The 235027-nt window shown below is 40.1% G+C and overlaps 6 protein-coding genes across 6 annotated transcripts in view; 3 read left to right on the top strand and 3 right to left on the bottom strand.

The window, feature by feature from the left end:
- Positions 1 to 2259: 2259 nt before the first annotated feature.
- LOC128746399 (zinc finger protein 883-like) lies at positions 2260 to 4315 on the top strand. Its single transcript, XM_053843449.1, has 2 exons — positions 2260 to 2644; positions 2743 to 4315. Exons 1-2 carry the CDS (start codon positions 2346 to 2348, stop codon positions 4313 to 4315), a joined length of 1872 nt encoding a protein of 623 aa, XP_053699424.1. The 5' UTR covers positions 2260 to 2345.
- A 13163-nt stretch (positions 4316 to 17478) lies between these two features.
- Positions 17479 to 29772, bottom strand: LOC128746398 (uncharacterized). The gene is made up of 7 exons (XM_053843448.1): positions 29642 to 29772; positions 21139 to 21416; positions 19783 to 20208; positions 19598 to 19724; positions 19128 to 19181; positions 17678 to 17823; positions 17479 to 17603 (listed from the first exon to the last, which is right to left on the bottom strand). Exons 1-7 carry the CDS (start codon positions 29770 to 29772, stop codon positions 17479 to 17481), a joined length of 1287 nt encoding a protein of 428 aa, XP_053699423.1.
- An 8860-nt stretch (positions 29773 to 38632) lies between these two features.
- Positions 38633 to 203209, bottom strand: LOC128746397 (uncharacterized). The gene is made up of 6 exons (XM_053843447.1): positions 202737 to 203209; positions 173187 to 173210; positions 47324 to 47394; positions 39112 to 39525; positions 38912 to 39051; positions 38633 to 38845 (listed from the first exon to the last, which is right to left on the bottom strand). The coding sequence occupies exons 1-6, from the start codon at positions 203027 to 203029 to the stop codon at positions 38633 to 38635; spliced, it is 1155 nt and encodes a 384-aa protein (XP_053699422.1). The 5' UTR covers positions 203030 to 203209.
- LOC128745716 (gastrula zinc finger protein XlCGF8.2DB-like) lies at positions 193624 to 194975 on the bottom strand. The gene has a single exon (XM_053842797.1). The coding sequence runs from the start codon at positions 194654 to 194656 to the stop codon at positions 193658 to 193660; it is 999 nt and encodes a 332-aa protein (XP_053698772.1). The 5' UTR covers positions 194657 to 194975; the 3' UTR covers positions 193624 to 193657.
- A 4936-nt stretch (positions 203210 to 208145) lies between the features above and the next one.
- On the top strand, positions 208146 to 221155 carry LOC128746396 (putative zinc finger protein 66). Its single transcript, XM_053843446.1, has 2 exons — positions 208146 to 208663; positions 220588 to 221155. Exons 1-2 carry the CDS (start codon positions 208332 to 208334, stop codon positions 221153 to 221155), a joined length of 900 nt encoding a protein of 299 aa, XP_053699421.1. The 5' UTR covers positions 208146 to 208331.
- Positions 221156 to 232340: 11185 nt separating this feature from the next.
- LOC128746393 (zinc finger protein 208-like) overlaps positions 232341 to 235027 on the top strand; it is a 22079-nt gene continuing 19392 nt past the window's right edge. The window contains exon 1 of the mRNA XM_053843445.1: positions 232341 to 232363. Within this exon, the coding sequence (XP_053699420.1) occupies positions 232341 to 232363 (23 nt within the window). The remainder of the gene's footprint in view (positions 232364 to 235027) is intronic.

Below are 235027 nucleotides of genomic sequence, written 5' to 3'. Positions count from 1 at the left end.
GAAATACCCCACAACGACCAAATCGGGTGATTTATCCTACGCGATTTACGGAAAAGCAGAAGGATTTTTTATTGGGTTGCCTTTTTAGTTTGACAATCAGATTCCCGTTTCGAATCGATCACTCACACATAAGCGCATACAGTGTAAATACGTAATTTTCAAATGTGTGATGTTTACCACGAGCACTGCAGCGACACTGGCATTCTATATATATTGATTCTACTGTTTCTACCAATAATTTTATCCAGCTTTTTACGAGCCATAATGGCGGACGTGTTCGTAATATTTGAACAGCATTTTTGACAGTTCCCTAATACATCGCACGTTCCGTACTTTCCGTACATTCCTTTAGTTTTACCGTATGAACACGCGGAAAGAAAACGTGCGATGTATTGGGGAAATGTCAAAAATGCTGTTCAAATATTACGAGCACGCCCGCCATTATGGCTCGTAAAAAGCTGGATAGCATCATCATGCTTAACTGACCCATAATACTGGGATGACTGTATCATTTATTTTGCTCTTTCCCGGATAACATAAAATCGTAATAGAAAGTTCACATTAAATCGTTTTCATGTCGATTTCACATTGGAATTGTATCCAGCTTTTTACGAGTCATAATGGCGGACGCGTTCGTAATATTTGAACAGCATTTTTGACCTTTCCCTAATACATCGCACGTTTTCTTTCCGCGCGTTCACGTTAAAACTAAAGGAATGTGCGGAAAGAAAACGTGCGATGTATTAGGGAAAGGTCAAAAATGCTGTGCAAATATTACGAATACGTCCACCATTATGGCTCGTAAAAAGCTGGATAATGATTAGAGTGTGTCAAATCGAAGTGAACAATAAGTTGTTTTGCAGTCGTGCGTGTCTTCATATACAATTCATGACTGTGAATTATAAAGCAGGATAGACAATTGCAATATTTGATTATATCTTAATCATATATTCAGGAGTATCCAGCTTTTTACGAGCCATAATGGCGGACGCGTTCGTAATATTTGAACAGCATTTTTGACATTTCCCCAATACATCGCACGTTTTCTTTCCGTACATTCCTTTAGTTTTACCGTGAACGTGCGGAAAGAAAACGTGCGATGTATTAGGGAAATGTCAAAAATGCTGTTCAAATATTACGAACACGTTCGCCATTATGGCTCGTAAAAAGCTGGATTTAGTTGCGTGTTATAAAAACTGCGCAAAATAGAATTACAAATAGTTATCAAAACTTTCGCACGTATATCGCCTCCACTTTGGTACATATATGTTCTTATATGGCGTGAAATATAATTTTTTCGTTCAGATATGACTTCGTATACCTCAGTTGTAATCGAGATATACAAACCAAATGGTTTACTGGGTTGTCGTGTTCATAGCAAAACACAGCACCAAAAAATGCTCACATCGTTTGTTTTCTTTCCCAAAATTTGGTTGCTACAGTTACTACAGCAATGCAGTTGATAGCACAGAGAACAGACATTTCTGTTCATATAAAATTTCATCTAAATGGTGTGTAAAATTTTAAATGAAACACTAGCGACATCTCTCTCACGGTGCACCTGTTGCACTACGGCCAGGTTGCCATATTTAATATACATACTGCTACGTTCTTCTCTTTGGAATAACTGGCAACTCCTTGGGCAACTCCCATGTTAGTTACTATAGCAACAATCCAGCTTTTTACGAGCCATAATGGCGAACGTGTTCGTAATATTTGAACAGCATTTTTGACAGTTCCCCAATACATCGCACATTTTCTTTCCGCGCGTTCACGGTAAAACTAATGGAATATGCGGAAAGAAAACGTGCGATGTATTAGGGAAATGTCAAAAATGCTGTTCAAATATTACGAATACGTCCGCCATTATGGCTCGTACAAAGCTGGATAGCTTAATTAATAACTTGCAGCACTCTTTGAATGTCACGAAGCACGTTTGGTTTGGACGAAAACTGAGAGCGTAGGGCTGGTGTGGACGAAAATGGACAATATTGGAGGTGATGGGACGGTTTTAAAGGCCGAAAAATACAGTACGTCCTTTGTGAACGACGCTGCGCAGAAGGGCAATTTGAATGAAATTCACTTAAATTTGGATAGTATTATTTTTCTGTGTAGAATCAAAAATACCAAACAAAAACAGCAAGAAAGTGACGTTTCGGCCAGGTCGGCAAGGCAGCCGCTGATTTGCTGAATGCGAAAGTAGAAAACGTAAAACAGCAAACTGATTAATCCGGTTATTGAAGAAATAAATTCGATTAAAAACCTCTAGACTTAATAATAGTAATAATTAGGCATAGTGTTTGTTTACGTACGCTTGTGTTTTGAAAGTTCCTTCATGTTTAAAGATGGAGATCAAAGTGGAAGAATCCTCCCCAACGAAGGCGACCAATTCGACTACAATAAAGACGGAAGAAATCACGATAACTGATATTTATACTCAGTGTGATGGAGTGAAGAACGAAGTTTTGGATTTCAATAGTGACTTTGGTCCGGCACCGGTAACAACCGTACCATTGTTAGAAGGTGCAAAGGTGAAACGAGAACCAGCAACAGCAGACAGCGCCGAAAAGGTCCATGAAATAGAAACGCCGGCACTGACGGTGACAAAAACAGCTGATGGCGAAAATGCAGCCTCCAGTAGCAGGTAACTGTTATCTCTTCATTTGCTTTAACAATTAAGAAGGTCCAACTAGTACCACTATTTCACCAATCTATTAAAATCAGCTTTCTTCTCCATTCCAGCGGTGCCGACGTTTCGCAACCGAAAACGAACCGCCCGCGGAAGTACTTTTGTGATCTTTGTGACCGAGGCTTCTTCACAAAAGCAAACATCAGAGTACACATGACGACGCACACCGGCGAGCGACGGTTCAAATGTGATATATGTAACCGAACTTTTAACGCAAACTATTTTCTCAAGGAACACATGGCAATAAGACATCCAACGGAAAAGCCCTGCTTAAAATGCGACCACTGCAGCAAAGAGTTTCACACGCAGGCACAAATGACCAGGCATCTGGTGTCGCACCGGACGGATCGTCCACACAAGTGCCACATGTGCGAAAAGGGTTTCAAAGATAAGAATGCGCTTAAGCGCCATATCGAACATCACGGCGACGGTCGACTGTTCGAGTGCGACATTTGCGGTTCGTCATACAAAACAACCGCTAAGCTGCTGGTGCACAAAGAAAGTCACAACCAATCCGGCGTTCCGCCGACTGAGTCGGCAGCTGCCGAAGAGGACAGCGCGGTAAGTTACGACTGTGACATTTGCGGCAAACAGTACCGGCTGAAAGCCGTTTTTAGCAGGCATTACCTGCAGCACAAGGAAACCACCGTGTACAAGTGTGATGTGTGCGAGAAAACCTTCACTACGCGGTACGGTTTAGAGCGGCACCGAGAAAGGCACGAAACAGGAGCGCGGCTGAGGCAGTGCGAAATTTGCGGCAAGACTTATGCCAGTAACTCGTCCATGGCGGCTCACATTGCCTTCCACAAAGGAGAATTTACCTGCGATATCTGCAACAATCGGTTTACCACGCGAAAAAATTTGGAAACGCATCTGAAAATTCATACCGGAGAGCAACCGTTCAAGTGTGATTTGTGCGGTAAAAAGTATAACACGGAAAAGCGACTCCAGGATCATATCACTGTGAATCATACTTCGGAAAAGAATTTCAAGTGTGACGTTTGTGGGAAAGCTTTTCACCTGAAGTCGCAAATAGCGCTTCACCTTACGACACATATGGTGGATTCTCCACACGAGTGTCTCACATGTGGAAAGACGTTTGGAATGAAATATATGCTTACACAGCATATGCAAATTCACCGCGAAGAGCACAAGGCTGAATGCGACATCTGCGGGCGGATGCTCAGCTCGAAAAGTTCCCTCAAAAGACACCGGATAAAGCATTCCGAGCAGAAGAACCTCAAATGTGAAGTGTGCGGCAAAGCTTTTCACATCATGGAACAACTGAACAAACACCTGAAGCTGCACAGTTCGGAGCGTCCGCACAAGTGCCCATGCTGCGGGAAAGGCTTTATCTATCGGGATACGCTCGCACTGCACATGGTCACGCACACCAACGAGCGAAAGTACAGCTGTGACATCTGTGGTGTGTCGTACAAATTTTCCAGCACCCTGCTGGCTCACAAACGGATTCACACATCCGATGGGCCGAAAGTGTACGGTTGCGGGATCTGTGGGACGTCCTACACGTGGTCCCGAAGTCTGATAGACCATCAGAAAAAAATGCATGCTAACGTTGTCGTACCGTCGTCGAATGGTTTGAAAATTAAACAATCGCAGGACTAACGCATGGTACGACTACCAACTTTCAGGTCGGACCTAGTTTTAAGCTGAGAAGATAGCAAAGCTACTTGTGCAATTGTTACAATAAAAAATTTATAGAAGCACAATTTGTAATCGACATTGCCGAATATCTGCTTGATTTTCCGTAAATATCACACAAGCTAGAAACAATGAAGTGAGGTACACACAAACAATTCAAAATGTCACGTTACGTATCGCAGTAGGCATTGAACGTATCATGCGTAATTGCAATGAGAAACTCTACATATCCGCTTGTGAGCTGCCTTTACAACTGAATTATCTCGCATTACGTCTACGTTGTTTGATGTACTGAAACAATCGTTAAATCTTTAGAAATCTGGAAGTGCCATCAGAAACGTAAAGGCAGCTGATCCTAAAACTGATTCGAAAGTGGTGGTGGTTCTTTACCAACAGAGCTTGTGACAGCAATTTTGCAATCACGCAGCAAAATCTGATCTGGAAGCACAAAAACGCTCAAGGAAATTCCACGAGAATTTGATGTCGAAGCAGCAGCAAGCAAATTGCAATGAATCGGCAAATGTGGTTTCCCTCAGAGCTCGTGGTGGAATCCGTGCTGCTGTTTAGGGTCGATGCGCCACTTCGCTTGCTCTTGCAGTCAGCCTATTAGCCAACAGCTCTTTCGAACAACGTGAATTTTAAGAAATCTGGAAGTAATTAACATTGTTCCAGCTATTCAGGATATTAGAAGAAATGTTCGTAATTACCGTAGAAAGCTCAGATTGACGTGGTTCATACCGACCTCAAAATAGCATTACGTTGTGGGGTGTGAAACTAGGAGCAACCTGGGGCGTTCGCTGTTAACGATATTTTTCAACGATATTGCATCTTTGCTCGATGGTGAGTGATTGCAAACTCACTTACGCTGACGGTCTGAAATTATATTCTGTGGGGAGATGTATCGATGAGAAAATTGCATTCCCAGTTATCATATTTGTAGACGATTATTCATCACCCACGCATCACCTGTTCATCGATTTCAAACCCGCATATGATTGTGTAAACCGACAAAAGGCTTTCCGGGTAAGCTTACTAGAACTAAAACGCTGAAGAACTAAAACGCCTGTATCCTCATCTCAAAGGCCTACCGATTCAATCGTATTATGATGCTCGCCCCCGCATCTTAATCGGAATGAAACACACTCAACTTGGACTGATATTGAAAAGCCGTGAGGGAGAGATGGGTTAGCCGATTGCGATGAAGACACGACTAGGGTGGACTGTCTGTGGAGGATTGCAAGCCGGAGACACACCCAATATGTTCCATTATACATTACACGTGCGAGCCTGCAATGAAGATACTGATGAAGATCTACATCAAGGGATGAAGGTGACGTCATGAAACCAACTAAGGTACTTCTAGCTCCTGAAGACGAGCGAGCCCAGTCGCTTTTATTGTCCCGTACGCGCTTTAACGGTGAACGCTATGAAACAGGTTTGCTCTGGCGCTATGACGATGTGCGTTTACCGAATAACAAAGTGTAATCAAGTAGGCAATCGTATGCTTGGTTACGCAGTTATAGCAACATAAGCTTGTTAATTTTTCATAACAGTTAGTTACACATTTGCTCTCGTTCAATACAGACTAGTTTCATTAGTTCTGTTTTATTCCTGAAACGTCCATTTACAATAGGTTATGGGCACGATCAAGGATTCGGCGCATGGAATTCCTCAGTTCAGCGGAGGTCCAGGTTTCCATAACTGGAGTTTCCGAGTCCGGATGTTCCTGGATGCAGCAGGAGTTATGAATACGCTTACTGAAGATCCCCCGTTGGTGGCCGAAGAAAGGCAGAAATTCGGTGAAGCGGACAGGAAAGCCAAATCGTTATTGATTAGTTTCCTTGGAGACGACTGTCTGGAGATTATTCGTGAAAAATCTACTGCGAAGCAAATGTGGCAAGCTCTGGAAAATTGCTTTGCGAAGAAGTCCCTTGTAACTCAAAACTTGGTCCGGAAGCAGCTTGGAAGGCTGAAGATGAACGAAGGTGAATCGATGCGGAACCATCTAGTAATCTTTGAAGGTTTGATTCGACAACTAGCAGTGGCATGTGCTCAACTAGCGGAAGCTGACCTGATTGTGATGTTGTTCGGAACCCTTCCGGAATGTTATGATCCATTAATTACGGCGCTGGAAAATCGCAGCGATGACGAGTTAACGGTGGACCTGGTCAAACAAAAGCTCTTGGCAGAGGAGGTAAAGCTGCTTGACAGACAGAAAGATTCGTCGGAAAAATCAACAGCATTCGTTGGTGAAAAAGGTAGAGGTAAACCTAAATTTTTCAACGGCAAGTGCCACAAATGCGGCCGAAAAGGGCACATGAAAAAGGATTGTCGGCAAAAAGGTATCATGGAAGCTAACGTCGCTACAGGCAGCAAAGCAGTTAGTTTCATGATCAAACGCAAAGAAGCAATAGGGCCGCGTAGTGAAAAATTGATTTTCAAGCTGGATTCTGGATCAAGTGACCATTTAGTCAATGATGCCAGTGTGTTCTCGTCGTCGTCAACCTTGTGCAAACCAATTGTTATCCAAGTTGCAAAGGATGGTGAAACTCTTATAGCGAAAACGAAGGGTGTAATTGATGGCTGTAGTAATGAGCAAGTTTCAGTAAATATCAACGAAGTGCTTTATATTCCCGAGTTACGAGATAACTTGATGTCGGTCAAACGGTTGACTAAGGCAGGGATTTCCGTGCTGTTTGCTGGGAAGCAGGCTTTTCTTCGTAAAAATGATCAGATTATTGCGACGGCAGAGCTGAGAAACAGTTTGTACGAGTTGGAAATTAGCATTGATTCGCGAACTGTATATTTATGCGAAGCGGAAACAAGTGAATTGTGGCATCGACGAATGGGACATCCCAGTGATCAAGCAATGTCACTATTAGTGCAACATGATATGGTTACTGGTATCAATGTAAAGCCGAAACCAATTGGTTTCTGTGATCCTTGTGTGCAAGGCAAACAATGCCGTGAACCCTTCAACGGAACTAGACAGCGTGCAACTAGACCGTTGGAAAGGATTCACTCGGATGTATGTGGTCCCATTGATCCCGCGGCGTGGGACGGTTCGAGATACGTTCTATCGTTCATAGATGATTACACCCATTTTTCGGTAATCTATCTCTTGCGTAAGAAGTCTCAAGTGTTCGAGAAACTTCGTGAATTCGAAGCTATGGCGAAGGCGGCTACATGTAGTACCATTTCAAAACTGACGGTGGACCAAGGTAGAGAATACGGTTCAAACGAACAGAAGCAGTGGTTCAAGTCAAAAGGAATCCAAGTCGAGTCAACGGTTGCATACACACCTCAACAAAACGGTGTTGCTGAGCGTTTTAATAGGACGCTTATAGAAAAAGTTCGGGCAATGTTGTTGGACTCTCAGGTTCCAAAGCATATGTGGTCAGAAGCTGCTCTTACTGGTGTTTATTTGCTGAACCGAAGCCCGACGACCAGTCTGTCGTGTAAGATGACTCCTGCGGAACTCTGGTTTGGTGTTAAACCGAATTTGAAAAAGCTACGTATTTTCGGTTGCAAAGCTTTTGCGTGGGTTCTAAACCAAATGAGGAAGAAATTAGATGCAAAGAGTGTAGAAGTTGTCATGATGGGTTACGCACCAAACGGTTACCGACTGTGGGACAGGACGCGCAAAAAGATCATCGTAGCTCGTGATGTGAAATTCAACGAAAGCTGTTTTCCGTATGCCACTGAATCAGATGTCCGGCAAACTCCCTTAGTTGTACCGTACCAGTTTGAACAAGAGGGGGAAAAAGAAGCTGATGTTCAACGTGCTACAGAAGCAGACGAAGACGATGAAAACTTCCATAATGCAAGCGAGAATCTTGATGTCAACGTTGATGAAGAACGCGATAGTCCAGGATCATCAGCGCTCCCTTCACAATCAGAACATCACGAGTCTCAAGGACAAACGTTGATGAGGCGCAGTGAACGGGAGCGCACTCTTCCTGGTAAGTTTTTGGATTACTTCGTTGGTTACGGAGCAACTTCTGGCAGTGACTTTCCCACAGATATCCCACAAAGCTTCAACGACGTTTCTGGACGTGATGATTGTGAAGACTGGCTACAGGCAGTGCAGAGCGAACTCGAATCTCTTAAGGCGAATGACGTGTGGCAGCTAATGACGTGTCCGGCTGGAGTGAAACCACTTAAATCGAAATGGGTATTTCGTTTAAAGGAGGACGAGAATGGTCGAGCAGTGCGCTACAAAGCACGGTTAGTAGCAAAGGGCTACCTACAGAAGGCAGGAACAGATTTCCAGGAGACCTACGCGCCGGTTGCTAGATTGGCCACTATCCGGGTTGTACTAGCGGTTGGAGTTCACCACCAATTTCATTTTCATCAAATGGATGTGCGCACAGCTTTCTTGCACGGTCAGCTCAAGGAAACAATCTACATGGAGATCCCGGACGGTGTGTCTAAGAAGCCTGGACAAACTTGGAAATTGAACAAGTCGCTATACGGATTAAAACAATCTCCACGTTGTTGGAATGAGCGATTCAACGAAGAACTTTTAAAGTTGGGTTTCTCAAGATCTAAGAATGATTATTGTCTGTACACAAAATTAGACGATAACGATGAACTCTTCCTGATAATTTATGTCGATGATCTGTTGATTGCGGGTCGTAACTTGATCTCCATCAAGAGTTTGAAGAGTAAGTTGACCGAGGTTTTCGAAATGTCTGACTGTGGCGAACTGCGTCATTTCTTAGGAATCAAAGTCGATTACAATTATGAGACCGGTATTATGAAGCTATCGCAAAAGGCAAGCATTGATCGACTGATGAGAAATTTCCAGATGAGTGACTGCAATTCTGTTAAAACCCCGATGGAGAAAGGTTTGTCACTGGATCAGTCAGGACCGAATACAGCGGAACCATACCGTGAACTGCTGGGATCTTTGATGTATCTCATGCTGTGCGTAAGACCTGATATTTGTTTTCCAGTTGGATATCTTGGACGATTCCAGCAGAACCCTACAGTACAACATTGGAAGGCGCTGAAACGTGTTGTTAGGTATCTTCAAGGTACTAGGGATCTAGTTTTGCAATATACAAGGAGAGACATTAGTAAGCCATTAGTCGGATATGCAGATGCAGATTGGGCATCCGATGTAAGCGATCGAAAATCGATTAGCGGATATCTGTTTAAGGTCTTCGAATGTACCGTGGATTGGAGCAGTAAGAAGCAATCAACTGTAGCCACATCATCAAGTGAGGCTGAGTATGTGGCACTTAGCATGGCATCATCAGAATCAATCTGGCTTCAAGGCATCCTGAAGGATTTGAATATTACAAGCTCACCGGTTACTATTTATGAGGATAACAGAGGCTCCATACATATGGCAAAGAACATGGAATCTAAGCGAACACGACATATCGATATAAAACATCATTTCATTCGTGATAACGTTGCTTCAGGACTATTGAAAATAGAGCCAATAAACACCGAGGACCAAATCGCAGACATCTTTACGAAGGCACTGGATTACAATCGTTTCAAGATTCTTCGTACCAGTCTAGGATTAACCGATTGAGAGGGGGTGTAATCAAGTAGGCAATCGTATGCTTGGTTACGCAGTTATAGCAACATAAGCTTGTTAATTTTTCATAACAGTTAGTTACACATTTGCTCTCGTTCAATACAGACTAGTTTCATTAGTTCTGTTTTATTCCTGAAACGTCCATTTACAATACAAAGAGATGGCGCTACGTCGCCAACAGATTTTGGAGAAGCGCATGGCAAAGGACAAACAACTGGCAGAAGTGCTGCAGCAGAAAATAACGGATTACCAGGCGAAAGGATATATTCGCAAGCTTGTCGACGGCGAAGTAAAGTGGCAACCCTCATGGTTCCTACCAATATTCCCAGTCACTAACCCGAACAAGCCCGGAAAATCTCTGAATTCTGCCCTTTTAAAAGGACCGGATTTGCTCTCTCCGCTATTCGCGGTTCTTCTACGATTTCGCTTACATTCTGTTGCAGTTACTGGAGATATTCCGGAGATGTATCATCAGGTGTTAATTCGCGAAGACGATCAACAATACCAATGCTTCTTTTGGACGGATGAAAACGGAAATCTTGCAGTGTACGTCATGACTTTTGGGGCCTGTTGTTCTCCCAGTAGCGCTCAATACGTGAAAAATATCAACGCGGAGCGGTTCAAGAATATATATCCCGAAGCATACGAAGCCATTACCAAGCTATACTACGTAGATGACACGCTGATTAGCGTGGTCTGCGAGGAAGATGTCAAATATGTACATGCGCAGGGTGGGTTCGAAATGCGGAACTGGATCAGCAATTCCAGACGAGTGACATTAGCGTTGCAAGAAGTGAATACGGAGGAAAAAAGTCTTGACATATCACCTGAGTTATCCACTGAGAAGGTATTGGGTATGTGGTGGAATACGACGTCCGACACATTCACCTATAAGGTCGGCTGGAATCGGTATGATGAAGCTTTGCTAAAAGGCAAGCGACGCCCAACTAAACGCGAAGTGTTGCGAGTTCTCATGACCATATTTGACCCCCTCGGATTCCTAGCCCACTTTCTAGCCCATCTAGAGATATTGCTACAGGATATTTGGCGGTCTGCTATCAGTTGGGATGAGGAAGTAGGAGATGCAGCATTCGCGGACTGGGTCACCTGGCTCAAGTATTGCCCAATGTCGAAAAAGTGCAAATCGCTCGATGCTACAATATCAGATGTTCATTCAGCGAAGCTGACGAGATGCAACTGCACACCTTTGTAGATTCCCGTAGAAGTGGAATGGCAGCTGTATGCTTTCTTCGTTTCGTCAAGAACGGTATACACCACTTCTCTTGTTACTTCTAAAACCAGAGTAGCGCCGCTAAAACTCATCTCGATTCCTCGGCTGGAGCTGCAAGCAGCTGTAATAGGAACAAGGCTAAGTCATACAATTATCGAGACGCTGCCAGTCAAAATTACGAACAAATTCTACTGGACAGATTCAAGAGCCGTTTTGTGTTGGCTCAACTCCGATCATCGGCGATACACTCAGTTCGTTGGGTTTAGAGTTACTGAGATTCTAGAAGCTACGGAAGCGCATGAATGGCGGTACGTACCAAGCAAACTAAACGTAGCTGATGATGGAACAAAAAGGGACTCACGTCCTGATCTGTCCCCGCTAAGTAGGTGGTTCAACGGTCCTGACTTTCTCTGGGCAACTGAAGATAAATGGCCAAAGTCGCTGATCCGTGGTGATACAACTGACGCTGAACTGGTAGCAAATGTCTCATTTCATTACGCTTTTCCAGATTCAATCATTTGCGCCAAGAACTACTCTAGCTGGAAACGTTTGAGAAATGTAGTTGCACGTGTACTACGATTCACCAGAAACTGCCAATTGAAACAATGCAAAAAGCAGATTTCAACCGGTTCTCTGGACAGAGATGAACTTTGCACAGCGGAAGCATACCTGATTCGACTCGCCCAGCAAGAGGGCTACCCTGAAGAAGTTTCCATCGTACGGAATCTATCGAAAACTGGAGTAAAACAGCAAGCAGTCCTTCCGAAGTCTAGCCCGTTGTACAAGCTCGCACAGCAGCTAGATGAAAGGGGTATACTTCGTATGAGAACCCGTATCGCAGCCTGCCAGTCAAACCCATCATCCTACCACGTAAACACTACATTACTAGCTTAATCGTAACACACTATCACAATAAATACAACCATCAAAGCCACGAAACGGTGATAAACGAATTGCGACAAAGATATCAAATTAGCCGCACACGCTCGTGCTTAAACCAAGTTCGCAAAGACTGTCAAAGATGCAAGAACGGAAATGCGGCACCGAATCCTCCATTAATGGCAGATTTACCACCTGGTCGACGGGCAGCCTTTTCACGTCCACTCACACACACAGGCATCGACTACGTTGGGCCAATTGAAGTTGCCGTTGACAAAAGGACCGAAAAACGTTGGGGAATGCTAGCCACATGCTTGACTGTTCGGGCAGTACATATTGAAGTGGTCTACTCATTGACGTCTAGTTATTGTATCATCGCAATTCGAAGTTTTAAAGCTCGTCGTGGACAACCTCGACAGTTTTATAGTGATAGGGGAACTAACTTTATCGGAGCGCAGCGGGAGTTGAAGAGACTTGAAAACGTGATCGATCATGACGAGATCATGAAGGAGTTTACCAGCGAGGAGACCGAATGGGTATTCAATCCTCCACAAGCACCACACATGGGAGGAAGCTGGGAACGGCTAATTCGCACAGTGCAGAGAAACCTGATGGCCGTCTGCACAACAAAGAAACCGTCCGATGAAGTGCTCCGCAATACTCTAATTGAGATAGAAAATGTGGTGAACTCTCGGTCACTCACGTTCGTGCCAACAGATGGCGACTCTGCCCCGGCTCTCACCCTAAATCATTTCCTTCTTGGGTAGTCTAACGGCGTAAAACCGCTTGTCATAAGCTGCGACAGCGGACTTGCTCTCAAGCAAAACTGGTGTACCTCTCAGATTCTCGCCAAAATATTCTGGAAACGATGGATTACAGATTATCTACCGGAAATCACTCGTCGGTCGAAATGGTTTCATCCTGTGAACCCAATCGTTGTTGGAGACGTCGTGGTCATTGTGGACCACAAGCTACCGCGCAACTGCTGGCCGAAGGGACGGGTCATTGGCGCTACCATTAGTCGGGATAATCTAGTCCGTGTTGCGACCGTACGAACGAATGTTGGAGTCTACCAGCGGCCAGTCACACAGCTAGCGATTATGGATGTTCAGCACGTTGAACCGTAAGTCAACTGGAGGTTGATGTACCCTGGGGGGAGTGTTGGCCGACGCGCTAACTTACCTTACCATAGCTATCCGATTGCTCGCAGCCCTGCGGCGACAGAAAAAACGTCAAGGAATGACAGATTGCTAAAATAATGTTTACTAATGATGAATAAATGTTTAGTTCGATTCCTGGTAACACGTGAAACTTAATACTAAGGGAAAATTACTGCTGCTATATTATAATTATCATTAAAGTACTTAAAATTTACTCGTTTATAAAAAAATCCTTATCTAGTGCTTAATATCTAAACTTAAATTGATACCTTATATCTGTACTATACTTACTATATCTATATTTACCTAGTGATCAACGCATCAAACCCGCAAAAGAATTTGATAACCTAAATTTATAATTTGTCGATACATGATTGGTAAGATACACGATAATGCCAAAATATTACTAAGCTATAAATAATTGTACGCATTCTATTAGAACAGCTCTTGAACATCATTAGATTAGATATCATTAGATATCATTAGATTTGTTCTGCGATGTGTACGCAAGCTAGTTATTGCCTGTGATTATTAGTTGTTTTTACCCTGTAAACTGTTTGTTTTAATCGCTACGAGCAATCATTTCTATAAGTGAATGTGTATACTCTGCAGTGGAGGAAAAATTTTCGCAATTCGTGCTTTAATTGTCGCTATAAACGATTTTCTGTACGGCCGTTTTATTATCAGTTGGTCTTCGCCAGTTCGATCCCGTGATATTTCTTTTGTGCGCTATCCGGCATAACACATAACACAAACGAGATTGTATACGCACCGGTGCTGCTGACAAGCTACATAGAGAGTCATGGAGAAAAAACTGTGTGGGGAATGCAAGCAGTCGATCAATGATCTCGAGCCAATACAATGTGGTTTTTGTGACACTTTTTATCATATCAGCCAGCAGTGCTGCGGCTTCAACAGCCGCGGGTACAAGGATGTATTTGCTCAAGGCAAAATTATATTTGTTTGCTCTGCCTGCAGAGATGAGCTGCACGGACGGAGTATTCGCGATTATATTGCTGATAAAGTGAACAGCACCCAAACTAAACCTGCGGCTGATGATGATGCTGATTTACCGTCACAGGTTAAACTGCTGTCTAATGCTGTCGACACATTGACCAAGAAAATCGACAAATTATCAACTGAATCGTTTCCGCCCGTTACCCCGTCGTTGAACCCCGCTACTCCAGCTGTTCCCGTGTACAGATCAGCACGGTCTTTGAAACGCCGCCGCATCGATGGTCAAACTCGTTCAACTATAGCAGCCCCGGCTGACTGTGGCACAAAAATCATCGATTTAAGCGATCTTTCGGTTGCTACTGTGACATCCACTGCAACAGAAAAATTTTGGCTCTATTTGTCGAAATTAAATCCACTGATCTCGAGCACTGATGTAAAGTCGATCGTATCCCGTTGCCTGAACGTCGCCGAACCAAGTGATGTTGTTCGTTTGGTTCCCAGAGGAAAAGATGCTTCAACTCTTTCATTTGTATCCTTTAAAATTGGACTCGATCCTGAAATGCGGGACATCGCTTTAGACCCCGCATCATGGCCTGCTGGTTTACTGTTCCGTGAGTTCATCGATCAGACAAAAAACTGGGATTCGCGCGTTGCTGCTGCCAATGCTCTGCCGTTGGAGGATGTCGCTGCGATGAATTAAATACAATGCGATCTTCTGTGGACGGTGGGAACCTTAGGGTTCCCGCCAAAGGCGAGTATCTGTTAAATACGATTAATCCTGCCGCCGTATACAGTGTTCCTATGTTACAGTACTGTGACACACATTCCAACGATATTTGCATCTATTACCAAAATGCCAAGGGATTGAGGACGAAAGTGGACGATATTTATTTGGCAAGCCGCGATTGCAGTTTTGATGTCATCATTTTGACGGAAACTGGACTCAACGATACTATAAACTCAGTGCAGCTGTTCGGCGAAAAGTTCAATGTTTTTCGCTGCGATCGTTCTTCTCGCAACAGTGAAAAGCGCAGCTTCGGAGGAGTACTAATTGCTGTCGCCCGGCAACATCCTTGCGTTGTCCTCACTTCAGTGCACGCAAGTAGCCTTGAGCAGGTTAGTGTTACTGCGAATATCCGTGGTCTGAAAATTTTACTAGGCGCTGTGTACATCCCTCCCGACAAAAGCCAAGATCCCGCTGTAATCGAGATGCACGTCTCTTCTATTCGTGAATTATGCGAAAAAAACCGTACAATCGAAGGTATTTTGATCTGTGGCGACTATAATCAACCACGCATTGGTTGGGACTACATTGACGACATGATCCGCCACACTAACACATTGCAACTCAGTGCGGCGAGTGCTGTTTTAATCGACGGTATGGATTTTCTCAACCTCCAACAAGCCAACTTGGAGCGTAACCAGCTTGGTAGAGTGCTAGATTTGGTTTTTCATCCGGTTGAGCATGCGGTATCGGTTGAAACGTGTGTTGCACCATTGCTCCCTGTTGACACTCATCACCCCCCGTTGTCGATCTCTTTACCTGCTTTTAATGACTGTTTGGAGAATGATATGCCCCCCGAAATTGAACGTCGACAATTGAACTATCGCAAAATAGATTTTGGCTTGCTTTCACAGTTTTTAATAACCTTCGACTGGGAAATTTTATTCGATGCGAGAGAGTTGGATGATATGGCTAGCATATTTTGTGACACTATTAACGTATGGCTCCGGTCTAATTTACCATTCGTCAAAAATCGATGCACACCGCCGTGGAGTACTGGTCGCTTACGCTCATTGAAACGTGCTCGCAATGCACATTTACGTAAACATCGTCGCCGTAGAACCGCCGAATCAAAACGTGAATACAAGCGTACTAGTGAGGAGTATCGTCAGCTTAATGCTTCTTTGTACAAGTCGTATGTTCTCCGTGTACAAACTGATCTGCGAAGGAACCCTAAAGGGTTTTGGAGTTTTGTCAACTCGAAACGGAAATGCACCAATATCCCGACCAACGTTTACCTTGACGAGTCAGAATCACGCTCCATCACTGATTCCTGCGAAATGTTTGCATCTTTCTTCTCTTCTGTGTTCGCGAATGTGTCTGCTTCTGACGGTGAAGCCGAACTAGCCGCGTTGAACGTTCCCGAAGGACTAGTCGACCTCGATATATTTGAAATAACTCCATTGATGGTTGTCGAAGCTGCACGTAAATTGAAGCGATCTTTCTCCGCTGGACCCGATGGAATTCCTGCTGCTATTTTGTCCCGTTGCGCATCAGAATTATCTGTGCCACTCTGTCGCATTTTTAACAAGTCCTTTACGCAAGGCAAATTTCCTGATATCTGGAAACAATCTTACATGTTCCCCGTCCATAAGCGTGGCGATCGCCGAAATGTTAAGAACTACAGAGGTATTACAAGCCTGTCTGCTGCCTCTAAGCTTTTTGAAATTATCGTCAGCACCGCTATCCTCAATCGTACTACGAATTACATATCCATCTACCAGCACGGATTCATGCCAGGTCGGTCGGTTTCAACTAATTTGCTCGACTTCACTTCCTCTTGCATCGCGCAACTCGAGGAAAAAGCACAAGTGGATGCAGTATACACGGATTTGAAGGCTGCATTCGACCGGATTGACCACCGCATCCTCTTGCGAAAACTGCAGCGTCTAGGAGCCTCGCAACGACTATTGTGTTGGCTTGGCTCATATTTACGTGATAGAGTCTTGCAAGTCAAGTTGGAATCTACCGTTTCATCTGCGTTTACTAACAAATCCGGTGTTCCCCAAGGAAGCAATATGGGGCCTTTACTCTTCATCCTATTCTTCAACGACGTCGCGTTACTACTTGAAGCCGGTTGCACTCTTGTTTACGCCGACGATCTCAAACTGTATCTTAATGTTCGCTCTATCGATGATTGTCATCGGTTGCAGCATTTACTAGATGCCTTTGCGAACTGGTGCAAGTTAAACTACTTGATTGTGAGTATAGCCAAATGTGAGGTAATCACGTTTCATCGCATTCACAGCCCGATTGTGTTTGACTACCATATTGACGGAAGTATCCTCCGAAGGGTTGATCAGGTTAACGACCTCGGCATCTTACTCGACTCTAAACTCACGTTTAATGATCACCGTTCTAATATCATTTCCAAAGCATCCCGGCAGCTTGGATTCATTGCTAAAATTGGAAGAGATTTCAAGGACCCTCATTGCCTAAAATCCTTGTATTGCGCACTAGTCCGTCCAGTACTTGAAAATTCAAGTGTAATTTGGCTACCTCATCAGCTCACGTGGACCTTAAGAATCGAACGCATCCAGAGAAGGTTCATTCGTATGGCTCTTAGGGATTTACCTTGGCGGGATCCTGACAATCTTCCACCGTATCCAGCACGTTGTCGTTTGCTGGGCCTGGATACTTTGGAACGGCGCCGTAAAGTTCAGCAGGCAACGTTGGTGGCAAAAATTCTAAACAACGACATCGATTCACCGACGTTACTTACTAAAGTCAATTTCCGTGCTACGCAAAGATCTTTACGCACTACATCGTTGTTGCATGCCGTTTTTCATCGTACCACATTTGGATTCCACGAACCGATGACTGCATGTGTCCGGACTTTCACTCGGGTTGAAGAACTCTTCGAGTTTGGAGAGCCAACTGGAAAATTCACGCAGCGACTGTGGAACACTGATTTGATATAATTTTTAATTGTGGACCTTACATGTGACTATAAATTCATTAAGACTTTGTCAGATGGATATATTAAATAAATAATAATAATAATAATAATAAATAACATTACAATCTTGGCGCACTCCAAAGAAAATTAAAAAGCGAAAAGTAAACGTGAGTTAGAACCGCTTATTTACATATACCCATAGTAGTGCATGTAATCTAATACTAATGTAATGATTGGCAGGTAAATTATATTCTCCTCTATTTTTATTTACTTTCGCGGAGAATCATAATTGCGGAAATCCCATTGAATTAAATTCAGCAGGTTGTTTGTGCCTTTGAGTTAGTTTTAATTGCTTTAATTAAGTTATCTATGTATATGGGGATGAATTGGCAAAATGGACTATTCTTGCATTTCGCACAGAGTGGAATGGATGGAATTTCTTCCGATGTTTTGACAAAATTTGGAAGCTATTTGAGTTCGTTTCAAGAGCGGCATATAAGTTGTTATACTGTTTAATTAGCTTTTATCGTGATATTTGGGGAAAATAGAGTAAAATGGACCACTTCCCGAAGTCTGCGTAGGATGAAACCATCGCCAATCGATTTCCTGCATTTTTTACATAAGAATAGGTATTTTGTAAGATTCCAAACCAGCAGCTTCTAATACTTGGGATTACGAGCTCGTTTTTACCCATTGTGCATGGGGTGGGTTTACTGTCAAATTGACACTGACGGATGCGTTGACGCAGCATTCTGTTCTGTTTGGCCCTTTGATAAGTTGATGAAAACGTCAAAAATGACGGGTGCTTTACAATCGAAGACAATTCCACAAACAACTCGATCAAAACCATAGCAACGACGCTTGCTGATCACAGTCAGCGTGCCATGCATGTAGCACAAAGTAACGTCCGACATTCAGAATTTTGCAATTAGCATCTCTTGTGGGCTTTGTCCATGTGTTGTAAATGTTAATCAATAATTTAGAACAAATTTGCAGTATTTTGGCACATCTACTGGCGTTGAAGTCTTTTGTTATTAAGTGACGAACCCACCATACCGTTTCGTTCGCAATAAAAAACTTCAACGGCAGGTTTTTGTCGAACAACAACAGCCAGTCAAATCAAATAACAAAATTTAATAAAGTCTTTATTTAGAACATACCTAATCAGAAGAAGGTGTAGGTTCTGTTATGTGACTCCCATTAGTATTTTCGAGCTTCGATTAGGAGAGACTGTTATAGTCTATAGGATCCTGCAATTGTCCCGTGCTCTAGCGGTGAGATCCTTTTTCTTTAAAATCCTCTCTAAACTTACTTTCTTATGGTACCACAATCAATACAAATCGGTTCAGCGTTTCCAAAGGTATAACTGTTTAAAGAAAGAAAGGTTGACACAAAAGAACGATTTGTGGGACCACCCGAACTTTTTTATTATCCAATAACTAAATTTGCTCATTTGTACAGGATTAAGGGAACTTTCTCTCAGGACCTTAGTTTTACCGTAAACAAATATGAGAAGGTCCGCCAGATATACAAAGGCGTTTTATTTTTGCATGGGTTTAAGCACGAGAAAAACGAGATTCAAATGAATAGTTGTGGGAATTCGTGACATTTGAAGAGAAAAAACCAGTTTCATGCATTTCTGCTTACTATTATTAAAGTTAGATTTGATTTTCTGTATAAAGTTTTTTTCCTCTTTGCCGAAATAATGAAACTGTGAATTAATAATACATTAACTAAATATAACCTTAAACCAGTAGGTTTTTACGCGTATAAATTTCTTACAAAAATAAATTCTGCTCCTCTCGTCTCTTTTTTTTCATGGCCACAGCTTCGTTGAAATTGGATAGCGCTTTTATGAACTCGGATACTGCGTCCGGCCGGTTTATGTTGAATTTACTGATTACCGTGTCTGAAAATACACAACTTAAAGTTCAGCGTTTGAAAGCGAATGCAACACGAAAACTTACCGAGGAGAATATCGGTTATGTGCAGCGCTTTGGCGGCCAGTGGCGCTTGGGCGTACCTCGAGTTGGGCGCCGCTCGTCCCGTGTACGTGTAGCGACTGGAATGGCCGAACAGATTTTCCACGGCTATCCGCAGCAAATCGTACGCTGTCTTGCTACTCAAACCGTGGAAAGTTTTGCCCAGCCGTAGCGAACCCTCTTCGCTTTGGGCAAATTCTTCCAACTTCTGCAGCTCTTCGTCACTTTTTACGGGTAATTTTGCGCCACCCATCGTAACATACCCCGGCAAGCAGTAACCGCACTGCACAGGAGAGCTGTTCACATTTTCCGCTGCTGCACTTGCACCGCTCGCCGCTATCGTGCGGGCCAAATTGTCCATTTTTTTATCGACCACGTCCAGTTTGCTGCTTAGGGTATCGATTTTAGCATCTGCAAGGGTAAAGAACATTACTCTTACTCATGCTCGTCCTCATTTTCATTCTCACGCTCGTCCTCCTCATTCTTCCATTCATACTCATTTTCAGTCATATTCTGTTTTAATACTTTCCTTAGTTAAATGTTTAGTTCCTAATATATTTACATTTACATAAATTTAAAATATAAAACTTCGTTGCGAAAAGCAGCTACTACATTTCAACGTTCTTGCCTCCTCTTCCTCTTAAGCGCATTTGAATTTAGTTTTGTTAAAGCCCTTATCAACTCGGATTCTGCTGCCGTTCGGTCTATCCCGAATTTAGAAACTACCGTATCTGGAAATACAAGATTTTCGTATTAAAATAGGAGTCTTCCCATGAAATTTTGTTTTCGCCCTACAACAGTGGCGACAAGCGACCTACCCAAAAGGATTGTCGTTATATGCAAGTCTTTCGCGGGCAGTGGCCCCTCAGTGGCCATTGAGTTGGACGCTGTTCTTCCCGTGTACGAGTAACGGTGACTGCACCGACCGAACAGGTTTTCAACGGCTACTTGCAGCAGATCGTAGGCTGATTTGCTGTACAAATCGCGTAAAGCTTGACCGAGGCTAAGCGAGCCTTCTTCGCTTTGTACAAACTTTTCCAGCTCCAGTAGCTCGTTGTTGTCTCGCACGGGAAACCTAACCGTTTCGATTGTCACATATTCGGGCAAACTTCTGCGTATCAGCGCTAAGGACTGATGCAGATCCTCTATCAACCGTTCATTGCAAACTAAATTGTCCACCTGTCTTTGTACGATCTCGAGGTGTTTGGTTATGGCATCGATTTTACCATCTATAAGAGGAGGTAATTACGAAAGTGAAATTTTCTACAGCGTTTCATTCTCACTCTTATTTTCACACTAATTCTCAATCTCAACCTCACAGCATCATCATCATGTACTCACCTATTTCGGTTAGTTTCTTCCAAATATCAGCCAAACCTATGGCATTGGTGGTGGTTTCGGTTGCTCCTTCCGATGTCGATGGGATGTTGTGTGCGGAAAATGGCTGCTCGGCTGAATCTATCATCGATAGACTGGGAACTGCTGATCGGAGATAAAAATCGTTAATAAAATTGGTGGTCATAATTAAATGCGGTTTTACTTGCCTTGAGAAGTGCTCGGATCCGCTGGAATCCTCGTTACTTTTATGTTTGGCGGCAAACGATATACTATCTGCTGACCTGTAAATACGGGAAAAGCCTGATTAGTCATAATTACTTAATTAGTTACAATTACTTAAAAAATAAAAATGCATAATACAGGTTGTCGACTTAGATTCGAGAAAAAAATTCCCCAGGTTTTTCAAAATCCGAGAAAATTGCTCACTCGCAAGAACTCAGTTTTCAGCACGGAATGCGGCCAAAAAGATTAGGACGTCGAAATCAAACGGTCATCGCGCAAAAAGAACGTTTGAATCTGCAAACCTGCAAGGTACCAGAAGCAGCCAAAATGAGCTCTAAAACAAGACGCTAAAAGGGCGAAAGCTGAACGATACGATGCTTGCTGGGAATTGAATGAATGGAATGAATGAAATGGAGAAGGCAAACGGGAAAGCGACCAACGTAGCTCCTGCTATCCCAAGCTCATACCTAGCGCCTCTACGCGACCGTACCCGGGTAATACTCTATTGAGTAGCTGAGCTACTCCTGATCTTAAAACTGCGATTTTGGGCAGCTGGCTGAGCTACACGAACTTGTTAGCAGGTAAGCCTAATATGTTATTTTAAATATTTGTTTTGTTTAAGGGGAAAGTCGAAAAAATCAAATTTTTTTGCATGTTTCAAGAGGCCTACACCTTTAGAAATATTCTACCAAGCGGATTGTTTGATATCTGATCTCGTTGAAAAGTTACGGCAAAAATTGTAGGGTTACCGGTCACCTCAAGGGAAGTGCATCATTGTACGAAACTTTAAATGCGTTTTTCTCGAAACCATGTTTTTTTTCAGCTGGCGGTACGAGTATTTCAAAATCTAGTGGTCCGATATTTTAGGTCAAAAACCGGGTGAAAAATATCAGCAAATATTTCCAAAAAAAATCCCGCTTTGTTAAAACAAATTAAAACCATGCGTTACTTATGATTTCTACACAAAATTTAATTGCTGTTGGTGACAAGATAATGGGATAAAAAGTTCGCATTTCTTTGTATGAAATTCAACAAAGCCGACTGGGTCTACTGGCGTTAATAGAAATAAAAGATTTGAAAACCTTCTCGAACTTGCCGTGAGGAACAGGTATAATGAACTTGTTGATGATAAAATCTCGTACATAAAATGGAAAAACTCTGGAACAAAATTGAACGACACGAGCTGTCAAATATATAAATGCAAATAATAAGATGCGGTTGATGCCAGGGTAAGTCGCTTAGAACATTGTGGCAGGCTCAATTTAGAGAACAGCTTATTTCAATGATTGCAATTGCGGTACATTCATTTCACAGTTTATGGCACACTATTGCCCACCTTTTTGACATTTAAATTTTGAAATGTTAGAAATTGGCAGCCCTGTCAATGTTTGTTATTGTCAAAACGATCAAATCAGTCTGGCTGAGCTTAGGCGAGTTTGACAGGTTCCACACGATCAGCACCTCGGCGGCACAGTAAGGCTAGTTTACAGTTCCGAAAACTGACTCCGGGATTTTGCCTCCTGTGTGTTTTAAATGGGCATCGGGAATTCAATTCCCGTGACGGGAAATGAAGTCTACATAACGATGACAGTTTTCCAGAAGTGTAAACCAAACAGCGGAATTTGCGCTTTCGAAAAAGTATCTCTACAAACTCTTTTTCCCGCGGAAAAAATACATTCTGAATTGTTTCCGAGCGGAAACCACAGTTTAATTCACATTTTAATTCGCAAAACACTCTTCCCGCGTAACGTAAATAAATAGTTTTTTTCGCTTGTGGAGGCTTGTATAGAAAAGAAACGTCACCGGAAAATTTTCCCGTGCCAAATCCCGCGTCAAAATCCCGCGTCAAATTCCGTGATTCGTTTTCCGAACCGTAAACTAGCCTTTAAGACACAGACTGTACAAAATTTGTATGAATGAGGTAAACGGAATGTTCTCAGTGACTTACCCTTGGTTTCGATCGAGATGTTAAATTTTGCTAGCAGAATTAGGAGTACCGTCCTCTTTCGGTAATTGATGTATGATCTTTCGGAGTACAGAACCCAAGTAAGAATTCGAATTTTATTGTACTTTTACTGCGGTTTTTATGACCCATTTTGGTTAGCAGCACCATCATAAGTGTCTAATAAAACTAGCATTGTTACTTGGGAATGAGGTTGAAAGTCTTCAAACACTGGCAAGTACAACTGTGTACAGTTAAAAACTTACTTTTAAAAGCACTTACTTTTGAACAAAAATAATTTTAAATATAAACTTACTTTTAAAGACCACATTGAAAGTATACAAGCAAAATGTAATAAATATATGAGATGTTTATATCCTCTCATTAACAGAAATTCTAGACTTTGTCTGAAAATTAAACTACTGATTTTTACAAATTTTTAGACCGGCAATTTTATATGCCGTTCCGATTTGGTCAAGTTGTTGTATTACGAGGAAGAAGAGTCTTCAGAGGATTCAAAATAGAATTTTGAAAATGATTTTGAAGCGTCCTCCTTGGTTTAGTACATTAGAATTACATAGACTTACTGGTGTTGAAACCCTAGAAGCTATGTCAAACAAAATTATTTCAAATTTTCGACAAAAATCGTTTTAATCCTCTAATGCGATGATTAAGTCTCTTTATAAATCATAAGTTAGCTAGGTTAGATACATATTAGGTTAAGATTTTATTTTTATTTTTTTCCTTACGTGTAGGTTTTAATCCCTACTGTTAAATAATCTTAATTGTCGTAACAAATCATAAGAAATCATAATAAGGCCATTGCAAATCATTTTAAAAGTTTTTGTCAACACCCCCCCCCCCCTCCCCTTGGAAATTGGCTTGAAAAATCGGGGGGGGGGGCAAAAAAATAATTTGTAGGATATGAGTTAAATTTTTTTATAAAATCAATTGTCTGTAGGCTCTACAGCCTGAAAAGCTTGAAAAATGAGTGTACGAGTTGAGTTAACGCTTCTAGCATGATATAGAAATGGAAATTCAAACAGCGGAATTTCCGAAAATCGGCCAAAAAAATTTTCTTTCGTTTTCGTTTTTAAAAGCAAGAATTGATTTGGCTTTCACGTTTAAACTTAAAATAAAAATGCCTAAAATCCATATTTTTTTTTGCTCGATTTAAAAATTCTCTTTGTTTTTTTTTTCGATGTTGGTGATCTGTTTGATTTTATCAGGTAAAGTGTTATAAATTGAAGGGCCAAAAAACGAAATGCACGTCAGGCCAAGATTCGTGCTCGTCGGGTATTTTGCAGTCTGTTGCCAACATTTAGAGACATATTATGATGGTAATTTGGTTGGTGTAGGACCTTGTGGATATGAATAACCGTCTGCATATCACGTAAGGCTAGGACAGGTAAGATGGTATGGTTATCATTCGAGTATAGTTGAATAGTTGAGTAAAGCATCGGCAGTTGGAATATGGTTTTCAAACATCTGTTTTGCAAGTAGAATCAATATATATAGAATGCCTGTGTCGCTGCAGTGCTCGTGGTAAACATCACACATTTGAAAATTACGTATTTACACTGTATGCGTGTGTGAGTGATCGACTGGAAACGGGAATCTGATTGTCAAACTAAAAAGGCAACCAAATAAAAAATCCTTCTGCTTTTCCGTAAATCACGTAGGATAAATCACCCGATTTGGTCGTTTTGGGGGAATATCGTCGGCAGGAAAATTTTCTATTGGGCAATTTGACAATGTAGTTCCCGTATCCAAGACACGAACCAGCAACATGTTTGCCACCAAAATATCCATGAAACACCATCGACACTGGCATTCTATATATATTGATTATACTGTTTTGCACTTAAAAGAATACAATTTTAAGTTGTGATTTGCTAGCTTGACCCCATGCTAATGCTAGGTATTGGATTTGGAAATGAATGCAACCGTAGTAAAACAATAACAGTGTTTTTCTTGGAACGAAGTAACTCACTTTCCTCATGGCTCCGGATAAAGTTGAGATTTTCTGCTGTAGATGTTTAATTTGCCGATCCCAAGATAACGTTGAGTCAAGGTAAATACCGAGATATTTAAAGTCATCAACTTTTTCTATCACAGTTTCATTGACACAGAGGCTTAAGTGATTAGTTATTTTTTTCCTAAGTGAGTGGAATACCATATATTTTGTTTTTGTCAGGTTAAGTGAAAGTAACTTCGCATCAAAGTAGTGTGACAGAACTTGCAGATCATCTTTCATTGACGATAATACACTGCCAATGTCAGCATCATCCGCGAATAACCTTGGTATCCCATTTAATTTTAAATTCCCAATGTCATTGATATAAATAAAAAATAACAATGGACCAATGCTGCTACCTTGAGGTACACCAACTTCTATTTTTTGCAATGAGCTACGTGCATCGCCGATCGTCACAAATTGCATTCTATTTGTTAAGTAACTGCGAATGATATTATTTGCAACCCCTCTGATTCCGTATAACTCTAGTTTTTGCATTAAAATACTATGATTTAGCGTATCAAACGCTTTTTTAAGATCGCGGAATAATCCCCTGACAAGTTTTTTTGATTCGATTTTTTTGATTATGCAGCCTACTAGCTCTGTGATAGCTATCATAGTCCCACACTTTTGTCTAAAACTGTACTGAAATTTGTAGAGCAGGTTGTGAGCTTTGAAAAAATCTAGAAGTCGTACGACGAGTAATTTTTCTAGAATCTTGTTAAAAACCGAAAGTGTAGATATTGGACGATAGTTACATGCGTCGAAGGGGTTCCTAGTTTTGAAGATTGGCACTACTCTAGCTGTTTTAGGCAGTTAGGGTATTCTCCAGTTTCAAGGATCTTATTAAAGGCTTGACTTAAAATGGATGCAAATGCTCGGGGATTGCTTTTAATTGTTCTTGCGGTTACGTTATCCGGTCCACAGCTCTTATTTATATCTAATTCTTTGATTAGAGAAACAACTTCGTTTAAGCTAGACGGACGAAGAAAAATTGTATTGGCTACACTTCTGATATTACTAGCAAGGCTAGCAATCGTTGGATTTACTATGTTGCGTGCAAGAATTGCACCAATACTCCAAAAATATTTGTTAAAAATGTCGCAAACTTGTTGCCTATCGGAAACTTTATTTCCATTTTCAGTTAGGTTTATTTCTTCCTTCCCTTTTGACCGCCCAAAAATTATGTTGATGTTTTTCCACACTTTCGAGTGACAAGTGGTACTCAGAAGAGTTTCATAATAAAATTTCCTATTCTGTTTTTTCGTTATTTCTACTTTCCTAGTCGCGTGATTAAGCATCGTTTGGAGGTTTGCATCATGAGGATTCCTTTGAACCTTTTTCAAGTATTGAGTTTTTATTTTCATTAATCTCCACAGATCAAAAGTCATCCACGGGCAATACTAATTTTTAGCACGAATCTCTATGTCGAATATTTTTGTGCATGAGGTAAGCAGCTGGTGGTATTTTCCGATGATTTCAGAAAACAAGTTTCAACATCATCCACAGACGCAATATTGTTTATATATTCGTTGAACATTGTAGAAAGTCTCAAATTGTCCACAACTTTTTTAGTAAGAACTTGCTTTTGTTTTTTGCCGGTAAGACACATTGTGGTCAAAATTTGCGAATGGTCACTTAAATTGGTAGCAATTGCATCGTTACGTAGGCGAAAAGCGTCACTTATTTGACACACAACATGATCCAGGATATTGTTGCTCGCTGGCCGAGTTGGGTTTGAGTTGGAGCATATAAAGTCATATGATTCAAGTAAATTCTTATGCACTCAAGTCGCTTTTTACGCGCAGGATACGTCCCGCGTAAAAAAACCACGTATATTCCGAAAACCGCGTAAAAATAGTCGCGTAAAAAGAAACCGCGTAAAAAGCGACTTCAGTGTATTTAACCACGACGTTATTGTTGGAAAGTTTTACTGGAACGTTGACGTCCCCCACAATGTAGCAAGGTGTATATTACGTAATAGAACTACGGGAAAAATCACCAAGTTTTCCAGAATCCGAGAACAATCGCTTACTCACAAGAACTCGTCGGAAATAGAGGCAAAAATTGTGCAGTATATGCACGAAGTTAATCTGAGCTGTCAGAACATCTGATACGAAGACAGCTTTAATTACGTCCCGACGTGCTTGGAGTCGAGCAGTATCCCAAGATCATTGACGCAATCTACACGCCGAAAAGGTATATTTGATTTTAATTTCGAGAACAGTTTCAAGTCGTCGGTGAAAACAAGTCGAGGACGTTTGAGCACTTGGCCAACGTCGTTATAATCCCACGGTCCAGATGGCTACCTTGTGGAATTGCGAAAAAGTGGTGAAAGCCGGTGAGATAAGCCCATCAGTTTACGAGACGATTCGACAGATAAACCACTGGAGCAGCGACCCTCCAATGCTCAATTTGTCCAGTTTTGCGACGGTGATTTGATGATTTAGGTTGTCGAAAGCGGCGGAGAGGTTCTTATATAAGACGTTACGTATTGTTAGTAACTGATTTTACGTTCTACGTTTAGCTGGCATTTCCTATGTTTAAGTTCGTGTGCTACGTTAAGGAACGCCCTACGGGGTAGTCAGACGGAGCCGTTGGCAAGTTTGCTAATCTGTTGCGTAATCTTCACGGCGGTCGTCAATTGCCGCTCGTATTTTCCCGACCCAATTATATACGTTACGACCTTTTGGTGAGTCGAAGTCCGAGAGTCGGTCCTCGTCTGCATGCGTCGCCAATTGCGCACCGAGGTACCGAGTCTGAAGTAGGGGTTCATTCCTTTCCTGGCTGTCGGCAGTAGAATCTTAGTACGCAAGGGCCATCGACGAGAACGTTCAGCGCATGCGAAAGACTGTCCCGGGAATCACGCGACAATTGCGTCGTCGTGAATACTCTCGTCGAGTAAATAAAATCGGAAGCTGTCCGTCCAGCCGTGCCACCCTCCGCAACTTCAATTCGACCGTTAGCACACGAACAAACCAACGTGCGTGGAGGGCCTAGCAGTCGTTCGCCTTAGCAAGCATCGCTTGCACCATATCTACCGGCAACCAGGTTCAACACCACTGAAGGTTCGGTGGTTGACCAGTCCATCGTCAGGCCGCGAGTAACGTCAAAAACCATGCGCGCAGGTAGGTGGGAACCTTTTTCATGGCCATCAGTTTAGATTCCGGTGGTTTCGACCGGTGGTTTCCCCAATCCTCGGGAGTGGTGCAAAGGCCACCGTGTTCACAAAATCCTTTCTTCCGATCTCGTCACGGTTACATTGATGTACTTGTACCCCAGGTGAGGGGCGGCTCACACAGCGTCTGCTTCCGAGCAAGCGGCTGATTATGAAATGCAGTATCCTGCAAACTATACCTAAGATGGCAGACCCGTCAGCGGGATGTAGGTATCGCGACTCTGGTAAGGTAGTATACCGAAACACTCACTTATCAGGAACAACGAAGAAGGAAATACAGAACGGATCAATCGGTATGGGACACGGCAAGCAACAAGGAAACGAGTAATGGATAAAGGTTGGATTGGAACTTGGTACCTGGAAAGTTCGAACTCCCCATGAATCGGCACGAGCTGGCTTGCTTGCTCGAGAGCTGCATCGACTCGGAGTGGAGATTGCTGTTGCTGCTATACAGGAAGTTTGATGGTCAAATTCCGGAGCAAGGGAGGTCCGTGCAGTAGGTCCTACTGCAGGCACTTCTTTCAAGTACCACATCTAAGACAGTAGCGGTAGAAAAGCAGAATATGGTGTCGGTTTTGTAGTGTTGGGAAAGCAAAAGAAACCAGTTATACGATGGAGGCCCGTAGATGACCGTATATGTGTGTTGAGAATTAAGGGCAAATTTTTCAACTACAGTCTAATCAACGTCTACGCACGGACAAACGATAAATCCGATGATGCTAAGGACGAGTTCTACGCCAGGCTCGAGAGGACCTATGGAGAGTGTCCAAAACACGACATGAAAATCAATATCGGAAACGCAAATGCGCCTATCAGCAGGAAGGAATTCTTCCGTGCAGTCATTGAAAGACATAGCCTTCATCTGTCGACTGAATAATAATGGTCCAAGGCTCATAAGTTTTGCCGCGGCCAGAGGAATGGCCATCTGTAGGCGGTGCTACATTCCACGTTTGAATATTCGGATACATACCTGGAGGCATCCAAATGGAGACTCTAGCTCTCAGATCAATCATGTCTTGATTGATGGTCGACACTTTTCGAATGTCATCGATGTACGGTTTTTTCGGGGGCCAAATAACGACTCTGACCACTATCTTGTAGAGAGTAAGATTCGTGCAAGGCTGTCCAACATGGCGAAAGCTCTCACTGACGCTGGAGGACGCTGCGTTCCAGCATCAAGCGGTTAACGGCAGATGGCGTAGCATTGGAGTTCACCGACGAATCGCAGAACAGCAGGTAGAACGAGAAGATATAAATTGGCTGTGGAAGAACATCCATGGTGCCATCGAAACAGCTGCGAGAGGTGGTAGGCACAACGCGTGGAAGACAGTGTAAAGCACCAAACACAATGCATACGGATTTTACTACGTTGCGGTAATTTGACAGTTTTTCCATGGGTTTTCTGTCAAATTTCCGCAACGTAGTAAAATCCGTATGCATTGTGTCTGGGCCTTAACAGCTGGTTTGATGCCGAATGCCAGAATAACAGATGCAAAGAACCAGTCCAGGAGTTGTATGCTCACAGCGGCAACGCGTCAAAACAGAGAGACTAGAGCTGCGGAAAAAAGGCTCCATCGTCTAAAGAAAGCGAGTACGAGGAGCTCGTGCTCACCGGCGCAGAGGAGCGATACGCCAGCAATGACACACGGAGTTTCTATAAAACGGTGAGATGCAGGAATTTTTCCATGCCTGTGATGTGCAATGATAGTGCTGGCAACCTACGGATCATTGTCAGTATCTGGAAGGAAGAACAAAGGTAGGAGGAGTGGTTGGATCGCCTCATTTGCCCTATTTTTAAAAAGTATAAGGGTCCATGCCTAGTGGCACGGGCGCAGGCTTGAAGTAGGACTACGAATGTAGAGCAATTCGTCTCCCAATCGTAACACCGGACAGAGCATTTCCCACCAATTTAAGCCGTTCTGCTTCCGCGACCAAAATTTGGGTTTTCTAGCTGATTTAATATTCTATTATAGCAGCTTATTGTCAATTGCAAGTAAAATTGTACCATCCAAAGTGCGATATCGCTCATAAAAGTGCTATTTTGCATTAAATCGTTTCGGTATCTTCGGCGCACTTTTTCGTTATCTTCCAAGCAATAAGTGCGCCGAAGAAACCGAAACGATTTAAGCTAAAATAGCACTTTTATGAGCGATTGCACACTTATTGATTGGACAATTTTCCTTGCAATTGACAATAATAGATCGATGTTTCGAATCCAACACGGTCGGCGTAATTTACACTCCACACCAAACAATAACCGGCTGCTGCCGAGTTTTACCACCTTTGCCGTGTCCAGAAAGGGAGATAAAATCGTAACTCTCATTATTATTTGTAACTCAAACAACGCGAAAATGATGCCGTTCGCAAAATCAATTCAACTGCTTCATATACTTATTCAGTAGTTCTTAAAAGAACTGATTGTTTTCTACCAGCTGTTAATAATACGAATCGAAGAAATTTACTGCTTGGCAGCAGCTTTCTTCGGACCAGATTCTCCGTTAGAACTTCTTTTGGCTTTAGAGTTTTCGATGCCTTTGCTATGGTCTTCATTGACTTAGTAATCTTGCTTCTCGCTAGCAAGTTTGGAAGGCGAACGAACCGGAAGCGCCAGTTCTTTGTTTGGACCAGCTTTCTCTTGTTGAAAACTAACTTCAAAGCCTTTTTCACGAATGTGTCCAACTTTGAAACGTCACAATTGTAGCTGGCGGCGATATACTTCTAGACGGCTTGCAACGAAGATCCGTTGACTCTTCGGTTTATTGGCGTCTCGCTTAGTGAATTTGGATGTCTTCGTTGCCTTATTCCGGGGAAGTAGCAACAGCTGAAGCTCAACGATTTTCGAGCGGATTCTATAGAGCGTAAATTAAATACAATCAAACTTTGATCCCTTTGATTCAAAGGGAATTTAATCCATAGCTCTTCTCCTATATATTTCTGTCATCCGTGTTAGGGAAGCATTGGCGTGGGAAGGCAAAAATTTTTAGCAAAAATAAAATTAAAGCAACGTCATGAGTTAGAAGACCGCGAGTCACCACATATTTAACGTTTTATAGATCAAATCAGAAGAAATTCTTCATGATTTAAAGAATCAGCGACATTTGGAAATTTAATTAAAGAAATTTAGTATACAGAAAATTTTCATCTCTTCATAAACAAATTTGTTCGTCCTAAAAAGGACGGGTTGTGGTTGAAAATCCGGCCAGCAGAATGGCTTGAATGTTTGAAACAACACCTCCCAGGGCAATGGTGACAATGGTTACCGGACAGAGCATTTTCCATTGATTCAAGCTCTTCCGCTCCCGCAACCAAATATTCTAATATAGCAGATAATAGATCGATGCTCCGGTACCAACGCGTTCGGCGCACTCTACACCAAACAATAATCGGCTGCTGTCGAGTTTTACCACCTTTGTCGCGTCCGGACAGGGAGATAAAATCGTAACTCTCACTCACTAAATCGTAACCCAAACAACGCGAAAATGATGCCGTTCGCAAAATCAATTCAACTGCTTCATATACTTATTCAGTAGTTCTTAAAAGAACTGATTGTTTTCTACCAGCTGTTAATAATACGAATCGAAGAAATTTACTGCTTGGCAGCAGCTTTCTTCGGACCAGATTCTCCGTTAGAACTTCTTTTGGCTTTAGAGTTTTCGATGCCTTTGCTATGGTCTTCATTGACTTAGTAATCTTGCTTCTCGCTAGCTAGTTTGGTAGGCGAACGAACCGGAAGCGCCAGTTCTTTGCTTGGACCAGAAAATTTTCATCTCTTCATAAACAAATTCGTTCGTCCTAAAAAGGACGGGTTGTGGTAAATTATGTGGTTGAAAATCCGGCCAGCAGAATGGCTTGAATGTTTGAAACAACACCTCCCAGGTGACAATGGTTACCGGACAGAGCATTTTCCATTGATTCAAGCTCTTCCGCTCCCCGCAACTATTTGGTTCTAATATAGCTGATAATAGATCGATGCTCCGGCAACCAACGCGTTCGGCGCACTCTACACCAAACAATGATCCGCTGCTGCTGCTGCTGCCGCTGCGCTGCGTTTTACTAGTTTGTCCTTGCCGAGTCCAGTGAGTAGTGATGTCCGTTAATCGTTCGATTAATTCAACTAATCGAATAATTATAAAAATATTCGAATAATTTTTAATCGAATACTGCCAGCACGAGTAGTTGAATTAATCGAATAGTTCAAAGGAAATAATATGAATGCGAATAATCCCCGAATAATGGCCGCTAATCGTTCATAATCGTTCGATTAATCGAATTAATGAAAAAAATATTCGAATATTTCTAATCGAATACCACTAGCACGAATAGTTGAATTAATCGATTAGTTCAGACAACGTTCGCCGATTAATCGCTAATCGAATAATTGAAAATTTCGGACATCACTACCAGTGAGGGAGATACAATCGCAACTCTCTGCTGTCTGTTCGGCACCGTACCGATGCCAATGCGAAAATGATGCCGTTCGCCGGCTTACTTCTGATTATATACCAGAGCAAACGGCAGCAAGTTGTAACAAAGGCGGATCAACGTAGGGTAGAGAATCATAGACACGAAAGAAAGGCGGTACAACGTACAACGAAACCGTACATTGTTTGAACAAAACCGGTGTCCGGTGGTTCCTTAATGAAGAGCTACCAGTTTCTGCAGAGCAACCTAATATGAAGCATCGTCTTCATGCCACCGAAAACCAGTGGAAAGGCCGCAAAGCGCGATAGGAAAAAGAAGAAGAAGCCACGCCACTAGGAGAGCAACGCTATTTTCTTTCATTTAATGCCGACAGGGATGGCACGGCAACGGGCATGGCAGACGTGCACTCACAGTTGTGTGTGGTTGTGCCGGGTGAGTTTGCCAAGCGCGCCGTCTCGGAAGATACCAAAGTATACCAGCCTATAGTAAATGTGTCTTGTCAGGCTTCTGTAACTATACAATTAGCCCTTTTTAGGGCCTAATATATAAATGAAGATGCAATTCGATTTTCTCACTAAACGCTTTGCCTCGAATTACGAAGTGGCGCAGTTTTCTTTTCAAAGAATTTTGCCAGGTAATGTGGCTTTTCCGTTTCATGCTTTCCAGAAAGAATCACGAAATGGCATAATTTTGCATATGTAGGTTGGTATATGATCAGTTGTATTCAGTAAGTATGTTATAGTACAGGACAATTATTCAATAACTTTTTCTGCTCATTAACGAGCGCTTTTATTGAAACTGTTGGAAATTGGTGTGGAAATTTTATATTTAATAATTTGGCTAAACTATAATGGTCTTTTCGACTCCATAATGGATCTGTTGTGGGAAAGTTGCTGGAAAGAAGGCAACTTATTAAAACAAAATGAAACTGTGAATGCTTGCATCTGTTTGTTCATTTGTTACAATAACCTGATGCTTTTAACATGAGTTCGCAATATTTGTCGTAATGCCGTTTAAACATCCAATTACTGTACGTGTTAAAGCTTGGATAAATAAACTGCCAACTTGTCATGTGCATTTTTAAATGAGGAATATCATTCATGAGAAAAATCAATTCAACTGCTTCATATACTTATTCAGTAGTTCTTAAAAGAACTGATTGTTTTCTACCAGATAATAATACAAATCGAAGAAATTTACTGCTTGGCAGCAGCTTTTTTCGGACCGCATTCTCCTCGGAACGACTTTTTTTGGCTTTGGATCGTTATTCTCGGTACCGATGCCCATGCGAAAATGATGTGGTTCCTCGGATTACCGTTGGTTATATATCAGAGCAAACGGCAGCAATTTGTAACAAAGGCTGATCCACGTAGAAAAGGGAATGGCAGAGAAGAAAATAAGGCGTGACTTTGTACGTTGTTTGAAGCTTCCAGTTTCTGTAGATCAAGCATCGTCTTCATGTCATGGCACCGACAACCAGTGGAAAGGCCGCAAAAAGCGATAGGAAGAAGAAGAAGCCACGCCGCTAGGAGAGCTACGCTATTTTCTTTCGTTTGTTGACTACGGCTCAGTCAAGCATAATACCAAGTTATAGTGAGTGTGGCTGGCTGCCGGGTGAGTTTGTCATGCGCGCGCCGTCTCGAAACGTACCGAAACAGTCACCAAAGTACAAATACTCATAGTAAATGTATCTGGTCAGGTTTCTGTAACTATTCAACAATTAGCCCTTTTTAGGGCCAAATATATACATGAAGATGCAATTCGATTTTCTCACTAAACGCTTCGTCTCGAATTACGAAGTGGCGCAGTTTGCTTTTCAGAGGATTTTGCCATGTAATATAGTTTAAACATTACTGGCGGGCTCGTACGTTCATACTTGATAAACTTCCAATTTGTCATGTTCATTTTAAATTGAGGAAAAATGTGAGAAAAATCAATTTAACTGCTTCGTACACTTATTCAGTAGTTTTTAAAAGAACTGATTGTTTTCTACCAGATACTAGTAATGCAAATCAAGGAAATTTACATCTGGGCAGCAGCTTTTTTCGTGCCACCTTCTCCGCTGGAACGACTTCTTTTGGCGGCTTTCGGTGCCTTTGCTGTGGATTCCATTGGCTTAGTAGATTTTTGTTCGGGGGCAGCCGCATATTTACTCCAGTAGTACAGCTTTAATCGGAGCCGCCTTTACAGCAGTTAGCAAATTTAATTTGTTATCGTCCGTTTTATCAACCTTGAACGAATCGGAAGCGCCTGCTCTCTTTGTTTGGACCAGCTTTTCGACCTTTTCGACAGCTACCTAATTTCAAAACCTAGACTACTACTAGACTAGACAAATTCCGAGAGTACAACTTGTAGACACATCATCTGTTTGTGGCCTTTAAGGTAGCGTACGATTTAATCAAGTGAAATGAGCTGTAGTTGATGCGTGCGGCGCTGGTTGGATTCGAATCATGCGTTAGAATAGCGGGTGAGACCTCAGCCGCTTTCGTGCCGTTGAATGGACTGAAGCATCGACGTGACGTCGATATCATCAGAATCAACCGTAGAGCAGCATAAGAGGCCTCCAGGCCTTTTAAAAGGGAAGCGGCTAGATTGAGGCTTGCCATTAACACCGCCAAAACGAAGTACATGATTGCTGGTAGGGAACGTGGGAGACCAAGTGTTGCTGGTGCCGAGGTGGAGTTAGATGGACGATATGAAGTAATGGAGGAATTTAAGTATTTTGATACACTCGTGACATGTGACAACGATGTAAGACGCAAAGTGAAACATTGAATTGCAGCCTCAAATCGGGCTTTCTACGGATTACGTAGTCAGCTGAAGTCGTGTAGTTTACAAATTCGCACAAAACTGGCGCTCTACAGAACACTAATCCTCCCGGTGGCCCTTTGCGGACATGAATCATGGACGCTAAAAGAAGCTGATCGACGAGTGCTTGGGGTGAACGTAGTACAAGTGGCAGGCTGCGGTGGGCTGTGCACGTGCCCAGAATGCCCGCAGAAAGAGTAGCCAAAACTATTTTCAGCAGAGCATAAGGAAGAGGCCGTAGACTTCGAGGCAGACCCCACACCCGCTGTGTGTGCATTGTCGAAGACGATGCACGTTCTGGGTAGGTTCTGGAAGCTCTGTTCCTTACATCCAAATGCAGAGCAGGGACGACTGTTGTACGCTGGCGGCAATCGGTCAAGTGCGGTGGAGGGGTTGAGAGCTTCCGAAGTACTGAGGTTGTTGCGTCCCTGCATCCAGTTCAGCGACAGAAGGTTGTCGGTCCTGCATTTGGACTCTAAGTAGCATCCTATTTGCGACGGTCCCGGATCTCTATTAGAGGACGAAGGATTGCTCGCTGGGGTTATCTTTATACGTAGAGTTGTTGGTGTTGCTTGAAATACTACTGGTGCTCAGTAGTTTTTTTTTCGCTGGTGCCTCCAAATCCCCTGAAGAATGGACTTTGGGCCATGTACCCGTGTGTAACGCAGTATGGCGTTCAGATCGGCATCGGTTTTTTAACCAATGGGATCACCCTTATCGGATCATTTCACTGCAGACAATCATAACTAGCTCGACGATGGCTTCGCGTTTCACGCTGGGGCGAATTCGGGAAAGGTAGAACCAGAACAATGTCTTAGGAGGAGATACGGGGCCTTATTCTCACAATCTTACTTATTTACTTATTCAGCCGAGAGCCGGGGTGGCTCTTGCCGTATCAAGAATTCCTTTCCATTGTACTCGGTCCTGGGCTACTCGTCGCCAATTCGTTGCGCGTCTCGACACGCCTTCGTTCAAACGCCTCCGCCACTCACCGCTTTCCGTTTGTACTCCGCCAAAAATAGTCCGCAACACTTTTCATTCAAAGACGGCAAGTGCACGTATGTCTTCCGTAAGCAAAGTTACTGTCTCAAATCCATAGAGGACTATCGGCGTTTTGTACATCGTCAGCTTCGTGCGGCGGCTTATGCTCCTGGATCGAAGCGTCTTGCGAAGGGAAAAGTAGGCTCGATTTCCAGCTTGAATGCGTCGTTGGATCTCCTTACTCGTATTATTGTCAGCGGTGACTAGAGATCCCAAATATACGAACTCATCAACCACTTCCAGTTCATCGCCGTCAATAGTCACTGTCCGTGGAAGGCTAACGTTACTTTCTCGCGAGCCTCTTCCTACCATCTATTTGGGTTTCGACGCATTAATTTGTAACCCTGTCCTCCTAGCCTCTTGCTTGCTGAAGCTAGTCTTGCTGAAGATCGTTCCACTCGTTTCGATGCCCGTCAGGAATATTGAGTAACATACAGGACAATCCATCTCCTTGCCGTAACCCTCTGCGCGATTCGAAAGGACTTGAGAGTGTCCCCGAAACGCGCACGTAGCACATCACTCGTTCCAGAGTAGCTTTGATCAGCCGCGTCAGTTTGTCCGGAAAACCGTAGTCGTGCATTATCTGCCATAGCTGTTCGCGTTCAACGGTATCGTAAGCTGCTCTGAAATCCACGAAAATATGATGCGTGAGCACGTTGTACTCTCGACATTTCTGGAGGAGTTGTCGGAGAGTAAAAATTTGATCCGTAGTAGCACGGGCCCCCATAAAGCCCGCCTGATACCCTACGATTTCTCTTGCTATTGGGGATAGACGACGCAACAAAATCTGGGAGAGCACCTTGTAGGCGGCGTTAACCAACGTGATGCCGCGGTAATTACAGCAATCTCCGGTAGTTTATCCTCCTCCCAAATCCTAGAAATTATCCAATGAAGTGTGGTTCTTGGCCATTTTTGTAGAGCTCTGCCGGGAATAGGTCCTTTCCGGCGACTCTATTGTTCTTCGACTGACGAATTTCTCGCCGGATATCTTCGAGAGCGGAAGCCAGCACGCTGTTGTCGTTTGCAGGCACTCCAAGGTTAACTTCCATTGCATCTTCTTCTGTTATATTGCCGTTGAGATCCTTATCGAAGAGCTGCCTCCATCTATCGACCACCTTGCGCTCGTTTGTGATTAGATCCCCTCCTTCGTTCCTACACATGACAGGCTTAGGTGTGTAGCCCTTACGAGTTTGGTTCATTTTCTCGTAAAACTTGCGCGTATCATTAGCCCGGAATAGTTGTTCCAGCTCCTCACGATCTCTGTCCTTCTTCTGACGCTTTTTCCTCCACAGGATTGTGATCAACTCATTCCGCGCTCGTCTATACATTGTCAGCTTCGTACAGCTTTTTGATCGCAGCGTGTTGCGAAAGTCACAGTAAGTCCGATTTTCGGCTTGAATGCACCAATGGATCTTTTTACTAGTGTTTTTGTCCGCAGTTAGCAGCGTTCTCAAATATCACGAACCCATCTGCCACTTCAAGCTCGTCGCCGGTAACGAATACCGTCCTTGGGAGGCGTACAGTCTGCCTCCTTTGAATCTTCTCCTTTCATGCCATGGTCTTCGACGCATTTATTTTCAAGCCAATCCGCCTAAACTTCGCTTTCCGTTTGCCGCAGATTGCCTCCAACGTCACAAAGTTCCTGGCTATTATATCAAAGTCATTTGTAAAGCCTACGGGTTGGCTACCTTTGGTGAAAATCGTGCCACTCGTTTCGATGCCCGCACATCGAATCACCCGACAATTTCGACATTTTACATACAAAGGAAAGAGTCTTTAGCCAACAAAAATTCTAGCGAAAGCTGAGAGAGCATATTATAAAATGTATATTTTTCATGTTTTAAATTTTTTCCTTAATAGAATAAAATCAATGCTGATTGTTCCAATTCAATGCTTGCAGCTTCAAAGTTGCGATCTCTCGTTTCAGCTTCAATAATTTCATCTCCTCGGCATGCTTTTCATTTTGCTGCTGAATACTCAATGCGTGTTGCTGCAGTAACAACTTGTGCTGAGCGCGTGCTAAGTTCAACTGCTCCTGAAGCAGAGTGCGCTCCAATTTAACCAATTCGCTTGGCTGCGTCTGCAATGAAAGGTTGAAAAGTTTTCGATTCAAACCAGCATCCTTTTGAATTTACTTCACACCTACCCTTGGCGATCGCGTGGCACGGCTAGTCGTAGTCGCAGAGCCGGCAGTTTTGTTTTGTGAACCATTATTGGTAGCATATACATTGGTAGCTTCTGAATTTCCATACAAATTAAATCCCATTTCTCCAACAGGCATTACAACTAAAAAGATGAAGAAAAATTCATTCCATATATCTATCTTCTAATCGTGTAACTTTTTACGCGTTTCCTCGGCGACTGATGCATTTTCATAGCCACTCAGCAGGTCATAGAATCTGCGCTCTGCCGGATTAAGAGGCATCCTCCGCTGGCCACCGGTCTGCTTGGTGTCGGTTTTGGATTTTACACGATTTTTTAGATTGTGCACCTTCTTCATGATTTGCTGCTCGCTGTAATCAATGCCATATTCAACGAAAAGTTTCCGGGACAGCTTCTGAAGAGCGGCCGATTTCTTCATTTTCATTGATGGACTTTGTGATTTTTCCAATAGCACCCCCGCATGCTCTCCGAGCAGATCCAGGAACGTCGCATACTGGTCGTTTGATTTGTTGGTGTGTCGTTTTTTTGCCGGCGGTTGATAGTGCACTCCGTCGCCGTCGACGGTTGGCATTGCGTCGCCGTCGTCTTCGTTCCAGTCTAGAAAATAGAAGGAAAGCTTTAGCAACCTTCTTCAAAACGTATTGTTTTAAAATATGCACTTTGTGCACAGTAAGGTTTTGACACCTCTCATTTTCAGTGGATCATTATCCACTGGAATGTGTGATTTTGTTTCCATTTCCTCCATTATACAAATATGGTTTCTTTTTGAATAGTTTGATTTTTTTTTCATCTTTTTGTGAAACAGCTCATGTCACAGTAGGCTGTCTACAAATAAAATCGATATTCTAAAGGGACAAACAGAATGCTACGTCAACGCATCCGTCAGCGCCAATTTGACAGTAAACTCATGGGAAAATGCAATTTAAATTGAAAAACAAGGTTTTAATAGAAATCACATGATTGCAACATCTTTTAAGAGTCTATCGGTATCGAAACCATGCAAATCCTTTCATAATTGCGTAACCAATTAACGTACAAAATCCTTCACATTTTAATGATGGTAACTAGAATCTAACTTATGGAATGACATTCTGTGGTAAGACGTAGTCCTACGTCAAAAGACAACCAACATATTGCTTTCATTACTGACGTTTCGTCGTTCTTTTGTCGTCTTCGTCCTTTTGTGCACATGTTGTCGTCTTTTTGACGCTCTTTCAATAATTTGTTTATCGTGTTTTGTTTGTTCCTGTTCTGGGGTCTTTTCGACGTCGCATATTCGTTATTTTTTGCATATTTAGTCATGTTTTCGACGTTTTTTTTGTTTATATTTGTCGCTGTTTTGACGCCTATTCGTCGTCTTCATCATATTCTCGTGTTCTTTCCGTACGCCGTTTTTTGACCTCCGTTTTTGGCGTTTGTCGTTGAATTTTTTCGGCGTCTTGTCGTTTTTTTTGTTGCTGTTTTGTCATCTGAGTTTTCTTCATTTTTTCTTATCATGTTTTCGTCGTTTTTTGTCATCATTTCGCCGTTTTTTTTGTTGTCTTTTTGTCTGCCATTTTATCATCATCCTGTTTGTTGTCAAGACAATAGAAAGCTGTCTTTTTACAGTATATTCGTCGTCGTTTGGTTGTCTTTTTGTCGTACATCCGCCATATTTTAGTCGTCTCTCACCTCTGAAGCCTTTTAATTGTTTTTTGTTCCTGTCTTTTCATCGTTTCTTTACAGACTAACACACGTAATACTGGAGTCTAGTTCCATTGCAAATTGCCCTTCAGTCAAGACGCAAACCACAGTCGCTGCGCAGAACGTCGTTCGCCTGCGCTGGTGCTACTATCAGATAAAATACGAGTAAATTTATAGCATAGCATAGCGAAGAGTAGTGTTTTTAACGACGTTTTGCTAGAAAATTTGTTCAAAGTGCTACGTGCTGTTAGACTGTGGTCCTCTTCGTTGCATTTTCTACATCTATTTATCGTTCCGTCGTTACTGTCCTTTTTTAGCATTTGTTGTTACTACTCTCGCGTTTTTGCAACATCTTTTATCGTATTTTTGCCGTCTCTTGCCGTTTTTTCATTGTCTTTTCACCGCCTCTTCATCGTCGCGATGAGATGACGAATAATTGTTGTCTTTTCGATATCGTTTTGCCGCCTCGTTATCATCTCTACGCATACCGTACTCTTCCATATTTCGGTTATCTTTTCATGGTCTTTTTGCCATCTTTTCAACGTATTTTCGTAGTGTGTTTTTTGGAGGTTGCTTTTTGCATTTTTTGTCGCTTCTTCGTCGGATTTTGCTGTTTTTATTGACTTTTTTGTTTGGACGTCTCTTTGACACTTTTAAATGTCTTTTTGTCGTGTTTTTTGTTTTCTTTATCGTAATTAGTCATATTTTTTTTTTGGTTTTGTCATATTTTATTGTTGCTTTTAGCATGTTTTGTCGTCTTTTCGACGCTTTTTAAACCTTTTTTGTCGTGTTTCGTTCTTTTTGCAGCTGTTTTGCGTTTTTACATCACATGTTCATGTTGTTTCCGTCGTATTTCTATGATATTTTATTTCATTTGGTTTTCACCGCATTATCGTCTTCTTTGCGACGTCTCTTCGTTGTTTTTTCTTTGGTATTTTAAACTTCTTTTTGTCGCCTTAGTGTTGTGCTTTCTAAAGGCTTAAATTTTTAGCAGTTTTGGATTATCTCATAAAAAGAGTAAAGCTAATTGATGAAAATAGAACAAGAATACCAGCTACTCGATTACAAAGAACAACTTTATTCGCTTGACAGTAGTAAAGGATCATAACGTTCTGTCGCACTATAGAAAATATATTGAGAACTATCCAAATGTAAGAGGAAATTAAAACGAAAATGATTAGATAAGGAAATCTTGAATGTGAGGAATATTATGTTTTCAACGCCCAAAATGGTGAAGAATTCTATCTGGCGACTACCGTTAAAGTGATAAATGGAAGTTCATATTGCCAGCATCGTAGTAAATTTGTCATTTTTAATGCACTACGCATTGACCAGCAAACCACTACAAAAGTTTGTATCCGTTCAATTATGTTCCTCTTCAGCTGATCTGCAAAATTAAATATTTTTACACTCGAACAACAAACAATCATGGATGTTTCCATAGTAACTCCGTCATGGCGCACTCGACACTCCTGCAATGAATGTCAAAAGATTGTACCCACTTGTGCTCAAGAACCGCCATTATCGCTCGTGGAAAATGAATAGACGGCTTAGTGGTGTAATTGGTTAAACAACACACTCGACTAGAGATTGCGAGCTATGAGTTCGACTCTCACCTTCGCTAAGTCTATACTTTTGGCCTATTATCAAGAATTTTTCAGTTTGCCTGAATCTATATTTTTCGCATTAAGCAATTATTCTTCCCCAAACCAAAACAAAGTTAAGCCGACTGCCATACGTCGTTAGAAAAAGAATGAAAAAGCGAAAATAAAATCATTTCGGTGCTTCTGCTGCTTTTGTCCGGTAGTTGAAATGCTTCCTTGGAAATCGTCTTTCTGTGAAAATGGGGAGCACTTCTCCATGCTTTGCTTTTTTTCTATGCCCCATGCTTTCTTATTTTCGTATGCTTTTTTCTCAGTGTAGAAATGATTTTAATTTTTTTAGTATTTTTTAATGAAAATTCAGACAACTTTGTAAAAGATCATTTTTTGTAGGTGCTATAATTTTCGAAAATACAGAAATACCTTTTTTTCCGGAAAAAGTTTTTGTTAGAAAAACTTTTTTCCCTTAAATATGCCCATTTTGCGATGTATGGAAGAATTGTAGGCCATATAATTATCTAGCTTCAAAAAAAATTTCATCAATTCCTGAAATGGCCTTTTTCGGAAAATCGATTTTTAGTTTTTAAAATGCTTTTTCCTGAGTGTAGAAATTATTTTTTATTTTTTTCAGTATTTTTTTATGAAAATTCAGAAGATTATCTAAAAGAGTGTATGAAATGGGGAAGGCAAACGAGAAAGCGACCAACATAGCTTTTGCCAGCCCAAGCTCCTACCTAGCGCCCCCACGTGGCCATACCCGGTAATACTCTAATGAGTAGCTAAGCTAGGAGGTGCGATGCCGCGTGGTTCCCAGATGCAGACGGCTGAGCCACACGGCCTTGGTAGCACGTAAGTATAATATATTATTTTAATTATTTGTTTTGTTTTAGCTCAAGCACCTCCTATTGTACAATTAAGACTCTAACCGTAACAAGCTTAAATAATGCACATGGATATCGTAAGGAAAAATTAAATTACTTATTGGATATTAGATGAAGGAAACTGACGCATTTTTTTTTTCATTCGAAGGATTGATGGTGAGATTGTTCTATTTTTTGTTTTACTTTTTTGTTTTATTTTTTGTTTTGTTTTAGATTGTTTTATTTTTAATATTTTATTCATATAGTATACTTTTTTTTGTTAGATTATAGTCACTTTAACACTTTTAGGTCATTCGTGACTTCGTGGGTTGGGATTTAAACTCGGGTCCTCGGCGTGAGAGGCGTGAATGCTAACCAATACACCGGGACTGACCCCATATCGTATATACTGGGTTCAAGAACACCTATGAAGATTGCGTGAGTTTTTGCGCATCCTCTTAAAGTAGGTGGTCAACTAACGTACCCATTTCTACAATCGTAAAGACATAACATCGTAACATCGTAAGCCAGGTGTATGGTGTACTTACGGGTACATCATATCAGCCACCCATGATGTGTACGGTTGTCTATGCTATGCTATGCTATGCTAATTCAGAAGATTATCTAAAAGTCACCCATAGATCATTTTTTTGTAGGTCTTATAGTTTTCGAGTTATATTTTTTATAATAAAAAAAAAGAAAAAAAATTAAGCCCATTCCAAAAGTTAGTCTAGACCAATTTTCGAAAAACTAAGTATGCAAAGATGTTTATTTACATGAACTCTTTACACACACAAAGTTTCATTAAATTCTGAGAAGGTCATGCCAACCTCTGGTCGAGTTGGCGTGAAATCCGTCATGTGTCCAAAAGAGCACGACAGTTTTGTGAAAAAGGGCATTCGCTTATCTATGTTTACTCTACTATCTATACTTTTCACACGTTGCCGAGCAACGTTACCAAAAGTTATGAATATACAGAAAATGTTATCAAACAATGTTTTATAGTTCATCTCTTCTACATGATTTTCTGTTCGCAGTGCGGTAAACATTTGTTTGACAAGAAAAACCGCATTAGAATCTACATTTCAAAAGCGAAAAGCGAACGAATCGAAACTAGCAAAACGTATTGGTAACCGTTGTTGTTGACAACACTGCTGGCTAGGAGACCTTTTCGTGTTGTTTCCTACGTGCGCCGCTGTCTGATTGAATAAACCGAACACATGTTTTGTTGTCTTGACGTTTGTGATGAGGTCATGCATTAATGAAATGTTTTACAACTGTAGTCTTTTACAGTAGATGGTGAGAACGGTAGAAGAAAGTAATGAAACAAAGGTGTTGATTGTGTCTCCAGGGCGCGACAAGACGTGAAGGGAAAGAGCGGAATATGTAGATGAACCAACGTCTATTATACAAACTTAATAAGCTTTGTATCAATGACACTCCATATGTACGCTAAAACACCCATAACAAATCCACTCTTGGATAAAAGTGTTTTGGTATTAAGCCCGCTCTGATTTCAGCCTTGGATTAATGTGTGTTGGTGATAACTGGCAACTTGCGAACGATAGGTTGCTTTTCGGTCACACACAATTGTAATTCATTTTAACTTTAGCTGCTAAATTCCGTCCGCTATATGTGAGTAACAATTTTGTCAATAATGTAGTATAAAACTCATGCATTAATCGGCAGTTAAAGTTAAAATAACCCATAATTGTGTGTGACCCGTGATTGTGGGATGACTGTGTCTTATGATCATCTAAGATAATTAGATGATGTAGTAGAATTAAACGGTAACATAATTTTTTTTTCAGGTATTCTACTAAGATGCTTAAATAACCAATGACTAATCTTATAGTAAGAGCAAAGCTAGAAAAATTCTATTTAAACGACCAACCAGAGGTTGCCACTAAGCCAAGGGGAAGTTTTATCTAGAGACTAACAGAACCCATTGAAAGAGGCACGGAACACAGCACAAACGTATCCGAAGTTTGATCCATGAATCTTAATTTACCAAACTGTCAACTTGTCGAACAAACGTACCATGAATGATGAGCTGCTCATTTGAATCGGTTCGCAGCGGAAAATAAACTAGGTATATCGTCTATGTTGTGGTCTTTCGTTGTCGATGATCTTTCAAACTTTCAAATCGACACAGGCTATAGTCATGGATTCTGATTTATCTAATATAGCTGATTTATCATGGTGAAATCTTAGTGAGCGTCTGCACTCCATGTTAGAAGCGGCTCACGACAGCGTCTGACCCTGAGCGGGCGGCTAATGTTTGGCGTGAATCCAGACAACGATATAAGGACATGGATAGGAAACTTAGTACCTGGAATGACAGATCGCTGAATTTCGCGGAGCTCAGAAAATTCGGCATCATGGCACTGCTGCAGGAGATCTTTCGCAAAAGCGAGAAAATGGGGAAGGTTCGTGGCGACAAGATCCAACTTTAATAACAACGTGAATCCGCTTGAAGAACGGGAATAACTAGGATGGCATTGTAGCGAAACTTATTAAAATGGGCCCGGACAAGTTGGCCGGCTGTCTGCATCAACTGATTGTCAAGATTTGGGACACGGCACGACTACCGGAGGAATGGAAAGACGGGGTTATCTGCCCTATCTACAAGAAAGGTGATAAGCTGGATTGTGAGAACTACCGAGCCATCACTATCCTGAATGCCGCCTACAAAATGCTGTCTCAAGTCCTCTTTCATCGACTATCGCCAATAGCCAATAGATTTGTGGGAAGTTACCAGGCCGGCTTCATGGAGGGTCGGTCTACAACAGACCAAATCTTCACCCGGCGGCAGATCCTCCAGAAGTGCCGCGAATTCCGAGTCCCCACGCACCACCTGTTCATCGATTTCAAAGCCGCATATGATAGCGTAAACCGACAAGAGCTATGAAAAATTTTGGACGAAAACGACTTTCCGGTAAGCTTACTAGACTTATCATGGCTACGATGGATGGGATCCAGTGCTGTGTGAGAATCTCGGGTGGATTAATTATCAGACCCATTCGAATCTCGCAGAGGACTTTGACAAGGAGATGGTCTTTCCTGCCTGCTATTCAACATTGCGCTTGAAGGTGTTATAAGACGAGCGGCGATCGAAATGCGGGGCACAATTTCAATATACCCAGTCAATTTATCTGCTTTGCTGACGACGTAGATCCTGTCGGCAGAACATTTGAGGCGGTGGAAGATCAGTACACCAGGCTAAAACGCGAAGCAGAGAAGATTGGATTGAAGATAAATACGTCTAAAACGAAGTATATGCTGGCGGGTGGGACCAAGCGCGACAGGGCTCGCTTGGGCAGTACCGTGGTAATCGACGGGGATGAGTTCGAGGTAGTCGACCAGTTCGTATACCTTGGCTCACTGGCAACAGAGGACAACAATGCCAGCCGTAAGATTAAAAGACGTATTATCAGCGGAAGTCGGGCCTACTACGGACTCCACAAACACTCGCGGTCGAACAATTTGAGCCCCCGTACAAAGTGCACACTGTACAAAACGCTAATTAGACCGGTTGTCCTCTACGGGCACGAAACGTGGACACTGCTAGAATAGGACCTACGAGCACTCGGAGTTTTCGAACGGCGGGTGCTAAGAACCATCTTTGGCGGAGTGCAAGAGAACGGTGTATGGAGGCGAAGAATGAATCACGAGCTCGCGCGTCTCTACGGCGAACCAAGTATTCAGAAAAGAGGTTAAAGCTGGATGGATATGTTGGGCAGGACATGTCGCTAGAATGCCGGACAAATATCCTGCAAAAATGGTTTTCGCATCAAATCCGGTAGGAACAAGACGAAAAGGGGCACAGCGAGCGAGGTGGCAAGACTAGGTGGAGCGAGATCTGGCGAGCACTGGGTGCCCGCGGAACTAGAGATCAGTTGCCATGGACCGAAACAGATGGAGAAATTATACTGCACAGGCCTTGTTGTAAGACAATTAAGGCCAATTAAGTAAGTAAGTAATGGGAATAACTTTGTAAACCAAACTATCAAAACGGATCAAAAGTTAGTTTCGGTCCTTGATTGTGTCCAACATAAAATGCGGGTTTTTAGAACTACTAAAATTAGCACAAAGTTTCAAACCAATTTTAAAATCTGTTAAACATTCTGTTGAAAATTTTCCGTAATGCAATCTTATCTTGTATATGCTTTATATTCCGAAAACCTGCTGGAATTTTTCTAAAATGTATATCAAAGTTCCGTTTTTGTGAACATCGTGCTTCTTACTTACCAGGTTGATCTCTGAGCATTCCTAAATCGTCAAATGATAGCTGGACCGGATTCATCTCTGGTGCGAAAACTCTGTAATGAATCAAATATACGCGTTCATGAAGTACATGAAAAACTGAGACTTGCATTTACATTTATTAATGTTTGATATTCTGTGAAAAATGTTCCCACAATAGAAAAGGACGAAATGAAAAACTTGCAACTGATTGATAATACTTTTAGGTTGTTCCAACCAATTTGTAGATAGAAATACATTAAATATGTAAGTGTGATTTAGCCGCCCACTGATGGAAAAAATCGGTTAAATAAAAGAAACAATAATGAAATGAACGAAAGAATCGTGTTTTATTAATATCAATCAATGATTGTTACCTCGTACAATTTAATTTTCATGTTCTGTACTGTTATTATAATTCATCTCGTGGTTTTTATTTGGCAGCGGCTTTGAGGCATAAATATACTGTGAAAAGCATAGTTTAAGAAATTTTATTTGACATAACTCTCAGTGCTAAAAGCAAGGAAACGTTTCATTGGTTTTAATAGTTCATTAACTAACACTTTACCTTTCAAACAAAAGCTGTAATTGCAAAAGTTAAAATGTAGTATAGATTTTATAGTATTTTGTTAATTCAATTGAATCATTTTTAGTATAAGATATTTTGCATAGACTATATTATAACGTTTAATCTACTCTTTATTCTCAGATATTTATAATTTTTATCCTAGCCAACAAGCGCCTTCTGAAAGATCATAGCAGGCGGTTAGTAAAATTAAATGTCATAAATTGTCAATCCCTTTATTTTTTCATAAACTTTTATTTGTTTCAGTCCAGCTTTCAGTTTATAATTATAAAATAACTGTTATTATACATTGTGAGAAATGGTGCGTATTTGCAAACATGGTAAAGAAACATGTCACAGTTGTTAGAGTTCTCGTGTTCGATAACAGAATAAGCTCGAACGTTCGAGCGATTGTTTTGCTAGGTATGAAAAAAATGTGCCAATTTCAATTTTGACTAAGTATAGTGTTGTGGTCATAGTAAAAACATACTGAAAGTCACTGCTGCAACTGCCGTCAATTGGTGAGTTAGTTTTTTTTAGACCTCCATTAGATAATTTCTATGCACCACCATGCTCCTCCATAAAAAAATAAGAAAATGTTTTAAGAATAATTGTCGATCCCACAATAAACCGGGGCACGATGCAAGGACAGAACATTTATTCCGCAACGCCGAGTCCATTTTGTTCGCCCTCTGCTGCTGCCGCCGGCGATGGTACGCCCTGCTCGTTGCTCGAGCCATGTCGAGCTCGATGGAGAGCAGCAGCATCCCGGCGTGCAAAGAGACGTCCGCACCGGTCACATTCGTACGGGCGCTCGTCGGTGTGCACATATGCCATATGATTGATCAAACCGTCCCGGAGCCGGAAACTCCGCTTGCACGTCTTGCAATGATGTTTGAATTCCTCATGCTTCGCTAGATGCACCCGAAGTTGTTCGTCGTGCTGGAATGCTCTTCCGCAGACCGTACACTTGAAGGGTTTTCTCCTAGATGGTTTTGGCTCGAGCGACATGTGACTTTTCTTGTGCACATTAAGATATTGACGTGATTTGTACGCTGATCCGCAAATGTCACACTCGAATGGTCGATTTTGGCTGTGACTAGCCATATGCTTGGCAAGATTTCTCGCTTTCGGAAAGCCTCTTCCGCATACGGTACAATAATGAGGGCCATCCGAGTGGTAAGTTTTTTGATGTTCCATCTGGTCTCGTTTAAAGTAGAATTCTTTGGCACAGGCAATACATTTGTACTTTCCATCGTCGGCATGATTCGCCATGTGCCACTTTAGGTGACCGGTTGTAGCGAATCCTGTGCCACATATCACACATCGGTGCGGCCGTTCGCCGGTGTGGGTTCTCATGTGCAACACGAGAGTATTCCTATAAAGAAACGATTTGCTACAAACAGTGCACACGTGCTTCCGGGCTTCCTTGTTGAGGGTGCCGATGTGTGCCGCTAGGTTGTGCGTCTTAAGATGTGCTCTAAGGGTTCTCTTCTGTTTGTATTGCTTGTCGCAAAAACTGCATTTGTGCATTGCTGAACTTCCATTCTGGCCATCATTAACAACAACAGCAGGGTTCGGTTCCAAATGGTCCGCAACGCTGCAACAGAAGAGAACAGGTACTTGTTGCAGTGATTACTTTTCAGTTTTAATTTTTAATAAGTTTAAAAGAAGTTCTAGTCACATTAAAATCAAAGCACTCAGAATACAACATTAAACACACGACAACACACATCAAAGGTTTATTCCTGGCAAACAAAGTACGGTATATTTCTATCTTGTAGTCAAATACGTAGTGATTTGTCTATTTCTGCAGAATGAGATGTCACTACATTTCTGCACATTCACCTCCTCTATTCCGTGTCGGATTGTAAGGCATAACGATAACGGTCAACTCTCGCAGCTATTGCTCGGCAGAACTTCAGGTCATCGGCAAACATGCACGCAGAGGATTCAATCGTAGAGCACAAATCGTTCACAAAAAGCGTAAATAGCACTGGGCCCATATGGCTTCCTTGTGGTAAAGCTGATCGCATCTCAAGTGATTCGATAACGTCTCAAATTCAGTTCGTAAACGTTATGGGTATTACCTGCTTTACGGACAGGTGTAATTGCAGCAGTCTTTCAAATACTGGAGAAAATTCCTTCCGTCATAAGATTAGTAAAAATATTCGTAGCAGAAATTGCAAGTGTTGCGGCGCAGTTTTTGAAAAGAAGCGGAGGCACGCTTTCAGACCCGGCGCCTTTCGATCCATCAACAATTGATTGCAGCTTCGACGCCACATCGGAGATCATACAGTTGAACAGTGACATGCTCATTCGTTGAAATTCCAATTGTTCCAATAGTCCAGTTGATCAAAAATGGATTCCACCAGGGCTGTTTCCTGTTCCAATAAGGCATTTATTGGAAGCATACAATTAAAATTCTCATCGCGTGACCAGCATAAGTGTGGATAATTATAGTTCCCAACCACCAAAACTAAATTGCGATCTAGTAAAAAAGAAAATCGAGACAGAAGGAGAAAAAAACGAAAAAGAGCACGAAGGACAACGTGACAAAAACTGGACAAACAGGTCAAAAAAGAGGAAAAAAAATAAAAGCTGTTATGAAAAAACGAACAAAACATGTGACATAATGGGACGAAAAACAACATAAAACGGAAAAATAAGTTCGAAAACAGACACTGATGAAGCCTGTAAGTCGTAGGCGAAATATGCATCTGTTGAGAATAAATAGAAATAGTAGAATTTAATTTGGAAAAAGTTTTCTTCTTTTCTTTAATTCCAGTTTTCGTATTCTACTAAGACGCTCGAAAAGCTTCAGATAAAAATAAGTGAAAAAGAAAACGGTAGAGAAAAAAAACGAGGCGAAAACCAAGGAGACTGGACGGAAAAGCATTAAAAACGACAGAAAAAAGAACAAAAATAAGAGAAAAAAACAAAACTAAGAGAAAAGAATAAAGAATAGTGAAGAACATGAAGAAACGAGAAAGAAGAGGAGAATAAACTAAACAAAAAGAGTAAAAAAATTGGATAAAAAGGAGAAGAAGGAATGGAACTGAATAGAAAAGAGAAAAAGAAAAGAAGAAAATACGGGAGCACAAGAATGGAGATACAAGAACAGGGAATGAGAAAAATCCAGATAAAGAAAAGGGATAAAACACGGGCCGGAAAAATAACGCAAAATGAAACAGAGGCAATTCAGAACTGAGGAAAAATACGAAAAACGGAACTAGAAAAGAAGAGAAATTGGCCAGAGGAAAAACTTCGCAGAAAAAAGACAAAACGAGAGAGAATAAAGAGATAAAACGAGACAAGAAAAGGAATACGGGACAGAAAACATGAGAAAGCAAAGGGAAAGAGAAGACTAACGCGAGAGAAAAAAACAAACACGTTGGAGAAACCAGAGGGAGAAAAAGAGAAAAACGGAAAAAGAGATCAAGCGGGATATAAAGGGAGGAATATAGGAAAAAACTCGAGAATGACACTGAAAAAACAGGAAAGCCAGAAAGGAAACACGAAAAACGGAAAACCGAAGTGGAAAAGAATAAAGGAAGCTAAAAAAGAATAAAAATACAGAAAAGATGGAAAAAGCAAGGGAAAACAAAAAGAGGAAAAAGGAAGAGATGACAACGATAAATGAAAAGGATAGAAAATTAAATAAGTGAGAAAAATACGAAAACTGAAAACGAAAAAAAGCGAAGAGAAAATACTGAAACCGGAAAAAAATAACAGAAAACGATTGAAAAGCATGAAGAAAAACAAGACTAAAAATAAGAAAAAAATAGAACAGTAAACGAAGAAAAACGGAATAATGAAACAGGAACATGGGATAAAAAAAACAAAGAAAAAAAATGGGGAAAACAGCTGGAAAGTGAAAGCAAAATAGATCAAAAATTGGAAAAAAGAAAAGGCTGAGCAGAAACGTGGTGAACCTTGTGAGAGACTAAGATTTTCAACTCTTTTTATTTCATTTTCTTCTAGTTTTCGTCGTCATCTCTACCGTTACGGCTCTCGTTTTAATTTCCGTCTTTTTATTTTGTTTTTGGCAGCCTGTCTTCTCTTTCCGGTTTTCCTTTTCTATGTCTCGTTTTTCGTTTTTTCTCTTCCATTTTCTCTGGTTTTACTCTTTTTTCCTGTCTCATTTTCCTATTTTTTGCTCCTTTTATTTCACGTTTGTCCTCTTTTTCCCGTTTTTCTCGTATACTTTATCGGTTTTCTTTTTGCTCTCTCATTACTCTTATTTTCATTTTTGGTTATTGTTTTTTGTTCCGTATTCCTTTTCTTGTTTGGATTTCCCTTTATTACGCTGTTTTTTTCTTTTTCTGTTCCTTTACTCCTCTTTTGCTGACGCTTTTTTCACTCTTTTCCTGAGTCCCAAATTTGCTCTGTTCCGTTTTTCGTCTTTCTTCTTTCGTTTTCCCCGTTTTAAGGACCGTTTCTCTTCTTTTTCTGTCTCGTGCTTTGTCACTTTCTACTTCGTCTCGGCTCTTATCTCTTTCGGTTCCTCCATATTATTTCGGTCCCGGTTATTCCTCTTAGTATGTCCTGTTTTTTCTCCTTTGCTATCCGGCTTTCCACCTTTTTGGCTCCTTTTTTTTCTTTTTCTCTCCTCATTTTCATTTTCGTTTCCTTTCGCTTTCGTTCTTCGTTTCTGTCCAGCATCCTCGCTTTTTCCTCGTATGGCTTTTGATTTTCTCCCATGTTTTTATTTTCACTATTTCTCTCTCCGTTTACGTTCCATTTGCCCTTCCACTCTGTTACGTGTTTATTTTGCTTATCTATTTTTGATGCCGGTTTTTTTTCTCGTTTTTTTCTCTTTTTCTAACTCGTTTGTCCAGCTTCACAAGGATAGCGTAGAAGAGGCAAACCCAGAGGCTCAGGGCGACTCAGCTTAGCCAACGACATCCAGCCTGTTAGCAAGGAACCAGTTCTAGCGACAGGTAAAAGCCATGGCTGGTAACCGACGGCAGTGGAGATCTCTGATTTTATCCCTTTATTCTGCCGGACCGGCGGACATGGATGCATCAGTTTGGAAGTTCCGTTGACGGTTAATGAGACTTTTTCGGCGTTCCGGTGACAGCTAATCTGAACCGACTTTTACATTGGCGTTCCGGTGACGGTAAATCGGGCAATGGCGATAGATGTAAACAAAAAGTTGGCCGCACATGTAGGCACACAGAGTAACTGGGATCATTCGCTAAATAGTTCTGCGATTGAAAATTGAATCTTTATTCTGTATAGGTAGAGCACAAAACGGTGTATAGGGGAGAGTAGTCAACAGTGAGACAGCAGGAATAGTGAGACAACGGGAACGGAAATCGCTGTAAACTACAGAAGATCCATGATATTTTCCTGGAAAGTAAACCTATATCGCTTAATGCAGTTGGAGAAAAATTTGTTATTTTTTCAACAAAAGTCTTTGGTCAAAGTACATGTTATTTCAATCACTTTCAGATGATTCAACGGCAAACCGCACATTTAAGGCCGAAGCAGCGCAAGCATCAAAGAGCGTTGGTGCGATCGAGAAAGATAGCATTTTGAAAATTTTAATTAAATAACGCTACAACATAGTTTTTCGAATACATCATTGTGTGTAAAACCCGTACCTGATATGATATGTTACTACAGTTGAGTATTCAAAACCATCTAATAAAAGCGCAGTCATTGAAAATTTTGCTTCGTCTTTTTTCGCTCTCTAGTGCGCTGGCTTGGCCTTAATCCAAAATAAATTTACGACATGGCATCACATAGTAATGAGAGATAAAAATAAAAATAATATGACAGACGAATTGTTTGCTATCGCCACTATTTCACTATTTTTTATTATAAAACATTCCTATTGGAAACAGTAAGACACACAGCCAATGCTTATGAATTGACTATGAATGAATTCTGAAGTGTAAGTTAAAAGTCAGATGACAAGGATTAGCCCTTTGATGAACTATGAATATATATGTGGATGAGAAAATAGTCTAAGGAAAATAGTATGTTTTAATATGGTTTAAATTTAATTCAAATATGTGTCCCAGTATTCAATACGAGAAAAAATATGAATTCGGTTACGACCGTCAACCCACATGGTTGGCGTGGCGGTACAATTGAAATTTTATCCGTTTTTATCTAGTTCTATAAGTTCGAAGTGGGGATTGTCTCGACTTCACCAGGCGCGTGTTACAAAAACAAATCGAAAAAATCGGTTAAATCTGTGCGGGAGCTTACACCGATGCGCACACGCATACCCATTCGCACCCCACATGGGCGGAGGGTGGGAGAGAATGGTCGGCAGGGTTAAGCAAGCAATGCATAGTGGTGCTAATTCGCGCAAACGCTATCATTTGGTATTGTGTAAAAATGCGTAAATTGTTCCGTAAAGGAAAATTCGAAAAATTTTACTAATAATACATAGCGCATCTTTTTATACTATTGGTATGATCGCGAAACATCTATTGGGGTGATACACTTGATACCCACTAGACACATTCCAGCGTTACGGGACACAATTAGCACCCATTTTTACCGTGTGAATCGCCTCCTGTTTCATCAATGTTTTTACAAATACCTTGTAAAATAGTTGTTTAGAGAGTACTTCATTTTCCACTAGAATGCCAGGGATTTGGTGAAGTAGGAACCGATCTGCATAGTAGGGATAGTGTCCCATGACGCTATAATGTGTCACTAGTGCTTTTTCAAATTGCATCCAAAAAATTCTCTTTAGAAAAAAAGCAGAACGCACTAAAATGAGCAATTTTATTGAATATAGTAACTATCTATTTTTTACTGGTTGCAAAATATAATGAATTGTTTTAAAAAAGCACTTAAGACCCAATTCTGATCAAGAACTTTGCACACGATTTTTAAATTGTTTCCAAATGTTTTAAAAAGTTATTCAGCAGGTTAAAACTGTTTATCGGTAGGATGCATATTTAACGAGTCTCTGTTTCTCAGGGTCTAAAAGTTGATATCTTAAGCCTAGTCTTATCTAGAATCGAGCGAATAGAGAAGGAATTGGGTTCACTAACTCAATTTCCAGAAAACGAGACGACCATTAACCATTTCACGGAACGTTTCACTAACCAACACACCAGGATTTTTGCTTCTAGAATCTTGTCGATTCCTTTACCGAGCTAAAGGAAACCCGGGGATTCGAACGGCTAGATTCTCATACAAAAATACTGCAGTGGTCATGGTCAATCCAAATACTAATCTAATGTCTAATCTAAAGTGTAATTTTCTGTTTGATTTCAAATTCAGTTTAAATTTCCCGGGTGGGTCCGAGCTGAAACACACGTCCCGTCTTCTCTATACAAGTTAATGTTAAAAAGGTTTTAATAGTCGAACTCCGAACTTTGGAGTTGGTAATCTGAATCAGTAATTTTCTGTCCAAAACTTGCTTTCGAAAGGTCGGTGTCCAACCTTCTGTTTGTGTCTGGGCATGCTAGGGACGATATGAAGTAGGACTTGAAATTGGAACCTGAAATTTAGAGCTAAAATCGGACGCAAAATTTAATTTGAATTTTGACGTAGGACTACGTCTTACGCCAAAGGATTGGTATAGGGTGTCATTCCAAAAAAAAATGCGAGCGTCACGACAAAATGAAACATTTCGAATGAACAATTAAGGATGAGTTTTGATGGTTTGAACAAAAATCGATTCAAAATAGACGTAGCAATTATGCGGTTTTTATTACTGTGACTTCCAAAAGGATAAATGAAAAAACGTGTTATCCTCTAGCCGGCCGGCCTTGACATAAGGGAATCAGCACTGGGGAGGTGACAAAAGGGGGGACCCTAATGGGGGGAGGCAGCCCCGTAGCCAGAGGTGGGGGCCAGGAGTCCTATCTTGGCTCCTAATACATTATATGCATATCTTATTGGTTATAACTTTAATATATTATAATAAATTTAATGTATTGTGGTTCTAAACGAAAAAATATGCACATAAAAAAACAGTTAAAATCAAAATTGGGCCCCTGGGCCCCCCCTTCTGGCTACGTGACTGGGGGGAGGGGTAAGGCCATAACTCCGAAACACCTGGACGGTTCTTTCAAACTTGGCACACATGTTCCTTGACATAAAGAAATCAGCATTGGGGAATTGACAAAAAGCGGAAGGCATAACTCCGAAACGCTTGGTACACATGTTCCTTAATATAAGGGAATCAGTACTGGGGGGTTGAAAAAAGGAGGGTCCCTAACAATAGGGGGAGATCCCAATAAGTAAAAGCGGTTGCGTTTGCATTTAGACCGATTGCAGTTGCCAAAGTGGCTGAGAGACAAGATGGTGAGGATGGGGGGTCCACTGAGGAGAGAAATATGGCAAAAAAGTTTTGTTTTTCTTTCGTTAGAGAGATTTCCAGAGAGCAAACAAATGCATAATTAGCTACAGTGGTAGGTTCAAATGAGTAAAGGGGTGCATTTCTATTGCATTTCGAACGATAGCAGTTGTACAAGTGGCTGGATTTCTGAAAAGGGGAATAGGGTGGCCATTAACAAGGGGGAGATTCAAAAACGTATAAAAGGCTTTGTGTCGATTTAGAGGGATTACCGAGAAGAAAACAGATTTACAAATGGCTACAGGAACAGAACTGGCAAAGGGAGTAAATACATTCAAATGAAGAAAAAGGAATAGCGGATGTACAAGTGACTGATAGACAAAGGGGCCCCGAGTAAGATCGGATAATCAGTTAGTTAGACATAAAATAGGACTTGAAATGGGATATTTAATCGAACTCCTAATAATACTTACATTGAACTAGTAATTTAAATTGAAACTGGACGTCAAATTGCAGTCAAAATTAAATATAAAATAGCACATGAATCTGTGACTTGAAACTAGACCTGAAATTGGATTTGAAATGGGACATGAAATAGGAATAACAATTAAATTTTTATTGTTGGAACAATTCAGACATCAACTTAAAATTTAATTCAAAGTTGGACTTCAATTTAGACTTCATGTGGCAGGCTACGGTGGCGGTGGGCTGGGCACGTGACCAGAATTCCCGACGAAAGAGTTGCCAAAACTATTTCTTAATGGTTGCGAAATATAATTATTTGTTTAAAAAACACTTGAAGCACTAACACTCAATGGGCCATTTCGGTTTAGGTCATTTTTGGCAGCATTCATTTGGTTTCTTCTTCGACCTGTGACTCTGTGAGCAAGCAAGGCTTTGTCTTGCTGGGACCCGAGCAGGAGCGAAGAGCAAAATGATATCAAAATGTGTTATGGAAATCGAATAACTCGTATCAAAATTTGATCTTGTTTTGGCTGACATAGTTGGTAAAATAACAAAAAATAATATCAAAATTTTGCTCCTTTAAGGCCAAAAGAATAACTACTTGTGTTATTTGAATAACAAAGCAATAACATGACTGTATTCAGAGTTTAGAATAACATATTATAGTATTATTAAGGTATTGAGTAACAAATGCAGTAGCATGAGATATTAAAAAATCATTTTATAAAATATTTATCTACATAAAGAGATCAATAAAAAAAATGTTATGAAATATATCGAATGTCATTTTAAGGTCAAAATAAGATATGATAACAAAATCAGTTATAAAACTCATCTTACAATCACTGTTTAAAATATCTACTCAATAACAAAATGTGTTATCAATGTATCTCCATATCTATTCAATAACAAAATATGGCATTATTACACAGTTTGATATTGTTTTTATATTATTTTGCTCTTCGCTCCGACCTTTGCTTCACACATTTGCACATATAGCGTCTTATTTAAGGAAAAAATCGGTTTAATAAAGGTACAACAAAGAACGCTTAGGCAAATGATTCGCCTTTTATTACTACTAACATTTAATTTTTTCGTACAATGTTGCAAAATATAACTCAAATTCCGAATTTTCGGTTTCTGTACCCTTTTGCCGGAGTCTACACTCTTCGGATGTACCGCCTAGCGGCTACTTTTTTTATTTTTCTTAATCAGAATGCATTCATTCTATTTTAGTGTTCAAATTATAATTAATTATCTATAGTCTGGATTGTGTGTTCGAAAACGAAGAATGATTTTTTAACACTTTTAGAGATATACAATTTAGGGATTTTTATCTTTACCGACAGATCGCAGTAAGCGAAGGGCAAAAGTGATCATAAAAAATTTTCAGTTTCACTCGCTTTATTTTTGCACAAAATAGTGTTTCAGTTTATAATAACACACTATTCCTGTTGTTCCTACCTGTTACAAATTTCAATTCTTTCGGTCGTGGTGCGTGGATGAAGACACGTGACAAAGAAAACGGGTTTCTTAAAAATTGTTGAGTTAAAGTTATTGCTTGTGATGGCGACGGTGATGAACTCGTTCGAGCGATGGTTTACAATTATCAAAAAGTGCCAAAATCAATATAAAAAGTGCTGAACTGAAGAGTACTTTTGAATAAGTACAACCTGCATAAATACCGTGTCGTGGATTGTGGATTGTGGTTATTGATGCAACTAGAAGTGGCTGCTCTACAACTGCTGTCAATTGGTGTTGTTTTTTTTTGCACCTCCATTAGATAATTTGCATGCACCACCATGCGCCTCCATAAAAAGTAAGCAAATCTTATGAGAAAATGTTATGTTAGAACAATAAACCAGGGAAATGTTTATAATATTAAATTTATTCCACAATTTAACTGGCATTTGAAAACGTTAAACATGGTCTTTGTTCAGTATAGTGAACAAATGTTCAGCAGAATCTTCAACGGTCGCCATTCGGCTCCGGAACGGAGCCTGTTTTGTCGGCCGATGCTACGCCCGACGACGACGACGACGGTACGCCCTGCTCCTCGCTGAAGTGATGTAGAGCTCGATGCATGGCAGCCGCATTCCGGCGTGAAAAGAGACGACCGCAAAGCGCGCAATCGTACGGACGCTCATTGGTGTGTACGATCATGTGCTTGGTCAAATTGGACCGCTCCCGGAAGCTGCGTTTGCATATCGAACAATGATGTTTGTATTCCTCGTGCTTCGCTAGATGTTCGCGAAGTTGTTCGTCGTGCTGGAATTTTCCCTCGCACACCGTACACTTAAACGGTTTGTTGGAGGGCTTTGGCTCGAGGGACATGTGGCTTTTCTTGTGATAATTGAGAGTTTGACGTGATTTGTACGTTGATCCGCAAACGTCACACTCGAACGGACGATTTTGGCTGTGACAAACCATATGACTGGCAAGATTTGCCGCAGCTGGGAACCCTTTCCTGCAGACGATGCAAGTATAAGAGCCATCTGTGCGGTGAGTTTTGCGATGTTCCATCTCATGCCGTTTGGAGTGAAATTCTTGACCACAGACATTACATTTGAATTTTTTACCGTTGGCCTGGTGCCGCAGCATGTGTTTGTTTAAGCTACCACTTCTTATAAATGCTATGCCACATAAGTCACATCGGTACGGCCGATCGCCGGTGTGGGTTCTCATGTGAAACACAAGAGCATTCGGATAAAGAAACGGTTTGTCACAAACAGTGCACGTGTGCTTCAGTTTTTGCTTGTTGTGGATGGCCATGTGTCCCGCTAGGTAAGCGTTTGAGCTATAGGACTTTCCGCAAATGGTGCACTGCTTTTTCGGTTCGTTCGTGTGTAATTTCATGTGTCGATTGAATGAGAATCTGGTACGGAGCTGTTTGTCACAAACACGGCACTTAAACGCCGGATTTTCCTGATGGTGGTAAGAATGGCTTCTGAGTGAAATTTCATCTGTGCATTGTTCGCCACAAATATCACACATGAAGTGTTGCTGTTCGTTGTGGCAAGCTACTTTGTGATCCGTGAGCCGTTGAAGAGTTTCAAACTTTTCCTGACAAATCTCGCACTTTATTGGCTGCCGGCTGTGCCATTCCAAGTGCGTCCCTAGTTGGCTTTTTAGGGCAAACGTTCGACTGCATAATTCACACTTAAATTCCTTCTCCAAGGAGAACTCTTTGTTGCCTTCGTCATGCTTTTTCACTGTCATACTTTCTGTGGTACCTTCATGCATCGTACGCATATGTCTCCGAAGAGATCTCCTTAGTTCGTACTTTTGTCCGCAAATACCACATGTGAACAATCCCCTGTCGGTATGACATTGCATGTGAGTCCTTAGGCGTTGTTTATTGACAAAGTTTTTCCCGCAAATGACACAATTATGTGGACCCTGAAGCCTATGCCATTTCTGGTGGCTCAGCAAATGTCTCTTGTTGAGAAAAGTTCGGTCACACAGCTCGCATTTCAAAGGGTCGTGGATTTTCATGTGTTGCTTCAGCCTATACCGGGAGGATAATTCTCTGCTGCAAAGCTCACACTTATACACGACGGGCTTTTCAGTGCTCTCATGCACTTCCTGTTTATGACTGCGGAGGTTTTCGCTGACCCGGTATTGTTTGCCACAGATGTCACATGCATACTGCCGCCTACCAGTGTGAAAAGTCATGTGAGTCCGCAGCCCTCGTTCGCGTACAAACTTTTTGTCGCAAATCGTGCAACTGTAGGGAAGCTTCTTGGTGTGCATGTCGTCATTGGAGGATTTAAGATTGTCCTCGTTCGACATCAGTTCAGTGCTCTGAGCTTCTCCGTTTTTATCCTCGGAGAATTCTGAATCGTTATCATCCAGCCTCCGCTTGTTAGCTTGTTGGACTTCTACGTTTTGACCCGAATGATTATTGGATGATTCCAAATTGACTTCAACTTCCAGCGTCAGTTCGCTATTCTGGGTCTCCACCGTTTGATCCACAGTCGCATTGGAGGACGATTTCTTGGCGTTGTTGTCTTCACTCTCATCCACACCAGTAGCAGTAGTACCATGTTGCTCTTTTTGATGTCTCACAAGAGTTCTCTTATGTTGGTACTGTTTGCTGCAGATGTCGCACGTATGCAGCCTGCTAGCAGTATGTAACTTCATGTGAATCGATAGCCGTTGATTGGTTCCAAACGTTTTGTAACAAATCATACAGTCGTACGAACGCTCCGAAGAGTCGTGGCTGCTTAGATGTCTTCTTAATGACCCTTTAAGTTTAAAATTTTTGTTACATATTTCGCATTTTAGGTTGTCATCTTCCAGATTCGACTCGCTGCTCTGGATTTCTGCGTTTTGCTCCACATAATCTAGGGAAGATTTTAAATCGTCATCTCCCAGCAACATCGGCTCGTCCTCGGAGAATTCGGAATTGTCATCCAACTTCAGCTCGTTATGTTGAAACTCTATTTTAGACTCCAAATTACCATCGGAGAGTTCTAAACTGTCACCTTCCAGCTTCAGTTCGTCGCTGTGGATTCCAACATTTTGCTTTACATCATCATTGAACGATTTGAGATTGTCGTCTTCCAACTCGGAGAATTCTGAGTCGTTATTGACCAACTCCGACTCATTAGCTTGGACCTCTTGGTTTTGACCCGAACAATCATCGGAGGAAACGTCTTCATCCTTCAGCGTTTGCTCCACACTCACATTAGAGGACGATTCGTCCTTGTCGTCGTTGTCACCACTCTTAACCGCCTCAGTAGCAGCAGTACCATGTTGTGCTCTTTGATGTCTCAGAAGAGAACTCCTGTTTTGGTACAGTTTGCCGCAAGTGTCGCACGTATGCGTCCTCCTAGCAGTGTGTACAGTCAGGTGATACGTTAGCCGTTGATTGGTTCTGAACGTTTTGTCGCAAATCGTGCAGGCGTACGAACGCTCCGCGGTGTTGTGCCTGGTCAGATGAGTCGATAATTGTTTTTTGTTTTTAAACTTTTTGCTACAAATTCCGCATGTTAAATTGTCGTCATCCGGTTTCGATTCACTGCTCTGGGTGTCGATGTTTTGCTCCACATTCACATTGGTGGATAATTCCTCGCCATTGTTGGCCCCACTGTCATCCGCAGTAGTAGCGCCAGCATGGCGCTTCCTTTGATGTCTCAGAAGAGATCTCCTATATTCGTACTGTCTACCGCAGCTACCACAGGCGAACCGTAGGTTCGTCTTGTGTGCCCTTGTCATGTGCGTTGCGAGCTTGTTCCGAGAGGTAAACAGTTTACCGCAGGTCTCACATCCGTGCGGATGCTTTGCCGAGTGGTGCCTTTCCATGTGCTTCAAATAATGGTTAGCAAAATAAAACCGTTTATCACACGCCTTGCAGCGCAGTGTTTCATCATCCGAGCTCGGTTGACGTTTGTGGACGTGAATCAGGTGGTGCTTTAGACAATCTTTGGAGGCCAGTGATTTGTCGCAAATGTCACACTTGACGCCATAGCTGCTGTCGTGCGACTCAAGATGCCGCACGAGCGAATGCTGGTGCTGGTATTTGTTGCCGCAAATGTCGCAGCTGAACCATTGCGCGGTGTTATGAAATTTCATGTGCCTTACGAGCCATTGATGGTTTTTGAACTTTTTTCCGCAAATCTTGCATTTGTGCGAACGTATGTGGCTGTTAAGATGTCTGGTAAGGGAATTCTTGTGCTTGTACGGCCTGTCGCAAATACTGCAATTATAGATTGTTGAACTTTCACTCTGGTCTTCATCAACATCAGCAGCAGCAGGGTTCGGCTTCAAATGGTCCGCAACGCTGCAACAGAAGAGAACAGGTACTTGTTGCAGTGAATTATTTTTACTTTGATTCGGTAGCTTGTGTGAACAAGATCTTGAATGATTCCTGTCATTATGAACAGGTCTAATTGATAGCTCAAAATTCGGATAGCAGGCGTGCAGAAGTTTTGAAAGATGGAAAGATTTTGTGCGAATTTCTGTACAAATTTACTCAAACTGACAGCTTGAACCAGGACAAATATTTAACAATCACGTTATGCTGCAAAGCATTGACGCTGTCGTTGACTCTGCAACCTTTTCTCTTACAGACGTAAAAAATTGTCACCTGATTTAGTACTTCGGGCCGTATTCGAAAAATTTAAAGGACTTGTAACGTATTTAAAGCATCATTTCTTCATAAGGAAGAAGGTCGACCACTAGCCGTTCCACACCGTCCTAGGACACAATATTGGCAACATTTATTTGTTTCCACCAACGACATTGCAATCCGAGCTGTTGACACCGGATGCTCACGAGGGCCCGCATGTAAAGTGTGAAGATTTCTTCAGCAAAATCTGTAGCCATACATCCTACTCACGCTCGCGGACCGGTTGTTAATAGCACACGAGCTGTTGGTTCCGTGAGCGGGCTACGCTGAACGATGCTACCAGGCTGTGCGCTCGCGAGTGTGTCGGTAGCAAAAGAAATGCACACAGCACCAGCGGTAGTTTGCCGTACACTTGCGCCAGTGGAATGAGCGTTACATGCTATGCTTCTCACACTCGCCCACGTACGGTCAGCATCGTTTGCTTTTCGGTCGATTTGCAGAAGTTATATATGAAAGTAAAAGTTATACGGAAATACTCAGTTTGTCGGTATTTTGTGACAAAAAATTTAACGGGTTTGTTATTTTTGATATAGATTATTGAATATTCAATAATTTGGTAACTGATGAAATTAGACTTGAAATTGGATTCAAATTGTACTAGAAACTAAACTTGCAAGTGTTCTAAAGATATATTCTAAAGAAATTAATCGAAGGTGTTTCCTCACCGATTAATATTTCTTATTTTATGGACAATTTAAGAGCAAAATTAATGCCAAAAATCGACTTTTTATATTTAACAAGCCGCCATTTCTTCAAAAATGATTATTTTGCTGATTCCTTCGATCAATCTGTAGATAATGTATTTTATCATCGATTTCTTTTTGGTTTTTCCGATGATTCAGTGCATAGATATCGTGCTCACCGCAAGACGCCTTATCTTAGAAGAGTTCCAGGAGATTAACTATAGCAACTGTTTCAATGACTTTTTCCAAAAACAAAATATGTTAAAATATAGCCAAAAGCTACCGTAAGATGTATACAATTTTTCACTTTAATCAGTTGAAGGGTTTTCTCTAGGAAAATTCTAGAAAAATCGTTTTTCTCATGTTTTTCTCTTTTCCAGCTCTGATTTTCCATTTTTTGTTTCCGTTTTCTTTTACTGTCGTTTTTCTTTTTTTTCTGTCCCTTGTTTTCTGTTTCATTGTTTCATTTTTCTTTGTCTTCTGTACCATTTTTCAAATTTTTTTCTTGTGTTTCTTCTTGTTTTTCACTCGTTTTTTTGTAATTTTCTCTCCCGTTATCCATGTTTTCTCTTTCCTTTTTCTTTTTACGTTTCCAGTGTTCGCTTTTCATCTCCTTTCCTTTTCGACTTCACCTTTTTTTTGTTTTTTTTCTTCCAGATGCTCTGTTTTTCTTTCTGTCACGTTTTTGGCTCTCTTTTTTCCCTTTTCCCTCCGGTTTCCCTTTTTTATCGTCTCTCCTCCCGTTTTACCTTTCCTTTTGTCATTCTTCTTCTTTCTTTTCGTTTTTTCTGTACCATTTTCCCATCCCATTTTATTCCATCTTTATCCTTTCATATCCTGTTTGACCTCGTTTTCCTCGGTTTTCTTTTTTTCTCTCGTTAGTCCTCTTTTCCCTTCTGATTTATCTTGTTTTCTGTTCCGTTTTCCCTCTTTTTCTTTTCCGTTTTCCTACCTTTTGCCACGTTTTTTTTTCTTTTTCTGTCCCGTCTTCCCTCTACTTGTCTCGTTATTCCTTTTTTGCTCACTCGATCTTCCTTTTTACCTTTGTTGTACTATAACAAAGGTTTAGAAATTGGTCGAAAAACACGAAAATGACCCAACGCTGTTTTTAGTCGCCTGTTTCTCGAAGATGGCTTGACCAATAAATACATTGTTACTCTCGTTTGAATGGTATCACTACTTAGTAGATCACTATTGAATTGTTTTTCGACCGTTTTCGTTTAAAAGTTATAAGCAAAAATGTGAAAACTATAAAACTCGATTATCTCTAGAACTGCTTGACCAATTTCATTAATTTTAGTATCAAATGAAAGGTCTTTTCACTGCCACATCTTGCGCAAAGTTTTGATAGAAAAGAATAAGTAGTTCAAAAGTTATGCTTAAAAATATGCTTTGACTAGGTTCTAATTAGTCGAACGTTTCTCAGAGATGACTAAACCGATTACTGCGCTATTAGTCTCATTTAGCAGGTGATATAGCCTCATAGATCACTATTGATTTGTCTTTTGATTGGATGTTTAATTTGATAGTTATGAGCAATCGTGTACAACATAATAAAATTTACAATTATTTGAAACGATTTCAACTAGATAATTCATCAGATTTCAATTATTTTATTGTCAAACGAGAGGCCCTATGACTCTGAATATATTTGCTAAATTTGATTTAACAAAACATTGATAAAATTATTCAAGAAAACTTTACTGCTATGAATCAAAAACGCGATCATTTACTCTAGTGTAACAATGTGTAATTTTCCAGGTGGTGTGTCTCTGGAAAAGTTTATTAAAAAAATATAGCGGAACTTTTTACGCTACTAAAGTGACCGAAAATCCATCTATTAGGGTAATGCAAATGTTTGTTTTTTAAATGCGTCCAGAAAAGTACAGTGTCTTCACAAAAGTTGTAGAGCACAGTAAAATAAGCAACTTTGCTGTAGATAGTAACTATCTATCTTTTACTGTTTGCGAAATGTATCGATTTGTTTAAAAATGCAACAAAAATTGAAAAATGAAATACTGTTGTTAATGTCACAATTTAGATAATTTATTTTTACATGTCGAAAAAAAAAACTCAGCCTAATCGGTCCTCTACATACAGAGATACACGTACCGCCGGTGAAAAAACATGGTTTCGAGGAAAGCGCGTTTAAATTATTGCACAGCTGTGCACTTCCCCTTCCGGTGATCCCACAGTGTTTATTGTAAATTTTAAACGATACCACGTATGGGAAAATTATTTGGGCTCAACATTTCTGAACGTAAAAGTCTCCTAAAAACAAACGAGTTTCTCGACTTTCTAGTGTACTGTCCCCCTTAGATATCAATTCTACCCAAGAACTTTGCACACGATTTTTTGATTACTTTCAAATATTCTACAAATTTATTCAGTATATTATACTGATGATAACCATAGTCTTATCAAAAAATCTGTTCAGAAAACGTGACGAATTCTATCTCAAATGACAAATAAAATGGTGAAGATTCCTTTCACAGGTGGTATTAAATCGGGGGTTTTTACCTGTTTTCACTGTCTTTACTGTTCCTGACCTGTTTTTCCCACTTTTCGGTCCTTATTTTCTTCTTATTTTTCTCTATTTTGCTCTTTTATTTTCCTTCTTTTTACCTTTGTTATACCATAAAAATGGTTTTCATCACGTTTTTTCGGTTTTTTTTTTGTTGTTTCGTATTTTCACTTTTTTTAATGCCAGTTTTTCTTCTTTTTTCCTCTCGCGTTTCCCCTCTTTTTCTATCCCATTGTGTCACGTTTTCCCCCGCGGTCTTCTCCCTTGCGCGTATGTGTGTGTGTGTGTGTGTGTGTGTGTGTGTGTGTGTGTGTGTGTGTGTGTGTGTGTGTGTGTGTGTGTGTGTGTGTGTGTGTGTGTGTGAGTGTGTGTGTGTAAGCATTAATTAATTAATTAATTAATTAATTGAAAATCGGACAATTTTAAAGTTATTCAAACTTAAACACTTAAGCTTTATATATAGAACCGTTCAAAATGTGTAAAACCAGAATATATCAATCGAGAATCAATTGTATTCAATGTGATATGATATGTGTAGAATGTATAATGTATGTGTTTATTTGCAATTTTTCAATTTGCATTGACATACAGGAAAAGTGACAAAACATTTCAATTGTCATTTTCTTCACTTACTGTTACTCGCAATCGGACAACTATACAAAGAAAAGTAGTTTGTGGGGGGACCCTACTCTGGAAAGTCGGAAAAATCGATACCTTTGATAAAGTTGAAATTATTCCGTTCCGTTCCTTATTGCGTTCTTTTTTGTTTTGTTGTGAACAAATTCTCAAATATCTACAGTACTATTATTCTTACAGAAAAATGAAGTTCAGTTAATCGATAGCAAATTTTCTCCTCTTTAATACGGAAAAAAGATATTTTTAATTGGTGCCCCGCAGCCGGAGAAATTTGTATTTATGTGCATGTACTTTCTTTCCTTAAGCATAATTTCAACTTTAACGCACATCTCAAAAACATTCCTACTTTAAATTTTTTGACCACATTTTCGGATTCAGCGGTCAATTTTACATGAAAAATCACCTTCAACTTACTGAGTTCATAAATGCTGTTAACTAATGAGATTGAAAACTAGAAAAAGATGAAAACTGGACACGAAAAAAAAAGAAAAAGTCAAAAAATAAAAGACAAAATAAAAACAAAAACGAGAAAAAAACAGGTTTGAAAATAAGAAAAAATTGTAGTGGAAACGAAGAAAACGGAGCAATGTAATAGGAAACACGGGACAGAAAAAAGAAAGAGAGAGCAAGATAGGATTGAAAATAAGAAAAAAATGCTAGAGGAAACGAAAACAAAAGCGGAACTATGAAACAAGAAAGACGAGACAGAAAAAAGAATAGTGAGAAAAAGAAAAAAAAACGGAAGGAAAGTAGAGTAAAGTAAGTGGAAAAACGGAGCTGGAAAAAAGAAAAATGGAACATGAGAAGGTAAAACGGGTGAGGTCCGGTTTGAAGTAAAACTTCCAGTTCAAATTCCAATCTAATTTATTTCTAATTATCAGTTCAATTTTAAGCTCTGATTTCAAGTCTAATTTTAAGTATAATTCCAATTGCAAGTTAAATTCCAACTTTAGTTTCAAATCTAATTTTAAGCCTCATTCCATTCCAATTTCAAATAAATCTTCAAGCCCTATTTCAAATAAAAGTATTAAATTTTGTTCAAATCCTATTTAATGTCTAATTCCAAGTAAAAGTTCCATTCCAAATTACTTAAAATTTAAGTCCAATTTTCAGTTCAATGTGAAGTAAAGCTGCAAGCCCAAATTAGTTTAAATTCAAGTCATATTTAATGTACTGTGCCACGTACGATTTCAAGTTCAATTTCAACTCCAATTTGTAGTCCGGTTCCAAGTCGAATTTCTAGTTCAATTTCAACTTCGGTTTTGAATCCAATAACACCGAAATGCAGGAGTTTTCAACCTGATCGACCGACATTTTTGTGACAGGTAATACTAGATTGGCCATCCTACCTACGATTACTCCTTTTTTTTCAGGCCAAATCATACTTCTGAAATGTCGGCTGTCCCATCGTTTGTTTATGTCGGAGCAGTGCTTAGAAATCACATATTTAATTAATGGAATACTTTCGAATTGATGCAATATACTGCTCATTCTCAACATACTGCTCATACAGATGAAATGAAATGGTGACTTTGCCGACAACAATGATTGTCCAGAAACATTAAATTTATCGATGGTCATACCGAACCATATACTTCATCAACAATGATCGTATCGAATCATTTAATTCATCTATGGTCATGCCGTACCACAATAGGCCAAAATAATGGTCGTATTTGTCTAACCTTCCGACGAAAAAAAATGGTCGTATTGAACGATATACATTATCCAACAATGATCGTACCGCATCATTTTCGCATTCATCGATGGTCGTACCTAACCATATGCTTCATCAACAACGATCGTACCGAATCATTTAGCTCACCTAACGTATGCATTAAAAAAATGGACTTTTTTCGGATGATGATAAAAAACTAAGACAGCTAATTGAGTTTAATAAATTTCCCATGGAAGGTAATTATATTGGCTTACTTGCAAAAAAAAATCCCTGCGACCGGCCTTCCGGCAGTTAACCGGAACATTCACCAGATCCAGCCAGAACTCCGCGTCTTCGCCCTTATGGTATTTCTTGATGAACGACGCAACTTCCGGCAGGCACTTCGTACTATACATTTTCTCGTTCACGACCAGTCCGGAGCAAAAGAAGAGCGGCTTCGGCATCCCCAAAATTTATCGAACTCAATTAGCTGTCTGACTTTTTTTTATCACCATCCCAAAAGGTCAATTTTTTTAAGCATTCGTTAGTTATTTATTTACTTTTTTTTATAGTGGGGCTTTCGACTAGTTCGCCCCACTTACAGATTAGTTGTTTATGCTAGAATGTTGTTTCTTAAGAGTATGATTTCTTTTCCAAGAATATATGGTTTTAAGTGAATTTTATGACAGTGTTAAACCAATCTTGCATAAGAATGTCACTTCGTCAAAAGTTTTAAGGAAGCTGTAAAAAGCGGTTTTTTAAATAAACTTAGTGTGCATGCCGTCATAAGACAAAGCCTGATGAACCAAATTTTTTCAATTTACTCGGTTATGGGCTACCGTTTTGTAATTCCTTGGACACCGAGTACCCTCCGCCAGCTATCGTTCCACCTGGTCTAACCATTTTGCTTGCTGCGCTGCGCTAGTAGCCTTGTTTCTACAGTTTGACAGAGAAAACTGCATCATCCGATTTTAGTGCTTCATTTAAGGAAAAATAACGGTTAATTAAAAGTTGAAAAAAGAATGAGTGGGCAAATGATTCGCATTTATTAGTACTAGTAATTTTTGTTCGTACAATGTTGTATACTTAATTTCTGGTTCTCATAATATCGCTGACCACTTTTGCCGGAGCCTAAACTCTTTAGGAGTGACGTCTAGCAGCTACGTTTTTTTAATTTTTCTTAATGCATTCATTGTATTTTGATGTGTAAATTATAATTAGTAATCTACACAGTTTAGTATTATTCATATTTATTTGCATTCGTAAACCTATTTTCATTGCTAGGCAGGGTTAATAAATCTTATGTACTAAATCAAAAGAACAGTTTAAAAACATAATTTTCTAATTATAAATATACCTAGTAAACTATTGCAACAAAAAACTGCAAGACTGGGCAGCGACTGTTTGCAGAATAAAGATTCGAAATGTATTTTCGTTTGGGTCTCTCTAGTTCCTTTGTTCTAAATAAGTCCTCCCAAAATCTAAGCTCTTTGAAGCAAAAAGTAGGTGCTGCAACTGCCACCAATTGGTGAGTAATCTTTTTAGCACCTTCAATAGATAATTTGCGTGCCCCAGCATGCGCCTCCGTCAAAAAAAGGAAAATGTTTTGAGAATATCTCTGTCAACCCATTAATCATAATAAACTATATAATTACTAAATTATTCAATTTGACCGACGTTGGAAAACGTGAAACATGATCTTCGCAAAAGATTATCAACGACCGCTATTCGATTCCGGGACAACGGAGTCCACTTTGTCGCCCGATGCTACCAACGACGACGACGGATCGCTCGGCTTGCTGCCGTGTTGTCGAGCTCGATGAAGAGCAACATCCCGCTGGCGTGCAAAAAAATGACCGCACAGGTCGCAACCGTACGGACGCTCACCGCTGTGCATGGCCATATGCTTGAGCAAATTGGACCGCTCCCAAAAGCTCCGCTTGCATACCGTACAATGATGTTGGTATTCCTCGTGCTGTGCCAGATGTTCTCGAAGTTGTTCGTCGAACTGAAAGCCTCTCCCGCACACCGTACACTTGAATGGTTTGTTCGATGGCTTTGGCTCGAGGGATATGTGGGTTTTCTTGTGAATGTTAAGAATTCCAACGGTTTTGTACGATGATCCGCAAATGTCGCACTTGAACGGTCGATTTTTGTCGTGAGAAGCGAAATGCTTGGCAAGATTGGCCGTACTCGGGAACCCTTTGCCGCATACGGTGCACTTATGAGGGCCATTTGCGCGGTGAGTTTCTCGACGATGTTCCATCTCAAGTTGTTTAGAGTAAAATTTTTTACCGCAGACTTTACATTTGAACCTCCCACCGTCGGCATGATTCAACATGTGTTTGTTCAGATAATGGATTTTTATGAATGTTTGGTCACATATTTCACATCGGTACTGTCGACCGCTGGTGTGGGTTCTCATGTGAAACTCGAGATTGGTCCGATAAAGAAACGATTTGTCACAAACAGTGCACGCGTGCGTCAGTTTTTCCTTGTTGTGGGTGGCGACGTGTGCCGCCAGGTAAATGTCCGAGTTATAGGACTTTCCGCAAATGTTGCACTGCTTCTTCGGTTTGTCCGTGTGTATTTGCATGTGTCGATTGAAACCGGATCTGTCGTGGAATTGTTTGCTACAAATACGGCACTTAAAGGCAGGATTAGTCTGATGGCGATTAGAATGGCCTCTGAGTGCAATTTTATCTTTGCATTGTTTGCCACAAATATCACACATGAAGTTTTGCTGCACGTTGTGGCAAGCTGCGTTGTGATCCGTGAGCCGTTGAAGAGTTTCAAAGTTTTTCTGGCAAATCTCGCACGTTTTTGGCTGCACACTGTGCCATTTTAGGTGTTTCATTAGTTGGCTTCTAAGCGTAAACGTTTGACTGCATAATTCACATTTAAAGTCCTTCTTCAAGGATAACTCTTTGTTGCCTTCGTCTACTTTTTGCAGTTTCACACTTTCCGCGGTGCCTTTATGCGCCATACGGATATGTCTCCGAAAAGTTCTGCCAAGTTCGTACTTTTGGCCGCAAATATCACATGTGAACAATCCTCTGTCAGTGTGCATTTGCATGTGAGTCCTTAGGCGTTGATAATTGACAAAGGTTTTTCCGCAAATTTCACAACCGTGCGGATCCTGTACACTCACGTTGTCACCACCCCCATCCACATCTGCCGCAGTAACACATTGCGCTTTTTGATGTCTCTTAAGAGAACCCTTGTTTTGATACTTTTTGCCGCAGACGTCGCATTCGTGCCGCCTCTTGTTGTGTCTGTTCAGATGGCCGATCAATTGTTTTTTAAGCTTAAACTTTTTGCTACATATTTCGCATTCAAAGTTGTCGTCTTTCCGTTTCGGTTTGCTGCGGGGAATTTCTACGTTTTGCTTTGCATTGTCATTGGAGAGTTCTAAATTATGTTCCTCCACGTACAGGTCGTTACTCTGCATTTCTATGTTTTGCTCTAAATTCTCCTCATTATCATTGGCGGATAATTCATCTTCCAGCTTCAGCTCACTGCTCTGGATGTCTACGGTTTGCTCCACAGCATCATTAAAAGATTCTGAATTGTCTTCCGTGTTATGCTCCACACTCACATTCGTGGCTAATGCCGCGCCATTGTTGTTACCACTGTGATCCGCACCACTGACACCACCATGGCGGTCCTTTTGATGTTTCAGAAGAGTACCCTTATGTTCGTATTGTCTACCACAGCTATCACATGTGAACTTTCGAGTTTTCTTGTGTACCCGTACCATGTGTAAATCGAGCTTTTCCTGACAGAGAAATCCTTTGCCGCAGGCCACACACTTGTGCGGCCGGTCTGGCGAGTGGTAGTCTTCCATATGCTTCAAGTAATTTTTCCTTAAATTAAATCCATAGCCACACTGTTTGCATTTTAATCTTCCTTCATCCGACTTAGCCCGAGAGTTGTGGATGGACCACATGTGGTACTGCAGACTACCTTTGGACGTTAGCGATTTGCCGCAAACGTCACACTTGACCTGCTGTCTGCAACTATAGTTGCTATCGTGCGTTTCAAGATGCTTTTGAAGGGAAACCTGGTGTTGGTATTGATTACCGCAAACGTCGCAACTGAACCATCGCTCGGTCTTGTGAAATTCCATGTGTCTTACAAACCACTGATAATTTCTGAACCTTTTGCTGCAAATCTCGCATTTGTGCGGCTCTACGTGCGTGTCAAGATGTTCGATAAGGGACTTCTTGCGTTTGTATGACTTGTCGCAAATGCTGCATTTGTGCATTGCCGAACTTTTACCCTGGCCATCATTAACGTCAACAGCAGCAGGGTTCGGGTCCAAATGGTCTGCAGCGCTGCAACAGAAGAGAACAGGTGCTTGTTGCAGTCAATTACTTTTTGCTTTGAAGCTTTAGAACGTAAAGATCTTGGTAATGTTAATTTGCCACTTTTGAGGATCAATGCTTCAAGGTTATGCAGTCTTTTTTTCTGCACTGCCCATTTATATGAATCGTTAGGCCATTTATTAAATTTCAAAGCAATGTTTAGTTTCATGATTTCCTAATTTTTTTCTAACTCTTGGGAGACTTCGGTTAGTCTAGCTAAAGCGTCTGCGATATTTCGAGACTCAGGCGCAGAACCCAAGCTTCTGCTGCCAACGAAACCGTATCTTTCTTCCTGCTTTTTGATTACTCAACTTTACAAAATACGTAGCGTACGTCGGGCTTCTCTCAAATGAATTGAGAAATAAATAAATGGACCCTAAGTTGTCCCGTTCTTAATAATCGAAAAAACAAACCTTCTTACAAGGTTGTACTTGAGTGTAACTCCCGTTAAACAAAATAATACCGCCTCCGTGTTAGTGGTTAGTGGAAGGGTATTTTGCTTCTGTTGCTAGTGATTTGGAAGTAAACGCGATTATTTCTGAAACATTTTGTTTATTGAATTGAATCAAAACTGCGCATAATCCAGATACGGAAGCTTCAACGACTTATTCAGCTCTACCTTCCGTGCAAAAAGTACCCGAGTTTTGATTACATTAAGAGATTAATTTTGTAGAGTTGCCAGCTTGTAAACTCTCTTTCTGTAGTGTTCAATAGAAATCATCCGCATTAGGTAACGATTGAAGACGTTCTGCCTTTGGGGCATGCTCCATGAAGAACTTCTCAATGTAGGAAATACCTAATTGCATTCGATTTCCCTTCCTCTACTTTGGTACCGATTCATGGGATTTGATGGGATGAAGCTTTTCGACCTTAATTGTTCCAGCAAGATTAATTTAGGTAGGAATTATTTAACTGAAGATTTTGGAGCATCTTAGTAGTATATGAAACCTAAAATTTTAGAAAAGAATTTAATTTGGAAAAAGTTTTCTTCTTTGTTTTAATTTTAGGAATTATTTGTTTATTCAGGAACAATCGGGTTATAGAGAAGGTCATTCTTGTGAAAGCGCATTGAATTTGGTATCGGTAAAATGGAAAGACTAGTTAGAGCAGAAAGATAGTTTCAGTTTTCCTGAATCCAAACGCGCTTTTAAATCAGTTTCTAGGCGCATATTGTTAGGAAGTACGATCATGCGCTTTAGAGTTAAGATACCGCGCTACAATGGTTTGACAGCTGCTTGTCTGCTTTCTGTATCTAATCCAGTTGGAAACAATCCTGGAGTGCCCCAGGGAAGTGTATTAGGACCCCTTTTGTTTATTATCTACATTAGTGACAAGCTTCGCGTTCAACATTTTTACGGTTTTAATCTTTTTGCGGAAGACACGGTGTTGTTAGTTGCCTTATTCAAACTATTGTGGGGGTATGTGACGAGGCCATCATCATCATTATCATCAACAACATAGATTCTTAATCCCACGGCAATCGCTTAAAATTTTTCTTCGAAACATTCCCTGGAAGATATCCGGCACATTGCAAAGCCCAAAAGAAAGCGTTCACATAACGAAACAAGCCGATTTCTGTGCAAAAGTTCGTTAAATGACCAGTTGGTCCGTGTGATTTGACCAATATTTTTTGTAAGCCTTTCCAGACGAAAAGGGAGAGAGATGGTTTATGCGTCGGTGTTTTTCAAGTGTTGCCTACATAAGGGCAAAATAATGGATCATGGACGATAGCTGGTTTCGCAGAGACAACCGCTTGCTCCTGGCGCTAGTGTACATTAAATCGTCCATATACACTAGCGCCAGAAGCAAGCGATTGTCACTCAAAAACTAGTTATGGATTTTTACTCAATATGCTAGAAGCGTCTTGGCGCCTTGGTTCTTGCCTCGCACATTTGTAGTAGTGTAAATAATGATCTCCGTTTTTTAGGATGTAATTAACTACTAGATAACTTTTCTACTAGTGAATGAAAATTGATTTTTAATTTCGTATCAGAGTGGAATTATTGTATCCCTCCTTGATAAAAAGAAGTAGAATCGCTCTGTGATATTGATATTAACACCTGTTTAATTTCTAGAATAAGTAGATGTGAGCGAGAACGAATACACATAAGTGATTGCTTCTATTGTTTTCGGCCTAACTACGTGCCAGCGGAAAAAAGTATTTTTTTATTTTTTACTAGCTGACCCGACCAACTTCGTATTGCCACAAATTAACCTGTGTTGTACATAAATCATGAATCTCGGATGATCTTTGTCCCAATCTCGAGTTTTGCAAGTTTCTGAGGAGTTCAACCTTAGATGATTCATTTTGGCAGTTACGTAACTATGAAAGCATCCCAGCAGGCCAATAAGCATTTAAGTCGTCTTAAATGCTATTTTGGCAAAATATACAGCTACTTTACTGCTAACCTTCTTATAGTGCTGACAATGCTAATTTACAGCTAATTACTGACACGAATAATTTGAATACAGTTTTGGATGCCAATTTACTTGCCAAATTTGGTTCCATTTGCTTGATTAGTTCTCAAGTTATAAGGAAATTTAATTTTCATTTGTATGGGAGCCCCCCTACTAAACAGTGGAGGGGTCTTAATTTATCATAGAAACAATTTCTGCCCCCTAAAAGCCCCACATGCCAAATTTGGTTCCATTTGCTTGATTAGTACTCAAGTTATAAGAAAATTTGTATTTCATTAGTATAGGAGCCCCCCTCTTAAAAGGGGAAGGGGTCGTAATTCACCATAGACAAAATTTCTGCCATCTAAAACTCCCACATGCCGAATTTGGTTCCATTTGCTTGATTAGTTCTCGAGATAAGAGGAAATTTGCATTTCATTTGTATGGAAGCCCACCCTCTTAAAGGGAGATGGGTCATAACTCACTTTATAAAGAGGAGAGGGGTCTCAATTCACCATAGAAAAAAAACTTGCCTTCAAAACCACTTACATGCCAAATTTGGTTCCATTTGCTTGATTAGTTCGCGAGTTATGAGAAAATTTGTTTTTCATCTGTACAGGAGCCCCCCCCCCCTCTTAAAGTGGGAAGGGGTCCTAATTCACCATAGCAAATATTCTTGCCCTCGAAAACCTTCACATGCCAAACTTGGTTCCATTTGCCTGATTAGTTCTCGAGTTATTTGTATTTCATTTGTATGGAAGCCCCCCCCCTCTTAAAGGGGAGAGGAGTCATAATTCCCCTTCTAAAGAGGGGAGGGGTCTCAGTTTACCATAGAATAAATTTGTGTCACCAAAAACATCCACATGCCAAATGTTCTATTTACTTAATTAGTTCTCGAGTTATGCAGAAATTTGTGTTTCATTTGTATGGGAGCCCCCCCCTCTTAGGGGAGGAGGGGTCTCTAACCATCACTAAAACCTTTCCTGGCCCCAGAAACCTCTACATGCAAATTTTCACGCCGATTGGTTCAGTGGTTTTTGATTCTATAAGGAACATCCCGACAGACAGACAGACAGACAGAAATCCATTTTTATGTATAAGATTTTTCATTTATTGAATAAAAATTAGCAAATTACTTACATTTTTATGAAAATAGTTATAACACATTAAAGCCTATGAGTGCTACATTCATTTCAATATTGTTATATAGCGGCAAAATTTTCATTTGGGAAAGCGCAGCAAAAGAAAAGGAATATAGAATTTAGTAGCATGCCGCTCCGATTTTGAATTTCGGAAAGATCTTGGCTGCTTCTAGTGCTATACTATATCACAATGACAAATTCGTGTCGTTAGAAGCTTAGTTGCTGATCCGGGTCGCTGTTTGTCTGCTAAAGAGTGACCGGTGTTCTCTAACTACATAAAAATTTTCTAATAAATATGGACGATCGTTTGAAATATATAGAAATGCTTACGATATTGCTTCGCACCAAAACTTAATTGGACGAAGCTCTGAGATTGAGCAAGCTTGGATGTTATAGATCTTCGCGGTATAATTCGTTTTCATTGAGCTTTTGGAGAGATTACTTAGTTAGAATATCTACTTTTGCGCCGAAGCGCATTATTAGCATTTGCGCCTATTAGGAACTATCTGAATGCCCGATCTTTTTTTGTGTATGCCAGAAGGGAATTGGGTTAAAAGGCTAGTGCGACAGTCTTAATGATCGTCTTTTGTGGCAGGCCCCGATTGCTGTACACAGTTTACGGATCGCTCATACCCATTGATGGAGTTGATGGAGTAATCCTGTGCCCCAATTCGGTACTACATGGTTTATAAAGCTAATGACCGTTTTGGGATTTAGGCTCCATACCTGATATGGAGTAAGAAGGAAACTTCCTGAGAAGTTGAGCCTTGATAATGGTAGAGCTCCGCAATAGCAGAGCAGATGCGCTGAACTTTCAGGTTCAGAGTTACAAAAGCGGCAGGTGTCGGATGATACCTTGCCGATATTCTTTAAATGATAAAGAGCGGGGCTGTGTCCTGTTAGGAGTCCCGTGATTGTGCGGAGTTCACTACGAGTTAAATGTAGTAGTTGTTTAGCTACTGCAGGGTTAGGGTAGATAAACTGTTTGGCTTGTCTACAACCCTGTGTTTGATTCCAACGGGATGCTATTTCTAGCTTTTTCCATGTCATCAGTTCGCCTTTCACGGCGGATGTGGAGATGCCCAGAAACGGTTCAGGACCAATAAATTGCTGAGCTGATCCTTGTCTTGCTAGGTTGTCAGCCAATTTATTGCCCTCGATTCCGCAGTGACCGATGCCCGATCTTACTCGGCAGCCTTTTGTTTCGCAGTCATTTGTATATCTGTTTTGATGGAAACTCCCATAAGGCAAGATACAACAGCTTTTTTCCTCATTCCTCAAGGAAGCCACCTAGGTCCACTGATTTTTTGCTTTATTCCAATGACGCTAATTTGGTTATCAAGAGTCCATGGCTTTGGTATGCAGATGATCCTAAGGATATTGACTGACGACTGTCACTTTCCACAATCAATTTGAGTGCTTGATAGTGTATGATAAGAGCCAAGAATTTACATTTTCCCGTAAGAAAGATCCGATCCTGTTTCATTATGAGCTTGTTATATTGTTTGTTTGATTATAGTCACTTTTACAGCTTAGGTCATTCGTGACTTCTGCGGGGTTGGAATTTGAACCCGGGTCTTCGGCGTGAGAGGCGTGAATGCTAACCACTACGCCGGGTTTGACCCCTAGTTGTGAGCTCGAAGGTACAGTTATTGAACGTGCTTCGCGTCCCAAGTAACAATTTGGGTTTTATTACACTCTTATAATGGCATTTAAGGCCAAAATAGGTCATGGAGACCACCATAAGAGTACAATAAAACTCACATTGTTGCTTGGGGTATCAAAGACTTGGGTGTTATCTTAGATTCATAGTTAACGTACAAGCAACATATTTCGTATGTAGTCGTCAAAGCCTCAAAGTCCCTAGGTTTTATCTTTACTATCACGAAAAAATTCTCTGACATATACTGTGTAAAATCGCAATACGGTGCAGTCAGTTCTGGAACACCGTTCGGCCGCTTGAAAGCCTAACTACAACAACTGCGCTGACAGAATTGAGTCAGTTCAGCGTCGATTTCTTGGATTCGCTTTGCGAGAGCTGCCATGGAGAAACTTGTTGCGTCTTCCCAGTTAAGAAAACCCCTGTCAACTGATCGATGCGGAAGCTCTCCGTGTTCGTAGGGCTACCTTCAGAGCATTGTTCATTGCGGATAACCTACAGGGTAAAATTAAAGTATCGGTTCGTGATCTCCAAATAAATGATTCCGCGGCTTTAGCTTTAGTTTCTTTAGCGTAGCGGTCGTTCCGGAGCTGTTCTAACAACGCCGGGCAGTCGATGTGATTCGTTAAAAGCTTAGCAGCAAACACAGCTTATGCGATTCGTCGTCGCAGTTCCAACTATAAACCGAGAAGTCGGCAACTATTCTCGCACGGGATGGCGGGGAGCGTAACGGAAGAGCTTTTTCTGCACCATTTCAATTCTGCAAGACCAATTAGCACCTTACAACGGAATTTCAGTTTCACAACTGAACTCCAAAACCCTTTAGACACTGCACGCGGAGGGGGCACATTGCACTTCTCTATGCTCAGTGTTAAACAGTTAGTAGCACACCAGTTCACAAACGTATTCCTGCAGTTCCATACAGTCATTCAGGCACGTAACAACTATAAAAACTTTTGTATCGTCAGCATAAAATAGTCGGCAATCATGTGGGAGCAAACATAAGACATCTTTTATGAAAAACGAAAAGAGCAGCGGACCAAGGTTACTGCCTTGCGGCACTCTAGATTGGTTGGAGAAGCGGTTGGAGACAGTTGATCCTATTTTGACGCACAGGCTTCTATTAGTCAAGTAAGATCTAACGCCGTCAGCAGATACACCTCATCGCTCCATTTTGCAAAGCGGTATTCTAGGATCTACTCGATCGAATGCAGCTTCCAAGTTAAGGTGAAAAGTATCAGCTTGAATCAGTTTGAATTAATCAACTGTCGTCGATATTCGACTGCCATCTGCCACGACGAATACTACTCGGAAGATTCGCTTGCTTCCGGTGAGTCTGGAAGTAAAAAGGTAGATAGCGGCTGTCAACAGGGCCTTCTACGGATTACGTAGCCAGCTGAGGTCCCGTAGCCTGCAACTCCGTACAAAACTCGCACTCTATAAGACGCTAATTCTCCCGGTGGTACTCTATGGCCACGAAGCGTGGACGTTGAAAGAGAACGACCGACGAGCTCTTGACGTTTTTGAGTGTAAGGTCCTGCGATCAATTCTTGGCGACATATCAGATGAAGACAACTAAAACATGGTAGGCTACAATGGGTTGGCCATGTAGCAAGAATGCCGGATGAGAGACCAGCGAAAACAATATTTCGAGGCGGACACCATACCCGCTGGATGAGCGCTGTTGACGTGGATGTTGGGGGCGACTGGGTCGAGCAACGTGGAGACGTCGCCTAAATTCGGCACGGATTTGATAAGCGGATTGTCGCCGAAAAAGTAAGTAAATGTTCGTATGTCCCATGTTAGTTGATGAGGTAGCTATATAAGTGCTGCATTCTCTAAAACAAGACGAACCAATGAGCAATACAAAGCTTTAAGGCTGTAAGGATCGTTGAAATCTTTGGCTATTTGTATTATGAAGCCTAACTAGCGGTTGGCTTTAGCGATGATAGCCGTTCGATGACTGGCGAAAGAAAAGAACTTCTAGGTCTCTTCTCCACTGTTGAGCTTAATAACGCCCTCTATGTGGTAATCGAAAATAATTGGCTCTGACAAAACGATGAAATATCATAACGGAGCCTTTTGACTGTCACAGACGATGACAGTCATCGATACAGCGCACCACAGAAAATTTTTTTAAATCATCAACCTAACAAGTTTACAGTCACCATCGAGCAAACATGCAACATCGTTGAAAAATATCGTGAACATCAACGGTCTCAGGTTACTCCCCTGAGGTACTCCACTCATTCAAGTTACCAAACGGTGACGAAATGCATGCTCCTAATTTCACTCGACACAGCGGTTCTATCCGCTAAGTAAGAGCTAAGCCATTCAATCGAATTATTTGTCAAATGGGCTCCCGCCAGTGCTGATTCCCTTATACCAAGGAACATGTAGGCCAAGTTTGGTGGAAAACGGTCCAAGAAGTCCGGGGAAGGCAACTAGAAAAAAGCGCCAAACATAGCTCTTGCCATTCCAAGCCTGACAGCCTAGCTTCTGGTCCAAACGCCATTAGTTCATCCCCGAGGGTCCGGTGTATCACTTAACATTTATTAGCAAATCATTATCTATATGAAGAGCGTCTGGTACGGGAGGTCCACGCTTTCTTCCTTCCGCTTGATTGTAAGTACTTTAACGGAATTGGGTATTACTCCAGGTTCCACTTAATTCCTTGGAATTCTCTCTGCGCTACATGCTGCTCAATTGGCCTGGCCGTTGACAAGAAAAATGATTGATTCAAGTAATCGTCATTCGTCAGGATGCTTCCAAGAATTGGCTGAGTTAGTGTGAGATTAGATTAGATTAGAACGGTCCAAGAAGTCCGGAGTTATGATGGAACATACACACAAATTCACGTTCACCTTCATAGATACGATACATAGATAGATAGATAACGCTTCTTTAGAGGGAAAAATCGGTTCAAAAAAAGTTCAAGAAAGAATGAATTGGCGAATGATTCGCATTTTATTGCTACTAATAATTTGATTTTCGTACATTGTTGCAAAATATAACTCAATATCTGATTCTCATAATATTATTATACATTTTTGCTGAAATCTACACTCTTCAGGTGTGACGTTTAGCGGCTACGTTTTTTTTATTTTTCTTCCTTATCATTCATTTTATTTTAATGTAAAAACTAATTACCTCTATCCTGGATTGTCCTGGATCCTTTTAGAGTCATACAATTTGATATTATTCAGATTCGTTTGCTTTCGCAACAACAAGAATATGAAATTGTATATTACTAATAGGCCGTATTTTTAAATCTTACATACAAAATGAAAAGAGCAGTTTAAAATCATAGCTTGCAAACTATAAATAGGTAGGTATAGTATATTATCGCAACAGAGAACTCCTACACAGCGACATTTTGATTATATTTTCATTTGACGATTCGAAATCTTTTTATTCGACAATATTTCAACGGCAGTAAGTCTCTCCAATTCGTATACAGGTACTAAAATTAAGCTCCCAAAACCAATTCCAGAGTTATACCGCGATACATCGTGACGCTTTGAAGTAGGGTAAAGAACTAGTTTTAAGCAGTCTAAGCGGGTCACTGATTGTTTTACCTTATTACAAGCGATGGGTTGACTAAGTGGGGGATATCAGCATACCAATCTTCTTGCTTTCTTTGGTTCTTCAACCTGTTACCATTGGAAGACACTATTGTTGAGCTAAACTTTTGATTTTTCGCTTTAAAAGTTGGAGCGGCGGAACTAATTTTGAACAGACCGAACCCATTTTCATCCGCAAGGTGCTTTTTTAAGCAATGCTGAAATCTGAATTTTTTTACGTCCCCTTAAAAAATCCCTCGAACTTTTCCCCCTATTCAGTAAGTTCGCGTTTCTATCCGCGACCTACTAATCGGCATCTGATGCGTAATCGGCATAGCGTATCGGCATAGATGCGTAAAATGCCATCTGTCTAAATTGTTTATCGGGGCATACACTCACCGCACCGTTCGGCAAACGGTATTCGTCGTCTCTTTTATTCTCTGGTGTTCTTATGGGAAACTGCGAGTTTGACGTCTCACTCGCTGTTCATAAGGATGGTGGGAGAACAAAAGAGGTAAACATATAGCAGTACATACGATCCGAGTACAAACGATCAGAACAGTGTTGTCAAAGCAAATAACATTGAAACACATCGTTGCTTTATTATATCACTGAGAAAATCTTTGAAAATTATTGAAAAAGCTGTCTTTTGTGTTGTTTTTAATAAAGAAAAATTAATTATGAACATACATTTCTCTTGAAACCACGTTTTCACCATAGGAGGTTTCAGTTAATTTCAAACTTAAAATTCTTATTTCCAGAACCGAAACAGTGTCTTGGCAACACGATAGTTCATCAGTTATGCTGCAGCTGCTGCTACTGGTGAACAGGTTCCGTCAATTCAGAATTTGTTTTCAGTTTTGTTAGAAAATAATAAAACTTTTGGCTAGTGACAAAGCCTTAGATAATAGAAAAAAAGAGACTGAATAATATGGTGTGTGACAATTGAGTGCTTGACTTCCAGAGTGGTTGTAATCAGTGCTGAAAATTTGATGAATTCGTTAGTAGCGAGGTGGCGATTGCTGAAGAGCAGCTGAAAAATGTACGTTTTTGGACAACAATTTTTAATTCATCATATTTCTTGTCGGAAACCCAGTAAATTGTGTTTGTGTGAATCAAAAGTGATTTGTGAAGATGATCCTATCAAAAGATTTTGAAAATATGAATAAAAAAGTGCATTTTCGGATCATTTATGTTCAACTGATTAAAATAGGTAACACTGCTTAACTCGTTCCTTACCCTAGTTAAGCATAATGATTAAGAAGTACCGTTCTGATTCAAACTTAGAACAGTCTCAAACTTCGAACACTTCAGAATAAAATGCTCGTTAGTATCGCTAATATTATAAAATATTATGTTTATTGCACACCACCGTGTTCGTTAGAATGTCCTCTATCCGGTGAGGTATGACATTGAACTGTAGGACTCTTTGTAAGAAATCAGGAGGCGTTGGAAAAAAGTGAGAACTCAGATGTTAACTTCGTTCGCATACTCTTAGCGTTTCGTGCAAAAGTAGCTGTTTTCTCGTTTGCATTATTTTACCAATTTTGGAACATTTACCTTCCCACTGCGCGATTATTAGGTAAGTGCAAGATATATATGTACTAAAGCATAGTTAAAATACAATATTTCATGCATTATTTCAAAGATATTAGATAAATAAAAAGTGTTCGAAGTTTGAATCACGTTTTGAGGTGTGGTTCAAACTTCGAACACCCACGAATAATATCCGGTTTTTTCGGGTGTTCCTTCGGGAAAATTAATTGTCTGCATTGATAAAGCTGTAGAAAGTAAACTTCCTTTAGATGTGGTTCATGGAGTTCGTAAATATTAGCAATTGACTTCAGAAATAAGGATTGAAACTAATTATTGTGTGAAAAATTTAAATCACACTGTTAGGTGGATTTAAAAGGACAGTGTTTAGAAAAAGGATGTAATTTCACTTATTTAAGTTGAATGACACTAAAAACATTAATGCTTTTCAAAGTAATACAAGTATTCGATGTCTGAGACTGAAATATTCGAGCTTTGAATGTCGACCATGAAAGTGTTCGAAGTTTGAATCAAAACCGAACAGCAGTTTTTTAGTGTTTTTCATTATAAAATAACATTTTAACCTCATTTTTGAAATTTTCCCACGAAAATAAACAAATTGTCATGCTATTGAACCATTCATGGGGGTAGAATAAAGATGTTTTCGAACATTTTACTTTGAAGAAAATTTCAGCATGGCTTAAGTGTTCGAAGTTTGAATCAGAACGGTAATTCTTATCTTTGCCAACAAGCTTCCTGACAGATCGCAGCAAGCGATGGGCAAAATTGAAAGGTCAAAAAAGTTCAGTTTCATTCGCTTTATTTTTACATAAAATAAAGTACTAAATAAGAGAGTAATTTGAAATAAGTAAAACCTGTCTAAATACAGTGTTGTGGATTGTGGTTATTGTGTACAACTAGAAGTCGCTGCTCTACAACTGCCGCCAATTGGTGAGTTGACTTTTTTGCAGCTCCATTAATTTACAAACATCACCATGCGCCTCCATTAAAAATAAAGAAATATTTTGAGAATATCTCTGTCGATACATTGATACACAATTAGCCGGGTAAATGTTTATAATAACATTTGATTTGATCCACGATTTGGCTGGCAGCTAAAAACGTTATGCATGACTTATGATCAGCATAGTGGATAGAGGATTTATTCACACTGCTTTTAAACAGTCTTCAACGGGCGACATTCGGTTCCGGAGCGGGGTCTATGCTGTCGCCCGACGACGGTATGCTCTGCTCCTCGCGGGAGTGATGTAGAACTCGATGCTTAGCAGCTGAATCCCGACGTACAAAGGCACGACCGCACAGGTCGCAATTGTACGGACGCTCATCGGTGTGTACGAACATATGCTTGTTCAAATTGCACCGCTCCCGGAAGCTGCGCTTGCATATCGAACACTGATGTTTGTATTCCTCGTGCTTCGCTAGATGTTCGCGAAGTTGTTCGTCATGCTGGAATTCTCTCTCGCACACCGTACACTTGAATGGCTTGCTAGAGGGCTTTGGTTCGAGGGACGTGTGGCTTTTCTTGTGAATAAGAAGATATCGTCGGGCTTTGAACGATGCACCGCAAATGTCACACTTGAATGGTCGATTTTGGTTATGACAAGCCATATGGATGGCGAGATTTATCGCAGCCGGGAATTCCTTCCCGCATACGGTGCAATTGTGAGGGCCGTCTGCCGGGTGACTGTTTCGATTATGTTCCACCTGATGTTGTTTAGAGAAAAATTCTTTACCGCAGATATTACAGTTGAATTTTTTGCGGTTGGCATGAAACCGCAAGTGGTTTTTAAGATCATTGCTTCTTTTGAATGTTCTGTCACATATTTCACAACGGTACGGTCGTTCGCCGGAATGGTTCCTCATGTGCAACACAAGCATATTTCGGAAAGGAAACGATTTGTCGCAAAGAGTGCACTGAAACACTTCCTTGTTGTGGGCAGCGATGTGTGCCGCCAGGTAAAAATTCGTGATATAGGTCTTTCCGCAAATGTTGCACTGCTTGCTCGGTTCGTGTACTTTTATGTGTCGCTTAAACGAGGATCTATAGCGGAATTGTTTGTCACAAAAGTGGCACTTAAACGCTGGATTTGCCTGATGCCGATAAACATGGCATTCGAGTGAAATTTTGTCGCTGTACTGTCTTCCACAAATATCACACATGAAGCTTTGCTGTTCGTTGTGGCAAGCAACTTTGTGATCCGTGAGCTGTTGAAGAGTTTCAAAGTCTTTCTGGCAAATCTCGCACTTTTTCGGCTGCATGCTGTGGTGGATTGTCATGTGTTCCGTCAGCCTATATTTGGAGCATATTTTCTTGTTGCAAATTTCACACTTATATTCACGCTTTTCAGTACTTTCGTGCACTTCCAGTTTATGCTTGCGGAGGGTTCTCGTGCGTTGATACTGTTTGCCGCAGATGTCGCATGTGTGTTGCCGCTTAGCGGTGTGAACGATCATGTGAATCTCTAGTCCTCGATTCGATAGAAACTTTTTGCCGCAAACCGTGCAACTGTACGGACGCTCGTTTAGACACTGCGTCAAGTGCTCCGCACTCACATTGGAGGATGGTTGCTTGTCCTTGTTGTCACCGTACTCGCTGTCATCTTCCAGATTCGGCTCAATACTCTGGATCTCTATGTTTTGCTCCTCACCAGTATTGGAAGATTCTAAATCGTCGGCACTCTGCACCTCTATATTTTGTTCTTCATTATGAATGGAGGATAATCCATCTTCCCGCTTCAGCTCGCTGCTTTCAATTTCTAAGTTTTGCTCCATACCATTATAGGGGGGCTTTGAATTATCCTCTGTATTATGCTCCACACTCACATTCGTGGATAATTCCTCTCCATTACTGACACCACTCTGATCCGCACCAGTAGCACCACCATGGCGCTCTCGTTGATGTCTCAGAAGAGATTTCCTGAAATCATATTGTCTACCACAGCTCTGACAGGTGAAGCCTCGGTTTTTCTTGTGAATCCGTTTCATGTGTGTCACGAGCTTCTCCTTGCTGGGAAATCGTTTGCTGCAGGTCTCACATTCGTGCGGATGCTTTGCCGAGTGGTATCTTTCCATATGGTTCAAATAATTTTTCCTAAAATAAAATCCTTTGCCACATGGTTTGCACTCTAGTTTTTCTTCGTCCGGTTGATAGTTGTGGACGTAAATCAGGTGCTGCTTCAGACAATCCTTGGAGGCCAGTGATTTGTCGCAAATGTCACACTTGACGCCAGAGCTGCTGCCATGCGTTTCAATGTGCCTTGCGAGGGAATACTGGTTTTCGTAATTGTTGCCGCAAATGTCGCAGCTGAACCATCGCTCGGTGCTATGAAATGCCATGTGTCTTACGAGCCGTTGTTGGGTTCTAAACTTTTTTCCGCAAATTTCGCATTTGTTCGGACGCAAGTGTCTGTTAAGATGTCTGCTAAGCGAATTTTTGTATTTGTACGGCCTGTCGCAAATACTGCATTTGTACATTGCTGAACTTTCGCTCTGACCTTCATCAACATCAGCAGCAGCAGAGTTCGGTTCCGAATGGTCCGCAACGCTGCAACAGAAGAGAACAGGAACTTGTTGCAGTGAATTACTTTTTTTACTTTGCATAATAGTAGCTTTCGTAGCTTGTGTGAACAAGATCGTTTTTAAGAATGTTTTCTGATACTAAGAACAAGTCCCTTCGTTAACTCGGAATGTAGTCGACTGAAATAGTGCGACTAGAGGAGCACCATAATTTCGAAACTTTGTGTGCGAACGAAAATACTCTCTCATAACTCTCTCAACGCACTGTTCTCAATGGCTGTTACTTTGCCCTGTCAAAGGTCAAAGAGAAGTCAGCTGGTGGGTAGCTGCATTTTGTCAAGGAACAAGTAGACCAAATGTGGTAGAGAACGGTTCAGGCATTCCGGAGTTATGGTTGAACATACACGTGAGTGTGTAACTCACGTTCACTCTAAGATATTTTTATTTAGATAAATTGACCTCATTAAAGGAAAAAATCGGTTTAATAAAAGTTCAAGAATGAATTAATAAACTTTTTATTGCTACCAATATTTCTTTTTCGTACAATGTTGCAAAATATACCTCAATTTCTGGTTCTCTGTTCTCATGATATTATTTGTCACTTTTCCCAGAGTCTAGCGACCACATTTTTTTATTTTCCTTATTCAGAACACGTTCATTGTATATTAATGTACAAATTATATAATTATTTATCTATATCCTGGATTGCGTGTTCGAAAATGAATGATGATTTTTCAACGCTTTTAGAGTTTTATAACAAGACTTTTCTCCCAGTTGGCACCGAGGTACAGAAGGTCAAGTTCCGATAACGGAATGTCGCACCTAGGCCTTGCTTTGCTTTTTTTTAAACTCTCTTATGTAAATAATATTAGGATTTATTTGCTTTCGCAAGACTATTTTATTTTATTACTAGGCAGGGTTATTGAAGCTTACATACGAAATGAATAGAACAGGTTAAAAACATTTATTGTGATCAGCGGAGAATAACAATTTTTCTATCTTCAGAAAACCATGTTTTCATCCTTAAAAGTGTTAGAAATTTCAGCATTTTTCCCACATTTCTTGGACAATACAACAGTTTGAATGTTTGGAAGAACACCTCTAGTAACTCCGAAGAAAAGTTTGTTCATTTCTCCATCGATACGGACAGCCAGTCTTCGATGAACACCTCAATGGCGAAGTCGAAGAAGGAGGCGGAACGGAAATTAACCTAGGAGGGCCCATGGAAGCTGATAGTAATAGATAGTATGTTCTAGCACCTGATCTCCAAGAAGTCAAACGAGAAATCGGGCTGCTAAAGGCCAAAAAAGCCGCTGGGAAGGACCGCCTACCGGCAGAGCTTTATAAACATGGCGGAGAAATGCTAGCAAAGGCTCTACACTGGGTTATTTCGAGGATTTGGGAAGAGGGAAAGCTACCGGAGGAATGGATGGAAGGAGTGGTTTGTCCCATCTACAAAAAGGGTGATCGGCTAGACTGCTGCAACTATCACGGTATTACGCTGATAAAAGCCGCCTACAAGCCGCTACTCTCTCAGATCCTGTTACGCCGGTTGTCACCGATAGCACAAGGCGGGTTTCATGGGAGCTCGCGCAACTACGGACTAGATTTTTACTATCCGACAGATCTTGCAGAAATGTCGGGAGTACAACATGCCCACGGATCACATCTTTATTGATTTTAAAGCAGCATACGATACAGTCGATCGAGACAAGCTATGGCAGATAATGCACGAATACGGTTTTCCGGACAAACTGACGCGACTGATCAGAGCTACATTGGATCGAGTGATGTGTTTCGTACGCATCTCTGGGACACTCTCGAGTCCCTTCGAGACGCGACGAGCGTTGAGACAAGGTGACGGTCTATCCTGCATGCTGTAGGCGAAAGAATGCAGTTTGCTCTAAACTACACAATAAAATGGTGTACACAAGAAGGATTGAACATCAACCCTTCTAAAACTACCATAATTCCCTTCACCCGCAGAAAAAGGTATTCTATTACCAGCCTAAAACTGGGTGAAACAGTTTTACAATTTTCAACTGAGACAAAACACTTAGGTGTAGTTTTGGACCACAAATTAAACTGGAACGCACACATTGAGTATGTAATTGGTAAAGCCAAAAGTGCTTTTTGGGTGTGTAGCAAAACTATCGGTAGAAAATGGTGTCTGAGGCCAAGTATGATTCATTGGTTATACCTAGCCATTATCAGACCAAGACTAACATATGCCTCACTCGTATGGTGGCCAAAGGTAAAAGAAAGGACCACTCAATTAAAATTAGGCAAACTACAAAGGCTAGCGTGTAATTTAATTACCGGTGCAGTCGAAAGCTCACCATCAAAAGCCTTAGACGCAATCTTGCACCTTTTACCCCTCCATCAGGTAATACAGTTGGAGGCGGAAAAACATGCACTAAAAATAACACGTCACAAACAAGTTAGTAATGGAGATATGGCCAGCTGTCAATCCTCAAAAACTTTCAGCTGAGCAAGCTTATAATCAACAACGAAGATTGGATGGAAACAAAGGCAAATTTCGTAAAGCCTTTCAAAATAATAGAAACCGGACGGGATACTTGGGAACAAGGAGGCCCGAGTATCCGCCAGGGCTCTGTCGTTTTCTATACAGATGGGTCAAAAAATGAATAGCTCTACTGGAGCTGGCATCACAGGCCCAGGTATAAATATTTCAATACCAATGGGACACTGGCCCACAGTATTCCAGGCTGAAATATATGCAATCTACGAATGTACACGTGTCTGCCTGGTTAGAAACTATAGATATGCTAACATATGTATTTTTTCTGACAGCCAAGCAGCGTTTAAAGCACTTAAAGCTTGTACTTGTAATTCAAAGCTAGTATGGGAGTGTATCCTCTCACTGACGCAACTGACGGAAAAGAATCAAGTGAACCTTTACTGGGTTCCCGGCCATTGCGGAGTGGAAGGAAATGAAAAAGCCGATACTTTAGCGAGACAGGGTTCATCTACGGACTTTATCGGCCCAGAACCGTTCTGTGGTGTGTCACCAAGCGCGCTTAAATCCGAACTTCGGGCATGGGAACACAAAACAATAGAAGAAAATTGGAAATCCTCTACAGGACTAAGACAGTCTAAGCGCTTTATACAGCCAGACCGTTAAAAAAGCCTATCATTGCTTAATTTGAAGAAAACCGAACTAAGCATAATAATAGGACTACTTACCGGTCACTGTCCGAGCAAACGCCGTCTCAAAACGATTGGTAGGCTGGACAATGATACTTGTCAACTCTGCGAATTCGAAAGCGAAACCGCAGAACATCTGCTCTGCCAGTGCAGTGCACTAACTCTTCGCAGACTAAGAATCTTCGGTAAAGGAACAATGGAGCCTTTCGAAGTCTGGTCTGCAAATCCAAATCAGGTAATAAACTTCATAAGAAGTTCAATGCCGGACTGGGAGAAGAGGTATGAATTGACTATGACAAACACTTCCATCAATAGTGTTATGTCGGCAACTAATACCTAGACAAAAGAAGAAGTATACCACAATAGATCAAAATAATGGTCGCAGTGGTCAAATCTTCCGACAAAAAAAAAATCCTGCATGCTGTTCAACATCGCTCTTGAGGTGGTGATCCGACGAGCGGGCATCGACACGAGAGGCACGATTTCTACCAAGAGTAGCCAACTTCTAGGCTTTGCAGATGACTTCGATATCATTGCCAGGAACTTTGCGACGGCGGAGGCAATCTACGCCAGACTGAAAGCGGAGTCTAGGAGAATTGGGCTAAAAATAAATGCGTCGAAGACCAAATACGGCGACGGCGACGAACTAGAATTGGTAGAGGAGTTCGTATATTTGGGATCGCTGGTGACCGCGGACAACAACACTAGTAAGGAGATCCAGCGGCGCATCCAAGCGGGAAATCGGGCCTACTTTGCCGTTCGTAAAACGCTACGATCAGGAAGCATACGCCGCCGCACTAAGCTAACCATGTACAAAACCCTTATTAGACCGGTAGTTCTTTATGGACTTGGAGCCGTGACGCTGCCCACGGAGGACATACGCGCCCTTGCCGTGTTCGAGCGGAAAGTGCTGCGGACGATATTTGGCGGAGTACAAACTGAAAGCGGAGAGTGGCGGAGGCGTATGAATCACGAGCTACAGGCACTGCTTGGGGAGACTCCCATCGTACATCTAGCGAAAGTTAGCAGGCTACGGTGGGCCGGACACGTCGTAAGGATGCCGGACGACAGTGCGACGAAAATAGTACTCTTCAACAACCCCACCGGCACCAGGAACAGGAGGGCCCAACGTGCACGATGGTTCGACCAGGTCGAAAGCGATTTGCGACTTCTGAGACGACTAGGGAATTGGCGACGAGTGGCCCAAGACCGAGTTGAATGGAGACGAGTGCTTGAAACAGCACACGCCACCTCGGCTCTATGCTGCTGAAAAAGAAGAAGTGTGTTTTGACTCGTAACCTCTTGGTATTGCGTCGTACCATAATAAAACCCGCGATAATAATTAATACCGCAATAAAACCTTTATAAAATTCAAGTAAAACCAAATGGCTTTAGAATTGTTACTTGGACAGTTAGAAGAGCAGCAGAAGGTCATCGGCCATGTCAGGGTCATATCATTGCTCCACTGACAAAGGGTTTCAGGGTAATCCTCGATTACTGGTTTACTGCTAATTACTCCAATAAACAATGTGTCCTGATTGGTTTCAAGATTTACATTTTCGAAATCAGTAAAGAATACTTTGATTCTCGTGATATTTTCTTCTGGATTCGATGAGAACCTTGCAGAGTACTTTGAGAGTGATATACAGCTACATGATGCTGTACCGGTTCACATATTCAGATAGAATGCATTTCTTAGCAACTTTTCTTAAGATGCCCTGCATATATTTCATCGGAAATGTGGTGGTATTTTAGATGTTACTGAACATATTTGCACTGATAATACTGAGTCAGCGTCTCGGCCGTAGCGTGCAATTGGCCAGACTTGCCCCGGCCAAATCGGGTCTTCGCCAAGGCCGACACAAGGTCACGCTGCGAAGCTTTGGAACTAGGTATAGAATCTGATCCAAAACCTGATAAAAAATGTGCTCCAAAACATAGTTCACGATCTAGTCCAAATCTGTTCAAAAATTTGAAACAAAATTTCATCAAAAATGGGATCCAGGTTTAGAATCTGGTTCAAAATCTGATCCAAGATCTGGCTATTGGTTTAAAATCTGATCAAAAATGCGGTCCAAAATCTGATAAAATATGTGGACCAAAATCAGATTTCTAATTTGACCAAATTTGAGAATCTGATCTAAAATTTGATTCAAAATCTGATAAAAAATGTTCCACAGAATCTGATCTAGGCTCAAAATCTGGTCTTGGTTCGATATGTGGTTCAAAACCAGGTCCCACATCTGATCCAAAATCTGAACAAAAATGTGTTTCAAAAATAAATCCAAGACCAGATTCTAATTTGACAAAACTGTGATCCAAAATGTGGCCCAGAATCTGATCCAAAATATGACCAAAATTTAATTAAAAATGTAGTCTTAAATCTTGTCCAGAGTCTAGTTCAAATCTGTTTAAAAATTTGTTACAAAATCTGGACCAAATTTATGATAAAAATGTAGTCAATCTAGTACAAAAAGCTGATCCAAAATCTGGTTGGTGGTCCAAAATCTGCTAAAAAAAATGTGATCCAGAATTGGGACAAGGTCCACAATCTGGTTCAGGTCTAGAATCTCGTCCAAAATTAGATCAAAACCGTGGTCAAAAATATTACCCAAAATCTGCTGCAAATCTGATCTAGATTCTGATGCAGCTCCAAGATCTTGGTCAGGACCAGAATCTGATCCAGAATCTGATAAAAAATTAGGTCTAAATCTGATTTAAAATCTGGTCCAAATCTGATAAAAAATGTGACTCAAAATTTGGTTCAGAATCTAGTCCAAATCTGAAACAAAAGTTGATAAAAAAAATGCGATTCGCAATCTTGTCCAGATCCAAAAAATGGTCCAGGTCCGGAATCTGGCTCAAAACCTGTTTCAAAATATGGTTGATGGTTTAAAATTGGCCCAAAATCGGCTCTTAATCTAAAATCTGGCCCAAAATCTGATCAAAAATATGATCCAGAATCTGACGGAGGTCCAACAATTGGTTCAGGTCCAGAATCTTATCCAAAATATGACCCAAATATAATTAAAAATGTAATCCTAAATCTTGTCCAGAGTCAAGTTCATATCTGTTTAAAAATTTGTTACAAAATCTGCGACAAAATTATGAAAAAAAATTAGTCAACCAATCCCGGTCCAAAATACGATCCAGGTCTAGAGTTTTGTTAGTAAATTTCAGGTTTCGTATTCTACTAAGACGCTCCAAAAAACTTCAGTCTAGAATTCCGGTTCAAAATCTGGGTGGTGATCCGAAATCTGCTAAAAAATGTGGTCCAGAATTGGGACAAGGTCCACAATCTAGTTCAAGTCTAGAATTTGATGAAAAACGGGGTCAAAAAATATTACTCAAAATCTGGTCCAAATAAATGGCTACGCGTCACGTATGGTAGGTTTAGTTTTATCGAGGTAATATAATCAACCACAATAAATTTCATTTATAAACCGTTTTATTGTGGTTTTATAGCTAGCTATAAGTTATTTTTGACTTGCATTATCTTGGTATTGCGTAATACCATGATAAATCCGGAGGTACCGCAATAAAACCTTTATAACATTCAAATAAAACCAAGTCTTAGAATTGTTACTGCGGATGGCAGACAACTGGGATGTAAGTTTCCTCATTCGTCAACCTGCTTCCTACTACTTTGCCTCAATACCTGCGACTCGGGTGGAAATGAAACTGGTCGCGGCGGGAACTCATCATCATCATCACTCATCAAGTTCGAAGCTTGTTTCTACATATTCTGCTACATCACGCCCATAGTCGTGAAATCCAGTTTAACTTTCTGGATTTTTGGACCTCCCTGCTATTACCACTTGAAGTTCACTATTGAGCAATTCCAGCTCAAGACGCTGAAAAAAGGTCATTTTTGACTCGACTATTTTTGATTGGAGTGAAATTTTCCTGATGTGTTGGGTACCACGCAAGAACTCATTTTCCACTAAACTTGATTTTTTTTCGTCAAGAGTAACTTTTCAAAAGGGCGTATTTAGAAATGAGATTACATTTTTTTAAAAATCATATCTTTAAGAATACTTATTTGATCACAGAAAAAGTTGAAGGAAATTAAGTGTATTTTCATAAAAAAATTACACTGAAAGAAAAAACTTTTCAGAAACATGATAAAAATCATAAAATGCAAGCGTTGATTTTGTTTTTTCAGCGTTTTGAGCTGGTACTGCTCAAAAGGGTGAAGTTCTCGTTGAAGACAAATTGCATCGACCTTGCAGTGAATCTTTATTTGAGGATTTTCAGATCGTCGGCGTAGGATAAACGAGGCTATTTAAGAACGTACAGCAGGGAGGTTAACGGTCCCAAATGGCTGCCTTGTGGGATCCCAGACAAGGTCGGTAAGGGATAATTTAATTATGGTCGCTATAACCCAAATCGATCAGGATGAGCCGACAGTAAAACTGTAAGTTTTCTGCTCACGGATGGCTTAATGATTTCGCTTTTTATCAGAGCAAACTGTACAGTTTATAGCCTTGTAGTGAGAAGTTTCAATAAATTATGGCGATAGCTTTTCAAGCAATGAAAAGCGTAATCGGTTTTCTTGCTGCTTTCTGCAGAGCGGAATACTAGGAATTGTTTCTTACGATATCTTTTTGCGCTGGCGGCAGATCAAATAAATGCTATCACCGCTTTCCTCCATGGTAATCTTGCTGAAAAAATGTACCCCGAAGCAGTCCTCGTGCTTCGTGGATAAGTAGAATGAAGGCAAAGTATGACGTCTAAATACGTGTGTCCACCAACTAATAAGGAGATTGAATCGAGTTGAGAAGCTGACACTGGAATGCAGTGAAACATTTATTATGTTATTGTAGAAGCACATCACAGTATCGTTTAACGTATTATCGAACCGTAAATTCTACGATTCAAGGCTTTTCCGATGCTGACTGGACCGTCTGATCATTAGGAGAGACAGTCAAAGTCAACAACCGGGTATCTGTATCTACTACTAAAGGAGCAGACGGCAAACATGGTCTTCGTAAACGATCGTCAACGAGCGACATTCGGTTCCGGGACATCCACTGTGTCGCCCGGTACAGGCACCAACGGGAAGCCCTCCTTGTGGAAGTGGACGCTGGCTCGATGCTTAGCCGCTACATCCCGGCGTGCAAAGACACGACCGCACAGGTCGCAATCGTACGAGCGCTTCCCGGTGTGCACGACCATATGCTTGGTTAAATTGGACCTCTCCCGGAAGCTGCGTTTGCATATCGGACAATGATGTTTGTATTCCGCATGCTGTGCTAGATGTTCGCCAAGTTGTTCCTGGTGCTGGAATGCTCTCTCGCACACCGTACAGCCGAATGGTTTGTTAGAGGGCTTTGGCTCGAGGGACATGTGCCGTTTTTTGTGAACATTAAGAGTTCGACGTGATTTGTACGTTGATCCGCAAATGTCACACTCGAATGGTCGATTTTGGTTGTGACAAACCATATGCAGGGCAAGATTTGACGTATACGGGAACCCTTTCCCACATACGGTGCAATTGTAAGAGCTATTTGCAGAGTGAGTTTTTCGGCGATGTTCCATCTCATGTCGTTTAGAGGAAAATCCTTCACCACAGATATTACATTTGAACCTCCCACCGTCGGCATGATTCAACATGTGCTTGTTCCGGAAATGGGGTTTTATGAATGCTTCGTCGCATATTTCACATCGGTACGGTCGATCGCCGGTGTGGGTTCTCATGTGCAACACGAGCATATGCCGGTAAGGAAACGATTTGTCACAAATAGTGCACGCGTGCTTCAGTTTCTCCTTGTTGTGGGTGGCGATGTGTGTCGCCAGGTGAATGTCCGTGCTGTAGGACTTCCCGCAAATGCTGCACTGCTTCGGCGGTTCGCTCGTGTTCGTGTGTAGTTTCATGTGTCGTTTAAGCGTGAATTTGGCGTAGAATTGTTTGTCACAAACAGTGCACTTAAGGGCTGGATTTGTCTGATGGCGAAGAGAATGGTTTTTGAGTGAAAGTTTATCTTTGCATTGTTTGCCACAAATGTCACACATGAAGTTTTGCTGTTCTTGGTGGCAAGCTGCTTTGTGATCCGTGAGCTGTTGAAGAGTTTCAAAGTCCTTCTGACAAATCTTGCACTTTTTTGGCTGCAGACTGTGCCATTTTAGGTGCCTCGTTAGTTGGCTTCTTAGGGCAAACGTTCGACTGCATAATTCACACTTAAATTCCTTCTTCAAGAAGACCTCTTTGTTGCGTTCGTCCTGCTTTTGCATTGTCATACTTTCTGTGGTGCCTTCATGCATTGTATGCATATGCCTCAGAAGAGATCTCCTTAGTTCGTACTTTTGGCCGCAAACATCACATGTGAACAATCCCCTGTCAGTGTGAAATTGCATGTGAGCCCTCAGGCGTTGATAGCTGACAAAGGGTTTTCCACAAATTTCACAACTGTGTGACCGCTGCAGGGCGTGCCATTTCTGGTGTCTCAATAATTGTCTTCTTAGGAGAAAAGTTCGGTCACATAGCTCACACGTCAAACTGTCGTGAATGGTCATGTGTTCCTTCAGACTATATTTGGTGCTTAATACTTTGCTGCAGAGCTCACACTTATACTCTTGCTTCTCAGTGGTCTCATGCACCGTCAGTCTATGTCTGCGGAGAGTTCTGCTGCGTCGATACTGTTTGCCGCAGATTTCACACGTGTGCTGCCGCCTAGCAGTGTGAAAAGTCTTGTGATTTTCTAGCCCTTGTTTGGAGACAAACTTTTTGTTGCAAATCTTGCAACCGTACGGACGCTTCTTGGTGTGTCTGTTCCGATTTAAATTTTCGTTAGCGAGCTTTTGCTCGCTGCAGCTCTGGATTTCTGCGTTGCCCTCGGCATTGTCATCGGAGGATTTAGGATTATCGTCATTCAGCATCGGCTCGTTGCTCGGAGTTTCGCCGTTGTTCTCCTTCATCTCATTGTTGTGGATTTCTCCGTGTAGCTCCGCATTATCATCGGAGGGTTTTAAACCACTCTTATCCACACCGGTAGCAGTGGCACCATGTTGCACTTTTTGATGTCTCACAAGAGATCTCCTGTATTCGTATTGTTTGCTGCAGATGTCGCAAGTATGCAGCCTAGCAGTGTGGAAAAACATGTGAATCGCTAGCCGTTGATTGGTTCCAAACGATTTCTCGCAAAGCATGCAGTCGTACGAACGCCCGGAGGAGTTGTGAATGTTCAGATGAGTCGACAATTGTTTCAAACGTTTAAATTTTTTGTTACATATCTCGCATCTTAAATTGTCGTCTACCGGTTTCGGCTCACTGCTCTGGATTTCTGTATTTTGCTCTACGTTGTCATTGGAGGATTTAAGTTTGTCATCTTCTAGCACCGGCTCGTTGCTCGGAGTGTCTACATTTTCATCTCCGGAGTTTTCTGAATTATCATCCAACAACTTCAGCTCGTTATGTTGGATCTCTATGTTTTGCTCCAAATTGTTATCGAAGGATTCTAAGTTGTCATCTTCTAGTTTCGGTTCCCTGCTGTGGATTCCAACATTTTGCTTTACATCATCATCGAAGGATTTGAGATTGTCGTCTTCCAACATCCGTTCTGTGCCCTGAGTTTCTCCGTTTTGATCCTCGAAGAATTCTAAATCGTTATCATCCAGTTTCAGCTCGTTAGCGTGGACTTCTATATTTGGACCCGAATTGGAGGATTCTAAATGAGCTTCAACTTCCAGCGTCTCTGCCATTTGCTGCATACTCACGGTGGAGGACAATTCCTTGTCGTTGTTGTCACCACTCTTATCCACACCACTAGTAGTAGTACTATGTTGCGCTTTTCGATGTCTCACAAGAGATCTCTTGTATTGGTACTGTTTGCTGCAGATGTCGCACGTATACAGCCTCCTAGCAGTGTGTAAAACCATGTGCATCGTTAGCCGTTGATTGGTTCCAAATTTTTTGTCGCAAATCGCGCAGTCGTACGAACGCTCCACGGAGTTGTGCCTGTTCAGATGCCTGAATAATAATATTTTCGATTTTAATTTTTTATTACATATTTCGCATTTAAAATTGGCGTCCTGCAGCTTCAGCTCGCTGCTCTCGTTTTTTACGTTTTGCTCCACAGCAACATTAACGGATTTTAAATTGCCATCCATGGATTGTCCAACACTCACATTCGTGGGTAAAGCCTTATCACTGGAACCACTCCCAGCCCGAACGGTACCACCGCCGGGGCACTCCCTTTCATGTTTCAGAAGCGATTTCCTGTAGTTGTATTGTTTGCCGCAACTGGCGCACTCGAATTTTCGGTTATTCTTGTGAAACCGTTCCACGTGCTTTGCGAGCCCGTCCCGGCAGGGATACCGTCTTCCGCAGATCTCACATCCGTGCGGAGGCTTTGCCAGCTGGTGAGTTTCCACGGGCTTCAAATAATGTTTCTTAAAGTAAAACCCTTTGCCACATGATTTGCATTTCAGTTTTTCCGCATCCGGTTGCGGTTGAACGTTGTGGATGTGCAGCATGTGTTTCTTCAGACAATCTTTGGACCCCAGCGGTTTGTCGCAAACGTCACACTTGAAACGATAGTTGCTATCGTGAGCTTCAAGATGCCGCACGAGCGAATGCTGGTGTTGGTATTTGTTGTCGCATATGTCGCAGCTGAAAAGTCGCTCGCCGGTATGAAATTGCATGTGTCTTACGAGCCATTGATGAATTCGGAACCTTCGTCCGCAAATCTCGCATTTGTGCGGACGTAGGTGCGTGTTGAGATGTACCTTAAGGGTCTTCTTGCGTTTGAATGACTTGTCGCAAATACTGCATCTGTGCAGTGCTGAATTCTTATTCTGGCCATCATTAACATCAACAGCAGCAGGGTTCGGTTCCGAATGGTCCGCAACGCTGCAACAGAAGAGAACAAATACTGGTTGCAGTGAATTACTTTTTGTTTTGAACATACTCGATTCGGTAGCTTGTGTGAACAAGGACAAATCTTATTGTTAGTCCGGAGTCGTGTAAATTCTTGTGACAACTTCTATTTAAGTCTATTATACCAAGTGCTGTAGCACTTGGTTTAGTGTTGCACTGCAAATCAAGATGATTTAGGTGATTTTATTTCATATGATTCCTTATTTTCAATGGAGGAATCTTTTGCTAAAGTACCCTTAAAATGATCAACTCCAAAGTTCAGCAGATTCTTCATCGGCAGACAATTTTTACTAAGCAAGTATATACTGTTCTCTGCGGTATAAATTGAATTGTTGCTGAAAATCCATCTCAAGTAACCATCCTCGTCAAGTGCAGTGCAGTGATGATCTCTCCAGATCATGTAAGCCAATACAACTGAAAACCAAATAGGAGTTGATTTACTGGCACTGTTCATCAAGGAAACCACTTCTATTCCATCAGCCTCAATTCCGGCCCATGTCAACGAGAGTTCTCACGCCCTATAACAAGATTTCTTAGGACTGCTGAAAACCTAGACCAATTTGAACTCTGTGTTACGAAACTCCGTCAGCAAAAGTGATAAGTCTTCTCATCCCAATAAGATTTCTTAGGACTTCTTTCGCCCGATTTTATCCACATACTGCAAGAATTTATTCAAAACTGATGTCTTGTATGAAAGAGTGTTTCCAAGTGAGTAAGAATTAGCGATTGTCTGATCCAAAAATAGGTTTTGGGCGTTTAATTTGTTACTTTACAATTAGATGCATGCAATTGTTTACACACTTTCGATTGTATAGCTGTCAAGTAGGAATATAACTTATAAGCAGAGTGTCAAAAAGAACTATTAATGTACAGAGGACGTTAGCTAATTGATGATATTTTAACTATCATACTTTCAACTTCAACTAACATACAAAGTTAAAAGGCAATTATATTTCAATTCAACCTGTAACAATAAATGGTGCTATATTAACTATTTGCAAGGAAATTGACGAATGTGAACCAGTGTTCCGTTCAACCGTAAGTTGTGCGTCCAATGGCAAATGTTTTATGTTTTGAGTAAGATGCTTAAACCAGTTAACATTAGTTTGAAGTCAGTTACCAAAAGTTGACTAGTGCTGCAAGTCACAAAAAGTTTTTCAAAATACGGTATCGTCGCCGATAACCAGCAGAAGTGTGATTGTGGTCTGATTAGTGGAACTACAAACTCTAAGAAACGGATAAAAATGATAGACAGAGCAACTCATTTAGGAAATTTAAGCAAGTCTACTTGTATCAAATATATGGGAATGTTTCAGAGTATTTATGACAATACAGTAAATTGAAAATTTGCGTAACAAACATTTGTAACTACGTAACTACGTGAGTCCCTCGTTCGTGTCCCTGGACACAGACCTTCATACTTTTTCACAAACAAGAAAGATATTTTTATATACATTCTGATTGTTAGGCATTTGCTCAAAACACCTCGTCAAGTGAAGCTCGTGCATTCCTAATTCTTGCAATGTTAACTGAGTAAATTAGGGTAAAATGACTAATGGTGCCATAATCAAATATCCTGCCATCGAAATCGACCTACAGATAGCTTTCTTGTAGCGAAAAAAGATCAACTTTATTTGTTATTGATCAATACATTGTTTAACTCTGAGAAAAGTAGGGTAAAATGCCCTTCATTTTACCAGAACTACTAGAAACAGACCCGTGCCACAAGGATATCTATTGGTAATATAATATTGAGTAATGGACTTTTATGCAAAAAACAAATGAAGTGGTTCAACCCTATCTAACCGAACGGTTCGCCTTTGTCGTCAGGCTCAATAATGGTATCAACTAGCCTAGCTGCTGGCGCGCCCCAAGGCAGTCATCTAGAGCCTTTGGTGTTTGCTCTTTTCAATAACGAGAATGCAGTGCGTAGTTTGCTACACTGACTTTGGCGTGATTTAAGAAACAGAGAATAATATTTTCTCTTCTTCGAGCCTCCTGGTGGCGGCGATTGTGACTTTGAACAGAAAGCTCAACATCGCTTTCTATCCTCAAAGTGAATAGAGACAGGCTCTCTTCTAGCACTCCAACGTAAATATTCTGCAGAAGAACCGTACAGATTGCACTGAATATAAAACCAGGATTTGTGTATTAAAATCCTGCAATTGGAATCCCCTGGATATCTATTACGCGGTAAGGGAATCGCCTTAGAAATAGCAATTCTCCGCATACTAAAAGCAATAAAAGCGAGCAGTGTGTTAGTGAAAGTTTCACAAGAGAGTCACTCGACAATGACCGGAGATGTTCACCCTGTGACCGTGACCCAACCTACGTAAGTTTTGGGAGTACAACCTGGCTAGCACTAGCCATCATCAACTGTTTGTAGATTTCAACGCGACGAGTGACTCAATCAAGCGAAATGAGCTGTGACACCTAACTGATTAAGATAATAGAATAGTTCCAAAAATCAAGCGTCCGAGACCTCAGTCGTTTTCATGACTTTGGATGGAGTAAAGTAAATAAATAATACAATATCACGGTGCACAATGGTAAAATTTTGAAAGAACACGGACATTATCAATTGGGTAAAAAATGTGTAATTTTTCAAGGGTGCTGTCTTCGGAGAAGTTTAATAATAAAATATAGCGCATCTTTCTGCACTATTAGGGTGACCGTGAATTCACCTATTAGGGTGATACGAACTTTTGTTTTTTAAAATAATTTCAAAAAAAAAATTTCTTCAAAAAGTTGCAGAACATACTAAAGTAAGCAACTTTGCTGAAACCTTTAACTATCTATCTCTTACCGGTTGCTAAATATAATGATGTGTAAAAAAGGGCGCTTGAAAATCAATTTTGTTCAATAACTTTGCACACGATTTTTTTACTGCTTTCGAGTGTTCTACAAAGTTTATTGTTTATTTATTGTTTTCTCCATCGGATCTAGAGTCTAAATGAAGATTTCAAATATGAACGGGAAAAGCCGATTTGAGTTGAGATTTTACCCATTCTCAAATCGGCATAAAAACCCATTATCTTTTAGGTTAAAATAGTAACATACATAAGCACAAACTTAAATAAACATAAAACATAAATTTCACATTAAAATGCATTAGCCCTTATCCTATTCTTAAATGTACTCGTCGATATAGAAAAGTCAAATTGTTCATATGCGTCATTAAATAAACAGCACATTGCCTGAATTGGTTCGTGTTGTCCGTATTGTGTGCGATGAAGCCGGCCGAAGAAATCCTCGGGATCTAAGTGCCCGAGGTCTAACATTTATGTCTATCATACCCAGAAGTTCAGGTGCATCTATCTCCCATTTCAGAAGTTGAGCTACAAAAACGGCTCTGGATACGTTCCTCCTTTTACGTAAGGTTTCCATATTTAGCAGTTTACAGCGGTTCTCATAAGGTGGGAGATTTTGAAAGTCGGACCACGGGAGATGTCTTAACGCGTGTCTAATAAATCTCCGTTGCACGGCTTCGATTCTTGCTGACCAAATATGAGTGAATGGACTCCATACCACGGAAGCCGTCTCGAGAATAGAGCGCACCAACGAAAAGTAGAGAGTTCGCAAACAATATGGATCACGGAAGTCCTTGGCCATGCGCATGATAAAACCCAGATTGCGATTCGCTTTTGAAATGATGTTTGAGTAATGGTTGTTGAAAGTCATTTTAGTATCCAGGTCGACTCCTAGGTCCTTAACAACGCTGACCCGTTCAAGACTAGACTCGTCGATTTTATAATTATATACAATAGGTGTTTTGCTTCGAGTGAAGGTGATGACAGTGCACTTGGAAATACTGATGGTCAGGTTATTTAGGCAACACCACTTTGTAAATTGGTCAATATAGCACTGCAGTAGCTTACAGTCCTCAACAGACCGTACAGAGAGAAATATCTTTAGATCATCATCGTACAGTAGCTTGCAACCCGGAGGGATCACAGAGCAAACGTCATTAAAAAATATAGTAAATAGCAATGGTCCTAGGTTGCTTCCTTGTGGCACTCCGGATTGATTACAAAAGCAGTACAACTCATTAGAACCTTATTTAACTGAGAGTTGTCGATTTGTTAGGTACGTCTGAAGCCAGCAGACAAAGTCATTGGAAGCTCCTAAACGTTTCAGTTTCCGAAGCAAAACTTGGTGGTCAATGCGGTCAAAAGCAGCTTTAAGATCAGTATATACTGTGTCTACTTGCGCTGTGTCTTCTATCTGGCGAATGCAGAACGAACAAAACTGCAGCAGGTTTGTATTAATTGACCTTTTGGGAAAAAAGCCATGTTGCTCCGTTGAGATATAGAATTTGACTTTGCTGAACAGCATCTCACCAACGATGATTTCCAACAGTTTCGATCCTGCACATAAAGAAGTGATACCTCGGTAGTTTGCTATGTTGCGCTTATCCCCTTTTTTATATATTGGAAAAATATAGGACCTTTTCCAGGACTCCGGAAACTTGTTTTGTTCAAGTGACATATTGCAAATCTTCTGCAGTGGTTTGCATAGTGCTTCAGCGCATTTTTTGAGAACAGTTGATGGAATTCCATCAGGACCGACGCTAAAACCTGTTTTCAGTTTCGAAAGGCCAGCCTCTATGTCACCTATAGAAAACTGGAGAGGTCCAAAATCTAAAATATTTTCCGGAACATTACACATTGCTTCGTCAATTTGAGAAGAAGGAGCTGAAGTTGAGCAAAACACGCTGAATAAGTGTCTAGCAAACATGTCGCATGTGGTTTGAAGGTTATCAGACACCGAATTCCCGAGGAACATACTAGATGGGAGTCCATTTTGTTTTCGCTTATCATTGACAAACGACCAGAATCGCTTTGGATTTTTTCTTAAGTCGTCCTGGGTACGCTTTACAAAGCATGAATACCGATGTCGGTTATAAGCCCTATACTCACTGCTTACCAGGTTGAAAGCGCGCTTCGTCACGGGATTACGCCTGTTAGTATACCTTCTCAAAGTAACTGATCTTTGCCGTTTTAAAAACCGAAGTCTGCGGTTGAACCACGGTGGCTTCATACATGGCCGAGGTGCAGGAACATGAAGATAAAACAAGCTTTTTAACATATCGTTAAAATGGTCGACGGCATGGTCCACGTTTTCAATGTCGTAAAATTCTGCCCAATTCGCATTCTGTAATGAACAGTTCAATGCGACGTAATCAGCCTTGCGAAAATTGAATACACTCGTACCCGCAACCGGTTCGAGTGATACGGGGAGCGTAATGCGCAACGTAACGAGAAGCGGGGGGTGGAATCGATCAGCTGTAATTATCGGTTCGACTGCCTCGGATAAGCTACACACGTCTTTAGCTTCATCGTTCATAAATACCAAATCCAGCGTACGATTACTGCTATTGACAACCGTATTCATTTGTTTCATACCAATTAAGGCAAACCCATCGATGAGGGCTGCACTTGCAGGGGAAAATGCAGACGAAGCGGGATCTGGGAAAGCAAATCCACTCGGGCATCTGATCCATGATAAATTTGGTTGATTATAGTCGCCAAGCACGATGTGGATGTCATTTGTTTCCAGAGAATTTGTTTGTTGCAAAGCAGACTCGATGTGTGCATCTATTGAGAGCACGTTGCTGGCCAAGTCAGGACTAATGTACACAACACCAAGACAGATGGATCTACCAAAACCGATAATTTTAACCCATAGCTGTTCAGCCGCATCTGATGGTTGGACTGGTGATATGAGCGAATTCAACCGGCTTGCCACTGCAATCAAAACACCACCTCCCCGTTTTTTTCCTGTACTATATGGGTCACGATCGTTTCTGTATACGTTGTAAGCATTCCCAAACAGCTGAGCTGAATGAAAGCACTCATTAAGCCAGGTTTCAGTGAGTACTATGACATCATACTGAGCATCAGATACTGCGACGAAAAACTCATCTACTTTAGTACGCAATCCTCTCACGTTCTGTGTGTATACACTAACGTAACGGTCGTGATCGGTGTATTGGGTCGTAGCTCGTACGCTGTCGGTCGGAGTGAGATCAGCTGATGTGTCCGCGGCCGGCACAGGGCAGTGTGCGTTGGGCTGAAAGTTTGCATCATTTAAAAAGAGTGCAGAATCCAGCCTAGCTCCGGAAGAACATATACTATATAAATCGTTACCTGCCAGAGCAGGGAATTCATCTGACTCATCGTTTCCAAACAGCAGCTGATCGTCTTGGGTGCGGTGCGGAGTAGTGTAATCATTCAAAGTAGTGTAATCGGGGCATGGTTGCGAAAAAGAAGTGCAGTTTGTTGGAAGATGCTTGTCAAGGTCAGTTGTGCTTGCAATGCGGCGCTTCCCAGAGCGAAGTAACCCCGTTTCAGTCTGCGAGGTTAGGTCCTGGCCAGACTTTTTCTTGCACGGTTGGTCACAAGCGGGCGTGCTATCCGCTTTTCGCTTCGGTGCTGCTGATGGTTGAGTTAAGTTAGACCGAGCAACGGTTGCGTATGAGCGCTGAGCTGTTTTGTTGTTGACAGTGTCAGTGGCAGTTATGTTATTCCTCACAAGAACATCCAATCTGTCGGTGATTCGATCGAAAATTTTACACTCAAGGTCGTTCATCTTGTTTTCAAGCAGATTCATTGTACTTTCAATGATACCAGCAGATATCTGTTGAGGAAGATTCTCATTCGCTTTGGTCAAGTTATTCAGTGCGTCGAGCAATTTGTCGCATTTTTTCTGGATGTCACTTAGGCTCAGCTGTTTTTTACGGCAGTTGAAGCAAACGAATTTTAGTGAAACATTTTCGCTCAACGCAGTGATTGCCGAAGATTTCAAATCAGAGCAACTAACGTGTAATATTTGGTCACAACCACCATAACAGTACACTCGGTCATTTTCTGCAGTTATCTTCAGAGCACAGGCCCCACAAGTTACCGAAGTCATTGCTTAGCAGAACCGCAAACTGCTTTTGCCCTAGCGGGCGATCGCTAGCGTCGGCAACCACTCAGACTATTGTGTTGTTTGTCGATTAGACCAGATAATTAGCACGAAGAAATCACTTAATAGCTGCCACTATTTGACTCGGCCGAGACGATAAATTCACAGAATAAGCACTAGGCTACAAGCCAGTCGATTAATAATATTAATGCAAACAGTTTTACACTAATTAATAGAAATTTTAACGGGAACGTAAAATCACAACAAATAGGCCATTTACCGTGTTGCCAGATAGTAAGTTATTCATTACTAGCTGTAACCCGCGCGCGTCGCCTCGCGTCTAATTGAGAGCAAATTGGAAGTACGCTATGTAACTCTATGAGGTGCAACTACGTTACTTTTGCTCGTCTTGATTGCAATCTGGTATGATTGGTTTGAGTCTTTGCTTAATGTGGGCGATTATTACCACGAAAATACATAACGCGCTCCTCGTTTTGGCTACAGACATAGGTCTTATATAAATACTAGCTGTAAGCCGCGCGCGTCGCCTCGCGTCTTATTGAGAGCAAATTGGAGGTACGCTATGTAACGCTAACGCTATGTAACTCTCTGAGGTGCAACTACGTTACTTTTGCAATGCAATCTGGTGTGATTGGTTTGAGTCTTTGCTGAATGTGGGCGATTATTACCACGAAAATACATATCGCGCCCCTCGTTTTGGCGACAGACATAAGCCTCTTATATTTATATTTATTCAGTATGCTAAAATACACATTTTCACTGAAAACTGTTTGTCGCTTGGACGCATATTTAATAAGTTATAAAATAAATGAAAAAAAAGTCACAGCATTCAAAAAAATTTTTGACTGTGAATTCACCTATTAGGGAGATACGAACTTTTGTTTTTTTAAATTAAAAAAAAAATTTCTTCAAAAAGTTGCAGAACATACTAAAATAAGCAATTTCGACTATTTGCTTCAAGAAATGCTTTATTGGTTTCACTGTTCCTGTTTTTTGTGTTCAGGCATTGTGAGCCAACTAGCAATGTGTAATTATCTACATCTTCATAAAAATCGCCAAGAATGTGAAATTGTTTCGCAATGGTCAATGTTCTTAATTTAATTTTGTTCTAATCATTCATGAAGCACATTATTCTCAGTTTTCGTTAATGCTGAGGTGTTTAGGTTCTGAGTATTTTATTACAAGGGATCAGCATCGTTTGTTTTCGTGCCTCATTCGTTGCAAAAACTTTAATAACCAAATTTAACCGAGGTCGTGACAGTTACAAAGGTTTAAACTTAAATCAACAGTTTTGAATAGTAGTTTGTATTGTAATTTACAATAATATTTGACTCAGGTGAAAAACGGAATACAGTAGTTGTGGCCGTGGTGGCCGGGCGCGCAGACACGTTACTTCCAAGATTTTTGTAATGAATTGGAAAATGCGGAGTAGTAAATTGAAAACTTTACGGTTCGTAAACTAATTAGAACGTTTGATTTTGATGACCTTCTCGATAGCCTTATCTTGAGTTCGCTAGAAAATATTAAATCAAATCAAAACATTCGTGATAAATCGTCAATCTCATCTAACAAGACGGATGCAATATTCTCTGTCCAGACAGTGGATTCGCGCGGGACTAGTTTATGTTTTACTTATAGAAATAAATGTCCAAAGCATAATATTCATATCATCGAATCGAATTCAAGACCAACTTACTTTTTATTTTAATGCATAATTGAGCTGAGTAAGTCAGTTCGTTCGTGCTAGTGTACACCGATCACGTGAAAATGTTTTAACCCATTTTGTAGAACAGTATTGACTGCTGCACAAACTGATATTTTGCGAAAGAAGATGTGGTTTGATAATCAACAATGCGAAATGAAGCGTTTTGATTCTCCCACACAAGTGGCATACATCACTACCGCACTTAGGAGATTTCGGTTTCACCATTCCTTCTTTACGTCCAAAATTTGAATTAACGTCTCCTTTTTTGACGGCCGAAATTTAATTCAACGTCTACTTGTGTTACGTTCAAAATTTGAATTAGGGTACGGGAGGGTATTTTCAGCTCATTAAGCGATAGCATCTGGTTTTGACGTTCTTTGAATAAAAAATTGTAGATTACTTACAGTCTTGAGAAAATAGTTATAACATATTAAAATTGTATGTCGGTAGAGTATATTTATTGGCGAAAGAAAAGACAAATAGGCTGAATTTAGAAACCTGCTGAAAATACCCTCCCGTACCCTACGTCCTCCCTGTTTACGTTAAAAATTTGAATTAACGTCCTCGTTAAATACCATGAGACAATCTCGTAAAATTCGAAAAAACGTCTTTTCTTTTAACGTCCAAAATTCGAATCAATGTCCTCTTTTTTACGTCCAAAATTTGAATTAGCATCCGCTCGTTTTACGCCCAAAATATGAATTAACGTCCACTCTTTTCACGTCCTAAAATTGAGTTACCGTCCGCTCGTTTCAAATCCAAAAATTGAATTACCGTCTACTTTTTTTTACGTCCAAAATTTGAAAATATAGGACGTAATATTTTTACGTAAAAGCAAAGCAAAGCCTAGGTGCTTCGCAGCCAGCTGTTAGAGTGCATGACAATTGCAGGGCCAGTTGCTACGATCCTATTGACTCTAACAGCCTCTCCCAGTCGAGATTCGAACATACGACGACTGGCTTATTAGTTTTACGGGTGAATTTTAAATCAACGTCCTCCTTTTTTACGTCCAAAATTTGAATTGACATCCTTGCGTTTTACTTCCAAAATTTGTATCAACGTCCTTTTTTACGGCCCCGCAATAGTGAACGTGAAACGAGATTTTAGTGTATCGAGACTAGACTCTAGACAATCAATTAAAAATAAGTTAAAATTAAAAATAAATTAATATATAAACGATGGGTGCTTCGCATCGCAGTGATCCTCTTGATATTATTTCAGCATCAGAACATGCCTCGTGCGATATACCATCTCGGCAGCTACATTATACCACCGCACCGTAACGAACGGTGTGACCAGTACGGTACGACGATTACCTCGGTACGACTATTCGAATGGAATGTCTCGGTACGATCGTTGAACAAATGGTTTGATACGATCATTTTTGATTAAGTATATGGTTCGGTACGACCATAGATGAATTTAATGATTCGGTACGATCATTGCTAATGAAGTACAGGGTGCTCTACCTTTTATGTCGGTATGAAAACATTGAATAATTTTAAGAAAAAACAACCGATTTCTATTAGTAATGCATTTTTATTTAGTTTGGTTGCTTAAAATTTTCTTGGTTTAGTTTTTGAAAACAATATCAATTAAGTGACCACCTTTATTAGAAATTACAAATTGACTCCTTTTTTCCGCGTTTTCCATTACCTTTTTGAGCATCTCGGGTGTTGTAGCGTCGATTTCCATATGAATATTTGCCTTGAGCTAGTCAATAGTTTGTCTGTGGCTGGTTGGCATAAACCTTGCTTTTCAGATAACCCCATAAAAAGAAGTCCGGGGGGGTTAAATCAGGTGATCTGGGTGGTCAGCCAATATCGCCTCTTTTTGACACCAGACGTCCCGGAAATTTTCGTTGCAGAAATTGAATTGTTGAATTCGCAGTGTGGCATGGTGCACCGTCCTGTTGAAACCAGTAACCTTCCAGACCTTTTTCGCGCCACATAGTGGTTTTACTGACGCGAAAATGCTGAGCGCGGCGACAATACGAAACTGTTGGGTCTTGAGCAACACTCTCCCTCACTGCCTCAACCAGTTCATTGGAACGTCTTGATCTTTGATGAATGGCGTGTTGACGATCTCCTACTGTACCGTGCTAAAAAAAATTCGACACGAAACGACGAATAGAATTGTCAGATGGTGCCTTTTTGCCGCGATATTTTTTTCCGATATGCACGTTGAGTTAACACAATGGAACGACTATTTTCGATGTAAAGTGTCACTATTTCAGCGCGTTCTTTCGGTGTGAAGCGATACATGGCGAAAATTGTACTGAAATGGCGTTTCCAAAACATATCTAATGAAAGAAATCGGTTGGTAAATGTGAAAGTTATATAGCGTTTACATACCGACATAAAAGGTGGAGCACCCTGTATATGGTTCGGTGAGACCATAGATAATTTAAGTGATTCAATACGCTCATTGTTGGTGAAGTATATGGTTTGGTACGACCATAGTTAAATGAAAAGATATGAATCGGAAAGACCATAGAAAAATGAAATTATTTTATACGAGCACTGGTAAATTGAATGGTTTTGTATAATCATTGTCGCAAACAGGGCTTTATTCAGTGTGAATGAAGGACCCGATTATATGCATTAGTAGTTATACAGGTTTGAGCGTTTGATTTATTTGGATTTTTGTGCAGATAAAATGGTTGATTCCATGATGTCAACTGAGACTGTTATATTGAAGAGAGAGACTTAGAATAATAGTCTTATTTCTTTAAACAATGCAAGTGCTGGTAATTGACAAACAGGGTGTAATCTCCGCCACAAACTCACCCCCAATTTCGTTGGATAGTTATCTTCAGAATTTCGTTTGCTTGGGAGGTACTAGTTGAATGCATGACAAAGTCGGCTTTTATCTCCAAATAAATATAACAAAAGGCAAATTAGCCCTACTGAAAGCGTGTTGATAGATGCTGGAGAAATTCCACTAAGATCTCGAATGGAGATGGTTTTAATATGTTTTGCTGCTAAAGTAAAGGCTTCTCCAACAATCTATGCGGATCCTAATATATTTACAGTCAGAAGAGCGGAAATGATTGCCAGTAAAAGAGGAATCTCTCTACACGAAATCTCTCGCAGAGTTTTTTCTGATGAGCTCTGGAAATACGAAAAACCCAAAGTGTGTTTAGATCTATGGTCTGGAAACAATAAGTCACAAGGAATAGATGTACTAAGGACGATGTTTTGCGAGATTAACCACACGAAATTTGAAGGTTACGAGACATATTTTACTGACGGTTCAAAATCTGCTGTTGGAACGGGTTGTAGTGTTGTCTCACCAGTATGGAATAAAAGCGCTAAACTACCGGAGATATTTTCTGTATTTTCATCAGAAGCGCAAGCAATACTATGGGCTGTTGAAAAAGCAGATGAAATAAACTCGAAAACTGTGATATTCTCGGATTCCATGAGCGTATTACATGCTGTTCAAAATAGCAGGCCTACACACCCTCTAATTATGCAAATAGCAAGTGTTTGTCGTCGAAACAGAAATGTGACGTTGTGTTGGGTTCCTGCACATGTTGGAATTGCTGGAAATGAATTAGCTGATAAGGAAGCAAAAACAGCAGCAGCTAACAATGAAAGCCAGCATATATCTATACCATGGACAGATATATGCAAGGAACTCAAACGAAAGTTTGTAGCAATTTGGGAGGAAGAATGGTGTAAATTAGACCAGAAGCTAAATAAAGTAAAATGCTCCACACAAAGATGGAATTCCTCAATTCGGCACAATAGATGGGAAGAAGTTGTTGTCTCTCGTCTTCGAATAGGACACTCAAGACTAACTCACGGACATTTAATGAGAGGTCTAGAGAGCCCAACTTGTGACGTATGTGAAGTTCCATTATCGATACAACATATCCTTATTGACTGCAGTAAATATATTGAAACACGCAAACGTTACTCCATCGATCCCTGTATAGGCGTGGCTCTGGGTGACGATGTATCCAAAATTAAAAGACTGTTGGAATACCTTAAAGACACAAAATTACTATACGAAATATAAATAAGATTTTATTAGACTTACTTAGATTTAAACGTATTGTAAATATGCTTTCATAGACGCGAATAACCAATATTTGGTTAAAACGTCTTTAAACAAATAAACAAATTTCAATGCTTTTATATTAAGTAGTTTTTTTGTCATACTTTATCTTATGAGAAGACGAGAGACGTGAGGGTTGAATGCGCCTGGTACAGAATGACACTTATCCCAGCATCAAAACACGCCCCGCGCAGTATATCATCTCGGCAGCGATACACTGTGCTGCCGTTGCGACGACCTGTCTGAACAGTTCGGTGCATTATCGTGTCGGCAATCATCGGTATCGTCTAGATTCTGACTGCGTTTAAAGATCTGACTGCTGAGTACAGCACAGTCGTATTCTGTTTGTCAAACAATTAGGATTTGGGCGATTGTTTGTGGTAATAATTTAGGCTTCGCACAGTTTTCAACGCTGATGCAATGCACTTCTTATGCACCTTCATGCTTAATCACGGAGGACGTTTCACCGATTTAGACTGTTTACTTTTTAAGCAAAGTGAAAGACAGTGAAAACATAGTAAAGATAAGTTGTATTTCGAAAACTCTCTGCAGGGAATTGAATAATTTTTAATATGAGATTTTTATCTTTACCATGGACGAAATAAAACGTCAAAAATTTGCACTCGATTTATTTTTGTATAAAACACGATATCTGATATTCTACGTGGCGTCAAATGCTTCTGATTAGCGCGCGAGTTTGGAAATGTAGTAAAGAAAACGCTTTCCATATGTACAAAATTTCATGGTAGAAGTTCTTGTGTTTGCTGGCAGAAGCAGTTGTATCGGTTCCAGCCATCATTCGCAGATAGGAAAATCTACCGGAAGCCAACAAATGTTAGAACGGAAAGCAATTTTGAATAAGTAGAAACTATATCAACATAGTGTTCTGGTTATTGTACTACATACTAGAAGTAGCTGCACTATACAACTGCCGGCGATCTAATGAGTTCACGTTTTTTGCACCTCTATTAGATAATTTTATGCATCACAATGCGCCTCCACCAAAAGTAAGAAAAATGCTTTAACAACATTTTTGTCGACCAAATTGATACACAATAAACCGAGGAAAGCTGTATATTTAATTTGGCCCGCATCAGAGCGCATCAAACATGGTCTTCGTAAACGAACTTCAATGGCCGACATTTGGTTTCGGAACAACTAAATCCTCCAACGACGGTAGACTATCCTTGATACGGTGTCGAGCTCGATGAAGGGCAGCTCCCTGCCGACGTGCAAAGACGCGACCGCACAAGTCGCAATCGTACGGACGCTCGTCGCTGTGCATTACCATGTGATTGTTCAAAGAGGACCGCATCCGGAAGCTTTGCTTGCATATCTTGCAATGATGCTGGTATTCCTCATGCTGCGCTAGATGTTCGCGAAGTTGTTCGTCGAGCTGGAATGCACTGTCGCACACCGTACACTTGAACGATTTGTTGGACGTCTTCGGCGACTCGAGGGACAAGTGGCGTTTCTTGTGAATATTAAGATATTGACGGGATTTGTATGACGAACCGCAAATGTCACACGTGAATGGTCGATTATGGTTGTGACAACCCATATGCAGGGCAAGATTTGCCGCACCCGGGTAGCTCTTCCCGCATACGGTGCATTTATAAGTGCTTTCAGCGGAGTGAGTTTTTCGATGTTCCACGTGATGTTGTTTAGAGTAAAATGCTTTACCACAGACATTACAGTGGAACTTTCCACCATCGATATGATTCCGCAGGTGATACTTCAGGTGGGCGTTTGTTACGAATGCTTTGTCACATTTAACACATCGGAACGGTCGATCGCCGGTGTGGGTTCTCATGTGCAACACAAGCCTATGTTGAACAGGAAACGATTTGTCACAAAGGGTGCACGCGTACTTCAGTTTTTCCTTGCTGTGGGTGGTGAAGTGTACCGCCAGGTAACGGTCCGTGCTGTAGGACTTTCCACAAATGTTGCACTGCTTCTTCGTGTCCGTGTGTATTTTCATGTGTCGATTAAGGGTGGATGTGTCGCAAAATGGTTTCTCACAAACACTGCACATGAAGGCTGCCTTGGTCTGGTGACGGTAAGAATGCATTTTTAATGCTTTTATGTCCTTGCAATGTTTGCCACAAATGTCGCACGAGTTCAACTTGTTTCTCTCGATCTCCGTCGTTTGCTCCACATTCACCACGTTGGAGGATGATTCATTGGCACCATTGTCATCTACATCAGTACCACCGTGATGCTTCTTTTGATGTTTAATAAGAGAATGCTTCCTTGTGTATTGTTTATCGCAACTATCACACGCAAAGCTTCGCTTTTTACTGTGACCAATCATGTGTCCCGCGAGATGTCTTCTAAGGGATTCCTTGCATTTGTACGACCTGTTGCAAATACTACAGTTGAGCATTGCTGATCTTTCGCTCTGGCCATCAACATCGACAGCACGGTTCGGTTCCAAACGGTCCGCAACGCTGCAACAGAAGAGAACAGGTACTTGTTGCAGTAATTCCTTTTACTTTGAATGTACTTAATTTCGCAGCTTGTGTATGAATAGGATTCTTTGGATGTTGAATGGCTGAATAATGCGTACTGTTGGTGGCTCGCTGTCCCTACTTTGTCATGGAAACTTGACGTTCTGTTTTTATTCGACAGACCTCGCAGCCACCTGTTAGACTACAGGACAATTGCGAGGCTAGTGCTAAGTCTTACTGTTCGATTTGTTTTCTAACGGCCATAATAAAATATTCAAAACAAAAAATAATTTTCAGCAGCTTCCGTAGTTGTGCAGCCTATGCGCATTAAATTTTGTCGTACATATTGGTATATGGGTGAATAAAATGAACGCGCTATCGAAATTTTGCAGATTTTGAAAGCTAGTTATTTTAACAAAATAAATATATTCAAAAACAAGAGAGATATTATCAGTACCAGTTGCATTAGATGAGCTCTAATATAGAGAATTTACCATGGCAGCTTCATTCACTGCACTGAAATAATGCGGATTATCAAGCGATCTTTTTATAAATGGCTGACGTGAAACATCGTCCCGGTAAATTGGCACTAAAACTGTTGGATATCTTGGCAGATGATTTCCCTGCTCTCGTATTATTCAAACGTCTTTCGTATAATGTACTTATGGTGACCAGATTTTTTTGAGATTTTCCAAACCGATACACTTCAAATTTGAACATAAGTTTTCTAAGAATATGTTCTAGAAATTAATCATTATTGCAAGCCGACGAATGGTGATTGAAATATTGAAAACATCTTCCAGAGAAATCTTCCCGTATAATTTTGTTTTGAAAAGGGATCACCTGTACCAACCAAAACCTGGTGATTTTCAACTGATTTTCAAAGGATTTCAAGACTTTTCAAAATCTTTGAACGACCGAATCTTTAGACAATCATAATCTTTAACAAAAAGAAACGTCAAATCAAACTCAATCTAAAAATATAGTCATAAGGAGGACTTGTAGTAGGTGTATAGCTCCAACTATTAATTTTAATCTTCGCACCGTAACGAGACTCGATCTTTGACCTACGGCTTTCGACCTTCAAGTTTCGACTTTTGACCTTTAATTTCTCAACCTTCGACTTTCGGTCTTAGGGTCTTTAACCTTTGATTCATCGATCTTCAACCGTTTGACTTTCGACCTTTTACTTTCCATCTTCGACCTTCAACCCTCGATCCTTTGACCTTTCACCGTTTCTCCATTTGACCTTCGACCTTCGACCGTCGACTTCCGAAATTCTACTTTCGACTTTTCAATCTTCGACGCACGACCTTTCGACTTTCGGACTGCTATCTTCGAACTTCAACTTTCGACTTTCGATCTTTTGTCCTTCGACCAAAACAGCGAATTTGTTACATTTCTAGTTGAAGGAGCTTATTTATGATTGAAATAAATAAGTCGCTTTTTAAGCGAAGAGTACGTTCCGAGTAAATCCAGATCGCGTGAATTCCGACTTTCGCGTAAAAAGCGGCTTCAGTGTACAGCGGTTGCTGTAAATGTTTTGTAACAACTGTGTCTACCAAGCTTGGCCGTCCTTTGGCCGTCAATTTTATCAATTTTAGACTTGATTTTTGAGATTTGCAGTTTCTGAGTTTTAATTTGAACGTTTTCGACTTTCGACCTTCGGTTTTCGACCATCTGATTTTTGATTTCTAGTTTTCTAATTCATGCCCGATTTCCGGCTGTCAATGTTTTATATTTCGTTTTTCGGCTTCTTGATTTTTGCTATCTGATTTTTGATGTTCAAGTTAGGAGTTTACTGCTTACTTTGCGCCTTGGGCCCTCAACCATCGACGTTTAACCTCCGGCCGTTCTACTTTTTCACCTTCAGCATTCAACCTTCGACCTCCGATTTTCGAACTTTTGACCTTCGACCATTCCAACTTCGATCATAGATTTTCGACCTCTTACATTACCCCTTTCAACCTTCTACTCTTTGACCTTCGATCTTTAAACTTCGATCCTTCGACCGTCGATCATTTGACATTTGTATATCTTCCATTTTGCAATTAAATTTTCAATTTCAGATTTTCGATTTCCGAACTCCATTTTTCGATTTTCGAATTTAATGTTTGATCTTTAATTTTCGAATTTTGATTTCCGAGCTTCGATTTCGAATTTTAGATTTACGACTTTCGACCACCAATTTCCAATTTTGGATGTTCGACTTTCTAATTTTTGATTTTTTCTTTTTGATAACTGATATTTGATTTTCAAGTAAGGAGTTTACTGATTACTTTCCACCTTGGACTCTCAACTTTCGACGTTTGACCTTCGACCATTCAACTTTTTCACTTTCAACATTTAACCTTCGACCTCCGACTTTCGACTTTTTATCCTTTTACTTTCGCGACCTTTTAACCCTTTAGCTTCGAACTTTCCTTTAGAAGCAGTAAATTCCTAGCCGCCCCCACTATATAAAGGATTTTTAGGAGATTTTTATGAGATATACACACTTAAAACGTTCGGTAAAATTTTACCACTATAACGTCACTTTTGCAGCGAAATGGCGGTTACGACACTTTGTTTTTTAAATTTTTTTTAGATAGTTTTCGATGAAAATGCATCGAGTTCTCAACAGCAGAAGCAAAAGCATTGCGTAAAGCACCATTTGGCAAAATAAAACCATTTTTGACCAATTTAAGTTTACGACACTTATGTATATGACGGCAGCATAGCGTGGCATTGCACTATAGGCCAGAAATTAAAATTTCGGGACAAATATATTTGCGGTTAAACGGCGTGTCTCATCTCAATGTGGTCCTCGGCAACGTTTTGAATGAAAAAATGATGCATCTTTTGAAGAGGTCGTCCAATATTTACGTGTTACTTTAAGAAAAATTTAAGTAATAACTTTTTGAGTAAATTTTTTTTCGCCTTTTTGTTTTCAAAATATTAAAGATAAACCAATTTCAAGTATTTTTTCTGAAGATATGAAACTTCTACCTTTTACCCATTTTCAACAATAGACCTTTGTTTATAAACGACCCCTCAAATCACATTTCTTCTTGTAACATATTTATTTCAACAGACAGCTCAATGTGATGTTCCAGACAACATTTTGCACATAAAAGAGGAATATTTTTGCTGAAGACTGTTTTGCTTTTTCTGCATTAATTAATAAAAGATAACTGTTTTTAAGTTAACAACCGTCTGATGAAAAATGTGTATTTTTTCAAGGGTGGTGTCTTGGGAGAAGTAAAATAATAAAATATAGCGCATCTTCCTGCACTATTAGGGTGACCATGAATTCACCTATTAGGGTGATGCAAACTTTTGTTTTCTTAAATAATTAAAAAAAAAGTTTTTTTCTCCAAAAGTTGCAGAACATACTAAAATAAGGAACTTTGCTGAATAAGGTAACTATCTATCTCTTACCGGTTGCGAAATATAATGATGTGTTAAAAAGAGCACTTAAAAATCAATTACACTCAATAACTTTGCACACGATTATTTAATTGCTTTCAAATGTTCTACAAAGTTATTCAGTATGTTGAAATACATATTTTCTGTGAAGGCTGTTTGACGCTAGGACACATATTTATTAATTAATAAAAAAATGAAAAAATCCGCGCTATTCCCAGATATTCCCAGCCATGGTATTCCTAGGTATTCTCTAAAATACACATTTGGGCAGATAGCTTTAAAAATTCCTTACAAATTAGTATGCAAATGAATTGCAGATACTTGCAGATGGCTAAGATATTCTGACTTTTCATCAGACGGTTTTTAACCTAAAATCAGTTATATCTTATTAATTAATGCATATAAAGCAAAACAGTCTTCAGCAAAACTATTCGTCTTTTATGTGCAAAATATTTTCTAGAACATCACAATGAGCTGCTGTAGAAATAAACATGTTACAAGAAGAAATGTGATTTGAGGGGTCGTTTATAAACAAAGGTCTATTGCTGAAAATGGGTAAAAGGTAGAAGTTTCATATCTTCAGAAAAATTACTTGAAATTGGTTTATCTTTAATATTTTAAAACCAAAAAGATGAAAAAAAGTTTACTCAAAAAGTTATTACTTAAATTGTTGTTTAAGTAACGCTTAAATATTGGACGACCCCTTCAAAATATGCATCAATTTTTAATTCAAAATGTTGCCGAAGACCACATTGAGCTGAGACATGCCGTTTAGCCGCAAATATTTTTGTCTAGAAATTTTAATTTCTGGCCCATAGTATATTGTGGCGCCCCTGGCGGAAAGCCAATTTGGCGCCTCCTCATTTCTTAAATCAGTGCTCGTTCCAGGTTTATTACTTTTTCGTACTCGCAATGTAAAGCGAAGCCATGGGTATAAACGTCCTGTTGAGAACTTGACTCTTCTTTAGCGAGAGACTTCGCAGCCGGTTATTAGAGTACAGGACAATTACGGGGCTAGTGCTTCGACCCTACTGACTCTATATAGCAACACCTCCCAGCCGAGATTCGAACTTACGACGACTGGCTTGTTAGGCCAGCGTCGTATCCCGAAGCTAACTGGGCGGTTTCGTATTCACTCCTTATCCAATACTTAGATAAACTTAACAATGAAAAAAAAAATTACGAAAGATAATTCAATGAAACAAATTTGTTTTAAATCCTACGTTTATTAAGCCTTCTATAACAATGCTTCGACGCCCTGCCAGGTGGCTTTACAGCTGTTCAGCGGAATCTTCGCTATGACCGATCACAACATAGACGTCGGCATAATATTCAACTCTTTCGTGGCCTTGGCGATCAGGTCCTTCTTCGTTTTGGCTGCAAAATTATAGGGTAAATGCTTCGTTCGAGCTTCAGCCTAAAATTTACTATTGGTCGCAGTTGGGGTACGTTGGGAGAGTTGGTGATCGTCGGTACAACCTCTTTCTTCAGCCCTTCAGCGGCTACGCGGTGCACAGTGGTCCGAAAGTCAAAAAAGCTGGCAGAAATGTCAAAACGACCACCTAGAGGGTAGGTGTCTGCTGCAAAGTTGGTTGAAATACTCAGAAGATCTATGTGATATTATTCAACTAGTGCTTAACTCTTAAATTTCAGGTTAACTCTTTAATACACGTTATTGCCATAATATAATATTAATTGACCAAACTCGTGTTTTTAGTCTTTGACCTTGAAATGCGGTCAGGCATTGATATTAATTGACCAAACTCGTGACTTTAGTCATGACCTTGAAATGCGGTCAGGCATATATTAATTTTTTTTTTTTGAAACGATGATTCTACAATTGATGAAGCGACGGTAAGGGAAAGTAATGAAGAAGGATTTTTTCGGGAATGAAGGGGAAGGGTGGAAAGGAGGGGGGGAGGTAATAGGTAGCTATGTTTAACAAGTTGTCGTTGTGACTCCTATCTTTTGTCCAATGCTGGAAGGTGGATGGGTCGAACCAAGCTGTAATCAGAGATTATAACCGGATTTGAACCCACAACACCTGCCAGGGCGTGTCGCTCACTGGTACCCGTGTACCTTTGAACCACGACAACTTATTAAGCGTAGCTACCTATTACCCCCCCCCCCCCTTACTTTTCACTCTTTCCCCTCCTTACCCAAAAAAATTTTCATTACTTTCCCCTACCGTTCCTCCATCAATTGTAGAACCATCGTTTCAAAAAATATTAATAACATTAATTATTGGTTAAGTTTTTCAGTAATGGTTGAGTCGATTAGATAACTGTCAGTTGCATTATAAGATACTGAAAGGTTGGATAACATTACATTTTCATTTAAATGGATTGTCATCCAATAATTGTTTATGTAACTTTTTTATTGAAAGGGGTTTTCACATTTTCTCAGCTCATTTGATTCAGCAATTGTGCATTCTAATTGCATCCGAATGGTATTATAGACCAGCTATTTGGTATTAAATAAGTTTTCAAATAAAGAAATACAAAAAAGTTCAAATTCAAAGCAGACACTGATGAAGCCGACAAGTCTCAGGCGAAATACGTATCGACCTAAATAATGAAACAATCAACATAAGTTAACCAGAAAAACTTTCTTCTTATTTCTTCGTTTCAGCCTCTACTATGCCCTTGATTAATTAATATTCTATTTTCTTCCACTGAAAAGTGTGAAATTGTTTTTGCATATTATTTATTGTATTAGATGTATTTATGATAGCTGCAAATTTAGACTTGGTCATACATTAATATAAAGCAACATATAGCGAACGATAGTAATAGTTCTATGATATGTTTCGATGCTGTGTCATATTTTAAATACTTTTAAGTATTTTTTAAATAAAATATTAGTTTTAGACCTTGTGCATCCTTATCGTAAAAAGGTCTTCAATCTAAAATGCAAGACTAACAATAAGACGTAATGGGAGTGCTTTGTCTCCTATAAATCCTGTTGAAATGAGCCTTTGCATCAGATGTGCCTTACAAGCTCGTCATTCTGTTTCGATATTCCCGAAACAAACTAAATTGTATAATATTTACAATTAGTGAAACCTTCTAAATAATATTGAAATAGGTGTCGTTCAACTAAATATGTCTTTATTTATGATATTTACGCAACGTCTGCTACATACCGATGTGAAACAACCATACGTGTTTTTGAAAAGATTTCACCGGCTTTAACGTTATTCAACAAGTTCAGAAGGCCATAGAAGGCTTTTAGAAAACTAAGAAACGAACAATCAAAACTAGGATTTAAGCTCATATGGGTATGTAGAAGACCACTTTTGAGTTTTTTGATCAACTAAAAATACTTGCAAAATGGGGTTTCTGCCAACTTTTTTGATTTTCGAACCACTGTGCGGTGCTTGCTAGATAGAGTCGGTAGGATCGTTACACTGGCCCCTTAATTTTCCGGTACTCTAACAGCCGGCTGCGAAGTCTATCGATAAAGAAGGGTAATGTCTAAGGACGTAATAACAGTGGCTTGGGCATCCTCTTCTCTCTGATTGTCAGCCACAGAACTTGGTAACTTGAGGGGCGGAAATATACTCGACTTTTTTGGTGGGGGACGTAAAGCGCTCGGTTCTTTGCCAGACGTTGCGTCCAGCGACGAATAGTTTTCGTCGCCCATTATGACCCAGACATCGTGCTTCGCCGGAAAGATGTTTTTCGCCAGCACCTTCAGTCATTCTCTGGGCGATTGCCTGTTACTCAGACACGACCTGCCTCGAATGACGCTTCCGCATAAAAATGTTCATTTTGGCCAAGTACTTCTTCACCGTTTAGCCGGTTTCTCTGACCTCCCGGTCCAAGACGCGGAACGATGAGGCCTTATTGTTCTCGGTCTTCATCTTTAGCTTCTGCTACATGGCCGCGCAGCGCTGTCGGGCGGCCAAAACCAGGCTTCTGTACAGCACTTTCGCCTTTCTCGCGGGAAAAGTTGTTGCGAATGTTAGATTGCTTTATTCGGCGGATACGAAGTGCTTCATCATGTCCAACTTCTTTGCTACGGGTGGAGCTGGAAGTACGAACAAAGCATCGAGCGTAGTTGTTTGACAGTTTTCACTATGGCTGCTGCAGGCAAATCAACTGATAACGCAGGCCCTTTTTGGCGCCCCTAAGAGTTTGCCCCCTTGGCGGGGGCCTGGCCAACCGCACGCTACGGCGCTGATCAGAGCCGTACCGGCCTTAGTCTTATTCAGAATGAAGGTACTTTCTGAACAACGTAACAACAATCACATTTAATCGATTGTCAACTTGATATTATTTGAATTTCAGAGAGCTGGTCAAATGACTCCATATCAGATGATTTAATTGCTATTGAAGGGTACAATCTCATTAGGAACGGTCGTTTCTACAGTCAAGAAGGAGTACGTTATGTCAATCAAAATTATTGATAACTCAAACCTTACTGAATATCTGTTTATTGGAGTGTCAGCTAATAATGAGAAGTTCTTGCTTTGGGGTGGTTTAAAAATCCCCAAGAAATGATTGCTTCGAATTACTTTAGAACTAAATTAAACGATTATTTTAGGAGATTTCAAGTTCAACACTGGTCTTGGAAAAACTTAGAGCATTGGAGCTTAAAAGCGTTATTGATGTTTTGGGATTAAATTGTATCGATTCATTCTTTTTCCGGAGGATGTTTTCTAATCTATTTAATGCTCGCTCGTAGTAATGAGTTCGTCCTGAAATTTAACCAGCTCCAATTACAATTCAAGAAGCCTCTCTGAAAGCATGACTTCTTCAAATAATAGCATAGTTCTAACAAAGAAACTGAAATATATCAATTTTTTAATCGGTTGATTGTGATCAATTTAGTCAGATTACAATCAACCGATGAAATTAGTATCACTTAATAATTTAATTGGCCATCTGGCCGCGTCAAACATGATCTTCGTAATTGGTCTTCAAGGGCCGACATTCGGTTCCGAGGGGCCAACCGTGTCCATGTTGTCGTCTCCCGATGCCGCCAACGCCGACGGAACGCTCTCGTTGCTGAAACGGTGTCGTGCTCGATGAAGGGCAGCTCCCTGCCGGCGGGCAAAGACACGACCGCACAGGTCGCACTCGTACGGTCGCTCGTCGGAGTGCATTACCATGTGGCTGTTCAAAGAAGTTCGCAACCGGAAGCTTCGCTTGCATATCTTGCAATGATACTGGTATTCCTCATGTTGCGCTAGATGTTCGCGAAGTTGCTGGTCGTGGTGGAATGCTCTCCCGCACACCGTACATTTGAACGATTTGTTTGCCGACTTCGTCGGCTCGAGGGACGTGTGGCGTTTTTTGTGAATATTAAGATATCGTCGTTCTTTGAATGATGAACCGCAAATGTCACACTCGAACGGTCGGCTCTGGTTGTGGCAAGCCATATGCATGGCCAGATTTGCCTCGGCCGGGAAGCCCTTCCCGCATACGGTGCAATTATAGGGACCATCTGCGTAGTGAGTTTTTCGATGTTCCACCTCATGTCGTTTCAGATCAAATTCTTTACCACAGATATTACACTTGAATTTCTCGCTATTGGCATGATTCCGCATGTGATACTTTAGGCTACCGCTCCTTGCGAATACTGTGCCGCATATGTCACATCGGTACGGATGATCGCCGGGATGGCTTTTCATGTGCAACAGGAGACCTTGTCGGTTAGGAAATGATTTGTCACAAACAGTACACGCGTACTTCATTTTTTCCTTGTTGTCCGTGTCAGAAGGCTTCTTCGGTTCGCTCGTGTCCGTGTGCATTTTCATGTGTCGATTGAGCGAGGATCTGTCGCGGAATTGTTTGTCACAAACACTGCACTTAAGGGCCGCAATTGTTTGATGGCGGTAAGAATGAAATCGAAGTGCATTTTCGTCACTGCAATGTTTGCCACAAATATCACACATGAAGCTTTGCTGTTCATTGTGGCAAGCTACGTTGTGAGCCGTGAGCTGTTGATGACTTTCGAAGTCTTTCTGGCAAATCTCGCACCTATTCGTACGCTGCAGGCTGTGCCACTTCAAGTGTCTCACTAATTGTTTTTTTAGGGCAAAAGTTCGACTGCATAATTCACATTTAAAATCCGTCTTTACGGATGACTCTTTGTTGCCTACGTCTGTGGTGCCTTCATGCACTGTTCGCATATGACTCTGAAAAGCTTTCCTAAGTTCGTACTGTTGACCGCAAATTTGACATGTGAACACTTTAATGTGACAAAGCATGTGAGTCCGGAGGTCTTGATTGTTGGCAAAGTTTTTACCGCAAATATCACAACTGTGCGGATCCTCCAGACTGTGCCATTTCTGGTGACTCAGAAAGTGTTTTCTCAGGGCAAAAGTTCGGCCACATATCTCACATTTCGAACCGTCGTGGATTGTCATATGTTCCTTCAGACTATACTTGGAGCACAATTCTCTGCCGCAAATGTCACACTTATGCGCTTGCTGCTCGGTACTCTCATGCACTTCCCGTTTATGTCTGCGGAGGTTTCGGTTGTGATGGTATTCCTTGCCGCAGATGTCGCATGTGTTCCGCCACCTAGCGGTGTGACCATTCATGTGAGTCGTTAGCCGTTGGTTGGTTTCGAATTTTTTGTCGCAAATCGTGCAATTGTGCCAATGCTCCAAGCTGGTGTGCCTGTTCCGATGTCTCGATAATTGTTTTTTACTTTTAAACTTTTTGCTACAAAGTTCGCATTTTAAGTTGTCATCTTCCAGTTTCTGCTCGCTACTCTGGATTTCTACGTTTTGTTTCACATTATCATTGGAGGAACGGTCATCATCTTCTACCTTCAGCTCACGACTCTCGATCTCCGTCCTTTGCTCCACATTCACCTTGGAGGATAACTCTTTGGAACCATTCTCATCCACACCATCAGTACCATCATGTTGTTCCTTTTGATGTTTAGTAACGGAAAGCTTTTTACTGTGGTCGATCCGTGCCATATGTCTCACGAGCTCACGCTGACTGGAAAACAGTTTGTCGCAGATCTCACATTTGTGCGCACGCGTATGTACGTACAGATGTCTTCTAAGGGAATCCTTGTGTTTGTAGGCCCTGTTGCAAGTACTACAGCTGAACAACATTGCTGAACTTTCACTCGGTTGGCTCGGTTCCAAACGGTCCGCAACTCTGCAACAGAAAAGAACAGGTACTTGCTGCAGTAATTCCTTTGACTTTCACACTTCTTAGAACAAGTGATACTGTTAGCGCTCGGAATTGGGATGGACGATGTAAAAGGTTTTGAAAGCAAAACAAAAAGTACTGGTGCTACATTCCTTTCCGACGGAATTTCGTCTTCTACGCTTTTTGTTCAACAGACTTGACAACAGACAGACAACAGACCAGCTTTTGTTATACAGGACAATTGAGAACCAACGCCGGTGCTACGAGCCTATTGACTCTAATAGTTTCTACTGACCGAGATTCAAATATTTCCTTTCCATTGATCCATCTGGTAAGGTAGGCACCCATGAATTTAATTGCATAGAAAAATGCTTTTTTGAGTGGATCTAATATTCTCTCTTCTCTACTACTCTCAAAAAGATCTAAAAATCCCATCATTTTTTGACCATTTAAATAGGCTTCTGGGCGGAATGTTACTACTGATTTGTGCGAAGGATGAAAGGAGAGTCGACCTTGTCAGTAGATCCTTTGGCAACTCTAATAATCTTTTTTACTTGTATCTGAATTTGTACGCGATCAAGACGTAAACACATTTTTAGAATTCATCCAATTTATCATTTTTCACAGCGGACACTTTTTCACTTTCCAAAAGAGTTTACGTCTTGACCGCTTACAGAGCCAGATACGAGTAAAAAAGAAAAAAAAAACACCCGGTGGTGGTACAGTCACTAAACTTGCCGTAGCAACATCCGGCAACAGATTGCCTGTTTCTATCGCACTGACCGAGAAACTCAGAGCAATCATACAAAAATAATTATCGAAGCCGAGGCAAGTGTGCGGTGCGTGTGTGGAATGATAGAATTGGGAGAATAAAAACAAAACTTGGTATTGGACCAGCTAATATAAGGGTGCGGCAGTAGCCCAGTCGGTAAAACATTCGGGCGCCAAAATTGAAAGAGCGTGGGTGCGGGCCACACCTGTCATTGAACGACCCATTATATTTTATTATTCTTCACACCAGAGACTTCTTCACTTTCCAAAAAATTCTAAATTTCTATTCGTTTATACAACACTAGCTGTAACCCCCGGGTGCCGCCTCGCCTCTAATTGAGAGTAAATTGGTGGTATGCTATGTAACTCTACGTTACTTTTGCTCGTCTTGAATGTAATCTGCTATGATTGGTTTGAGTCTTTGCTTAATGTGGGCGATTATTACCGCGAAAATACATATCGCGCCCCTCGTTTTGGCGACAGACATAAGCCTGTTATAATTATGATGATATGGCAATCTATACCTATAAAGAAGGATTTCTGTCTGTCTGTCTGTCCTGTGTTCCTTATAGAATCAAAAACTACTGAACCAATCGGCGTGTTTTTGGGGCTAGGAAAGGTTTTAGTGATGGTTAGAGACCCCTCCCCCCACTAAGAGGGGGGGCTCCCATACAAATGAAACACAAATTTCTGCATAACTCGAGAACTAATCAAGCAAATAGAACCAAATTTGGCATGTGGGTGTTTTCGGTGACAAGAATTTATTCTAGGGTAATTTGAGACCCCTCCCCTCTTTATAAGGGGAATTATAACTCCTCTCCCCTTTAAGAGGGGGGGTTTCCATACAAATTTCCTCATAACTCGAGTACTAATCAAGCAAATGGGACCAAATTTGGCATGTGAAGGTTTTCGAGGGCAAGAAAATTTTCTATGTTGAATTGGGACCCCTCCTCACTTTAAGAGGGGGGGCTCCTGTACAAATGAAATACCAATTTCCTCATAACTCGAGAACTAATCAAGCAAATGGAACCAAATTTGGCATGTGTGTGTTTTTGAAGACAAAATTTTTTTCTATGATGAATTGGGACCCCTCCCCACTTTAAGAGGGGGGGGGCTCCTATACAAACGAAATACAAATTTCCTTATAACTCGAGAGCTAATCCAGCAAATGGAACCAAATTTGGCATGTAGGTGTTTTTGGAGGCAAGAATGTTTTCTATGATGAATAAGAACCTCTCCCCACTTTAGGAGGGGGGGCTCCTATACAAATGAAATACAAATTTCCTCATAACTCGAGAACTAATCAAGCAAATAGAACCAAATTTGGCATGTGGGTGTTTTCGGTGACAAGAATTTATTCTATGGTAAATTGAGACCCCTCCCTCTTTATAAGGGGAATTGTAACTCCTCTCCCCTTTAAGAGGGGGGGCTTCCATACAAATTTCCTCATAACTCGAGAACTAATCAAGCAAATGGAACCAACTTTGGCATGTGAAGGTTTTCGAGGGCAAGAAAATTTTCTACGGTGAATTAGGACCCCTCCCCACTCTAAGAGGGGGGGCTCCTGTACAAATGAAATACAAATTTCCTCCTAACTCGAGAACTAATCAAGCAAATAGAACAACATTTGGCATGTGGGTGTTTTTTTTGGTGACAAGAATTTATTCTATGGTGAATTGAGACCCCTCCCCTCTTTATAAGAGGAATTATAACTCCTCTCCCCTTTAAGAGGGGGGACTTCCATACAAATTTCCTCATAACTCGAGAACTAATCAAGCAAATGCAACCAAATTTGGCATGTGAAGGTTTTCGAGAGCAAGAAAATTTTCTATGGTGAATTAGGACCCCTCCCTACTTTAAGAGGAGGGGCTCCTGTACAAATGAAATACAAATTTCCTCATAACTCGAGAACTAATCAAGCGAATTGAACCAAATTTGGCATGTGTGTGTTTTTGGAGACAATTTTTTTTTCAATGATGAATTGGGACCCCTCCCCACTTTAGGAGGGGGGGTCCTATACAAACGAAATACAAATTTCCTCATAACTCGAGAACTAATCCAGCAAATTGAACCAAATTTGGCGTGTAGGTGTTTTTGGAGGCAAGAATTTTTTCTGTGATGAATTAGGACCTCTTCCCACATTAGGAGGGGGGCTCCAATACAAATGAAATACAAATTTCCCCATAACTCGAGAACTAATCAAGCAAATAGAACCAAATTCGGCATGTGGAGGTTTTTGGAGGCAAAAATATTTTCTACGGTGAATTAGGATCCTTCCACACTTCAAGAGGGGGGGCTTCTACACAAATGAAATACAAATTTCCTCATAATTCGAGAACTAATTAAGCAAATGGAACCATATTTGGCATGTGGGTGTTTTTGGAGGCAACCATTTTTCCCATGATGAATTAGGACTTCTTACCTTTCTAGGGGGGGGGGCTCCCATTCAAACGAAACACAAATTTGCTCATAACTTTAGAACTAATCAAGCAAATGGAACCAAATTTGGCATGTGAGAGTTTTAGATGGCAGAATTTTTTTTCTGTGGTGTATTACGACCCCTTTCCCTTTTAAGAGGGTGGGCTCCCATACAAATGAAATACAAATTTCCTTATAATTTGAGTACTAATCAAGCAAATGGAACCAAATTTAGCATGTAGGAGATTTTTGAGTCTTGAATTTATTTTATGATAGTTAGAGACCTCTCACCCCTGTGGTAGGGGGATATGGACTCTCATACAAATAAAACAGAAATTTTTGCGAAACTCAAAAACTAATCCAACTCGAGAAATTCGAGACTCTTCCATAAAACATTAATCAATAACAAGACCACAAAAACTATCTATAGTAACACTAGATCATTCAGGACTAGCCGGTCGCGAGTGTTGCCGGTGACCCGCCGTCGGAAGCGCCGCTCACTGGGGGGCTTGCAAAACTCGAGAAGTGACAAAGATCATCCGAGATTCATGATTTATGTACAACACAGGTTAATTTGTGGCAATACGAAGTTTGTCGGGTCAGCTAGTGATCTATAAAAGCCATTTGAGTGCCTAAAAGCACTTCCAAATCTTTAACTACCGTTACTCTGTTGGATATCTATTCAGATGTATTGTAATTCCACTGGATTGGATTTTTCCTACGTGAAAATGAGCTCATAGCGCACATTCAGGACCAGCAGATCTCGAACACACCAATCATGAAAAAAAAACGTACACAACGGTGTTACATAGCAGGGGTCATTAAAAAATGATGAAAATAGTGATGGTTCCAGGTTACTTTCTTGTGGTACGCCTGAGCAATTGGAATTTCTTTTTATTCAACTTTTTCCATCCAGCCAAGTGCTTTTAATGAACATACTTAACCCTTAAATGCGCAATGTTGTTTTAAAACAATTTCAAATTTCATAAGGATTGGTTCTACTGGTCAAAAGATATTTAAAAATGATTGATGAAATTTATTCAAAAAAACTTTAATGACCAAACCTTTAATGGGACCAAACCTCAAAAACAGAATAATACAGTAAAAATGTGTAATTTTTCAACGGGTGTTTCTTTAGAGCAGTTAATTAATAAAATATAGCACATTTTCTTACACTTTTAGGGTGACCGTGAATCCGCCTAATAGGGTGACACAAATTTTTGTTTTTTAAACGCGTCCGAAAAAATAGTGTCTTTACAAAAATTGTAGAACACACTAAAATAAGCAACTTTGCCGCATATAGTAACTATCTATCTCTTACTGGTTGCGGAATTTAATGATTTGTTTAAAGAAACCACTATAAAAGCAAGCAAAGCAAAGCCGTGGGTGTAAGCGTCCTTCAGAACTTCACCCTTCTTTATCGACAGACTTCGCAACCGGTTATTAGAGTACAGAAAAATTACGGGGCTAGGGCAAAGATCCTATTACCTCTGTAGCGGCACCGATCAGTCGAGATTCGAACATACGACGACTGGCTTGTTAGGCATCAGGGATGATTCCTCCTCAGAATAAAAAAAGAGAAGAGAAAAATTCATACTTTACTCAGTCGCGAATTATTGTGCTCCGTTTTGTTTCAACTTTTCTCTTTTTTACTGACTGCGATTGCTCGCAACCTACACAATAATGTTCTACCTTCTACTCATTGAGGGAGTGAACTGAGCAACAAAATGTTAATATTGTTAATACACTTTTTGGCTGCCCATGATATGGGACACAAAAAACTGTTTAGACTTCTCGCAGCGGCAACAGTGCAAAAAATGTTGCATACGACGATAGTGGATGATAGATATGGCAACATTGGGATTCCCGTGCAGTTGCTTTTTCGCTCAATGAGAAACTAAAGTTTGTTTATATTTCTCTTTATCTTTGGCCTGTTTCGCTTTGCGTGGATGGATTTCTCATTTGTGGCAACAGGTCTGCTCATTCAACAAAAAAATATGCACTTTTCGCACAGTAAGTGAGGAAATGGCAAGTCTGGCTAGCATTGTACCCCAAATTCTGTACACGATGTTTTCTTTGCTTTCCTATGTTCTATAAAGTTATTTAGTAGGTTAAAATACACTCTGAAGATTGTTTATCGCTAGGATAGGATGCATATGGATGATAACTAGCACAGCATTAATAAACTGTTGAATTAGGTTTCGAAGACGTGTCGATTTCTGTATGATCATTTCTAGCTCAAAACGCTCAAAGCCATTTTTTACTCGACTATTTTCGATTGGAATTGGAATTTGAATGTGAAAATAGTTTCTTTCTAAACCTAATATTTGACGAGCAACATTTCAAAAGGTCCAATGTGCAAATGAGAGATTCTCTTTGCGTTTCCTCTCTTATGCTTATTACGGCGGCATAAATACATTTCAACCCAATTATTCTAAAGGATTAGCTTTCCAATAACACCACGTAACACCAAGGACGTGTATACTGATGGTTTTGCTTTTTTGTGGTACGGTACGACCATAGATGAAATAAATGACTCGATACGACAATGTTCACCGGAAATGATGAATTGCTGCCAGATTTTTTTTCAATCAACAGGTGCACCTAAATGCAGCTTTTGACTGTCATAAATGGAATGCTCTCAGTCCTCTTGATTTTTTCACTCGTTTTTATTGTATCGTTTTTATAAGAGTTGAATAAAATAATGAAAAACAGTCTCTAAACATTTAATCTTTAAATTAATACAAAATTATGACAATAATACAAATTATTGACAATTCTGAAGATTTGTAGGCTTGTGGGACCTTTCACGCAAATATAGAAGCAAAATTTAAATATTTAACGCATGCCAGTTTAGTATTTCAACTTACCCTGCTACACGAGGTAAGTTGAAACACCGCACATAAGCATCATTTTAATAATCGGTTTATTTAAAACAATTTTTATTATGTTATTTTTTATCGATAGTCACTGGGCTAAGCTAGTAAATGGCATCAGCAGATTTGAAAATAATTATTTTATAGTTTTAGTAGAGAACTTTGAAAAAATCATTTCAAATAGCCCCGGTGTACCTTATGGAATTTCGAAGTAAGTTCTTTTATCCATACGATCTTCGTTTTTTAGTTTCGTTAATACGGAAGTTTTCCCGTATTTTTGTATGACCCATAATATAGCCCCGTATAGCTTCCAATTGCACCACCTGGTAAAGTGGAAGAAGGTATAAAATTGCTTCTAAGGCTTTGGTTGGGGTACTACTTCTTATAGTTCCACAAATCATTGTGCATGCCTGTCCTTGTAGCTTGTCGAGCTTAGTTTACGTTGACCTTTCTGATGTTTTGGGCCACCATACTAGCGAGGCATAGGTTACCCTTGGTCTAATTATTGTTAGGTACATCCAGTGTATCATACTAGGTCTGAGATCCCAGTTCTTACCAATGGCTCGGCCACACACTCATAGAGCACTAGTAGCTTTAGCGGTTTAGTGACTAGTGCTTTTTCAATTGAATAATCTGAAGTGTTGTCAAACGCTCCTTCAATATCAAGAAAGGCTGCTAGTGCGATTTCTTAAGTTGCAATAGAGCTTTCAATTTTCCCCACTAACATGTGTTGTAGTTCGTCTATTGTAGATTTGTTATTTTGATAAGCAAATTGAAATTTACTTAGAGGATTAGTAATTAGATCCTTTATTTTGATTTGGTGATCAATTAATTTTTCACTTACTTTCTGAAATATTGAAGTTAAACTAATTAGCCTGAATGACTTTGGAAGTGTCTTATCACGCCTTCCATTTTTAGGAATATGGTGTTAGGAATATAGCTTAGTAATAAGCTAGCGCGGCAAACCTCGGAGATGAGGGGAATGACAAACTGTTTACTCTTTTGAAGCATGATTGATTGGCACAATTTCATCCATTCCTGGGGCTTTAAACGGCTGGAAGGTGCCAATCGCTCAATCGACTTTCGATGCACTAAATATGTTGCTAGCTATAGAACTGACCTTCTGACCTAGACTCGACAGATCTAGGCGTTACTTCAATTAGTTCCTCAAAGTCAAAACATGTTTTTGCAGAAGGTTATCGCTTATTTAAGCTTTATTTTTCCTTAACTTCACGAGCCAAAAGCGATAACTTTGTAAAGAAAGGTCCTAGAGATTTGCAATCTTCTGCAAAAACGTGTATTTTGAGTCCTTCAATTATCCCCTAGAACCATATATTCTTGTAAAATGCAACCAACGTAAGCTAAGTATGAAAAACTAATTTTTAAAGAATTTCCAAGGAAAATGCTCTATAGCTCTGCACTTGATAGAGATAGAAATGTCATTTCTTTAGCAAAGTTGTTTGCTTTTATATTTTCCATAACTTTACCAAAGAAACCATGTGTCTATCTACGAACACAAAAAACAATGGACGTGCATCGAGCCTTAAGCGAACGTGCAACACATAAAACGTGTGCTTGCCGAACTCTCATTTGGGTGGTTGGGGACAAGCGAAACCCATACAAGTTTATAGTACTCGACTTAAGCCTTAGGATGAAGCACTGATTTCATAAATCCGCTTGCCCCATCTTGCCCCATGGGCTCGTGAAGCTATGGAAATTTAAAGCTTGAATATGCGATAACTCAGCAAGTAAAGGTCCAAGAAGTTTGCGGTCTTCTGCAAAAACGTGTATTTTGAGAGCTTCGATAATTGCTTAGAACATTGTATAATTGTAAAATGCAACTAACAAAAGCAAACTATGAAAAACCAATTTTTAAAGAAGCTTTAAAGAATATGCCCTATAATTCAGCACTCGATAAATATAGAAATTTTATTTCTTCAGCAAAGTTGCTTATTTTTACAATATTTACAACTTTGCCGAAAAAACTATGTCTATATTTCCTAACACAAAAAAGTTATTTTTTTATTTTCATTATAGTAAGTGATGACTAACTTTTGACAGTTTTAGATTACGGGGGATGTTCATACGAACAAAAAAAGTGCTGAAGATTATAGATGATAAAATGAAAGCAAAAGACACTAGGAAAAAAGCTCCACTTTTCGCCCTTTTGGACCACTGTTCATTGGTACAACAGCTGAAATATTACCTTATCCTATTGCCGCGCATGGGTCTTTGAAAGATGGCAACGACTTTAAGAACCAGGAAAAGGTTATAGAGAACGGTCTGATGTTCTATTGAACGACAGTTTTTCTCAAGGGAGGGATTGTTTGGTATAAGGATTATATAAAAGTAGTTATCCTATGATTTATATTATGAATTCAATTGCAAGTAACGAGTTTTTAATATAGAACTCCATTATTTGGAATGATTAAAGTTTGTTTGCTTTCCCTATTAAGATGCTGAACATTAGTGTTTACTTAAAATTCAAAACAGGAATTTCAATTATTTCCCGAGTATTCAATATTAGGCATGAATAAAAAACTTGAAATTAAAAGGTTGTATTATCCCATCATACTGTGAATGGTTTCATAATTTTTATTTTCAGATGCTTAACCTCCAAATCATTTATTACTCGTAATGAAATACATTGTGTCACAACAATTGCTAAAAGCTTATATCTTCTTTGAGAGTTAAGCCGAAAATGTTTGTAGAAAATAGCAATAGTGTATTTACTGCAAGATTAGATAAGATAGTTTTCCTTGGCAATTTCTCATTCGTAAACCATTTTTAACACCTTTTTATAATCATTAATCCATGCCGATTAAACGATCAAATTCCTATTGGGGGGGGCACTGTCACTCAACTGGTTCCTGCTAGTGTTTCTTCCTGTGCTTATTGAGACTGCTTTTCTGAACGTACTGCGCACCGCAAAGGTCACATTTGTACGGACTCGGATCGGCCAAAGTGTGACTCTTCTTGTGATACACTAGTCCGCTGCGCGATTTATACGCTGCACCGCAGATGTCGCACTTGTGCTGCCTGAGCTTATCCTCTTGCACCGCCGATTCGGAGCGGTGATCGCTCGTCTTCAACATTGAGGATCCGTTGGGAGCCAACGAGTTTTCGGTAGAACAGACTTCACTATCTGAGTGAGTTCGGTTTTTACTTGAAACAACTTCCGCGCCGTTTGTATCCGAAATAGGTATGTTAACTTTTTTTTCCGTCCTATGCATTACAGTGCGATGAAACCTCTGTGCTCGAAATGACTTGAAAGTTCTACCGCATACTTCACACCTGAACAGCGGTTCGTCGGATTGCATAGCAGCATTGGAGCCTGACGGACAGTATTTCTTTTTGTGCAACTTGAGACTACACTTGTGAGTGAATCTAGCCTTACACTGATCACATTTGTAAGGTTTGTAAGGCTCGACGGATGTGGATGTGTGGATTTTTCTGTGAGTGTTTATACCAACACGTGACTTGTATGATGCACCGCAGATGTCGCAAGTATACATTTGTCCACCTACGTGTCGATACATATGCTTAGCGAGCGTATGTTTATTACTAAAGACTTTTTCGCATATCAGACACTTGCGTGAGCGGTCTGACTTATAGTTGGGGTTATGCATTTTCAGATGGTTGGTTAATTGTGTTTTCAAGTGAAATTTTTTACCACATTCTAGACATTCAAAATTCCTTTCCTGTGTGTGGTTTTTGATTTTATGGTACTTCAGTATATCGGCGCTGACGAAAGTTTCATGACATGTGTCACACTCGAACGGTCGCTCTCCGTTGTGAGTAATCAAATGACAAGTGAAAGTATATTTGCTGGCGAATTTTTGGTCACAGATATCGCACGAGTATTCGCGCTGTTCACGGCTGTGAGTTGTGTGTTTTTTCCGGTGATTCTGCAGACTGTTGCGGTACTTATAGGATGCGCCGCAGATTTCACATTTGAACGTTCGCTCATCGCTGTGAGACAGCATATGCACCGCCAGGTCACCACGAAGTGGAAAATCTCTTCCACAAACCGGGCACCGGTGCGGGTCCGTGCTGTGCCGCTTCAGGTGCTTCGTCAGCTGTTCTTTCATGTGGAAATCTTTACCGCATACGTTACATGGAAATTTTTTTTCCGACGTGTGTTGTACAATTTTATGTCGCCGCAGTGTTCTGCGGGTAAGAATTTTGCCACATATGTCACATTCGATAGGTTGCGTTGTGATGTGAATTTTCATGTGCATCAGAAGAGTTGCTCTCCACTTATATCCATTGCCGCAGATATCGCATTTAAACGACCGCTCCGAGCTGTGCAATTCCAGCTGCCCGTGGCTTTTTTTGTGCAGGCGTAAACTAGCTTGTGACTCGAATGATGCATCACAGATGTCGCAAATGTGTTTCGGCTGACTGCCACCAGTAGTATGATCCGCGTGCGAGCAGTTGCTGGAACAGAAGAGAAGCGACTGATAGATTGGTGGGATTAATAAGTTCACTTTTACAGGAAGCAAGCGGGTGACTATTGCTTGTCGATCATTAATTTTTCCTAATTCTTAATTCTGCACATTTTTTAACATTATGTGAATAATTTCAACATTATGTAACATTACGTCATTTTTCACAATAGTACCAAAATATTTAATAACTAATTAATATAAATTAAATCTGGAAACTCCAAAGAGTTTCAAACAGAACATAAACAATGCATGAAGAGAATGAGCAGAAAATTAGATAAAGGAGGGTAATTGAAGCAACGCTTGAGAGGTTGTGTATCGCTCTTTTTGGTCCAAGTTGGGAGATCCATTTAATTAAAATTTTTGCCTACATTTTTAGGTGATTTTCAACAGTAAAACTCATATTTAATCCAAATTAAATTTACTACATGGCATCACGTAGTAATGAGAGATAATAATTAAAAACGATGTACGATGCTTATTTTACAAGCCAGTCGTGGTATGTTCGAATTTCGGCCAGACGGTGCCGTTCTGCCGTCAATAGGATCTTTTTCCACTAGCCCCGTAATTTTCCTGTACTCCTGCACTAACCGGCCGCAAAGTCTGTCGATAAAGAAGGATCAAGTTCTTGAGGACGTTTAATACCCATGGCTTTGCTTTTTTTTGTGGTACGGTACGACCATAGATGAATTACATGATTCGATACGGTCAATGTTAAATGATGTATATGGTTCGGTACGGACATAATTAAATGAAAAGATATGGATCGGTAAGACCTTAGACGAATGAAATTGCTTGACATATGACCATTGATGAAAATTAAATGGTTTTGTACAATTATTGTCGAAAAGATGGCTCTTTAGAAAAGCTATTCTAAAAATTGAATTGACGGTATTACGCAAAACCGGCTGTTTAAAAGCGCGGAAAAGCCTCTGTTAAGCTTAATGGCAACTTCGTAAGCAACCATTAAGAAGTCCAAAGTTTGATAAATTGACTAGATTTAGATGTTTAAGAGCTGAACTGAACAAACGTTTTTATTTGTATTAGTAACCTTCACCCAAACAGAGATTGAATATCATCAATTTTAACGTTTGATCAGCCTGAAATTGTTACTTGGGACACGTTGCGATGTTCTGGAGTTCATCATGGATACGAGCTCCGGCGAAACAATTTCGCCATTCAGCACTTTGTCCACGAGTAATACCTGTTGTAGTTCTGTTCGTGTCCTGTCCTAGCAGACGACAGCGATCCCGATAAGAAGGAAGGTTGTTGGGATTTCGCCAGGGTATGTCCCTTAATGCCAAACGTAGAGACCTTCTCTGCACACGCTCGATTCGCCAGTTCTGTGTGAGCTGGTGTGAAGTCCAAACCTCGCAAGCATTTTTAAGTAGGGGACGTATAAAGTAGCAATACCCTACTTGCCTACTTGCTTTAGAAACGATTTCTATGTGGTGCCTGTCAAACGTCCAGATTGCGCTAAGATCGTTAACGTTGTCGACTTTATTTAGCGTTTTCCCATGAATACTATACTCAAAATAACTGACATTTGCATTCGGTGAAAATTGATCACTTGGTACTTAGCAGTGCTTATTATTAAAGAATTTAGTTTACACCACGTCATGAATTATTCTAATAAAATCTGGTGACAACAACAATCCTCGATGCAACGAATCGTTAGTCATCGCCATCGGCTTAAACTAGTCGGTACCCATTTCTTATGGCATTTGCTGCGTTATTGGAAAAAAATGGCGAAAAGGAGAGGACCAAACATGCTACCCTGCGGTACCCTGATTTGTTTGCGAATGTAGATGATAAATCCGATAAAAGATTAAATTGTAAAACTCTATTACACAAAAATGATGACAAACTGTTGTGCCAGCTCTCAAACGTAATTTTTTTTAAAGCAAAGTCGGCAAAGTTCCCAGGCATGGAAACCTGCCAGCCTAGGGAGACACAGTAACAGATCTAACAAGCCAGTCGTCGTATGTTTGAATCTCAGCTGGGAGAGGCTGTTAGAGTGAATAAGATCGTAGCACTGGTCCAGCAATTGTGCTGTACTCTAATAGCTGGCTGCGTCTGTCTGTCGTATAAAAATAGAAGGTCAAGTGTCGTATCCGGCGTCCACAAAGTGCCGCTCGATGTCCGTTTTCGACGCGGCGCACAGTGGAAAAAAAATGGGACAAAACACCCAAAATGGACTTGGATTTTTTCATGAAATATTACTTTTGCAAGAATGTAGTCAGACCAAATAACTATATTCCAAAATTTCAGGGCGCTAGGAATGATCCAGCCTTTTGAAGAATTTTTTGAACCTTAAGTTTGTGTGACAGTTTGCCACATTTTTCATTCAACGGTAGTTTCCAAAAATTGATTTTCGTATTCTGTTAGGTATTTCCATACAAAGAAAACGTGGTTTGGTATTAAAATGGCTATGGATTAGTACCATATTTTACAGATTGACGAAAATCAAGTACACTCTAAAATATATTTACTACAAATCTCAAAATAATGGCATACATGTAACTTCGCATTTTCAAAGTTGAGCATCTATTTTTGGGAACGGAAGGTAACCGCCATTTTCTCATGTTTTATGTAGAATTTGGTCTACTTTCTAAAAATCATATCCGTATTTTGCGCAGATTTGCGCAGACTCAAAATATTGAATTTTATGGAACCATATGTTTTTAGGCAATTCCACTTTATAATTACTTCTAGCAAGTGTTATAAATATTTTTTAAGTAAATCCTTGAGCATTTAGCAGCTAAATGTTAGTACCAGGTTAGCAGAGTAGTAGTGACTCGGTGATATTCAAATTTTAGCGAATAAATTTGATTATTCGCTAGAGATAGTGTTACTTTTTAATTTCAAATTTATTTTAAACTAGCTGACCCGACAAACTTCGTAATGCCACAAATTAACCTGTGTTGTACATAAATCATGAATCTCGGATGATCTTTGTCACAATCTCGAATTTTGCAAGCCCCCCAGTGGGCGGCGCTTCCGACGGCGGGTCACCGGCAACACTCGCGACCGTCTCGTCCTGAATGATCTAGTGTTACTATAGATAGTTTTTGTGGTCTTGTATTGACTAATGTTTTATGGAAGAGTCTCGAATTTCTCGAGTTCGATTAGTTTTTGAGTTTCGCAAAAATTTCTGTTTTATTTGTATGAGAGTCCATATCCCCCTACCACAGGGGTGAGAGGTCTCTAACTATCGTAAAATGAATGCAAGACTCCAAAATCTCCCACATGCCAAATTTGGTTCCATTTGATTGATTAGTTCTCGAGATAAGAGGAAATTTGCATTTCATTTGTATGGAAGCCCACCCTCTTAAAGGGGAGATGGGCCATAATTCGCTTTCTAAAGAAGAGAGGGATCTCAATTCACCATAGAAAAAAATCTTGCGTCCAAAACCACTTACATGCCAAATTTGGTTCTATTTGCTTGATTAGTTCTCGAGTTATGAGGAAATTTGAATTTCATTTGTATAGGAGCCCCCCCTCCTAAAGTGGGTAGGGGTCCCAATTCATCATAGAAAAAAATTTTGTCTTCAAAAACACTCACGTGTCAAATTTGGTTCCATTTGCTTGATTAGTTCTCGAGTTATGAGGAAATTCGTATTTCGTTTGTATAGGAGCCCCCCTCTTAAAGTGAGGAGGGGTTCTAATTCACCATAGAAAATATTCATGCCCTAGAAAACTTTCACATGCCAAATTTGGTTCCATTTGCTTGATTAATTCTCGAGTTATGAGGAAATTTGCATTTCATTTGTATAGGAGCCCCCCTTCCTAAAGTGGGGAGGGGTCCCAATTCATCATAGAAAAAAAATTTGTCTCCAAAAACACCCACGTGCCAAATTTTGTTCCATTTGCTTGATTAGTTCTCGAGTTATGAGGAAATTTGAATTTCGTTTGTATAGGAGCCCCCTCTCTCAAAGTGGAGAGGGGTCCTTATTTACCATAGAAAATATTCTTGCCCTCGAAAACTTTCACATGCCAAATTTTGTTCCATTTGCTTGATTAGTTCTTCAGTTATGAGGAAAGTTGTATTTCATGTGTATAGGATCCCCCCCTCCTAAAACAGGGAGGGGTCCCAATTCATCATAGAAAAAATTTTTGTCTCCAAAAACACCCACATGCCAAATTTGGTTCCATTTGCTTAATTACTTCTCGAGTTATGAGGAAAATTGTTTCTTTGGTACAGGAGCCCCCCCTCTTAAAGTGGGGAGGGGTCCTAATTTACTATAGAAAATATTCTTGCCCTCGAAAACTTTCACATACCAAATTTGGTTCCTTTTGCTTGATTAGTTCTCGAGTTATGAGGAAATTTGTATGGAAACCCCCCCTTTTAAAGAGGAGAGGAGTTATAATTCCCCTTATAAAGAGGGGAGGGGTCTCAATTTACCATAGAATAAATTCTTGTCACCGAAAACACCCACATGCCAAATTTTGTTCTATTTGCTTGATTAGTTGTCGAGTTATGCAGAAATTTGTGTCTCATTTGTATGGGAGCCCCCCCCTCTTAGTGGGGGGAGGGGTTTCTAACCATCACTAAAACCTTTCCTGGCCCCAAAAAACCTCTACATGCATATTTTCATGCCGATTGGGTCAGTAGTTTTCGATTCTATAAGGAACATACGGACAGACAGACAGACAGACAGACAGACAGACAGACAGACAGACAGACAGACAGACAGACAGACAGACAGACAGACAGACAGACAGACAGACAGACAGACAGACAGACAGACAGACAGACAGACAGACAGACAGACAGACAGACAGACAGACAGACAGACAGACAGACAGACAGACAGACAGACAGACAGACAGACAGACAGACAGACAGACAGACAGACAGACAGACAGACAGACAGACAGACAGACAGACAGACAGACAGACAGACAGACAGACAGACAGACAGACAGACAGACAGACAGACAGACAGACAGACAGACAGACAGACAGACAGACAGACAGACAGACAGACAGAAATCCTTCTTTATAGGTATAGATTGCACATACTATTCATATCCGTATAATTTTTATGTGTATTTCTAAGCGGATTGTGCTTATATGTGACACATGATAATCATCTGTAATTTCATTTGGAAATTTACCATTAGTTATGTGCAGAATATTTTGAGTGTAGAGATACACAGTAAGAAAAATTAAGGTAGCGAAGTACGACGTTGGTCTAACAAGACAGTCGTCGTATGTTTGAATCTCGGCTGGGAGAGGCTGTTCTGTTAGAGTTAATAGAATCGCAGCACTGGCCCCGCAATTATCCCGTACTCTAACAGCTGGCTGCGAAATCAGTAGTATACAAATAGAAGGTTAAGTGTCGATAACGGAATGTAGCACCTAGGCTTTGCTTTGCTTTTATGGGGCACATAAGGCACATTTTTAGCACAATATACGAAATTTCATCAGGTTGTAAAAGCCTAAATTATTGCCTCGAAGAATCGCCCAAATCTAACTCGTTTAACCAGCTGCAGCCGACTGACTCGGCTCAGTAGTCAGGTCTTTTAACGCGGTCGGAATCTAGACGATACCGATGATCATGGAAACGATGACGCACCTACTCTTCCGAGGCTATTCTCATTTATCGGAGCCGTAGCACAATGCATCGTTGCCGAGATGGTATATTGCGCAAGGCATGTTCTGATGCTGGGATAAGCGATATTCTGTACCAAAGGCATTCAGCCCCCACAGCAGTAAGAATCTTCGTCTGAGAAGCTAGGCTTGCTGAACACTACATCTTACAGTCACCTACCCGTTTTTTCTCCGATCCACGTCGTTTACATAGGAGGTCACTGGGTCAATCTTCTCTCTTTGTGATTTCTGCTGATTGAGTGTTTTTGGTTTAAATAGTACTGTTTGCTGCATTTTTAAGGTTAAGTTATTTTGCATTTTCATACTCCGACAAAAATGTCGGAAGTACAACATATCAACGCATCATGTTTTCATGGGTTTCAAGGCAATATACAATACAGTCGAGCGCGAAGAGCTATGGTAGACAACGCACAAGAACCGTTTTCCGGATAAACTGACGTAACTGATCAGAACTATCCTCGAGCAAGTGATGGGGATGAACGGTCTTGTATGTTGTTTAACATGGTTATTAAAGATTCTGAGACACCTGGGAAGGTTAAGAATTTTGGTAGCAAAAGTTCATAAACAATTTAATAAGTAGTTCATATTTATTGAATAGAAATTATTAATTGAACGACTAATTGCTAAGCAGTTCAGTTCAAAACTTCAGTCAGTTAAGCAGATTTTGTTTTAAATAAAATTTTACAAAATATCCTTTCGGAAGCGATCGATACGTGTAGGTTTTTCAGTTTGCCCGATTCGATTGCTGGACTGTAACGAAATCCTTTTAGGTACGAACAGTTAGGGGTCTCCGTAAGCTATTAAATTTGTGTTAATTTTCACATCACACTTCAACATGTGCCTTTCGAGCGTTTTCGCCCGTAGGTACCGTTTGCCGCAAATGGAGCAACTTTTCGGTTCGCGTCTCATGTGACCTTTCGCGTGTTGTCGCCACGCACTGCTGCTGTTGAGATCTTTACCGCAAACATCACACTTGTACGTGCGAACGGTCCTATGCCGAAAGTAATGTGAAGTGAATATTCTTCTGTTGCTGTACTCTTTGCCGCAAATATCGCAAGTGATCTGCTTTTGATCGGGAGTGTGCCTCTTGCAGTGCTTCGTCAAATGTTCTAAAGTTTCAAATCTTTTCCCGCAAATCTCACACTCAAGCTCCAGCCTATGCCATTGCCGGTGTCGCGTTAATTGTCTTGCCAGCGCGAAGCCACGGCCACATAAAGCACATTTTAAATCCTCGTTCCGGTTGTGCAGTGCCATATGTTCGTCCAACGTATACTTGGTGGACAATTGTTTGTCACAGATATCGCACTTGAATACCTGCGTATTCTTATGCACTTCTAGGCAATGTTTGTAGCGGGATGTCCTGCGTTGGTATTCTTTGCCGCAAATATCGCACGGATAGGATCGCTTAGTGGGTGGGAAAGACACGTCACTGACGTGGCCCTCAGAGCCGTGCGTTTTTTTGCATTTCAAATTCTGCTCTTCTCTGAGGGTTTCTTTGACGTGCGTTTTCTGGTGTCTAATCAGATATTTTCTCCGCAAAAAATATTTCTTACATGTTTCGCATTCAAAACCTCCTGCTGCAGGTTGTGGAAGGTCGTCCTTGTGACTAGCCATGTGTGCCTTCAGAGCACCCTCGGACAATAGTTTCTCGTTGCAAATGTCACAACTGTACTTATAAGTAATGTCATGCATTGCTTCCGACAGGCGCGGACGCTCCGAGCTGTGCCCCTTGCGATGTCTCAATAATTGTCTTTTCAAGACGAAAACTCGACCGCACAGCTCACATTTGAAGTTCGCTTCATTGTTGTGCATTGCTACGTGCTCGGCCAGCGTATATTTTGTGGATAATTCTTTGCTGCAGAACTCACACGGGTATAGGGCAGTTCCACCATGGATGCGGCGATGTTTAGTTAGGTTTCTCCGATACTGGAATCGTTTCTGGCAAATATCGCACTCGTGGTGGTCCGGCATGGCACCGGTCGGTCCCAAACTTTCCGCAACGCTGCAACAGAAGAGAAGGTACCAGGTTGCATAATTCTGCATTGGCTTTATTGACAGATTGAATAAAGTTCTGTATTTTTATGTTTAAAACACAACTCCTCATGCTCGTGGGGTGGCTAACGACGGTGATTCACATTGCAAGGCTGAACTCCATGACATGGAGGAGCGGCCCATGACAGCGTTTGACCCGGAGAAGGCGGCTAAACTAAGAACCGTAAGAGGCGAACCAGCCGCAGGCTGAAAACCTCTCTAATATAGAATTAAAAAAAAAAAAAAGAACCGTGTTGTCTTGAACATCACGCAACTCGGTAACTTGACCGTCCTAGTAAGGCAAGATAACCTGGCTGAATACGACTACCAACAATCAATAAAAAAAATCGACTCGGAACATTCGGCATGAACCTAATTCCCGAAATAAGAACACAGAGAGAGCTTCGTAACTGAAACCAGGCCTAGTAATGGTCAGTTTAGTCACTAAACTGACTTTCGACACTAAACGAAAATCAAAAAATGAAAACTCACTCGGCAAATTATTTTGTCAGTGACGAAAAAGTACATTATCGATCTTGTTAGAATGCGAATGACTGTCAGAGGTCAAAAATAAGTCTTTGACGCCATTTTGCAATCCAAGATAGAGGGTGGTCGTTAAAGCTATTTTGCATAAATACTTATACAATACTATATTTTAGAATGGAAATGACTTCGACATGTCATTTTGAATTCCAAGATGGTTGTTTGCATTTGTTGATTTAGTAATAATAGTCAAATTATGTTTCCAAAAAATGAACACAGTCATATTTGTTCACGAATTCAACCGCTGGTTGAAAGCCCCATTAAAAAAATTTAATAAATAAATAAATAAATAAATAAATACTATAAAATCTTGAGATTTGCTGTGTTTTAGAACATACCAAAAATCATGAAAAATTTATTGTATTTTTAGAAATCAACAATTTTATTTTGCCAAACCCGAACACTTATATTAGGGTAACACGGTCTCACTGAACGTGCCGCAAACAAAAATAATTACCGTCGGCGGGGGAGCGTATGTGTGCGTGTATGGAATGGTGAAAAAACTGGAGGGATGATATCATATATGAGACTATCTAATATAAGGGTGCGCCGGTAGTTTAATTGCAAAAACACTTTGGTACCAACCGAGAGAGTGTGGGAGTCCCACTTGCCATTGAATAACCCAATATATATTTGGCCTCATAAATAAATTTGCCAGTTACATCCAGTTTATCATTCTTCGCACCAAAAATTCCTTCACTTTTCAAAAAAAATTTTCAAGAGATTTTGTCGCAACTAATATTACTACTACTGTTTGGATACTGAAATTTCGAAGAATTTGTTCAAATTTCCTAAAAGTTTTACGTTATGACTGCGTATAGAAACATACGAGTAAATCACGAAAATCACGAAATTTGCCGGAGCGACTGTTGTTGGAAACGCACTGCTTGATGGCTCTGTGGCATTGACTAACAGTCTATCTGCTCGGCGGTAGAGTAGAAACAAAGAGTAGTCATGTAAAAATAATATTATTGCATGGGAGTGTGTGGTGCGTATAGGAGAATGATAGAATTGGGAGAACAAAACAAAACTAAGTATTAGACTACCTAATGTAACGGGAGGCAGTAGTTTAGTGAGTAAAACATACGGTTACCAACCGAAAGAGAGTGGGTGCGAGTCACACCTGCCATTGCACAACCTAATGTATTTTCATCTCAGACCAAATTTATGATTTAATTTTAAGTGTGTTTTTAAGTTCAATTTCATCCAAATGAATGTCCCACTTTAAATCCAATTTTGAGTCCAATTTCACCTCGAGCGCAATTTCAAATCCATTTGAGGTCTAATTGAAAATCCAATTTAGTGTCCCATTTTAGGTCCTAATTCAAATTAATTTTCAGTTTGAATCCGATATCCGATTTGAAATCCAATTTTAGGCCTGATTTCAAATGATTTCTAGTGCAATTTCAGTGTCCCACTTCAAATCCAATTTAGTTCCAGTTTCACCTTCAATTTAAAGTCCAGTTTCAAGTAAAAATTCAAACCAAATTAAATCTAATTACTAGCGTGTCTTCAAGCCCAATTTCGAGTTCAACTTAATTTTGATTTCTGCTCCGATCAATAGCAGAATTTCAAGTGCAGTTTCAAGTCCATTTGAGTGTCCCATTTTAAATCCTAATTCAAATCCAATTTAATTCCAAATTCAACTCCGATTTGAAATTCAATTTCAGGTACAATTTCAAACCCAATTTAAAATCTCCTTTTCAAGTGTATTTCTAAGTTTAGTTTCGTGTCCATTTGAATGTCCCACTTTTTTTGTTTTTGATTATAGTCTTTTTAACAGTTTAGGTTATTCGTGACTTCTGCGGGGTTGGGATTTGAACCCGGGTCCTCGGCGTGAAAACTAACCACTACGCCGGGATTGACCCCAAATGTCCCACTTGAAGTCCAATTTCATTCCAATTTTACCTATGACCTCGAGTGCAACTGCAAAATTTCAAATCCATTTGAGGACTAATCTTAAGTTCACTTTAGTGTCCCATTTTAGGTTCAAATTCATATTTAATTCCGATTTGAAATCAAATTTTAATCCTAATTTCAAGTGCGATTTCAGGTCCAATTTAGTGCACCTGCAATCCTAATTCAAATCCAATTCATTTCCAATTTCTACTTCAATTTGAAATCCAATTTCAAACCCAATCTAGAATTTAATTTCAAGTAAGTTTTCAAGTTCAATTTCGTGTCCAATTGCATGTCTCACTTTAAGCCAAATTTCGATTCCAATTTAATTCCAATTGCAGTTTCAAATCCATTAGTATTGCATGCAACCATTGGCAATACTAGTGCAATTTCAAATCCATTTGAGGTCCAATTTCAAGTCCACTTTAGTGTCCCATTTTTGGTCCGAATTCATATTTAACTCCAATTTCAATTCCGATTTGAAAATTAGTGTCCCATTTTAAATCTTCACTCAAATCTAATTTAATTCCTGTTTCAACTTCGATTTGAAATCCTGTTTCAAGCTGAAATTTCAAGTCCAGTATCAAGAGAAGATTTCAAGCTTAATTTCACGTTCAAAATGTCCCATTTTGAGTCCAATTTAATTTCATCTCAAGTGTCAAATTTCAAGTCTAATTGATATCCAATTTAGTGTCCCATTTTAATTCCAAATTCAAATTTAATTCCAGTGTCAATTCCGACTTGAAAATTTCAAGTCCAATTGCGAGTCTAATTTCAAGGTCAATTTGTGTTCAATTTAATGTTCCATTTTATTCCAATTTCACCTTCGACCGGACATGAGATCGGAGGTGAAATTGGAATAAAATGGAACACTAAATTGATCACAAATTGACCCTGATATTAGACTCGACATGTCATGTCTAACTTTAAGTAGAACTTGAAAGTCAATTTTGACTCCATTTTGAAGCAAGTGCTCTTTACGTCAGATATCAAATCTAATTTGAAGTCAATTATGTCTTTCTAAATTCATGTCTCATTATCAGTCCAAGTTCTAGTGTAATTCAATTTTAATTTTTGTTCGACTTAAAGCCCTATTTCAAATCTGGTTTTCCGAGTGGAAGGTATAATTTTAGATCTAATTTTAACTGTTTTACTTGTCTTTGACTCTGTCGCGGTCCAACGTAAATCTTTTTACCTTTGTTATACTATAACAAAGGTTTAGTAATTGGTCGAAAAACACGAAAATGATCTAAGGCCCGCAGGGCCGAGTGTCATATACCAATCGATAGGGTTCGACGACCTGAGCAATGTCTGTGTGTATGTGATGCTTGACTTTAGTCGTCTGTTTCTCGGAGATGGCTGAACCGATTCGTTTGCTATTACGCTTATTTGAAAGGTGTTATCACCTTGTAGATCACTATTGAATTGTTTTGCGGTCCGACATTTTGTTTAAAAGTTATAAGCAGAAATGTAAAAATTACGTGACATGATTTTCTCCGGCACCGCTCAACCGATTTCAACAATTTTAGTATCAAATGAAGGCTCTTGCTACTGCAAATTTTTTGGGAGAGTTATGCTTAAAAATGCGCTTTTTCAAGATGTCAATTAGTCGAACGTTTCTCAGAGATGGCCAAACCGATTTATGCGCTATTAGTCTCATTTGCTAGGTAATATAGCCTCATAAATCACTATTGATTTGTTTTTTGATTGGATGTTTGATTTGAAAGTTATGAGCAGTCGTGTACAGCATAATAAAATGTACAATTATTCATAACGATTTTAACCAGATAATTAATCAGATTTCAATTATCTTAGTATCAAACGAGAGGCCTTAACGTTGTGAACATATCTGCCAAGTCTTATTAGAATTGGCCTTACCAGTCAAAAGTTATTTGAAAAACATTGATGAAATTATTTAAGCAAACTTTACATGAACCAAATAGAAAAAAAAACGCGATCATGTGCTTTTGCGCAAAAATGCTTAATTTTCCAGGTGGTGTGTCTTTGGAAGAGTTTATTTAAAAAATATGGCGCAACTTTCTACACTATTAGGGTGACCGTAAATCTACCTATTAGGGTGTTACAAACTTTTGTTTTTTAAAATGCGTCCATAAAAGTACAGTGTCTCCACAAAAATTGTAGAACACAGTAAAATAAGCAACTTTGCTGTACATAGCAACTATCTACCTCTTACAGGTTGCGAAGTGTAACGATTTTTTTTAAATGCAGCGAAAATTGAAAAATTGAGATATCGGAAAGCGGCTACGTCACAATTTAGACATTTAGATTTAGATCGGATGTACGGTTCCGAAGATATGTCCGGAACAAGTTCCAGAATATATGAAACTTGAACATAGAAGCACCTTGAATCATCCCGTCATGCGACACCTCCAAGTACCCGAAATTGCAAAACTAGACCATCGGTAGTCGTATAAAATGTTCAAGATATCATCGGACACATCTGAACACGTCCGGGAATGTTCCGGATCGGGAATCAGTTTCTGAATTGAACTAAAATACAAAATAAAAAATTACAATTAAAAGGAAAACATTTTTGGATTGCTTTGAAATATATTTGCATAATATAACCAGCATATTACATAGACATGCGTATGTATTGATGATAACTATCATAGTGTTATCAAAAAGCTGAATTATGTTCCGAAGGCGTGTCGAATTCTAACTCAAATGACAAATGAGATGGTATAACAAAGGTTCCTTTCATCAATAGGTGGATTAAATCGGGTTTTTACCAAAATGTAATTCATCGGATTGAAGCAGTTCAGCATATTCTATAGCATACGGTTTTCATATAGGTATTGAAGTTGAATGACAGTTAAATGTGCCAAAAGTTTACTAATGGGTTATATTTTATTGTCTGAAAGTTTGAAAACGATCGGTCAACTAGGTAATTTTCTACAGCGTTTATTAAGTAATGCTATTCTTCTTGTCCAATTCCAAGTTTATGTTTAAGTCATACCTCATCTTCAATTTCAAGTCCAAATTTAATTCCAATTTGGTGTCCCATTTTAAGTCCAAAGTCCAAACAGGAGTCCAAATATTTGTCCAATTTAGTACCCCATTTAAAATCCCAATTCAAATTTAATTCATTTCCAATTTCAACTCCGGCTTGAAATCCAATTTCAGGTACAATTTCAATCCCAATTTTAAATCTCTATTTTGGTGTATTGTTAAGTTTAAACTCGTGTCCCACTTTAAGTCCAATTTCATTCCAATTTTCCCTCCGATCTCGAGTGCAACTGCACAATTTCAAGCGCAATTTCAAATCTATTTGAGGTCTAATTTTAAGTTCACTTTAGTGTCCCATTTTAAGTCAAAATTCATATTAAATTGCAATTTCAATTCCGATTTGAAATCAAATTTTAATCCTGTATTCCAAATAATTTCAAGTGCAATTTCTGGCCCAATTTAAAGGTTTATTCAGTGTCCCCTTATTAAATTCTAATTCAAATCTAATTAATTTCCAGTTTCAACTCCGCTTTGAAATCCTATTTCAAGCTGCAATTTCAAGCCCAGTATCAAGTGAAATTTCAAGCGTTATTACATGTTCCAAATGTCCTATTTTGAGTCCAATTTAGTGTCCCATTTCAAATCCTAATTTAAATCCAGTTTAGTTCCAGTCTCAACTCCGATGTGAAATCCAATCTCAAGTACAATATCAAATCCAATTTCACACCTAATTACGAATATGTCTTTAAACCAATTTCGAGTCCAATTTAATTCCGATTTCCATTCCGTTCCCGAGCACAATTGCAGAATTTCAAGTTCAGTTTTAAATCCATTTGAGGTCAAATTTCAAGTCCAATTCAGTGTCCCATTTTAAATCCTAATTCAAATTCAGTTCATTTCCTATTCACTCGGGTTGAAGAACTGCACGAATTTGGAGAGCCTACTCGAATTTTTGTTCAAAAATTGTCAAGAACTGATGCTTTGTAAGAGTTTGTGTGACCTTCATTCATTGTCAGATGATTGTATCAAATAAAATAAAAAATAAACTGAAAAATAATTTCCAATTTCAAACCCAATTTAAAATCTTCTTTTCTAGTGTATTTTTAAGGTTAAATTCGTGTCCAATTCCACACTCTAGATCCAATTTCATTCCAATCAGCTACGATCACGAGTTCAACTGAATAAAATTCAAGTGCAATTTCAAATCCATTTTAAGTCTAAATTTAAGTTCACTTTAGTGTTCTATTTTAGGTCCAAATTAATATATAATTCCAATTTCAATTTCGATTTGAAAACAAGTTTTCATCCTGCTTTCAAGTGATTTTAGGCCCAATTTCAAGATCTATTTAGTGTCCCATTTTAAATTTTAATACAAATCCATTTCATTTCCAGTTGGAACTCCGATTTGAAATCAAATTTCATGTTAAATGTCAAAACCAATTTCAATTAAATGTCTTACTTTAAGTAAAATTTTCAGTCCAATTAAATTCCAACAGCAGTTTCAAATCCATTTGCGTTGCATGCAACCGTTGGCAGTGCGATTGCAGAATTGCAGGTGCAGTTTCAAATCCATTTGAGGTCTAATTTTAAGCCCACTTTAGTGTCTTATTTTTAGTCTAAATTCATATTTAACTCCAACTTCAATTCAGATTTGAAATTTAGTGTCCAATTTTAAATCTTAATTCAAATCTAATTTAATTCCGGTTTCAACTCCGATTAGAAATCCTATTTCAAGCCTAGTTTCAAGTTCAATTTAATGTCCCATTTTAGGTCCAATTAAATTCCAATTTCACCTCCAATCTCATGAATCAATTTTCAAGTCTTGAATTGAAAGTCTGAATTCAAATTTAATTCCGGTTTCAATTCCGACATGAAAACCAATTTCAAATCCAATTTCATGTCTAATTTCAAGGTCAATTTGTGTTCAACGTAATGTCCCATTTCGAATCCCATTTTATTTCAACTTCGCCTCCGGCCTCACGTCCAATTTTATGGCTAATTTTAAGTAGAACTTGAAATTCAATTTTGAGTCCATATTGAAGTGCTACTTTACAGTACGATATCAAATCCAATTTAAAGTCAATTATTTATTTGTATATTCATGTCTCATTATGGGGCCAAATTGTAGTTTAATCTAATTCCAATTTATGTTCGACTTAAAGCCCTATTTCGAATCTATTTTTCCATGTGAAAAGTCTAATTTCAAATTCAGTTTGAAGTTCAATCTAGTTTTAAACGAATTCTAGATATTAGGCTAGATATTAGGCAAGTAAAATTTGAACTCCACGGGTGAGCCCCAGGCTGAGTAACATTTTCGGCTTTCTCTATAAAATTTATTGTTAAAAGTTCTTCACAGTGGAACTCAAAAGTTTTGAACGTAATCGACCGCTATTAATGTGATAAGTGTGCCGCCAGTGTTTATTAATTAACGGTTTATTTTATTTAAGTGAAATTTATAATTGTAAGACAGTGAAAGCCATAGTGTAGAGTAGTGGTATGAAATAAATTATTTTTAGCATGAGATTCTTATCGTTACCAACAAACCTCTGAGAATCTGCAGCCAGCGATGGGCAAAATTTAACGTCAAAGATATTCACTATCGATTCATTTTGGCATAAAATGGTGTTTTCGGTTTATTTTTTATTAATGGGGTAAATATTCGATTACATAAAGTACTTAAGAATAACTATCCTATATCATATTGTGGGTTCAATCACAAGCTCCGGCTTTTCAACAGTTAATTAAGACAAATAAAACTATTTACTAGTGGGATTAACACCTACGTGTCAGGTAAAAAGAAAAAGAAAAAAATCTTAACCCATTATCTAACCAAGCTTAACCTGAACGTGACGATGGTTTATAAAGAGACAATAGAGGATTGCAACGATTTTTGTCGGAAATTTGAAATAATTTTGTGCGTCATAGTATCTACGTTTTCAACACCAATAAGTCAATATAATTCTAATATACTAAACCAAGGAGGACGGCTCAAATTTTTTTTTTCAAAATTTTATTCTGAATCCTCTGAAGCTTCTTCTTCCTTGTAATACAACAACTTGTCCAAATCGGAACGGCATCTAACATTGTCTGTCTAAATATTTATTGGTATCTCTCATTACTATGTGATGCCATATAGTAAATTCAATTTGAATTTAATATGCGGTTTGCTGTTGAAAATCACCTGAAATGATTGCATTAAAATTTACTTTGATCCCCCCAAAAATGACTTTTGTTGAAAAATATATTGGAAAATTACCAAATTTTTCTCAAAATACATTATGTAATATAGGTTCATAAACTTCATTTTCCAGGAAAATATCGTGGATCACTGTTCGTGCTGTCTCACTGTTGACTACTCTCCCCTGTTTGGAGAAAATATCCAAGCTTTTCCAAGCAGTCGACGACATATGGACACGAAGACATTTTCCTCCTACGGAAATGCTTCCATCGTCGCAGAATAATGACTTAGAACAGAATTGGGCCCAGGATCGAGCCTTGAGGCACAACTGCTTCAACCGGAAATTTATCAGATTTGAAATGCTGTCTGATAGACGAGCTGTAACGATTGATCAGTTTTATAACTTTTGGAAGTTTTTACAGTGTAAATTGTGAAAACTGTTGAATGCTTTTTCTATATGTCTAGAAGAGCAACTGCAGTAGAATAGCCGTCGGCTTTGTTAGCGCGTATCATATTAGCAACTCTGAACAATTCGAAAACCAATTTTTTTTCGGTTTAATATAATATGGCAGAGCTTGTGAGGATCATTCGATTTCGATTCGAGTGACATTTCGCCGATAACGAAATCTTCCAGAAACTAAAACTGAATTTTGAAAGCAGTGAAAGTGAAAGTTTCAATAAGTAAAACCTAAATAAAAATAGTGCTGTCGCTATGGTACTACATACTAGAAGTAGCTGTACTACAACTGCCGCCGATCTATTGGTGAGTTGATGTTTTTGCACCTCCATTGGATAATTTCATGCACCACCATGCGCCTCCATCAAAAGTAAGGAAAATGTTTTAACAATATCTTTATCGATCACAAATTGATCCACAATAAATCGAAGATATTTGATCGACATCTGAAAACGTCAACCATGGTCTTCATAAACGGTCTTGAATAACCGCAAACAGCAAATTCGGTTCCGGAACTACGGCAGCCACGATACTGGCGGCTCGAGGGACGTGTGGCGTTTTGTGTGCTTAGTAAGATATCGTCGTGATTTGAATGCGGACCCGCAAATGTCACACTCGAAGGGCCGATTTTCGTTGTGGCTAGCCATATGCACGGCAAGACTTGCCGCAGCCGGGTAGCGCTTGCCGCATACGATGCAGTTCGATGGGCCATCTGTGCGGTGAGTTTTTCGATGTTCCACCAGGCGTCGTTTAAGATCAAATTCTTCCCCACAGAGAAGACATTTGAATTTCTCACTGTTGGCATGATAACGCATGTGACACTTCAAACCACCGTTGGTTGAGAATGCTATGCCACATAAGTCACACCGGTACGGATGATCGTCGGGGTGAGTTGTCATGTGCAACGCAAGACTGTGTTGGGAAGGAAACGATTTGTCACAAACAGTGCACGCGTGCTTCAGTTCTTCCTTGCTGTGGGTGGCGATATGTGCCGCCAGATCAGCCTCCGTATCGAAGGACTTTTCGCAAAGGCTGCACTGCTTGGGTGCGTGTATTTTCACGTGGCGACTAAACGAGGATCGGTCGTTGAATTGCTTGCCACAAGTACTGCACTTAAGGGCTGGATTTGTCTGATGGCGGTAAACATGGAATCTGAGTGCAGTTTTATTGTGGCAATGTTTGCCACAAACATTGCACATAAAGCTAGGCTGTTCGTTGTGGCAAGCTACTTTGTGAGCCGTAAGCTGTTGAAGATTTTCAAAAACATTCTGGCAAATCTCGCACCTTTGCGGCTGCAGGCTGTGCCATTTTAGGTGTCTCACCAGTTGGCTTTTTAGGGCGAAAGTTCGACTGCATAATTCACATTTAAAATCGTTCTTCAAGCAAAGCTCTTCGTTGCCTTCGTCATGCTTTGACACTTCCATACTTTCCGTGTTGCCTTCATGCACCATACGGATATGTCTCCGAAGAGTTCTCCTAAGTTCGTACTTTTGGCCGCAAACGTCACATGTGAACACTCCTCTGTCGGTGTGCATTTGCATGTGAGTCTTTAGGCGTTGGTGATTGACAAAGGTTTTTCCGCAAATCTCGCAATCATGCGGACCCTGCTGGTTGTGCCATTTCTGGTGTTCCAGCAATTGTCCTGCGAAGAGAAACCTTTGTCCACAAAGCTCACAGTGCAAACTGGATGGATTGTCGTTATATTCAGTACACTGATGCACTTTCCGTTTATGTCTGCGGAGGTTTCTGTTGTGAATGAATTGTTTGCCGCAGATGTCGCATGTGTGAGAATTCATGTGAATCGTTAGCTGTTCGTTGGTTTTAAATTTCTGGTCGCAAATTGTGCATTTGTGCCAACGTTTGTTGTCTTCTCTACTCTGGATTTCTACATTTTGTTCCGCATCATCTTCTGGCTTCAGCTTACTGCTCTCGATCTCCGTCGTTTGCTCCACATTCACCTTGGAGGATAACTCATTGGCACCGTACTCATCCACACCAGTACCACCATGTTGCTCCTTTTGATGTTCAGTAAGGGCATGCTTTCTAGCGTATAGTTTACCGCAGCTATTACACGAGAACACTTGCTGTTTACTGTGGCAGTTCATGTGTCTGGCCAGGTCAGCTCGACTGGAAAATAGTTTGTCGCAGATCTCACATGGGTGCGCACGTGCATGTATGTTAAGATGTCTCTGTAGGGAACCCTTCAGTAGGAAGGTCCTTTTGCAAATCTTACAGCTGAACATTGCTGAACTTTCGCTCTGGCTCGGTTCCAAATGGTTCGCCACTCTGCAACAAAAGAGAACAGGAACTTGTTGCAGTAATTATTTTTACCGTGAACGTACTTGATTCGGTAGCTTGTAAGATACATCACATATTTCTTTGATTCAATTGATTTTCCTTGCTTTCCACAAAGCGCGCACAGAGAGAATCTGAAAGGGGTTTACCCATGGACGCCCCTTTCGTTTGTTTATAAAACTAAACCCCTTAATATGAACTATATTTCTCCCATAGACACGGCTGGTTTTAAAATGATTTTGTTTTTCCGCTTACAATCACTGTACTGGGAGAGTAGCCAATCTTTGAAAATAATCAAGGTTTTGTTAACTGGAGCGACGACTCGGAAACAAAACGACGCGTAGAATGAAGCCATCATCTTCTCTGCGTTGGCACCGATCCCGAGGATCTTAACTTTTGCGACGAAATCATAGCATATTGTGTGCTCTTACGCTGATCGACACGGAGAGCTTTTATGGCATAGCTTGCAATTTCTTTTCCTCCTCGTTACCATTTGCAAATTATGGTTTTTAATGCATCTCCTAGGAACGATTGACAATCTTTCATTACATAATCCACAAGTTTGACCATATTTTTATATATGCCCAAGCGACAATTTGGGGTTTTATTACACTCTTATGCTGGCTTGTATGGTAAATTGGACATGTTCATGAACACAATAAGAGTGCAATAAACTTACAACCTCACATTGGTTAAGATCCATGGCGTCAAAACATTAAAATTTTATTTATTAAAATTTTATTATCGTCGTAATTGCCTATTCCCGTCCTATCCAGCACAAATTATTAAAAATATCAGCATTTTTATGACACACAACGCAAAACTAGTTATTCCCTAATATTTTAGTTTGTTGTCTATCATACGCGACCAATCAAAGTCAGCTGAGATCTACTCAAATGTTTTTTATCATTAAAGAAGTCCTACCAGCCAAATTTCTTACGTTTTTTCGTGCGACGAAAAAGAAAGTGTCGACTAATCGTTTTAATTTCCGTCATTGATAAATGAAAATAACTCACGCAAGGCATTGTCGTTATTCTACAGCCAGGAAAACTTGCCCACACCTGCAGAAATTTTGCAGAATAACATTTGTCATGCCGTCTTACACAAATACATGCGCGTTAGCTTCGTAAACATTGTTGTGATTCTTAGTTCGGACGATGAAAAATTGTGGTGGACGGATTTTAAAACGGTACGACGAATTTAAGAAATAAAGTCAGTTTCAATAAAATGGTTTAATTATCGCTTTTTAGTGATTTCAAAGTGAATCGGGATCGGGAGGTAACTGTGTTTGAGTCAAATCAGCACAAAAACTTTTGGAGTATTCATTGAATCCATCCCAGAAATGATGAAAATTAGAGTGGCTTTACTTACTACGACGGGAATTAGAAATAAACCCTCCTTCTACACAATCAAATGTTGCATTTATACTCCGCAAATTATGCGTTAAGCTCGTATGCAGGTTTCGTACTTTTACTAGTTATATTTTGGGTTTCGGAAAATATTCGAAACATTCTGTGCGTTGATTGCTTTTGGTGATTGGAAGTCGCGCAAGAATAGGCGCAGCTTGTTCACGTGAGTTCCGAGATCCAAACATCCGTGCAATTGAATTTCCAATCCAATCGTGAGTGCCGCACATTCACGCGATCTTTCCTTTCAACTTACGAAAGACAAAACTGTTTACCTGCAAGACTGCAAAGCCGAAGAAATATCCCTTGAGAAATTACCAGTCGATAAAAGATTTTAGTAAAGATAAAATGGCGCGTTATTTAACCAGAACTACAAAAAAATAATCCAATTTTTTGTTCAATTTTAGAGGCTCAAAAAAGTCGGTCGAGAAGCTTAATCAGTTTTTTTTTGTAAACCATGCCCAAGCATAATCCACCACAGCTCAGTTCATTTAACTGCATCGTACGCCGTCTTGAAGTCTACCAACAGAAGGTGAGACTACAAGCTGAATTTTAGTAATTTTTCGAGAATTTGCGACAGAAAATTTTGCCATTCGTGAATACGGGAGAGAAATTTGTATCCAGAATTAAGGAGAGTAATGCCCCGTTGATAATTCCGTCATATCAGACGTGATGTCTACCTCTTTTAGTTTCGTTACAATTTAATTTTAGACGTATCGTATTGGGTGTTGAATTAGTATCTAAAAACTGCACGAATTCATACACCACGCATAGCACACTAGGTCACCGCGTGCGACGGACACGGTCTGACACAACGCAACAGACTCTAGGACGTTTCTGAAAACGATTGCAACATCCAAATGTATTCTCCGGAAGAACTCGCAGACATTCCTCTTTGCTATGAGGTCGCTAATTGTTAAGCAACGACAGCCAAGCAGGAGTATGGCTGTAGATTTTCTGACCGTCGACTACCTAAGACAAGTGTGTAAACACAAATCCAGAAGTGTTCGTTTTGTTACACAATGATTTTAATTCAGGAACTTTTACGACCACGCACCGTCGCTTCCGAGAAGGAGCGTTGGTTTAAACGAGGCTTCGAGGAGAGCAGCATCAGCAAGTGGGATGACCCCAAGACAAGTATACGCCAAGTTGCGCCATGAAGTATTCCACCACGCACACATATAAAGATTTTTTGACATTAGCTGTGGACCTCGCTGAAGCTGTTTGCAGTAGGAATAATATCAAGAACATCAAATTCCAAACTCCCGGATCCTCTCCTCCACTCTTTGCTCCCCTCTCACTCCTACATAAACGATCCGCAGCTAATGTCATTCTTGTTAGTGACGAAACCGCAAATTACTTCATAGCCCCGTGTTGCACTGGAAGGTCTGGAGCGTGCTGAACCGGGTAAAAATGCATCCTTTCCACATCACAGGTTCAAGAGCTACTGCCTGCGGATAAACCTAAGCGGCTTTAGATTTGCAGGATTATACATGTAAAAGTGGAGGCGAACCATCAATTAACGAAAAACATTGTTGTTGCTGTTGTTGTTTTTCATACGTGTCAGACTGTGTTCGTTGCACGCGGTGATCTAGTGTGCTATGCGTGATACATGCATTCGTGCAGTTTTTCGATACGAAATCAACGCTCAACACGATTCGTTTAAAACTGAATTGCAATGAAACTAAAAACACCGTTTCACGCCAAAGAACTAATTGTAGAATGATATCAGAGCTTTAAATTGGTAGATGAAAGCAACCACTCAAATTTTGATAAAAACGCATCGAGAAATACTTATTTCGAAGCCTTTTACTTCTGAAAAGATTCTAAATTTCATGAAGTAAAAAGTTTAAGTGTAATTTTCGGTACAAACTTTTCTCAGCATTCGAACGAAAGTAACAGATTTGAGCTAGGTAGCATGCTTTTTGTACCAGAGCTAATTTATGGCAACAGAACCGAAAACTAAAAATGTACTCTGTAACGATTCAGATGTGACCATATGCGTAGAAGGTTTTTTTCCGTAAAATGTGGTCCTCTATCACCCCCAGAAATATTTGCACCGAGCTACCTAAACGCAGAGCCATAGCGTGACATTATGGCGCCCTTGGCGGAAACCCTATTTGACGCCCCCTGGTTTCCTAAATCCGTGTTTCTTCTAGGTTTATCTTTTTTTTATATTCACCCCTTCCTTATCCAAAACTTTGCTGCACTTAACGTATGTATTAGAAAAATAGACTAATCTCGGTAAAGTGACCAAAAGGCTAGAAGCGTTAACTCAACTTGTACACTGATTTTTAGAGTTGTTCAGATTGTAGAGCTCATAGACAATTGATTTTATAAAAAAAATTTACGCATATCCTACAAATTATTCTTCTGCCCCCCGATTTTTCAAGCCAATTTTCAAGGGGGGGGGGGTGACAAAAACTTTGAAAATGATTTGCAATGGCCCAACAACGGCTTGAATATTCTCTTCTCGCCGACCGTCCACCACAGAAGGATCTTCTACGGGAGCTTGGCGCGGAAGATATATACTTAACGCCTACCTTCTTGGTGAAGGACATAAAGTACTCGGTCCTCTACCGATCTTTGCCGTCCAGTGTCAAGTAGTTTTCGTACTTTTCGTCGCTCATTATGAACACGACATCGTATTCTCAGGGCGATAGCCCGCTAATCAGAAACAGCCAATCTCGACTGACGCTTCCCCATAAAAATGCCCATTTTGGCCAAGAACTTCTTCATCGTTCAGTCGGTTACTCCGACCTCCCGATCCAAGACGCGGAACATTGCGACCACCTTGCTCTCGGTTTTCAGCTTCTGCTGGCCAAGCGGCCGAAACCAGGCTTCCGTTTAACGATTTCGTCTTTCTCGCGGAAAAGGATGTTGTAAATGCCGGATTGGTTCTATTCAGCGGATACGAAGTGCTTCATCTTGTCCAACTTCTTCGCTACGGGGTGAAGCTGGCAGTATGAACAAAGCATCGAGCGTAGTTGTTTGACTGTTGTCGCTGTTGCATGCAAATCAACTGATAACGTGGCATGAAAAATCGCTAAAATCAGGTCATGCATATGTTATTGCTAATGCTTTACTGAAATGCAACCGTACGCTACGGTGATGCCTAAGCGATCTGTAGAACAAAGCGAGTTAAATTATGGCGTTTGCCGTCAGGTAGCGAAAAATCAGCAGACCATAGTAAAACTGCTTGAGCTAATGGCCCGACTCTTAAAGAGGGTATAAACCCTTCTGAAGAGTGTCGGAAGGCAGAATGAATCTTTTCGTAGAGAGTACCATTTCGCAGGGGTGACCCAACTGAAGGAAAGTAACAGAGGTAAGTAGATCTAGGAAAACAAATAAACCTAGATAGAGGTGATCTCCACGGGGGGCTGTAAACCCCCCCCCCCCCCCCCCCGCACTGGCCAGCGTTTCAGACGGCAGGTCGCCGACAACACTCGTGGCCTGTGTCCGTCTCGCCCTGAATCATCTAAAGTTTCTGGTGGTCTTGTTACTGACTAATGTTTCATGAAAGACTCTAAAATTTCTCTAGTTCGATTAATTTTTGAGTTACGCAAAAATATCTGTTTTATTTGTATGAGAGTTATCCTCCTTATCCTCCTATCACAGGGGTGAGGGGTCTCAAACCATCACAAAAAAAATTCCTGTCTCCAAAACCCCCCACATGCCAAATTTGGTTCCACTTGCTTGATTGGCTCTCTAGTTATGAGGATATTTGTATTTCATTTGTATAGGAGCCCCCCACTATTGAAGGGGGAGGGGTCGTAATTCCCCTCCCAAAAAAAATAACCTACAAAAACACCCACATGCTAAATTTGGTTCCATTTACTTGATTAATTCTCGAGTTATGCAGAAATTTGTGTTTCATTTGTACGGGAGCCCCCCCTCTTAGTGGGAGGAGGGGTCTCTAACTATCATAGGAACCTTCCCTGGCCTCAAAAACCCCTATATGCAAATTTTCACGCCGATCGGATCAGTAGTTTTCGATTCTATAAGGAACATTCGGGCAAACAGACAGAAATCCATTTTTATAGGCATAGATTTGTATGGGAGCCCACCCTCTTAGTGGGGGAGGGGTCTTTTGCCATCGAGAGAACCTTCGGTAGCCCCAAAAACCCCTACATGCAAATTTTCACGCCGATCGGTTCAGTAGTTTTCGATTCTAAAAGGAACATAGGGACAGACACACAGAAATCCTTTTTTATAGGTATAGATTGTGCCGAAAAGTCGTTATGCCAAATGGTCACTAATGTTTATGCCAATGATTTTATGCCAAAAAATATTATGCTGAATGAATTTCTCTTAAATGGGCGGCCTCGTTTCTATCTCATTGCATTGTAACGAAGTGCTGATTGGTTCAAGTGCGTATTCAAAGCAAAGCGAAGTTTTGTAAATAATGCCTAATGTCAATTATGCCTATCGTCCATTATGGCTAATGTCCGTGTGCCTAAAGTCCGTATGCCTAACGTCTTTTGAGCCTTAATGCTTAAAGGTAGTAAGACGAAAAGAACCATCTGGAAACCATTTTACAAAATCAAGAACAAAACTACTGCTGTCCTGTTACCTTACAAAAATGAAGGATTGTTTTTATTACCAAACGTGCCCCACACGTTGAGAATATTTCACCAATTCGATTCCTTCCTATCCTATCAGTAGCACATCTTTGCCACAACACAATACACTGTCTTTCCACTCCTCTTTCAATGAAATGGCAAACATGTGCATCATACTCCTATCGAATCATACTACAACCGAACACTACAACTATCTATAGCGCACTCCCCCCCCAAAAGAGATATCAAATTGACCAGGGATTAATCGTCGCGTCGTGCGTAAAAATATCTTCGACCAATTCGGACGAGTGGATTTTGTTACTTTTACTGGTGTACTTCCCAAGCAGAGACATCAAATTGGTACAGGTTTAATCGTTGTAATGAATATTCCACCTGTTTGCACCAGGGAGTTTCGTCACTTTTCCTGGCGCACTTCCTTCACACCGAAGACCCCCGTAACAAGAAGACTGGCAGCTCTGCCAGAATTCGGGAGACACTGATGGTAGCTCGGTCTACCGGCTAAGTCCGGTCCGGTCCCTGGATGCATCTGTTTGCCAAAGTCAAATTTTGGAGAGCTTATTAACACTCATGCATAATTTACCAACTTCGCTAAAATATGACGTTCATATTTGGAAAAATAACTGTTGGGACGAGAGGATTTTGCTACTTTTTCTGGCGTACTTCTCAAAGACATTAAATTGGTCTAGGTTTAATCGTCGTATGTCGTAAAGAATCTTCGACCTGCTGGGATGGGGAGATTCTTCACTTTTTTTTCTAAACAACACATTAAAGTTTTAATGACGTCTTTTCGAACCAACTACGAAACGAAGATTTCTAGTTGGACAATACTTCATTATTTTCAATTTTACAATAGTGTGTACTTATAAATCAATAGTTTTCTTGATTGGTGTGAATGCGTAGGGGATTTCCGATCGGTTGGCGCAAAAATATTGAAAATCGATCAGAAACCCGTTACGTTATTAGCGCTCAAAATCCTTAATTTTTTCGTGACGCTCGCAATTTTAGAGTTTTTGGAATGACAGCCTACCCCAGGCCTTGCCGTAAGACGTAGTCGCAAAAGCAGATCGAAGAAAAAATTTAATAGAAATCACTTTATACTCAGCTAATTAGAGTAATCATTGCTGCAGTTGAATGATAAAAAGGGTCTTTGTGACAACTTGTGCACAAGTTAATAAAAATATAGGATAATAGGATAATTAATAGGAATAAAATAGATACTGGTTAAGTAAACATAATAAAATTTGAACGGGGTTTATCAACACCATACATATATGACACATTCCAGCGTGTCCCGTTACGACGAGGATCCGACTTTCATTGACGTTTTGCTCCCGCTAGCAAAAAAAAAACGTTTGTGACTAAGTTATTAAACAAGTTTTATATTATGTCTGTTAAATGTACTTTCTAACGTAGTATTTAATTTTAGATTGTCACTTAGGTAGGTACAACAAGTTACATTTCGTAACGGGACACCATGACAAAAATACCGCTTTTTCCACCATGTTTTAGTATGTGTACACTTCAATGTGCTAATTATTAAACATTCTGTATGTTGATCGTGTTGAGAATTACGTTTTCTTTGTGGTTTAATAATCACCGGTTCAAATCCAGTATAATATGAGTTGAAATATGCAGTTTTAAATACCGATTTCTTGGTGTACAAGTGCGTGGAATGTGTCATCTATATAAAGAGCCTTTGATGTTGAAGAGCACTTCAATACGTATCAAATACATAAAAAAGCCTTAACCAATTGTTAGAGGAAGTTTCCAATAAATTTTTTTGGCCATTTTTTTATGACCCACTCGGCTCACAAGGAAAATATTGATCTAGTTTCTTCTAAAATCTAAACCAACTTAAATAGCTGCAAAGGTTTAGCAGTCTACCCCATATTTATTTTGTTGAAACAACTTGGTTTCAAAAATAGTAAAACTTCGATGGCACGTGGATTTTATTATTCTAATGTGCACGATAACATTTATTGCGCATATGCTGTACCCCTATGGAAACTGCTGAAAATTTGTTATGTATTCTTTCGGATATTTTATTATGGTCGCTCTTGGTCGGAAGGCAGTTTTACAATGTTCATCAGAAGGTTCTAGTGGAGCCACTTGCGTGCTTAGGCTGAGGAAGCACACAGGGGCACGTGCCCCACCTTCTCTGTAAAATTTAATATTAGTAATTTAATCGACCACTATATTTGCGATAATTGAGTGCAATTTAAATCCCATTTCATTTCTTGCTTCAAGTTTAATTCCAAGTCAAATTTCATGTCCATTGGCAAGTAATATTTCAACTATAATTTTAAGTCCAACTTCAAGTATAAGAGTGGACTCGATGGACCGTCGGCTTGGCCAGTATGCCGAAAGTTTAAAAACTATGAGTAGTTTGTTGACCCTTCAGCAACGTAGAGAATCTATGGGTGCTACACGGTCGCAACCAGTTCTCGATACGTCATTGAATATTGGGGCAGGCTTTCGTCAAAGCATAGATCGTTTGAATCTCGATAGCTCAATCCACTCCAACTACGGAAATGCTTTCGCTGAGCATGATGCACCTCCAATCTCGGACACTGTTAGTGTTCCTGAAGCACAACAACCAATTCTGATGCTGCACGATCAGGCACTGTGATGGTCTCCACTATTTCAGACGCTATCACTACCACTACCAGTGGCGACTCGTGGTGGTTTAGCTTACCTGTTCAACCAGCGAAAAATACAAATTAATACGCAGCTTTTTTATTATCGAAATTCTATATGTTATTCATAAAACAAACATTAGGGGTATTCACGTAGCGCTTGCTATGTTGCGTAAACGGTGTATTTCGTGTATATGCTGCCGCAATTCGCATTGCAGTTCCGGTTTCTATGGAAGCGGCAGTATAAATATCCAATACTCCGTATACGCAACATAACAAGCGCTACGTGAATACCCCTATTATTTAAATAACAACGGAATACGGCGGTTTACTTTACCAGCAAACTCCTCTCTGAATTTTAACTATGAACCTAAGACTTTCCGTTCAATTTACCTATTGAACCAAATTCAAGAATAACCACCACACGCACCACAAGGAATATGCGTAAGTTGTTCAATGCTAAAGATGAACGAGTTAATGAGAAAATTTGGCGAATAATGCATGCCATCACCTTTGTACCAATACATTGTTCCTGGTGCTAATCTCTAAAGCAACGTTCAAGCGTCGTATTGAACGTTTTGCTCATTAGCTTCGTGACTAGATAAAATGGAATCAAAGCGCAGGCCATAGGGATATGTGGTAGTAAGTTGTTCAATGCTGAAGATGAACGAGTAATGAGACAATAATGCGCCCGCGCTTTCGAGTAAAAGCTGTTTCACATTCTCTTTTTATCTCCTTCGTACCCAGAATCAACACCAGGAATAATGTGTTGGTATATGCTTGTGCATTGAGATCAAAGCAACGTTCAAACATCGTGTTGAACGGTTTGCTCAGCAGCTTCGTAAACTAAACTAATAATTTACCGAATTATTCGTATTGCATATGCGTCGGTCAAACGAAATCATGAACTAGTGATGAAAAAAAAATTTGTCGGGTTGAATTTTGTTGCCTGTCCTATGAACAGGTTGAACATGCGGACGAGTCGCCACTGACCACTACTGCCACCTACGCCAACGTCGTTCTATCTACCACTGCTCCCAGCGTCGCACATGCCACAACCATTACCACCACCGCCACTGCTGCTGCTACAACTGTTACAACTGCTGCTACGACAAAGCCTTCCAATGCACTGCCCGTTCCATCCACTTTTACTAGAAACATAACGTCTCTTGGTACGGAAACGAATAATGGAGAACGAGTAAATCCTCTACGAGTTGTCAATCGAACCGAACGTCGCCAGCAGGTTTCTGAGGATCTGAAATCATTCTACGTCACCCCTTTTCACGTCGAACAATCGGAGAATGATGTCATCGGGTACCTACGGGAAGCTATCAACATTGAGAATTCTACGGTGAAATGTATAAAGCTTGTACCAAAAGGCAAGCAACTCAACGAGCTGTCATTCGTATCCTTCAAAGTGTCAGTGTCGGCTGATCTGGAAGCTTCCGTAGGAGACTGTTTTTACTGGCCGGAAGGGGTAGTAGTCCGTCCTTTTCAACCAAAAAACGACAGCTCTGCGGTCATCATTCGCCCCCAGATGTAACATTAGCAACTTATCAGCAAACTCTGCATTACAACCAAGCAGCAGCACGTCAAGGCGCCGTCACCAGCTCTCAGGTTCATGAAAACAACTCTAGTTTAAGCAATGGCCTTACACTCTACTATCAGAATTTAGGCGGTATCAACATGAGTATTACAGATTATGCGCTTGCTGTTTCCGATGCCTCATATGATATGTTAATTTTCACTGAAACTTGGCTCAACAGCAACACGCTTTCCAAACAGATTTTTGGTGAACAATATACAGTTTTTCGCCAAGATCGCACTGCTGATAATAGCAATAAAAAATCTGGCGGCGGTGTGCTCTTGGCCGTTCGCTCGCAATACAAATCTCGGTCACTCTCGCCCCCTGGTTGCTCAGGCGTTGAGCAACAATGGATCACAGTAGGAATGAATATATATTCACTATACATCTGCGCACTATACATCCCGCCAAATCGCGTGAATGATTCTACCCTCATTGATCAGCACCTCAGTTCGCTCTCATGGATAACTTCGCGGATGGGAACCAAAGACAAAATCATATTATTGGGCGACTTCAATTTTAGTGGCATTAGCTGGACGTTTGCTGATGACCATCATGCTCTATATCCTGATCCCTCTCATTCATCAATAAACTCCTGCGCAACTCAGCTCTTGGACGGGTATAGCACAGCTGGACTGGTTCAGACAAATGGTGTTTTCAATGAAAATGGACGTATATTGGATCTGTGTTTCGTTAGTACAGAATTCGGCAGTGACAGGATTTCGGTTTACCGCGCACCCAGCACTCTTGTCAAGATAACTCGTCACCATCCAGCGCTTCACGTATTTCTCTGCAATGGTATTCCTTGCTCATTCGATGAACCTAACGAACCTCTTTCGTATGATTTTCGCAAGACCGATTTTATAAAAATGAACCAATTTTTGTTAGACGTGAACTGGTGCTCAATACTAGAGAATACGGATACTAACTTAGCGGTCCAAAATTTCACAAACGTTCTTCTATATGCTATCGATCAGTTTACTCCAAAGAGACTTTTCTGCAAACCCTCACATCCCCCATAGTCTACCTGCACTTTAAAAAGTTATAAATCTGCTAAACGGATGGCTCTAAGGAGATTCTCGAAACATGGTACTTATCAATTCAAATGTCGTTATATTTCCCTCAAACGACTCATAAACTCAAACGACTTATAAACGACTGAACAAGAAACTGTTCCACTCGTATCAAAACCGTATGCAACAATGTCTACGTAGTAACCCCAAAAAGTTCTGGCATTATGTTAACGAGCAAAGAAATGAATCAGGTTTACCCACTACCATGATGCTCGGTGATGCGGAAGCGTCCACTGCTTCGGACATATGTGAATTATTTCGTACTCAGTTTAGTGCAGTTTTCTCTCATGAGACACTTAGCAGTCAGCAAGTTTCGCGTGCCATCTCAAATGTTCCAGACAAGGCAGCTATTGGATCTTACCCTGCCATCTCAACCCAGATTATCCTGAATGCTTGCTCTACCTTGAAGAGCTCATCGAACCCTGGCCCCGACGGCATTCCATCAATAATTTTAAAAAAATGTTGCTCTACTTTATGCAGCCAGTTAGCAAAAATTTTCAATACGTCCATGCTTTCGGGTGTTTTCCCTACCATCTGGAAGTCGTCGTACGTATTTCCGATTCACAAAAAAGGTTCAAAGCAGAACGTAGCCAATTACCGAGGGATTGCTTCGCTTTGTGCAGGTGGGAAGCTTTTCGAGCTTATAGTTCTCGAGTTCCTATCGTTTAATTTTTCCGGCTACATCGATAATACTCAACACGGTTTTATGCCCAAGCGATCAACCTGTACCAATTTGGTGTCTTACACAAACTTTATAGCCCACTCGTTGCAAAAACATCTTCAAGTTGACGCAGTCTACACCGATTTTTCAGCAGCTTTTGATAAAATAAATCATCAGATTGCAGTCGCCAAACTACAGCAACTGGGAGTAAGCGGTAATATGCTTTGTTGGTTTAAGTCTTACCTCACTGAACGTTTCATGTCTGCCAAAGTAGGTAGCATCATCTCTTCGCCATTCCCCGTCACGTCTGTTGTGCCCCAAGGCAATTATCTAGGCCCGTATATATTCCTCCTCTACTTGAACGATATCAATTTTGCTTTGAAATGCATGAAATCATCGTATGCCGATGATTTTAAACTCTTTGCCGTTATCAGAAATAACATAGACACTGATTTTCTGCAAGCGCAGCTGGATAATTTCGCCGACTGGTGCACAACGAATAGAATGGTACTGAATGCCTCTAAGTGTTCGTGCATTTCTTTTACACGCAAGAAATCAATTGTGTGCTATGATTACAAAGTCTCTGGAACATCCTTGAAAAGGGAAACATGTGTAAAAGACTTGGGAATTCTGCTCGATTCAAAATTATCTTTTAAAGAACATGTGGCCTATATTTCTACCAAAGCCTCGAAAAATCTAGGCTTTTTATTTAGATTTACCAAGAGCTTTAACAATATCCAATGTTTAAAAACACTATATTGTTCTTTAGTGCGGACAATAGTAGAATACGCTGCAGTTGTATGGGCACCGTACTACCATAACAGCATCCAACGGATTGAGTCTATCCAACGAAAATTTGTTCGATACGCCTTACGCCTTCTCCCTTGGAACGACCCTTCAAATCTTCCTAGTTATGAACACCGCTGTAATCTGATCGGGCTTGACTCTTTAGCTATACGACGAGATATTGCTAGGGCTTTGTTCGTCTCTGATATTCTAAACTCTCAAATTGACAGCCCAGATATACTCCAACAACTAAACATCAATACCCGTCGGCGATCCCTCCGATCTCACCCCTTTCTCAATCTTCCTGCTTCACGTACCACTTATGGCCAAAACGAGCCTCTCTCGAGTATGTCTCGCCTCTTCAACCGTTGTTTTAATGTGTTTGATTTCCATTTGTCCCGTTCTGTCCTTAAAAAAAAATTTCTGCATGCTTTGAAGTAAATCACGTGCAAAATGTATAGTGTTAGTCATCAACTTATAGATAATAAGGAACTTTGTGTTATAATTTAAGTCCTCATTATGTAACTGCTTATAATTGTATCATTTGGTGTAAACTGTTGGTGCAAAAATGAAGGTTTTGTGCCTACGGAAGAAGGAGCGTCGAACAAAGTTCCACTTCCGCGGGCTTTTCCCTTCTTAAAAAGAAAGAAATAAAGAAAGAAATAAAGTATAATTTCAATTTTTTAAGTCCAATTTAGAACCAATTCATTTCCATTTTTAAGTTCAATGTTAGTTTCAGTGATAGTGGATAACTCCAAAGAAAAGCCTTAAGCCAAAGAACGCTTGAGAAATATTTATTTTCTAGAGTTAGTTAGTTTAATTTCTCTTGCCAAATTGCTAGTTTATTATTTTTGTAATTTTTTTATTGTTATTATTGTAATGTATTATGTATATATGTGGTCTACTTTGTTTGACGACTAATAATTAAATAAATATAGCTTAACTCATGGAATTTTTCCTAAAATACATATGAAGAGAAAAAATGTGGAAAAGATGTAAACGGGGAAGAAAAGAAAAACGAAGAAAAAGGAACTGGACAGGGAAAAAGGGAAACGAAAGAGAAAAGAGGGAAAACTAGAGAAAAGAAACTTACACGTCTTATTTATGTCTGTCGGGGCACGCTAGTGAGTGGAGCACATAGGTTTATTGGCGGTTTTCTGAAACTGGTCCTGAAAACCATTAGAGGAATGTAATCAAACATAAATTGCTGCTTGATGTGCGCTGAGGTTCACTTGATGGCAGCTCTTGAATGCAGAATGTAAACGAACAAAAAAGCTGACCAAAGAAGCAACTTAATTGAAATCACTTCATATCCAGCCAATTACAGCATGTAAACACTGCACTACATTTGCACGACAAAAAGGGTACATCTCCGTGTAAACCTTGCACAAGTCATTAAAGGAAATTACACGTTCGCCGAACGTTTGTTTCAATAAATCAATTGTAGTACGTGCGGTAAGGCATGTTGCACCGTCTTGTTGCAACCACAGATCCTCCACATTCAGGTCTACCTATAGTTCTCAAGGTTGGTTGTTCAAAAATTTAAATAGAAAACTGAATTAACAGTTCGATAACTAGTTTATTGAATAAATAGGAATTGTAGGTGAATGACTTAATGCTAAGCGGATTATGCTCTTCATAAGAATTTACAAAAATTGCGATAGATCGGTGCTAACCTTTTCTTTTTCTTTTTCTTCTTCTTCTTTTATTGGCTGCCGGTGTGTTATTAATGCGCGATAATGCTGTTTGATGATCAACCTAAGAAGATCATTTGAAGCATATCTTACGGCAGATTGTTTCGATTCATCACGACGCTCAATTTCCCGTGTGTACCGTATGGATCACCATCATATGATTGGCCAGAACTTTCGCCAGCATGTACTTATTTCCACAAATCGTGCAACAGTGCCAGCCGGCGAGGCTGTGCGTTTTCCGGTGTCTCGTCAGATAGCTTTGCGTGAAAAACCCTTTCCCGCAGGTTTCACACCTGAACTTTTTGCCGCCGGTATGAAGCTGCCGGTGCGTGTTCAGGCAAGCCCTTCGGGTGAATGCTTTTCCGCACACATCACACCGGAACGGGCGTTCGCCGACGTGCAGCTTCATGTGCGCTGCCAGTGAAACCCCGAAGGAAAAAACTCGATCGCAAATGTTGCACACGTGCTTTTGTGTCTGCTTGTTGTGGGTGGCAATGTGTGACGCCAGATAGTACTCGCTTGCGTAGTATAGGCCGCAAACCGGGCACCGTTTTCCCAGTTCGTTTCGGTGTGTTTTCGAGTGCCGTTTCAAGGCACTGCTGTCGGAGAATTCTTTGCCGCAAACCGTACACTTGTGGGAACCATCAGTCGCCGTCCGGTGGCGTCGGTAGTGGGATCTGAAGGCTTTTTTGTTGTCGTATTGTTTGCCGCAAATGTCACACGCGAACAGTTGCGGCGCTGGGCAATGCCGGTGTTTCTCCGAGTGAAGCACGAAGTGCTTGTGGGTTTTGTAGGTTTTTCCGCAGATGTCGCAATCGAGCTGTAAGCTGTGAACGCTCCGGTGTCTCCTTAGCTGTCTGCTCTGCGAGAAGCCGCGATCACACAGATCGCATTTGAATGCCTCCTTGCCGGTGGTGTGGATCAGCATGTGTTGCTCCAGCGAATGCTTGGTGGAAAGCTGTCTGTCACAGATGTCACACTTGAACAGCTCCCCGGTATTGTTACCGTGCATTTCACGACGATGACGGCGAAGAGAGGGCTTATGTTCGTACTGTTTGCCGCAAATGTCACAAGTGAACGGAGCTCGCTTAGTGGGAAGGAAATTGTGCGCTTTTCTCCAGTGTGCAAACAGTTGTTTTCTAAACGGGAAACTTTCGTCACATATTTTGCATTTCAAGTTTGGATCATTCTGCTCCGGTTTAGGCGGAGGTTCCAGCTTAACTTTGGAGGAACTTTCTTCACTGCAAATCTGCGTCTCATCCGCCCGTTGCAGGTCATCATCGCATTGCTTTTCCACGGGATCCGGCAGACAGTCTTTGAAGTGATCTAGCGGTTTGCTGCAAATGTTGTGCCTAAAATGTCTGAGAAACGATCTACTGTATTGGTATTGTCTGCCGCAAACATCACACGTGAACGGTGGCTTACTGCGAAGGACAGGATGCGTTTTTCTCCGGTGTGCCAATAATTGTTTTTTGCGGCGAAAACTCTCGCCACATAATTCACATTTCAAGCGCTGATCTTTCTGCTTCGGTGTGTTGCGTTTCGGGATTACCGCAGTGCGTTGCTTCTCGTCCGGTTTATCTTCGGAGGAACTTTTAATGTTGCAAACGTCACTGCCTTGCACTTTAGGAGGTTCCAGCTTTACTTTGGAGGAACTTTCATCCTCCCGCTGCAGGTCATCATCGCAAGGCTTTTCCACCGGATCCGCCGGACAGCCTTTGGGCCGTTTGCTGCAAATTTTACGCCTAAAATGTCTGACAAGCGATCTCCTGTACTGGTATTGCCTGCCACAAATATCACACGTAAACTGCCGCTTCTGGGAATCTTCAAGCCGGTGCATCCGGCTGTGTTCCTCAAGTAGTTCAAGTGTTCGTAATTTTTTTCCACAAATCTCACACCCCTGCCGGAGCTTATGCTTCCGTCGGTGTCTCGTTAGTTGACCTGCCAGGGAAAACCCCCGTCCACATAAATCACATTTGAACTTTTGCTCGCTCCTGCTGTGCAGCGCCATGTGTTGGTCCAACGTAAACTTGGTGGACAATTGCTTGCCGCAGACGCCACACTTGAACACGTCGGTATTCTCGTGCGTTTCCGACATATGCCGGCGAAGAGATTTCCGATGCTGGTACAGTTTACCGCAAATGCCACACGGGAACGTGCTCCCCCTGATGCGAAGAGAACTACTGTGCATTTTCCTTCGGTGGGCAAATAATTCTGTTCTGTGGCGAAAACTTTTGCCACATATTTTACATTTAAAGTGCTGATTTTTCTGCTCCTCCGGTTTATTTTCGAAGGTTTCGATCTCTGGCTTCGATTCGCTGCAATGGATTTCTGTGACCGACTCCAGCTTCTCGTCGGAGACGACTTCAGCCGTGCAAACATCACTTGTGCTTTGATCGTTAGAACTCTTAGGAGGCTCCTGGGGCTCTTCCAGCGTCTCTTCCTCCCGCTGCAGGTCATCGCAAAGGTCTTCAATTTGTCGTTTGTGCTCGTTTAGATGCCGGAGAAGCGCTTTTCGGAACTCGAACCGTTTGCCGCAAACAGCACATGACGTGGACACTCGCTTCCTGCTTTCCATAAACCGGTGATGTATCTTGGTGTGTTTCATCAGCGTTTCACAAGATTTAAATTTTTTCCCACAAATGTCACACCCCTGGAACAACCTATGCCATCGCCGGTGTCTCGTTAGCTGAATTGCCAGCGTAAATCCGCGTCCGCACAGGTCACACCGGAAATTGTCGCTCCTGTTGTGGGCCAGTGCCCTGTGTTGGTCCAGCGCCTGCTTGGTGACCAACTCTTTGCCGCAAACGTCACACTTAAAAACCTCCGTATTCTGATGCACTTCCCTGAGATGTCGGTTAAGATTTTTCCTGTAAATGTATGGTTTGCTACACACACCGCATGTGAACTTGCATTCTTCACTCCCCGGCTCGGTAGTGGTTTTCCCATGCACGCTCCGGAGATGGTTGTTAAGATTTTTACTGTAATTGTACTCTTTGTTACATATTTCGCAAGCGTAACGTTTCTTTTCGGTTTGTTCTGTGCTCGGCTCCGGCTTGTCTGGGAACGAAATTACCTCACTGTTTTCAGCGACATTTTCGGAAGTTTCACCCTCTTGTGGTGGCTGCCGTTCCGGGTCGCAGGCCCAGTGTTTATCCCTGTGATCCTTCAAACTCTCCTCGGTGGGTAGCAGTGTATTACAAACGGTGCACCTGAACCCGAAGGCGCTGTCGTGCACCCTAAGATGCCGGAAAAGCGATTTCCGATACTCGTACTGTTTGCCGCAAACTTCACACGTAAACAGTCGTTTTTCACCCACCAAAGAATCGGCGACCGGCTTTTCGAAAGTTTCCAGACCGTGCGTCTTCCGGTGCCTCCGCAACTGTTTGGACAGCAAAAAACTTCTCTTACATATTTCGCACTCAAAATCTCCCCGCCGGGGGGTGTTCCTGTGGTTATACATGTGGTACATCAGAGTCTCCTTCGAGGACAGCTGTTTGCCGCAAACGATACACTTGAACCCATCCGGCCGGTCATGCATCCGAAGATGCCGCAGAAGCGACTTATTATACTCGTACAGTTTGCCGCAAATAGCGCACGAAAATAGTCGCTTGTTTTCAGGGGAACAACGCTGCGCGTGTCGCGCAAGCGATTCCGGATCGTTAAACACCTTTCTGCAGGTTTCGCACCGGTGCAGGGAACGCGCCGTACTGTGCCGCCGATTGCGGTGCCGCAACAGCTGCCGTTTCAGCACAAAATGCTGACCGCAAAGTTCACACTCGAAATTCTCCTCCGGGCTGTGGATTGCTGCCACGTGTTCCTCCAGGCACGACTTGGATGACAGATGCTTGCCGCAGATGGCACATTTGTACCGGCCGGTTCCATCATGGATGCGGCAATGTCGGAGCAGGCTTGTCCGACGGCTGAATCGTTTCCCGCAAATGTGGCATTCATTCTCGGCTGGGTTCGGTTCCACATGCTCCGCCGCAGTGCTGCAACAGAAGAGAAGGCACTTGTTGCAGTATTATTTTTGCTTTCAACATTCTAGTGTGTTTTTGGCTTTGTGTTTCTGATCATTCAAAATAAGTTTTATCATTGGTATGGAAGCCGTCCGGCAATTGTTTCCCGGTGTCTTCGCTTTCCTAGTAGGCGGGGAAAAAACTCTCACGTGACAGGCAGTAAAAATAACGCCAAAAACCATCGTAAAAAGCAGTGTAATGCGGCATGTTTGATTTTATTTAGTGGCTGTACTTCTGTGTAGTGCGCTTACGAGAATTCTTTCCAATCATCTTCGAATATAGTTTTGCTGATCCTTAAATATTCAACAGAAAGTTATCATTATTGTTGCCGAGGTAAGACGATACCATACAAGCTATCCTTTTGTTTTCCGCAGTAGTTCGAACGAAAATTTTGCTTCTCCTACCATTCCTTCTCTCCACCAACTTCTCTTTACCAACATCCACCCTCCCCCCTTCCATTGTAGTGTGAAAGCCATAGGACATTTTCCATGCCATAACCTTCACTACAACCCTATAACAACGGGCCGGGATGTCGGAGGACGGCCTTCGCTTTTCTGCCTCAGAGCCATGTAATCCAGAAAAATCCGTTCAGAAGTGGCTGAAATTTTGGACTATTTTTTACCTGGCGGTAGGTCGTCCCGACAATTTAATGTGCTTGTAAGGAAATCAAAACGTGAGCTTCCTTTGAGAGTGTACTTTCACAAAAAGATAACTAGTCATTAGCTTGATCAGATCGTTTCTGCGACGATCAGGTATCAGGTATCAGCATCTTTGGCTCGAGCAGCACGTTACTCACAATCATATGGAAGATTTGTGCCTTGCCCATCTTGCCCGTGTCATCATCATTTACCTGATGAGGACGGGAAGGAAAACAGGAGGAATGTTTCTTACGGCTTTCGGTAAGAAACATCAAACTGCCTCATAATTTTAGTTTCCTAAAATCCGATTCATTTAAGACGTAGGATCCAAAGATCCTCTGGACGCAATTGTGCTACTGCAGGTCAAGTAAAATCTGCGACGATGCCCGTTAATCAAATTAAAAGAAGAAAAATCACACTTACGTTGCCGGTTCCTTACGCGGTTCCCTGTAACAAACGAAACAATCAATAGTTTATTTGTTCGAAAATAATCTAATACAGCAGCATTGAATTCGTTCAACGAAATAAACTAAATAAATAGTCGTAGTCGAGATGGGTTTGCTAGAGGCAAACCATTGCGAAAGTATCCAAAATAAAGAAAATTAATTATTTTAAAATTGTCCCGCACTGAGTACCTTTTAACCTAGAAAATTTTAGTGAATTTATAGAGCACAATAGTGAGCCGAATCTTACATTTTTTAATCATTGCATCCAAAAATCGTGGCATATATTAAGTTTGCGTGCTTTTTTTTACAGAAATGTTTGCCTTTGGAAGCGTTCTAAAGACAGAGAGGTTTTACACGTACTTTTTCAACACGGCAATGCTGAGTGTAGTAACCTCCAGCGTGCTCATGCTCAGGCATAAACAAAACGCACTAAATTACACTTGAGTTTGGACTAATTTCGGATAGAAGCTTTACTATAAATTAAACTGGACATTGGAAATCGAAATTCAATTTGTATTAGACATATTGGCATATTGGAATCAGAGTTTAAATGTGAACTAAAATTGGATTAGAAATTAGATCCGAAGTTTTACTTTAAATTAGGATTGGAATTTTTGTCTTATTTTTTCAGACATTTTCCCTCTTTTCTGTTCCGTTTTTCCTCTTTTTCAATCGTTTATCCTTTTGCTGTTTCTCCGTTGCGTTTTTTTTGTTTAGTTTCCCATATTTTCTTATGTTTAATCCTATGTTTGCTCTTGTTTTTAACTTTTTTCATTTTCTCTTCCATTTTCCACCTTTCCATTTGTCTTTTCCCTTTTTCGTGTTCTTTAACTCTTTATTTTCTTTCATTCACGTTTTTCAACTTCGTATGTTCCATTCTTTCTCCTTCTGCCCATTTTTCCTTCTTTTCTGTAACATTCATTCTGTTTTTTCCTTCTTTCCTGTTACATTTATTCTGCTTTTGACTTCTTTTTTCCCATTGCTCTCCGCTTTGCTTTGCTTTCTTCTTTTATCTACTGTTTTTTTTTCTTTTTTCTCGTACTTTAGCTTTTTCTTCGATTCTTTGAAAAATTAGGGGAAAGTCCCCCAGCGCCGGACAGCTCCGGCCAATACCGGCCACTTCTGACTTTCATAGTTCAAACGGTGCCCCTTAGCCGCTAATATGATAAAATTATGACACTCAAATCTCGTTTTACGTCCACTATTGGGGGGACGTAAATCAAATCGGTCGTTAAAAAAATGGACGTTAATTCAAATTTTGGACGTAAAACGAGAGGACGTTAATTCAAGTTTTGGACGTAAAAAAAGAGGACATCAATAATTGGTTCCAACTTGGAATAACTCGTGATCCTGACCGTATAGAACGTTGGTGTCTTCGACAAAGTTGTTTAGCAGATCAAGGGCTTTTCGTCGGATTGTATGTATTATGGAATTGCCTCACTACGCGGCGCTAGTGTATATGTAGTACTCTTAAGCAGGCTATATTTTGCGCTGCTGACTATCTAGAACGTTGCGGTCTTCAGGAAGATTACTCATATGACTGCCATCTTTAAGACGGTACAGAAAATAGCGCAGAATTGACCCACTACGTGGCGCTAGCGTATATGTAGCGTTCTTACACAAGCTGCATCTTGCGCTGCTGACTATCTAGAAAGTTGAGGTCTTCGGAAAAGTTGTTCAAATGACTGTCACCTCGGAGATGACATGGAAAATAGTTTAGGTTTTTCCCAACGTGTGGCGCTTGTAAATATGCGACGTCTTTTTATACGCTATATTTCATGATCCGTGTTACTTAAGATATTACTTTCTTCGGGAATGTTGATTGAGTCATAGCGGCTAGAGGCGTGCGCCGCCGCCAATACTTTTGCACGCGCCGTCGTCGCTGATGATTTAGAACCTAGATCCTTTTTCCCACGCCGCCGAAGCCATTTACCCATACCGACGATATAGCCCAACATTGACAAAAATGCGGGTCAAAATGTTGACAGCACATAGTGAACCCGTTTTGTGAATTCATTCTTATAATGTACCTTTAATTTAGATTAAATTAAACTGCCGTGTTGCTGTTCCCTGAGTGTTACCATGCGTCCAACTGAGAGCGAATCGAAAAGACCTAACGTAAACGAACTTTAGCATGACGTTTTCTGTCAAATTTCTGTCTTGCTTCCCAATGTTCATTTCTTTTTAAGAAGACATAAACGACCAAAATTTTTGAAAAAGTCAAATTTTTTATTTCAGATTTTGATTCTGCAACTTAAATGACTCAAATTCTGCAGTCTTTTTCGTTTATTTTGATACTAATTTTGACCCGAATTGACCGTGACCGTGACGGAAGTGACCGAAAAACGATCCAACACCTAAGCATTCCACTGTGGCGTGGAACAACATCGCTGGAATAAAACGCCGCTCCTATAAAAACACGATTTTCAAGCTTTATGTAGGCCACGCGAGAGTATTTTCAGCCCATTAAGCAATTGCATCTATTTTTTCGGCCTTTGGCCTAGATCTAATGGAAGAACAGTAACAGAACTCAGTTCTACCTGACGAGACAGGCAATGTCACCCACTAAAACACAGGTAGAGTCCCAAGCATAGCCGACACGTCGGAGGTGTTCCGGCCCAGCGCGGATTCCACGAACTGACTCTAAGATCTCTCTGCCAAAGGCCGGAATGTCATATTTTAAATAAAATGATGATGATGATGATGATAATGATGATGTTAAGAAGAAAAATAATAGATCGAATTTGTAAATGTGCTTTGGACTTTTTGTACCACTCGAGTTGCAATATGTGGTATAGTGAAGAAGTGGAGGATTCGTCAGCCCCGCCTGACACCGGTCTTCAACCGCGCGCCCGCTTTCAGTTTTCCAACACAAACAACCACAAATGAACCAATAGATAAGACAAATTTCGGAACATTAGTGGTTATCAACTTATCAGGGCAAATTTAATCTTTCATCCCCTTAGCATTCACTGTGCATTCCCACGATACAAAGTAAATTGAGCGCAGCACAAGCTGGACGTTCGCGGTAGTCGACAGAAGCTTCAAAATATAGAGACTCGCCCGCCTTCCAACCCTCGAGACCAAAATGCTGTAAAGCTCTGGGCTTAAACGTCTCTTTAAGACTCGATCCCTTCCCATCGACAGAGCCCGCGGGCGGCCATCAGAGCTCAGGACAGCCACGGGGCCAGTGCAAAAATCCTACTCTATCTAGCAGCACCGCCTAGCCGAAACTCGAACACGCGAAACGAATTGACCTAATTTTCCCATCTGCTACCTAAGAAGTGCTATTACCCGTAATCATTACAGAGTGGTCCTTCGGCATCCAATCGGATCTGGTATCCCGCTTAGATCCCCTTACTAACCCTAAGCCCCCGACCAACTCAATCAATCCGACATTTTTCGGAGATATTTGTGACAGTTGAGATAAATTGGGATGAATCCCAGAAAACTTCATCTATTGTCAGAGATCCACATACTGGCCTTATTCTTAAACGGAATAAAAGCACTTTCTGAACAACGCAACAATTACATTTGGTAAATTTTAACCCGAGTCCCACTTGAAATCACAAGAGTATTTTGATATATACTCACATTCAGAAGTAAACGTGACCGCTGTTCATTTACTGATTAGTTAAAAAGCCCTACACCACGACAAGGTTCAGTTTTATCTTAGGGTAAAAAAATATATATATATATATATTGGCAAATTTTGGATCCATTTTCCCGGAGATATTCCAGATCGCAACGGGATTATTTTTTCACGTCATTAGTAACAGATGAAACAAACGAATCCATCTCATTTTCGGTCAGTAAGAATGAATGCACTATACTATAGAGCACTCGCTCATGCTCCACACTACGGAACTAGGGCTAAGCTCCCCCTAGAAAAATGAGCCTGGTCGACCAAATAAAATTGTCAAAAAAAAAATGCCGAGGGCTTTAGCCCCCCCTAGAAATGAGCGCTAGTTCCGCCAATGTGTATACAACCTATATACGTAACGTTTATCAAAGTAGTAACGTTGTATACGTTCAATCCTCAACCGACTTTGGAGTTATATCCATGAATTGATTGAATCTATTGTATTAAAACGAAACCAAGTCAATAACTAAACCAAACAGTAAATAAATTTTTATGATCTGTTGCTACATTGAATAGTGCTTTTCCTCTGGTAATCGGTAGACGGTACGCACGAGTTTTCGAAGTACGCACGAGTTTTGCGCAAATTTTCTGCGGCGTGACCAGAAAACTTATTTCCATTTGTCATTTGTTGGTCGTCCGCAATGGCGAAAAATTCAACTTTTCCCTTGTTGCCTGTGTTATTATGGTATTAACTGAGCAAGAAAATATAATAAACTCTTCTATCGTTGTGTGGCCCTTAAAAGGACCGATTGTTTGATTATCATAACTCCAGCTTGCAATAAACTTACACTAACGCACTTAACGTATTTCTCTGTTCGGTAAATTGGAATACCGATAACCGCAAACCAGACACGGCTTGTTGCAACGGACCAACCGGAAAGCCTCAGCCGCCATGCGATCGACGAAGCCGTTCGTGTATGGTCCTGCGTCACGATGAAATACCACTCCAAGTGGCCAGCTGCAAGCGACGTGGGATGCTTCTGGTCGCTTTGTTGTCGCGTGCAGCATGTTTCCTGCCAATTCCAGAACTTCAGCAGCCAGATAGTCCATCACGGCAGCGAAACGAGTGCTCCAGCTTCAACACACGCTCAACATACTTTCCTTTCCTCAGCATCCGATGAACACGACCGACCGGGAACTGCAGACGTGCACGACTGCGTCACCGCTCGTATTGCCGTTGGTGGTACATCTCAATAAGGAATTTTCAATCCAATTAGCAATCAACGAGAAAGTGTAGGATTCCATTTAATTCTCTTGGAACTTTGTTATAGTAGAATCAAATGGAACTTTCCATCAACTTTCTCAGTGATTCCTGAATTATCTTGTTCGATAATAATTGGAAATTATTCCAACCAATCACAAAGCGACAATTTCTAGTACGACCGAGTTAGAGTTATTTTTAATTTTTCAATGACGCGCAATGAAAATCAATAGTTTTCTATATTTTCAATATTTTCCAAATCGATTTTCCGATCAATTGGTGTAAATATCTTGGGAATCTATTGAAAATTGACTGAATTATAAGCCGAAGCGTGAAAACGCGTTTCTGCTTTGATGACGTCATTTCCAACAAGCAATCACGACGCGAGAATTCTGGTAAAACACAGGTTCATTATTTTCAATTTTTCAATAGTTCAACATCTAAAATCCATACTTTTCTTCATTTGGGTCAATTTTTAGAAGATTTTCCGAACGATTGGTGTAAGAAAATCGATCGGAAAATCGCTGAGCTATTAGCGCTCAAAAGCTACCATTTTTCGTGACGCTCGCAATTTTCGACTTTTTGGAATGACACCCTATCCCAAAATTTGCCGTAAGACGTAGTCCTACGTTAAAAACTATCTTTTGTTACATTGAACAAAGTGGTCGTTTGATTTTGTTGATTGAACAAAGTGGTCGCCATAGGGAATGAATGGTGTCTTTTTCTTTCTAAGTTTATGATTGAAATTGAATCAGTAAGCTTTCTCGGAAGGGTAGTGTAAGTACGGATTCTCAGTATCAATTAAATTTATTATCATATCATTTAATATGCTATAGTATGGAGGAAACCAAAGGCGAGCACGTTTTCAAACGTGAAATAGGTGGAGGAAATAGTAAGAAACTAAATCCGTAAGTGCCAAAAGGCCATTGTTAATAACTACCATTTATGCTGAAAAATATATTCTTATTTTAGTTTGAGCGAGACATAACCAACCACTACAAAACCACCGAAGTTCCGAAACCACCTTAACAAGTAGTGAAAAGCATAATCGGCTTTCTTGCTGCTTTAAGACTACTCTTGAGCTTATAACCTGATTTTAAAGAGGTTATAAAAAGCGTGGGCCTATTAGTCGGAAGGCAGTTTTTTATGGTGGCCATCAGGAAGTTCTGGTGGAGTTCATAGTTTTATTGGCGGTTTTATGAAATTGGTCACGAAAACCACTAGAGAAACGTAATAAAACTTAGAATTGTTACTTGCAATTGTTTCTTACGATATCTTTTTGCACTGGCGGCACGATGGAATCTGCTGATAGATCAAATAAATGCCATCACCGCTTTCCTCCAATCCAACATCGACTGTGCTCCACGGCCTTCCTATGTTCCCTCAGTCTAATTTTGAATTTGCGACGTGCTTGTCCAATGTAGATAGCGGGGCAATCTTGGCATGGAATTTGATATATTCCGGATTGTTCCTCAAGCGGGATTTTGTTTTTGAGATTGCACAATATTTCCCGTAGAGTGCAGCTGCTTTTGAAGGCTGTCGCAAATCCATGTTGGTGTAGGATGTTTTTGATCGAGTTTGTAATAATTGGATAAAACGGTAGGCTGATCCTAACTTTCTCGTCGCTCTCTGGTTGAAGAGTTGTTGCATTCTGAGGGTGTCTTTTCCGTTCATGTTTCCGCAGAATTTTGTTCACAAAGTTGCTGTCATATCCATTCTGTTCGGCGATTTTGTGTATTTTCTCCCTTTCCGCATCAAACTCTTCTTTTTCCAACGGTATATTGAAAAGACGGTGGGCCATCGAGTGGAATGCTGCTTGCTTTTGGGCTCCAAAATGGTTGGAGTCGGATGTTATGAAACGGACTGTTGATTTTTATTGAGATGAGAAGATCTAAAAACGGGAGTGTACCGTCTGGTTCTTCTTCAACCGTAAATCTGATCGAGTCGTGCTTCGAGTTCAGTAGGTTGAGCGTTTGTGACAAATAGCGTTCATTCACCAATGCAAACACATCATCGACGTACCGTTTCCAAACCCGGGGAACATTTTGTCTGTTTGTACCTCGGTCTCAAAATCGCTCATAAATAGTTCAGCTAATAGCGGTGAAAGCTTACTTCCCATGCTAAGGCCAAAGTTTTGTTTGTAAAACTTCCCGCGAAACATGAACAAGTTCTGCTTCATACACAACTGTGCCATAGAAAGATATGCTGCAATGTGGTTCGACGGGACTTGTTTTTGTTCTAAATGGGCACGTAACTGGGGAACAGAGAAGCAACATCGAACGACACCATAATCTCACTGCTTCGTATCTCGCGGTCTTTGATCTGATCTACAAGTTCTATCGAATTTTTTACACTCTTGCCGTGAGTCACAGGATATCGTTTGATCTCATCAACCAGCCAAGCAGCCATTTTCTCGGTTGGTGTACAGATGTTTGACGAAATTGGACGCATAGACAGTGGATTCTTATGGAATTTGGGTAGGCAGTATAGTGAAGCGACCTTCGGGTTTGGTACATAAAGACGTCGCTTAAGCTTTTCATCCCCCATTAGCCGTGCCACTTTTTGTCGAACAACGTTAGCCTCCTCTATCATAGTGTTGAGAGGATGTTTGGGTTTTCCATTTTTGAATTTACACTCTTCGTACGGACCTTCATTTATCATGTCGAGTACGCGCGAGTCGTAATCGTTTTTATCCATGATCACAATTGCATTACCTTTATCAGCGCGGGAATAAATCACGTTACGTTCTCTAAGCTGTTTGATCATACTGCCGGTATCTGCTTTGGCGCGTTTAGTTTTCACCTGTTTATTTTTGGCACGCACAACACACTCGGATAACACAGCGGATAAAGTTCTTCTTCGACAACAGACACTTGTTTATGCTTCAATCTGATCTCTTCTGATAACCAAAATTTTTTAGCTTTATTAGTGGCCTTTTTCCCGATTCACTTTTTATCGATGTGTTGATTTTAATAAACTTTGGAATCAGACCTTTTCTTTTGCATTTTGTTAAAAATTTGTAGTTGCAAAAGCAACATTCTTTTCTTCGTAATCAATCGACCATACAGGCGAAAGCACTCACTGGTTCTCCGCCACCTTTCGAAAGTAGTTGCGGCACATGATTCATGAACAACGTAAAAAGCAATGGACCAGAATTACTCCCTTGTGGCACTCCTGAGATATTAATGAACGGAGTTGAAAGCTGTAATCCAGTTTTCACGCACAATGTGCGATTCATCAACTAAGATTGCAACCTTTTCCCAAGTGCAGGCGCGATTTCGAGTTTTGCCAAACGAATTCCGTAATTGACCCAGAGATTAACGCAGTCAGGAGCTCAGGAGTCCGATAGTGATTCAATAGTTTTTATTCTGAACAGATACCCTTGAACTCTCTAAATAGAAGACCTTTTGGCCAGGTACCCGTGTTCAAAGTAGAATCCAACAGAAGATCGAAGAGATTGACGAGGTTTCGTGGTAGATTCACCGACAGCAATTCTAGCTGTAGTAAAGTGCATCGTAACTTTTAGTTCTACGCATTGAATAGTTTGAAAATAAACAACTTTAAGAGAAAACACAAGTGGTTGAGATTTATTTCAAAACAAAAAATCATTTTTTAAAATGAATCGTTTGAGAAAAGTACAAACTATAGTTATCTTCTGTTTCTTCTTCTTTTATTATGTGACTTCTTCCTGTTTTTGCTTTTTCTTTTTTAGCTTTGGTGAACTTCCTTTCGTTTTTGCTCCCAACTTTCTGCTTCGTCTTATTTTAATTGTTCGATTTCTTATTTCATAAACGCTCTTTCTGGCTCTCCTCTGGCTTTCTTCCTAGCTATTTCATCCCTCTTTTCTTCCTCAAACAGACTAGTTTCTTCGGGCCTCTCCAAATGCGTCGGTACTGGGTGGAATTCCCTTTTGAATTTTCTCTTCAGGTTACTTCTATTAGGATTGGCTGGTGGATTCTGAAGCAATTCAGCACCATTTCCATTTCTCCCGCTCAGCACACTGAGCGGATCTCCGTTAGGCTCTTCCGACTTAAAATCAACATCACCCATTTCCTGTTTGATGACTACTGAATTCTCTTCAGGGATGTAATAACTCGAATTAGACAGCAAATTCTGGAAATCGAAAGGCATCAACAGCATCTCATAGAGCTTTCTGATGATTTCACCTTCTTCGGAGCTGGCAGCGCCGTTGCTAAAACTGCTTATGCGCTCCCTACCAATGCAATCTATCGCAGCCTGAATTGTTGACGCAGGAATGGCAACTGAATCATCATCTGCTGCATTTTGTTCTTCAATCGGTTCGTTCAGTGTGGCATTCTCCAGCATCTCATAAAGATAGGACTTTTCCGGATTGGCTTCATTCTCGCGTACGTACTTGCTAATGCATTTGTCGTAATCGACTTCATCGGCACCGAAAGGGAACAGTCCACAAACCCTGAATCCGTTCTTTATACTGACGTCTTCTAAGCCGGTGTTGTTCATCGCTTTTTGCAGTACGTCAGGAAAGTGTTTCGGCGAGATTTTTTCACGTCCTTTTTCCCTCCGCCAATCCGACACTGCACTCTTCCACGCTCTCTTGACAGACCCAAATATGGCGACGTCTTCCGATGGAGCGCTTCGAACAATATTCGGATATAAAGCAATCAGCACGATGCCTAAATTCAGACATAAATCGGCTGCCTCTGCAGCCGCTTGGGAGGTGTGCCCATCCACAAAGTACAGCACCGGAAAGTGAACCATTTTCTTCTGCAGATGTGGGTAGAAAACATTTCGGATGTACAGCATAAAGCTGGCTCTATCCAGCGATCCGTCCGAACTCTTACTGATAGTCCAATCAGGTGGAAACTTTCCCACCGGGAAGCGTTGCGCTGGCAGAACCACTCCCGGAGGTAGGACTGATCCGTCCGCTCCGAAAGCACGCATAACAGTAAAGTTTTTGTGACCGTCCGAATGCTGCTGATTGGCACGACTAGGCACGACTAACGTCGTTTCATCGCCGCTGTATATCCGGGTTGTGTCCACTGTTGCCGACATTAGTTCGTTCTCCCGCAGGTAGGATGTAAGGTTCGCGAACCAACAGCGAATGTCAACCTCGCGCACTTTTGCACAGATCGACGATAGAAGTTCCGGCGTGCGGAAGGTGATGTCGGGGTGCCGGTTAAGAAATCCCAGTAACCATTTTCGTCCTGCAACCGGTAGATGTTGGACAACTCATCAATATTTAGGCATGACAAATATGTAGAATAAATACTAACCCGGAACGTTGTTAATAAACCGATTGGGCCGGGAATTTGTTTCGAAGAAAGTCTTCACTTTATGGAGCAGTAGCTCTTTGACCAGGGGAAAGCCTCTCTTGTGCATCGTTTTCAGGTGCTGCACAATGTGCTGCTCTTCGTCCTCCGTAAGCATAGTGTTTGGTCCTCTGCGCAATTTTTTGGTCCATTTACTACTGAGCCGATAGCGGATGGTCGACAGGGGAATGCCATATTGTTTACACGCTGCGTAAGCTGTCACTTGCTCGGACTTGATCAATTCAATGCAGCGGGAGACGGCCACCTCGTCGTATCTGGGTTTCGTTTTCATTGGCGAATCCGTTCTGTAACGAATCGGAAGGGTTGTAATGTGTTTTATTGTAAACAGCTAACACCTTCTTACCAATTATAGTGTAGTATATAAAATGAGTAAAGGCTACATTCACTTTAATGGTTTCAAACTTGACTGAGTGCTGTTGTTGCGCAAGGAACTGTGCTAGGATCCATTTTGTTTATGATATACATCGTCACAATCCAGTGGTGGTTAACAGTGAGCATCGTAGGACTACAGATTTTTGCCACAACTCTCGGGTTCAGATCTTTTTGGGCAAACAACGCCATTGTTGTTGTACCAGTCTAAAATGGAGCGGATATAGTTGCAGGATGTCAAATCCGGCCAAACTATTTTTCGATGGATTTTAGAGATATTTGCATCAATTGATTAGAAATTTTTCTATGCATTGATTGATGCAGAGAATTCAAGAGGAATTTGTCAAATCACTGTTGTAATAAGCATAAATAACAAGCACTGTCAATGATAAGTAAATCAACCAATCACATGTAAGCAAGCTTTTGCTTCCCACGCCCGGGACGGCAAGTTTGTAAACTTCGACTATCTCGTTTTTAGACAAAAGTGACAGATTTAACCCGTCCAACAAACCAGAGATTATTTGTTTCACTTGAGCCTAGACCGCGTTAATGTCCTCTCAGAGTGAAGACTCAATCGCACTCAAAGAATAGTGACGGTTTTATCCAACCCAACAACAGGATACGAGCGTTGGATTCGCTGCTTCGCATTAGTTGGTGAAAAGCGGAAAACCGCTTAGTTGATTTCGAGGTACGATTCTGCTCTAGCTAACGTGTGTCATACATCAATTGGTAAGCAGTTTTATGCAAATTATCTACAGGCGCTACAAATCACGCAAAAATCTTTAAAATTCAACAACACCGCCAATCTCCAGAGGATGTACAACTGTGGTCTGGGAAATATCTGGGGATGTCTTGGTGGAACTACAAACACTAAGAAACTGATCAAAAATGGTATCCAAATTGATAAAAAAAGATGTTTCAAGGCATTCACTACAAAAACAGTAAATGATACAGTTGGACAAAGAACTGTTGAACATTTGAAAACTGTCAGGCATAGTCGAATTGTATCTTTATTTGTAGTTCTACGTCAACCACCTGCGCGTTCGTGCCCCAAGGCACAGACCTTTCATTCTTTTCATCTTTTGGTTCAGGTGTAGAACCTTTTTCTTGATTTTTGCTCTCACTTTCTTTCCGGTTTTCCTCTTTTTCTCGTATATTCCATCATTTTTTCTGTTCCATGTTTCCCGTTTCATTGTTTGGTTTTTCATCGTCTGCGATTCTTCTTGTTTTGAGTCCTGCTTTTTGACTCGTTTATTGTTATGTTTTTCCCGTTTTCGTCTTCTTTTTGCCCGGTTTTTCGTTTCAAATTTTTGTCTATTTCTAATTCTTTTTATCACCTTTCTTATTCGTTTTCCGTCTTCGTCTGTCCCGTTTTTCCACTTTTCGATTCTCCCTTTTTCAGTCTTTTCTGTCACATAATGTCCCAATTTTCTCTTTTCATATCCCGTTTTCCTCAATCAATTCTGTCTCTCTTCCCTTTGTCCTTTTTTCTATCTACCGTTTCCCTCCTTCTCTGCTCTTTTCTGTCTCGTTTCTACACTTTTGCTGAACCCTGATTATCCTCTGTTCCGTTTTTGGTCTTGTTTCTTTTATTTTTACTCATTTTCAAGCCTGTTTTTCCTGTTTTCTGCATGGTTTTTTGTTTTTCTGTTAATCTCGGTTTTCGTCTATTTTCACTTTTTAACTCATTTTCTATTTCGTTTTTCGTTTTCCTATTAATATGTTCCTTTTTTGTCTTCCGTTTTTATTTTTTCTCTTTTTCTGTCCAGTTTTTTCTACTTTTTTTCCTCTATCCCGTGTTTACTCCATTGCTTTTCCTCCTGTCCTATCTCGTTTTCGTGCCTGTTGTAACATTTTTCCTCCAGTTTCTGTCCAATTTATCCGTATTTTATTATTTTTTATTTTAGTGGTTTTCAACCTTATTGTCTTTTTTGTTTTCATCGTTATTTTAATCGTTTTTTCATTCTTTTGTCTTCCGTTCATCTCTGTCCCGTTTCTTCGTTTTTTCCCTTCTTTCCATTTTTCTCAGTTTCGCATCCCAATTCTTGTTTTCTGTCCTGTTTTTGATTCGTTTATTGTTATTTTCTCCGGTTTTCGCCCTTTTCCTGAACACTGTTCCGTTCTTTGTCTTTTTTTCTCCGTTTTTTTCTTTTCTGTCTCGTTTTTTGTTTTGCTGTTCGACATTCGACTATTTCCTTTCGTTTGGTCGAGGTTTTCTGCTTTTTTCACTTTTTAACTTTTTCTATCTCGTGTTTTGTTTTCGTCTGCTCCTTTCTTCCTCTAGTTATGTCCTGCTTTTCCCCCTATACTGTTTTTCTTTTCCATTTTATCCTTTTTGTCTTCCGTTTTAATTTTTTCTTTCCATTTTTCCTCTATTTCTGTCCCATTTTTTCACTTTTTCTGTTCTCGTTTCTCCATTTTCATGCTACCGTGTTTTCTCCTCTTATTTTCCTCCTTTCTATCCAATTTTTTCTTATTTTCTTTCTCGTATTTCATTCCTTATGGTTTTTTTTCTTCCGCTTTTCACCTTTTTCTATTCAGTCTTCGTTTTTTGCTTTTTTTTTCCTTGATTTCTCCCGTTTATTGCTATCTTGTCTTTTTATGTTCAGTTTATTCCATGCTGTCACAATTTTTCTTTCGTTTTTCTTTTTTTCGTGCCACTTAGGCTATTGCAAATTATTTTTAAAGTTTTTGTCATCCCCCTGACTTTTTTAAAATCGGGGTGCAAAAATTCATTAGACATGAGCAACAAATTTTTGTGTAAAATCAATTGTCTATGCGCACCAGACAAGAGATCCTAGACCTTACTCTATGTAGCGCTTCTATAGCTGAGAAAGTCAAAAATTGGCATGTCTCTGATGAACCAAGTTTATCAGACCACAGACATATCATTTTCGACATCGAGGCTAATCCTCTAAAGAGAGAACAATTCAGGAATCCGAGAAAAACCAATTGAAGTTCCTTTAGGGATCATCTGATTGCCTCACGTCACGAATTCCTGTCACAATAATATACTAACTCCAGTGGATAGCGCCGCTAGTGACCTGAAATGTAGGATCACAGACGCGTATAACACAAATTGTCCCGTAAACACGCGAACAGTTTGCCGTGATGTGCCCTGGTGGAATGAGACGCTTAGCAATCTCCGTCGTAAGGCAAGGCGTCTGTTCAACAGGGCCAAAATCACGTCTAACTGGGACGACTACAGAGCTTCCCTTACCAAATACAACGCTTGGCTACGCAAAGCCAGAAGGAAATCACGAGTTAAATTTTGCGAAAGCATTCAAACTCTGAGGCTACGCGTCTGCAGAAAGCGATGTCTAAGGACCACTGCAATGGTCTAGGGCAATTGAAAAAAAAGGATGGGAGTCTTACTGTTACCACCAGGGAAACTCTGGAAGTTCTGATGAACAAGCACTTCCCTGGTTCGACAGTGATCACTGGACAAAACATAGGCGCGCAACAGTGGAATGGGTCATTACACAATGTGCCAAATGATTCGGTTCTACTTGCACGCCGATTGTTTACGGAGGCTTTGATCAATTGGGCACTCAGCTCTTTTGAATCAATGAAATCTCCAGGTCCGGATGGTATTCTACCCATTTACAAAAAACGGACTGTGTTATAATGTCCGAGCTCATCAACCTCTTTCGAGCCAGTTTTACATTGGGATATATCCCGGAGAATTGGCGGAAAGTAAGGGTAGTGTTCATACCTAAGGCTGGCAAAAAAGACAAAACCATGCCTAAGGCTTTCAGACCGATAAGTCTGACTTCAACGCTTCTTAAGCTGATGGAGAAAATCACGGATAACTATATCCGCAATGAGTTTTTAAAAAACTCTCCGTTACATGTAAATCAACATGCATACCAACACGGTAAATCTACGGAAACCGCACTGCACTGCTTAGTGACGTTAATTGAGAAATCGCTCAAATATCAAGAGACGGCACTTTGTGTTTTTCTTGATATTGAAGGCGCTTTCGATAACACGTCCTTTGCGTCAATTAATACGGCTCTCTGTCAAAAGAGAATCGACCACACTACAATGAGCTGGATTCAAGCAATGCTCTCGAGCAGACAAATTACAGCATCATTGGGAGATACGTCGGTCACGATTTCGGTGATCAAAGGATGTTCACAGGGAGGAGTTCTCTCCCCCCTGCTCTGATCACTGGTGGCCGATGCACTCCTTCACAAGCTATCACAGCTTGGTTATGAGACGATTGCTTGCGCCGACGACGTCGTACTTATCGTCAGAGAAAAGTTTGACGCAGTATTGTCAAGTCGCTTGCAAGGAGCTCTAAACACCACCATGGTGCTCACAAGAGGGACCTAATGTTAACCCCACCAAAACAGTCGTTATACCATTCACTAGGCGAAGGAAACATACGATTATTCCCCCTATACTGAATGGTGTCAGACTGGGCTTCAGTAATGAAGTCAAACACCTCGGAACACCTCTCGATAAAAAACTGAACTGGGCTGCCCACTTAGATTATGCTGTTAAGAAAGCAACTTCGGCTATCTGGGCGTGCAGCTCACTGTTTGGCAAAACCTGGGGATTGAAACCTCAACTAGCCTTTTGGTCATATACTACTATTGCACGGCCTAGGATAACCTATGCTGTAGTCGTATGGTGGCCAAAGGTGAACGAGGTGACAGCCCAAGCCAAACTAAACACAGTTCAGCGCCTGGCCTGTCTTACAGTTACCAGTGCCATGCGTACAACACCTACTGCAGCCATGGAGGCAATGCTATGCTTACTGCCTTTGCATCTTCATGTAAAAGAGGAAACAGAGCTTGGCGCACTACGGTTGCAAAGGAGTAAAACTATACTCGAAGGTGACCAAATCTTCGCATACTTCGGGAGTTCAATCTCAATCACCCTTAGTAACTTCAGTCTCTAACTGCATGGAAGCCAGGCCCAATATGGACGTTCCATATGAGGTGATTGAAACAGATCACTCAATGTGGAATAATGGAGCGCCCGATCTTCCATCTGGAACTATCTGCTTTTTTACAGATGGTTCAAAAATGGGGGCGTGCACAGGCTCCGGAGTCTACGGACCCGGCATCAGGGAAACTATCTCATTAGGAAAGTGGCCCACCGTTTTTCAAGCAGAAGTATATACCATATACATCTGTGCGACAATATGCTTGAAACGAAAGTACAGGCATGCGAAAATCGGTATCTTCACGGACAGCCAAGCAACCAAGCAGCTCAAGTCCGCCAAATGCGTGTCCAAATTAGTTTGGGAGTGCAGCACAGCATTGAGGGAACTCTCCCGCCAAAACAAAGTTTTATTACTTTGGGTGCCCGGTCACTGCGGTATCGAGGCAATCAATTTGCTGACAACCTAGCAAGACAAGGATCAGCTCAGCAATTTATTGGTCCTGAACCGTTTCTGGGCACCTCCACATCCGCCGTGAAAGGCGAACTGATGACATGGGAAAAGCTAGAAATAGCATCCCGTTGGAATCAAACACAGGGTTGTAGACAAGCCAAACAGTTTATCTACCCAAACCCTGCAGTAGCTAAAAAACTACTCCATTTAACTCGTAGTGAACTACGCACGATGACGGGACTCCTAACAGGACACAGCCCCGCTCTTTATCATTTAAAGAATATCGGCAAGGTATCATCCGACTCCTGCCGCTTTTGTAACTCTGAACCTGAATATTCAGCGCATCTGCTCTGCTATTGCGGAGCTCTTGCATTATCAAGGCACAACTTCTTAGGAAGTTTCCTTCTTACTCCATATCAGGTATGGAGCCTAAATCCCAAAACGGTCATTGGCTTTATAAACCATGTAGTACCGAATTGGGGCACAGGATTACAACTATCCCGCTCAACTCCATCAATGGGAATGAGCGGTCCGTAAAATGTGTACAGCAATCGGGGCCTGCCGCAAAAGACGATCATTAAGACTGTCGCAGTGGCCTTTTAACCCAATGCCCTTCTGGCATACAAAAAATAATGCGCACTATAGCATAAAGAACCTGAAAAATAAGTGTTCATGATGGGAGAGTTAAAATTGGACTTAAAAATTGAAATTTAGTTGGTTTTAAATTGTACTTGAAACTAGACTTGACTAGGCTAGATTCGTGAGAAGTTATTAGGTCGGCTTCATGGAGGGTCGATCTACAACGGACGAATTTTGTTGATTTTCCCATTTTTCCATCTTCACTGATCCCATTTTCAGCTCTTGTGTTCCCGTTGTCTCTTCTTTTGTCGCGTATTTCGCTCTTTTAGATCCAGTGTTCCCCTCTTTTGTGCTCCCAGTTTCCCTTTTCTGTTCCCGTTTTTTCTCAGGACAAGGAATTGCTTTCCCTCCTTTACTTCCACTTTACTGTATCAATTTTCCGTATGTTTTATTCCAGTTTTTTTCTCATGTTTTCTGTTCTCGTTTTCCCCTTTTTTAGTTTTCCGCTCTTTGCAATTTTTCTCTTCTTTTCGTACCCATCCGTCCTTTTCTCGATTTTTCTTGTCCCTTTTTCCCTTCTTCTTTTCCCCTTTTTCGCTCTTTTCTGTTCCCATTTTCCGCTTTTTTCTGTTCCAGTTTTCATCTCTTTTCTGTAGCCTATTTTCCCTTTACTGTTTCCGTTTTTCATTTTTCTGGTCCGATTATACCCACTTTACCGTTACCCTCTTTTCATTTTTACCACTTTTCAATTCCCATTTTTTCTTCATTTCTGTTCCTGTTTTCTGCTCTTTTCTATACTTGTTCTCCACTCTATTCTATTGCAGTGTTCTCCTCTTTTCTGTTTTTTATTTGTTTTTTCGTTTTTCCCATTCCTTATGTCCAGTTTTCTGCCCCTTTACCATCACCCTTTTCTGTTACCATGGTTCTTATTTTTTCGCTGTTTTTTATTTTTTTGTTTTACCATTATACCTGTTCCTGTTTTCCTGTTTTTCTATTCCCGTTTTACCCTCTTGAGATTTGAACCCGGGTCCTCGGCGTGAGAGGCGTAAATGCTAACCATTACACCGGGACTGACCCCCTCCGTTTTCCCTTATTTTGTGTTCCTGTGTTTTAGTTTTTCCATTCCCGTCTATCCCATTTTTCTTGTGCCGTTGATATTTTCTGCTCCAAATTTTTCATTTTTCCACTTTCATGTTTTCGTTTTCCCCTCCTGTTGGTTCCCGTTTTTCCTATCTTTTATTCCCGTTGGCCGCTCTTTTCTGTCGCTATTGTCCCCTCTTCTGTTTTCGCTTGCCACATTTTTGCTCCCGTTTTTTTTTTACATTTTTGCCATTCTTGTGTTCTCGTTTACCCCTCTTTGCTGTTTCGTTTGTTTAATTTTTTCCACATTTCTATTCCTGTTTTTGACTAGACGTGCATGACAAAACGTGGGCAATGAGTAAGAACAGAGATAAGCGAAGGATCAACAACAAGCAACACGAAAAACGTGAAAATGGAACAGAAAAGAATAAAATAAGGGTTTGTTTCCGTTTTTTTATTTTTCCCAATTTTTGTCCCGTATTCCCCTCTTTGTCGTTTACCTCGTTTCTATTTTCCGCTCTTTTATGTTCCTGTTTGTTCCTCTTCTGTTCCCGTTTGTAACATTTTTCTGTACCCGCTTTTTTGATTATTATTTTCCTGTTGCCGTTTTCCGCATCTTTCTGTTACGTTTTTTTTTCATTTTTACATTTTTTCTTTTTTCTTGTCCCGTTTTCCCACTTTTCCGTTCTCCTCTTTTCTGTTCCAGTTTTCCGCTATTTCCTGTTTCCGTTTTTCCTATTTTTATTCCGATTCCCCATTGTTCTGCTTCTGTTTCCCCCTTTTTCATGTTCCTGATTTTCCCATTTTTGTATTTTCGTTTCCACCTCTTTTCTGTTCCTGTATTCCCCACTGCTGTTCCTGTTTGTTCCATTTTCCTGTACCCGTTTTTTATTTTTACCATTTTTCTCTTCGCCTTTTCCACTCTTATCTGGTCCAGTTTTTCTCTCTTTTCTCTACCCTACATATTTATTTCTCTTTTTTTCTATATTTCTATGTTTCTTATTTCTATACTTATTTTTCTCATTTTTTGTTTTCGTTTTCCTTATTGTTCTTGTTCCATTTTCCCCGCTTTTCCGTTCCTCTTCCTTCTAGTCCTGTTTGTCCAATTTTTCTTCCCGTTGTTATTACATTTTTAACCTTTTTCTGTTTCCGTTTTCCCTTCTTTTCTGTTCGCATTTTATGTTTCCGTTTTCCCGTTTTTTGTTTTCTTTTCCCAGTTTTTGTTTTCCCGTTTTCCACTCTTTTTCTGTTCCTATTATCTCCTCTTCTGCCTTCCTCATTTGTCCCCCTATCGTTTCTTTTTGTTCTATTTTTCTGTTCCGTTTGTTTCTTTTAATCCATATATCTGTTCCTCTTTTTGTCAAGGACGAGCGAAAGGAGAAAAAACGGGTATGAGGAGAGGATCAACAACAAACATCATTCAAAGGTTCGTAAATAGTTCCTTTTTATATTCTCTTTGATTCGTTTATCTTGTTGTCCCTTAATTTTATGTTCCCGTTTTCCACTCATTTCTGTTGCTGTCTTTCCATTTTTCCCATTTTTTGATTACTTTTCTCATTCTTCTTGTTCTGAGTTCCCCTCTTTGGTTCCCATTTGATTTTGCCATTTTTCTGGCCTGTTTATCCTCTTTCCTCTTCCTGTTTTCCGTTCTTTTCTGTTCCTGTTTTCACCTCTTTGCTGTTCCCGTTCCCGTTTTTATTGTTGGTGTCCTGTTTTTTTCATTTGACCATTTCGTTTTCTCATTTTTCTTGTCCCGTTTTCCCCTCTTCCGTGCCGTTCTTTTCGGTTCCTTTTTTATCGTTTTTCTGTGCTCGTTGTTTCTTCGTTTTTGTGTTCCCCTCTTTTCGGTTCCAGATGTTTCATTTTAGCCTTTACTTTTGGTTCCATTTCCTCCTCTTTTCTGCTCCTTTTTCACCTCTTTTTTGTTTCAGTTTTCCCCTCTTTTCGATTTCCGTTTTCCCTTATCTTCTGTATCCTGTTTTTTTTCATTTTTTCCATTTTTGTTCCCGTTTCTATTTTCATTATTCTTGCCCCGTTTTATCCTCTTCCGTTTAACTTTTCTATTCTTATCTAACCTTTTTTCTGTCCCCGTTGTCCCCTATTTTCTGTTTTAAATTTTTCATATTTCCCACTACGCTTGGTTCAACAGTTATGAATGTAAGCGATGTCCGTGAAAATAAAAAAAACCAACTGGACTTCGGAAAAAATAGACCTCGAATTTTGCAAATGTTTTTGGAGACGTTTTAACCAGTGTGTGATTATTCACGTTTTTTTAAAATGTTGTTTTCGTTCACAAGACCACATGACCCATATCCGTGTACAAAATTTCCTAAAATTCGGGAACCCTTGGCCCAAATCTGTATGACAGTTCTGAAAAATTCTCGCTTTAAATTTTTGACACCCGACTTTCCGTAATGTTCCGTATTTTGTGTGCTAGTTTTTTTTATTTTCGCTTTTCGGTTTCTCCTTATGTTAAAGATCTGGGAGGATGCTTTCGATATTTGGTAATTTTCATTTCAGATTTTTCATTTTTAATGTACGAGATTATATTTGCTGTGCTCGCTTTTGATTTTGATTTTTGCTTTAGGTTCTTCCATTTTTTAAAAGTTTATTTTTAAAATTTTAGGATTGAATTTTTCAATTTCTTAGCACACAAAAATATTTTCGAATACAGGGGAAATAGTCCCGTCTTATGAAATATCTTGGTTTGATTATTTAATGAAACTAGTCGCATTTAAGCTTGAAGTTTTCGATACCACTTTATTGATATTTAGCAGTAACAAATTATAGTCATCGCGCACGGCAAAACCTTCACCATATTGAAATGTAACTTCCGTACATAATCCATAAATTCCTGATTTTGTTAAATTTTTGCCTGACTATCGTATTTTCCGGTGTACATTTTCCTAAACTATACTCATTCATTCTTCAGTGTGACGTTCGAAGAGGAGCTTTCAAGCTGCACAGTCTCCAGAGGTCCATTAAAGCTCAGGTAATTTACGTTCTCCGCAACTTTTTCATGTTCGAATTTTACGCCAGAAAATTCCTCCACGCTTCCTCCTTGTCCTTCGATTTTCATGGCGGGAAACTCCTCCACTGCATTTCCTACTTCTTGCCCACTCAAGCTGTCAGTTCTGCTATGAATTTTCCTGTGCGTTATAACATTACCTCTGGTGGAAAACGCTTTCCCGCAGATTTCACACTTGAACCTCTTCTTCTCGGTATGAATCAGCATGTGGCTGGCGAGGACGCTGTTTCTGGTGAAGCGCTTGCCACATATCTCACAGCTGAACGGTCGCTCGCCGGTGTGCGTTCTCATGTGCATTGCCAGAGCAAAGCGGAAAACAAACACTCGGTCGCAAATGTTGCACACGTGCTTCCTCTGTTGGTCCTCGTCGTGCGTAACGACGTGTGCCGCTAGGTAATAGTCAGTGGCAAAAGTCTTCTCGCAAATGTTACACTGTTTTCGCGGTTCGCTTATGTGGACTTTCATGTGTCGTTTCAGAGTATAATTGTCGTAGAATTGTTTACTGCAAATCTCACAGCTATAGGAATGATTTTTACGGTGGCGATAGTAATGGGTGAAGAAAAGCCTCTTCACATTGTACTGTTTGCCACAAATGTCACACGTGAACAGCCGCTCCTCGGTGTGACTGGATACGTGTTTCGTAAGCCGGTAAGCTGACTTGAATCCTTTGTGGCAAACGTTGCAGTTGTGCGGCAACTGCGAATCGTGCGTTTGCCGATGCTTCGTTAGCTGTATTTTCAGGTGAAAACTTTTACCACAAGTTTCACAGTGAAAATTCGCTTGCTCGCTTTGGTGCATCTCCATGTGCTGCTTTAGGGTGTACTTATTGGATAGCTCTTTGTTGCAGACGGAACAATTGTACACAGCAGTTCGCCCATGCAATATCATATGGCGGTGAAGAGATTTCTTGTTTTTATATTCTTTACCGCAAATGGTACAGCTCAGTTCTGCTTTACTTTGACTTTGATTAGCACAACCTTGGCCAGCTGCTTGGTTTGGGTCCAGACCTTCCGCAACGCTGCAACAGAAGAGAAGGGGTGGTACTGAAAGAGCTTCTTCACACGTTCACTTCTTAGGTGAAGGAATTGGGGGACAGTTTTCTACACCACATCTTATAATTTCTCAACTATATAAATAAAGGTTCGGAAAAATAGTTTTTCAAAAGAAACTCCCTTGGCAGTTGACAACTGAAACTGTTTTTTCTTGGTTGAAATTTTTGGCTCTGACCAATGCAAACCAGCCGAGCCACAAAAACACTAGCACAAACCCCAAAAGTTACCCGCCGGTCACATAATTGCTGCATCCACATTTGTTTAGCGTCATAATGTTAACTTAGCCTACCCACCCTCGAGCCTAGTCCATTTTGCATTTAAGCTAACGCCCTTTTTCTTCCTTCTTTTCTATGCTATTATAGCTCTCTTCTGTTTCCATTTTACCTCTTTTTCTGTGCCAAGTTATCCCTATTCTCCTGTTCCATTTGTCCTCCTTTGCCGTCCCGCTTTCTTTGATTTCCATTCTGTTTCCCACCTTTTGCTCTGTTCTGTTTTTCTTCTTTTTCGTACCTCTTTTTCCTAGTTTCCACTTTCTCTACCCCGTTTGTCTTTTTTCCTCTCCCGTTTTTTTTTCTTCTTTCCATTCCTTATGTCCTCTTTCGTTGTTCCGCATTGCAGTATTCTCTTGTTTCGGTTTCCTTTTTTTCTGTCATGTTTTTTCTCTTTCTCTTCTTTTTGATTCCATTAATTTATTTTTTCCGTTTTATTTATCTATCCGTTTATCATTTTCTCCGCTGTTTTGCATCTTTCATGTGTTTCTATGTTTTATGTTAGATTTTTCTTTTTCTTTTTCGTTTTTTTCATTTTCCCATTTTTTATTCTTGTCTTTTAATTTGTTTTTCACCTTTCGGTTTCCCTTTTTTGTCCCCAATTTTTCCATTTTTCTTTTCCTGTTTTCTGCTCTTTTCTATTCCTGTTAGTTCCTTTAATTCTCCATTTTTCTTGTTGATCCCTTGGTGATCTTCTTATTTTTCTGTTTTCGTTTCCCACTCTTTTGTGGTTCCGTTTCCGCCCCCTCTTTTCTATTCCCGTTTTTCCAATTTTTCTGTTCCAGTTTTTCCTCTATTGTGTTTTTTCGTCTTTCAAATTCGGGTTTCTCCTTTTTTCTGAGTCCATTTTTTCTGTTCCTGTTTTCTTCTTTTTCTGTCGTGTTTTTCTCTTCTTTGGATTTTTTATTTGTTTAACTTTTCTCCTTTTTCTTTGCCATGTTTCTATTTTCATAGTTTTTCCCATTTTTCAATTTCTGGTATCTCTTTTTATCTGCACCGTATTTTTTCCATTTTCTCTGTTCCCATTATCACTCTTTTCTGTTCACGTTTTCCATTCGTTTCCCGTTCCCTTTTGCTGTTTCTGCTTTCATCATTTTTCCGTTTCCATCCTCTTCTGTTGCCATTCTTTTTATTTTTGCTATTTTTCTGTTTCCGCTTTTCCCTCTTTCATGTTCCGCTTTTCGCTTGTGTTCTGTTCGTGTTTTTTTGGTGGGTCCCGTTGTCTCCTCTTTTCTATTCCTCTTCTTCCCATTTTTCGCTCTTATCTATTCCCATTTGTTCCATTTTTTCCTTTTATCTGTTTACACCTTTCCCTCTTTTATGTGCCAATTTTCTGTTCTTTTTTCATTCTTTCGTTGTTTTACACTTTTTTTCTGTTTCCGTTTTCTCCACTTTTCTTTTCCCATTTTCCTATTTGGCTGTTCTTGTTCGTCTCTCTATATTGCTCCCGTTTTACTCGTTTTTCCCATCCCTAAATTTTGGTTTTCTCCTTTTTCGTGAGTCCATTTTGTTCTGTTCCTCTTTTCCCATTTGTTCCCGTTTTTCGCTCTTTTCATTTCCCATTTTTCTTTTCTATTCCGGTTTGCTTATTTTCTATTCCCACACACTTAAAAAACTCAGCAAAATTTGCCGAGATTTGGACAGCCGAGCGTTCGGTAAAAATTTCAATTTTGCAAATCGACGTTTACGGATTTTTACTAACGTTTGGCATCATAAAAAATTTTACCGAACGCTCGGCTGTCCAAATCTCGGCAAAATTTTGCTGACTCCGGCACTTTTTTTTAAGTGTGCACTTTTTTCAATTTTTCTGTTTCTACATTTCCCTCTTTTATGATCCTATTTTCCCCTTTTTTCTTTTCCTGTTTTTCTCATTTTTCTATTAGAATTTTCCCTCTATTCTAAACCCGTTTTTCCTTCTCATGTTCTGGTTTTTTCCATTTTTACAATTTTTTTTGTACTCGTTTCCCCCTTTCTCCCATTTTTATAATTCCAGTTCTACCTTTTTTTCTGTTCTAGTTTTCCCTTCTTTTCTATTTCCGTGTTACCAGTTTCGCCCATTGTTCACTTTTCGGTTTTTTATTCGGTTTAGAAAAAAGGACCTACATGGGAATCGGAAATGCAATGATTAACGACATTTTAGCATTAAATATACATAAAATTATCTTGAGATAAATCAGTTCAACTATATTCCCATGTACGGGGGTAAGTGTCATGATCACCATCATCATCCCGTTTTCTCCTCTTTTCCTCTGTTCGGTTTTCGGTTGTCACATTTATCTGTTCCTGTTTTTTACTCGGTTCTGTTGCCTGTTTTCTATTCCTACTTTCTATTTTTGCTCCCGTTTCTTCCATTTTTCTGTTTCCACCTTTCCCTCTTTTATGCGCCCATTTTTTGCCTTTTTCTGTTCTTGTTTTCCGCTCTTTTCTGCTTACGTATTCCTCTGTTGTCGTGTTTGTTTTTTCCATTTTTCCGTGACTGGCAAACGTGTTTCGCTTTTTCATTTATCTATCCCATTGTTTCCTCTTTTACGCTTTTACTGTTTGTTCATATTTCCCTTTAGTTATTGTTTGCTCCTTTCCCTCTTTCTAAATTCCTTTTTACTTCCTTTTTGCCTTTCTACTATATAAATATATAGTATAAAGGTATAGAAATCACTTGGAAAACCGGAAATGGAAAGAAGGTCCTGCGGGCCGAATGTCATATACCATTCGACTCAGTTTCGAAAACTGAGCATTTTCTGTGTGTGTGTATGTATGTGTGTGTGTGTGTGTGTGTGTGTGTGTGTGTATGTGTGTGTGTGTGTGTGTATGTGACGCTTTTAATCTCACTCACTTTTCTCGGAGATGGCTGGACCGATTTTAATGTTCTTAGTGTCAAATGAAAGGTCTAGGTGTCCCATTGGTCGCTATTGAATTTCATACTGATCGGACTTTTAGTTCAAAAGTTATGTATAAAAATATGAAAAATATGGGACTTCATTATCTCATAGGTCCCTTAACCGATTTGAACAAAATTGATTGCATATGAAAGAGGAGCCTTGCAAACCCTTAACTTCCAAATTTCATGACGATTGGGCTTGTAGTTTGAAAGTTACATAAAGAAATGTGAAAAAATAGTATTTAAAACATATTTTTGTAACATATAAGCATTAATTCAATGAAAAACATCACACATTTTATTATTATTTGAAAATTACTACTGAGATCTATCAAACGAAACCGAGTTATTTAAAATCGGACAGTTCATTCAAAAGTTATTTAAACTTTAACACTTAAGCACCGTATATTAAACCGTTAAAACGTGTGAATTCAAAACAAATGTTGATTGTATTCAATGTGTGTGATGTATGTGTGTATGTATGTATGTATGTATGTATGTATGTATGTATGTATGTATGTATGTATGTATGTATGTATGTAGGTATGTATGTATGTATGTATGTATGTATGTATGTATGTATGTATGTATGTATGTATGTATGTATGTATGTATGTATGTATATATGCATGTATGTATGTATGTATGTATGTATGTATGTATGTATGTATGTATGTATGTGTGTGTATGTGATCCCAAGCAACAATGTGAGTTTGATTGTACTCTTCTGGTGGTTTTCATGACCAATTTTGGTCTTGAATGTCATCATAAGAGTGTAATAAAACTCAAATTGTTACTTGGGATGACAATTTGCAATTTTTAAATTTGCATTGAAATTCAAGAAAAGATGTTTCTCACTTTTCTGAATCAATTGTCTGAAATTTTTGAAGCCTCTTAGTGGAATACGAAATTTGAAATTAAAGAAAAGAAAAAACTTTTACCGACTAAATCCCACTATTTAATATTTATTCGCAACAGATACGTATACGCTTTGAAATAAGACGCTGTTGAAGCCTGCACGTCGTAGGCGAACTACGTATCTGTTGCAAATAAATATTAAATAATGGGATTCAATCGAAAAGCTTTTTCTTTTCTTTGATTTCAGATTTCAATTGTCATTTTGTTCACTTGCACACGTTCACACATTTTTCCAAATAAATTTATACAAATTTCAAACAAATTTTGCGCATCAATAGATGCTCTTTTCAATCAATAGATACTAGAGCTTAGAAATGTTATATGAAAAATAGGAAGTAAACGCTGCACGGTAGTAATTTTGTAAGATTTGTTTTCGTTAATGACATTTTAAAGGACAGATGTCTTATGTCATGTATCATGTTTCAACAAATAAATCAAAAATGACAAGCACTGAAAATCATATCGATCATATTTCCCATTCTCAAGCATGTTTAAGGCGCAGCTTTTGCAACCCTCTTGTTTTCCTAACCCTCCAACATTGTAAAAACGATACGATCAAGCTAATGACTATCTTTTCATGAAAGTACATTCAAAAAAAGCATAAGTTTTGATTTTCATGCAAAAATAATTATCTGAAGGAGCGCCAGCTAAGAAAAAGTTCAATTTCTCTTTTTCATATCTAATGCTCTATTCAGTTATTTTTTCTAATTCAGATATACTGCAAAATTGAAGCCAAACAAACTAATAGTAAAATTTTGAGATTAATCATTTTGTTGTTGATATTCTTTGTCTTCAAAGGCGAAGTATAATAATAATTTTTCTGAACTCTTGTTTTTCAAAGATGCTAACTTTTGAACACATGGTATTAATTAATTATCAAAAAATCTGTTCTGAACACATATTTCATATTGTCAATTCAAAACAAGTTTCCTATGTGGCTCTGAAGTTCGAAAGTTTAGGCCGACCGATTATAAAACTAAATAAGGTGTTACAAGTATTTACGCACACAAGGAAAGAAAATTTAATTATTCTACGCAATACGTTGTGAATTTTACTGGCAAATAAGGATTTTGAGGAATACGGAACGGATATTTAAAAATATAGTCAAGTTAATTATACATAGATGTTCCTGAGAAATTAAATGATGATTATTGTGACAGTAGAAAGGCTAGGTCACGCCGCTAGGTGGATTAATTCGGGTTTTTTTCCTTGTTGCCGTGATGTTACGAAAAACGTAACAATTTTCGTCTTTTTCTGACGTGGTTTCACTCTCTTATCACATTTTTTATCTTTTTTCTTTCTGGCCGGTTTGCTGTTTCGTTTTCTTCTTTTCTGTCCCATTGGACCTGTTATTCTTCCTCGTTTTTCCGTTGTCTTTTTCTTCATTCCCGTCTCGGTTTTTAGATTTTATTCCGTTGTTCTTTTTCCTGATATTTTTCTTATTTTTCTCTCTTGTTTCTCCCCCTCTACTGTTCGGTTTGCTGTCTCGTTTTCTCTATTTTCTATTTCGGTTTTCCTCTGTCCCGAATATCTTATCTCTTATTTTCTATTCATATTTGGATTAGTGGTCTTTAAACGTTTTTATATGTTTATATCTCTACGTCTGCTTCGGTTGCTGGTTTCCTTTTTTTGTTTTCTCCCTTGCTTCTCTTCTTTTTTCCATTCCATTTTTTCTCCCTTTTCATTTCGTTTTCTTTCCGGAGTCTCTTGTTTTCTATGCAAGTTTTTCATTTATTTCTCCTGATCTTTTGCTTCGTTTAACCTGATTATAATTTTTCTGGTTCGTTTTTTATACTTTTCAGTCCCATTTTTTCTGTTGCCGTCCCGTTCTCTCTTTCATCCTTCTTTTTAGTATTTTTTTAACGTAGATTTACGTTTTGGTTTTCTATATTGGAGTGCACCTCGGAAGTACGAAAGATGAACGTGAAACGAAAAGTGGCTGCGTTTTGCATGCTTATAACTCAAACATTTTCCAATGGATTTCAGAGATATCTGCATCAATCGACGTACCGCTTAGTTGGTTTCGAGGTACGATACTGGGCAGACGTCGTATGTTCGAATCTCGGCTATACGGTGCTACTAGATAGTCAGTGGCATTTTTGCACTAGCCCGGTAACTGTCCTATACTCTAATAGCCGGATGCGAAGTCTGTCGATAAAGAAGGGTCAAGTCTTAGAAAGGACGACTTCCTTCGATCAATTTTATCATTTAAACATTGAACCTAGACGAACTTAATGTCCTGAAAGTAAACTGTTAAAGAAAAGAATGCAACCATTCCTTCGCTTCAACCGATTAGCGATATACTGTAAGAATATATTCGAAACTGAAGTCTTGCATGAAAACGTGGTAGACGGTACGTTATAACATGTGACATGATGGAGACATGGAAGTGGAGAACTGCACCTTAAGATTAGCGATGGAATTCCTTAAATTGTTTCCGTTGTATAAATAGTATAAAAATAACTGAAAAGCAGAGTGCCAAGTTGAAAAAAATTTATACTTCAAATCAATCTGTCGTAGTAAATGGTCCTTTCAACTAATTTAGAAGAAATTGACAAGAGGGGGTCAATGTTTTTAATGATAAGCCAGATTAATAGGTTATGATTTACTTATTAACTATTTAACTAGTCATGCGTTTAATGACAAAAATTTTGTTTTGAGCAACTTCTGTTTGCTCTCCGGATTTTTTAACTTTACTAATAATACAATTGTTTGATGCTTTTTTATAATTTCTACTTATAGAACATTCTTAATCATCGCTACGCTACTAGGAACCATAATCAATGTGTATAAGGAAAATCTATTATTATTATTAGAGCTATAAAAATAATGTACCCCTTTCAAGACTGTTACCGCAAGGAGTCTGCTTTGGCGATGTCGAAGTGACCTAAGCAGGTTTTTTCTCAATCACCTAATTACCCTTCCGTCGTGCTGAGTTCTGTATTACCCCGATGACACCGTCTCTGGACAATGCGAGTGACTTTTATAGTTTAAATGTCAGCAGGTAAACTTCGCCAGCTATAATTAGAGATAGAACTGGGGAAAGATTGACAGCAAAAAAACATATTGCTTACTCAATAGCATTTATAGCAAAAAGAAATGCAGTGTAGATTACAGCAAACACCTGAGCGATATGTCAATTAGTATTTCGAGTGTTGCATTCATACATACTTTAATGACTTTTTGAGACAAGTTTGATTTTTACCGTTCCATTGAGTATTGACTGTTCATGTTTTACGGAAAGCTACGAGTCTTTATCACTTATACTGCCGTGAATCGCATAACAGTCCCATTTGTATAGGGAACTCCATGGAAAATGGGACCTGTATTCCTGTACTTTTCAATCCAAAAACCTTTCCCAATTTATTTCCGACAGAGAACTCAACCGATGACAGCAACTAGCCGAAATCATAGAACGTTCAAAATATAGCATCGGTGGAGAAGTTTTGAGTTTTAATCACCGAAATTTCATATTGGTTTTGGTTCTTCGGCCGCTAAGAGTCGGCAGCGGGTAATTTTATGCGGGTTTGCATATAATATATTTTGTATAACAAACCCGTTCCAAGTCAAGTTGGTGTTTTACCCATACTTGATTACACTCGAATCAAAGTTGGCATTAAATTCCGTTTATTTATTCCAATCATCCTAGACAAGCTAAGCCAATCAGGAGGTTGAATGAGCTAGCTAAAGCTACTATTAAGCAATAACTGTAATTGAAATTATTTCTTGGTTGTGGCGACTAAAACTTTTTGGCAGAATTGACTACATTTTGTCATACAGAATTGAAAATATATTTTTCGTGTTAATAAAATCTATAACAAAAAGTCTCATCGCATAATAATGAAATTTACCTGGAACTAGATGCGGCCATTTCGCCATCCGCCACTGCTGCTGCTGCTCCAAACAACGCCAATGGTGGCGGTTCCGTTCCTGCCTTCTCCGCTTCATCAACGATGTCTAACGCAGGTTCTTCTTTCACCATAACACTTGCGGCGTCGGGTGGCATAATGGCTTCACCAGAACTGCCGTCAACGAAACCGATCGGTGGTTTCACTTCCGTACCCAGAATGTCGGAAATCATAACCTCCTCCACTTTTATCGCCGGGGCTTCTTCCTCCACCTTCACGGTAGGGGATTTTTCCATTTCGTATCAGCACTATCAGCACACAGCTCTCACGGTAATTAAGGTGAAAATCACTAAACTATCTGCTGGTTTTTCACTTTTTTCGCATAACAGCGACGGAAATCATCACAAAAACTATATTTTTCGAATTTTTCATTCAATCGAAGCGTCACTTTACTACGAGCAAAAATTTTACATCGTTTTCTTTTCTTCGGCTTAATTTTCACTTCAGTAGAGCTTAGAGACTCTCATCAGATAGAGACGAGCGGAAGGAAAAAAAACCGAAATACACACTAAAACAGATATTCTACCAGCAAAGTACTCGACAAAAACGTTAGAATCACCTAAAAGTGGGAAAAGTTAACTTTGTAAGCGCGGGGTACGCAGCTGAAGATCATCATCAACTATCCAGCTTTTTACGAGCCATAGTGGCGGATGTGTTCGTAATATTTTAACAGTATTTTTGACATTTCCCTAATACATCGCACGTTTTCTTTCCGTGCGTTCACGGTAAAACTAAAGGAATGTACGGAAAGAAAACGTGCGATGTATTATAGGAAATTGTCAAAAATGCTGTTCAAATATTACGAACACGTCCGCCATTATGGCTCGTAAAAAGCTGGATAGACATTCAAATATATGCATCATGTCCGACAGTCAAGCAGCTCTAAACGCTCTAAAGTCGGCGACATGCACATCAAAACTTGTCTGGGAATGTATTCAATTACGCCAAAAATTGTCTTGTCGTAACCAAGTCAACCTGAACTGGGTCCCAGACCCAGGTCTCTGTGGAATCGATGGAAATAAAAGAGCTGATGACTCGGATCATCTCATCAATTTGTAGGACCTGAGCCCTTCTGTGGTTTATCTGTTTCTGCTTTAAAAATGAAGCTAAAAGCATGGGAATGTACGAAAGTGGAATCAAATTGGAACACTTTCAATGCTAGGCAGTCGAAATGGTTTATCTCTCCAAACATTTCAATGACTCCCAAAATCCTGGAGCTTTCGAAGAAAGATCTTATCATTTGTACTGGTCTTAAACAGGACATTGTTCGAGCCGATATCATCTGAAGCTAATGGCTAAACTTCAAGATGATATATGTCGCTTCTGTGGCATAGAAAAAGAAGACTCGGAAGCGGAACACCTGTTATGCAGATGTCCGGCAATTGGGTCCTAAAGCCCTATCTCGTTTTCGGTCTATATCGGTAAAGTTAGGGCTAGAAACACATATGTCGATATTAAATTTTAAATTTTTGGTTTATTTTCGTTAAAAATCGTTTTTTTGTTTTATGATATTTTGAACAAAAATAAATTTTCTGGGCAACCCTATTCCCAGATAACACAAAATCGTAATAGAAAGTTCATAATAAATCGTTTTCATGTCAATTTCACATTGGAATTGTATAATAATTAGAGTATGTCAAATCGAAGTGAATAATAAGTTGTTTTGCAGTCGTGCGTGCCTTTATATACAATTCATGACTGTGAATTATAAAGCAGTATAGACGATTGCAATATTTGATTATATCTTAATCATATATTCAGTAGTATTTAGTTGCGTGTTATAAAAACTACGCAAAAAAGAATTACAAATAATTGTCAAAGCTTTCGCACGTATATCGCCTCCACTTTGGTACATATATGTTCTTATATGGCGTGAAATATAACTTTTTCGTTCAGATATGATTTCGTATATCTCAGTTGCAATCGAGATATACAAACCAAATGGTTTACTGGGTTGTGTAGGGTGAGGTGAGAACAGCATATGGTATTCCACCTTTAATTGTATACTCTCTTTGCTGTCTCGTGCCTGTGTGAGAGTTAGCGATCAAGATATTTGGTCATTGTGTGTCGAGCAGCTAACGAGGTAAGACGTGTGTATTGCATTCCGACGAGGTAGTTACGCAATGGGTGATTTCCAGTAATAGACGAATGTAATGCGTGGTTGTCCCAAGCCAACACGCATTATAAAAAGAAACTATAGTTTGCCTTCAAATGTCAAGGAAATTTGTTTGTCGTTCGTCGAATTCTAAAAAGTATGTATAGGGTTGTGGCCCGCGTTGTAAAAAAATGCAACCGCAACCAAAAACTTTCTCCGAGTGTACTTTTTTTCGGTGCCCAAGGATTTAGATGTTCGAAGAGCAGATTACATCAGTGCGGCATTTATACAGAAAACCCAGCTTAAAACCAAAACTCTTCGTTTGTAACAATCATGTCGAGGTAAATGTTTGCGATAGCTTAGAAACTGTGATAAATACAGAAAACTACCGCTGTTTTTAATTTCAGCCGAATGATTACCGAATAATCAATGTACAATATATGAATCTTCGCCAACGCTCTTTGTTATATCCAGACATTGTGTTGCACAAAAACTTACCAATGGAATCTCCCAGCGGCCAGTACTTATTTATTTGTAGCAAGGAGGATCCATTTCTACAAGTTCCACCTCTCGCTGTGTTAAAGACTCTGTTACATCAGATGAACACATACTGAGTCCAACAGATTTCCAAGCAGACTCCGATAGATCGTAGTGTTACAACCAAGCCCATGGCAGACAACCATGTTCTCGCCGCCAACATCTCGTGTGTGCGAAAATGAGATAGCAATTCAGCACTGCGTTTCACTCAACTGCCAGCAGTCTGATTTGGGCCCGCTGTCAAATTTTGAGCCCCGGACATGCTGTCGCTGACGTTTACTGCAGCTCGATATAGAGATGTCGATGGGGTGGTTACAACCGATACATTGCTTCAATCGTCCGCATCGGTGCAATGTGGTGTTTCAATGGAAAATAGAGGAACTCAAACCCTGCACGAAATGACATCGTACAGAACTGTTTCGCCGTTCAGTCGGATCTACGCTGCAATCAAAAGATGGTTCTGTGGAGAGCAACCAAATTTTAAATAACGAATTCTGTCATCTTGTGTTTATCTCATTAAATTTACAAACTATGTCAGTCATAAGTTCAATTTTTTCACGAGTTGAACTAAACGAGACAAAGTAAACTGTCAAGGTGATCAGCTGTTTTATTGCTGTCAAAGTTAATGTCAAATCGGGGTTGCCAGAAGAAAAATATTTATCATTGTTCCCAGAAACATATTTTTTCCCTTATGTTAAGAAAGACCTGTAATGTCAAGGTAGTAATTGTTGTTTGTTTTTGTTTTTTTATTTTTTTTATGCACCACGTTTTTTTTTTAAAAGAAAAAGTTGTGCTCTCGTGATCACAACGTCTAGCTTTATCGTTCTTTCTAAAAAAATCAATTTTTTATTATAAATTTTAGGACCCAATTGGGTTGTTTAATGATATCCAGCTTTTTACGCGCTATAATGGAGGACGCTATAAATTGTGTTCGTAATATGCAAACAATCTTTTTGACAACTGCATACATCAAAACTGGGCACTCTTCTCCTGTACGGCACTGATGCTCATTCTTTCGTTTACACAAAAGAAGAGGAGAGCAATAGTTTTGTTTACATTTCGCACATTTTTGCTCTCCTTCTTTGGTGTAAACGAAAGAAAGAGCACGGTAGTGTTGCAAGAGAAGAGTGCCAGATTTAATGTATGCAGAGTGACATATGACATATGATGCAGATTGGCATAAAAAATAAGAAAACATAAATAATTTTGTTTTTGTTATTGTATTCTGCGCGTATTGGTCAAAGTGGCGCTTTTTGACGAAAGAAAGGGAATTCTCCATAAAAAATACTTCCTACTTCAAGGGATACTCCTGTTGCTATTTGATATTTGGGAATGTCTATCATAGATGGTGCTGGTGTTCAGGCTAAATGTGAGGTACGACAATTTTTGTTGATTTTTCTTCCAAGAGTTATGTCTGTTGGTCTGTGCTCAGGGTTATAAAGTTATTGAACTAGGGTACTTTTTCATTTCGGCGTAAGTGACAATGAGAGAGTGCCTAATATATTAACACTGACGAACTGACAAGACACATAGAAGAAAATCCTTTAAAAACCATCGTCCTACACATTTTGCTTGCACAATAGCACCCTCTGTTATGCATGTTGCGGAGTAGCTTGCATTTGCAGGGTTTTATGCTGTAGAGTTTTTACATTCGTATGGTTTTATACTGAAAACTCAATGCAACACCCGCGCGCCGCGGTGTGGCCATGTTGCGAAACATGTTTTTTGAAAAATGAGTGGTTTTTGATTGGATGATGGAATTAACTCGAGTGTCTCGTCTGTTTGTCTGTGATATTAATATATATGATAATATTATGAAGTGTCTTGAACGTTGCTTTAACCCATTAACTTTGCACGCAATTAGCTAAACGTCGAGAAAATTTTCATTAAATTCAAGATTAAATTATACAGTTATGTTGCCGTAATAATCGGAATATTGAGCGCGCATTCCCTTACTGGACACGACGGTTGAAACAGTCGTGTTTCTGAACAGTCGTAAAAAGGGTCGTTTTTAGCTTTTGACAGATAAAATGTCAAATTGTGTCATCATCGCTGTTTCATTATTGGAACCAATCGAGCAAAGTAAATAAACCTAGGAATTACCGTTCTATCAGAAGAAACGGAATGAAATTCAGCATGAAATGAATTTGTATTTTCAACGCCGGTTTGCCGAAATTTCATAGTGAATAAAGCGTAGTTTATCCTTCATTATCCAAACAAGCAATAACAAAGCAATAACGTTCGTATTCGAAAACAATTTGTTTAATGCTTTTGTATGATTAACACGAAGTCACGATTAAGGTTGCGACAGAAACGCAATGAGCCTGTGTTGCCAGTTATGGCGATAAAACATTACGAACTGTGTTGCCAATTTAGTCATTTTTCTACCTTTGGAACGTTTGAAACAGTACCTGAACTCCCCTCGGAATCCATCGGTCAAGTAAATGCACAATAGCGGAACAACAAAGAGAATCTCTCATTTTCACTTACGTCGAAATGTAGAGAAGAGCTAATAAGCGTGTTGTTCACAGTTGATTGTGATTGTGTTAATTTTACTTTGTAAAATAAGGAAATCGTGCTGGGCGTGTACAACATGTCATGAAAAGACCGAAAGCGAAAAGACAAAAGTTTTCATCTCGCCGTCCGCCGATTGTACCGTGCCGTGCTTTGCTCTGCGTCTGCATTGTAAATAATCGGATAATTTCTACCTACGGATAGTGACGCCGTTCTGAAGTGAAAGAAAAATTTGATTTTAATTTTTACGTCAACAAGTAACTACCTAAATAGTGTGTTACGTGAAAATTGAAAGTTTTTCTGTGTTCCTGTGCCCTTGAGCGAGCAGTGTGTTCCCGGTTTTTGGAAAGTGTCCTAATTTATCAATAATTGTTAGCCTCTGTATTAATAAAATGGAAGAAGTCACTTCGATAAAAGAAGAACAGTGCGATATGTTGGAAGTGGAAGAGCCTGCTGCGATAAAAGTGGAAGAGGTTATGATATCGGACGTTCTGGAGCCGGGAGTTGATCCATCGATTAGTGTTAATGATGCCCATTCCGATAAAACGACGGCAGTAACGGCCCAAGCCCAAGCTTTGCTATGTGGCGCAGGTAGTGCTGTTAAGCTAGAACCCAGCTTAGAAGCCACCATCGGCGATCAAGTGGAAGAGTTTGTCAGCGAGGAGAATGCGGCGCCGCCGGCGCCGGCGACTAATGATGAAGCTCCAGCTGCTTCCAGTTCGAGGTAATTGTTCATTCTATTCTATTCGATAAAACTACTTAGGACTGGCTTTATGATATTTAAAATATATCAGTAACACTTGAAAATATGCAGTAGCTTCTCCCTCAGAGTGAGAGCGTGACACGTTTCCAAAGTTATTTAACTTTACTTGGAAGTTGCAGACAACTGCATTTATGTCTGGATGCTGTTCTTACAAGATAGCCGACATTTAAACAATGGTATTGTAGTCAGCACGGCGGGTAGTGGGAGCTCATCTAAATGATCGGTAGTCGATTAATGCGACGATACGTAAAACGATGGTTGATTTCAAACCAACATATCACGATGACTAGAATGTGGACATGCGGTTCATCCCAAGTATATATTTATATTTATTAATATTTATTAATTTAAACAAGATTTTTTTATAACTATAATTCCAAATGTTTGGTGCCCTACGATAAAACTGAACCTGACGTGGCGTAGGGCTTTTAGACTAATCAGTAAATGAACAGCGGTCACGTTTACTTCTGAATGTGGGCATGTGTCACAGTACTTTTGTGATTTCAAGCGGGATTCGATGTAGAAATTTACCAAATGTGATTGTTGCTTTGTTCAGAAAGTACTTTTATTCCGTTTTATATCTCCGAAAAATGTCCGATTGATTGGGTCGGCCGGTATATCAGACCCGATTTGGATACCGAAGAAGCATTCTACAATGACGGGCAATGCTACCTTAGTACCTTAGTACTTAGACGGTAAAATTAAGTCAATACTTATACTATATTACATTTAACTTACAATAAAAACATTTCTAGCTGTCGGTTTTTGGGGTTTGGCGACGAATTCCCGTTACAAATACTGCGCACTAGCTCTGTGGTCTCGAGGATTGGCAGGCGGGAGCGATTCTACGTTTTGAAGCTTCTGTCGACTACCGCAAACGCCCAGGTCGTCTTGCGCTCAACTTATGTTGTAGACCCATCTTTGGAAGCTGCATAAATCCCGGGGTGGGGTGACAACCGGTGTTAGGCGAGTAATCTGTCGTTGTTTCGTCACCTTTTTGCCATTTTTTGTCAGCTTATTTGCTGTCAGTTGTCTTTTTACTGCCTATGTATTGTTCTTTTTTTAGCATGTTTCGTCGCCCTTTTGACTATTTGTCATTTTTTGTTGTTCTCGCGGCTGTTTTTTTTCCATCGTATTGCCATCTTTCCATAACTTTTTCGTCATCATTTCATCGCATTTTCGTCGTCATTATGCCGCCCGTCTTTCGTCACCTCTTCGTCGTCTTTTTGTCATCTTGCTGTCTTTTCGTTGTCCGTTGGTCATGCTGTTGTCTTATTTTGTAGTTTTCTTTATTTTGTATTTTTGTTATCTTTAGTTATCAGTTAGTCAATATTGTGTGGAAGAAGTAAAGCTAATTATTGCAGATAAGACAAGGAGGTACTAGGTCAGAAACAGATCAACCTTATTCGCTTGACAGTAGTGAAACTCTATCGTACTACAGAGATCTTATTAGGAAGTGTTGAAATGTGCGAAGAAAATATTTCATTTTTCTCCCGTTTTAATTCTCCACTCACCCGAATAAGGAATTAAAAGTTATTAAAGGTATAATTAAACCAATTCACCACTCATTAAAGTAGTTAACCCTTTTTTACTATACTGTTTGTTTCTTTCGCTCAGAAGTACTCGATAAGAAACTTTCATATCGGCACTTAAACAATAAACTTATGCTTTATTACACAACGAGAGGCACAGTCTGTATCTAAAAGCAAATCAATCCGCCAGTGTTGGTGGAGCTCAAAGGTTCACCAATATCTGCAACCCACCTGGGCCTGGGAGAACCGGGGTTCGAATCCGGTTATAATTTGCTCCCATTATAGTTTGGTTCGATCCGCGGATCCCCTAGTTTGGGTAAAGACGAACGTTATACAAACTTAATAAGCGTTGCTTCAATGGCTCTTTTTTACCTAATTTTCTGCTCTTTCCCCTTCATGCCTTGTCCTTGTACATCTTGTTTGGATACTATCAAAACCTTTGTTTCATTACTTTCTTCTTCCGTTCACTCCGTCTATTGCAAAAGATAACCGTTAAAAAAAATTAACTATTAACTAGTCTCACTGTAAAGGTCAAGACAAGTTGTCATTGAATATATTTCTCCGCTACTTTTGATCTATAATGCTTTGGTTAGCTCTGCCAAGTGTTCTGATGTACGTGTTTTAAGATTTCTTCTCGTATGACCAGTGATGTCCAACCTTTTCGCAATGTGGGCAACTGATTTCATAAATCCCTGATTTTCTGTGCTCCTCAGTCGGGTACTTTAGTTGTTCCCAACTTACTTTTGAGCTGGTTTTTTTGACTGGTCTATAGACGAGGTCGATTCCGAACTTTTTTCAATCAACTTACCTTAGTTATAGGTACTTTGAAAGTGCAAGAAGAAATATTGAGTGGAGAATTGAAGCGAAAGTGAACGTGGAGTCAAGAAAATACAGTTAATAAAACAACAAAAACCAATTAAATATAAGAAAAATAATAACAAAAATTATATCGTAGCAATTAAGAGCGTTGAAAGATAGTCAGTACTGAGCTTTAGAGTACCGGTTAAAACTAGGATAGACCAGGGGCCTGAATTTGTAATCTATCTTAACGAATAAAAACAGCTTTTAACGGTTCCGTGAGACCTTCACATTCGCTGGTGATCTTAAATGTTGCTACCAAATGGTTATACTTCCAAAGAGAAAACTTGATTTGCATACAATTTGGACCCAAACATACACACCTTCCAACGAAGTTGCCAACTAGAAGCAATGCTCTGAACCTTTTCCCACAATCTATCAAACACCTTTCTTCCGTTCCAGCGACGCCATATTATTGGATGAGACGATCCGACAATCTGATGAACGGCAACAAAAACAAATCCGTACCGCCGTTTCAAAACCGAACAGTGCTGCCAGTAATCACGAGAAAGAGCGAAAGTACGCTTGTGATATGTGTGATCGAAGGTTCGCAGTTAAAAGTTGTCTTACCGCACACAGAAAACTACACAACCCAACCGAATCACAGGTAGCGTGCGACATCTGCGACAAAATTATTAGCTCAAAGGCAAATCTTCACAAACATAAAACCGTCAAGCATGGATCGGAAAAGCATTTCAAGTGTGAAGTGTGCGATAAGCGCTTTCATTACAGCTCAAAGCTGAAAGCCCACCGAAAAATTCACAGCACGGAACGGAGGAAAGAGCACAAATGCGAAGTTTGCGGCAGAGAGTTTTACGAGAACGACTACTTAACGGCACACATGAAAAAACACACCACCACGAACGTCCAACACAAATGTCCTGTCTGTGGTAAAACATTCCTACAACAACGCGGCGTAACAGCGCACATGCGCTGTCACAGCGATGAGCGACCGTATCGATGCGACATCTGTGGTTTATCATACAAATCATCTAGCGCCTTAAGTATTCATAAGAAAATTCATTCCTCCGTTGGGTCAGGAACAAGGACCTACCAGTGTGATGTTTGCGATGCCGAATTCACGCGACCTACTTGCCTCGTTAATCATAAGCGAATACACCGGAAGATGGCGACAACCGATCGAAGCTTTTCGTCGGAGAAAGAGAATGACAAAATGGGTGAAAACGATTCAAAAACGGACGAAAAAGAGCGAAAGTACGCATGTCATGTCTGTGATCGAAGATTCACTCTTCCGGTTTATCTAAAGAAACACATGCAAGTTCACTCGGACAGTGCTGCCAGTTGCCCCGTGAAAGAGGGAAAGTACGCATGCTACGTCTGTAAACGAAAATTCACTCAACAAGTTAATCTAAAGAAACACATGAGAGTACACTCGAACGAACCACAGCCGGCGTGCGATATATGCGGCAAAGTCGTCAGCTCAAGCGCAAATCTCAACAGACATATGTACATCGTGCATCGATCGGAGAAGACGCTCAAATGTGAGCTGTGTGATAAGCGGTTTCACTTCGATTCGCAGCTAGAAGCTCACCAAAAAATGCACAGCTCGGATCGCCGTATGGAATACAAATGCGAACTGTGCGACAAAGACTTCTACTGGAAAGGATCATTAACGGCACACCTGAAAATTCACACCACAGATCCGGCACACAAGTGCCCCATCTGCGGAAAAGGATTCCGCCGGCGGTCTAGAGTACTGGAGCACACGGCACGTTTGCACAGCAACGATAAGCGACATCCAGGTAGCCAATAAGCATTACCGTTAGCTGTAAATCAGCCGCTTATTAGCCTATCTGGTATTTTATACTGCACGTTGCTGTTTATTAGCAACTTTTGACAAAATTCTATTCAAGTTCTTGTCGGTTGTCAGTTGCAAATGAGCATTGGCAGCACTTGTAGCCATTAATTCAAGACAACGTTTATTCGTGAACTGTTCGAATATTAATGATCTATTTTACAGTTAATGTCACTCATATATATTAATCCTCTACGCTATGCCTACTATATCTCCTACACACTATAGGAGGATTAGCTTTTAAGTAGTTTTAAAGTAGCATTTACGGTAACTTAACTGCTTATTGGTTTCCTTGGCAGTTATAAATGTTTTGGTCCAAGAAAAAAATGTTGATGAAAATAAAACTTTAAACTCAAATCGAAGAGATAGAACGGAATAAATACTTTATAGCATATCCATTTTTTCACGTCATTTTAAACACGAACACACGGTCATATCCTTGAGCTGTCGTACGCCTCTTTTCGAGGGTTCCTAGCAATTGCATCGTGCGTCACAAAGGGCGTACAAAGTCTAGCGGATTGCTCCAGGGTTATGCTCCGAAGAGCATAACGAACGAACTTTTGTTGTACTACTTCTACCGTTTACGGTAAAGGGTAGGGTAGGTATATCTCAACTTCGTCCGCGTAAAACAGACGACATCCAGCAGCAGGCAGCAGTATAGAAAGCTCGTCAATGAATAGTGTGAAAAGCAAAGGGCCCAAGCTGCTTCCTTGTGGAACCCCTAATAGTTTACAAAGCTTAAAAGCAACTTTAACTTCACGTAACTGCTGTTTTTGTTGTTGTTTTCGAGTAGTGCGAAAAATTACACTTCCTTCTAGTCTGTCAAGTAAATTTTTCTTTGAAAACTTTGTTGTGTCTTTCTGGACCCCCAAGGTTCTCTGACTGAATTTTGCAGTGGAAGTTCGCCTGGTTCTTGATCATTTCACTTAACATTCGTCAACACAATATAAGACTTTTTCTGAGTCGCTCTTTTCAATATAACAGTCTCCATTAACCTCATGGGGTAGTTAGTTTATTAGCTGCATCCAAGTTGTCCGAAATAATTGTAAGCACTGTTATGTTAAGCAGCATGAGGAACTACAACATGTCCTCCGGTTAGCACGGATTTGTTTCTGATCCTCGCATTCGGGATATTGAACATAAAGCGCAAGTTGATGTACTTATACATACCTGGAAGCTGAATTCGACCGAATTGATTATCACACCGTACTTAAAAAATGCCCATTTATGAGCTTCACAGTGGTTTGTCACGCGGTTAAAATCATTCTTGTGAGACAGATTTTTGCAAGTTAAGCTTGCAAATCACCTACATTTACAAATAAATCAAATGTATCACAAGATAGCACGCTTGACCCTCTCCATCTCATCATTTTTTTCAATGACGCAGCAAATGCCGTCTTTTTGACAATGCTCATATAAAATCATTTTATTTATCAATGGTTGTATCAAGCATTTTCATTCGTCTATGATTTTACCGTTCCATATCTTTTCATTTAACTATGTTCATACCAAACCATAACCTTTTCCAACAATGATCGTATCGAAACATTTAATTAATCTGTGGTCGTACCGAACCATATAGATCATTCAACAATGATCATATCGCATAATTTAATTTATCTATGGTCGTGCCGAACTATACAGATCATTCAACAATGATCTTATCGCATCATTTAATCCATCTACGGTCGTACCGAACCATATAGATCATTCAACAATGATTGTTCACGCTAGCGAACGGAATATTCCACGCATCATCAAATTCATCTACGCACAGCAAAGTATCACGCCACCACCACAGGGACACAGCGAACGACGCATCGAAGAGCAATCAAACACGTTCGCACACGTTCCAGTACGCGCTGTTGGACAACGAGCGGAAACCAACCACGCATCCGATCAGCCAATCAGCGACCAGCAGCGTCTGCAGCGCAGTCCGAATTTGCTATAAATAGTGGCGCTCTTGCGCAGTTTAGTTCATAAGTTTTCTGACCATCATACGGTATACATCGAAAGATAAAGTGTTCCCTCATTTGAAGTATCCTGAGAAAGCCGAAGAGAGCCGCATTGGATTTGTGTTTCGTGTACTAGTGGTGAATAGCTGCTCATTGTCTGAAGAGTTTTAGGCATCGTTCTTTTAAGAACGTTGCTTGCCGAGCTAGCTTTGTTAGCTATCACCGCTATCCTTTCCGTGTCACGGTGCTCCAAATAGCGTTATTATCAAAAAAAATTCTCCATGAAATCTGAGTACACCATTCGATTTGTAGCACTTACCACTATATTTGGGTGAAATTTAAAAATAATCGTAGGCACGGTTTTGGAGATATGCCCTTTTAAAATGAAAAGAGCATAAATCATAAGAAAATTGACGCAATAGCTATACAAATACGCTTGTTTAGTACGCACAAGAGTACCAAATATCGGTAGAAGTATTTCAATATTTTTGAGATATGCTGCATCAATATAACGGAAATATGAATGACTTAATGAGTTTTGAATAATAATAATAAAATATTATGTAAAGTCGCTTGCCATTCACTAAAGAAGGCTACAAGCCATTTTGGCTAGGACTTGTAGCCTTCTTTAGTGAGTAGTAAGCTTTAGACATAAAATATTGTAGTATTAACGGGAGTTTTCCAATTTTTTCTCGAATATTAATGAATTTTGCTTTAATTAACTGCATATTTGTGAATATGTGTAGACTAAAGAGGGGCAAAAGTGTGATTCAATGGTTTATCAGTGCAGATTGCGCGTAATTTGACAATATTAGTATGAATAGTCGAATACTGAGATAGCTTGAATTTATCTCGTAAACGTGTGTTGTTTATGAAGCATAATTGCTGAATTAAGTGTAAATGTTACTTTGGAGCGGTTTTGATGTAATATTTCGTTATACGGCTCCTGTTAATATGAAGGCTATTGCATGATGAAACATTGCAGCAGCGTTTCGCATCACTCAAACACCTTTTTTAAAAATGCAGTGAGAGAAATTCTCAAAATATATTTCTATTTCCATAATTTGATCAAACTCCTTAAAACGTCTTGTAGGGCAAAAGTGTGATTCATGGACAAGTTTTTTTTTATCACTTTAACCAGCTTGGGTTATTTGTGACTTCTGCGGGGTTGGGATTTGAACCCAGGTTCTCGGCGTGAGAAGCGTGAATGCTAACCACTACACCGGGACTGACCCCTCATGGACAAGTAAATAATGCGTTGCTAATTATGAATTGGATTCAAACGAACTTTTGCCTCGCTAGTGGACATTTTTAGTTATCGTAAAACTTTCCTACGATTTTCTTCGTGATTATCCATTAGAGTAAGATGGGGCATAAGTGCGACATTTGAAGTTGTCTTCAATTTTCATGAAGTGAAGCACAACAGTAAACTATATTTAATATTGATGTACCAACTCAACATCTTCACATTCAGCTATAAATCATCTGGAGCAATAGTATTAAAATTCATCATTTTTCTGATCAAGTGCCGAATCGCACTTTTGCCAAATTAGCACGGAAAAAGTGCGTTGACCGCGAGGCAAAAGTTCGAAGTTTGATTTTATGAAATTAGTGCACTTGCTAATACACTAATTGAATTGCACTTTTGTCCCATTTGGTGCTTGGCGGGATTTGATTAAATTATGTAAAATAGAAACATATTTTGTAAATTTTTCTCACCGCATTTTCAAAAGAGATGCTTGAGTAATGTGAAATGCTGCTTCAACTATGTTTATATCGCGTTTCCCGTATTACGAAATAAAACATCCAAACTCGTTTAACACTAACATTTAACTTTTAACATTTAACATTTAACTGCAATTATGATTCGTAAATAGTAATTGTATACGATGGACGTCAAAGTATGTCAAGTCCATATCAATCTTGTCAAATTATGCGGAATCAGCACTGATAAATCCTTGAATCGGACTTTTGCCCCACCTTACTTTATCTCAAAAAATAAATCTTACATTAACTTTTGTTGTAGTGCAGAACAAGACCTACTATGTTCTTTTTATGCTACTTATCCGGAAAAGTAAACAGGAAAGTCTAAACAAATTAATTACATCTTGTGGTTCGTCTAGCGCACTATGGAAAAAGCTCAAATCTCTTGGTATAGGAAAGCAGAAGCAACAGGACCATTGTCACTTTGATCCCGACGAAATTAATTCTGCCTTTGCTGAGCATTTTACGACAGATGAGACCTACTATGAAACTGATAACTCTGAATCCGAACAACAGTTTGCTTTTCGTAGTGCGCAAACCTTTGAGGTAGTCAATGCAATCTTTGATGTGAAGTCAAATGCAGTTGGCAATGATGGCTTATCAATCAAATTTTTAAAAATGATCACTCCTCTCGTCATTGAACAAATTACTTTTTTGTTCAACAAGATACTTACATCGTCGGTTTTTCCATCGCTCTGGAAAGATGCCAGAATAATACCTCTACAGAAGAAGAAGAATCTCAAGTGTATCGATAATCTTCGACCCATTAGTCTGCTGAGTGGACTGTCGAAAGCTTTCGAAAAGCTTTTGAAGGGACAAATATGTGGTCATTTGAAACACTGGAATTTATTAACGGACCGTCAAGCAGGTTTTAGAGAAGGCCAGGGAGTTAACACGGCCCTTTTGAGGGTATATGATGATATTGCTGCTGTAGTCGACAAGAAGCAGAATGCGATTCTTCTGTTGCTCGATTTCTCCAAAGCTTTCGACACTATATCACATCGGTATTTGTGTTACAAATTGGCGTCTCGTTTTCAATTTCGGAATTCTGCTGTTAAGCTCATCGAATCCTATCTTATGGGAAGAACCCAGGCAGTGTATGATCTTTTCGCATCATTTAATTTATCTACGGTCGTACCGAACCATATAGATCATTCTACAATGATCTTATCGCATCATTTAATTCATCTATGGTCATTCACAACCATATAGATCAGTGTTTCCCAGATGGAGGTTCGCGAACCCCCACACAGTTCGTTGCATCGGTCGCACAGTGTGTGCCGAGATGGTATACTGCGCGAGGCATCTTCTGATGCTGGAATAAGTGATATTCTGTACCAGGAGCATCTTACCCCCACAGTTCGAGTTTGGAGAATCGACGGGAAAATTTGTGCAAAAATTGAAGAGAACTGACTGGATATAATATTAATTTGATGACTTATGCTATATTATTCATTAGGACTTTGTCAGATGGGTATAATTTATACAACATTTAATTGAACAACAATTAATAATAAAGCTTATGAAAAAGTTTCAAGATGATATTTGTCGCATCGCATTTTTATTAAAAGGTTAAGATTTTTCGATTAGAGAGCAGAGCTCTCTGATATTTGGAGAACAACTTCATCCGAAGTCTATTACCGGACTGAACAAATGCTGTTAGTCAAACAATGACAATTTGCGCTTCTGATAGTGGTGCTTTATCCTGACAGCGCTGGAATGAATTTTAATCAGCCGGAACGCATTTTAATCACCAAGCTGATTTCTTAAGCAGTGATGATTTTTTTTGTATTAAACTTGTTCCAAATTATTACTGTTATAAGCTTAAGTACTAGTAGTACAAGTATAAGTAGTAGAAGTATAGAATCTCAACCGATTGCTCAAGAGCGGACCTATTTATCCCACCAATCTATCAGTCGCTTCTCTTCTGTTCCAGTAACTCGCATGCTGATCCTAGCGGTGACAGTCGGCCGAAACACATTTGCGATGTCTGCGGTCGTGGATATAAGACCAAATACGTTCTTGCGAAGCATAGGAAACTTCACTCCGCAACGCAATCTTTCATATGTGACATTTGTGGTCAAATTTGTAAGACACCTTATACACTACGGCAGCATAAAATTGTAAAACACACTTCGGAAAAACGGTTCGCGTGTAACATATGCGGTAAAGATTTCCATATGAAACAACAGCTAACGAAGCACCTGACGGTGCACAACACGAAACGCCCGCTCCAGTGTCCGGTGTGTGGAAAAAAATTCCGACTTCGACATAGGCTCGAGTGGCACATGCAGTGTCACAGCGATGAGCGACCGTTGGAATTTAAATCACACAGTAGCCTACGGAACCATCGGGAAAACCACACCAGAGGGTATATCTGCGACATCTGCGGTGCCTCATACAAGTCAAGAGGTGGTTTACACACTCACGAAAAAACCCACTCGTCCGTTGGGCCAAAGCCTTACAAATGTGATCAGTGCCGTTCTCGATTCTGGCATAAGAGTGTTCTCAACTTTCACGAAAAGAAACTCTGTCCATCAAGGCCCAATTCTGGTATGCAGAAGGAAAACTTGGATGTGAACAAATCCGACGGGTCGCAGCAGTTGGAGGAGCACCTGGAATCGCACAGCACAGAGCGTCTGCATAAATGCGATATTTGCGGAAAGGATTTCACTTTCCGTTCATTGCTTGTGAAACATTTGCAAAACCACAGCAATGAGCAGCACCCGAAGGTGACCGAAAAGCGAGTAACTAGCGCAAAAGTTGACACGCCTAATTCGGTTACAAACCAGCCTAAAGCTGTTCCTGATGGTAAAGATAGAACTCACTCAGGCAGTGAAGTCTGTTCTACTACCGAAAACTCGTTGACTCCCAACGAATCGTCTATTTTGAAGACGACGAACGATCGGCACTCCAAACCGCTGGTAGAGGATAAGTTCGGTCAGTACAAGTGCGACATCTGCGTTGCAGCGTACAACTCGCCGAGCGGCTTAGCGTTTCACATTCACAACAGTCACAACATTCATAATGATGCTTCGGGCGATCGGAAACCGTACAAATGTAATCTTTGCAGTTTGCAATTCGTTCTGCGAAGCAGTTTCAATACGCATCACAAGAAGAAACATCTGAAGGAAAAAAATGGGTGTTAAGTAGAGCATCGCGATGAAACAGTAACAGTAGTTACTAACTGTTTGCTTCTGTAATCTGCTATGGCTGTTTTGTTAAGATTTTAACAATCATGACACAATTTTTTCAGATGTATTTGGAAATAAAAATTATGAAACCATTCACCGTGTGATGGGATAACAATACCTTTTACGTTTTAAGTTTTTAATTCATACCTAATACCAGTACAGCACAGCATTTGTAAGAAATTTGGTTCCATTTGCTCGATCAGGCCTCGGGTTATGTAGAAGTTTTTGTTTCCTTTGTATGAGCCCCCTCATACCTTAGAACCTTAGAACCTTTCCCGGTCCCAAATGCAGATTTTCACGCCATTCAGCTCAGTAGTTTCAGAGTCTATAAAGGCTATACAGACAGACAGGCAGGTAGACAAAAATTCATTTTTATAGGTATAGACTAATCACAAGATATGTCCAGATAAGTTTCAGCCCCAGAGTAAAAGTTGGCTGCTACTGCTTCAATCCACATTTTATGATCATTCTGATTGGCAGATTCGGTGTGAGTTGATTTAACCACTGACCATTTCAGGCCGATTCACCATCGCTTTCATTGGACCATCAAGTCTTGCCTGAAGCTCTGGAGAGACTAGATCTGTATAATCAGAAAATTTGCCAAAAAAATCTAAAGAGTCCCTGACATTATGAGGATTGACAATTCTCTGTATTAGCCAGGCAATCAAAAACCAATGATCGACTACTACTTACTCATCAGCTTGTTTCACTTAAAAGCGTACTTGTTTATCCCACCAATCTATCAGTCGCTTCTCTTCTGTTCCAGCAACTACTGGTGGCACGCTGATCCTACTGGCGACAGTCGGTCGAAACACATTTGCAATATCTGCGGTAATGGATATAAGACCAAATACATTCTTGCGAAGCATAGGAAAGTTCACACCGCAACGCAATCTTTCGGATGTGACATATGCGGTCAACTTTGTACCCCGAGAACACTACGGCGGCATAAAATTATAAATCACACGGTGGAAAAAAATTTTGCCTGTAACGTATGCGGCACTGACTTCCATATGAAAGACCAGCTAACGAGGCACTTGAGACTGCACAGCTCGGAACGCCCCCACCGGTGTCCGGTTTGTGGAAAAGATTTTCGAGTTCCGTACAGGCTCGCACTGCATATGCAGTATCACAGCGCGGAGCGACCGTTCGAATGTGACATTTGCGGCAACTGCTTCAAGTCAAAGAGTAATTTACTTTGTCACAAGAACCGCTACTGTCATAAGGAAGTCCAGTCATCCGTTAAGCCAACACCGTACAAATGTGACCAGTGTGGTTCTGGATACGCTCATAGAAGTAGTCTTAATTTTCACAAAAAGACAAGCCATGTATGAAACACGTGCTTTCAACGTGCGTACATCGAACATACGAGGCACTTCTTTCCTATGCCAGCAATACATTTCGTCGAATCTTCGCAATGATGCTAGAGATGATCGAGTATTTCGCACCATATAGTATAAATACGGGCGGTTATCGAAATGCAGAATAAGAAGTATAACAACAAGTCAACAAGTGATAAAAACCTGGTGGAAGTGCTGCCTTGTGTGAAGTTGTACCATTGAAAGCATAGTTAAATAAACCAGTGTTAAGTAAAAGTGATCCTTTTCCGATATCCGAAATGAATCCGATTTGACGTCGTCCCTGTCGGTAGTTTCGGCTAGGATTCAGTGCTTTGCGTGACCCTCCCACCCTCTCCGGCACTAAAAGTTGACATACCTATTTCGGATGCAAACGAAACTGACTTTGTTCCAAGTAAAGAGAGAACTCACTCAGACAGTGAAGTGTGTTCTACGGAAAACTCGTTGGCTCCCAACGAAACCTCTATTTTAAAGACGAACGATCGCTGCTGCTGCGAACCGGTGGAAGAGGAAAAGATCGGTCAGTACAAAGGCAACAACCAATGAGGTTTAAAAAGGTGTGGCAAATGAAGACATTTGATGGTATTAGTAGCGAAAAATCAGAAAACGACGTCAAACTACAAAAACAAACCGCGTCGGACAATGGGGTTTGTTTTTGGAGTTTTACGTCACGCTTCATCGTGATTGGTCGATTTACGATTTCACCCACACCATGATGGAATTTCTTCATTGCACTAACACCACTTAACCAACATTGCCACACCTGTATATAACACATTGGGCAACAACTGCGTTGCAGCTTATAAGTTACGGAGCGGTTTGGCGCTTCACGAGCACATTCACACATCCGTCGATCCGGAAACCGTACAAATGTGATCTGAGCAGTCGGCAGTTCGTTCAGGAAGACAGCCTCAATTTGCACAGGAAGAAACACTTTTAGGAATTTCGAATGAATGGGGCCTAAGTTTTAGTATCAAATCGAAATGCAAAAGTACCAAATCATAGATTATTTATAACTAGCATTTCGAACGCCAAAATTGAGCTTCAAATTTGAACGTCATTCTCAATAAATGATATTTTGGTCGCAGGCTTTCGTAAAAGTACATGTTTGTCTGATAGTAGATAAATGCTTTTGATAGTAGGTAACGCGCTACAGGGCGCCCGGAGCAAGTGGGACCAATTATAATTAAAGTGGTGCAGCACAAAAGTTCACATTTTCACAACATTTTCAGTTCAATTACATAATATTTACAGCGGTAAAACTTTAAAATAAAACCGAAAAGGACTGAACGAAGGGGACCTAAAACAGAAGTCCATTATTTCACTTGCGTCATGGAAGGCAAAAAGCAGTTAGATTGAGATAAAAATAAAACTATCATTTTCTTGTCTCAATCAGGGCATAAAAACCTCCATCTTTTAACAAACATGCATTGCATCATTACCCGATTAAAAATGTATAGCGAAAAAACATTAAATTTCACTATTACAAAACATCGAAAAACCACATTGAAACAGTGAAAATATTTGTAAAAGTTACACTGAAGTTGATGAATATCGCTGTTTTCACAGTAAATTTTAATGGAAACCGCCAATTTTACAGCGAATAAGGAGGTGATTGAGTGATGTAACACTAAATTTTTCGGCTTTTTCCCATACAAATAAAAACCAAAAACAGGAAAATTTGTGGTACATTCACTATAAGTTTTACACTGTTTTACAACGAAGTTACAATGAAATTTAAGGTGAGTTCTGCAAAAAAATTTAGGCTTTCGGATTATTAGGACAAAACAAAACCGGCTGATTAATTACGGTATTTCATGTTTTTGGAAAGATATGACAATGAATTTGATAGGCTTCGAACTATTATGATTTTCGAGCCGCATTCATCGCTCATATTAGGAAAGTATTAGAGGTCAGTACACCTACATAAACAAATTCCGCTCTTTCCCAGTCACGCCCTATCTCAATCTGTTAGATCCTATCGACTCTTTGTTTCATCACTGTCTTCTATCGTTCCATCTGTCAATTGTAAAATCTACCGTTATAAAAACTAAAACTTAATTATATGCCTGATATCTCATTCGATGTCAAGAGGTTGCCCGGGTAGAAATGCATAACGAATATTAATGTAAAAACATTACGGTTACTATGAATTTTACTGTTTACAACACATTATGCTGTAACTTCACTGTACCGTTCTTAGAAAATTTTTCATATTAATGTAAAAACTATACGATTACAATGAATTTTACTGTTTCCAACACTTTATGCTGTAACTTCACTGTACCGTTCTTGGAAAATTTTTCGTATAATTCGGCAACAATGCAAATTGTTTCGAAGCAGGAAATAATCTATCTAAGGTCCAATCCTTGGCAGGTTGAGTTATTTGTAGACACAAATTGTGTCTCTTCCTCCGTCTACTGTAGAAACCGACGAGCCAGAAGTTTAATCTAATTCGTTTTACTGACGGGACGACGACACTATGCAGGCGCTTGCGACATACTTGTTCGTCTGTCAACATATTAGCCGCGATTCTTAACGCGGGTGTTCGGGGAAAGACTCCGTTCCTATGGAATAGACCAACCTCGTTGTGTACGTCTTGACATCGAATGAGGTGTAAGGCATATAATTAAGTTTTTATAACGGTAGATGTTCACCTTTATTCTTGTTTACGGCCGGATCCTGCATTCGTACGAATAGTTTGCTTCGAACGAATCGGGAAGCACTATTCTCATATTCGTATGAGCAAAAGGAAGGGGTGTTCGAACGTTCGAATTGATTCGAACGAAAACAAGAATACGAATCGGTTTCACTTTCGAATGAATGTCATTCGAACGAAAACAAGAATAAGGGTGTTTACAATTGACAGAGGGAACGATAAAAGACAGTAATGAAATAAAGAGTCGATAGGATCTAACAGATAGAGATAAGGCGTAAATAGGAAAAAGCGGAATTTGTTTAAGTAGGTGTAGTGACCTCTAATACTTTCCTAATATGAGCGATGAATGCGGCTCGAAAATCATAATAGTTCGAAGCCTATCAAATTCATTGTCATCATACCTTTTCAAAAACATGAAATACCGTAATTAATCAGCCGGTTTTATTTTGTCCTAATAATCCGAAAGCCTACAATTTTTTTGCAGAACTTATCTTAAATTTCATTGTAACTTCGTTGTAAAACAGTGTAAAACTTATAGTGAATGTACCACAAATTTTACTGTCTTTGGTTTTTATTTGTATGGGAAAAAGCCGAAAAATTTAGTGTTACATCACTTAATCACCCCCTTATTCGCTGTAAAATTGGCGGTTTCCATTAAAATTTACTGTGAAAACAGTGATATTCATGGTAACTTCAGTGTAACTTTTACAAAGATTTTCACTGTTTCAATGTGGTTTTTCGAAGTTTTTCAATGTTTGTAACAGTGAAATTTAATGTTTTTTTGCTATACATTTTTATTCGGGTGGTCTATTCCATAGGAAACGAGCCTTTCCCCGAACACCCGCGTTAAGAATCGCGACTAATATGTTAACAGACGAACAAGTAAGCGGCAACCGCAAGCGCCTGCATAGTATCGTCGTCCCGTCAGTAAAACGAATTAGATTAAACTTTTCGATCGATGGTTTCTACAGTAGACGGAGGAAGAGACACAATTTGTGTCTACAAATAACTCAACCTGCCAAGGATTGGACCTTAGATAGAGATGATTTCCGGCGGCCATTTGCTTCGAAACAATTTGCATTGTTGCCGAACTATATAAAAAAAACCAAGAACGGTACAATGAAGTTACAGCATAAAGTGCTGTAAACAGTAAAATTCATTGTAATCGTAATGTTTTTACATTAATATTCGTTTTGCATTTCTACCTATCGTCCCTTCATCGATTGTAGTACCACCGTTTCAAAAAATATTAATATATGTTCGAGCACATTTCAAGGCCAAGACTAAAAACACACTGTAAGTAAGTGAAGTGTCGTCCGCAAGGAAACGAATTTTTCCGTGTAATTGCAAATTCGGTAGGTCGTTGATAAAAGTCGTAAAAAAAGCGGATCAAGGTTGCTGCCTTGAGGAACGCCAACCTTCACTTTTCGTAGACCACTGTTGCATCCATTTACCTGAAACAAATTGTGTGCAGTCCAATTCTCTTATTCCATAGCTCCTCAAGCTGGTGCAGCAACAGGTAGTGGTCAATGGTATCAAATGCTTTTTGACGTAGGACTACGTCTTTGTTTACTATACTGGGACGGGGTAGCACTTTGTAAAAACGAAAAATAGAAGTGTAACGTTTGAATGAAATATTTCAAACGCTAATAGCTACTATACTACTGAACGAAACATAACAGTTAATATGTCGTTGGATAGATAAAATGTCCAGCAATTTTATAGTAACATATTGATAATAATTTTTTATACGTTAAATAGTGAAAATGTGTGTAAAGTTTTAAGGTCGAATTTTCCCATACATTTCCCTTATGATCGCCTAGCTTCACAGGCACGGACGACAATTAGATACACCAAAGGATTTGGATCCAAATGATAACCTTTGAGACCACTTTGTATGCCACACCCCTCCAATCCACAACCTTCCAATCCAATTGGCAACATCGATGGCTACTGACGGCAACACCGACCCCGAAGACAAGCGGAATCAGCGGGCAATGGCCAACGTGAATCCCACACGATGCACTTTACGTTACATTTTGCATTATCTCCATCGCAGAAATGCGAAATTGTTCGATAGCTTGCTCAATCAGTGGCGGACAATCATTTAAGCAGCAGCAGCCGATATGGTTTCCTCCACCACCTACACTAGCTTAGGGACTGTGCAATAATTACGTAAGGCCTTTTTCCTCATTTTTGAACCCCCCCTCCCCCCTATATAAGATTTTGTAAGATTTTGGCCAATCCCCCCTCCCCCCAGTACAAGTTCTTAGTAAGATTTTTTGAAACATCAAAATTCAAGTTTTATTTAAAAAGATAGACATTGAAAGAATATTGAAACAGTCAACAAAATTTAAACAAGTTCATAAAAATCAAAGTTCAAACAAATTCATAAAAAAAACAAATAATATCAATTATCTATTGTAAATCCCTTAATGGCCCCCTCACGAACAGAACGTATTTCAGCATTGAGGTTGTCAATAAATGTTGGTGTATGCTCAGAAACTCACTAGCGTTCACTTAATTCGCAATGATCCAATCTAAATCGTCTGAAAACGTGTCCTCGTCAAGTAGTATACAAAGAACTTCTTTGCCTCTTCTAGATGACATGCGACATGGTCTTATGTTGGAATTGGCACTGCGTTGCGTCTAATGTACAGATCTGTAATGACCGCGGTTTCCTTTGAAGCAAAATACTGACCCCACTCTGGCCACATACGGCAGGCAAGATATTTGGGAACAGAAGAACAATATATCACAAGAAACATTTTTGTTGTGTAGTGGCTTATCAAGCACTTGTTCCATTGGTACAGCTATACATCAAATGTGTAAGCTACTTTTAAACAAAAATATTTCTCGTGATATCATAAGGGATTGCGGCTGCCTTGCGGGACTGAGATAGGAAATTGCAACGAAATATGTTGGAATGATCCCGGGCAATCTATAGAAACGAATTTGGTGAATTTCACATCGTTCTGCATAAATAGTATGAGCGCCAAAGCGCAAGTGGATACAGTTTATACTGATTTGAAGGCCGCTTTTGATACCGTTAATCATACTATTCTTTTAAGCAAGTTGGAGAAACTTGGGTGTACCACAAGATTGTGCAGATGGTTGGAAACTTACCTTACGGATAGGCAATTCTTCGTACAACTTGGCAACTGCCGGCCTGCCGCGTTTACAAATGGTTCTGGTGTGCCACAGGGTAGCTATTTGGGACCATTGCTATTCTGTATCTACATAAATGATGCAGCGTTACTACTCAATGAAGATGGAAGGCTTCTCTTCGCTGATGATCTGAAAATCTATCTTGAAGTCAGAAGAATCGAGGACTGCAGAATGTTGCAGAAGCTTCTGGACTTGTTAAGTGACTGGTGCGTAAGGAATCAATTGTTACTGAGTGTGGAGAAATGTTGCGTCATCAGTTTCCATCGCACTAGAAGCGCAATAGAGTTCGATTACGAAATTTCCGGATCAAAATTGAATAGGGTAAAACAGGTGAAGGACCTTGGAGTATTACTTGACGAGAAACTCACCATGAAGTCCCACATTTCTGCCATCGTTGACAAGTCCAATCGTAGTCTTGGGTTCATATTTAAGATTGCTGGTGAATTGAATGACCCGATCTGCTTCAAAGCTCTCTATTGCTCTATTGTACGGTCAACGCTCGAATTTGCGAGCATTGTTTGGAACCCGCACGAGTTTGGTCCGCCAGACTAGAAAACGTACAGCGAAAATTTGTTCGACATGCACTTCGTCACCTTCCGTGGAGGGATCAGCAAAACTTAACACCGTACGAAGACCGCTGTCGTCTGTTGGGTTTAAGCACGCTAAGTCGACGTAGAGAGGTTTCGCAATCGTTGTTTGGCTGCAAGCTTTTAACTGGCGAATATGATGCACCGGACATCCTATCGCAAATCGGACTCTACGCACCTTCAAGAGTCTTACGACCCAGAATGACAGGAAGACTCCTATTCAACGCAATATGCTGCCAACTCTCCCATCGCTTCCATGATCAGACAATTCAACTGCTTTGCTGACCTTTTTATTTTTGACCAAACATCACGCATTTACCGCTAACGAATTCGTGCACTTGACAATGTAAATACTAACAATTAAGTAACTTTTAAGTATTCATTTAGACCCAAATTGTTCTATGAATTATACGAATAAATTATAAATTATAAATAATAGCATAAACCGATGACATCAGAGACTCTGGAACAAATAGGCCAACTGCTGTTTCCTTGAGTGGATAAGGCTAAAATACTCAGCAGGTTGCTATGCATTTTCTTGCAGCATGAAAGATTTCGACACTTCACAACTTACCTCATCAATTTAAAAATTTTTGTAACAAATAACATAAGTTGCTATTAAAAATATGATTTTTTCATAATTTTTTCGTGTGTGAAAATCTTACGTAAGAAATGATTAAGCCCCCCTCCCCCCCAAATAAGATTTTGTAAGATTTCGCGGAACCCCCCCTCCCCCCATAATGCCTTACGTAATTAGTGCACGGCCCCTTACAAGTAGCAGCGGCAGTGCCAGTGACTATAAAATGGTACACTTGGTTCGCCGCCGCCGCCTCATTTATCGCACGATCGCACTGACGGACGGTCATTATTTATCATCGACGGCATTTGGCGGCAACACCGACAGCAATTGGAGGTAAAAACGATGGCATTTCGGCGGCAACACCGGCAATTGGATGCAAATCCAAGGACTTTTGCGGCAATTAATGGCAATTCGAGGCATACCCGATGGCATTTTGGCAGCAGTTTCAATGGCAGTTATCGCAAACCAAGCAGGCCATTATGGTCTTTAACAGTTCTTATAAGAACTATAGTAATTGAAGAATGGAAAGATTTTTCTACACTTTCTAAATGGTTAACGTTCCATTCGGATAATTATTTGAGCAGCAGCAGCAGCCGATCTGGTTTCTCCCACAACTACACTAGCTTACAAGTAGCAACGGCAGTGCCAGTGACTATAAAATAGCAGACTAGGTTCGCCGTCTGCTCATTTATCGCACGATCGCACTGACGGACGGTCAGTATTTTGATAAAACTAATCCATTTCTACTTTACAGTGATTTGGTATTTCCTATCACTCCTGTATTAGCGGGCAACCATCATCCTAGAGTCTAAAGGACCGAAGAGCGACATCCATCTATATATTGGCAACAGTAATTATAGTACTGATTTTTAAGAAGTACTATCAGCTCAAACATAGTTCTTTTCAGGGCCACCAAACAATTTCAAATGGTTTTTTTCAAAACCACCATTGATTCAATGAAGAATTAAATTAGAATATTTCGCTCTTCTTTTACAAATAAACACGCAAACAATGATACTCAAATATGCATATGCCATAAATGCAGTTTGCATTAGTCTTTGATCTAATGATCAGACATAAAGTTATACTTCATCGATTAAAACATGTTATCAATGCAATGAGTATTATATGACACAGTCCTACGTCACCCTTTCGTACAACCCTTAGGGCTGTATACCTTGTAGTTTTTTCAAATTTAAAAATATTTTGTTCAGCACAGAAAGAATGAATCGTTTTTGGTCGCCAGGTCTTCAGGGATTCGGGATACTGCGCGGTCTCAGCCATCTCATTGAAAACCCCCACAAGAATTCGTGCGTTTGTTTGATGATGTGTCTTAATGATGGAAGTCAGTAGGTATCTGGTCTGGTTCGGAAGAAGTAAAACTTTCTGCTCATCGGTAGGCCGCGGGAACAACGATGAGCTAGACATTGGCAGTGGGAGAGTTGATGATCGTCGGTACAATGTTTATCTTTAGCCGAGGCATCTCCTCGATCTCTTGGCGCAATGGGCCAAGGCAAGGTTCGGCCAAAAGACCACATATGTTGCGCGATACTTCTCGACGAAGGCGGCAACTTTCGGTGGGTACTTCGTACTGCATCTTCGTATCTCCTCGTTCACAGTAAGCCCCGAACAAAGCAAGAGCGGCGGAATATTCTCTTCTCGTTGATCGTCAGCCACAGAAGAATCTTCTTCGGGAACTTGGCACAGAAGATATATACCTAAAATAAAAAAATAAGAAAACTTATCCAATTTAATTCTACTATGTGTATTTTATTCACGACAGATACGTATTTCGCCTACGACTTGCAGGCTTCCTCAGTATCTGTTTTCGAACTAAATTAGCCAAAGTAATTTTACAGTTTTTTGTAGGAGCTTAAGGTTCCTTGAGCTATGTGCTGGCTAAAGACTAAAGACCCGATTGAAGAACAAAGGAAATCCGGGGTGTATGAAATCAGTTGCCCACATTGCGAGAAGGTTTATATCGGTCAGACTAGAAGGAATCTGGAAACACGAACTAAAGAACACTTGGCAGAGGTAACAAAAGCATCAAGAGATGCCGAGAAAGAATTATTAATTGTTCAAATTACCTCTTTGAAGGTGATCTAACAGGTCATCTCAGTATTCTAAAAACTATTAGTACTAATCCTATTGTAACTAATAATGAAGATTGGACGGAGAAAAAATACAACTTTAATCGAATATTTCGTGTATTTGAGCCTAGACGTGAGATTTTTGGGAAGATGGTGGTCCCGATGTTCGTCCAGGCTCGAGCAGGAGTGACTGGGCCAGGAATAGACATGTCAATTTCTATGGGTAGTTGGCCAACTGTATTCCAAGCTGAAATACAAGCAATTCTAGAATGTACGACTGTGTGCCTGCGCAGGAACTATTACAGACATTCAAATATATGCATCATATCCGATAGCCAAGCAGCTCTAAACGCTCTAAAGTCAACTTGTACTGGGTCCCAGCTCCCAGGTCTATGTGGATTCGATGGAAATAAAAGAGCTGATGCGCTCGCAAGTTTCCGATTATGTCATCAATTCGTAAGGCCTGAGCCCTTTTGTGGCTTGTCTGGTTCTGCTGTAAAAATGGAGCTACAAGCATGGGACGGAACGTATGAAAGTGGAATCAAATTGGAATAACACTTTCAATGCTAGGCAGTCAATACGGTTTATCTCTTCAACCATTTCAATGACTCGCAAAATGCTGGAGCTTTCGAAGAAAGATCTAAGCATTTATACTGGTCTTATAACAGGACACTGTCCGAGCCGCTATCATCTGAAGCTTATGGGAAAACTTCCCGCTGATATATGTCGCTTCTGTGGTGTAGAAAAAGAAGACTCTGAACACCTGTTATGCCAATGTCCGGTAATGCTTAATAAAAGATTAAGGTTCTTCGACAGAGGGCTGTTAGACCCCCCTCTGATATTGGGAGAACAACTCCCAGCGCAGTAGTGCACTTCATCCGAGGTGCATCACCGGCCTGGACAAATGCTTCTGATAGTGGTGCGTCATCTTGACACGATAGCTATAACAAAACGGGGATATATCACAATAGATCAAACAAATTGTCGCGGTGATAAAAATCCCCCGTCCACGTATTTTCAAAGCCACCATTGCATTCAATGAAGAATTGACACAGCGAACAGACTACCAAGTAATCGGCAAAAAGTGTGTTAAAGGTTTTTATGTAATCTACGAGTAATCCTTCAATAGAGCACCCCTCGAGCAGTAAGTGGCAAACTAAACCTTGATGTCGCTGCCATCGCTGCTATGTAACTTCAGCACAAAGAAATATTGATAAAGGTACATGGATATTTTTTGATGCGTTTGGCAAACTATTTCTGGAGGGCGCCACCGACATATTTTACACACAAAAAATCGATTACTTCCTTCGAGCCTGTTAATCTGTTCTCTGTGGAATTGATTCTGCATATTTCGCTCTTCTCTATCAGGACTGTATACCTTGTAGTTTTTTATTGCCTTTTCTGCGTCTATTTATTTATTATTTATAGTGTTTTATGAATAATAAATTATTTATAGTGTTATCGTAGTTTTGTATTTTTTGTCACCGGTATGTTCTCGGCGATTTTCCATCATATTTTGTTTTTTTTTTCATCTACTTATCTTCAGTTGTTCGTCATGTTTTCAATACTACTGCTCATTCTTCTGCCGACTTTTCGTTATCTTACCGTTGTCTATACCGTTGCCTTTTTGTCATTTTTGTCAACTCTTCGTTGCTTTTTCTTCGTATTCGTCATCTCTCTGTGATATTTTTGTTGTCGTATCATGGTCTTTTCGACAACTTTCCATTGTGTCGTCGTTTTTTTAATAACAGTGGAGTGTCTGTTGTCTTCTGTTTTTTCTTGTTTCACTTAAGAGTGGTCTTATTTATCCCATCAATCTATCGGTCGCTTCTCTTCTGTTCCAGCAACTGGCACGCTGATCCCACTGCCGGCAGTCGGCCGAAACACATTTGCGACATTTGCGGCCGTGAATATACGACCAAACCCATTCTTGCGGACCATAGGAAAATTCACATCTCAACGGAATCTCTCAAATGTGACATTTGTGGTCAAATTTATAAGACACCTAAAACACTGCGGCAGCATAAAATTGTAAAACACACGTCGGAAAAAAAGTTCGAGTGTGACTTATGCGGCAATGATTTCCAAACGAAAGAACAGGTGAGGAGTCACATGAGGGTGCACAGATCGGAACGGCCGCACCGGTGTTCGCAGTGTGAAAAAGATTTTCTAACTCGAAGTGACCTAGCGAAGCATATGAGTGTTCACAGTGATGAGCGACCATTCGAATGTGACCTCTGCGACGCATCCTATAAGTCACACAGAAGCCTATGCAAGCACCGGAAAACCCACAAAACCGGCGACCGACAGGGCCAGGAACAACGCGACGGAAAGCAATCGTTCCAGTGTGACGTATGTCATCGTACTTTCATCAAACGTGAAGAACTTAATATTCATAAAATTAATAAGCACATGCAGGGAAAGAATTTTAAATGTCCGGAATGTGATAAAAGTTTTCCTTCGAAAAAAGAAATAACAAAGCATGTGAAAACACATAACCCAGAGCGCCCACACAAGTGTCTGACATGCGAAAAACGCTATAAGTATAAATCATCGCTCGTTGAGCATAACAAATACCACACATCCGTTGATCCAAAACCTTACAAATGTGACCAGTGTTATGCTCGATTCACTCGAAAGAGTAGTCTCAATTATCACAAAAAGAAACACTGTCCGTCAAGTTTCAATTCTGAAATGTAGAAAGGAAGCTTGGAAAGGAAACAAATCCGACGAACCGCTGTTGGCGTGACCACGGCAGTGAGCAGCACTCAAAAAAAAGCGAAAAACCAGCGCAAAAGTGGACAATGGCTATTTAGGCTACAAACGATACGGAAGTTGACAGTGAAGTCTGTTCTAATAAAAACTCACTCAACTCTTGATGAAGCACGAAAGTATAAGATTTATTAGCAATTGTTGTGACACAATTTAATTCTGTATTTGAAAATAAAAATTATGAAACCATTGACAGTATGATGTGATAATAAACCCTGTTAGTCTTAATTCCGTTCTTTCATACCTGGTATTGAATTAATTTCTTTTAATGTTTGTCAGCATTTTAATAATCAGCACATGGATTGATAGCCTGCAAGATTCTTTCCATTCAAGTTCCTTGAAATCTTCCCACTCCCTTGCGAAACTTTCAGCTCTACAATGCTCTTACCCACATTGGATTTAATACTTTTGTAGCGCTGCACATAGGAGTACGTAGAACAAAAACGTGGTCAGAATTATTTCAATGAGGTTTAAGTCAGTAAATGCATCAAATAGCCCAAAAAAGTAATTATTTATGATTTTTGGATGAGAAAATTACAAGGTATACAGCTCTAAGGGTTGCACAAAAGGGTGACGTAGGCCTATGTTAGCATTATCGTTGTATTAATAACATATTTTATTCGATGAAGTATTCCTTTATGTCAAATCATTATGAACTTGAACATCCGTTCATAGCAATGAGCCTATCATGTCAATAAGAGTTGTACATATTCAATGATTGGTCATTAGAGTGTCCCAAAATAGCACTATGTCAGGAAACCCGGGGGCTCACCCCTCAAATGATAGCTTAGGGTGTCACAACAAAACTTTTATATGACGCCAACATTGGTTGCAGCGATTTAGGGGTCGCGCATTTGAGTTTTATGAAAAAATGGCATTTTTCAGGAGTAAATTCAAAAAAATATTTTTATTAATGTTATAATAGATGAAACAAGGTACTTAACTATTTTTTTCACAATCATTGGGATTTGATACATTCATAAAAAAGTTATGGTGGCATGTCTGGAGTCATATTTGGTTACAAAAATTTATTGAATTCGGCAAAAATTTAAAATTTTCGAAATTTCATTTAAATAAACGTCAAAACAGGGTATCGAACGGTGTCTCCGAGCCACGCAGCTATACTGTATAGATGGGAAATTTTATGACGAACAACTTTGCCGAAGAAAGTAAGGACGTATCTTTAAATCTCGCTGAGATATTTACCGTTTTCTGAAGGCGGAACAAAACACATTTCTGTAATTTTCAAATTTTAGTAGTTTCATGTGAAAGATGTAAATGAAAAAACTTGAACTATTTACTCTAAACGTCACTCACGGTTTTGATAAGAAGAAACGTGTACCTTCCAAAGAATTTAGTACCATTTAGGCTCAAGAATTACTTTTAAAAGGGCGTCTCTATTTTAAAAGGTACTATGTTTGAGAAATTGTATATCCTGAAACTAGGTTTGCTCCATAATGAAGCCTAAGCGGTAGTTTTTGAAAATTGAGTTTTCAACATGAAAAAATAAACACTGAAAAAAAATTCACTATGTTCTAAAGTCAGGATAAATGTAAAATAAAATATACAGGAAATGGTAACTTCGATTTTTTTGGAAAAATAGTGGTGATTTGAAGCATTTTGAGACTTTTTCTGAAATGGTGCAACATTTATCAAAGGATTTTGTAGAACAACGACTTTTATGAATATTTTGTAACCTAAGATTATTATTACTTATATTTCTTATTATTATTCTTATATTTCTCGTTTCTGCTTGACAACACGTGTTCAAAATAATAATTAGATTCTAAATGCAGCCGTATATAAGTTATTGAAAAAAAATTTAATATATTTTATTTTTTTATTTTAAATTTGCCCCTTTCATATGTTATCCGTGTTATATTACCATGTTAGCAACTAGAATAAATAATACCTTTCAATTTGTCTGAATACACCTTGCTGATTCTACCATCTACTGATATTACAAAAAGGGTTAAAAAAAATTTCAGTGTT

This window comes from Sabethes cyaneus, chromosome 1, assembly GCF_943734655.1.
Source record: "Sabethes cyaneus chromosome 1, idSabCyanKW18_F2, whole genome shotgun sequence".
Taxonomy (NCBI): Eukaryota; Metazoa; Arthropoda; class Insecta; order Diptera; family Culicidae; genus Sabethes; species Sabethes cyaneus.
The sequence above is the reverse complement of the archived record's forward strand: the minus strand, read 5'-3'. Positions and strand labels throughout refer to the sequence as shown.

Bases quoted from the DNA above. Each gene is read 5' to 3' on its own strand.
- LOC128745716 (XM_053842797.1), bottom strand. From the start codon at position 194,656: ATGATATTGCATGGGCGAACTGCTGTGTACAATTGTTCCGTCTGCAAC.
- LOC128746396 (XM_053843446.1), top strand. From the start codon at position 208,332: ATGGAAGAAGTCACTTCGATAAAAGAAGAACAGTGCGATATGTTGGAA. The intron at 208,664-220,587 runs GTAATTGTTCAT...CTTCTGTTCCAG, and splicing joins CCAGCTGCTTCCAGTTCGAG to CAACTACTGGTGGCACGCTG.
- LOC128746398 (XM_053843448.1), bottom strand. From the start codon at position 29,772: ATGGATGTTCTTCCACAGCCAATTTATATCTTCTCGTTCTACCTGCTG. The intron at 21,417-29,641 runs GTGAGAGCTTTC...CCGTATTTACAG, and splicing joins CGCAGCGTCCTCCAGCGTCA to GTCAGCAGATAGTATATCGT. The intron at 17,824-19,127 runs GTAAGTTTAGAG...ATATCAAATCAG, and splicing joins GATTGTGGTACCATAAGAAA to TGTTCCACAGTCGCTGCGTG.
- LOC128746399 (XM_053843449.1), top strand. From the start codon at position 2,346: ATGGAGATCAAAGTGGAAGAATCCTCCCCAACGAAGGCGACCAATTCG. The intron at 2,645-2,742 runs GTAACTGTTATC...TCTCCATTCCAG, and splicing joins AATGCAGCCTCCAGTAGCAG to CGGTGCCGACGTTTCGCAAC.
- LOC128746397 (XM_053843447.1), bottom strand. From the start codon at position 203,029: ATGGAAAAATCCCCTACCGTGAAGGTGGAGGAAGAAGCCCCGGCGATA. The intron at 39,526-47,323 runs GTAAGTAAGAAG...TCTATTTTCTAG, and splicing joins AATGCTCAGAGATCAACCTG to ACTGGAACGAAGACGACGGC. The intron at 38,846-38,911 runs GTAGGTGTGAAG...CTTTCATTGCAG, and splicing joins GTGCCACGCGATCGCCAAGG to ACGCAGCCAAGCGAATTGGT.